Source organism: Tinamus guttatus, unplaced genomic scaffold (assembly GCF_059628265.1).
Source record: "Tinamus guttatus ecotype Peru unplaced genomic scaffold, ASM5962826v1 Tinamus_guttatus_pri_ptg000459l, whole genome shotgun sequence".
Taxonomy (NCBI): domain Eukaryota; kingdom Metazoa; phylum Chordata; class Aves; order Tinamiformes; family Tinamidae; genus Tinamus; species Tinamus guttatus.
In genome coordinates this window covers 6,000,708-6,256,653 of record NW_028288993.1, presented here as the reverse complement: position 1 = coordinate 6,256,653, position 255,946 = coordinate 6,000,708, and the positions used below count along the sequence as shown (strand labels likewise).

Below are 255,946 nucleotides of genomic sequence, written 5' to 3'. Positions count from 1 at the left end.
TCCTGATGTTTATTGTATGTTACTTATACTGATATTAAGTGATAAGCTGCTAAAATGTTTTAGAATACAAGCTTATTTTGATGATCTATATATTAATGTAGTGATCACTGTAAAAAATGTATTAGGAACATGATAACTGTGTTTTCATAGATGGCTTGTGCTCCCCTGAGACTGAAACTGCTAATAAGGAAAGGGCCAACAGTTACAAGAGTCCACGTACTCAAGATCTTACTGCTAAACTTCGGAAAGCTGTTGAAAAAGGAGATATAGCAACATTTTCAGAACTTATCTGGAGTAACCCTCGCTATCTGATTGGATCTGGAGACAATCCAACAGTTGTTCACGTAAGAAAGCTATCCTAGACATTTCCAAGAGAGAGAGAATAACCCTTTTTCCCCACTGCTGCAAAATCATCTTCCAGAAAAGTCAGGGTAGAGCAATTGCTGTGTGCAGCTGAGGCCATAGCTCTTACAACCAGTCCTCTTTTGGACTGGTTCAAAGTGAGAATATATATCTGGTGTAATTTGAGATTTGTTAAGACTTTAAGTTGATCTTTTTTTAATTTACCGTAACATTTCTTGTGTACTCAATCAAATTCAATCAAATTTGAAAATAATGTCCAGAATATGCAGTACTTTTCTCAGCTGTTCCCTCACCTACACAATTTTTATTTATTGTATTGTGACACACTGCTGCTTCCCTCGCATAGACCTGAAGATCATTAAAAAAAAAAAAAAACAAGTGTTGCCATGCTTAATACTTTATTTTCACTTGTTCTTTGATAGGACATGTGTGTATTACGATAACATTTCCTGTAAGAATCGGTTTGTAAGAAAATATTAAGAAACAAAGACCTAAATATATAACTGAGTCTGGGAACCATTACAGCTTCACACTTAAATCAGTTAAGCATATGGGGGTAAGCAAGCTGTTCAGATTTCATTTCATTCCAAAATTTGTCTTTTTTTTCAGGAGGGGTGTAGGTACAACGTCATGCATGTTGCTGCCAAGGAGAATCAACCTGCTATCTGCCAGTTATTACTAGACACTTTGGAGAATCCCGAGTTTATGCGGCTCATGTATCCAGATGACAATGATACAATGTTGAAGAAGCGCATCCGATATATTGTTGACCTTTACCTTAATACACCGGATAAAATAGTAAGATTTGAATGTTTCCCTATTTCTTTTTATTGTGGAAACAACTGGAGGGTGTTAAGGGAGTATAAGGGGAATAGAGAGAGAGGAAGAGGGTTCAAAATGTGTTTGCGTTTTATTAGTAATCATTATTCTATAGTAGAGAAAGACTTACCAAGAGTACTTTTAGTTAGTCATAAAATTTATTTTTTTCTATAGTCTCAAAACATGTGGGATTGACTTTTATCATTTTTCTGTATACATGTGAATTTGCCTTTTCCCCATTGCAGGGATTTGATACTCCATTGCATTTTGCCTGCAAGTTTGGGAATTTGGATGTTGTTAATGTGCTTACCTCACATCCAACTATTGTAAAAAATCCAAGAAATAAGTATGATCAAACTCCGGCACAGGTAAGTCTCCCCGTGTCCATGCTGAGAATAAAAATATCACATCTAGGCAGTTATTTCAGGTCCAAACAATCAATACTCTAAATAGAAGGCTTTGTAGTAAAATAGTAATGTCATTATTAGAGTGTAAATCCCTGTTAGCACTCAAAATATTTAGTATTGATTGTATCTGTGAGACAGTTCTAAATGTTCTGGTTTGCTGCCTTTTCTTACAGTCTGTTTTATGGATGTGGATGTATTTTAGCAGTATGTTTTACTATGAATTAAAATACAGCATTAGGTGGGTAGAGGCCAATAATATGAATATTACAAATGAACACAGTTTAATTGATTCATTTGAGATTGATGTCTTATGCTTCACTAACAAACAATTAAAATTACTTTAATAGGTGGTTTGTGAAAGAAGCAAGAATAAATCTGCAGAACTGAAAGAAAAGATAAGAGAGTATTTGCAAGGTCTGTACTGAGCGATTTGTACTATCTCGAGCACATAATAATTTGGCTCTCCGCTCTCCTCTGTTGTGTTTGCTTTCTGCAGCATTCCTTTTTGTAAGTGATATTGCTGTACAATGTGCTAAGAACCAAAGAGAAACACTAAAACTGAAAAGCATCAGAAAGCCTTCTGTGTCTTTTAAGTTTTATGGACAATATTCATATAGATCAGAAGTTTATCCCGTCAGCTCTGTAAAGTGGGCATAGTTCTCATTTTATTTAGTGAGTGTGAAGACAAAAGATTAATTTAAAGGCAAATAAAAGACTTTTACAGTACTAGAGATTTATTTGTCATGTTAGGGAATCTTCTAGTTTGTTTTACGTAGAGGTTTTCACTGTTTATCCCATGTGGATTTAGGCATTCGTGAAAGGATTTTTTTTAATTTGTTGGTGATCCTTAGGAAAGGAATATACACACCAATCAAGGTATTTTTGTGTTTGAGAGAAAGGGAACTGGAACAAAGGTACAATTTGGGAGCTGTTAGCATATAAATTTATAAGCAGTTAGAATGTATTGAAACAGTGAGTTTGAATTAGAAGTAATTTTACTAATGAAATAAAGTGGATGTTTAAATATACAGATCTCTGGATGTTTACATCCAAGGAAGAGGCAACAGGTTAGTGAAACAAAATCTTTTTAAGAAAGCTTTTTTTCTATTTAATCTCAGGTCGATACTATGTACCGCTCTTGAGAGCCGATGACAATTCCTCAGCTCCTGTAATTGGTGCACCATGGTCGCCCGATCAGACGGACGGTAGCCCCCAAACATCTTTACCCATGTACCATGGCAGCCCCAAAGATCCAGTGCTGTCAATAAGAGCTTTTGCAGGCCCTATGAGCCCCTCCAAGGTAAGAGTATAGTGCAAAGGTCTTCTGACTCTAATGCCTTTTTTTCGTTTTTTTTTTTTTTTTTTTTTTAATGACAAACATTAGAACATCTACCCATCATTCAGTGTCTTGTGGAACTTGTTACTTTAATAGACAATAGTTACATTTTCCAGTGTTGTCTCTTCTGTTCTTGGACTGGAGAGATTTTCTTCCATATAGTAGGAAAACACAGATAATTTTGAAACCCTTTTATTGCCGAAAACATAGAATTAACCGAAATAGATAGGGAAAAGTGGAAAGGTTCCAAAAATAAAGCTCTCTCTCTTTTTTTTTTTTTCTATTGGAAATTCATTTTGGTCACAGGGCATTGTTGACGAGTCTAGTATTGTCTTTACGAATAATTGCTCTAACTTTCTTATCTGAATCCAAACTAACAGGTGTAGGTATAAATTGGTTAAAAAAATGATTAACTTATCCTGTTTCTAGAAATGAAAATGAGATGTTTGAAGTAGTTTATTACCTCTTCTTGTTGAAACACAAGTAAATGTTCTGAAATGGAAAAGCTGATGGGTAAATAATAGGCACTGGATAGTTTTGAAAGAGAAGTGATTGCATAGTAGAAAAAAAAGAAAATGTTCAGGAGGAGTATTTAGAGATCAATTAAATATAAATTTATAGGCATTTCTTTGTCTCATTTGTTTAATCGGAACATCCTGGAAATACAACAATTTTAGAAATATTAAGTAAAGATGACAATACTTTCTATCATGTGATGCTTGAACTCCTACAGTGCTGAACTGTATTAAAATGCTTAATATTTTTTTTCTTCTAAATATACTGTTTGGTCAATTTTCTGCATACCTGACAGAACTGTAAGTGTATTATATACTCTGAACAACTTTTATCTAGGGTATAAATAATGCATTGCCTTGGTTGCTGACAGCATTTTAAATTTTAATGTTTGAATGTAGTTCTTTTATCATTGATTTTTGTCATGGAAAGGCATAAAGTTGGTGAGTTTACAAGAATCCATTCTTTAGGCATTCTAAATCATACTTCAGAATAAATGAAAAGAATATATTGTAATAATTGGAACAAGTCTATGGAATTAACAATATACATATAAAATTATCAGCTTTTCATCTGAGAAAGCAGTTAGCAGGAGAGCATTTGTCATTCGGTAAAATTGTAAGGTTGTAAAACATACCTGTTTTCTGCTGCACATAAATTAAAACCGGTCTGACTTGCTATCTAATGAGATTACGTGAAGGTGATTATACATTTTGGTAGTAACTCTGATGTGCAGTTGTGACATCAACGTGCAGTAATAAACCAGCAAGTTTACTGGGAGGGAAACTTCATGTCCAAAATGAGACTCTTCAAAACTAGCGTTGAGCAATACCTGTGGGAGAGCTTGAGTTGTTTACATAGAGGCAGAGAGCAGCTAAATATCTTCTAGACATATAGGCAGAGAATTTGAGACAGTGCGAATTTAATTTCATATTGTAGTGGGGAAAAGGGTATTGGTTTTTTTCTTTTTGCTCAATTCTTTTATCTTTTAAAGGCTGAAGAATTCCGCAGGCTTTGGAAGACTCCACCTCGAGAGAGAGCTGGCTTCTTTCACAATGTCAGGAAATCTGATCTGGAAAGAGGTGTTGAAAGAGTTGGAAGGTATCTAAAAAAAGTACCAGTTTAAAAAATTAGCAGTAGGGCAATTAAAAGAAAAAGCAAAACACTTGTACTGTTCACACAATTATTGCCTAGTGAACGATCTTTAAGTAGGGCAAAACTTGCTGTTATAAATACTTTATGAAGTATACTGTAGTGCTGGATCTTCACTATAATTGTGTGAATGTAAACACTTTAGCTAAAAAGCTGAGACCTGGCTAACAGCTTTGGAAATAAAGGATAAGATATTTTAATGGTTATTGATTCTCTATCCAGAAAGTTTTCTCAAACATTCACTTGCCTGATTTGGCAGAAGATCTACGATTATGTTTAGCCAATTTTCCCGTAAAATGAGAGACTGTTAAAAAGACAGCAGAATCAAAAGATTCTAATACAAATGTTCTGCTTTTTAAAAGAGTGTGTGTGTGTTACCATGTGTTTTAGCTGCTAAAATACTTTGTACCAGCGATGTATAGAAAAATGTTTGTTACAAGATGATTAGATTTCTTCCCTTAGAATAATCCCTCACCTCCTCTCCCCCTCCTCTCATTTCCACGTAAAAGAATTAAATGGAGTATTATTCATGCTATACCTCTGTCAGTAATGATTCATCTCTACTAGATGTCTAGATACAGTTAATGTATGACAGTGCTTATGAGTGCTAAATGTAAGAATAGTAGATAAAATCTGGAAGAGATTCCAGGAAAAGTAGCTGATACTATGTTTGCTAAGGATATGTACATCGCTTTTGCAAACTGCTGATTGTTAGAGAATTTGTGTTGCCTAGTTGCACGTTTATAGTCCTGTTAATAGCTGATAAAATGTGTTCAGAAAAGTTATTGTCAAACTAATATTTATGTCTTCACAAATGATTCGTTTTATTTTATTTATTGCAGGGAGTTAGCTCATGAACAGGGGTTCCCGTGGGTTGAATACTGGGAATTTCTGGGCTGTTTTGTTGATCTGTCTTCCCAGGAGGGGTTGCGAAAATTAGAAGAGTACCTGAGTCATCAGGAAATGAGCGAAAAGGCTCAGCAAGAAACAGGGGAAAATGAAACCTGCAACAGATACAAAACTCCACATCCTTCTGGTAAGAAAAAGGCAAATGTTACAAACAACAGGTTGTACCTGGGGAGAGAGGGAGGGGAAAAAGATTTGGTCCCCAAGGGAAATAGTGCTCACCTGTTGTGGCTGCTATTATTAATCTGTTATTCAAACAGACAGAATATAAATATTGGCAAATTAGCTAATAACAGTGGCTGTAGAAATAGAACAATTTTTTATGTGTTGCTCTTCTTGAAATTGTTCACAGGCAAGAGTAAGAAGTGCTGCAATTCTATTTCTGTTGGAGCATTTTTGGATGAGGACGATGATGACATGAGCTTAGAAGAAATCAAAAACAGACAGAATGCGGCACGTAATAACAGCCAACCTCTTGCATCTAAAGAACCTAGCATAGATGCTCTTGGGGACTCCGAGTGTGATATCTTGTCAATGGAGCGTGCAGTCAACATCATAGAAACGTCAGATCACCCCAGGCACTATGAAAAGGCAGTTTCTTCCAGCAGAAATGGGTTTTGTAATCCTGTGGCCAGTGAAAGGATAATTAGTGACAGAAAGCATTTGCGTGATGGAGAAGAATGCCTGGTGTCCCATGTCTGCAATTTAATGCCAAAATTTGAAAGACTGTCATTCCGAGAGCAAGAGGTAGCAGGAGAATCGAGTAAAATCACTGAAAAAAGTGGGAATGTGGGAATTCTGGCTGAAGGAACAAGTCAGGTGAGAACATCCAAGGACCAGCTGGATAAGACTTGCTTTGCAATTTCACTGGCCAACCCTGCTGAGCCAAGTGTTACGGGTAGACCTGGAGAGACCAAGTTAAGGACAGAAAAAATACCTTCAGAAATGGAGAGATCTGTGGAATCTGGAATTCAGACTAATGAGGCACGAAAATGTCAAGAATCTTCTTCCCAGAAATTTCTTTTGAAGACGTCACCCACAAATGAGAATTCTAAGAAGTTATTTCTCCTTGGGTATGAGCCGTCTTTTTTAACATATATTTTTTCCCTTGGTTTGTACATGCAAACTTCTTGTTTCAAATTAGTCTCAAACAGTTAACTTTGCTATTTTTTTTTCAGTCTGTTGGGCTTCATTAGGAGCCTGATTTAGGTCTGTAAGATATTTAGTACATTCTTGGGATGTTCTCAGCTTAAATTTTCATGTATTCCCCATTTTCTTTTTCTCCTAAGAGATTACATGTAATTATGGACAGCTACCTATACCTGACCTGCTGCAAATAGTTCATAGATGAAGTATGATATTAAGCTTTGGAATTTTGTTTACTTATAACTAAAATATATATATATTTAGAATTGGAACATCTAATTGCCCGGATCTCATCTAGTTCTCATCTAGTTCTCTTTATGTTCTAGGGAGCAGCCATCAAAGCTGGATAGTGATGTCTTAGCAGCTATAGAAGCAGCAGAGATTGATCCACAGAAGTACCCTGTTATTTGCAAGTGGAAACATGCAGTGGAGTCCTACTCTTCATCTGACAGGCAAAGGTATTTCTACAATTCAGTCAAAAGAGTTGAATTAACAATGTTTTCAGTACATCAGCTTGAATGGACAGAATTTTAGGTCTTGTTGCTCACAAAAATCTTGTCTGTATTAACTGCAAGGCTGTTCCAGTGATTAATCACCAGAGCCTTTATGCTGATGCTAATATGGAAAGGTGCTGTGGTCAAAATCCCATAGTGCAATCCCAAATAGATTCTGTATATCTATACAGGCTATTCAAACAGAAAACAAATGTTTCAAGAGCACATGTGTTCTCCAGTTGGTAAAAGTCTAAAATTGTCCAAACTCTGCTTTACGAGCACACTTTTCTTAATGGTCATTTTGGAGCAAATGACATCTTAGCCAAGGAACATGTTTCCACGTAATATATTGTGTTGACTGTCACTTTCTCTTCTCAAGTCTCTCTCTGATCATGTTTGACTTCTCTTTGCTTATTTCTGCGTCTACAAGAGATACCGAGTAAATCTATTGTTTTCCTTATTGTAATTTTGAAAAATGGAAAATGACTTTCTCTTTCAGTTGGCCAAGTCCAGCTCTGAGGGGAAGATTCAAGTCCCAAACCGTTGCTGCTGGCCCTCCAAATGCCTCTGTGTATTCTAGTCCAGGAAGAAATAGTCCAGTGCTGGGCAGTCCAGGAAAATACAGCCATGCAGCCGCCTTGTCTCCAGACCTGGGGAGTCCTGGACGCTACAGCCCAGCTTGCGTCAACCACGCGCTCTTAAAACTGCGTTACTTTTCAGAGCCTCCTGCCCACTAAAATATGTTTCATCTTCTCGGGACTTCAATTATATTTTCTTTGTTAGAGTGGAGGGGAAAAAAATTACAATGTTACTGAAGTGACATGATGTTTGTATTTGGCTATTTATTTTTCCTCAATTGAGGACAAATATATGTTAAAGAATTTGAATATATGTCTCTATGCCATATACGAGATATAGATTACTGGTGATTTGCAAGAAGTCAGTGACAGTCAGTGCAGTTGTCCAGTAGCTATGAATTAATTAACCCTTGTTACCAGTAGAGCAGCGAGCTGAACCTTTCCTTAGAGGTTAGTGGTATTTTACTATCACCAAGTGTAATGATCACAATGAATCCATTAGCCCTCAGCTGCATTTCTTTGCTTGGATCCTCTGGATGGAGCACGTCATCAGTAAATAGCAATCTGATTAAAGGAAATAAATAGCAAGCAGCAAAATGTTCCTCCACTTGCAGGGGGAAGTGCTCAAATTGAAAAGTCTGAAACAAAACCAGGGTGACAACAACTTTCCAGCCCTGAATATGAATGTGGAACCATCTGCATAATCGGAAATTATGTTTATAGCCAGCGATTTGTAGACAGAGTTGTTGACAACAACATACACCCGTATGTGGATATACACACACACACACACACACACACACGTGTGTGTGTGTGTGTATATTTATGTACACAGGGAGTTTTGAGTCTTTGCTTGTTCTGAAGATACTAAAAACAGCACTATACTGAGTGTTTTAGTAAAGGGGAACTAAAGAAATTTCTTGTATTCCTTTAAATGTTAGTTTGAAGATTTAAAACTCTAAAATAAAATTAGTGTTTTTTTCCCACAGCTTTTAATCACTAGTAGATTTTAGTAGTTGTTACACAAAAGCACATCAGCAATAATTTAAGGAAAGTTACCAGCAACATATCTTAATGGTCTAGTTTGTAATATACTTAAGAAGTGGTAGCCAGTGATTTGTGAAGTGGAACTTCTTTATATTCCAGCTGTCCAGAGAGGAGTAAAGACTCAACTATTTTTCTTGAAAGGGAAGCTCTGACTATGTCTCCAGTCTAGATCTAGCAGGTAACGTTTGTTGGAGCATTCATTAATTTTATTCTTTAGCTTTCTGGAAGAATGACTTGTTCGGACAGTATGAATGATACTGAAATTAAGAATGTTTTTTTAAACCCAGAGAGTTTTCTTTTAGCTTGCTTAATGGTTGTGATGTTGCTTGAAAGAAGGCTTCCAGAACCATAGTGCTCTGTTCTTCATAGGTCTTTATTAAAAAAAAAAAAAAAAAACACCTTAAAGTCTTTACACCTTTACTATGACTAGGAAACTAACAGCTACCAAGACTGTGAAAAGGTAAAACAGGTGGGTTAGGAGTCACTGGTGCCACGCAACACCTGAGGAAAACGTATAATCTATCTTGACCTTTTTAACTTACGTGTCTACAGGAACACTAATTGTAGGCCAGATGCTGTAGTATCTCTTTACTAGTGGTCGGGTACCACACTAGCGCTCACCATTACGTAGGCTGGAATGAAGAATCCAGAGCTTGATAGGTTTGGTGGCTGTTGCACACAGTAATGTGACTGTTTCGTACACAAACTGTAACCCTTCAATAGGTTCGTTATTTGGTATAAACCTAAACTGCACTTAATGCTTTTGCAAGCTTAATAGTGCCTTTTGTAACATACTTTTTAATTAAAATTTTTTGTTCTTTTAAAAGTTTAAAAGTGGTATCCACTTACTATGGGCACATTAAACACAGTTTTCTTCTGGAATGTCTGAATAGAAGGTACTTCAAAAGTCTCTTTTTGAGTTTGATCATTTGTTAGACAGCTCTACACTGTGGGACAACATTCCTATTTTAGAAATAATAATTAAAAAAGCTTAATTAGCTCTTTCTAATTAAGTCTACTTCCACATAGCTGGACATTTGGAAAGAGTTATTCAACTTGAATACTTGTCATTCAACTCTATTACAGCCAACAACCTGCATGGTGGGGCATGGGGTAGGAGAACAAGGCTTTGCGAGCGAGCTCTGGAGGTGGCACAGAACAGCCCCTGCCCTGCTGTGCAGCTGAGCACATTGACCACGTCTTCCTTACGCTTTTGTGGGGTTGGCATTGTGGGTTTTTGTTTTTTTTTTTGGTGTAGCACTTCGTTCTTGTCAAAAACAGCTTCTTTAGGTCTTAAATTCCTGCTTTTTTACATCAAAAGGCGTTGAGGTTTTGTTTTAAAATATTTTAATGTCAATTAAGACTTTTAAAATAATTCTGGATAAATTGTTAAAAAAAATATCACATCTAGGCACTTGCCCAGTAACATTTTAAAAACAAGCCTGTTGCTGAGTACACCCAGTGTACACGATCCTCCAGCCATCTTGATCTTCAGGAGACATTGGCGTTTTTAATACACACTTTATTACTGAGCCAAGGGACTGATACTAATGCTGTATTTTTTTTCTTATATCCTTTTGCCCTTATTACTACTTGCTTTAAGTTTAGATCTATATTTCTGGTACACAAGCACCCTCACTATCATCACCACCGCCACTGACAAACCCTTGCTTACTACTTTGTAATTTTGTTCCAGCTTTGGTTGGATCAAGACACTTTTTTAAACAACTGTCTCATATAATTTGCATTTTAGTCCAAGTTGTATTGCATTTTAAAATGTATTTTTTTTCCTAACAATAGATTTACTTCAGCTGTTAAAAACAAGTAGCAATTTATGTAGCGACTTGGCCACTCATGCCTGTAATGAAAGCTCTTCCAGGCAGAGCCTGTGGATACACATTAAATCAGACTGCGATTACATGATTTGTGTTTTTATGAGTCAGAAGTTCACTTTTAATGCTGCAAAAGGTCTTTTTTTTTTTTAATTAGCCAAATGTCATGTTAAAAAGAGTTACCCTGCTTTCTATTCAAAAATAAATGAGTAGTTAAAGTGTCACAATCATCTGTTGACTTTGTGTGGGCACAAAGAGGGGGTGAGTCTAGGGGCTGGCACTGGGACCTGGTAGATGGCCAATTCAGCCAGTTCTTACTAACATCCCACCAACATTTGCCAAAAAGGCATCTTTTGTGTGTTACAGTAAGACTAAACTTTGTTATGCCGCTATTTGTAATGCTAACATAAAGCAAAGCAGCAAGGTGCTTATGAGTGCTGTAAGATTACCATCTGCTCCAATGGAAGTGCCACTGAAAATACTGCTGATTTCCATGTAACTATGTGGGTTTTTTAAATAGTGAAAAGTTTTTAGCAAAGCAAGAGAGCAGCAGTATGGACGGTACCTGAAAGGCTCTGGCAAACAGGCCCGCAGCCCCAGCCTCACCCTGGCTCCAGCAGGAGCTTGAGCTGCTCCTTCCTCTCGCTTTCCAAAGCGGCGCAGTTAGTTAGGAGCCCTCGCTGCCCAAGGAGCGCGTTTACAGTAAGACAATTTGTCTCGTCTCTATTCAGCCACGTTCTTTAAGAGCATCTCATTCAACAATTCAAATGAAGAGACAATAAAGAAAGACAATAAAGAAAGTATTTTATTCAAAACTTTTAAAAAGTTAATAGACAAAACTGATAAGTTACTCTCGTTGCATTGATGAGGTACCTCACAATGTCTTCCCCCTGCCCCTGCCAATGACGAGCACTGTGACAACATTCATATTTATTTTGTCCCCTACTGCCCCAGTTTCTTTGAAGAAGTCATCCTGATAACAGCAGCCCTGTGTCAAACAAGGCACTAAACCGTGTGCTGCTCCGTTGCATGCCATGATTATGCGTCGTACAGCTCTGACAGAAATGCACTTGGGGTTTCTTCAGGCTTCTCAACACTAAGCGGATCAGTCAAACTTGTAATTCCTTATTTATTTCTGCACTACTTCAGTATGTGAAATCTCACTAAAAGAAGTGGCCTATGTATATGGTAAAACTTTCAACATTCCAGGCATTACCTGAGCCAAGCATTGCAGAAAGGCCAGGGGAACAGCAAATGCTCTTAATCTGAAGTGGCTTCCAAGCCCTCAAATTAAACCCTGGTTCTCAGGCACCTGAATTTTTACCTGGAACAAGTTCTGCAGTGTCAAAGCTGTACAAAGGAGCAAGGCCATCACATTCTGCCTCAAATTTTTACTGAGTAGTCCAAGCACTACTTCTCGAGTCAGGCATGGGTAGTTTTGAACAGCAGTTTGTCCCAATGCTGCAGCACCTCTGCTCTCAACTCATTTACTTTGAACCCCAATACTCTTCTCTACTTGGAAAGCAAAGTATTAAACATGAATCAATGGGAGAAAGCAGAAAAGTCTCTAGTCCTTGTAAACATGAGTCATAACACGAAGAAACAGTGAAAGATCCTGCTTTTCCCTTTCTTCCATCTTTACTCATCCCTACAGCCCCCCCCATAGACCAAGTTTTAGTTAAAGGCTTTATGAGACTGAAGAACATTGCTCTGAATAGCTTAAAGGGCTTTCCAAGGACAGTGGAACACTTAATATGAGCAGCAGGTAATTCTAGCACCACAGCTCTGAGGCAAATGGGTTTTTAACCCTCTTTTCTTTATGTCCATCATCTCCAGGCACAGTTTACATGAACTCGGGGGGAGGAAGGGATGGCAGAGGGGAACAAGGATGCAACAGAGATACACATCCTCAATAGCTTAGAAAAGAGAAAAAAAAAAAAAAGGCTTAACCCTTTGTCCTTTAAAGAGCAGAATTCCCTCAGCTGCTTCTGCAAGAGCTGAAATAAGCTGCCTCACCTTCAGTTCTAGCTGCAGTGCGATATGGGCTGTCCTTTCCAGAGCCCATACCAATTGCTTTCCTGCACAAAAAAAAAAAAATCCACAGGAGCAAGCTTTGGTTATAGATATTCACAGAAGAGAGAGAAGGAGAAAAAAAGAGAGAAAGAAAAAAATATATATACATAAATATAGTAGTGCTCTCCCAGCTGGTGAGCACACAGACATTCAATCTTTTCGTATTCCACAGCTCAACTTAAAAGAGTTTTTGGGAACACGTGAGGACCGGGTGGCTTCAGGCTTACACAGAATCTCTTCTTTTCTGGACTGAAAGGCAGATATGAGTATGGATGAAGGAGGCAAGGGGCTAAAAGACATTTTAAAACAGCATCACATCCCAACATAGCAGATAACCTAGTGGTACTGTAGCTGAATGTACTAGTGCAAAGAGCCGAGAGGCTGCCCCGCGCTCAGGTGCGCGTGATTTTATCGGGCGGCATGAAGCCCGTGTCGCCCAGCGCGCGCAGCGCTACCCTGCCGTTGGGCCGGATCACCAGGTGGGTGATGCTGCCGTTGTTGAGAGACATTCGCAGCCAGCCTTCCGGGGGGAACTGCAGTGCTCTAGGGAAAAGGAGAAAAACACAAGTAATGTTGGTCATCCATAAACAGTTACATTATTAGCATGCAGCGGACTGCAGCATCTGCTGTGCCAGATAAGGGGAGAATGGTTGTGGGTGCTGCAGCTTGCATGCAAATGCTCCTACACAGGCAGCGCTGGGGAAGAGAGGTCCCGGTGTGCGACTGATAGGAAAATGCAGCTTTGACAACTGGGCTGGTGCCAACAGAGCACTTTCATATGGGGAAACCCACAGATGGGAGTGATTAACATAGATAGGATTAATTCACATGGACAGAAGGCAGAAGCCATAACCCTCTCAGGTTGCTGGGAGAGCTGAGCAACCTAATAACAAGCACGAGGACAGATGTGGTGGTTCAGCTGCTCACTGAGCCAACTGCAGTACCACAAAACCCCACACTGTTTAGGGCAGTTAGGGGCAAATAGGACTCACTTGCCCACGTAAGCCTCCCAGCAGACCAAAAGCATAAGCCCTATTCACATGTCTAGCAGTGCTAGACATGGCTAAAGTCTTAGTATTAGTAAGGCTAAAATTACTCCAGGTAACCACAGGAGGGAAGATGTAATGACCTATTACACACTCCAACTACCAGTGTGTCTACTGCAGAAAGTCAACAGAATTACTTTCCTTCAGGTATCAGTTACTTGTACCAAAAAGATAATCACTTTTTCTGTTAAAAAAAAATCAGTATCACTGGTCTTCCTAGTCTCTAGCTATTTTATTCTAAAATTCTTAACTTAGCAGTCTCCAGAGTTCAACCAATTGTACCAAACAGCCAGAGAAAAATGAAGTTCTTGCAAAAACCCCATATCATAGATAATACTGTGGAGTAATTTGGCTTTGAACATAGGATAACATTTTAAAAGAATAAAATAAATAAGTCCACCTAACTCGAATTGCATTCAACCTCATTATCACATGGCCTATAGTGAAAGGTGAAGTATAGAAGAGGGGTTAGCTTTTCTCTTTGCCTTTAATTCCATCCTTTTGTATACAGGAAAAGACTAGGCAGTGGCAAGACAACCTCTTTTGGAACAGGAAAAAATATCTTATATTTGATCAATAATCATAAGCATATGAATACTGAAGAGCTTTACAGCAGTCCACAGTGCAGACAAGATAGCATTTAAGTAGTTCAGCCAAATAAAGCTGACTTTGTAGCTATTGACTAGATTAAATTTTAATCACAAGTGTCCTGCTCAAGACAAATCATCTCACAGACAGTGCTTTGTTGATGGGGGAGAGGAATAAAACAGGCTCAAGTGACTAGTCCTGGACAAAGACCTAGGACTGTTTTCTCCTTCATGAGCCACCTTGATGGAAGATCCACTTCCCGCACCCCAATTCAGCATCAGGTGTCCTTGCAAGGATACACTAACATAACTTCAAGATAGGACCAGTATCTTTCATTAGTAAAGATTTCTCAAAGCTAAATAGATCTTTCAGTAGGTGAGATCAAATTCATGTCACTTCAAAAGAGACATCCAGACAGATGCTCTATTTGTTGTCTTATCTGACAGCCCACACAGGCACTGTCTGCAGTTTTTTTGTGAAGCAGATGCTTTAAAGACCTACAAAAGAAGGTTTCAAACCTCGAAGACTTTTTTTCTAGGCTTAGTCATCTTCACGTTAGAATGGAGATTTTCTAGCTTTCAAATACATTATCACATCTGCAAATTAATCCTGTAATCATGTGGTAGGAGCAGCTGCTCATAACGCAGGTACCCATCACCAACCCCATGAAAACCTGCCAGACCAACAGATTTCCTGGGTCAGCAGTGCAAGCAACAACACTACTTGAGCAAAGCTATAACCTTTCAAAGAACATAGGTGAACACAGAACCCAACAGGTACCTGCACACAATATAACGGATCACGTTGGCATGGCAGACAAAGATCTCATAGCTGTCTTCCTCCTGCTTTGCATCAGCTCTATGAATGAAGTTTCGAAAAGCAGCCTCAATGCGAGCTCCATCTTCGTAATACTGCTAATGGCACAGAGTTTATAATTAAACATTGCTCCGAGCAGCATGTGCCATTATCTGCATGCGCAGATGGGATGCATCTTCTAAAGGGTTCTTTAGAGGTACACGCTTGAGGCTGACCCAAATGCGAGTTATTTTAACCATTCCATACACTTACTGAGGAGGGGAAAATATGCAGTTATCTAGGGTCTATGATGAAAAGCATCAGTACAGACAACATGTATTGAGAGTGTTAAAAATAAACAAGCAAATAAATAAAAAGTTACCACAGCTTCTGGTTTCCAGTGAGAGACTGGCGGATCTGGTTCTATTGGTGCTCCTTCTCTCAGCAGATCAGTGCTAATTTTTTTGACTCCTGCAAAATTATATACCTGTTCAGGAATTTGTTGTTGCTTCACCTTACACTGCAAACAGGCCCATAAAACTTGAGCCTATACCTTTTTCAAATACTATATACAAAAAAGCCTTAACCTCAGCCCTAAAGTCCCTTCTAATCTACATAATTTCCTATCTAGGACTTTAAATTTCTACAACACAACTGCTTAGTTAACAGCAAGGGGGAGTTTATTCCAAAAGAACAAACAGAACAGCTAAACAAATTTGGCACAGTTGAGACTTCTCAGTGCTACCTAAAATAACAGGCCAATAAATAATGCCAATGCTACATTTTTAATGTTTTAATCTCTTTTAGTCTGTGGATGAAAATCTTTTGGACTCCAGAGAACTAGAACAGAATGTTTAATAGGAATGGACTTTTCTCCAGAGAGAACCAGCTATAGTGAGAAGTCTTTGTGCACATATACAGGCATCTGAACTATTCTCATTAGATTTCTGTATTTTTAACATCAGATATCACTGCAATCTGTAATTTCTGCATTTCAGTGCGACCAAGACGTGCAGAAATCTAATGCAGAGTTTAGACTAGATACTCACATCACAACTTACAGAGAGCCAAGGTTTTGCTTAAATGGCAGCTACTGGGCAAGGATGGGGAAAAAAGACCAAAAAACGTGGCAGCCACCCCACTCACTACAGAAATCCAGACCCTTTACCTTCACAGGTGTGCCACATCTCCCTCTGCACACCTGCTAACAGTGCACAAGGGCCTGTTAATTAACCCACCACTAACACCTGGAATTTATGTTTCTCTTCTCTCCTGCACTATGGCACCCTGAGGCCAGGTAAGGACTGAAGTTATCCTGATGACCTGTGACAGTCTTTGCTCACAAATGTGTAAAGGAAGGAAGGGCAATCAGCAGAGTTCTCCTACACAGCAGAACATACTGGTACCAGCCTATTCACTCAGAGGGGCCAGCTCCCTCTCGTATTTTTAAAGATGAACTGGAAACAAGCACAATTAGGGTGGTTAGTTTCTTTAATTTCAAATACAGACATATTCACACAGCTCTAGAAAGTTATTAACAGCTCAATTACACCTTAACTCAAAGAGAAGCTTAGAATTCTGCTGGAAGCAGTTCTGAGAATCAGAAGACCCTGGTACATTAACAAAAGTCACTTACCGGGGAGATATTTGCTGATTATTTCAGTTGTTTCAGTTGCTCTAGTCATGGAGGAGTGGATAATCTGATCAAATTTCAACCCCAAGCTGGCCAGTCTGTGCCCAGTCAGTTCAGCCTGTTCTCGACCTTAAAAATGGTATTCACCATTTACATCACTGATACTCAAGTAAGAACCTCACACAATCTACCCAAGAAATTGCACAGCAGAGATACTAGTTCACTACCAAGCCACAGGATCAATGAGTGACACAGACGGCTGTAATTATAATTTCATGCAACTGGTCAGCATTCCCAAAAAACCTGCTTAGCACCAAAAGTGAAATATATCTGATTACAAACACTCCAAAAGAAAATAGTCTGGTTAAAAATAAAATCTTTTCATAACTCAGCAAATTAACAGAATCCATCTTACAAGCAATTAATTTCCACCCCAGGCACAGAGTTAAGTTTCAGACAAAAGCCTTAGCCCTGGAGAATTATGCCTGCTGGCATGCCAACTTAGCCCAATCCCCTTAGAATAGTTTTGATTTTCCATTAGGAAGTTTCTCTACATCTGTGATATGTAGTTAGAACTCTGTAAAATATGTTTCAATGTTTGGATTTGGAGGGTCAGAAAATGGAAAAAAACAATCCACTTTATATCTAACTTATTTAGTATCTTTTTTTAATAGAAAGAAGCCAGCATAGCCAGTAAGTGGATTAAGGTTTGGTAGTGAGACCCAAAACAGAGCTGAGTTACTGACCTGTACGGATCAAGATGGTGGCAAATTAGAAGTATATATTTTTTTCCCCTCTTCAAAAATAAGTAGCACAATATTTCTAATGTTACATACCAAGGGGGGTCAGAGTTCTATCTTTATCAGCCCGGCCGTCCAGATTATACTGCGAATGGCGGATGAGGAATATGTGCCTGGTGGCTTTTGCTTTGCAGTGATCTAAACGTGAGGCAAGTTCTTCTTCCCCAGTTTCATCATTCTTCTTCTTGAGGTTGATAAGAGCCAGTGGTTCACGCCTGAACAAATACATTTCAACATAGACATTTTTACAGGTGAGATTAACAGGCAGAGGAATTTCTTTACATATGGATAATCTTGCCTTAGTTCCAGGTTTAACTGAAATACTAAACTTGACTATTTAGCCATTTATGTAGCAAAACTGATGCAAACCATTGTGCAACAGCTATAAATAAAAGTCCATATTTATGGTAAAAAAAAAAAAGAAATAGAGAGACATTAATACCACAGGTTAGACATTAATAAATTTACTCTTCAGCAACAGCCACCCCTCAACTAATTCTTTCAAGATCAAGCACAGGGAAAAAAGTGTGTCACACTCATTATCTGTGCTACTAAATGTCATCTAGCTGGCACGTGCTTGGGCAACTCTGCCACATACATCAACTACAGGCTGAGCTCTACTCCCCGTATCAGCAATATTGAGACATCAAAAAAGGCTACTAAGTCTGAAAGTTAACTCTCCCTTGCATCAAGGGAAATGTTTAGCAAAACCAGGATCTACAATTAAATAAGTAGTTTTAGCGTGGTTTAACTAGAAATAACTGTATTTAATGAAAGGCGCTGTGATTTTTATAATGCACACTTAAATGTGCATTTGATTCTGTTTCATCTCAAAAATCAAATCAGGATTTTATTACAATAAAAAAAAATCTGTTAGTGCTTAAGTTTGGATTTACTATGATTAAACAGGAGACTGACATAAGTCTCCCTAGGGAGATAATTCTAGCAGACAGAAGCTGAATGAGCCAAAGCTCAGTACAGACATTTGCACATCCTAACTGCTGGATCAGGAAAAAAAAAGAGGGGGGAGTTATAGGGAGTTATCCCTGGGGTGAATGCAGACAACACTCTGAAGAACACAGCCAAATTCAGAGTTCAAAGCAATAGCGCCCACACTGACTTGTGGTTCAAGGGTCAACACAACTAGCAGACTGCTAAAAAGAAGCAACTTTGTGTAGAAATGAAGCAAAACAGAAATAGGGCTAATTCTGGCTTGAAACAGTAGATAAGCTTTCTGCGCCCTTGGGCTTTGATCAACTAAGAGCACTAAAGCTTTGCAATCTCATGAGGGAAAGAAACTACAATAAAGGGATCTGCACATGTCCAGAGAGGGAGAAGTCTCTGACTTGTTCCAGCCAAAACATGGGAGACCTTTCTGCAGGGCACACTGTTGCCCAAGATGAAATCCTACCCAACCAGTATCGAGCGCATCCGGGTTTCAGCAGTTCATCCCTAAATCTCCAGCTGGAGCAGAGCCCTGTCCGCTCTTTGCTTGATCCGGGCTCGGGGCCGGCCGGCTCCTGCCGCTGCCCGTCTGCCACAATCCGGGTGTGAGTCAGGACATCGATTCCCTGTTCAGAGGACTCCAAACTCCAGAGACCCCCAAACCCAACTCCTTTACAAAGCTCTTGGCAACCTGAGTCCCATTTGATGTTTAAGCTCACATATCTGTGTGTGTGTATATATATTATACATATATATAAAATACATGCAGACATATCTATGCCTATAAACATACTTAGCCCATGTTTAAGTTACATATATATACACACACACACCCCCCGTATATATATATATGTATATATATAATATATATATATATATAAAATATTTAGCACGCATTTAGACTCAATATACATATTTTTAGCCGAAGTTTAAGCTCAATCCACGCTTTCAGCCGGGGCTCAGGCTCAATCCCACCTTTCGGGGCGGTTCAGCCCCGGCTCTCGCGGGCACCACGCCGGGCTCCCCGCCGCCTCCCGGCCCCGCCGCGGCGCCCACCTGTCCCAGTTGCTGTCCCAGAAGCCGCCGGTGCCCGCGGGCCTCTCGATCCAGCCGGGGGCGGGCGGGCAGGAGGCGGCGGCGGGCGGCAGCAGCAGCAAGCCGGGCGGCGCGGCGGGGGGCACGGCGCTGGCGGCGCTGCCCGGCCGCGGCTCCGCGTCGCCGCCGCCGCCCCGGGCCGGCTGCTTGCCCACGGCCACGGCGGAGAAGAGCACGGAGCCGCCGGCCAGCCCGCAGGCGGCCAGCGCCAGCGCGCGGCGGAACGACATGGCGGGCGCGAGGCCACCGCCGCCGCCTCCACCTCAGCGCGGCCCCGCGCGCGGCGCCAGCGCGCGGCCCGCCCCCGACGGAGCGCCGCGCGGGACACACCGCCGCGCGAAGCGCCTGGAGGAGTCACTGAGGGTTCATGCGTGTCTATATGAATATGTATAGACATAATATATATAATATTATATATATTTATATACACACACACACATAACTCTCACACACACCTGAGGGGTGTCAGGCGCTGTAGAAGGCCCCCTTGTCCCACCTGCCCCTCTCAGCCCCTCACAGTCCACAGTGAGGCCTCCTGTTTTTGTGGAGGGGTTTTGTTTGTTTTTCTTTCTTTCTTTCTTTTTCTTTTTTTTTTCCCTGAATAAAGTCTCTGCTCACTTACCAGAGAAATGCAGTTTCGCTCTGGTTTATGGAGTGGGAAACTGCAGGAATGTAATGGTGGTAGATAGCTGCCATACCACATTGGATATATCCTCTATAGGTCCAAGGGGAAAAATGTTAATGGTTAAAATTACCAAGTCGTAATTACCTGAGCTGCCTTTCAATTAACATGCTTGGGTTTGAGTAAAGTCTCTCCGTAACTGCTTGCATCACCATGCAGGTTAGTTTATCATATATTCCTTAGTGTGGGTATTTTTTTCTATGTTCTCTGGATCAGGAAGAAAATAAGAAAGATTTAGATGTTTGCTGTCGGATCTGTGAAACCTTCATCCTTATCTGCAGCTCCCTCTGCCTCCATCCCCACCAAAGCACCCAATCTCACCCGAGTTTTATCCTCCAAAAACCCCAGCCCGGGTCATTCTCCTTGAATCGCTACTCTGCTCTTGGCACTGATTTTTATGCAGGAAGCACTCAAGTACGATGTCAGCAGAACACCCATGGAAAACACCCAGGGATCCGCTCCCTTTCCCTTGCCTTTACACGCCTGCCTCCCTGTCAGAAACTGAGCTCTGAGACCGTTAAAAGGAGCAGGGAGTTGTAAAGAGGAGCTCACCGCAGTTCTGTTTGTGCCCTCGCATTTAGCCTATTTTACGAGACAAACCACACTAAAAAGAGACAAGGTAGCTCCAACACTGGGCTCTCAATGCCTGGTGGCCTCTCATTTGCCTTAGGAAATTTACAGCTTCCTACCGCCTATGGCAGGGGATTGCTCAGGGCGCGAGCACCGCGCGCTCTTCTCCTCCGCGCCATGTCGTGTCCCTGAGCTTTAGCCAGAACTACCGTAAATGAGACCTCACACTCAACTCCAAACAACCTCCTGAGCAACTGCTTGGAGCTTTGTATGAATTTATTTGCAAGATAATAAACACAGCACCCCCCCAGTCAAAAATGAGTAAGACTCTCTTTCCTGATCTGCCTCCCCCAGTTCTGCACAGATTTGTACTTGTTAATCTCTGTGGTTTTGCACGTGATGAGTCTGAGGTAAAACCTGGCAGATTTTTCAGATTCCGTGCTCAGGCTTGCTGTATTTAATTGCTTATCCTTATCATTCCCGTCCAGCTGCTCAAGCTCTGCCTCCTGATGCACCATCGCCACGCTACAAATTCGTGTTATTCCACCAATACACCAGCTGGGTGCACAGACTCCAACAGCCTGGATTCAATCAGTGCGAGCAGCTCCAGAATAACTGGAAATGGAGTCAGCTCCCTCTCAAACCATGCATGAATCTGTTCTGCTTAGTCTTGGTGCTTCTTTTGGAGGGATGCGCAGGAGAACTGCAAGGATTTCTGCCTGGCCAAAAGAGAACGGTCTTCCTGCTAAAGGAGTTAAACCTCTTCCCAGCTTTTCCAGCTGAATGTCTTTCCCCTCTCCACCGCTTTGTGTCTCTGTCTCACACATCTCTGGTGCGGAACCAGGAACTATATTACACATCCTTTCACTCTGGGACATTTTGAAGCTTAGCAGTGGCCCCCATAGATCAGACAAATGAAATAGAGACGCTGCTCCTGTACATGAGCTCCCCATGTATTCAAGGTATTCAGTTTTCAGGTTGTTCTCATACAGCTTTAAGATGTAAATTGTATTATTTTTCTTCAGCTTAATCTTGGAAGTATTAGCCCTTATCGCAGCGCTAAGGGTGTGTGTTTATATTTATTCTGCGCATGTTCTTTCTTGTCAAGAGCCCTATAGGAAAATGTTGGCAAAAATTCTTATCCAAATCTTACAAACCCCCTTTGTTCTTTCCACAAGTATGAGCCTCCCTACTTCCTGTAAAACCCTCTAAATCTCTTTTTTTCCCCACAGCGCCCTTTCCATTTTACCCCTAGAAGTGCTCATTTTTATCCTGTCTCTTCCCCTGCAACCTGAATCCCGACCTTTGTCTTTGACATCTAAATTCTGGTGGAAGGAGGAAGCCCAAGCAAGAGATCTATCACATTAAAACTGCATGAGATGCCACCAGGTTGCTTGGGGACAAGGGCAGGCTGAAGCTGGATGGGACAAATGCCATTCTTGAAAAACTCTGAAGTGCTTGAAGTGAAGTAACTGATGGAAAAGTTTGAATCTCCTGTGAAGCAACATTCAGAGCTGTTCCCTCAGCAAAAATCTGCTGAACATCTGGGCAATCTCACTGTGTGACAAAATGAAAATGTGTGATATTGATTGCTTGCCTCGGGGCTGCATTTTGGATGTCGTCCTGCTGTGGGAACCCTTCACCATCAGAAATATCCCATGCAAATGCTCAGTCTGCAGTTCGTTTTTGCTTGGTTTAAGCACCACTATACACTTTATATGCCAAAGTCTTCCGAGATTCTCTTTGTCTGTGTCTGTAAGCACAAATATGTTATTTTGAATTATTTCTACTGTTTTGTAAAGCATGTAACTCAACTAAGTTTTAAAAATGCTCTAAAACAAAATGTTGAACTGTTTCCCCTAGTTTGAACATGCAGGCTTGCAATAGTTACAATAACAACTACTTAACTTTTCGCTCTTTGTTTTTTTATACTCATCTCGTTACCATTCTAATCCAGTTTTATTGTGTTGTGCTCCATCTGCGAGCAGAAAATCCACCTAAGAGGATAACGGCGTGGTAGTGGTGCTCACTAATGGAATTATTCCATTAGCTGAAACAGTAAATGCTTGTGCTTTTGATGCCACAGGTTCAGTGCTCGCCACGATTCCCAGTGGTCTTATCCCATTTCTGTGGCTAGATACGGAGACACCTTCCAGCAAGGTGATGCAACGGGTGAACTGCAGGAATGCAGCAAGGGCTTTGCAGGAGATGCTCCCTGTGGAAAAGCAGCCCGCGCAGCACCTGGGCATCCCACACCCGGGCAGATGGGGTCTGGAAATGCTGTTGCTTTGTCCTGGCAGGCAGAAAAACACTAGTGGCAACAGCAGGAGCAGAGGCAGCCCGAGGAGTTAAAATCCCTATGCTAGGAAAACCAAGAACTTCTGGATGGGACCTGGATCACGGCAGGGATGAGTCAGAGCTTGGAGAGCAAAGGCAGGTCTCCAGCCCACAGCTGGCAAGGGGAATCTATGGACTTTCCCACTTCTTTTGAAAAAAAAAAAAAAAAAAAAAAAAAGGTCAGGTAATAAAAGGACATTTGAAATGAAGAAATGTGTTTTTGAAAAGCCCTTTCCATGAGCGCAGGCATATTTACTCACTATGCATCTTCTCTCCTGAGTAAGAAAACAGCTGTAAATTCGTAAGTGAGAGAGGAAAGAAAGAAAAAGGGAAAGAAAAGGAGGAGAGAAAAGAACAGAGAGAAAGAAATATATAGAGAAAGAGTTAAAAAGGAAACATTTGATCCAAATGCGTTCAGACATATACTGTGGACTTACTGCTGGCCTTCTTAAAGGAAACACTGATGTCATCCTGGTCGGCTTCAGACCCAGCAAAATTTAAATGATACACTGGTTTAAACTACTGGGTTATAAAATGGTGTCTACTTCAGCTCATTTAATACATTTGCTTTTTCTTCTTTTTTTAAAAAAAGAGCAGGGGAAACATACTGCTTTTAAGCAGGATTGTTTTGTATGCCTTGACTGTTTAAAAAATAAAAGGTTTTGGAGCTGAAAGGAAAGCACAGCGACACAAGTTAATTGTGCTGGTTAAATTCAGCACACAATTTTGGGGAGTTTTTTTTGGGAAAACTGAATTCAACATATGTATATGTGAACAGTGGTTCAGATGTTGAATCCAGGTGTTCTGAATCACCCACGGGAGGCCCTTCCAGCTCTGTTTTGATCACAAAAAATGAGGGAGAAGTTCACTTGAGGTGGAAGACTTGTGCTCTGTTCCCATGTACATTCTCCGTAGGCATATTTGAAACTGCTTTTCACTCATCTAAAGCAGAGAAGGTCTTTGTATCATAAAAGGGTGATTTGTTTCTTCATTTTGAACTTGTGATCATCATCCTTCCAGGTAAAGCGGGTTGAAAGCGGGTTCTTCAGCACTAGTCATCACCTGTAAACTGAAGTATCTCAAAGATGCATAAGACACAGCTCTTCCCTCGGGGCTGCGGCTGTTTCCTTCCTGAAGTGCAACTGCTGTCAATAACTCTGAGAATTTAAAAAAAAAAAAAAAGTTTCATTGCGAGGTTTTGTCCTTCTGAAATTGTCCTTAAACGGAAAGCTCCAGGATAAAGGTGAGACTTCATGTTGGTGTTGGGAAGCCCTATCTCCTATGGGAACACCTGAGAAACGTGTTGCCCCATGGGGCGACAATAAAAATTTCTGGTTCCTTGTGGGGTGGGAAGGATCCCTAGTGTGCACGTGGTGGTGCTGGATGCTATAGGTAGGGGAGAACAGATGTCACCCTTTTGCCTATAAAAGAGTTGTTTCCGTTAGGAAAGTTGGAAGCACCCATTTGTGTTTGCAGGGTCAGGCTCTTAAAAGTTCTTTATCAGCAAGTTCTTCCCAGGATCTTAGCTGTCAGTCACTTAAAATCAAAACATTTCAGCCTACCAAATGCAAACAGACAGGATTACAAATCAAAAGGCACACCAAAAATATATCTAGGAAGGAAAGACATGGAAAAAAAGAACTTTTGAACTGTTAAGCTGGTTTTATTAATACTGTCTCTAGCCCTTTCATTAAGTAAACACACCCAGTTCTGGCCCTGAAGTCATACTCCTGAAACAAGTTTATAACAGAAATACTAACACTGCATTATCTAATGCAATGCTCTAATAAAAAATGATGTATTGCGCCAGAAGGCTTAATTAGAAACAGATGGCCTGAGGAATGGAAACATAAGCAAAGGAGTCCGCTGCAATCACTACCAGGAACAAAAGGGGATTCAATATTATTGCCTCAAAAGAAAAATCCCCCCCAATTTTTTCTCTTAGATGACTGTGATCTTCTAATTTGCTGATGAAGCGGAGGTGCAGCTGGGAGCGCAGGACACGGAGAGAGCCCAAGCCTTGAGCCCCGTGAGCAAGGCAGAGCTGGCCTTGGCAAACGCTTCCCCCGTGCTCAACTCCGCTCTCTTTGCAACGCGCTTCTTGTTTTTTTTTTCCCCTCTTGTAGCAAAGAGAATTACATAATTTAGGAGATCCGTGGTGTTAACAACCCATGAAATGTTTTGCACAAAATACAAAGGCAAAATTCTGGTGCTGGCGAATGCACGTTCTTTCCGACTTCTCCGTCCAGAGCTGGTTCAGATCTTCTCTGCTTTTCCTCATAAAAAAATTCCCTAGGGATGAGTTTGCTGCGGCTGCCAAACCCTGCTCTGCCCCTCGTGGAACCAAGCATCTAAACGCGCTGCTTTCACACGAGCCGCGGTGCAGGCAGGCCTGGGCACGGCAGGTTTGGGAGCAGCACGGCCACGTCGCTCATGGCCTGGAGAAGCTGCAGGATCCCGGCCGCGGGCAGGACTGTCCCGGCTGCGACCGCAGCGCGGAATTACCCAGAGGAGCCTCCCAAAACCCACCCGGCTGCCGGACGGAGCCGCCCTGGGTGCTGTGAACCTTGCTGGGGTGTGATCGAGACCTGTCCTAATGCACATCTCTCCCCACCACCAAAAGCTGAACCTCCTGCTCCTGCCATACAGATGTGATTTCATTTGTGTTTTTTTCTCTATTTTTGACCAGCAATTAGAAAATCACATCTTCTGGTATTACAAATGCTCATTATTACACGTGTTGTCTTGCTGTCTCACTCATGGCGCTAATAAGCACAGCACCCAATTATCCACCTTTATAAATAACTTCCTTCATCCTATCTCTGTCCAAAACTATTTTGGCAGGCTTCCTCAGCAGAATATTTGGAATTATGTCCCTGCCAAAAACTATTGCTGTTGATGAATTGCAGCATACACAACTGAAAGGCCACAGTTGCCTATATATATAGACATACATACAAACACATATGTGCATTCAGAAACAACTTGGAAATTCTATACAGTAATTGCCAAATATATCTGCCTTCAAACTAAGCCTGTTTCTGAATGTCTTTGCTGGCTAAAACTTGGCACAACTGAAGAAATAACGATGCAGAGTCACCGACCCAGCGTCACCTTCCTCAGCAGGGCTCTGGCACCGGCGCTCACCTGCACGCGCTCCCTGTGGCTGGACGTGCTCCCTCCTGCCAGGGACGCGCGTGCAGCACACGTGGCCACATGTGCACCCACCAACACAGCGCAATCGCTTTCCCTGGACGTTCACGCTCTCCTCCGAGGGACCTTGGAGGCTGCAGGGAGCAGGGCGTGCTGGCGCGGGAGGAGCGTTTCTGGTGGCTGTGGTTTGGCTGCAGATCAGGCAAAATGGGGCAGTGGGTAACTCTCTATTCCAGATGACGTTACTGAGCTCACCGGTGCAGATTGCTGCTGTGCTCATGCAGATCCTTGGGGTTTTGAGTAAGAACCATCTGGCAAAAATCAGCATGGGCCCATGCCTTGAACCAGTCTGAACAACATGGTGATTTAAGCCACCGAAGTCACAAGTTGTGGGACTCAAGGGATGAGTTAATCCCTGAGCACAGGACCAGGAAATCATGGAGCATCTAAGGAATGAGGCCTCAGAAAGCAGCTTGTGCAGGCTGAAGGGAGCATTGATCTCCTGAGCCCAAGCACAGGGGTGCTAATAGCAACAGTGGGATTAAGGCTGTGCTAAAGGGCACCTGCTTCACTTTCATCACCTCCAGGTTGTGGATTTCACAACCTCCCCTGCCAATTTGTCTGCTTTCCTGAAAAAGTGTTGCCTTGTGTTTTAATTCTGCTATTTGATAATTTCATATAATGCTCACTACTTCTTGGACAGTGGGAAACGGAGCATTCTCAGGCCCTGCTCAAGGATTTTATGCAGCAGGCATTTCACCTGAGTCAGCTGAAAGACAGGCTTTTAAACTATTTATAGTTATAAAATTGTTTTCTTTCAGAAAAGGGATATTTTTAAAACACAAGACTTACCTGCAGTGCCTGCATTATCCTCAAACGCAGCTCAGCTCCTAAAAAAGCTCAGAAACTGGCAGAAACTGCTGCGTAAGTCACACCATGCACTTCTGCCGTCCAGCTCGATCGTAGCCTGGCCTCTGCCCAGCAGCACTGGAACGACTTGGATTCACGAGCCGTGGACGGGAAGAGCGTCCTGACACCGTCTGCACACGCTGGTAAATGTGAGCACTGCCAACGTATAAACTGCTGATCCAGCCTCCTATGCTGTCCTTCTCAGGCCAGATATATTCTAGTTTCCCTGCTATGTGCATAGGTCATGGGGGTCCTTTATATTCCATGACCAAGTTACCTCTACTGGGAGGAAAAAACATTTGGGGTAAGAAGTCAGTTTGCCCATTTGAAAGAAATAATGCAACATCATCAGTGCCAATGAGGCTGAAAGATTCTGTTATCAAGACTATTAACACACCAGGTAAGGACACCTGTAACTAGTTTTACTTTAGTATATGCATACACTTATGCATATGTTATATACATACAGGCATTATATACATATACGCACATATATGTATATAAAAGATAATGTAAAATAAACCATCACTTCTCTGGGCCTATGTTTAATCCGTGGAATTAGACCACATTTCTTCACATAATCTGAAATGTCTAACCAAGATATTCTTTAAATGTCTCAGGGTTACCAGATATCAGCAATGCAATTAGCCTTATTTGAAAATTCAAGTTATTGTGACACTATGAACAAAACTGATTTTGACTGTAATTCTAACCCATTTATTACACAGTTGCCCCTCTCTTTAAAGGTTCATTCACCTGTAGAAATAGCTTCCTTCATATCTTCTTTCTGTGTTCCAAAGTGTGAACTGAAATGTGCTCTGCAGAATAAAGTAAATAAATAAAAATAATGTGGAGAAATGAATATAAGCTTGGATATTTTGTCCATTCCTTAGAGAGCAGAAAGCCAAGATCTCTCTGAGCCAAGATGCCTTTAAATAAAAAGTACTGAAACAGACTGTGATCCTCTATAATTCAGTTTGATTTAGCTATGTCAGCAGTGCTGGTGATTAAGTTTTTGGCCCTTTTTAATATACAAGATAATCTCTGCCATGTAAGGACACGAGGGCACTCGGCTATGGCTGGCATTTGTGATGCACCCGCTGGGGTGGCTCCTCGCTCGCTGCAGCCGCGTCGGCACATGGCGGCTCCGCGATCCCGCGGCGGGAGGGTTCGGCAGCCGGGCGTCTCGCAGGTCAGGCAGACACAATTCCACACACTAGAAACAAACGGAGAGATGAAGATAGTGAGACAGACTGGCAAGCCTATATACATCCTTGGGATGTATAAATCCAGATCTCCTGGACAGAACGTTTCAATGGACACCAAAATAACACTGTGATCATTCCCGATTGTGCTGGACTGTGGGATCCTTATTGAACCCCACAATTTCTTTCTGTTCACCTTTGGCTGTTGATTTTAATACAAAATGCCACAGAAAACACCATTTATTGTGGTTCCCAGGACCACTTACCATGGTCATGCAAGCGATTGATCACAACTTGCAACCTCTTCTAAAGACTCTGCTTACCAAAAGCAGTCTGAAAACGAGAATTAAAATACAACCATGTCTTGTGCTTTGACACCTGCAGGTTTTGCACTGGATTTGACCTTTCCTGCTTCAGCTCAGGTTTTGCACAGGGGAGGTGAGAAGGGGCCAGGAACCATCTCGACACATGACTGCACCCGAAGCATTGGGGAAACCAGACACTCTCAAGTACTGAAGTGACTCAAAGGTTTAAAAAATATATATGTATTACGAGAGCCACAAAAAAGGTTACAGACAGAGCTCCACAAAGCCTGCACGGATACATTCCAACAATTCGAGGTGGCAGAACAGGTGAAATACAGACCATAAAAACGGCTCGACATTGACTTTCCAAGCTGTCTGAGAGACAGCGACCTTGACCCCATCTTTCCCACATGAAAAAATATATTGAATATATATATATGTATATATACACAAACACATATACATATATATATACACAAGTATATATATAGTCCGGACCACAAATACAGTCTAAAGAAAACCACATTGCAATTTCCACATTAGGCTTATAGTAGAATAGGCATCGTCTGAGAAATGTCCATTACAACGCCCATGAGGTGATTATCTTAGGCCAAGTTGACATAACATAACACTTGGTTATTAGCATTTTTAGAACAGCAACACAACACAGGTCATTCGCTGCACGTGGCTACTAACCCATAGCTCTGTGCAGCCCTTAGAGCTGACTTTAACCAAACTAATTAAATCTGCTTTGTTCTATTTTTTTTTTTAATTCAAAAAGAAAATGCAAAGGTAAGAGATTAGGGCAGTTCCTGGTATCGCCTTTCGTAAAGATTCAAGACTTGAAGACTTCTTTAATGTACTTGCTTACAGACACATCTTTGAGATTGAATCAATGATCTTCAGGAAAAGATGCCACCCTGAGGCTTTTTCCCTTGTTCGCTTCGGGTTATGTCTGCATCCAGTTTTGACATAGGGGCCAAATGCTGGTTGTATATCAGTGCAGTATTTGGCCCAGAGTTTCAAAGTCATTGCTATTCAGACTTTCCTATGAGGTCAACAATGTAGTAAAAAAAGAAAATATTAAGGCTTCAAGTAAAAATATTTCCTCTCTGTCCCACCCATGTAGTAAAGTACATTTAATTTCATAATACTCAGTATATTATACAACTAAAGATACAGAGCTCCAACTTTTCAAAGCAGATTGTACTACAGTGAAAACCTGGAGGCTAAATGGGAGTGTATGAACAAGGAATGAACAGCTAATAAAATGCGATATGCAATGAAAAATGATGCATAAACTAAACAAAAACTATTGCTGTTTTTAAATAAGTAATACAATCCACGGCTAAAAATAAACACATGTTGAAAAGATTTAAGACTTCCGAAACATGAAATAAACATGACGAAAAGAAAGAAGCTACTTTACAAGATGTGTTAACTTGCACTGGATGTTCATGCCTGATCCCCACCCGACTGTAAATTAGTGTCACTGAACCCAGCTTTGACAGAGCCGCACCAATTTACACCAGCTGTAGATTTGGCCTGTAGTGTCTGTAAACACGGAGACTTTCTGGGTAGAAAAAGAACTTTGCTGCTAGTTTAAAAACTGTTTGGAGAAATACACTTTATCCTGGGCCAGCTTCTGCTCCGAAGTTCAGGCAATGAAGGAGTCGCCAGGCCTGCAACAGGAGCAGGGGCAGCAGACACTTGCACCTACGAGAATCCAGCTGGAGGGTCGGGGCCTGAGCTGGAAATGAGGCTGGATTTGCTGCATGCAACCTCCTCTTAACAGTTCTGCTTAGATTATTCTTTCAGAAGATTTGAATAATTTATCTTAGGCTATGTGCACTGAATTATATGCAAACCTCAAAGGAAAATAAAAACTAAAATAAAAAGACTTTGGTACCATTGTAAACCTATTACCATATCGGATGCGTTTCAAATACGGGCAAAGCTACTCACAAAATATATAATTCTTACATCTGAACCTGTAACGACACAGTGCATTCGTTTCTTCCTCCCCTGCCCCTGGTGAACGATGTCCAAACAACCCTGGATATTAGTGCTTTATACACACAGTACTGTGTTTAGTCTTACTGAGAAGCTCTTCTCTCATGAACTAACATAGTTAACTTTAAAGGCTCTCTGGCCCCTCAAGTTCATCAGGAGCTTTTTCTTTTATAACTGCAAGAGAAAGAAAAATCGAAGTGGAGCATCACTTGGATGCAAAGCTCAAATATCACACTGGTGCAAATTTTCAGTCTTGCTTGCATGAATTTCATGTATGCATTCATGACAAAATGTGCCCTTGTCTAGTTCCCTTGCCAAATTCATGATGTCACTTACCCCTCTTTTGGAGGGCTTACATATGGCAAATATGACACTTGAAGGACAGGCAAGTGCGTTGCTCTATGCACCAAAGTGAATTCCAGTCCTTGAAGAAGTACTGCACCTTCCTGAGGAGTTAACATCAGGGTGGAGTTGCAGACTAGTAACAGTTAAAGATGGAAGAAAACTATAAGGCCGTTTGGTCTAGCCTCTCGCCCCTGCAAGCTTATCTCTGGCTGAAAAATTTTTAAGGATTTGTCCAAATATAGTTCAACGGCCCTAAATAGTCTCCAATATTCTTCCTTGGAAGACTATTCTACTACTCTTTCCCCTCCTACAAGCAACATTTTTCCCTCTTCCTAAACATAGTCCATTTGTAATCCGTGACAACCATTTGAATTCCCTTTGGTTTTACATCTTTTAACTAAAATACCAGTAAAATTGTCATACTCATTTTTCACTTTGTTGCTTAGCCAATGACATCTTTTTAGCCCTTTAAACCTTCTCACAAATGAGCCTGTCTGGTTTTTTTTATATAGTATATTGCTCCCTCTGTGCCTGATCGAGTTTGCCAGCATCTTTCTGGTCCTATCATATCTCTAACTATACACAATTTTCCACCTGCAAGTGAACGGATCTGCATAGAAAGACTATTGCTTCCCTGCTCTGCAATGTGCTGGCAGGAAGGCATTTAAAAAACGTCAAGGCCATAAAATAAATAAACATTGATTTCAAGTTGACTCTCTCATAACTATTGGCCTATTTCAGCTGCACTGCTTTCCAGATTTCTCCCTTCAGACCGTATCAAGAATTACACAGAGAGAAGATTAACTCTCTTACATTTTCTAAAACCTTCCTTTCCCAAACTGATGTCATATGCAAGGAACATAACAAGCAGGTATTGCAGCAGGTGCCAAGATTTAGCGCATCAAAAGGTAAATTTTAACCAAGAAAAACTGAGATCGATATCTGCCTTCTGGTATAATTAATCTCAACACTCATGAAACAAGTAAGGTATTACCAACACTTTCTGAATTGCTATCTAATATCTGGAGATGTGTTCATTACAGTCAAGGACTGGAAAGGATTCAATACTTTGAAACACATATCCCGAAATAATGATGAATTTAGCTCTCTGGCAAAAGCTATGCCCTAGGAGAACCAGGTGGGAAGCAGAGGTTTCATATGCTATCTGGCTCGGTGATAAGTATTCATTTTAACTGACTTTGGCAACAGTCGCTCAGGAAGTTCTTAACTGCACCCAGGATCTGGCTGGTTAGCCCAGATCACAGTGCTATTGACTTCCAAGGTGGCAGGTAACTGGAGAGGAAAAAGACATGGGGCTTGGAGAAAAAAAAAAAAAACATATTTGCCCCCAAATTCACGTTACCAGAGTTCTGATATACCTGTGGCAAAAATTATGTAGCTCTCTTTTTTTTTATAATAGTTGCCTTTAAATTCAACAAAGCAAATATAGTTTTCTGGAGCCAGGAAAGGGAAACCTCAGAGTGTTAAATAGATTTGATTTAGATTCTTTTTTTAAAAAAAAGTTGTTCCTTTGGGCGGGGAAAAAAACACCTTTGCCTAACAGTATTGAAGACCAGAGGGAATGTGCTAGTCATTAGGCAGACAGCAAATTTATATCCTCTAGACATATGCTTGGCTCAGTTACACACACTGTAAATTCAACAGATCAAGATAACCTTGCGGCAGGGTTACACGCATGGCACCGGGGCAAGGCAGTAAACTACGTTATTGCCTAAATCCAGTAAGTAATAAGGAGGGTGCGGGGGAAAAGCAGCTTGATGGCTGTTGCAAATATGTTCCCATCCAAACATTTCATTTCTTATCCATTTGGTTTTGTTTTGGAGTCAGAGAAGCCTTTGAAACCCAGAGGGAGCAAGAGGTGGAATGGAAGATCCTTCCTGGCGTCGGGGTCCTTGTTGGTGGGGACGCGCAGGAGGCCGGGCACACAACGAGGTCCCACTGCTGGATGTTCTCCTGCTTCCTTGCGAACACGGCACGGTGCTCCTGGTCCTGGCGGTCCTCGCCGGCGCGGGCTGTGCAGGAGCTGGGTCTCCGCGTCCGCAGGAAAGCGGCGGTCGAACCCGTGACTCCTTCCAACCTCCCTCGGCGACAGAATTGAGGAGGGGGAAGAAGGGGAGAGGGAAACTTAGCGTGACCCTAGACTAACCAGGCTCTTTCGCAGCACGACTGGCCACAGGTCGGTGTGACAGACAGGACGCCCGTGGCTTTATCGCTCCCTTGCACCGGAGATCTGCTTGGTGGCCCTGGTGGCCGCCAGGTCCCGCCTGTCTGCTCGGGAAGAGTCTGATGGACTGTACATCTTCCCTCCTGCAAGAATAAGGCTGCAGCTGGGTTTTGGTCAAAAGAGAAGGATGAAAACATAACAAACCCAGAACAAGGAAAGGAGAGTGGCCGGCTGCTGCTGCTCCTTCTTTGTTGTTATCTGAGTCTTCACAGTGCTCCTAGCTTCATGGCTGGCTGAGTGGATGGCTCTTTATTTTTATTTGAATCTTATTTTACACTGAAATTTCATAGGTTGTTCCACCAACACCAGACACCTTCTTAACGTTTGCGTGTCTAGCAGGGCTGACGGGGGTCCCCTGGGAACTTGATGTTGACCCCAACCTGGTTATTCCTTTTGGCTGTCCATTTATTTTACTGTGAGGTGCCTTCAACTGCACGTCGTCCCTGCATCAAAAGAAATATCAAAAGATACAACATAAGTGACGAAAGTGTGATAGCAGAATAGCTTTATTCAGGATAAACAACTATCCCTGTTACACCAAGCCCCAAAGTCACAAAATATTCAAGCACAGGAGTAACCTCGTTGAAGTCAATGCACTTGATGAAAGGCCACTGCAATGAGAGCATTAATTTAACCTCAGGCACATGGATCAGGCCCCAGTGGAACCTGCTTATTTAGTCATTTCCTTATATGTTTTGTTGCCCAAAATTAACTTCATTAGAAGCTGGGGGAGGCAGGGGGGGGTTACTTGTCTCCACTGCCAAGTTAATCCAAACCATGTTTCACTTATAAGAAATAAAATATTCAGAAAAAAAATGCATATAAATATTCATAGTTAGCCAAAATTTTGTTGCTCATCCTCGAAAGACACGAGATGAAGCACAGGATGCCATGACAGCAGATCCAAACTGAGCCAAGGCAGGAAGCCCTCCAGGATGCCCAAGTTGTAGCCAGAAGGACTCCCAGAGTTTCCTCTCACCTACTGCCAGGGTGCAGAGAGAACTGCACCACACTGTACATGTGCCTCACCAACGAGCTATAAAAGTCAATGTGGAAACTGTCCTCAAGTCTTGGCTTCAGGAACTTCAGTAAAGACCTTCTCCAGCAATAATTAATGTCTGCAGCTTTCTTTAACATCAAATAGGGACTGTGTGTATTTAAATAGCTTGACCATTTTTGCCAAACTTTGTACTTTTTGGTGCTTCAGAATAAGGAACTGGGGTATATTTACAGACTCTGCTTTTTAAACATACACCTATGTAAAAGCAGCGGGACCAACAGGCCAACAGCATAAGAAAGAAACATGGAATAAGACACAGCTTTGCATGTTAGCAGCTTTCTGCCTCACTGCAGCACCAAACACATCCAGGGCTCAACAGGGCAACAGAAAACCCACAGGCCTAATTTCACTGAAGCCAGCTCATGAGTTTAATAGGTTCAAAGATGGGAATGGGATGTCTGCCTTTTTAACATTAGCAATTCCACCAGTAGAAGAACCCTTTTAACAACTACAATTCCCACAAAACTTCAGGATCACTTGGCTCTTTTCCAAGTTGCCATGTCAAGTCCACATTCTCCAAAAGGACAAGGAAGATGAGCACATGCAGAAGCTGCAAATGAGGATCCTGCTCCAACACCACTAGCCAGGTTCTCAGCCCAGCAAACCCTCTCCATCCCCGCTTTCATACAGAAAGGAAGGAGACAGTAAGCCCTAAAGGGATGGCTGTGCCTTTTGCTCCATTTTGGTGTTATGGGTCATGCAACACAACTAAATACAGAGCTCTGTGCCAAGCACAATTACCAGGAGTGCATTGGCCCTGTGGCCCCTCTCTGCCAGCGGTAGTGGCATGTACCATGACCTGTTCCTCTCCATCCGCACAACAGCTGGATCCAGCCTCCCTTTGCTGTGCAAGCAACAAGGGCAAGAAACCCTTTTGTGCACAACAGGGAGGCAATCTGCCCCGTCTTGCAAATAATCATCCAGTTAAGGCATTAAATCACTCTGAATTTTCCACCTTGATTGATTACTGCAAAATTTAGTCCTGATGAGGTTACTCTGAGGTCCTCGAGAGACCTGAAGTGCAAACCAGTACCCTCACTGGCCTGCAGCAGACAGGTCCCCTTGGTCCTGCTCACAAATAGGTGCTGTGTCCCCATTAGCGAGTGGGCGCTCATCACGACAAGGCTCGTAAAGCAACACCTACCTTTGTGCTCCCACCGACTGCACCTCTGTGATTTCCACAGTGTTTACAAACGAGACAGCCTTCGGGCCTCCGTAAGAGGGGGACCTAGGCATCCCTGTGGGGGACGACGGGACCTGGTGGCCCGGCGATTTGTAGGAGCCGTTGCTCACCCTGCCCTGTAGTGCTTGATGGGACTGGACATTGTTATTGGCTAAATCAGCTTGCAGAGAGGTTGTGGAAGTCCTTGGTGCTCTTGACATTGCACTGGAGAGTGAAGACACTGAGGACTGCAGTATAGGGTTCCTTGTGCTAAAACTGGCAGCAGCCATCAGATTGTCCCTAGATCCGTATCTCATCGCCATGCTGCGGGGGTCTTCGGAGAGCGTGCTGACTTGCTGCAGGCTGTAGGAGCTGGGGGTGTCGTAGACACCCGAGTCTGCAAACACTGAATCGGGGTGCGAGTGGAGGAGCTTCTCCCTCTCTTCCATCTCTTTCCTCTCCTGGATGGATGCCATAATGGTCTTGGACAGGTTGTCATAGCGCACCGGAGAGGGGTCTCGCTGGTGCGGGGCCGGGCTGCCCAGCACGGGGCTGAAGCTCTGTGGCGGCTGGCGCTGCAGCTCGCTGCCCCGCAGGTGGCACATTTTGGCAGATAAGTACGGCGAGTGGTAGCCCACGGAGCCCACCGCAGAGTGGGCCATGCACTTCCTCCCAGAGGGCGACATGGGGTTGAGCAGGCTGTCGTAAGACAGGCTCCCATTTCTGTTCGACAGGGAATTGGGGGAAAAGATGCTTTTGTACGGGGTGGAAGCTGCCCCTTCAGACTTTATTGGATGAAGGGGCACTTTGTCCGTCCCTCTCCTGCCGGCAGATTTGAGGCTCAGGGATCGGGAGTTGACGGCAAAGGAATCTATCTGGAGTGGGGAAGACTGATAGGTCTTGTGGAGGGAGCTCTTCCGGTAGCTGGGGATGTCCAGGCTTGGTTCTGACTGGTAATCCAGGCTCCTGTCATCCTCTTCTATCAGAGCTCCTTGGCTGTGTCCCTCCTGCATGGAGATCTGAAACACAGGTGAACATGAGAAAAAAAAAAAAATTGTAATATATATGCATGGGTTTGCTCTCCATGGGGAGCACACGGTGAGAAAAGAGCCCATAGATAAGAACCTTGGAAGAGAGAAGGAATCATTTGTGTTAAGAGCTAAATAACATTGTGAATAATAAATACGTCAATACATTGAACACTGAAAACAAAGAACACCAGAGTGCCTTCAAACTGTAACAGTGTCAAGATTGTAATCTGATAACACTGCCCTTGGAAACCACTTTGCTTGAAGTTTTCTGCAAAAAGCTCTTGATTTGAAGGATGTTTGGTTTTGAGCGCTGCGTCAGACATACCTTTGGCTTCAGCTCAACCCACTGGGGACCTGCACACTCTTATCCACTTTATCCAGAGCTATGAATATTTGCTACTTTTGAATTTCAGGCCGTAAGTCTTCAAAATCAAGCATCTAAGCTCAATTAAAGCACAGAGACTACCTATGCCAGAAGCCAATTTTGTAAACTGAAGTTTAGGCCACAAAATTAAGAATTTTTCTCTCTTTTACTGCCTCTGTGGGAGAGAGTGCTGCACTGGAGAAAGAGACATAAGACACAATTTATTTATACACGTTGAAAGCAGGAAGGGTCTCACTTGGTTTTTACTCTGTAAAATATTTCTTACAGTTTTGTTCCCTTAAAAAGCTAGTGTGTGCTAAGCAAATGATTTTGTGGGTTCTTTAAGGAAGAGTTTGCAGTAATGCACAATCAATTGGCTACGTTGATTCTGCATCAAAGGTGGATTATTGGTCACACATTTAACCAGAAATGCAATCAGTGCAGTTTGTCCTTCATCCAATTTCTTTTAAGAGGCAAACTAAGAAAAAGTGTAACTGACAAAAATACATTTTATTCTAGCCTTTTCTTCAAATTTGTGTGTTTGAGCTAGAAAATAGAGAAATGTGAAAACCAGCATACTATCTTGAAGAGTATGGTGCTAAATTTGTCCTTCTCCGGAAAAAAAGGAGACCAAGTGACAGCCTGCGAAGGAGGAGGAGAGAGAAATGATGTCGCCTGTAAGTATATTTGGGCTGTGCATCCTTGTGCTCTGCTCTCTCTTTCCTTACAGCTTTTACAGCCCAGAAGCAGAGGTTCGTTGACAGGCTGAAGAGCTGATACAGAAGGGAAACATGATACTCCCCACACCAGCTACTCCCTGTCCCTCCATGCCCTCTACTTAGATATGGCTTGGCAGACAAATAAATGCAATTCTCAGCTTGCCAAGTGAACTTGTTTTTGTACTGTTCTCACTTCACTACTAGGAAGGTGAATGCACTGGCAAAGCACAGCGTACGCTCCACGACCAGCCTACGGAAGCACCGTGGTCCTGGGATGGGTTTGCAGGAACTGCCCGCAGAGGGAGAGACATCAACCCATTCCCAGTGCAGCATCACCCGTCCACGTCGGAGCCCATCCTCTATCTATATTGCATCTAGAGCTAGGTGCTGAATGAAGAGCTGCTCAATGAAGCTGCCTTCCATGGCTATCTCCCTTACTGCATCATGACACGGAATGCTATCTACAGTGCACAGCACTGCTTGCACGAAATTACAAATTAAGAGATGACTGGTACCTCCAAATACAATATCTTGAATTGACTGGCGAGCCATTTGTCACGTGGTGAAGTGAAGATGATAGGAAATTAAACTTCTGGCATACAATAAACACCGTTGTTCTCACGCTCCCTTTCATAAGCCAATCTTTTCTTCACTCACTGCTCAGATCCAGAGCAGTAAGATTTACAAGTATTTATTGCAGTCAGACTAAACCCTGGACTTGGTGCTAGATGGGATTTCACTGCCTACAACTGCCTGTGTTTTCAAAGTGAAAAGGACACTAGTAAAGTTTTCTTCGTCATTTAAAGAACATTCTGTCTCATTGCAGTGCTGCTGCTTAGAAACACTCAATTACATATCCCTCCCACTTTTTCCTTTCCTTAATTACATCACCTCCTGGCTTGTTACTGCAGGAATGACGTTGGAGAAGCTGACAAAATTAATCTTAAGAAAACTGCATTGTGCTGTGTGTTTAAGGCTATCGCCATGGATGTATGAAGATTTCCATACATATTGCCAGCATACAAGTTAGAGTAGCGACTTTCAAACTGCTGTTTTCAGGTTTCTGAGGGCTATTTGCAACAAGTTAATGATAATAATAGTAAAAAAAAAGTGAGAAAAACGAGCTTATTTTCAGCAGGCTTAGTTTTGCACTGTGTTTCCAAAGGAAACAATATAAGCAGTTTCAAAACTACTAAGCTAAGAGAAAATAGGGAGCATTCATGCCAAGAGAAAGTCTCTGTTTAATTGTTTAGATCTCGGCTTCTTGATGGGAAGAAAGGCCAAGTGTGGTTTTGGGGGTTTTGTTTTATGCTTTTTTGTTTTATGTTACCCAGATGCTCTAAGAATCTGTTAAGGCAGGTCAGACACAGAATTTTCCTTTAATTTTAAGTTTAGCTAAACTATCTCTTGTGATGCCTTAAAAGCTCTTTCTGTTTTGCAAGCTGACATGTTAGGGAATCACTGAGCATGTTGTCCCTTGCCTGAAGGGCTGATGCAGAAAAGCGCCCAGCGTGCGCGGCTCCCGCTGAAGCAAATGGGAGCTGGCATCCGTGTCGGGAGAAGCCAATGGGGCCTGACACCTCTCAGCACCTTAGGATCAAGTCCTGACCCTAGTAAAGCATCAGTGGATGCTCGTGCATGGCCAGACAGACGTATCACGCTCCATAGAGGAACACCAAGAAAGCAGACATGTTTTTACATGGAACATAGTGAAAAGCCACATTATTTCCTCCCCATGGTGAGTGGTAGTGCTTGCTTTTGCACTCTGACATTCTCAAGAGCCTGGAGGTGAATTTACCCTCAGTTTGAAGTTGCTTAGCATTAGTGAAAATCAGATTTTGCCATGCTCCCGTGGCTTGCTCACCTGCTCAGGTGCAGCATGATAGTGGACTTTGGGATTGTTGCTGAAAGACGGTCGGTATTTGTACATGGCAGGTGTGGGAGGGCTGATCAGTTTAGGTGAAAGGCCACTTTCTGGAAGAAAAAAAGGAGGTTGCATTAAAAATGTGTGGAGAGGCTGTCGCGCCTAATTCCCCCTTATCCAGAACCAGAAACATTAAGACTTGTATTATTTTTGTGCAAAATTCCACCCAAATCAATGGGACACCACGTGGGAATAACAGTGCATAAGGTCAGAGCAGCAGTCTCAAGAACATAATAAAAAAGGTACAATATACAAAGTGGGGAGATATATTTTGATGTGTAGTTATTTTTGGCAAAAATTGAAATTATGGGGAAATCATGTTCAATTCAGCTACTTTGTCTAGAAAAAGAAAGTGAGATAAAAAATAGTATCAAAGCTTTAATTTCAGCATTTCATAAATGAAATAATTCAGTTTGAAATGCCTAAACATTTCATTCTAATATTCCTGATTAGCTACTTCAAACTGGCACTTTCCATTTTAAAACTTACGAAAATTTAAAAAAGGGTTTTAAAAGTCCAAAAAGTCCATAAAAACAAAATGGAATATCCAGCCAAGGCTTGAATGAACCACTGCAAGTTGACTTTTCCCTCCCTTTCCTTCTGTTCCCCTAGCTCGGAACCCCTGCAAATACAAAGCCCTTCACCCAGATCCCATTACTGTTTTGAAAGAATACTGAGAGCTTACTAAAGAAGCTGAAATACTTTCTTATTGTTAAAAATAAAAACTAATCATGAAACAGTACCTTCACTGGCCCCCAGCTGCCCTGTTAGCTCGGAGTACTTGCTTGGATCTCCTTTGGATGGGAGAGGCGGCTGCATGTCCATACTTTTATCGTCCAGACCTTCCAGGCTAATTTTAGACTGAAAAAGAGCAGAGAATCAATTATTACTCACGGCCCTTTAGATAACAACCTGTCACAGCACTGGGGTTACTGATGAGCAAGAATAACCTACACCTGTGATGACAAACATGCTGCAGCATCCACTGCAGATAAGGACTATCATGTATAAAATTAGCATTATCCTAGCAAACCAGTATAATTTTAAATGTGCTATTCTTGTTAACTTGGCCTGCTGAACAACTGTTCAGCATCATACTAGATAAGAAAAAGGTGTTTTCTAGCATTTTCCAACAATTTTCCAGGTAGTTCTGAACAAGTAAATATTGAAAGTCTCCTGCAAAAACTGCTTTCTCATGAATCCACTGCTTTTTATGTGACTAACCAAATACTTGTATTTCATACCCAGAAAAACAAAAAACAAATGAACAAACAAACAAAAAACACAAGGGGAAGGAGCAAAATTCAGCTTCTGGGAATATATTGTTTTCATTGCATCACAGGCTTTCCTGCAGTTTCAAAACTCCTAACCTTCCTCAAAGCATGACCTGGTGGCACAAGAGTTCCTGCAATGTTTAACTTTGTTAAAACTAATTTAAACATAAAGAGGTGGAAAACCTTGGGACAGAGAGTAACTAACTGCTGAAAGAATACCAGCATGTTCCAAAAGATGCCAGAAGATGTTCTATTGCAGAGCTGCATGAAAAGCTCTGGATACCAATCCCGGGTTACTCTGAAAGGCATGCGAGAAAAGGACTCAATTTTCATGATTTTCTCCAAGAGATGCATTATTTCAAGGAAATTTTCAATGACAAGAGTTATTTCAAGGCTCAATCCTCGAAAGGATTGAGTCTGGAGGTCACGTTACCTTGCTGCGGTTGAGGTTGGCTTGGATCCCGTTGTCGCTGATCTTCACGGTGATCTGCCGCTCAGACAGGTCCGGTCGGAGGAAGGGAGGCTTCACGCTCACAGCTTGCCTCTTCTTGGGCTCAACTACGTACCTAATTAAGCGTTCAACAGTCATCATTAAAAGAAACAACAACCAAGAACCAGACAGAAATAAGAAAATCCTCCTGCTTCCAAGATAAGGCTTAAGAATGTGTAGGAAAACTACATTTATTTCAACAGATATCAGTTCAGGAAAGCAATAAAAAGAAGACGAATTTTAGTGAAGAAGAAGGGATGCAATAAAAAACATAGGTGGTTGTTGGAGTACTGATGGACAAGAGGTCCCGGTCACACAGAGGCACTATTCCTGTGTCTTCACTTTAATATCCACAAGTGTCTTTCAAGACTTATTTGTTGCAAAGCCAAAAATAAAAATTAAAAAAAATCATGATATTTCAGATAGCAGTATTGAGGGCTGGGATTGCCCAGCACCTCAAAAAGGTCGGTATGCAAGCAGGACAACTCCGCACCTAGGATATTTATACTCCACCTGATCTATTGCCTTAAAATTCTAGTTTCAAAATGTGAAAGAATAAATCTATATCCCCCAAAATAGAAAGCCATAAATAAAATCCCACATTTAGTGATGTAGACCTGGTTGGAAATCTGTTTTATGATAATGGAAGTGTCAGTGAGATTGAAAACCACAGCTGCCTTAAATTAGATTTAAGACTAAAGGGGAAAGGCTGATTTTAGATGCCTTCCCTCTTCCCAGCAGATGACAATCCTGGGTTTGGACTGTGCAGTGCCAGAAGCTGTGTCAGGAAGCTGATAACAGTGGAATTTACCCTGTTACTGAGTTTCACAGGATAAACATCTTAGCAAGACTGGGTTATCGTCTCTTGATATCATTTGTTCATTCCAAATATATGTTTCTGGGGTGAAGATTCGGAATTAAACTGCTTGGCAGGCAACGTCCATGCAACATTCAAGCTCTGCCTGACCGAGTGTCCTGCTTTGCTCCCGTTTCTCCCCTGGCTGAGCAGTGTCTGACTGCTCGGCAGCCCGCAGCACATCGGCCTTTGGCTTGTGAGCCCAACCAAGCGCTGTCCCCCTCGTCCCGCCACCTCTGCCACCTCCCCTGTCCCCAGCACGGAGCCTCCTGCTTACCTGGGGGCCAGGGGGCTGCAGAGCACGTGCTCCACGTTTCCGCAGCAGCCGCGGGTGAAAGGGTTCACTCCCCCCCGGAATTTACCCGTCACCTGCAACGACAATTCAGGGCAGAGCTCCAACCTCCGCCTGCAGAAACACCCCCAGCCCTCGCAGCGCTGGCACAAGGCTGCCTTGCTCCGAAATCCATCAGCCAGAAGGGATATTTGGCCCTAGTCTTTCCCCATCACCTTTGCTCCCCCAGCAAGTTGCTTCCAAACCGATAAGAACGTCGATTCTATGCTCCTAGCCTTGGATGGGAGCCATGTGTTCCCCAAACGCATCCCATCTCCAGGATCAACCACTGCTTTGCGTGGGAGGGAGCCAGGAGCTCCCTTGGGATTACGCTGCTTGCTTGGAAATGAACTGCTCAAAGAAAATGAGACTGGCGGGATCCATGATGAGCTGCATTAGTCTATAAAGGGTTTGCGCTCTACAGGCAGCCCAGACACTTGACAAGAACCACGTGGGGATAAATACCAATAAAGGCAGAGAGATTAATAGTGGTTGCCATTAAATGCATTACTGTTGCTGTTTGCAAGTAATGCATTTTAATCAAGTCTTGGGCTTGACCTAGCAACACATTTACAGAGTACCAGAAACACTTTAATTAGCTGCACATAAAATTTCAATGATTAAATGATTTTGCAATATATTTTTGCTGGCCTCTTTAACATAACATATTGAGATGTTGGAAGTTTTGTGTGTTGGAAGAGTAATTCGATGACTACAGCACAGGCCTGGGACACATGGCACATCTGCAGTGATTCCTGGCTCAAGCTGACCTGCTGTCAGATGCTGGTAAAACACTTCACATCTCTCTGCCTATGTTCTCATACACAATGAGAAGATAAAATTTCTCTATCTATCAGACTGCACCACCAATTACACCAATTTGGTTTCTAAAATACTTTGACATTCACTGATAGAAAGCTGTCTGAAAAGGAAAGATATTTGTTTGCTCTATTCAGAAACTAAAAATACCATGATATGATCAGATGTTGGGTTATTTTGATTCCATAAACGACTTTCAGAGGCATTCAGAAGCTCACAAACACAAAACCCCAGCCACTATATGCTCCTAAATAACAGTTTGTCTGGTATGAATGCTCAAAACCTGCAATCTCTGGAATGAACAAATACCAAGAATTTTCAGTAAAACACCACAAATAGCTATACCACTGGCCTACAAAATGTAATGGGGAAAAAGGATGAGTGTAGCTGGGCATTCTGTAAGTGGAGGGCTGACAGCAGATAACAGTGTGAGAAAGGAGAATCAATACTGAGACTGCAGAAAAAAAAAAAAAGGAATGTTTTAAAACAGTAGCAAAGCCAGAGAAAAGAGGAGTAGATCTTATATCCATCACACTTGGTGTGGGGCTCTAATTACTTAAAAGTGCTTCCTCTGAAAGGGACTTGACAGTTTGGAACATCCATCTGGTGCTAGATACTGTATGTGACCAAACAGCCACAAAGATTATATCTAATTTTTGGCAAAGGCCCTAGGAAGACAGGTCAATCTCAAGGCGTCTGGCAGCTCAGCGAAACAAAACAAACCAGGATGCCTTTTCTAATAGTTATTTCCATCTTCTTAAACGCAAAATCCTCAGCATATCCGAAATTTAGTGTAGCTGCAAATACAAGAAGTTAGATTTTACTTTACCATTTTTTCCCGCTCTCCTTCTTCCTCTAGCTGAAATTCTCATGGACAATTTTCCTCGTTTCCAGAAACAAGCTTAGAGGAGAACACAATCTGGGCTCTGAGGCCTAGATGCCCTAGGTTTCACACTGCTATTATTAGTGCTATTGAACCTAATACTTGGCCAAAATCAGTTTAAGGAAGCGAAGAGCAGCTGATTCTGAGCAGGACTGAGATGGGCAGAAAAAAGGCACGTAGGGATTTACTGTGACAGCAAGCCTGCTTTTTCCAAGGCCACGTTAGGCAGCAATTACGGATGGTTTCAGATTCCTCCCTTGTTTTCATCCCTCACACCGCTCACAGATAAAGGGTTTTTTGATCTCCAGTGGGACGGGACACACCACCTTGTCCTAGTCCCCATGGCCTGGCCTCACACAGGTGTCTTTGCCTGCGCAGCAGCAATGCAACCCGCAGCGAGCACGAAGCCACCCGCGCGCTGCGCAGCGCCCAGCCCACGGACGCGGACGCCACGAGGAGCGAGGGAAGGCCCATGTGTGAGCTGAGCTGTGCAAGGGCAGCACACTGGCACGTGCACGATGAATCCCCTCAGGAAGAAGACTGGAGACACGGGGTTGGGAAGAAAGCTGGAGACACGGGGCTGGGAAGAAGACTGGAGACACGGGGCTGACATGCCACGCTCCTGAGCCGGCCGCCCCACACGAACGGCACGAGCGGACGGGCCATCCACGGCTGGACCTGCGGCACCCGCTCTCGAATGTGCGTGTGTGTATGGCTCTGCCTCTCCCCGGGATTATACACACAGGATAACAGCCAGGAAATGACGAGTTTTGCTGCTCTTTTGGCTCAGCGTGTGGTGCTGGCCCCTTGTTCAGCGACGGCCTGCGCGTGCGTGTGCGCACGCAGGCGTGCGAGCGAGATACAACGAGGCAGCTCACACCGCGCTGTGGCAGCGGGGCCGCCGGCGGTGCTCAGCGCATCAGGAGACGGGACAAAAGCGTGATTTAATCTTTTCCTTTCTGCCTCATGATTCCTTCCCTCTGACTCATGAAGTTTGAACTTCTGGGTTGACAGTACGCACCACATAAAACCTATTACAAGGCTCTGAGTTGATTTTAAGTAGTAAATAAGCTTGTGCTGATCTTTTGTGATTAGGAGAAATCAGTGTGTGCAGCGTACCCACGGAAAAAATGCGGGAAAGAAATTGGCAATCTTCCTCAATCCTCACAAAAGCCCTAAGAAGTGTTTAATGCTAAGCTTTGGGTCAGTTTTAGCTTTATCTGAACTGACTTGTGTGAATTTTCTCTATTTCCTTCCCCATTACACATCTTAGAACAAGCACAGAGAAAGAATTGGGTCTTACCTGTTCATTGGTTGTGCGCCCTCGGGCCACAAGGACGATATGGAAACCAGTGAGACCGATGACCGGGATAAAGAATAACCCAGCCACACACATGACAGCCATTCTGCATCCAGGAGTTAAAGAAACTGGCATCAGTGAAGGGAAAATGAGGGTGTGAAGAAAAGAGAGGGGAGAAGGAGAAAAAGAATCTTGAAAACAGGGAGAATATTCTGTACCTTTAATCAGCCTATTTAAATTTCACCTCAAAGTTAAGTCTACCTTGGAATTAAACCTCAGATATGTTATGGGAATCCTTTCAGACCAGTAGCAAATCCTACTCTTATCTCTTCAGCATAGAAGTTTGTAATTAGTATTTGGAAGTTTCCCATCCTTCTCTCTTCAATACAGTCATCTTATTTTAGGCCTTTTCTGGTCTGTAGTATCTAATCATATTGTCTGTTCTCTGCAGTTTAAAAATACTCAGTGAGACAGTGATGGATGGGTCTCAAAACCACCAAGCTGGCAGAGTAACAACCTTCCTGCATCTTCATTTTATAGCTCCCATCGACCAATGCCCCAAGCAAATACATTGCTTTATTTCTGCTCCTAGCCTGGCTCCTTCTCCTTGAGATGGTTTAAAAATAAAACACCAACCATTGATTCTGGTCATAACCATCTTCTAAAGACTCCTGTGCTCTAAGCTGTCAGTGGGAGGAGAATCTCTCAAAACCAGAGAGCTAATGTCTGCGAAAATGCAGCAAAATGCTTTATGGCAGGTTCTTCCCTTTCTCCTTGAAACACGTAAGTGGCTACTAAGGATCGACAGCCTGTTTTTCAGTGGGGTGAACCTGTTAAGTTTAATTCCCTGTTAGCCCTCTGCTTTGCATCTGCCCTCAAGACCACCTATGTGGGTAACCAAAACTTTGTATTTTCCCTTCATCTCTATCCCCTCTCAATCACTCTTCAGCATTAAATACCTTTAAGCAGATTTTGACATGTTTTCTGTACATATGTATTCTGCTGAACATTTGCAAGAAAATAATACTGAGATGTACTTTTTCTATAACCCCACAAAACTATTATATAGACATTTCTGATCCAAAAACATTCAACAAAAACATATGTTAATTAGCATACATATTAGTAGATGTATTATGCTTGTATGCAGAGGGACTGCCTCTAGGGCAAAATCTAATGTATCATGTTTTAAATAGAATAAACAGTACCCAGCTGTGCAGAGTAACATCCAATTGGAAATACAATTCAGGAATGCAGCATATCCATTTCTGCTAGGTCACTGTGGCAATGACTGAGAAAGACAGAAGGTCAGCAACTGTTTTGGGGGTAAGCAGTGCCTGCATAGGCCAAAGGGGTACAGGAGAAGACCTGCACTAAGCATTTACAGGGGAAAGGGAAAGGGAATCAGGAGAGGAGTAGATCTCTACCACTTCCAGGAAGACAAATCTTTACATTCATTCTTTCCCATTTTCCTTAAGGCCACCTTGACTCTCGAAAGACCAAAAAGAAGGATACGTAATGGTGGTATGTGCTGCCCCCAGCTTTTCCATATGGTTTAATACAAAGATCAGCCCAAAGGTGAATACTCCAACCATGTGCGTACTTAAGGACAGCAAGAAGAGAAAAAAATAGCGGTAGTTCCTCCGTCCTATGCAATTGTTGACCCATGGGCAGTGATGGTCAAAATCCTTGTAAAGAAAGGAAGAGACAGGGAATGATATCCAACTGGTGAAGGAAATACATCGTCTTAGAGATCAGTCTGAACCATCATCATCTAAAATCACATCAGGATAGCTCTGTGGCTTTACAACATGCGACACCCTCTTTACAAGGCTCTTCTTGGGACCCAGTGGCGACTGTGCCTATACATAAAAAAAAAAAGACAGACTATTTCTCTCTTGACAGCAGAAACACTAATTTTTTATCATCCTTAGCATGAGGAGTCAGTTACAATAAAGTTGTTATAGCCTATAATGTTTTGAGAATGCAATACTGGTGCCAGCCAAATAATTCTCCTCCCATATTTCTGTATTAATATGTAACTGAATGAATCTAGGGCTTGTTCACTGTAATTCATGGGCCTCATGAAAAATATTTTTTTACCAAACAAGTCCTCAATGAAAATCTAGCTAAGACACAGACAAAATTCTGGAAAAATACATTAGTTATGAAATGAAAACTAACTAGTCATCTCAGTGAAGAGTTCAAAGTACCTCATAAAGCTGGATCACTTTTAGCAAAAGGCTTATAATGAGGGCAAGCTGCAGACACTATTAAAGTGCCTTTACACAGATTTATAAGTATGCAAATCCTCTGGCTTCAGTGGGATTATACTTGATGTGCATAAGTCAAAACAAGATCAGACGCCCAGAAATAAACCCTTCCCATTTCTGTGTTATTCAGAGCAGATATTACACTCCCATTGCATCAATCAATTAGTGGTTTATTCTTTGTTTTATGGTAATATTATCTTTAAACATCCCCAGCAATGACAAAGGGGTTTTCATACTAATAAATTTTGAGCAATATTTTGACTGAAAATTTACAAAAGACAAGAAATGGATTAGAGCTTTCTCAAAGAACGTTAGAAAATGACAGAAGCAATTTAATAAAGATTATTTCAGGCTATGTCTGAAATGCTGACAGAGCACATGCCTACAATGCAAATCTAGGTGTATGCAGTCCCAAAATAATCCATAGATTATGGAACTGTATAAATATCCACTGTGCACACTTCAGTAAAGCAAATGAAGATCTGACTACTTTTCTCATGGATTCATATTTTGGTGTGGCTGGTCACAGCACACTAGGTTTTAACTGTTTTTGTTTCTGCAAGTGTCTTTTTTTTCTTGTTTGTTTGCTTATTTTTATCAAATTGTCTCAGTTTTATTTGGGCTGAGAACTTTTATCACCTTTAGCCCAAAACTGAAAATATGTAAACTACAAACCTAATTGGGCCCTATATGGAAATGCCAGTAGAGTTTCTCCTAATGCTGTCTCCAAGCACTGCTGGTGCAGTGAGAAATAAGTTTCACAGAAATCAATAAAACACACTTTTTAAGGCTACAATTTATTGATTCAGAAGTCATTATGTTTTTTTGCCTAAACTCCTCCCCATAATTTAATTATACAATGAGAGCTTCTTTCTTGCCCACTAGAATAGTAAGGAACATGCAACCGATCTGACCATCAATACAGCTTCTCGAGAGCCAGGCCGTGTCACCTTGTGTGCTGTTAGTTTATTTAGGTTACTCTTGAATTCTCTCCCATTTTCCTTTCTGTTGCACAAAACTGACTCCTCTGGAGACCTTATGGCTGCATGAAATTGCAAGTGTTTACACGAGTGAGTTTTGGACAATTTTTAGCAAAACTTTAGTTGTTGAGAACTGTTTTTCACGCCAAGCCTCTGGGGAGGTTAGAAGGAAGGAATTTGGGACAACTGGGAATTTACCATCATCTAAACAATCCTTGAAATCAAGAATTACTGAAAACATTTGCTTTAAAATCAGGAATAAATGATTCAGGTTTTCTATGGAAAATCCCATTTGACAATTAGCAGCAGTTGAGTAAAAAAATTCCATCAATTCCATCCACTCCACATCCTCAGCAGCTTCCAACCCTCCAGGGCACCTCAGACCCAGCATCCACCTAAGGCTTTCTGCAATGGGACCAGTTTGTCCTATCTACTGAGGGTTACCAGGCCTAGCACTTCTTCTACCTAGTTATAACTTAGAGACTATAATGGACCTAAGATAACCCAGTCTTTCTCTCACAAACAGCTGTGCTGTTTTCTTTAGGACCATTCTCTTGCTTATGGCCAAGAGGGTTAGGATGAACACAAGATATACAGCATCACAGCTGACTTTGCTCTTGTTTTGCTTTTCTGATCAGCAAATCCTTTCATTTAAAAGGCACAGCTGGATATATTTTAGACATATTAAAAATTTCATCTTTCCACTGGAAAAAAAAAAAAGAGATAGACCTTGCAGCAGAAATGATGTCTAAGAAGTGAAATTTGTAGCTTAGAAATAAAGATGACCTTGGCAATACTGTGGATACAGTGCTCTGTATTTAGGACTTTGGTAAATGTTTTAGCCCCAAATCATGCCTTAGGGTTTTTTTGTTTTGTTTTGTTTTTAAATCCCATATGCTTCACCAAGATCTCTCGGCCACCAAGAAATATGAAAGCCTCACAATTCAAATGTACCAAAATTAAAAGCATGAATGACTTCATGCTCTAATCTGGGGCACTGGGTCCTAAGAGGGGCCGATTTGAGAATCACTCACTGAAGTCTGAGTTTGGTCTTCTTAAAGTTCACACAGTACTGCCTGTAACACAGCTTCTGCTTGCAAAGGAAATAGGGCACACACCTGTGTATCACCTGGGGCTCATGGTTTAATTTGGAACAAGCAGCTTCCTGCATCAGCTGATAAAGCACATATGCTAGTATGGTCCACCCTGGATTTCCTGTTCTCCTGAACTCTGCCTCTGCATCGTAGCTCTCCCTTTGTCCTCTTTACTCTATTCACAACCCTGAAGTTAGCTTGAGGAAGATAATAACCAGCATTGTAAAATTTTAACCTAATTATAATTGGCAACAAAGTTATCACCAAACATTATTGCACATGTAACATACATCATATGAAGGACTAATACTTCAAGTGGTACATAATAGTAGTAAACCATCAACGAGGCTAAAGCTGGGGACTTTCAAGAATTAAAATACAGAGGCAACCATCTAACTGCATGTACCAATAGTATGTACAACCCCATCACTAAGAAAAAGCCATCAGATCACGTACTTGACAGGAGTGTTACCTCAACACAGTTGTCACAGACACTGCAATGAGAGCAGCGTGGGGGACGATAGAAGTGGCAGGTGGCACACCATTTCATCCGTACTTGGATTCCCTTAATCTCCACGTTCTTGTAGAGTGGAGCTCGGAAGTCATCATCTTTATCTTCATCTTCATCTGCTGCTCAATGGAAAAATAAAAGTTAGTGGAAATAACAGAAGGTAAAGATTAAAGATAAAAGATCTAAAATCTAGTCAGTGCCTTGGCTAATGGGGTAATGCACAAGCTCTCAGACTTGTCAGGGAAATAGAGAGTGATAGAAGTGATGAGCTGTCAGAACAGGTTGTCCTGGCTGCAGGACACCTGAATCTGGGGTTCATTTTAGCATCTATGACAATGTTCCCAAGGGAGCACTGGTCAACCTTACACAACAGCACCAGTGGCTTGAGGGAGAGGTGCCTGAGTCTTATCTTAGCCAGCACTTACAATTGGAAGGAATGTGATGAGTTGGATACTAGAGTCAAAGAGGAGGTGAAAACCCATAAATCACCCAAGCACCTTGCTGTGAGGAGTTCTGCTGCATGCATTCAGGATTAATTCAACACTGGCCTCCCAGACATATGGCAAAAGAAAACACATCAAGAGATGTTAGAAGAAGATTGTGTTAGCTCAAACCAAACATCAACCCTGATAACCCAGAGTGACAATTTACCCAATGCGCTGGTGCCAGCCCGCCACCAGCTCCAGACTTGCAGCTCGGGAAGCCTGATGCCGCAGTGAAACTTTGATTTCAGAAGCAATATGGGTGCCCATGACGAGCCCTCACAACAGTGTTTACGTCTCTATAGCATACCCAGTGCTCACTTCTTCGCAGCACGCCCAGAGTGCTCCAGCTTTAGGCACGGGACGTCACTGGGAAGGTCTCTCCTCTCTCAACGGCAGCATGATATAGTGATCTGAGCACAGAGCTGGGAATCCTACAGCCTAATATTCTCAATTTGTGGCCTTGGCCTAGTCATTTACCCTCTGTGTGCCATTAGAAAGATGGGGAGGATAATACTGCAGAGTCATCCACCAGTGGATGGTTTGTCATTTCAACTAAGCGCTGCCCTATTTAAGAGAAGAGGCCATTAAAAAAGGAAAGAAAAAACACATATTGAATAAAGCCAGTCTATAATGCACAAATATAACTTTCTATTTGAAAGAAAAGATTAAAAAAAAAAAAAAGATGCTCCTAAAAGTTCTTTTATTCCAGATTGCTTTAATCCTCATTTATTTCCTTCTGACAGGGAAAATCTAAGAAGTTCATATCTATTTAACACCTGGTTAAGCATTATAGTACAGCTGGCTTTGGTTGACTGGCTCCAAATAAGGTAGAATTTGATAATTTTGTCCCAGTGGGGCATCCATCATTGTCAGTTAGTTCTATATTAAATCTTCTCTAGAAGATGTACCAGTAGAGTGACAAAAATGATCCAATTTTCACTGACTTCAGAGGGAGTTTCTCCCTTCACTTACATGAGCTTGGGATCAGGCTCAGCTGCAGTACTTACCTTGCAAGAGTATTGTGAGGCTTAATGCTTGTGTGTGGAGTACTGTACTGACAGCACACTCTATAATTTTCCTTCATAACTAATCAGTGGGAGTTGAACTCTAAATCCCTTGGGTGCTTCTACAAATACAATTTCTACAGGTTCTTCAATACCATTATAAACTAGTCGACACTGTATAATACATTTGTGCGGACATCTAAAGGCAAAACACTAGAATGGCCCAACCATTATGCTCTTGTAAAGATCCTGACTATGCAAACAAAATCTGTACCTTGCATATACATACCCACATACAGACATATTAGTCTATCTATTATCAAAGCTAGCACTTGACACACACTTAGAAGCGTCAAGGATACGTGTCATTTGTCTGCAAAGAGATCTGCAGCTCCCAGTGGCTCTGATGAGGAGTTGAAGAGTTCTTATAAAACAGGATCACATCAAAAATACTGGAACCCAGCTCATAGCTGGTATCTATAATTATCCAGTACCAGCAAAGAATATTGCAAACCTTGACCCAGATTGCAAAATCAGATTTGTCAGGTGAGCTCCAGATTCAGAGACTTCATATTTTCTTGACTTCTGAATCATTCTGGTGTATCACTAGCAACCCACTTGCACAGAGCCAATCCTGATTCATAGCAGGATAATTCAGACAGCCAGCAAAGCCAGGATTTGAAAATGAGTAATGGACTGGGGAGTTTGATTTAGATCTTCAATAGTAAAAAAAAGAGCTCATTTTAAGTTCTCCCTGCCATAGAGCATATAAAGCTTGCATGATATACGTATATCATGCACCTTATTTGCTTATTACTCGGCCCCCAGGGATCCAAGCATAAGAATACATTGGCAGGCAACAGTTTCTTACTGTGCTGATCCTCACACTCGCATTTGCTGGTACAGGTACAGCTGGTACAGCTTTTATGATCGCTTGCTTGTTTTATTGTTTCTGAAGTGAATTTGTAACCATCAGAAATGTGCTGAAAGCTTGGAAAAATAAACAAGGAGACTAAATGCGTAATTTCAAAAACAGAAAGCAAACAGATCCATTGTATATTCATTTTAAATCACTCCTACGATTTTTGAACTCCTTCACTTGCAGCTCTATAAGGCGGCGTTGGGTGCTGGTGGCTTTTTTAGCACACACGCTTGCGATCTGAGATGACACCTGCTCCCCTTTCCCCCCAGTACTGGTATTTATAGCCTTTTCCATCTTTTCTTTCCCTTATCAGCTTGCCTCTTTCCCACCTCTAAACTCCTACTCCATCTCCAGGACGGCTCCCACTCCTGTTCTCATCCTTTCCCAACTCAGTGCCAAGTCCCAGCCCTCTCCCAGGGCAGGTCCATGCACAGGGCTCAGAGACAAGGTCAAGGCCAGAGAAAGAGGAATGAGGTAGGAAAGGGGTGAGGTGGGGGAAAGTCCTGCCCTGCCTGCGCTGCTCCAGGTTCCGGAGTGCTAAAGGAGGCAGGAAGGGAAGGAAGGTGGTGAGAGAGTGTCACATTCCCATTTGATCACCATGAGCTTCTCTCGTTTAAATGCACAAGGTAAAATAAAGAGCTTGCCTGACAGGGGAAGCTGGAGAATCATAAAGGAACGTGTGACCTTTGATATACTCGGTCCTGAGTCACTCGTGGGGCAAGTGTAAGTGGAAGGCAGCAGGCACTGTTCTGAGTAAACTACACTGCACACAGCCATTAGATCCACACACCGAGACTTTCAGAACAGGGTTGTCTCAATGCTCCTCCTCCCGAAGGCAAAGAGCACTGATGCCTTTGCTAATCTCACAGCCTGAGCCTGTTCAGCTGCTGTTATCTCTGCTGAGACAAAGAAATTAAGAAATCTGGGAATCTAGCCAAAAGCCCTAGGTACATAAACTCTTTTGAAAACCTCACTAGCACTTATTTGGACTTTTAAGCACTTGAATACTGCCTCACATAATCTTGCATAAATGACTGAATCTTGCCATGGTCTCAGTTTGCCTTTACACAAAATTATTTCCCTAAGCAGAGTGCCTCGACACTTAATCAGGGGCTCAAAAGCTTCCACTGAAAGGACTGGCAGAAAGATGCTCATCATTAGACTCCGCTACCTGCAGAAACTTGGCACTTGCTATTCAGGGAAGCCAGCAGCGCTGGTACCTTGTTCTCATCAGGTACCACAGCAGTTCAAAGCAAGTATTGAACTTGCTCAATAGAGGTGAGAAAGGACAGCTTGCAAAGAGTGCTGATGCTTTGGGTTAGCCAGACTGCCTAGAGCAGTCTCTGCTGGAAACGGCATGTGAATGATTATTGGAAAATGGATAAAACGAGGTGATAATTCTCTCATTAGGATGTGTTAAGAGTAATAGCTGCTCTGTGGTTCCTATTACAAGAGCTGAGCAATCTTTATCCCATTTAATCAGTTGTGCATCAACGCTAATTTAAACAGACATGTTTTTTTAAAAAAACACACATATTTTTTAGACACCTCGCTTAAGGCAGGCCTTAATCATTGTCTCTTTTTGAATTCACTGCTTATGTATTTGTCCTACGCCCTTTTCTGGAAGGAAGATTTGCTTTAACAAAGCGGTTTTAGAAAGTTCAGCCTCACCCTGCACCACGCTCAGCTACCTACTGAGAAGACAGTGACTTAAATCTGAGGTGCCAGCCTGACACAGGGGATGACAATCACGGCTGCATCATCAGGATGGCCCAGGCTGCCAGTCTACACGCAAGGAGAACAAGCTCCACCTCAGACAAGGGATGGTTGGCACTTTGCTCATGTCCTCTACAGCCAGCTGAGGGCAAGGTTAAAAATAAAAGAGTACAGGAAAGAAACAAAAAAAGGGCTGGGTATGAAAAGAGTGCACTTGGACAGCTCCTCTGGCTTAGGTTTTCATCCCTCCCAACACGTCCCAGTCCCATCGCGTTACCTCGTGGGAAAACTCCAGGGTCCATGAACGTGGCCATGCTGAAGTTTGCAAGCACGAACAGGAACACGAGCCCATTGTACAGCGGGATGGCCGGGGAGATGGCTTTGGTCAACCAGGGGCACCTGCGGAGAAGGAAAGCTACAGGTAAGGGCCGCATCCAACAGCATCTTCCCATCCACCATCCTCACACGGAGCCGCAGCCTCCTCCTCCGCACCAGCCACGGAGCAAGGCTGAACTTGTGACTTAGCAGCAGGAATCTCAACAGAGCCCATTTCAGTGCTCCGCGTACGTCACAGGCAGCCCTCGCAAAGCCGCTTTGCTGCGCCGGGCAGGCAGGAGCAGAGCGACGGGGTCGCGGGCTCTGCCGCCCGCTCCGCTGCTTTGCTCTTGTCCGCAGCCTGACATTTGCTGCCCTGCACACGAGCTGCACGTCTGCTGCAACGCGAGAAGGAAAGCGGACGGCACCTGCCCCACGAACGCGTCTCAGAAACCCTCGAAATGCTGCTAGTCCGCACGGCTTGTGTAGCTGAGAGGAGCGGAAGGTTAACGGGTACAGGAGGAAAAACGGGAGACTTCGGAAAGAGGCTGGAGAAATGCCATACAGGAACGCTATCCTAGCTGCAGAGAATGCCCTCCACCAGCGGCGAGGGCAGGACCGAGGCAGAGCACAGCCAGTGTCCATGTTAAACATACAGGAGTCTTTACCCAATAATGATCAGTGTTTATTCATTCTACCATTTATAGCCTCTGTAGAGCTTATCTCTAAATCCTAGATCGAATTTGCTTCTCTGTTCTGCATAAAAGGTTTGTTGTTACAGAGTTGCTGGAGGAAAAAAATCCTATCATTCTCATGAATCTTGCAAATGTGAATAAGGAAAGATACGGGACAAAGAAACCCTTTGAAAAAAGTAAAGCCTGTTCTGACCAAGTGGCCCCTCTGATTTTCACCTGCCTCGGCAGCCCGGTCTCCTCCGAGCTGCAGAGCAGGCAGCTGCTTAACCACCATGTCTTGCCATCATCAGCATAAACCATACAGCAGTCCACAGATTTAAGATAGTATTTTGCCTGTATTACATCTACAGCTGATCCTGTTCATTTGCCAGGCTGAGGCCTGTAGAGAGAAAGAAAAAAAAATCCTTTCCCAAATGTAATTTGCAGTTTGTGCTACCGCTGTGCTGTTTGGAGCAGCTGGGAACGGTGCTGTTGACCTTGAGACAGCGCTGCTAAACACGCAGCAGCGCGAGACGGGCGCCGCGTTTCCCATCCCTGCACCACGCGATTCCCTTCTCTTCCCTCACGCTGGGCTGGAGTGGGAAAAAGGATGGACAAATCCCGCCCAGAATGGAGGAACGGGATGCGGGGAGCACATCAGTGTCAGTCTGCAGGCTGAGCAGGGGAGAAGCAAAGGCAAGGTCTTCTCACTTGCACAAAGAAGCTTTGCTGCTGCCCATGGCGAGGCCACAGGAAGGGTGGGTTTCTCCCACGATCAGTCTTAAGCTGCTGCAGAAAAAATCCTACCCAGGGAAATGCTCCTCCCTCCAAATTATAGTAAAATGAGATTCAGGATGGGCACGACCGACTGCATTTCTTCCCATGAAGAAACTACCTACCCAGAGAAAGATTATGAAGTTACCCATTGCTTGTCAAGCATGGAGGAGAGATTTCCTTGGCAGCAAAGTCAAATAAGTCAGCAAATCGAGGGAGAAAAAACCCTTTCTTGCAGATAACTAACTACTCAGAACACAATTATAGTAAGAGAGGCTGTCTCAGATGATTAATGTAGGCATTTGCTAACATTCTCATTTGTGATTTACTTTGTCATACTCCCAAAAGCATATCAAAATACTAGGAAAAAATATAGCCATAAGCTAAATTAAATTTCTTATTTATTGGGAAAACAGTGCATCTGAAAATACTTCAGAGAAGTTGAAAAAAGGGTAGCGTGAGTCACTCTACATACTGGCCAGAAGCTCTGTTCACCACCCTGCTATTTTTCTTCTCAAAATTTTTATGTCACATCAAATGTTGCATAAAATCACATGGGTCAACGAGAGTTTCATAGTGGAATGACCAATCAAAGCAGATATGGATGCAGATCAAGACCTGCCTCCTAACTATAAAGAGAGCCTGAAAAGAAAAATAAAAATATTGCCAGGATTCCCCAACATGATGCTTTTTCTCCATTCCTCTCTTCTAACGCAACATAATTTTAGGCAAATTAACAGAAACTCTAAACCAGATCTGGCACATATTTTTATCACTAATCCATCATGCAAAAGGCTGGTTTCTGATTCTCTGCATCTCTCATGCTCGTGGAGAAAGACACAGAAGTGGCCGAGCGGAACCGTAGTGAGGTTCGTTTCACTTGGTGCTCATCCTCCCTCCAGTCGAGCTCCTTCCAGCGTGTATGGTGCAAATCTCCAGGAATGGTCACCATGCTTTTCCTAACAAAAGCTTTTATAAATCCAGATGAATAACTAGACTCAAATCTCTCTTTGGTTGGGGAACCCAAGATTTCAGGAGGATTTACAAGAACAAGATCATAGCACTGCTGTGGTAGCACTTTTAAGACATTTTACCCACATAAGCTGTTATTCCTTGGGTCCTTATGTTAGTAAGTTGACTGTCTCTTGCAAGTACAAAAAAATTGCACAATTTATCTCTCCCAGACATTATGATCCCAAGTGAATAAGATACTCTCATTCACCTACATTATCCAATACACCATGCACATATTTTCTTCAGTTTTGCATTAACATTTGCATTTGCCTTTACATCCTCTTAACCTTAAGCTCCTGTTTCAGTGCCTTCATGGTATCCTGATCCCCTGGCTCCACGCAAGACCCGGGATCTCCATCAGCTGAGCAGCACTTTCCAGGGCAGCCAACCCCCCCAGAACAGGGGTGATGGTGCCCTGGGCTCCCACTTTTGATGCCCACTGAAAATGCCCGGTGTGATCCCTGCTCCATCTATTATCACTCGGCTGCTGCCAGGGAAAGCCGCAGCCTGGTGCATGCAGAAGCACCCGCAGAACCGCGGTCATTGCGCAGCCCGGGGACAGCGTCCTTGGACCATGCGAAAGTCAAGTGACAAGGGACAGAGCTAGCTGTGTTACGACTTCCTTTCCACATAAGCAGCCTCACCTGGCAAATTTACTGCTCCAAAGACTCTCTACTCATGACCATTATCCCTCATTGCACACTCAACACTTAGGTTCAAGTTAGCTGCGCTGGCATCTTTCTTGTGAAAATAAATATATGAGGGGTGTTGTACTCCAAGTTAACTTAGATCCTTCGGTCCCGCCACTGCTGCAAGTTCCAGCCATGCTCAAGGATCCCAGGCGAGAACCCTTCTACAGTTTTGTTTACTGTAAATTCTAAGAGCCAGCACACAGCACCATGGCATACTGGAGATAATTATGGATCTCAAATTCTTCTGAATAAGCACACAATTGCCCAGGCAGCGTTTTCCTCATAATTATACTTCTTCAACATAGACTGATTCTGCTCATAACTCACAGCAGAGTAATTCAGGGTGACAGAGTTAATCTCATTTATCCTATTTGCTCCCGAAACCTTATACTAATAAAATGGAAAGTTAAAAAGATTAACAAACAGGATCATGCAACTTGCTAGGTGTCAGATAGACCTATGCATCATCAGCCACCTTCCTCTGCTAAATTAAACAACAAATAATCCTTTCTGTTTTCCGCTTGGTGCTTTGAAGCCAGACGTGTTTGTGCCTTACAATTACAGTTCACCTACAATTAAGTAATTGAATGGGACGTTTTCTCGAATCTTGCTCCAAATTAAGGGGTTGTTTTCTATTAAAGCCTTGTATATGCTTAGAGAGACAGCAGATCGTGGCGGATGGAGCCTGGGGTTTCCAGAACGGCTTTGAGCCTGGGCTCTGCCCCTGGTTTGCAGCGCGTTTGCTGTCCCGGGCCCGGCGCGGCGCACCCGTCACCATCTCCACAGAGCAGAGGTGGGTGCAGAGAGGCTTGGGAGACCTCCCCTCACCTCCCCAGAGCCCGCATTGCCTGTTTGGCTGCTCGGCTGTGCCTAATATCTGCTCTGGGATCACCACGCATCCTTCCCCGCCGACTCAGACAGATGGCTGATGCGCAGCGAAACAATTTGTTTCTGTGCAGATCACAGGGCAAGGATTTATAACATAGCAAAGGCAGCATCCCTTCATTCTAATCAACTCCTCCTGCTATTAGGGTGATAAATCAGTAATGTGAAATAGTTGGTTCAGTGGGTGCAAGTAGGAGCAGCTCAGCAAAACGGATTAGATAACAGGAGCCAACATGCAAATATATTTTGACTAAGCAAGGTGCTAATTTAACTGAAAACTTTGAAACTGTCCTTAAGTCTCTACCACCTTGTCCTTCTTTGAAACCTCTCCAAGAGTTCATAGCAAAGACCCACTGTTAAGAACATCTCCTAGCCCACACCACAGAAGGGAGGACAGCAGAGCTCTCAGCTTTTAGCAGTGGATATCTAAAACATTTCCCCTATATCTCACTCTGAGAGAGATTTTTTTTCCAATCATATGTGCTCTCCTATCCAGAGATGACAGAAAAGCACCTTTGTGGAATAGTAACAGGGAAAAAAATGATCATTTTCCATTTTCGGTCACTTCTGAAGATAGCTTTGAGATTATTGTACATCTAAAAATATTTTCCAAGGTGCTAAGTCATCCGCAGCTTTAAAAAGGCATCGCTGGGAAATGTGAGCAGAGACTGTATCTATGTGTCATAACCAGCGTGAAAGGCAGGGCTTGTGAAAATAGCAGACGGTTCAGGATAGCCACGTTCTTTGCTCAGCTCTGCCAGATCAGATCTTGATAGAGCAACTAATTTCTGCATCATATCTTACTCACTGGCAAGATTGCGGATTATATATTGTTGCCATAGCACTACACCCGCACTGTGAGTACGGCAGCGGTACTGATGGAAGGTGACATCAAAGAAAACTACAACAACTCAGTGTTACATAAAAAAATGGGGGTAGTGGAAGAGGAGAAGTAGATAGAAGAGAATTTGCCACCAAAAACCAGAACCCGATAGAGCTGAGTGGTACATAGAGCAGCGCACGCTTGCAATGAGTGGGAGCTACAAAAACATCCACCCTTGGTTGCCAGCTGCAGTTATCCATCACAAGAGGCTAAAAAAAAGTAGCATGAATTTCACGAGTCCCTTCCTAATGAAATATAGCTGAACATTAGAGCCAGAGGTTCAAATCTATCTCCTGCTTAACTGCATTTAATTATTCAGAAGAAATGTGCTGGGTTGGAATTTGCTCAGGTTTAACAAGAGCTGATGGAGTTTCGGTGAACTTTCCATTACACCCTGGACTCGATCCAAAGGCTAGTGATTCACATCTGGCAAAGTAGAGATCAGAGGAGCTAAATCAATTAAAAAGTCAACTTGAGAAATAGTGGTCCTTGGTGGAAAGTCTTATCTGGGCTATATATCACTACCACCAAGTAAAATACACTCTGCCCTTTTCGTGTAGCTGCCTGAAAGCTCTGGAGCATGTTCCCTTCCTCTCTTTAAACAGCCCATTCTCCAAATATCTGAGACATAATCGCCAACTGAGTTGATGAGAGAGAAACAGAGAGTCAATAACCAGTCCTGAGCGAGACGGCCACGGGGATATCGGTACCTGTCGTCACCCACAAGCCCAGAGGCTGTCCAGCCACCCCAGACCTCGTCCACGCGCACAGAGGGACTCCACAACTGCAGGTCGGCACCTACTGCTACAAGCTACACGTGCAGCACGATTTTACATCGTGCACAGCAAGCAGATGGGCCGGGAACATGCTGGATTCACCCCACATGCCTTGTGGAGAGGCTCTCTGCATGTGCGGCAGCATCTGAAGTCCAGAAACCCAGTGGACCACCCATCAAAGCAGCAAACTCACAGGTTACTGCTGGAAACTGCATTCACTTGCTCACCACAGCAGGGCTTGGGCAGATGTGGGGAAGGCTCGGGCACAAACACAGAGCAAAAGAGCAAAACCCTGCTATACCCAACGCTTTGAGATCTGCACTGCAGTGAATTAAGGACCTACAAGAACCTGGTCAGCAGCTACTGAAGGATATGAAAGCCTGTGGCAGAGTGTTGGTTTTGACACACTTGTAAAGTACGTTTCTATAAAACTGTAGCCTTACTTGAAATGCCCAGCTTTTTATTTACATCCAAGATTGAAGGCATCTACTGCACATTGATTCTAGGTTATTTATAGGCTTGATTTCAGAGTACACAATAACATTTTTATATTAGGAGAAAAATAAGGTTCAGATTAAAGTGAGACAGCAGGATTCTGCAGCACTTCCAGCTCCTGAAAGCAGAATCACCCCGAGGAGCAGCAAAGCCTCTGGTGTATCATGGCAAAGAGCCAATTGCTGGCACACGTGCAAATCCAAATGGACTGGGAATAAGGGTTAGTCAATGAGAACACAGGTCCAGAGACAAATCCCCTTACGTGAAGCATCATGCTGAGTAGCTAGAACCAAACCGCAATTTTCCAGCGGTTAATGGAGAGCTGAGTGTAGCAGTGGCCTTTCAGCTGCGAGAGAGGAGGACAGAGGAGGGTCACTGCCTACAGAGCAAGGGCAGCAGGAGATACGCTAGTTGTCCTCTCACACTCGGCCAGTTTTAAATACACACAGTGAGGAAAAGAAGGAACCGCTGCCCATAACCTTCCTTTGCAGCTCTGTCTGGGTATGGCTGCCACCAGCATCTCCGCAGCGCCGCAGCCCAACGACTTCCAGCCTGTTCCAAAATTCACACAGGGGAACTAGGAAGCTGCATAAATGGGTGATCAGAGAATTGCAGCGCGAGGCAGGAGCTCACGACACAGCCGAGCGCTTGGTGCCTGCGGCACCTACGCTGCCCTCAGCCCGTGCCCTTACCCGCGCCGTTCCCGGGGGCAATCCCAGTCCTGCTGCCACCAAGGTGCCTGCAGGGCAAAACGGGACTTCGCAGTACGTGGCAGGGACACGCACACTACCCAACTTGAGCTTTTCTGAGCGTTTTTCAAAGATGCTGCAAGGAATACAAACACGAGAGAAGGGGAGGAATAGGTGACACCCAGTGAGAAGACAATATAAACAGAACAGAATTTTATAGAATATAAAAGCGGATCTGCTGTTTTGTTTGGGGACACCACTCGGCCCGCGTGGGAGGACACCAGGGAGCGTCCACTGCACATGGGGTTGGCCATGTCCCGCGGGGCCGCTGGCTGCCAGGTCGGGGAAGGAAGGGCCTGCAGGGCTTGTGGCGGCGCTTGTGTTTCTTCCATGACTTGAGAGGGCTGTTTGGGAAATTTATAACTAATTAAGACCAAAGGTTTGTACAGGCTTGTCTGGATCAGGCACTGCCTTTGAATCGTGGAAACGTTACCTGTCCACGGCATGAATAATGGGCTGCGGGGCTGCTGTGCCACTTCTTTTATCCGTGCTTATGCAGGAAAACGAGACCAATCCCACTCTGAACTCTCTTGTTTAAAGACTTCTGGACACATAGCAATGTTACTGCAGTTCTTGAAAGGTTTCCCTGCCTGAACGTGAAAGATTAGAGGCTTCATATTTTACAGAAGAGATGAAAGAAACAGGGGTATCTGTACTGAAGAAAGATACAGAAGATAGGTTTTTCTAGCCAACACTGTCATATAACAAGTGCTGGAGTAAACACATAATAATAAAACAAAAGGCTCTTTTAGGATCTCGCCCTTAATTTCACTGTGAAACATCCTCCCAGAGGGGTATTATGGAAACCACAGGCTTGTCTGAGCTGGGAACATGACATTTCCACACCTTATTCTCACGCTGTAAAGGAACATTTGTGGAGCTGGGGTAACAGGGATTAACACATGAAGATTTTAAGTGAAAAACCGAAATTACATTACCTGAGCCACAAGGTCTTCTCTGAACAGGAACCAAAAATGGCCACTAAGGTGCAAGTACAACCACAGTCACCTCCCAAACTATTCGGTAACTCTGCCCTCGGCTTAGCTGAAGCATTTCCATTTCTAGTGACACAGGGACCTACGTCCCAAGTTTCACATCCTGCACATCACAAATGGCAATGTCTCTGCTTGCCATGCAACTCTAGGATAAGGACAGGCTTCTGGAGGCAGCTTCTCCTGAAGGTAAAATGTTATTACAGCACTTCTCAAAACCCAAAATCCTTATGGGGAGTAATAAAAACCTAAAACAATCCATAGTAGCAGAGATTAACAATCATGTTTTTTATTTCAATGATGAAACACAGCATCATCATCTGAGGCCTAAATGCTTCTGCCAGCTAGCACAAAATAAAGGGAGTCTTCCAACATTTGTCTTGCTGCACATGGGAGAGGTGCTCAGAGCACATTGACAGAAGAAAAAAATACTTTACTTAGAAAACATGCCAAGAGACACAGTCATCTTCATTACAGAGACAGGGAAATGAGATTCAAACTGATACATAATTTACTCCTTTGCAAACCCAACAAGGTGGGGACAATGTTAGAGACCGTAGGAAGTGCCATTTGTTGCACCCCGATACACTGCACTTTTCAAAGACAGGAATTCATTACAAACCAGACAGACTAGCTTGCTTGTCACAAACTGTTTTGCCATATTCCCTACTATAGCTCAGTATATTCCCTACCTAATATCTCAGTATTCAGTAAAAAACTGTGGGTTTGGGACTTGGGTTTTTTTTGTTTGTTTTCTTTTGTTTCAAAGAAGCACCAAGCGACCAGAAATGGAACAGTTACACTCTGGCCCTGTTGCACTAAAACCTTCCAACTCCATTGCTGTGATTTGGGAAGAGAAACCAGGGCTACAGTTACCAGGGCTGCATTAGCAAAGTCAGGTCACACTCCCAGGCCAGATGGGACAATTAGCAGCTCTGGCACCAAAACAGAACCTGATGGAAATGTCAGATCTGCCCCCAAGCGCTTAAAACATGCAAATTCAGCAAAGAAAAGCAAACAAACAAAAACCAAAAACAAATTAAAAAAAAAAAAGAGAAGGAAAAAAAAAAGATCAAACCAGTTTCTTCATGAATCTCACTCCCATTTCCAAGACTCAAAGTTAAGCAATAGACTTTCCAGATTCCCAGCTGGGGCCAGAATGGGAAGTGTCAAGCATCTTGTGATTAACTGTTGAGACATTTCCAGGCCAAACTGGCAAGGACAAGGTTTGGATATAAACCCGAACTGTGGGATGTTTTGTCTGTGGAGCTCTACCCTTGCTTCCAATAGCAATAGTCAGTGTTGGTATGCGTACTTTTTAAAAACCCACTTCTTCCTGACCTTCGCTGAAGTTCACTCATTTGTTTTTCTGTCCTTGATTTAGAGAGAAAGATCCATCATTGTGCTTTTCAGGAAAATATGAACATTTGTTTCTTTCCTAAAAGCTGGAATGGAAATAATTTAATGTTTCAGATTTTCTGAGTGAACCCCTTAATTCTCTCTCTTTCTCCTTCCTCCACATGCCACAAGCCGACCAGTTTGGGCTTATTGTATAAAACATCCACCACTCTGGGATACCTTATTTTCCTTTACATTTCTCTTGAACAGACATTAGAGTCTCCTCCAAAGCCCGGTGTAAGCCTGCAGCTGCAGCTCGCAGGGGAACGGTCCATGAGACATAGGCAAATCCGTGACTGTGCACACAGTATCTTTAAAAGTACCTGCTTTCCAGTTAGGAGGGCCCAAAGCAGCTCTCTTGTGTCTCCTCACTACTGCTCAAGGTGGTTCATGGCATGTCAGAAGGTCGGCGTAGGTCCCAGCAGCTGGATTAATACGTGAGCTTGAACTCATATAATCCTGATTTTAGTTTCCGAAGGATTTTTTCAAAAGTTTTAGGAAAAAAAGAGTCTTGAAATAATGATATGGTTATGCCAAAGATGCTGTGATGGCCACCAGCAAGAAGATCCAAGTAGACAAGTAGCCTCCGAGCAGTAAGAGCAGCAGAAAGACAGCCTGGAACTAGAAATTGTTTTAATTCTCCACAATTTGTGCCCGCAAGACAAGGTGCATTCAGAGGACATCACAGATATGGAAAAAGCGAGTGGTTTGTTTAGGCGCTGCCTCCACCAGCACATGGGCAAAGAGTTGTTCAAAGTGCAAGTTTAGGCTGTGTAAAGCTGACTTGTGAAGGGACACAGAAATGAAAGATTTGCTTTGTAAACTACATCACAAAGGATGTGATTTGTTCTGGCAGTTTAAAAATGAATGAAAATGGCTGAAGAAGTCAACAGGATTTTTTTTTTCCCTACTAGAGAAGTCTCTAGTATCTATTTGTTTTTTTATTGAACACTATTCTAATACCTTGCTTTGTATGCAAACAATGCTATGAATAGCAGCATTTGAGCTGAAACGTAGCCTTACTGTCCAGTAATTCCACAGAAGTCAGAAAAGGTGAATTGGACCTTCTGTTCCAAAATAAAGATTTTGGAATTTCAGGAAAATCATTTGCTCTTTATTTCTCTGGCAACTTCTGAATTTTGGAAACGTCTGGATTTTCCAGTAGGTACAAATTCCTTTTTGGTTTTTAAGTAAATAAAAAGGCATGTTTTATACCTGTCTTACGACAGCATTTTCTATGTATTCAGTGCAAGGGAAGCACACAGCACAGTAATAATGTGTCCCTCTACCCTTCCCTCGATTTTCAGCTTGTGATCCGTCATGTTTTAGCCGATCAATTATCACGGTTAAGCTGTTTCCGCTGCTCTAAAACCCCTGTACAGCACAGCTCACAAGCGGAGCCCAGGCTGCAAGACTCACCTTGAAATGTTTTTCTCCTCAAGCATCCCCTTTCTCCAGAGTGTGAATAAAACCTTAGAGGTAGATGCTGCCAGCCAGTGTCAGGTAATTAACTGCAGTCTGGTGGAAAAACTGCATTAGTGGAGCTGGATCTAACGTTGATCTAATAGATCAGTACAAATCTGCAATGCAGATGCAGAAATGTGTGAAGTCAGTTCACTCAAGTATTTTACATTTAATAAGTGAAGTGAGTCTTCTAGGAAGTTGCCCAACACCTCCTGCTCTGGGACAGACTGTCTAATCTACCATAATTGTAGGTCACTGTGTCATCTGGATGTTTTCTCCTTCAGACAATAAAAATAGTGATGTCTGGAGTGTCTGAAAGCTGCTGAGATGCTCAGAACACAGGAACTAGATAGAGCAATACATTATTTTCACTATTATAATTAGTTAGTTTTACTTCATCTCCTGCAGCTCACAGAAGAAAATGCTGCAAGTGAAGATAGTCCCCCAACTTCTAGACACTCCCAGCTACTTTCTACCTTAATGTCACCATGTCTTTAGATCTCTGGCCCTTCAAAGCTTTTGCACCACTGGCTGCAACACCATTTGCGAGGCCCAAGTGATCGCTTCTGTTTTTACATTTAAGGCAAACAACAGCTCTTAGGAAACAGAGTTTGAAATTCCGTTATAACATAAAACCGACTAACAGACCAGCACCTCTAAAAAGGCTCCTTCTCATGCAGATTTGCCTGCATATTCTCACACCCCTTCCTCCTAAGCAGAGCCTGACGTGACCTGGGTTGTGGCACGGAGCGCGGGGCAGCACGGAGGGAAGCGCCGGCCCAGCTCGAGCGGCGGCAGCCCCTGGCCCTGCGCAGGAGGCAGCGCTGCCACCGGCTCCTTGACGTTCCCGAGCATCCCTCTGCCACGCAGCGCACGGACAGGGAACCGGGACCTGTCCTGCAAAGCCTGAGGTTGAAGTGGTTAAATCACTGCTCCATGGAAGCTAAAGAAATTGCGTTCAGGAATAGAGTAAGCATTTCAAGCAAGGTTTGATCAGAGGTGCCTGGAGGCCTGGCAAGACGTAGGCAACTTATGTGACCCACTTACAGCGCTGATGTGAAGTCAGCTCCCAGCTGACGGTGGGATAGAGCAGGAGAGCAGACAGCAAAGTCACAGGGGAAACTCTCCTTCTCCATCCAGCAGTGTGACTTTGGGGGCTGTTGCCTATCGGGAATACTAACGCTTTCTTCACACAATTCCTCTGACTTTCGCTTCAAATCTGTTTCCTTTGACTGAACTTTCCTGTAGCTCTAAGCAACTTTGCACAGTAACATATGAGGAATCCCTCTGTGCACATACCCTGATGGGGCATAAGGATGCCAAAGCAGGAGTTGAGAACTGCAGCCACAAAAGAGAAAAATTATTTAGCTGGATCATGAAGCACATGCTTGGAATAGATGTAAAAGGCAGATCAAGACAGATAATTGTTGCTGTTATCTGCTTAATCCTCTGCTTTGTGGAAAAGGGAGTTAGGAAATTCTTTGCAGCCAACGCGATTGTGTAAGCCAGTGCCCAAGGCAAATAGTGCTCTAAACAATAAGGCATTTTGTTTAACTCTGCCATAAACACTAAATTTGCAGAGGCAGCTGTTTGGTTGCAGTCTCCTCCTCGCTCTCCAGTCAATACTTCATATTTACACATCTGCATAACCACAGCTAAGGCCCCCACCCGCAGGTCTCAGCTCTTGGTAGACAGGGCATGGAGGGGGAAGGGAATGTTGGCTTAAAAGGGTAACTCTTGAAACAAAAATTAGGCCACTTCCCTGAAAGCTGCCATATGGCATCTACTTGAGAAAGCGACATTCGGTAGGGGAAGCACAATGCCCAAGAAGCAATTGTGTGTTTTACTTTTCGGTTACAATATCTCTTCACAGAATACCAATCCCAGACAAGTTTCATTACAGAAAGAACTTCAGCAGAAGAAAGAACTGACAGAAGCGACTCCTGTAAAAACAGACTTTAAAAGCAACCACAAGCCAAGACTGCAGTTTGAAACCTTTGCTTCCAAGGGAATCCAGCCTTGACAAACTAGCAGCAACATCTCACTGTACCATGCAGTCATCCCCAATCTTTTAACAGCCGTACTCTTCCTACAGTGAAACAAATTATGTTTGTTTGATCTTCCTATTAACTGTGAAAAGTTGATAAAGTGAGACTTTGTCTCCCAATGACACATGCTAAATTGCCCCTTGACCTGAAGATGTCAATTCAGCCAACCCAGTCCACAAAGATAACCCTGAAGAGAGGAACGCTGCACTGGAGGTGCATTTATCCCCCTGTATACACGGTAAAGCTCCACCATCTGTCTTCAGAGGCAGAGAGTATTATAAGCATAGAAGTCTTAGGCCAGAACATGAATTAGAGAGAGGAGTGTATCCAGTTTGGTTTTAATATGTTTTATAGCCCTCAAGGTTATCAGACATAACCTGCAAGTTCACATATATTGTTTTGCCAAGCAAAGAGTGCTCCATTCTTGCACCCACACACACTCTGCTAAACTTTCCGCTCCCAGACTACAAAAGTCCCTTGGATGAGATGAACGAAGTCATTTGCTGACATTAGAGAGGGAGCACGGAGCCAAAGCCACCCTTTCCCTCCAGCACAAGCAGTGCTGCCTGCGAGCGGGTTTGTGCAGGGCGGCAGGGCTCGCTGCGGACGCACAGCCGGACGCACAGCCGGACGCACAGCCGCAGGCTCCACGCACCGAGAGCCAGATTTGACACCACCCCTGCACAAAGAGATTTTTTGCTCATATGATTCAATGCAAAGCAAAACCTCCTGCAGTCATCACGTTTGGTAGGATGAGTGCAAACCTGTGCACTAATCAGGACCTACTGCTGTCCTCTCTTAGCAGCTGCCCTGCCTCTGGCCAGTGCGATAATAAAATAAGCAAATCCTAACCTAACCAGAGACCATTACCATATTGGATGTATAGCTTGAAATCCCAACTATTCAACATGCTATTGAAACTGCTCCCATACTTGAAACGTGTCAGAAACAAAGCATGTGAAGGCAAAGCAGAGAAGCAGCTCCTACACCCCGACACCTCCTCCTCTTCTCTAGGCCTTCTCCCGGCACAGGCCCATGCCTTGACAAGCACGTTCTCCCTCTTGGGTTTCCTGGGAGTATCTACTGGCTGCACGTCAAGCCCAATGTTCATTTAGCTATCAACACAGCCAGGGGGCTTGGAGATGCTAGCCAAGCCTTGTTCAACTAGCGTTACTGTTTTACAACGTGTCGTGCTTGGTGCTATTGAAAGGCAAAGGCAATAAAAGGAAAAATTAATCTCGTGATTAAACACAACGCTCCGGATTGCTGGCTGCTGACACTGGCACCGTGCCGCCCTCTCCTAGGACAGAGCAGAACCTGCCTCCCGTCTGCACCAACATAAGGGTTTAAACAACAACAACAAAAAAGGTCTTTTTTCTATGAATGATCAAACTGAGTAGCTTGGCAAAGAGACCTGGCCGACCATCAATTACAGCTCTGTTCTACCTCAACTTGAGGCTGATGTTATCCAATCCCAGGCTGAGATGAGCAAAACGCTGCTCTAACAGGATTTCCCCATATCATATCAACGCTAAACCCACAATGTACAGAATGCACAGAAATTGTAGTGAATTTATCAGAGAACCAGAGTTGGAAAACTCGCTTGTAAGGCATTTGTATAAGCTTCTGCTTCCTGGCAAATGGGGAGCCACTGAAAGGTTTGTGTTGGCCCTTTGCAAAGGGAATGATTCCTTTTCCACTATGAATGTTTGTACAGGACACTGTGCTAGTTAAGCCAGTCTTGCTACTTCCATTCTAGACTAAACTGTGGTTTTTCTGATCCGTTATCCAATTTTCAATTTCATTCTGGTAAATGTTAAAGCTTGTATTAAACTATGCTCAGAGAATTTCCTTCCGCGAAATTCAGATCTGCAAAGGAACACAGCCAAAACGGGAAAGCTCATAAGCAGGTCACATCGGAACGCGCTTCCAGATGGATTTGCACCAGCGCTGCGCGTACGGCTCGCGAGGGAAGCGTGCCAGAATCCCCACACTCACTTGCACCCCTTCCAGGCCTGCTGTCTGCCTTTGCACACATTTGACCACAGAGTATCATTATTTTATGCATGAAACATTTCCATAATATCAGCTGCATAAATAGTAATCAGTCCTCCGTGTTCCAAAAGGTTATCGTCTACAGCAAATCACACAGATGACCAGTGGAACCACCACGACCACCAAAATTAGCAACGAGACGGTCGCATAAAAATGTTGCAAATATGAAGAGATACAGACTGAAAAGACACCCATGGCTCTAATTTCTTATTCCAGTAGGCTTGCTGATGGTAAGGTGTACCTGTCACATTTGGCAGCATGAAACCTCTCAGCAGCTCGGTGTGATGAATGATGCTTCTTAAGAAAGCAGCTCTCTAAAGATCGGTTCAGTCTAGCAGTTGTGTAGGGCTACAAGAGTTCCTAGCAATGAACTGGAGAGATACCACTGCTCCACAAAGTGAATGCTGTCTTTATAGAAACCTCTCCATTTGGAGATGCTTTAATATTATCATCCATTCATAAATTGCATTAAAAAGGATACTGGAAAGCTTCATTAAGAGGGTTTAGGTCAGAAGAAACCTTAGTTGATGAATAGCAACACAGCAGTTTCCAGAATCAACATCTCAAGCTTAAAATGGTTGTGGCAGACAAATATGAAAACGGTTCTGAGACATAAATCACATAATGTGAAACAGAGCGTGACCCGCTCGCTGCGCGCTTGCCCTGCTGAAGTCAACTGCACCCAGCTGTTCTCAGCTCACCAGGCAGGCAACAACACGTGTCGATGGAGAGGTTGTGAGTGTTACCTAACGCTACGAATGTCGACAGCTGATGAATAACCCTAATGTTGATGCAGCCGGCGAGGAGATGCTGTCAGATCACTGAGCAGAGCCAGGTGATTTGTCAGCGTTGAAAGACACTGTATTTTCTACCTTCCATCTCCTCCCTCCGGCTCCCTGCACATGCACGCACACTCCAAGGCCATCTTTCATCATAGTTTGAAAGGTACATTTTTCTCTTCTTCTCTTCCCATTTGCCTTAAAAATCCCCCAAGTTTCCAAGGATGCTTTTCAGATCAATCCCTCCTTTCTCCAAGAGGCTGGGTTTGTGCACATACATTTATTAGCCATTTTACAGTTGTGCACTGGACTGCGATGATCACATCCAGTGTTTGGGGGAAATTCTTTGCTGCTCCAGTAGCTGAATCCACATGTGGACTTTTTTTTTTTTTTTTTTTTAAATCCTTTGGCTATATAGGCCATAAACACTGAATATCTATGCTTTTCACAAAGCAGCAGATTGGCTTTAGATTAATTCCAAAACCTATTTTATCAGATTGGCCTGATTAGCTCAGATTTCAGAGCCATTCTACAAGACAGCTCTAACCCTCTCCAGTTTAATTTGAGGGAAAAGGGGAAAGCGGTGAATTCTCAAAGGCATCATAGGAGAAAAATAAAACTCCTGCTAAAAAAAATAAGGAAACCCACAAGTAAGAAGCATCAAGTCTGCGACAAATGGAAACAGTAAAAGCAGGAAAAGCACTAGGAAAGCTCCTCCAGCACCAATCTTGTATGAGCACTGAGCCCAGGAGTTTGCTAAGGAGCACTGCTTGCTCACATTTACATTTTTGCTAATGCAATTCTGTTTGAGGCAGCAGGACTGTGCATGCGAGCAACCTGCCAGGGGTGTTTTCAACTACGAGTTCATGGTCTGATTCCCGCAGATCCAGGTGGGACCTAATTGGGGCATTTTTCCTGTTGTTCACAGGGTGAACACTCTGCTGATCTACCCTGATGCCTAAACTGAGACATCTCACAAGAGAGAACACGGGTAGGCACAAAAATTAGAGCGTGGGATCTTTAAAAACACAATAGCTCATTCAATTAAGTTCATTTCTACTGGAAAAATCTACCCTTGCCGTAGGCTAATGCTTGGCACACAGTGAACGTAGCCCTGAACAAGGAGGTCCCAACCGGGACGCACAGAAAGAGCTGATCCCTTGGAGCTCTCGGATCAGGCAAGCGTAGGGAGGGGAACAGCAAGCTCCTCCTCGTCTCTCGTGCCTGTTTTCCTGTATTTCACTAGCAGCTCTGTGCTGTATTAATCCTACTTTGCAAATACTCCACAACATAGAAGGGCTGGACTTTAGGACAGTTGAAAAAACACTCCAGTGACTTTGGAAACTGCCTAATATATGCATAAAACCCAGTTTCCAGGCCACTTGCCCTGCTGGTATTAACAATGAGACAGTAGTTCTCCTGTGGAGCAAATTCCTTATAAATATGGATTTACAAAACTCTAAATGTCTGCGTAATAAAGACAGCTGAGACACACAAGCCCACAAGTAGGATCATAGTTAAGACTGGTTGCAAAATGTGACCAAACTGACAGCATATAACTCTGCTTAACGTCTTTACAAATCTTAAATATGAAGAATATGCATTTAAACAACACAGCAGAGGACAGAAGTAGCATCAGAAAACATAAATAAATGCAAATCACAGATACATAAATACAATATTTTATTTTTGCACTACATTTTCAGACTGCATAAATAATTGCACACATACTCTGTGGCTGTACTAAGCCACTGCGACAACTATGACCTTATTGTGGCAACAAAATACCAAGAAATCTCCTGAGAGTTCGCAATATTTTCTGACACCACAATCCTGCAGCTATCTCCACAAGCAATTAAATGAAAAACCTGAACCAATTCCTTCTATACTCCCAGGGGCTGCACCAGGGCAATTCAGCCTGAGAAAAAAATGAAACTGCATGAGCAGTGACTGACACCTGCCAATCAGCTCTGCCGTATGCACCGCGACTTCCCAAAGTGGTTCAGACAGGATTGCAAGAGAAATACTACACTGTATTCCTCTGGAGGTGCTAAAATCTCTTCCTGAGGAGTTAAACTTCCTGAAAACAAAGCCTGTATTTTTCATAGAGAGAAAAAAAAAAAGTGTTTGGGGAAGATGCCAGATTGTTTTGCAGCCCGTGCCAAGCCCTCCTGCCACCCCCAGAACGCAGAGCGAAACTGGGACTGCATTGAGCCTCCAGCCACATCCCACCAGGGGAGATACCCAGCGGAGTCCAGGCTGCGGGCTGGGCTCTTGCTCCACCGCTTCCTTGGCTGGAGGAGCAGCCGGGTTGGCAGCTGGCTAAAATACGCTAGTTCTGGGATACAGAAACACCCTGAGAAGAAAACAGAAAGGGTGTCGATGTTTTCCAGGGAATAAAGGTGAGAAAAAGAAGAAGGAAAAACAAAACAGTTAGAACTGACTACCTAGAATTAAGTTTGAAAGAATACGTGAAAACAGAAGGAGAGGCTGAATGCAGATGAGAGACATCAAGGGGAAAAAAAGAAAGGAGAGTATGAAGAGAAAAAGAGGAAAACAAGAGCAAAGGAGGAGGCAGAAAGTGTTGCAAAAAACCCCTCATATCTACCATAGTACAGTGGTAACATAGTGCAGACAATAAAGCCATTTTTTTATTCTGGTTCTGGCTTCAAAGGAGATCATTCTCCTACTTCATTATCTGTAGTTCCTGCAAAATCAGTCCACAGTAAAACGCCCTGCTTCTGAACTACTACTGAAAACCAGGCAAACTTGTCCTCAGAATAAAGCGGGATGCTGTGCACGGACAGGCTGGCCATAGCACAAGGCTGCTCATTGAGTGCTGCTAGAAAGAGCTCTAAGACTAAAATGTGGCCAAGGAGCTCAAACTTACCAACATTTCCACGGTCAAGGCCAGAGCCGCAGCTGAGCCTCTGAAGAGACAGTAGAGCCTCTTCCTTGGGATGTTGAGAGAACTACTGTGCCCACCCCAAAGGATATCCTATGGGATGGAAAGGGATCTGAGACATAGGAGTTGATTTCAACACATTATTTAGGCTTTTGCCTCTTTCCAACAAGGATTTCTACAATAAGCAAAATCACTTTCCAAAAGTGTCAGTATGCCAACACAGTACTTGGCATCACATAAAGCAGAGGCTCAAGTTCCTGCCCGGCGGGTCTAGACTAAAGCACACTTAGACTGAAGCAAAAGGTAAAGTCTATTGACAGACAGCCAGATTTTCAAACTGTGTTTGCTCAAGCTGTACCAGAAGAATCCAGCACTAACATGATTTTAGCAAACATAGCAATCATTTGTTCTGCTCTGCAAAGGTCACCAGCTTGAATCTCCCGCTGAAGTCCATTTGCCAAATTCTACTTTCAGTGGCAGAACTAAAGACTCTCTTCCAGTGAGCTGGGCCTAATTTTTATAATTAGCAGCCAGGAACATGATGTCTTTCTTATATGCTGCGATTTTAAATTTGCAGAGTATAATCCTGGAAAAACAAGATTAAGTTTAACATGCTTTGAATTCACATGATCTCTTACCCAATCAGGGCCTTATCCTACAGTATTTACTACCACATGTAAATTGTGCTCAGAGGCCTAACACAGGACAGCTACGCAGCTAATGCAGCAGTTTTGCCCCAAAAAAGAAGAGTTTGCATAATCTTATTCAAAGGACCCTTTCATCCAAAATCCAAACGAAACAGCAAATTCTGCAATGCCCCTTAAAACCAGTGCACTTAATTCTGAGGCACAAAAGACAGACAGTTTTAGAAGAATTTCAAGCTTTTTTTTTTTTTTTTTTTTTTTTTTTTTAACTACAAGGTTATCAACTTGCTCTTACTTTGCAGTGGGATTTACAAGGTAGCAGGAAGCTGATACCCTGTTTGATTCTGCAAGTGCAGTGGTATGTGGGTTGTGTGTCTAATGTATACATGGACATTTCTAACTTTCAAAGGGGAAAATGTGATTTAAGCACAAGGTCTAGTGCCAAATTCCTCAAACAATTACAGATGTTTCTTACTTGACTGACCTAAGAGGACTGACTACTGAAACCTAGACTTATCCAAACCACTACAATTTCCTCTACAAGCTATTTGTCTAGAGTAAAAGGACAAGAGGAGATCTAGATTTATGGATCACGACAAAAACTTATAAATCTTTGTTCTTGGCTTACAAGCTAAAAAACAGTTAAATATAGAGTTTGCACACAAAGTAGCTTTTGGTCATTTAATCACATGCTTGAGTCCAATAGAGCAGAAGCAGCATTTGTGTTTCTCTACCTTAAGGTAGGCTTACTCTTTTTGTTTGATGCCAGTACTCAGAGCAGGAAAGCACATAACAAAGGCTGCAGAATACTGGAAGTGCAGCTGCATTCCCACAATGAAGAATAGCCCAATTTATGAAAAAAAAGGCACCTTTTCCTTCTAGCCTTAACATTTTGCAAGTGTGTAGGGTCCCCAGCACCCAAGAAGCCATTGCTGTTGACACTCGGAGCTCCGAAGCTTTCAACTCTTGGAAAGACTTTACACTCATACAGACCATCTACGGCCTAGCACACAGGGGCCGTAACACACGTCAGTATCATTCAGAATGTAAAAGGGGTTTGGGTTTCTCTGACAGCTTGTCTAAATGGCCATGAAGTTGTCCCAGAATTGCTCCAATGCTCAGTTACCCATTTTGGATCAAATAGCCTGAAATTACCAATCCCTGGTAATTTTAAGATGAAGAATGTAACTTTGGTTCTGTGTAATTTACCAGGTTTTGACCATTTTGGGTGACTATTCTGAATGTACAATTTTCCACCCCAGTCAAATGACTCTGCCAACCATTTTTTAAAAGAAGGAAAAGGAAAACATTTCTTGCACAAATTCCAGTGACCTCATCTTTGTCATATTAGTTCTGATGGTGTTTTGGGCATAAATTTGGGCAGGGTGCTGCCACAGACATTTCTCCAGACCAAATTTTTTTCATCTAATTTTATCCCAATTTTTTAAATAGCTTTAGCTGGTTCAAAATGGCTTTTTTTTTTCCCCATAAATGAGCTAGTCAAGAATCCTAATCAGAGACCAATTTTGCTAGAAGCTGCATAAACACAGCTGCTAGAAAGAATCTCATACGGACTGCAACATAATGGTTTGAACTCTGCTTGGAGAAGAACCCTGCAATGACAATTTAAACATGTCAAACATATTTCCATGACCACAAAAGAAATTGTGATGTGGCTTGATTAAAATAAAAGTTGAAAATTAATACTCAAACACTAAGAGTAGAAGGCGGTACCAGAGGAATCTGCTTTAAAAGGCATGTATATTTTTGCAGAAGAGCCATGTCACCCAAGGAAGAGAGGAGGAACAGCATGTGAGAAGGAAAGTCAGCCCAGGAAAGAGGAGTGAAAGCTGAGCTGGAACCAAGGAGACCAAGGTTTCTTAGGCCTACCAGGGCTCTGCTGCCTGAGGGCAGGGGTGCAACTAAGGATCACCAAGGCCGAGCAGAGGCTTTCAAGGCTTAGAAACCCCATGCAAAGGGCTCCTCAAAATGTAGTCTGCTCCCCTTGGGTTATTTGCCTTCAAAACTATTTGCTGCTTTCAAGGTCCAGAAGAAATCCAGTGCGGAGTCAAAGCCAGATGGGAAATGTTTAACAGCAGACCAACGGACTGAGAGCCGGAGGGGTGAGTCTGGGAGATAAGGCACATGATGCCAGCGCCGAAAAATGCGGAGAGGAACGGCTCAGGGGGTGCTTCCACTGCGTGGCTGCAGAGAGAGAGATCAAATAAGTGTTATACACGGCTTAGAACTTAGGGAGGGGAATAAGGAAGGGGGAGGTTTGTTGTTTCTTTGCTCATCGCTAAAATAATTTTCAGTTCTAGCTACAATCTTATGAGTGTGTCCCAGAAACATACTTGCGAGAGTTGGGCTTCAATTTATTCTGTATATATAACAGTGGCAAAGAGTTTTCAAAAAAGGGTAAACATTTTGAAATGTTAGATATATCCCTCCAAAATGGTGGGATTAAGAAAAAAAAAACTACAATGAGTTCTCCTTAGCCAGGGAAACAGAAGAATAAACTATCACATATTACAGTTAAAAAAGGAAAGGGAAGGGAAAGGGAAGAGAGACCAGAGAATTTTGCAAGAGAGCTACCTTCAAGGAATATTTGCATTTCAGATTGTAAGGTGTTTTAGACAAAATTCTTTGGTAGGGATGTGGGATTTGCTATAACTAACTAGGTAGCTTACCTTCTGGCTGGATCTTGCATTTCCACTCCTAGGAGAAAAGGGGAACATATCAATTTTGTGCTGTCAGAATGAAGCTGGGGATGTTCTTAAAGAGATGTACAAAAATATGCACTTACCCAGCTCTGTACCTCTCAGGCGAGGAAGGTCCCTATGTATTCCTTGGTTGATCTTCAAAGAAAAAAGGGAGGAGGTACTGACACCTCAGATACTGAACACTGATGACACCTGACTTCAACACTGGTGTTCACTGATGTAGATGGAGAACTGGCTACAGCAGACTTGCATGATTCGAAAGATTCAGATGATTCGAATCCAGCAATATAACAGAGAAGAGGGAAACATTCAATAACCAGCTAAGTTGTTTGATTAACAGTTTTTACTTGGATATTTTTGTTTGTTCCTGAAACTACCAGCTCTGTAGAGTGGAGAAATTTGTGCAGAATAAGCAATTCCTTTCCAATATCCCATTATTGACTACTGATTTCCCTCCCCGCCCAAACTTTACTTCCATTAAAATTTCAGTTTTGCTTCAGACTTTTCCTGCTGGCAAGGCTACATATCTTCACTTATTCTTTGGATCCCTTTTTCCTTCTCGTTTATAGAAAGCAGTCTGCCTTGGTAATAGACTGCACCTGTAAAAGATTTGCCCAAGCAGCAAAATCACTCCCAGGGAAATATTTTTTTAACCACACTCCTTAAGAATGATCTCTGGGATGCAGTGCCTAGACCGTGGATGTTAGCATTTAGCTGACACAATCTTTCCATGAAATGAAGCCTTTAGTCTCCTTACGAGGACTGTTGGTGCTGGGAAAAAGCTTGATGGGGGAAATCAGAGACAGGGGACTGGCTCGCTGGTACAGTAACCACAGAGCACCATGTTTTGCAGCAGGATATTCATCATGCGTTCAATTAAAAAATAGGGCACAAAAAGCCACAAACTGTGCATCTTTCGTTTAATTCTGGCAAGCAAAGTGTGCTGCAAAATCCAAAGCCATTAGCAGGAAGCCTGTGCTCTAAGACTGACACATGTTTGTCCTTACCCAGCCCCTCCGTGTAATTGCAGCCACACGCTCTGGTGTTTGACTCAGTTTTCGAGCTGGGTGTTTGGAAGATACTAACAATTCTGACAGCGGATATCTTATTTCTATCAAAACATTTATCCAGATTCCCCGACGGCACGCTGGGACAAGTTCATTCCAGGCACAAATACTGAGCTCCAAGGGTTTATTTGGCAGCTTTGCCAAGAAACCATTGATGGTTTGTGATGCCTCATCGTACCTCTTTCCCTGCTTGTTGCTGACATTCTTCTAGACCTTTAAGCAAAAAAAAGAAAAAGTTTTAACTGCAGTAATAAGTACGAACTACTTTTGATGGCAGGAGGATTTTAAAGGATTGCTTACAGGTCAACGAAACGTCTATAATTACTGATAAATTCTTATCAGAGGAACTTATTTTAAGAACTTAATTAAGATTTCAGCTGATTATACAAAGCCTTGGAGACCTCTTAACTTTGCATAATGTGTTTATTATAGCTACTGATATAAATCGATTTCCTTGAGGTTATTTCACCTAAGTAAATCTTTCTGGGACAGCTGTCACGTTTGTCAGAAGTTCCTGATTCAGTCTTGGAGGCAAAAGATTTCTATTTTCCCCAAAGCAGTAAAACACAGGTCTAAGTGCAGCTTTCTTTATGTGCTGTGCCGATGGACATTTGTTTTGTCTAATATCACGCTGAAGTTAAAAGGTTTAAGTTAGAAAAATATTTTTAATTATACTTAAGATTTTTTTGAGTATTTTGAGCAGTTAGTTTTGGAGAAATATATGTTCACTACAAAATTAAGGAAGGGAAAAGGTTTGCTGATAAACAAGCTGCTCTTCTCGGTAATTAAATTTTCCCCATCAAAAGTGAAGAATGACCATTGAACAATGCAACTCTTACAGCAGGACTCCAACAGAAACAGAGATAAGTTGGCCATTGTCACAACACAGAAGCTGGCAAACCTCCACAGCTCGTCAAATCTCAGTTCTTTAAGTGCCTCTGACATCCCCATTTTCCATGGGCAACTTATTTACCACCCTGTCTTACAGAAAGGGAAGGGACACACTGAGGATTCATTATAAAAACACTTATCAAGCCTGCGTAGTATTCTCTAGTGGATAATCTGATGGTAATGAGAGTAAATTCAGCTTAAAATGATTGTGGGCTCTCTCTCTCACAGCTTGGATTTGTGCTTTAGAGCCGAAAGACCTTGGTTCTAACCCACAGACTCTTTTGGGGTCGTGCATAAGTGCTTTATGCTTTTGAAGATAAAGATAAGTAAAAGATTAGGTCCAGTGCTTTGCTCTGGCCTTAGTAAATAACAATAATAAAAATCTATGAATCATTCTGCTCTTCTTGAGTCACAGCTTCCCAGAATCTTTCCAAATTTCCCTCTTCCAGGCTTGCTCTAATAGAAACCCCTGACAAAGTAAAATGAGAAAAGTCCATTCTTGTTTGCAAGAAGTTTTCCCTTCTACACAGCAAGCATTTTTCCACTCTTGGAAAAACACTGCCTTACTTCCCTAAATAGGGCACCGCATTAAATAGATATGCTTCCATCCGAATAGGCAGAGGCATGAATTCGTCTTGTTTCTGGGAGGGAGGGAAGTCTCCTGGTGTGATAATAGCGGTGGACACAGCAGGTGGGACATGTGGTCAGCTCACAGCTAATGATTGCCCCAGGTATTTAGTGACAGGAATGCCAGGGCTGCGCAGACTCTCCAAGGGAATTGTGCAGCCTGATTCCCCACTTCAGTGTGTTCCACACAAGCACACACAGTCAATCTCCTGGGAAACCTTTATGTCCACTGGTTTTGATAGCATCTCAAATTCTTAATGGACTATTTGACCCAGCTATAAATGCAATCAGATAAGTCAGGTGAAAATCAGGAAAAAAAAAAATCAGAAACGGATTAATTTGAGCCTTTTCTCTGGCAGAAGACTATAAAGAGGCAAACAAACAAACAAAACACTTTAATAAGATCAAAGCTATCAGGGAAGAACACCCCAAAGGATGGGTGGGAGATTGGAGTCACAGAGGCAAACACGCGGTAGCGTCTACTCAGAAAATTCTCTGTTGCTTTCCAGCTCCTAAAATAATAGCATACTGTGACGCACATTGGGAAGGGAGAGTGAGCACTAAGGCAGTCTGGTTATTCCCTTTATGAGATGGAAACAAGCTCTTATCCTTGCTCAACACTTAATGACACCCACAGGAGGAATGACCAGTCAGTCACCCAGGGAGGCCAACACCAGCCCAGCTGGGTGGCACGTGGTGAGTTTCTCCCCATTACGGTTCTTGCCCTTCTCTACCCAGAAAGGTTCTTCGTAACACCAGGGCCCCACTGCAGAGCTCCTCCAGGGACTACTGTGGATTTTTAAGGCACATACCGCAAAACCCACCTGTAGGAATTCATGCGGGAAGTGGAGGGAGGAAGGTATCTGCCTGTCAGACAGCAAGTTGACCATCAAGTAAAAGCTGGTGTTAGTTCGACTGGGGCATCCTGGTGCCTGCTGAATGAACGCTGCAGTTCGCCAAAGCTGTGGGAGGGGTAAGCAGGAGTTTCAAGCAGTAGTGTTCTCTGGCGAGGAGAAGCAGGTGAACTGGTGCTCACACCTTCAATTTTCTTTTTTCCGTTGGGAGTTTTCCATGTGACCTCAGGGAACACACTGGGAGGTCCACATTGCAGCACCAGCTTCTAGCACTAAAGACCACCTACTCATTGCATCACACTGGAGACACAACCAAAGATTCAAACCAAGAGACTGAGGTTGTCTTTTGGCACTGGGAACAAAATGCAGGCTTTGCAGAATTGCCATGTAGCTAGTGGCTGGCAGATGAAAGTTGTGAAGATAAGGAACACACCTATGGCATTTCAAATTAGCTTTTAAGAGAAAGGACTTAAATCTATTTCTAATTAACTCATCAGAAACAGTGAATTGATGCTCTGCCTCTAACAGTATGATTAAAACTATGTGTGCAAAAACTGCTGGAAAGATAAGCAGTGTAACTCGTCTCAGCATGGCTTAGCTTACTTCTGTAATCTATTACTAATCTTCAGTGACTGTAACGGTGCCAAAACTCCACGTGGCCAGTCTGACCTTGGCAAAGAAGCCAACAGCCAAGGACGGCCGTCCGGAGGGAGCACAAGAGCTGGTTCCAGCAGCTTTACTTGGGGGCTTTATTTGCACTGCTCAACTCTGCACCGTGCAGCCTGGCAGCCCTATCTGCCCGCATCGGAGCTGGGTCCCTGATGAGGCTGCCCAGCAGCTCCATATGCTGCCCTTACCCAGCCACCAGCAAGACTTCATGGTCCTCTCCATGCCTGCTGCTCCGATGACAGACTTTGTCTCTCGCTCACTGCAGGGTTTTCTTTGCAGGTATGGCAGTAGTTTCCTTACTGAGAGATGGGTGCCCTATCACACGTCACTGAGAGTTTCCTTTTTCTAAATGAAATTTAAATGAACTTAAGCTCAGGGAAGGAAGGGGAAGTTCCTAAATCCTCCATGATGTGCTAAGATTATTTCTGTCTGAAGAATACTGTTATTTAGCTCCTCCCTAATGTCGTGTATTCAAGGGCTCTTACCATCAAATTTTTCATGAAAAACAGAATACTCAGCCTAAACGATGTTTCAGCTCTCCAAGTCTCCCTGACCATGTAATGCATACTTTGCAAACGCAATATGGGAAGCCTTCCTCTACAAATTAGAGCTTAGTAGGGTTGATCCGTAAAGCAGTTCAGGTGCACGGTGTAACCTTGAAGATTTTACTAGGTTTCATCCTAATGTCAATTGTTCTACAGAAAGAGCATTGTAACACTTCACTGAGAATTCAAAAGTAGCATGCAAGGGTACAAGATATGTTCTAATCATGACAGAAAAAAAATCTAACTAAAAGATACGGATCACAGTGCTGCTTTCAGAGATACGAAAGATGATAATGATATTTGCTCTGTGCTAGATTAAACGCCTCCCATATTGGTTTAGTGACCACAAGACTTCTGCATATTGTAATACTTTGCAAAACCTTTTGGATACTCAATTGCTATAGTAAGGAGACTCCCAGCTCCCCTAAACTCCAGGCTTTTTAATCTGGACTAGTTTAGCTGGTTTCTAAAATGTGAATCTTTCCATGATTTCTCAAGCACAGCCAGGAGGAAGGTGCACACTTTCAGCTAGGAGACCAATTGACATAGCTTCCTGAAAGTCACAATGATCCTTAATCATCCAAATCCTTCCAAACAAGCCTAAAACTTGGACTGCTGCAGTTCAAAGCACAAGTTATTAGTTCTACAAGTCTTCATTTTGCAGGAGACAAGGCTCATTATTGCAATCACTCTCCAAAACATGACCATCTTTCTTCTTCAAATCCTTATTTTACCTCACTAAAAAAAGTGCAAGTTAGTGAAGGAGCCTGGAATATGCCAAGTACGGATAGTTAGGAAGTTTGATGGAGCTATTTTCCATGTAAAAAGGCAGTTATGTTCTTGCCACGTCTAAATGTTATGACTTTCATTAAAAGGAATAACAATCACTCAACATTTTCATCTTTCAGCACTATCCAAAAAAAAAATTTCATTTTCAAATTGGATGTTTTGATAATTTCCCTTCAGCAGTAAGTTTCAAAAATTAATCATAGTGCCATGCTATTCAAACTAGAATGTCCCCCAAAAGATCCTTGAGTTTTATGAATAAAAACATCCTCTAAAAACAAAATACTGATTCTTATTCCTAAGAAAAATGCAAAATTAGACAAACATAATATTTTAGGTTTTCCACAATCTTTCCCATCTCAAACTACTGAAGTCCAAGAATGCAGTACTATGCAGTGGTTTCCACTGTGAAGCCTCGAACTGCCTCTCTGCTGAACAAGAAAGCACCATTTTGGGGTAAGCCAGCTAAACAGACCTTTGTTTCCATGCAAGCTCAGCCAGTTTAGAAGAATGTAATGAGTTTTATTTTTAAAAGTTAAATTCTCATCTTCAGTGAAAGAAACCTCAGAAACACAAAACACAAATAATAAAGAAATTTGGACTCAGGTTTCTGTTACTGGCCACAGCATACGGGAGGCAGTAGCCTAGTCACACTCTTGCTAGTTAAACTACATTATTCAGTCTTATTTTCTTCCTCTTGCAGTGCAAGATGATGTGGAAGCAGCAGTAGATTGGTGTCCCAGTCAGGTACCTTAGACTTTGTACCAAACTGAACTCCTATAGGTGAGACAGAAATAAGGCATACGCCATAAAACATATTCCAACACCACACAAAAGCAAAACCTTATTTAAATGGGACATTCGAACAGCAAGTCTTGTTTACCTCATCTGTTTTTTTGCACAAAGCATAGCTTGCTTTAATTCCCATCCATTTTATAATTATTCCGAAGTGTACATCTGTGCCCAACGTTGCTAATCAGAGCGTGCACGAAACAATACTCTCTCTGCAGTTACAGCCAAATTTAGAGCTCTGCTGTCCAGTTCATAAAGTTTAGTGTTTCTATGAATAAGCCCAATTAAGCCCTGGAGAATATCCAGTCTTCAGGACATAATTCCCACACACAGTCTTTGAAGCAAAACTTTCAGCATCTTCCCTCCAGGAGACAAGGGAATTCCAGTGAAACGGCATGGCTTTTTGTTTTCCCTTTAACCCGAGACAACTTAATATGGAACATTAATGTCCAACAGGAACTAGCACTTCCTTTAGGTAGTTTGTGTTTAATGCCATGGAATTTATCCAGATCCAACAAAAGAAAGCACCCAGGAATTAAATAGAGAATATGACCAACAGCAGGTAAAAACAGATAGCATTTTACCCGTTTTTTTTTCTTTTCTTTTCTTTTCCCTCCTTTTTTTAAGATTTCATCCCCTTTGCCACTACACTGGAAAATCTCTTCCTGCCTAAGTCCCAGCTTCTCCTCATCTTGTTACCAAGTACAGTTTTGCAAACAGGAGCAGCGACTCATCACCTCAACGGGGAAAACAGTCCAGGCTGAGATTTATACCCAACAGGATGGGAGAGTGTTAAAAGCTTTTGCAAGGAGGAAGGAAGGAAAATCTATTAGTAACCAGAAGGGAAACACATTTCAATAAGGCTCTTTTGTCTTTAGAAAAGAGAAAGCAAACAGAGAAACATGTTCTCCACTCCATATAGTTGTGTTTAAGTAGGATTTTTGCTTGGAAAAAAATGAAAATCTTTCATTTTTGCAGAAACTATGGGGGGGGGGGAAAAAAAAAAAAAAAAAAGGAAAGATTACTTAATTTCTTAAGAACTGAATTTCTTAGGAAGAGCAGCCTCTCAAAATACAAAAATAACTTAAATCCAGTCTGGAAGAGATCTAAATATTTTCATGTTTCAAGTCATCAGGAAGAATCAAACAATCTAAGTGCCAAAAGTACAAAATATAGAGACTAATTTCTAAAATGCAGACCTGGATGACGAATGAACATCTGAACTGGCTCTGCATGCCTGGGCGGGAAGAGTCCTCAGCGCTGCTCTGCTGAGGCCATGACTGAGGAAGCAACTCCCCCAGGGCTCTGCTGCAGCTAAAGGTCCCTCTTGGCAGCCTGTAGGACCTCATCAAGTGATGAGACGACTTCTTCATGTTACTTTACAGCCCAAAAAGGAGAATTCAACAGGGACAGAGGCCAGTACAGTGCTTCTGGAGAGGACAGCTGGGTGCACAGGCAGGGAAAGAGTTCCCAGCACACTGCAGAAGTCAAACACCTGGAAACTTATAGAGTCTTTGAAGCATTTTTCTCCCGTAGGTTTTAATTCTCCTCAAACAATCTGGCTCCGGGGGTGGGTACAGCCTGAGTGGAGAAATTTGGGCGTGCATCTTTGAGTTGATGTCTTCATTAGCAGCGCTGACTGCAACGCTATCGGCCCAGCCGCATGGAGCAGGTGGCCAGCACAGAACAGCAACTCTCAGAGACACCTCAGCACCTCCTGCAGCTGGGCCATCTGTTTCCTGCTTTGATGGAAACTCAGCAGCTTGGTTGGGCTGGATTTCAACCGTAGCAGGGTGTTTTTCCCCTCCTTCTTTCCACAGGGAGCCGGACACTCAAGCACAGGTACCTCACACAACCACAGAGGACAAGGTATTACCACGTCACATGTTAGCTCCCCTCAGGCCAGCACCTCCTGGAACAGGAATATCCAACAGGAATATCCATCGCTGCCTACTCCCATCCAACAAAAACACAGCACTTATACATTTTTTCCCCCACAGCTTTAAGCCACGAGGTGACCACAAACAAGACCAAAGCAGCCTCTGACTATGGCTGCCCCAGTGGGCTGAATGTGGAGAGCAGGTCACCTCAGAGGAGGCCACGGTGCAGGCTTCAGAAGAGGCCTGCACGAAAGCAGAACTGAGCGATGACATGGCAGGGCCGCAGCCGAACGCCTCGCGCTTTGCAAGACGCAGAGACTCAGTGGGCTGAGCGGAGGCACATGCCAGGCAAGGCCTCTTCTGAGGGCGAGCGGAGCCAGCCCACGCGTTGACAGACCCGTCCTTCCTGGAGAGCCTGAACTGAGGCTTGATTGTGCGACGTGGCTGGGAGGCTTTCGCCAGGAATCTGGTGAATTGTAAAGCTCTTTAAGTCCCTAGCAGCGTCCCTGTGACGTCCTCACCGTTGTTGTGTCATGGGAAAGAAAGCAACGGCCTCCAAAGGCCATGGGGCCTCAGATGAGCCGGATTCTGCAAAGCCTGACTCCCCCCTGGCACACGCTGGCCCTGGAAACAAGGCAGTGCCGCTGACTTAGGAGCTACGAGCTGCGGCCATAGGAGGCAGGAAGGGTGTTTGGCCGAGCACCTCGGCTGACTTCGCCATGCTCTTCTTGAGGCAGCTGCTGCTGCAGCCGCTGCTGCAGCCCAAGGTAGGAGAGAGGGCGAGATGGCCCCGTGCAGCTGAAAAAAGAGTGGCAAGAAAAGCACTGCAAAGGAAAAAAAAAATCTACGTGGATTTGTAAGTGCCATTTGGGGAATAATTTGGCCCGTAGAGCGTTGGCAGTGGGGCTGAGCATGCTGCGACTTTCAGCACTGTGTGCCTGCCGGAGCTGCTCGTTTGGCAACCAGTTCTCATCAGGAGCTTCACGAGGCTGCAGGTTACTCTCTGGCCATTTAGTATTAAGCACTGAGTCCAGGAGTAAAACTGTTTTCAAGTTGAACCATGCTCTTTTAATTGAAAGTTATTTTTAAATCTAATGCATTTTGGCTTAAAGCAGAAATCAGACAAAGCTCCATTTATACTGATAGATCAAATTCTGCCTCACCATGAACGCATCTATTTAAAAAGTATGCTTTTCATTTATACTTTTTTAGCAAAAAGACTAATTAAAAAAACTCCAAAGTTTAATTTCTCCAAATACCTCCAACAAGCGCAACTTTAACAGCATCCGCTTTCATTTCATTGCTGTTTGGCATATAACCCTCTCCATTCTGTGGTAAAAGTAACTGAGATGGCAGTAAGTAAGGATTTATATAGAAACCTGGGAAAACAGGGCTAAACATGGGATGTGGGATTTGAATGAGTTGGAGACTCCAGTCCCACCTGCAGCCCTTACTGGCCACCCTGTGCTCCCTATGCACAGTCCCCTCACTCCCAGGGCCCCTGTTGGTTATAAAAAAAACAACAGGAACATACCAGGAACAACAAACAAAATGCTGCTTTGCAACAAATACTTTTAAAAAGCTTTATAGAAGAAGCCTGGACAACTAGCATGAGTGAGTTGTCATCTGGGTACAGCAGTCACAGAGACTGACAACATGACCAAAACCATACTTGGATAGCTCTCCATTCAGGTGAACTTGGAGATAAGCACAGTCTATTGGTATCTCTCCAGAGAAGCCTCACTCTTGGCAGATCTTTCAAGATAGCTGTTGAACCTGGACAAATCCAGACTTTAATATCTGCTGCTATAGGTGGCTCAGGGGAACTGTGTCTGAAAGATTCATGCTCATATAAATGCCCATGTAAACAGTGGCATGACAGCGTGGCCCGCAGCTGCACCCGTTTTAGCTGCAGCACCAGCTCCTGCAGGGCGATGCAGGAGAGGGCAGAGCAGAAAGCTGCCCACTGCAGCCCCTCTGCGACCTCCTGCTTCTTCCCCTGTACCCAGTCACACTGAAAAAACACCAGTGTTGCTATCAAGAAAAATATTTGCTTAATGCTGTAATCTGCTCCACATTGATAGTTCTGGCAATACAAGCAAAGATAACACATTGATCCTTGCGAGCAAACACCCAGGTTTCCAAGCAGAGCCTTGGCACTGGCACCTGCAGCTCCCAGCGCACCTGCCCGCGTGCTGCAGATGCTCCATCATCTCCTCAAAAGAGCAAACAAACCCACAACCACATTTATTGCTGCAAGCAAATTCATTTGCAAAGTTACAGATGTGCCTACTCAAGAGTAGGCTGCAAAGGCAGCTCCTCAGAACATTAAGCTCCTTTGCACCTTCTAAATAATTCCAGCTGCCTGTACATCATGTTATTTGTTATCCCATCCTTAGGGATTATGGCTGAATTACTTTACTGCATATTATCCTCCACCCAAATATTCCAAATCACACTGACTGCTTGTCTGTACAGGAAGTAAGAGTTTTAGTTATATCAAAGGGGAAGAAAAATCCAAGTGGTGCCTACACTGAACCTCCTCCACCACCCCCACATCACACCGTGTGATTTCAGTGTCAGCGCTGTTGCAGTTCGCCAGCCTCTTACAAACTGAGCAATGGGGATTAGAGATGGAGGAGCTCAAAAAACAAAGTTAAGCAAAACCTTTCTGTATTTAGCATAAAGGGATCGGCTTCATAGTCCACGAGGATATTACTTGGAAAACAATCTGCAACTGTGATGAATTTCCCTAAGCTTCAGCAGGCCTAGGTCTGCACAAAATAGCATTAATTCAGAACCTTATCAGCAAAAATTCATATGGGCCATTTCACGGATCCTGCTTTACAGGGTTAAAATTTAAGCTGTCTGGCACACTGCAGAGGGAAAAAAAAATGTTTTTCTAGCCACACTTACGATTTTTAGAGCACAATTTGGCCCTTGAGCAAGTTTGCTATTTCACTGTTAATAATGAAGCCCTAAAGGAAAAGCCAAAGGAACGAGAGGGAAAAGAGGAAACCTCAAACTGCTTTTTTTTTGCATTCACCTATTTTGCTGACCTTTGCATTTGACCCAAATAAATATTTATTACACCCCTTAAGCAAAAAACTTAATCCATGGTTTAAGTTTGCGATACTACTGAATAGACTATGGTTTTTAGTGCCATCCTGCTCTTGCAGCAGTAGAATAGAGAAGTATTTATTTTGTTGTTGATGTTATGGAAACACCAAGGAAAAGCTTCCCCCAGGAGGTACAGGCTTCTGAGCGCGGCGGGCGGCGCGGCTGCCTCTCCCGCAGCGCGACAGCGGCTGCCTCTGCCCTCCCGCAGAGCTGCTGATACCTGGGGATGCGGCGTGTTCCCGGGCCAGCAGTCGGATTAGCCCTGCTGTGAACAGATGGCTCCGTCACCCTTCTGCAAGGCTCCTTCGATAGAGACATCGGCAATGGGGGATTCGAGCTGCCAAGAGCCCTGTCGGAGGCCCCAGTCCCAGCGCCTGAATTTCAATGGGAGCTTGCTCTGGTTGGATTTCTGAGCAGCCTCTTCCAGTTCAACTGAATGCTAGCAAGATTAATAAGGGTAAATATATGCAAATCTAAAAGAAACCTGATTTTAAACTCTGCATAGATTTCCCTTAAAATATATATATATATATACACTCTACATATACCTTGGAAAGGAATAAATCCTTGAGTATTGTAGGGCACCTTGAATACAATTTTCTAGGCAGAGAAAGCCATGTCATTTAGTCTGTTCACTTCCCAAACCTTCAAAATGGGTAATACTAAAGGTGAGATCCCTTTCTGGAGGTCCTTGGAAGCTGCAGCAAGAGCTGCTACACCAGAGAAACTAAAGCAAGGGATTAAGCTGAAGCCTGCAGCATTCATAATCCTTGGCCAGTGTCTCGCCCATTCAAAACATTCAAAGACATTAGAAACATAGGTTAACTTTAAGAATGCTCGTCACAAACTTAGCTATCTGGACACACTCCTTAAAGTCTCATCCTACTAAAGAAAAAATAAAATTAAAATAAAAAAAAAGACAGGAAAAAAATGGAGTTGTGAATCAGAGTATAAACAATGACATCAAGTGCAAACACAGGCTCTGGCAGGGACACTGCCGGCCTCTGAGCAGCGCCTGGCCGCGAGCGTCACCGAGGCCTTGATGGGAGCCAGCAGTCCACAACCTGTTAGAAACTCTAACAACACACGTCTTGTACCATTTCCATACAAAATGTGGAAATCTGTTTACTGCCTTGAACAGCATCAATGGCTACTCAGGCTGTACATGCTCATTTTTAGTAAATCTCTCAGTGCAAGATGAACTGGATGCGATTCTCCACAGGCAAGATCTAAGGGCGCTGGTCTCACACTAACATTTAATGTGGGATAACCCTGGTAACGGTCACCTTGCTGGCCCAAGGTCAGCACTAGGAAAATGTATGGAAGGGCTGAAACCAAAGATCTTGCATTGGACTTCACTAGAAGACAGGAGCACAACCAATGGCAATCAGCAGAGCTTTATGATGCTCATATTCAAACAACCCAAATATCAGAGTTGACATCAAAGGTTGGGTGGGAAGGTTAGCTGAGGAGTTAAGATTTGTGAGGTGTATGACTTGCAGCACGTTGTAGTCTGATGACAAATTTGGCTCCTGTGCCAGTAAAGCACATGCTAAATGAATTAAGGGTTGGCCAACCGACAGATCTCAAAGAAGCTGACAGCATAAAGTCACTGGGGAACAGGATTGTTTTAGTTTGGTTTTGCATTAATCAGAGCTAGCCAGATGCTCATCCAGACCCATAGAAACAGTGAAATCCAGATATTAACAGAATTCCTTGAAAAACATGTTAACTCATAGATTTGCAGTCTGGTAAAAACCAGCAAGCAAACAAACAAAAAAACCCAAGAGGACTGAAAGTGCATACACTGAATTTACTTAAGACACAGGCAATGCTACACCTCCGATAACACGGAGCACAGGCAATAGCTAAAGAACAGAGGACGTGCCCTGAAAAGCAATGAATTTCAAAACAATTTCGGCACCAGGGCAGATAAGCGACTCAACAGTAGCTTGTTTTGTCAGTGCTTGTTTTGTCACAGCAAAGTGAATAAACAGCTAATGCTGCTTTGGCCAGCGAAAACAAGGGAGCAGCAAGTCAGCACGTGATTCCGTGGCAGCGGTGCCATGGCAAATTCACACCTGGGTGCCCACGTGTTAAAATTCATGTTGGAAAACTGCAGGGGGCAGAAAAGAAGCCGTTCAGAAAAGAATTTGAGGAATAAAAAACAGTATCTGTGAGCAATTTAAAATTGTTTAGTTGTTGAGAAGAGACAATTATAAACATGAAGAACGAATACTTAAGGTCCTGAAGGACTTCTTTTGTACTAGGGAAGGCTCGGTGGGGCTCAATGCCAGCAGCTATAGCGTAGCTGAAGCAAGACAAATACAAATTTAGAAATACCATACAAGTTTAGTGGTCAACCAGCTATTGGAAGAAAACTATGGGTGAGGGGAAAAAAAAAAAAAAAGCTTTGCAAAACCTACTTTCCTCAGATAAGATCTTGAGCTCCTCACAAGGATAAGAGTAATAACACCCAGGGGTTAGAGAAGGTGAGACAAGGATGATTACGGATTCCTTCCAGCTGCAACTTGGCGCCTGGTCCTGCCAATACTTTCAGGTATAGTTACAGCATTGCAGACTCGTATCCAAATTCAAAAGTGTCACAGGTATAGAGCTCATGTAAATATTAAGTGGAGTCACTTAAAATTATTTAAGAGTAGAAAGACAAAACAAAGTCAGTTAAGGCTGATATGATGTAATAGATGGGAAAAAAAAATAATCAATGTTGACATTTTCTAGTCAATATTAGCACTTGGGGCTCACTCTTTGATCTCCCCTGAATGCTACAAAGAAAAAAAATGGCTGTAACGCTCATTTGGTTTTATGTACATAAAACATTAATTTACATAATCTTACAGACATTCCCTTAAAACCATATCACACTTAACATTTAAATGTGAAGTTAAATAACTACATGTTTTGCAACTTTGGAAGGCTTCCTGTGCCATACCCTCTTAATTAGACTTTTGCTTTATTCATTGTGTGCCTAAAATTATGCACAAAACTAAGAGTGAAACAGGAAGGGAATCAAAAGGCACACAAAAGAAAAACAGCAGAACTACCTGCGGTCATTCAAAAAAAACACAGTAAGCCAGCTTTTATATTTAGCCTCCCAGGCTTAAAATTTGCATTATGAATTTTCAATTCACAGCGAGTCAAATTCTCCATTCAGAAGTCAATACAAAGGTGAGGTTTTATTTAGGGATTAACCCATTTTCAAAGAGGCCAAAAAGGCAATCCCTAAAAAGGCAAAAAGATACTTACTTTATGCAAAACTTTTAAGACCCACCAGTATCAGAGATCTTACAGCCCTTGTGTAATATCCAGTAAGATCTGCAGAGGGCTAATGGAAAAGTTTTAGGGTCAAAGTTACTAAGTTAGAACTTTCAACAAGGGGAAAAAAATGATAATCTCTTAATTAAACTTTATCTTTTATCTCACTCATATCTGCCCTGTATATTCAAATCTAAAATTATGTTTTCCCCCATTTCTTTATTAAATCAAAAGTGGACCCACCATCCAGTTAAAAAAAAGATGAAGAAAAGGGATTTCAACTTTCTACTGCTTGCAAAGTCTTAATACCCAAAGCTATATCTTCCACAAATGCTTGTGCAAGTGTCTATAGGATGAAGTTTGTTAAATTCATGTACGCTAAAGCCAAGATGCTTTAAGAATTCAAATTAACTGAGGGGGCAACAGGGCCAGTAAGCCAAAAAAAAAAAAAAAAAACCCACTCTTTCACAAACAACTTATTGGTGGAACTATTATTACACATATTATTATACATAGTACCAAGCTTAACTTCTTTGTTTGCAATTCTAGATATTTGAAAGTGCTTACGTTGCTCAAGGGAAATCTATCAACTAAAGACCCCCTGAGAAACTTAGATATTACAGATAGCAAATTTAACTATTTACAGTCCTGAACTTTGTATGCAGCAGTCCTGACGCAGCCTCTCTCATACCCAGTCATGCCTTTTGAATCAAAGGCAGAGTCCCTGGCTAAGATGTTCTTATCTCCAGCTTTGCAAAACAGTCCAAAAGCTCTGAACCTCTGACCTATTTCTCAGCAGTTTCCAGCTCTCCTTCAAAACACAACTGTGACCAATTAGCCTCTCATTTGCATTGCATGGATGTTCTCCAATATGTGAGTGTGATGGAGGAAAAATCACTGCCAAACTGCCTGCCCTAAACAAGCGCAGGGGCGAGTGGCTTGTGGCAGGAGAAAGCAACGTGCAACCACCTCAGCATGAGGAGGCCACATCAAAACTGTGCCCAGAAGGCGCCGTCCCCCCGGCCCAGCCGGGACGCGTGACAGCAGGGCAGCCGTGCAGGACACCCTGGCTGCGCACAGGGAGGAGTTGCAAAACCCTCCCGAACACAACAGCATTTGTATTGTATCCGAGCACGGGTCCAGCAGGCTCAGCCTCCTGTCTCTGCCAACAGCAGATGCTTAGGAAAAAGAACACAAGAGCTAGTCATTCATCACATCTTATCTCGTCTCGTGCTCTTGCGTCACTTGTGGGAAGGCTCAGGGCAAGGCTCAGAGCTAGCGAGACCACAATATAGCATCAACAATAAAATCTTCCATTCACATGCAAAGCAAGGCAGCTAGACTATATGAAACTTGAAGCATTTCAAGTGAGAAGGTGAAGGTCAGGTGTGTCCATCAACTGTGCTTTTGTCTGAATATGCTTTCCTCAGAGGGCTGGATTTGATGACCCATGAAGTTCCTCCTGCGGTAGGATCAGATCACCCAGCACTTCATTTCCCTTGACTTCAGGCAGTCGGACTAGCCCAAAAGGAAAACAACCCAAGGGTCATGTCTATACTTCAGAGAGAATTTAGTATGGGCTTCAAGTAGCCTTTTCTGTCATTTAGACCCATAAGACATTCTCAGTTATTTCTCATAGTTCTTCCCATAATTGTGTTAGAAAAATATGTATATATGTGAATATAATTCACATGTATGCAGAAAAGTACATCTATAAGAAAATAGAAGGGTTAAAGGGAAAAGACAGATGATCATTTAACACATTAAGGCTGTAACAAGTAGAAAAAGATCCTGCTAATGAATCAGCAATCATACTTCTAGAAATTATTCTACTCTTGGTTAAGTTTCTTAAAAGCTAGCATCAAAAAGAGGTGTGAAACATCTTCTGACTCACAAAAGATTTATAGATGGATACAGAAGCGTTTTTGCACATGCATGACCATTTCATAACCATGCTTGAACAGAACAAAACTGAGTTATTTATTCAGGTAATAGGGAAAACGGGCAAAAACTCCCCCTCAAAAAAACAAAATAAAACACTTCATGGCCACAGAAGTGAGGAAGCTTCTTTTCTTATTTTGCAGCCTCTGCCCACTCAGCAATTCACCCCTTTTCCCAATGACCCCCCACATCTGCTATAATAACTCTGCTCACAGAAGATGGTGCTTCCTGCAAACAAGCAGGAGCTCCACAAATGCCCCTGACCCATCCACGCTGGCTGGTTGCCTCAATACTTTTGCCACATGATGAACAAGGGCTAAAAATGAGCTCAATTTTATTTACTTGCTGCTTTCTTCCAGGCAGAGACATCAGTTTGTGACATCCTTCCACTCCAAACTCAGCGCAATGTTTTTTTCAGGAATGCACTTCCCGTTGTCTTCCCAAATACAGTTAAATCTGTCCCGGGAATTCAGAAGTTAAGTGGATAGTGCAATCACACAAACCTTGGGTTCCTTTGGGAGCAGACTGAAAAGGGTAAACAGTCTCATATAGTCTTCAGACTCAACCTTGGAATCTTTGATTGGAATACCAAAAATAGTAAAGACATAAAAGTTGTTGCCCAACACAAATATCTTTTAAAAAGCAACGACTAAGAATTTAGTATCTGCTGATATCTGGGAAATTAGGAAACATTAACATCTGAATCATCCAAGCAGCATCCAAACCCTAGCTATAACATCTAGGCTTTATCTGTGCTGCATCTCTGGCTGGCTGGTCCTTACAGGCAAATGCTGCCTGACCTGAGTCACCGCCTGCCCTAACCAAGAGCTGGTTGGAACTCCAGTTGAGATAATACAAGGTTTGTTCAGCTCTAAAAGCTGCCCAGCCAGACGACTGGAACTCACTCAAGACACAGTTTACAAGTTTCTCTTTAGGTTATTCATATTTTACATGCAGTACATGAAAAATACAACCCCAGACTAGCTAAGATAACACAACGCAGCATGCCCAAGAATTCACATCTGCATCTTTCACTGTCTGATGCAATTACATATCTGTTTTGTGCATTACTAATTGTGCAACTTTATCATTCCACTGCACTGGACGCAAGGGCTGTTTGTGGAAGTGAGCGGCACAGCTAAAAGCCCATTATTCAACGCAGGAAAGCAAGAAAAAGTCTGTAGCAGACAAGGCAAAGCCCTCCCAGTGTCAACTGCTAAATGGTGCTAAATAACCAAGCACCTCTGCTGCCTTCTGCACATCTGCTAACTGAACACATAGTGTTCTCTGGGAAAGGCCCTCATGAAGGAAACTGAGCAAGGAGGCCACAAATTGCCAGCTGCTCCAAGACCTTGGTCTATCACTTCAGCAGATGTCATTTCTGTTATTTTCACTGAGCTGGTAGCAACTGATGGAGTCGTTGATTAAGCTTTAAGACATTTTGTACCGCAGAGTTACTGCTGCAGGTCCCTGTTCTGAGCTTTATGGCAGATAGGCCCAGGGTGTTGCCATAATGCAGATACACTGACAAACTGCATCACTGAAACAAAAATCATTCCCAGAGAAGCATATGAGAAACACCAATAATTTGTCTAGGAAAGATTGTCCAATTAAAAGACAAGTAGACAAAAAACTTTCATTTTTCCCCACAGATTAGGATGTTGTTTAGCAACACTGAAAATTTCCACCTTTTATTTCATAAAGATGAGTGCTCAGTACAGAAGTAACTCAGGATGGGATCAGGCACTCAGATTATTGAGCAGGGCGTAAGCATGGAAGGAATTTTGAGCACAGACATTCATTTGTGTAGCTAGCTCACCATAACCTCTTTCTGGAATGCTGAGGGATCTCCTGGAGGTTCCATAAGCCCCAGATGTTGAGGACACAGGAATCCTGCCGCTCGGCATCTCCCTGCCAACAGCAAGGGCAAACATGCACACCAGATGTGGCCTCGCGAGCGGTTTACAGCATCCAGTTTGAATATGAAAGAGGAAAGCACCTGTAAATAGCTGCATGTTTTGTCCCCCACTGCTAAAAAGTGGGGGTGACACCCCCTTGGAACCTCCCCACTGACACACCAAGGCCTTTAACACCAAAATCCCTGCCTGGAGTCAGCCAGGAAATAGAATAATTGCCATGTGATGAGACTCTGCCATTAAGAATCTTTTCCATCTCCAAATCGACATCTCAAGCCTCGACACCAAATATATTTCAGAACACACATCAGCTGTTGTGCAAAGGATTCAGGCTCGGTCTCCTAGCAGCAACACTATTAATAGAATCCATTTAAAATAATCTTCAGTTTTAACCTCACCAAACTCCACGGATTGAACTTCAAAAGCCAATATTATATAGCCATTCATAAGAGAATTTTCTCCCTTAGTGTTCTGCAATTGGTATAAGCAATGCTGGAATTAGCTCCGAGAGCAACGGTCTTATTTACTAGCTCAATGGCCCCAAAATTGGGAATAAGAATCTTTTACCCTAATTACAAAATAAGGGGCAAAAGGGGCTTCTGTTTTTGCCAACGTGTGCCTCAGTTGAGGTGCTCAGGGATTGCCTACTTCTACAGAGCAGCTTCGAGATTCAAAGCAGCTCTCTAATGCTAGTGAGATGCCTTTGAAATTAAAAATATACACACGCTGACATGTTTTCAAACTCCTCAGCTCCCATCTGGAGCAGCGTTCACTCCTCCCTACCTCCAGCTTTAAAAGGGAGCTACTCACCGAGTCACCATGGAGGAACGCCGGGCACCGGCCTGGCAAGGAAAAGCGCAGCAGAAAAAGCAGCTGCAGCTGCACCCTGGGGAGCTGCAGGGTCCAGGATGGAGCCAGGAGGGGACAGCAGGAGCAGGGCCACCTCCTGCCCACCTCCGTATCACAGCTCTGCTCCAGCCACTGCCTGCTGCTCCCAGAGGGGCCCCTTCTCCAAGCATTTGGGAAGCAGGCCACAACCGAGGCCTAATAATTCCCTAATTAGAAACTGGCTGTTTGCAACAACTAATCTGCACAGCTGCTTCTTTCTCCCCTAGGTTTTCAAGCACCCAAGCCACTACAAAGTGTTGATTCCTTACAGCTTTTCCAAATATCTTTCCCACAGTCTTAACCATCTACATATTGTTCACAATCATCCATAACATCTTTCATTTCAGCTCCTTCCATTTCAGTTCTATCACATTCAAAGACCTTCAACCTTTTGTAGAGACACCTAAAAATACAAAAAGTGCTTCCTGTTCTATGCAACCATCTGGGAGCTGCCTTTCACCTGACAGGGAGATGACTGCAAATTTTGGTTTGGCAGCGTGTTGACTGCTATACAAAACTACTTTTATTGTTCTCACAAAGGAAGGGGTTTTCCTTCTTCCCTTGTATCTCCAACCTATTCGGGAAAGTCACTGAAATAGTGACAGCCTCCGTATTGAAATGTCACGATTATCGTGGAGTGGGAACCTCTCAAGTAGCTTTCTTAGGAAATTGTCTCCATCAATACCTATGGTCCACACTGCTTTCTCTGTATTGCTCCTAATCCAGATGGACTTTCCATGTTTTCTATGGGGCTCCAAGGATCTACTAGTTTCATCACCCTGCCTCTTCATCCTTTCATCATCTTCTGAAACCCACATGTTCCACATATTTTACCAATAATGAAATGATGTGCTCAAAGCTCTTTTGTACATTACATTCATCTCTGTATTTGAACGGTTTTTCAGGGCAAGAATAAAATAATGCTTAATATTTTTGATCTCTTGTAAAGCACAATATAAATAACACATTTGAAATGGACAGTGCCAATTTGATGTCCCCTAAAATTTAGTATATCTTTAGATTTTCATTTGCTACTAGCATTTCTTATGCTGTCTTCTACTGCTTCACCCTCTCAATATCTGATTGCATCAAGAAAACATTCAAATATTAAACAATCTCTTCTGTGAAACATCCACTGGGAGCTCTAACGCTGGTAATGCTTGACTCACAAGCAAGCTCTGTGAAAACCTTATGTTCCTTCAGCTTCAGAAATGGATAGATTTTGCGTGTGTGCCTTCAGGTCTGGCCTCTGGATCACAGATCTAGAAATCTGTTCATTAGTTACGTTATAATCATCCTTTAATGTAGATGACAGGCATTTCTGGAAGTCAATATTTTCCCAAGAATTTAAACAAGCTCCCTAAAGATTTTGGGCATATCCTTTTTGATTTTTTTGCTTGACTTGCATACACAACATATAGCAAATAGAAGTCTGTAAATCAAGAGTAAGTCAATAGCATATTGATTTATGTAGCATCTACATCTTAGGAAGAAAAAAAATGGCTAGTTTTACGAGACTGAAACAATAACTTAACACTAAAATAAAGGTGTTTCAGACTGCTTTTCAGCCTGAGAGACTATAGTTTAAGTGGAGACACAAACCACTGTAAGGCTAAGAGTTATTTACCTGGCTGTTCTATGCCTTATGGAAGGCAAGCTACCTGCTACAAACCTCTTGTCTGGCTGGTAGCCTTGGACTAAGGTTACAGTGAAGAAAGGCTAGAGAGCAGAAAAACACCCCACTACAATTAAATCACTGTGCACCTCCTCTGCTTCATTTAAATTTACAGGAAGAGGTAAAATAAGTCATCAGCCACCCATACTGAATCCTCGTGCTTCTGAGTTCAGTCTGAAGCTGAAGAAATAGAGAGGAACAGTAACATTCAGCTAAAGAACAAAGCTCACTCCAGATGAAGTTAATGCACCCCTGAGACACCCAGCTTTTATTCCTAGTTGAAAAGATACTTTGAAGAAAAAATGTTTTGTATTTCATAGGCATCTCAAGTCTTACAGAAGAACATGCAAGGTGGGATGGCTCCCGAACCTCTCCGCAGGAGACTGCTTTTCCCTACAAATCAAAATGAGGATTACACTGAACGCAGGAGTCTGGGTTAAATTTCCAATCCAGACAGAATTTTTATGTTTTAATCACACATAAATCTCCTCCTGGAAAACAGAGGTAATGGTTCTGTACTTTGACCAACATGAGTTTTTAGTTTTGAAGAGTAAAATAAAGGAAGGGAAAGAGATGGCAGTGCAAAGCACTATTCTTGCTGCTTGTGCATGAGATGATGAGCCTGAATGAGGGATCCTGGCAGCCCATACTCACACATGTTCCCTTACATGTTCACTTCTAACCCAGGAGCTTTCCAGATTATGGCTTCTAATGTGCAAAGAGAGCAAAGCTTAAGCTTCGGTCATAAATCCTTCCAGCGGCCACACATAACTCCTGGTATTTTGCATTGTCCCCTCTTCCTCCCACCTGAATGTGAACCTGCACAGGGTGTGAACCATGAGCAACAGAGACACAAGAAATAACTGTCAGTCCAGAGACTCTCTGCAGGGTCACAGGCTCCTGTCACCAAACCCCATGTTCCCACTAGTGTGACTTGGAAATGAGTGAGCACAAATCGAAACCGCATCCGGCTTTTGCAGGGCTGTAAAAAGAACCCACCGGGAGCTGCACGGCAAAGGAAGCAAGGGCTGGGAGGAGGAGAAATGGCAAGAAAGTTCAAGTAAACGTATTTAACCTTGGCCCACGGTTTGTTGCTAGGTGGGATAATCTGACAGCACCTACTGGATCTATATAAATCATCTGAAGCCTTCAAGTGTTTTATCTTTCATAGATAGTACAAGTACAGTATCCAACCTGCAAAGTCTGCCCCCCACATCCCTTTCAGGACTTTTCTGGTCTAAGGACAGCTCCACCTTTCACTTCTGTGCTTTAGTAGGGGTATAAACAGCAGAATGTTTCAGAACATCACTAGGAAATTACCTGAAGCATTTCCTTTGAAAGTGGCACACTTGGTAACAGCTAATTTTATGATGAACATGACCCACTTTATTAATAGCAAGATTCTACCTAAATACTTTGGCTTTCAGCTAGTAAGCAAAGGGATTTTTATTTTAAGTATCATGGTTTTCAAAGGCACACTGAATTGCCAAGCCTCAGAAAGTGGCAACATTCACTTCTTGCCAATGTAATAGAATAATCCAAGCAGGATACTGCCACTTAACTGTAGGATCCAAGAACATTTCTGCAAGTCACTAATGGCCATACTAAGGGCCTCAGATGAGTGTCAGATACCTAATATGGGCTGTTCTGATATTAGGATTTCGACCCTCACATCTAGACATTAGCGTTATGGGAATAGACTTGGTACAGATCATGTAAGGCTGGAGTTTTGTCCTTTGCAGGCAAACTTCTTGGGAAGAAGGAGGAATTAAGTCCACTGTTGTCCACGAAAGGGAACATGCAGGGTGAGTAGATGGTTTTACATAGGAGAAGTTTGGCAGACTGCATCTGATGAGAGCTCAAACTGTCTGGCCTTTAAAAACAAAGTTAATGCATTATGCAATTAGGGAAATGCAGACCGCATTTTCAAAATGTAGGTTGAGTTTTCAATACTTGCATCCTAAATTAAGGCACTTGATAACGGCTCACATATAAACTCCCAAGGTGGAATATTCAGTTCTGCATTTGATCAATATTTAGTATTGAAGAAAGCCCATCACATAATTTTGTGGTTTTTAGAATGAGAGTTACGGTCTTTTAGGAATGAAATACAGGGGTGCGGATCCCCTCTGGAGGAACAGATGAATACTCACTGTAAAACTGATTTACTATTCACTCTGATCTAGCTAAAGAAGTTTCAATTTCTTTATTTAGTTTTATAGCTAGCTAAAGAAATGATAATTTTGGAGTTATGACTCCAAGCATATTTCCCATTCGCATCTGCAACACCAGGAGTCCTTAACCCTACGGCACAGGTCTCTGCACAGAGGACAAGCAGCAAAGTTGGCATCTTTGCTCTGAATATACTGGTTGTGCCTGTAAGGAGATTTTATTGTCTAAGCAGCTTTTTCTAGATCTAACAGTGCTTTGGAAGGAGACGTTCCAGCACAGACAGTGAAGCTGAACGTTCCTACCCTTCCTACCAGTTCAGAGTTGATAATTTGTGTTCAAGGAATAGTTTTAAATCTGTTCTTGTGGGGATGCTTTAGAAACAGACCAAATAATAGCTCAGTTCTGAAGGAATCAGAATCACTACAGAGCCAGAAGCTCATGCAAGATCTTATTTTATCCAACCGCATTGTAAATCCACCTACCAGCCCACAAAACTAACAGATTGCACTATTCTGTTTCTTGGATGAGTTTTTCAAATGTTTTCTGAGCTGGCCAAAACCCACTCCAAGACTTTTACTAGCAACTTTAAAAGCAGAAAACCTGACACACCTCCAGTAGCACTGAAACTGATCCTAGTACGAGATGTATAAGAAACCACTCGGCCTTTCAGTCATCCGAACAACGAAGAGTAAGATTTAGCCTTGAAGCTGAAGAGACCCTGGCCAGGAAATGATTTGCACAGCAAAACTGAGCATTAGCATGGAGCTTGTAGACCAAAACAAACCTGTTGGTACTTCTAAAAAGTTCTAAATTTTGCTAAAACACTTATTTTGAGTTTAGCAGTCCCTGTAGATAAATCCTCCCATTTGTTGATAATATGGTGTGCTATATCACAGATAGGCACCTTCTGTTATGGTAAACCATAAGCATACATTTTGATTTTGTTAGCATTAAGGTCTGAAGCATTAGAAGGCCGGTCAGCAGCGCCATTCGAAACCCTTCCACTAACACGGGGCTCCCCTGATGAGCTTTGTCACCAGAATGAAGCCACACTTTCTAAACAGCTGCTTTTTAAACATACCCTGCAAAGTGCTGGCCTGGATAGAGCTGTTCGAGAATAGAGGAGCCTGATTTCTCCCCCGGCGAGTCCTTTTGCACAATACAGGCATAAAGCACAGACTGTCACAGAAGTCACTGAAGAGGGATGTTCCCTGGTACCTAGTCCAAACATGCATTTCCTGCTATCGAGTCCATCAAGTCATGCATTTCTCTCCATCAGAAGGTGGCAGCTGGTTATGAGGATCTGTGGCTGGAGATTTGTTTCAGGCTTGCACGCTGCAGCCTGCACAGCCTAACGCTTTCCTTTCATTTATTCCACAATCAAAAGATTAATATAGCAGCAAGGTCTCTGCTGGGTTAGGCAGCAGGAGTAATTACTCAGTCATTTGCTGTTAAAGCCTATATAACCTCATTGGGTACTTTGCACACTGTCAGAATATGTATTAATTCAACTCCTACTTTTTTGCTATCTAGAAGCCCACTCCGCTCCAGTGAAGAGCCTGTTTACATCCTGCTGAAGTTAATGGGCATAGTTCATGCCACAGAGTTTAGCAAACTAAAACCAGAGTTTACAAGAAACACAAGGACTGCAGAGGCCTTCCTCTAATGCAGTTTTTTTTCCTCAAGACTGGTCAGTCTTCCTCAGCAATCTGTAAAGCTGATTACGGAACAAGAACTGCGTCACCTTCCACCTCTAAAAATCAAGACCTATGTTCAAATCCTTGACCACATCAGGAACTTAGAGGAATGAATAGATAGACCTTGTGAGATATTCCTGATTTTATCTGCTCTTTCTCTCAACAGCTCCCAAGAAGTTGGAATTCGTTCAGAACTGTTTCAAACATTGCTCAAATAGAAATACTTTTGCCAAAGCTGCAAGCGTAAATCACTCTTGCAGAGGATTTTTCTTTAGCTACATCTTTGCCTAGTATAACCATCGCATTGTACTGCCACCCAAAAATACCACTCGTGAAGCAATACCCTGTTGAGGAGGGCACTGTATAAACATATGCAATCTGGAAGCTTTTTAGGACTCATTGCAGACAATTTGAAGTTTAGCCAAGAGCCCTTGAAAAATCCCCTTTCTTACTTGCACTGTAGGGCCTTGAAGGTATGGCTTCCCCTTACCAGTATCAGGGGAATTCTGTCGCCAATAGGACACCAAATGTAAGCACAGAGCTAACCACAGCCTGTGAAATTAGCTTCCAGCTATCTGCTGGAAGCGTTACGGCCAGTTAGCCAGGGAAGGAGCAGAAGAAACTGGAGCTTTTTTGTACTGCATACAAAATGCAGTTCATCTGGGTTTACTTTGCTGCCAAGATTTTATCATGGCTGAGTTTGGGTTTTGTTTTTCTCTTCAAAGGATTAGTGTCCAGGCAAACGAATATATGGTATATGTTTTGCTGTCAAAACATAAATATCGTGTGTTTCATCCAGCAACACAATGAACTTCAAAGATTCACCAGAAATGGAAGACATACCATAGGCTGAGCCATTCATCAAGGACGCAGCAAAGTCTGGGACAGCATTGCTGACTCCCAGCTCTCTGCTCAAGAGACAGATACTTTATCCTCCACAAGAAAGTGCTCATACATTCTTTGCCCTCTTGTCATCTGAAATCCACTCAAAGTCTCCCACGCATGTGTTTTCTTTAAAACTGCTTCCCCATCCCCATTGCTATTAACTGCTTTCCCAAAGGGAAACGTCAACGTGAAGAGGCCCTTATATTTGCTCGATTTATAGCCTTTTATTAGCTCCCCATGCATGGGATGCCAAAGGCTGTTTTTTTGCCAAGTCTCTTCTGTCCCAGCTTAAAGCAGAAGCAGATGCAGTACATTGTCAGCCCAGAAATAAAAGTTCTGATTTAAGTGGCCCTATCCCATTATTTATAGGTAATTGCAATTCTTGCAGAAGCTTGAATATCCCTTTCTCATGGAGAGGGCAGGAACTGCCCATGAATTCAAGCTCTCTTGTCCCTAGACCCCATCTCACCAGGAGATCTTCCCTCTGCACCTATCAGCTGCCCAAAATCCAAGCCCTCCCACCCGAGGGTGGTGCTGGGCACGTGGTGCTCTGCAGCAGGAGAGCATTTCCCCTGACAGCGCTGCTCAAACCACCTCCTCTTCCTCGGCTTCAGCTCAATGCCAAACTCCTGTCTTGTCACAAAGAATTAATTAATCACAAGGACAATACATATGTTGATTCATTAGAGAATATTATCTGCTGAAGGATGCTACACAGTATCTTGATAAAACAACCATTTATCATAAGAGAAAATGCTTGCAACATGCGTGTGCACATGGGCCAGGACAGCAGAGCGCTGGTCCGGACCGGCATCGGGACCTACATTAATGCACCACAAATGGTCTAAAACCCTGTGCAGAGAAGCTGATTTTCCTGCAGCCCCACACAGGGGCTTTAAACCCTCATGGAAGTGACTTGCAAGGCCCAGGAATCTGAAGGGCTCCCAAACCGCCATTTGCTGTAAGTGCTCTGATTCCACTAATGTTAATGCAAGAAGTTGGATCCTACTGAGGGTGCATTTAAAACCCATCAGTGTTTCTAGCAATCTCTGTAAAGTGACGAGTGCCACAAGGACAGACGGGATCACTTTTCATTTCTTAGTGATATGGAGGCAGCTTGGAATTGAGCTCTGCAGCAATGAATTTCAGCTGATGTTTATTGGCACAGCAAGCTATTGAAAGGTTTTGACAGTTGTGGATTTTGCAATGTTTTTTTTCCTACAGCATTTTATGACATTTTCTCCATTCTTTTCCCTTGATTCCCACCTCTGAATATCCCAGCATCTGAGAAGCAAATACATCACAAAGCCATGTTCATCTCAATTCTACCCAACAGAGTCTCTTGCAAGTTACTAAGAACAGTGAGTGGCTCAAAAGCAACAATTCAGAGATGTGTAGTGAGGGTTATGCAACAATTTCCCCCTATAAGACCATTAAATAAATGAAAGATGCACAAGTCCTCAGCCTGTCAGAAGATTCAGGCATCAGCGCTCCTTGGCTCCACAATTTAATCTATCTATTAGCTCATTTTACACCTAAGTTTTAATCGATCAATTTATGACGTGTAACTATGCACATTGGTATTCAAAGTCAAACTTCATGAAATTTTCAGTTTCAGACACACTTTGAACACATGCACTAACTTAGTTTCTTTACATTCCAGTAGGCTTGTGCCCATGAGGAGTCTGAAATCAGCCTGGTTAATCAGTTGTTGTAGATAGGAAAACATTTTCCTAAAACATATGTTCTAAAAACATACTCCCATCCACAACATACTTGCAAAACAATCTGATACAAAGAAAAACGATAAATCATGTCTTTGATATCCTGACTGGCCAAGAAGCTGCATAGCTTTCTTCCAGCAAGTGAGTAAAGCGAATACATTTTTTGCAGTTTTGCAGCTACGACTGTGATGCTTTTGGCTAAAACACTTTTCCACTATCTCAAGAAATCAGCAAATATGTGAGACATAGGAGCCAGATGTTGGTAAAAAACCTTTCACAAAGTTAATTACAAGAAACCATATGAAGAAATCCCGAACTTGCAAGTTCTGACAGCTTTTATGTTTTATGCACAGGTACTTTGCCATGCCTGCTGGTTGTTCAGAGAGAAGGGAAGGATGGAAAGAGGAAAAACAACATGAGCTGGGTGCACAGCGGTGGACCGAGGTCTAAAATAAAGGAGGAGTGAGCTACAAGATAATCCAGATGTGGTCTTGCTAGAAAGAAATGAGAGAAGCTTAACTACTGCCCTTAAACATCATCTGTCTATTTGCTAGCAAGAGGGGTCAGATCCTGAACAGTTCAGAATGACTGGAATTACTCCAGGTAAACTCAATGGGCTTTGGATGAGATCTTTAGTGGGCAGAAAACAAGCTCGCCATTTGCTGATATAAAAACTAGAGCTCAATAAGACGTGAAAATCCATAGTTCTTTTGGGAAGAGCAGATGTTTAACATCTAAATCTCTCTGGCATTCTTCCTGAAAAAGCCACAACCAAGGGGTATTCTCGACTCTCTCACCAGAGTCCCCCAGTGTTAGGCTGAGAACACGCAAAAAGCCTCTGTTTACTGTAACCTTTTTATTAAATTGAACCAATAAATAAAAACCTGTTAGATTAATATAGCTTCCAAAAATCTGAAATGGTTAAAAAAGCATTTGTAATTAATAACACTTCTTGGATTAGCCCAGTGAAATATTTCACAAAGCGATAACTGGCAAAAAGCTCCTGTTTCTCTAAAGCAGTGACCTTTTTATTTGTTTAGAATACTTTACAACAATGGTCTGCTAGAGATCTGGAAAAAAAAGCAGGGCCTTTTTCTGCAACCGCATTCTTTGAGCTCCCATATCAAAACAGGAGGGTATGGCTGTAAATCACACATGCCCTAGGAAGGAACAGCAACATTCCCAACACACAGGGAAGTGCCAAAGGCTAGACGAAATATCCTAACAGAGAAGATGACACTGTTCAGCTCCCAAACAAAACCAAAGTCAAGTCTGTTAGGCACTGATGTAGGCAGTCTCAGTGTTACTAAGTATTTTTAGTACAACATTGAAGATTTTTTATCCACTGGATATTAAATGGCTAAGTATTGCACCACCACTACTCCTTCCCCTAAAACAAAAGCAAATGTTGACACAAAGTTTTCTTCAGAAACATTTTCTTTAAATATTTCTTTTAGGAAAGTAGTTGCTACAGCTCTGCAAGAGCTCCTGTTCCTTCAGCCAAAAGATTTGTCCCAAGCCTCCGGAGTGCAGGACTAATCCTGCATGCTTTGCACAGGTCTAAAACCGCCTCAAAGCCTTCACAGGATAGATGCAAGCACAATTCAGGGGAAACCACCTGCATTTGTCACCTTCAGTTCGCACTTCTAGTAGAAGAACCCAGCTATAAAACCACTGCCCCAAATTAGCAGTTCCCAGACTAGCAGGAGATGCCACCAGGCAACTTCTACCAGCTTAAGAGGGGAATCATTGCCTAAAAACTGAATCCAACCCTTTTCACACTTTCTCTGTTCAGCAGCAATGCAAAAAGAAGACAGATTGTTCCCTGGCCTTTGATCAAGTCTTTTTTAGGGATACACTGGAAAGAAGTGAAGCACAACAGTGTGACTTTATTTTTTCCCCCTCAGTGACTCAGGAATTCTTTTGTTATTTCTCTAGACAAATGGGTTACTCAAAGAATTGTCCAAAATTATTCATGCACCCATATGAAATTGTCCAATTGCCTCCTAATATGGCAAAATCACAAGTGGAGAGAAAAGAAGGGAGCCTGTGGTCTACACCACTTTCAGTAACTTAAGAAAGAATAAGTTGATTCACAAAGCAGGACAACAAGCTAAGGAGGGGCAGAAGAATGAGGGTCTGTAAAGCACAGTGCTGCCAACACGCTTAGCTTTTCCTCAGTTCCAAAATATTCCAGGTCTCCAGAGCTTTCAGCAGAAAAACTCATTCCTGGTGAAGAACAGCATTCAAGTATTTTAATGGTCACACCTGCACACACACACTTGGAGGTCCATTTCCTGCCTCACTATATACAAGCTCAGCAAGGCTCCTGATTTTTTAAATACTGCTCTCCAGACAGTATATTTACACTTCCTAAAAAACAAGACATACAAAACGATTAAAAAAAAAAAACTTCAAATTTTCTTAAGTGTTGGTGGTTTAGGAAATTTCTATGATTTACAGTTAGGTAGCATGAGCTTACCAGGAAAAGAGCTATCTTTGCCAAGAGTTGGTTTTATAATCAAACTGCCTCAGTTAGGCATCTTCAGGACGTTCTGCATGAGGAAGGTGGCAGCCGTCCAACCCACCGCACAGCACCCAGCAGGTAGCACCTTCCAGATGTGCTCGAGCATCTGCTGCTTCATCCCTGCAGCCACTTGGGGTTGCTGGAGAGCAGAGAGGCCGGGGAGAAGGGCGGCCGGGTCCCCTGCTCAGCCCCGCTGCGGCCTCTGCCCGGTGGACGTTCACGTCCACACGGAACCAGCCCGTCCCCGGGCTCGGCGGGACAATGTGTGACCAAGGAGCTGTCCCCGGGCTTGGCAGGATAACGTGTGACCAAGGAGCCACACGTGGACTCGCAGCTGCAAGGAACGGGAGGAGACCTCGGCTCCTGGCACCTGCTCTGCGGAGGAAACGGCATTTCTCACAGGTAGGTTTGCAAGAAAGAGTTTGACCACTACGTTGGAAGGAGAAAAAGAGGCTTCTTATTAACCTCTTCTGCATGCAGAGGACTATCTCAAAAGCCACCATTAAAAGCTCTGTCAGGAGCTGCAGTCACTGTGAGACTGCAAGTGGAAGTGGATCAAATCCTGTCGGATATGACTCTGTCCCTGGCACCTGCCTACCGAGTTTTAAACTCTGCTAAGACACAGATGAAGGAAGAGTTTGAGGAGATGGAGGAAGAGATTGAGGACGTGGAAGAAGACGAAGCCTCCTGCTGCCCAGCTGCACTGGTCCAACCTCAGCATTGGCCATGCCCAGGATAAAAGATACAGCAAAACGTTCTTCATGAGTAGCTGTATGACTGGCACGAGCATCTCTTCTCTTCTTGAAATTCCATGATGGGTGTTACCTTGTTTTCTTCAAGTTTACGAGACTGCTTCAAACTGAATTTTAAGTCCTTTCCTAATCATATGGGCAATATTCCTCCAACTGGTTAGTATTAATCAGCTTCCCTAGTTATAACATGGGAAATGATTTCAGTAGCATAGCTGCATTCAAGATAAAATAACTGGCATGTCTTAATATGGTTCACCCCTTATACTGTTCTAAAAAGGTCTTTCCTCCTAACTTAATTACTTGGAAGTGCCTGCAAACACAGCTCCCTCCAGCAAGTTGGACTTTAAAAATCCCTTGGACAACAGCCTGATCATTCATGAGCCACATTCCTGGTACTCTGCAGGTTTTATCCTCATTTCTGATTGAGTTGGAGGCTTCTACTAACAACAGACGGAAAGATTTCTACATTGAGCCGATAGTCGAGACCCACAATTCTGCTCAATATTGAGCAGAAATATATGTGGATTGTATCTATTCTTATCCCCCGGCGTTGCTCAATGTCAGGACCAATCTTCCAGCCAAAAGTGAAACATTTTCACTGCCAAATCTCAGCAGCTTTCCTTCTGGATTGTCCACAAAGGAGTTCACACAATAAAATGGGGCTTTCTGTGCTCCAGAGGAAGATGAGAAATCTGAGCCTTCCTTCAGCCTTTCTACACAAGAGTTTATAAGAATTCAGAACCAACCACACAAACCAAGATAATTATCTTAAAATATTGGGGTAGGCTGACTACAGGGTGCTGTTGCTGTGTAGGAGAAGCAGCGCAATGCTCGGGGTGTTGGTTTGAGCTCTGGGAGCAATCCGGGACGCTCCATTTTGACCCTTTACACGTTGCTTTTGAGAAGCAGCAAGTTACCGTTTTTTCCTGTGGAGAAGCGCCATTTCCTTTAGCTGAACCGCTTTATGAGGGCAATAAAACACTGCAGGGCGGGGTGACAAACTGTCGGTAACCGAATAGCCACCCCTCCGCCCTGCGTGAAGTCACTGTGTCCCCGCACGGCTTCGGTGGGGCGGCCTGGACGCCACCACCGCATCCTGCTGCGAGCTGGAGCTTAGGGGAGTACGGCAGGGAAACGGGGCAGGGCACGTGAAGAGAAAAATCATCATAAATTTTGATGCAGGGGACCAGGAGCCACGTTCTCTAGCTACGCTCCCGCCCATGGCTGCCATCAGCCCCGCTCAGTTAGCGCTTGGTTATTCTTAAAAAGCAAAATTTCATCAAAAAAATCACCAAAACCGATTTTTAACCCGTTCAGCTTTCTTGCAGAGTTTATAAATTTTTTCAAAAAAACCCCAAAAGTTCTTAATAAAACATGGAGCATTCTATTTAGGCAAGAAAGTTAATTTTATCCTCACTGTCTAATGAGATTAAATTCAATTTAGTCTCACAGCCCGAGAGAAATATTCTTTGGCCATAGATTTGTTTTGCAAATACATAGTTAAAAACGCTAGAGGAAAAAAAAAAAAAGTCTTAAATCTGTGCAGAAGGCCTTAAAACAAGCCACACTGTCCTCCTTGCTTTATCATGCCACAAAAGCACGTCCCTGCCCCCTTCCAGCAGGGACTGATTTACTTCACTGAGGAATAGTTCTCAATGCAAGAATTTGAAGTTTGCTGTTTTGGTCTCAAATAGTCGTTATGCTTGTAAGCATTTTGAAGGAAGAAATATTTTCACCTAATGTTTTTCAAGTTATAGAAAAATTAAATCATTTTTTGAGCTCAAATCCTTAAAAACACTGCTTATAAAATCACACAGAATTACTAAAGACTCATATTTGTAAAATATTAAACATTCATGGGGGGTGCAAAGAGACATAAGGTTTTGTTCTTAAAGGACTTACAATTATGAAGCTGCTCTCTGCTTAGGCATCATGCGATCCCCTTTTTTAGAAATGAGAGAGGGAATGGTTCAAGTTAGTCTTGTAGCAATGTGACCACAACAAACTGAAACCCATAAATCTCTTTGCAAAAATAGGCCGTGTACTGTGATTAATAGACTTTACTGCAATTCCTGCAGAAGAAAATATTTCTTTCCTAATATTTTTGAATGCAGGAATATCTCCTGCTTGCATTGAGATCAGCTGCGACAGTTTCAGTATGACAGTTTCCAGTAAAGTGGAAAATGCACTGCATCAACCCAAATCAAGCAAAGGCAACCCAGGTAGCTTAATAATCTCTAAGATTTTCCAATTTATAGATGCAGTATTGGATTCCCCACCTTCTTCAAATTAACAATTAAGTGAGGAATAGTTATAAGCAGCCTGGCCTCAAGCCCAGATTGTGCGTTTCCAACCTGACACTGGAAGTTCAGATTCATCATCATATTCTTAAATATATTAAGTGAGAATCCTGGCACAAAGACAGAAAATTGGTCTGGCAGAAGAAAATTGTCCATGCAGATATAAAGTCCCTTGCATGGCACGAGAGGGCCGGGTTTTGTTGCGTTATTGCCCGTGCGGCTTGCGGGGCTGCAGCTGGTGGCAGGTCACTGTCGAGCATTTCCTACATTGTACCCAGGCAAACTGGGGCCTCAGGCCATATTTGTTTCATGCCGTGTACGTCCTGCCCTGAATATGGAATTGTTCTCCCTCTGGGACGCTCTGTTATAATTAATTTCATATAAGTATTTCGCTAACGTTAGCATTTGTCATTACAGCACCCCTAGGAGTTGTTACAGTCTCTTCATCTTAATCTGATTTTGCAGATGGGAACCCAAAATGTCCTGGGTTTCTTCCCACAAAGCCTTGGCCAAGATCTTCATGAGGGCAGGAGAAAGGCTAAAGAAAAAAGCAAACCTGCTGTCCAGTTGCAAACCCCTGAAGTTTACGCTCTTGGACCAGAACCTGAAGCTTTCCATGGGAAAAACGTCTTTCCTCAATGCTATTCTAGTTTAACCTAAACACACGCAGGTCCCTCAGCACGAAGCACGTTTTTTGATCCAAAAGGCTAGTTTTGCAGAATTAAAAACTCAGGAAGTGCTGGGGATAATTATGATTAAAGTAGCTTGTCACTGCAGCCTGCAACTTAAGCCACAAAACAGTGACTTAGTGCTCGGGGGACACTAAGGGCACAGCTTCACAAACGCTCAATGTCAAGACCAGTGTCGACTGCCATGGGAGCAGAGCAGCCCTCGTTGCTACTGTCTGTGCAGCAACCTGGGCTGGGGAAACAAATCCAGATGGAAAGGAGCCCTGCTTGGCCGCAGGGAAGGTGTCCTGGTGCCAGGACTACAGGACTGGACCAGGGAAAAGGCACGGCCTTCGAGCTTTTAGTAATTTCATTCTGTCTTCAACATGTTCAAGCTGTTTTCCATCTTATAAAGCCTTACTTTGCCATGCTTTTCCTCCTATGGATATCCTACTTTTCCTCCAAGTAGGCCAGCAAAGGCTAGGAGGAGAAAAATCTGCATTTTGTGTCCTCACTTCCCCTGCTTTTAAAAGCTTTTCCCACAGAAGCTACCAGAGCAGCTCTAAGGAGCAGTGAAGGCTGATGGAGTAGGAAGGTGTGCACCCAAAAGCACCTTGTAGCAGCACACGCTGCCCTGCCAGCCTATTGCTGCAGTTAAAGCTGGGCAGCTTTCTGCTGGCACTAAACTAAACACAGAAAGCTCCAGTTTGGTCAAGTAATCTGCTCTACTTTGCCACAGCAAAGGAAGTAGAGAAGGTAAAGTTGGTAAAAAGAAACCTTAAACTGCCCCCTGGAGCTGCTGGTTCCCAGGCTTCCCTTGAGCTGCTCGTTTTAGCATGACAGGGAAGCAGAGCACCTTCTCAAAGCATCCATTTAAAAGCAGTATGCAAAGCAAGCAGTGGCTTCAGACAGCTTCATCAGCTGATTTCCAGAGAAGATCCCTGCTCAAACCAGCAGCGGAAAATTGAAGTGTCAGCCCATGCCTTGTTTTTTCCCAAGCCACAGTGGGAGCTCAGTCTCCTGGTCCCCACGTGCACATAACTATTCCAGCCTTTGCCCCTGCAGGGTCTGTCACATGAAGCTGCTTTGGACACGACCACTGCAAGGGGTGAAGTCCTGCCCAAACTGGCCAGCGCGGAGCCAAGGTTTTATGAAAATTGCAAGCTCTTTAATTAAAAATCTGCCAATCAATAATCGCTCCCATATATACATAGCATTGGTTTAATTAAACTAGTTGGTTCTCGTCTTTCCACAGCAATCAATGAAGACCATTTTCATTGGTTAACCCAACAGCAGTCTGGCTTTTCAGATCTTAGAACACCATGGAAGCACCGAGCAAGCAAGGTGGTATGTATACGGAGGGGCAACACCACGTTTTCCATGCATGGAAATGCAGGTTTTCCATGCCTTTAATCTGAAGCCCAGTTTGTTTTCCAAAAAAGGCCCTTCTGAAAATAACTATGAGCCATAATATTTTCAGAGATTTTGGTTTTCTTTTTTAAGAACACCGGGTACAAGAGCTTATCAAGGCCAAGTACTTACTCTTTTTTGCCACAAGGCAGACACCAGAAGAGACCAACCTCCAAACACAAACTCACAAAAAGTGAGTTGCATTTTTCGTTAAGAAAATAACCTCGTGAGGGTGTGTATTTTCATATGTTCATTTTCATATGTTCGTTTTTATAAGCAGAATTCTTGCCCAGCACGTATCAGAGGTTGCAGGCTTCAAGACAGAAGCAAACTCCCCAAGCTGCCCCAGCAGCAAAGGCTTTCGGAGAAGGGTTTTAAATCCAGGACAGCAAGGGAATGACAACTTTGCAACATCATCCTGCTGCGGGGGAAAAGAGCTGACAAGTTTGATAACGGGAGCGGGAAGAGGAAAGCGCGCGGGAGCCGTTGCCTGCAAGCCGAGCGGCATGGATGCTGCAACCTGCCTCCATAAACCCGTGTTTTACAAGCCTTTAGAAACCAGGAACCACCAGTGATTTTAAGCAACAAGTTTGACTCAAGCGGCTCCATCCAAGCACTGTCAAGACAATTTGTTCAACAATCCGCATAATTTTCTGTGTTTCAAAACAAACTTGTATTTTATTTTAGGCCTGAACACTTCCCCTCTCCCAACACCCCGTTGTGGACGATATTTCTATCAAGAACTGCTGTTTCCCAAACTGCCTCCCAGTGTTACAGATTAAGTCCCGATACCTTGGGAGAAACGCACTTAGCTCTTGGAAAGGAGAGGCAGGAAGGAAAGGAGGTTAAAGCACTGCATTAGAGCGGGTAGAAAACCTGTCAGCATGCAAAAAAGCAGCTTACGCTCCACTAGAAATTTCCTCCGGGCACTCGGAGCACAGTTACAACAGCCAGATAGGAATACAACTATTTCCATAGAGCTGGGTTTCTTGGCATTTAAAATATTAGATTTCAAAGCTGACCTGGAATTAGCTTCACAGATAAACAAAGCAAATTAAAATAGTTTCATGTGAAGTCACCAAGTTTAAATACACCTGCCTTAACTGGCCATGTTCACAGTACAGACCAAGTGTGGATAAATCTGGCTGCTGCAGAAGTAAATAAATGCCTCAGTAGCCAGGATCATTCCGTATCATATGCTTAGAAACCACTGCTGTCCAAGCTCACAGCTTAAGTGGCATTAAATAGGCAGCTTTTCACGGCATTAACTGTTAGTGCAAGCCAGTCTGACACAAATACATATTTAGAGAGCATCAGCTTTTCTACCCAGCCATGAAGCACTGGAATCCCGTCGTGGAGCCGTAGCTCATTAGCCTGTGCTATAAACATATTTCCAGCAGGCTCAATTCTGTACCAAAATAAACAGAGGCATTAAAAGCAGCTCTGCATTTTTAAAGGGCCCAAGGAAGGACAAAACCAGGCTTGCACACAGTGTGTTCTTTTCTAATTATGCAAACAGGTGATGTGAGAGCTAATCTATATTTGAGCTGAAAGAGCATATTTCACGAGCAGATTAACAAGTGTTTACGGGATATGCATCCTGCATCCTTATGCACCATCCTCAGCCATCAGGTCAGGCTTTCTGAGCCTTCCCCCCTCTGGATATTGCCTCCGTACACAATCTCCTCTCTTCTTCAAAAATATTATCTCGTTCCTCTAGAAAAACCCTTCCTCCAATTTCCCCTCATTTCCCCTAACAAGCAAACACAGGAAAAGATACCTGAGGCCTGGCTGAACAGTTTTCCCTGGCAGATTGCAAGCCCAGAGGTCTGTCCAGATGTAACTGTTGAATTTGCATGGAAATTGTCCCCTCAGTAGGACAGGAGCTCATGGTTTCTTCCCCATGTTCAAGCAACATGTTTCTTTTATTGTATTAGAGATTTCATTGCCCTTATTGAGCTTGATAGAAATGGATAATGGATTTAAAAGTTAAGGATGGAAGGAATGAACAGATGGACTAATATAATCAAGCCTCATTTCTCTAGGAAGCCAGGCTAAAAATAGTGAAAGCTTTAAAAAAAAAAAAAAATTCCCTGAATGCCATAGCAGACTTTCCCCAGATCCCTGGATGATCTAGAGCTTGTGGAGAAGTTATTTTCAGCAGGTATTTATGCTTACATAGTGAGTCTGGCTAGAGAGTTTATTCATTTAAATATGCTAGCGAGTGAAGGTAAACCCTTTATATCCCAACCGTATGGTGAGGAAGAGCAGCAAAGTGGGGGAAGACAATTAAAACATCACGGCTTGGCATTCTCTGTACATGAGGAGGAAAAAAGCCTCGTGGACCAAGATGAGCACTGGTAGATGGACATAGGGCACCTGCGCTCCAGCAGGGCAGAGCAGTTTGCTGTCACATCCACCCAGCCCGCGCAACGCATGGAGGTGTCACCCCGACAGCTGGAACATGGGCAAAGGCCATTGCGACTACTGAAGGCTTCAGGTCAGCAAAAGAAAAACTGTGAAATAGTCCCAAGCTTTAGTGTTTCTTGAACCTCCATTTTTCATGGACCTCTTGACCGAATCACTTTTGCTGGCATTAACAGAAGATTATCATCACTTCTTGTCCATTTGAGCATGCTCAACTCCAGGAGTTTGGTCCAATTGCTGAAGTTACTCAAACTTACCCCAAAAAAACTGGATTAAAGGTTGTATATTTTGCCTCCCTGCTACCTGTTGCATGGAGACTGCACTCCTTTAAGCTCCTCTGTTGCCCTGAGAAGGGAAGCAGACAGTCTTTGGTCTAAAGATCTCAGCTTTGTCACCAAAACCAAGCATTAAACATACACTAAAACCAAAAGCAAAGCTCATCACGTTTTCCTTGAAGTTTGCAAAAATGACTGCTCTTTTAAACAGCAAGTCACAATAAATGCATTTAGAAGCTTTGAGGTAAGGAAATACAAGAGTTCATGGAGGTTTCAAGTGGCGGTTCAGGGGAGGTCAGCGTCACCATCAGCTTTGGATGCCTGAGAACTGCTGCACGTTTGAGCCCTGCAGGTGAACGCAGCTCCCCGCGCGGGCTCGGCCGGGCCGCGACCAGGCACAGGAGCTGCCCAGGAATCCGCACAAAGGAAGACACTCGAGTCACGTCTGAAGAAGTCACATTGACATGACTCACTGAACCACAACGGCAACGTTTCAGGGATTTTCAGAACTCAGAGTGAGCCATCCCTGCGTGCTCACATTAGCCAATTTTCCTGAAGACAGGGTTTGTTAAGAGCAACAAAATAAATAAGCAGCTCATAAACAGAAAGGTTAACAAAAAGCTGACTTCCTCTCACCTTCTCTGACTGGCCTTGGTGCAACAGCTGGGGAGGATGAAGGTCAAAATGGCTTTTTCGGTATCATTAACATTTCTTGGTCAGTCTCCTTTTCTTGCATATAAAGATGCATACAATTGTAGGACTATCTTCCTTACTGATAACCTCACACATCTAATGCCCTTCTCCCCAGAGGGCTCCCAACCACATATTCTCTATACGTTGGAAAATCTCACTAGAAGACAGACTTGTGGATTAAGAGCCTGGAAGGGGGATTTTCCCACCATGACTTATGCAGGGCTGCAGCCAGCCCAGTGACCCAGTGTCGCCCCAACACACAGCCCAGGCCTCCCGCAGAGCCTGGTTCTAAAATGTGAGCCCTGCCTTGGTGACTCCAGAGCTAACGTTGCATAAACCCTCGAGGCGAGGAAAAGTGCAGGAAAAGCAGCTTGCGACACGGGCTCTGCCCTCCCAAACTTTCATGCTGACCTCCCCTGCCCTCGCGATTCAGCATCGAGGGCTGAATGGCAAAGGGACAAGTGTCACCCAGCGCGCCGAGGCAGGGGCTGTATAAAAACTTGATTCTTTAAAAATATCCGGGAGGGAGAAAACTGGCTTAAAAAATTGGCCAGCAAGATTTTACTAATCCTGATCATGCACACAGGATCTTTAAAAAAAAAAAAAAAAAAAAAGACTCCAGGCTATTGTATTTACTTCCATAACTGCTGCCAATCATCTGCTAAAGTTAGAGACATCGCACAGAAGGCAAAAATAGTCCAAAAAAAAAAAAAACTGAACTACTTTAATGAAGACACTGGACTGTAAAAGAATTCAGGAAAAGGAGGAGGAGTGAGGAAGAAAAATAAAAGGGCGAAAAAGCTAAAAAGGAATTTATTTTGAAGACTATAGCATTTAAGTGCTGTTGACCATAAAATTAACAAAAGTAACAGAAAAAAATGCTATATTTAAACATCATCTTCCCTTGATAATACGGAACAGCATCATATGTTGCAATAACATGTTTTCGCTGATCATTTCTTGTCTTTTTGGCACTTCGCTGACACGCTTTGCTAAGTGTTAATTAAAAAAAGAATCAAATCAACATGACAAATTGGATAGACTTGTGCCCTCCAAACAGTCTCTTCTGACCACTAATCTGCGGAGCTGGGGCTGCGCCAATCCCGAGGAATCCGTGGAGAGCTTCCAAGGAGCTGTCATCGCAGCGGGACGCGGGCCCTGAGAGAGCCGTCAGCGGCGGGAAGGGCCGCGACACCCGGCTGGCACCGGGAGCGGCTGCTCAACGGTGCCCAAATCTTCCTCCTTCCAGGCTCATCCAAAACGGGAGATGGGCACTTTATTTCCAGTTATGTATTTAATGTGGAATGCACCTAAGCCCCACTAACGTCGGCACGTAAGCTGGTTTTTGGATTGTCGCATTGCTGGGGAATGAACAGGAACTTCTGACTGGCCGTAGCTACGGCACACAAATAGTTTTAACATGTTTTGTACTTACTCAATAAAAAACAGAGACCTCTGGCTCTTCACAGGCTTAGAGAAACCCATAATGGAAGAGACCTGAACATGCAGCATCTCCTTTTAGGAATACAGGAATCCTGATTTTGTTTCTTGCTATTTTCTGCATGAAACAAAGAATTTCAGATTTCAAATATATGACCTCATTTTAAGCATGAGAAGTGGAGCAGCAGTGCATAATCCTCTGCTCATTTAGTGATTATAAGAGGCAATTTCCAAGATGTAGTTAAATAAGCACAGAAAGAAAACTAATCTGCACGCAGTGTATTAATAACACGTTAAGAATTCTGTGTCGCTCTACTGATTTTTGACAACTTCCTGCCTTCTAGACAGGTACCAGACAGGGCTCCTATAGCACAGAGTGAAAATCCGCAGGGATTATTCTGAGTGTCCCTTGATGCACCTGCCCTCCAACAGCTTTCGAGATAAAGGTGAAACTAGGAATGTGATGGTTAAGTGTTTTTACACCCCTGGGGAAAAAAATACCATGTTCTGTGCCACTGCCTTGGGAATTCAGAGCATCTCTTATCTAAGGAAGAGGCTACAGAGTGGTAAGAGATTTAATTTAGCAGCACACAAAGATGGAGGGGAAAAAGCTGAAAGAAGAAATCCTTGCCCATTGCAAGATTAATTCAAACAGCAGTAGATTCTACACTCCTGCTCCTGCCTTTCCATCCCGACCCCACACCCATTTACATGAGGGCAGAGAGGCAACTTTGTCTTGAGTTTCTTCCAAAAGAGCTAGTTCAGCTTGAATCACCATTTTCTAAACGCAAAAAGCCAGCACGACCTGTTTCTAGACCATCACCCTGCAGAAAGGGCTGTTCAAGAGGACTGACTTAGACTTTCTAACTTTCAGGAAGCACCAAGTTCAGAACTGACCAGTGCTCAAAGAAAAAAAACAGTGAAGCTGTTTAAGAATTGCAGACACCTAAAGAGTTTACAGATATCTAAACCCCATCTTTGGGTGATGGTGGAGGATGGCAGAAGCAGCTGGAGGGAGCCAGGCAGCCCAGAGGACCAGCAACTCACAGAGGTTCAAGCCAAGCATGCAACCACCTGGGTACCTAGGAATAGTCATCTTGCAACAAGATTCGAATCGATACATAGGGAGAGCAGAATCAGGTTTAAACTTTGGTAATTCTTATACATCTTCACCAGTAGGCACAATAAAGGCATGATCTACTGAGCAAGAAGGGAAAATTGGGAGACAATTCTGAATCAGATGCTGACCGTCCAATTGATCATCTCAGCATAACTATAAACCCTTTTCCTCAAAATACCTTTTCCTCATTTGCAAAGCAGTTAAAAAGAAGCCCTGCCAGGTACAATGAGCAGCATTTCACCCCAGGCAGGAGGGCTCCTTCAAACCAGGCCCAGTTCTGCCACAGAAGAGACTGTCTAGTTAGCAGATTGCTGGGCATCTTTGTTCTTAATGACCAGGCCCAATTCTGCTTCTTTTTCTGGATCAGATAAATTCACAGATTAACATTACAGAGCTCTTTAATGAGGAACAAGACAGAAACCTCTAATCTAGAAAATCCTCTTGCTTCCAGAGCATTGCACAGCCCCAGATTCACAACCTTCCTACATCCACTGAGGGAGGAATTAAAAAAACCTAGAAAGTAAATGCCGAGACGAGAGTTGGCTCAGAAGTGCATTTCTCATTTTATCAGATATGAATTATAAATCAAGCGCAGCAGGCTAGCGAAGGAAACATTAATTTTTCAGCTCTCGAGCCGCAGACGCCGTGTTCAGCTCGAGCCCGCTCAGCGCGCGTTGCCGGCCGCTGCGGGACGAGGCACAAGCGCAGGTTTGAAGGACACACGTTCCTGCTGAACGCGGAGGCGGCCAGCGAGGCTTTGGCATGGGCACTGCCCTTTTGGTGCGGATTAACACCTTAAAGCAGCAAAGTTTTCCTGCAAGTGCAAGGCTTGTGTTGAGGACGGCTCAATCGGACGTTAGGCCAAGAAGTAGCTCCAGGATAAACCTTCTCTAGGAGCTGTGTGCCCAGCTGAGCCCTGGCCCCACAGGGCACCAGCCTGTACATGCAGCGCCACCAAAGCAGCCATACATGGGCCGTGCTGGTCTCCGTGCCTCAGTTTCCCTGGGCAAGAGACAGGGCAATAACGTTGCCTTCGCATTCATGGACTGGAGGCCCGAAGCAGCAGGGCAGGCTGCCAGCCAAGGAGCCAGCGCACGGGTTGTCCTGCCAGCTGCCAATGTGAGAAACAGCCCCGGAGTACAGAAAATCCTGTGCTTAAGGCAGCAGAAGGATTAAGCAATTTGCCAGGGAGATGAGAGAGCTTTCTGCAGAGCTAGGACCTCAAGAGAGCAGGCGGCCCTGCTAACAGCTCTAACCACAAAAGCACCCGCCTTTGAACGCAGGCACACGCACATGTCCGAGTGTTTCTCTGGCTCCTTACCCCTCACAGCTTTGCCCTCTGACGGAGCAGGAGCTTCTCCTTGCTAGCAAGGAGCATCCAGGAGCTCCGACGTGACCAGGCGTTGCCCCTCCACGGACAGATTCGCTGCCACATGTAGGACTGCAGCTCTTCTTCCTTGCAATGCATCCATCAAAAGCCAATTCCTGAGGATTCGGAGAAGATAACGTGACCAGACACAGCTCTTACCAAGGAACCAACCTTCTCCCCATGCCACATCCTTCTCCACCCCTGCTTCCTGGGAGCATCTCACAGGTGGGTTTTTATCCCCACCTTTAACTCCGCTAACGCAGAGTAACACGGGCAGGGCTTGCGGCAGAGCCCGGCCGGGTCGGAAGTTTCCGCTCTGCACTTAAAACCTCACATTTACTTATGGTGCTTTAAGGGCCACACCCAGCAAATCCTGTTGTTCTAATCCGGCCTTGTTTTTGCAGTTGGAAATTTAAGTGGCAAATACTGACGCCCTTTGCTGGGGAGAACGTGCCTGTGGATGCTGGGTCAACCTCAGCACACAAAACGGAGGTTTCCTCATCAAATTCAGCCCTTTGCTACCTCCTTTTTTGGCTCGTGCCACGTATCCCCAAGCAGCCATTTTAGGTGCAGAATTACCCGAGTGCAGAAATACCAGGATAATAATTGATGAAAACATTACCAGTTCCTGTTGTTTTGCTCCGGAATACTTGTTAGCCACTTACACAAAATGCAACACATGCAAAGCTGCCCTGCTCCTGTACCAGTCACATCAAGAGCTGCAGATAGAGGCTGACACTTTGCACAAAGTTGTTCCAAACGCATTTAGTGTGAGAACCATCTCTAGAGCTGTATTGCTACACAGACTTTCACTCCAGCCTCTGCAGCATAATTAGCATTCAGTGCTAAAATAGTTAAAGAATATGATGAGCTGCAATGACCCTGTGAATGAAGATGCTAAATTATAAATGTATTATATAACTAATGCATAACTATATTATGCTGCAACAGGGTTGGCACACGCGCCCTGTTGCTGTTACAGCTCTATGTATAGCAGTTTGGGCTCATTTGTACACATTTCTCAAACAGTTCTTAGCACTTCAGTCAGGTACCCGATCAGCTGCAGAAGGTGGAACTGACGATCAGGAAGAAATAGAACAACCTAGAGAAGACCAATTAAAACAAAACAACGCAAACAAAAACCAGCCCCACCGTGTTATAGGGAGCTTTGCCCATGTGATGCTGCCCATGCCAATGTCACCAAGAGCCTCTTCCATCCCTGTGGCGCCCAGGACACCAGCCGAGGCGGTGGAGCGGCTCCGGAGGGCTGTCCAGCCGGGAGCCTCCTGCGGCCATCACCGGGTCAGCGCGTTTTGGGAGCGCTCTCTACTCCATGAAAACAATCCCCAGAAGTGATTGAAACAGAACTGTCTGCAAAGGGAAGGAAAAAGCCTTTTTCCAGAAGAAAACACCTGCCTCCTACCGCTGACGGGGACCCGGGCAGCCAGGAGAGCTTCAGGCCCAACCTTTCCCTTTGCAAAGCATTTTCATAACTGACCTATGTTTATATGCAAATTGTGCCTGTTCATATACTTATTCCCAGCACCGTACTTAAAATTGTTTTGATGTAGATATTACACTGGATTATTTCCCTGAAGACCTGATAGGGAGCTAATGTAAATGCCAATTTGGCTTTAAGGTTCCTGGGAGAGTAAGACAGGGTCTAACTTTATTTATGGAAGCTCTTCCATATTTAAGCAGTTTCAAGCTTGCTTTGTTAGGCTCCAACTTAAAAATAGTTCATACAAGAATATTCTGCAATCAGTTTATCCCAAATGGGTACAGGGAGAGCCCTCATCTCCGAGCTGCACGTACAAGCCTTATTCCAAGCAGTTAGTTGACCTCTCTGAGCTCCTCACCTTTCCCCCAAAACGATGACATTCTTATATGTGCTTGACAAAAACGTGTATTTATAGTACTCCTGCCTTCACACTGCCTGCCTTGCTCTATAAATTCCTTATTGCCGTGCACGAAGGGCAGCACTTCCTAATTATGAGATTTCATACAATATTAAAGCACACAACAAAATGATTCACACGTACTTGGCGAGCAGCTGCTCTGGTGCTCAGCTTCAGGTCCAAAATGCGAGAGATTTTCTGCCTCGGCTCCTGGCTCCGCTGTCCCATGTTACTGGATATCGCAGTGCACAGCAGCAGAACACAGATATTTCATAATGATTTTGCATTTGAAGTCTACAAACTCTGCCTTTGCACTTTCACAAATAGAGCGCCATGGTAACCTCAGCAATAGCTGAGTGCAGGTTGCTGTAAGGTTTATTCCTTAATACCCATCCCTAGAAAAAGAGTCAAGGTCTGCATAACAGAGTTCAGCTTTCTCCAACATAGAGGCAACCTCTGACCTTAAGTTTTAGGCACTTTAGACACCCTGGCAGCAAATCTAGCCATACTGCATGAGCAGTTGCAGAAGACTAATTAATCCTCTTTCTGGACACAGCTTACTGGCTAAAGATTTATGGAAACTAGAATCAAAATTTCCATTAAAAAAAGCCCCAGCATTACTATTTCAGCCCCATGAGTCCCAATGACACACACGATCACCTAACAGCAGTCGCTACCAGCACAGCCAAACTGAACACTGTCCTTTGCTTAGTAAGAAGGGAGTTAACATGTATTGGCTCAAATCAAAGGTCAGGAAATCAGTTTTCCACTTTTGCACTGATTATACAAGTACATCAATGCTTCGGCTTTCAAGATGCTTCCCCCGCTCCACTACACATCTATTTCATGCTCTAAAGTAGCTTATACCCCCATACTACTGTATTTCACACATCACTTGATGCAAGCTAAACAAAACTCCCGGTGAGTAGTCAGCAACTGCCCTAGGTAGATGAACCTCAATATCAAAGCTGCACCAAGCCCGTCCGCGCCGCAGCTGAAGCAGTTTTATGTTTTGAGCAGTAGCATCCCTCAGTTTACATTGCTCAAAACAAATGAGCCTGCTCCCATGCTGTTCGAGCACAGAGACTGTTGCTATTTATAAGAGGATACATGTGCGGCATACTTGGACAAACATGGATCGTGTTTAAATTAGTATCTCGAAAAAGACCTTAAACAAAAATAGAAGAGCCTTTTCATGCATCCCATACAAAGACGGGGCAGCTCAGCCGGAGCTAATTGCGACCGCCTTTCATTGCTGTTTCCACACACCCGCACCCTGGAACTCCGCTCGTTAGGAAGAGCGGAGAGGAGGTCGGGAGAGGCGTAAATCACACCGGCTGCAGCTGCGGATGGCCAACGTGCAGGAATAACTTCAGTGCATTAGCTATTCTGCTGGTAAAACTGCATCTACAATTAGCATTCAAACGCCACTGCGATGGCTATGCACCCTACAGCTGGGGATATTTAGCTATTTATTGCCATCAATGCAGGAAAGATCCTTAAAGCTATTCCTACCTCCCTCTGCCAACCTGCAGGAGGACAGAGCACTACTTTTGATCACGAACTTCTCTATAAGAATGATCTTCTCTATAAGATCTCTAACGATCTTCTCTATAAGAACTGATTTTAATGAATTTCAGAAGTGTCCTGTGTTGCCAGCTCTGCTGGTCCCTGTGGCAGTGAAGACAATGGGATCTACTGCCTGACAGCTGCAAAACTGAGCTCTGTTCCACCATAAAGAAGTAACTTCCCACATTTCAGTCAGAGAGACCTTCCTGTTGAGATTGCCTCTACCTCATCTCCCAACAGTTATGTATCTACATTGTCTTCACAAAAATTATACGCATAGATGAAACTGCCACAGGTTAAGAGAAGGACATGACTTTGTCACAACAAGAATAAACATTTTTCAAAGCCTCACAGACAGGACAAGGCCTTAGGTCAGTCCAGAAAGCCCGACCTTTTCCACATTCAGTCTTTTCTCTTTGCAAGCAGAGTGGAAAAGGACTACCTGCCATTAAATTTTCCATTTAAGATGGAAAATATTTAAGCATCTCAGTAAGCTAACCTTCTGAGTTTTGCATTTTTTTAAGTATTTGGCTTTTCTTCCCACAAAATTGCACTGCTTGAATTCCCTGTGAAGATAGTTTTGAAATTCATTTAAATAAACTGATGTACACTATTTCTGTACACCCACTCTCCTCCATGCAGCGTGATCCATATGGCTATCACCGTACGAGTATTTTGTGAAGCTTCCCTCAACTAATCTTAATGATTTATTTGTTTGACTCATATAAAGAAATAAACAAACAAACAGAGAGAGTTGATAGTGTTAAGTGGTGAAGAGCATTTAAAGCTCAAGACAATATGTTCTTTTTCCACACCTGGCATCCCTAGGGCCAAAGGCAACCTTGGAAGGGCTGGAAGCAGACAAGGCAGATGAGCTTCTACAGAACGTTTGTAATATACACTTAAAAATCACGTTTTACTACTTGTTCCAACTGAAATGAGAGCACTGACCTGCTGGAGGGGAGCAGCTGAACATCTGCAACCAGAGCTTGCTGAAGCTCTTAACCTGCTTTAGGTAAGAACACAATCTTTGGATACAAATCAAATTTGCAAATGCCATAATGACCCTCTGTTAAGTTGGGTCATTCACCAGCAAAAGTTTTCTTCCCTTGTGATCTGTGAACACAGAAGTCATGGGAAGATGAGCTCTGAAAGACAGTTCAGGAATTTGAAGGACACAATTACACTTCCATTAACTACCAGCCAGAATATTTACTATAATTTCAAATTTTAAAATTCCATTCTGTATTTATTTTAATGCTATTCAAGTCAGCATCACATAATTCTGGGGAGGTGGAGTTAATTCATAAGAAATGCATTTATCATAATAAAAATGCATCCGAACGAACACACAGCTACACTATATCTTCAAGCCATTGCAAAAACAGCAGGACTTCCCCATTCATGGAATGCAGTAACAGGATATAGTGGTGTGCAGGGAGTGCAAAATGAAATTTAAACCTCCACGCAGGAGGCCGAGCTCTCCCTCTTGACAGGACGAGTAGCCCTGCAGCCAAGTACAGTCTGGCCGCTGTTCTGCCCTGATCCTCCCTCACCAGCTGAAGAGCCAGGATCCAGCCTGGTCGAGGCTTTCCCTATTTTCTTGCCATTCCCGCTGAGTTCAGCTTCTCCTTTACACCCGTCTATCATTCCTCAGATATTTCCCGAGAGCTGCTGCTATTAAATTCCCATGTCGCAGACTGCATTGGCCTCCCAGTCGCATATATCTGGGGCAGAGACCCACGATTACATCCCAGTACCACTTCTATGAACAGACTTATGCTCAGTATTCACTAAATGAGTTTTCATTTTCCTGGTGCTTTGACTTCACCCAGAAAATTACCCATTTGATTACCCCAGTTAAGGGAACAATGTACAACACAACAACATGCTCCTACAGAACACATCTTTGCTGTTTCCCATTACATCAAAGAACTAGTGGCACCTGTACTTTTGTTATTAACCTCATGTTTCTACCATATCCTATAGATGCTCAGGTAACACACACTACAAAAAGTACAGCCTTGAAATGAGTATTAGTAGAAATTCATAGTCTACAATATTCAACAAAGGGATGAAAAGATTCATTTTCCCATTACTAAAATGTGCCATAGCATTTCCTTTAAGCTAAAGTTTTTCCTTACATTTCAAGCTCTGAAATCTATAGATGCAGGTATTGTAGCTGCTAAACCAGAATTCACAAGTTCAGGTTAATCACTGCTAAACAAATAATTTATAAAACTTAGGAGAATTATGAGGTCCAGCACGGTTATTCGCTATGGGAAGTTACGCATTACAGCATTACACTTGGAGATGACTAGGCTGCATGGTGTATTAATACTGCAGTTATGCAACCTCAGATAAAGTGGGAAGTTCACAAGAACCTGGGTGAACGCATTAGAATTTACATCACAGCAGCCTGTGGTCCAAGCCATAAAACCACAGACTTCACTGAAATGGTCTAAATCATTATCGTTACCAAAAAGCATTATAAGAAAAGTGAAGAAAAAAAGAGATTTGGAAGAAATCAGTTCAGGTCTGCAACAGCTGAATGAGTCTGAATTTGTGGAATGCTAAACAGATCTGGTCCTTCCTTCATTATGCCTCCATTTGATTTCCGCACATAAGTAAATTAAGCTAATCATTCTGTATAACATTATTTACACATTCCTCCATAGTGCTTAGAGTTACCGCTTGTTTATTCTCCCAGGGTGACAGATTAGACCACCTACTCCTCTGCCTGCGCTTACCCCGAAGGGAACACACATGGAGACCTGAGAGTCTGCAGAACAACTCCAATTTGGTGCCTTTCCAGGCAACACTCTGGATTGCTAAACAGTTTAGTTCCCCCTCATAAAACCAGATGGAATAGACCAGGGATACAGTGACTCCGAAACAGTTAACAGAGCAAAAAGAATAAAGCGGAATTGATAGAGGAATTTTCCCAGATTAAAAGAGTACTGCTGACCAACACCACCATGAATTAATAGTGCACACTGTGTGTTTCTAACAGACTTTCTGCGCTGCTTTTAGCAAACTGTTTGGACAAAAGCTAAAAATAAAGACTACATTGCTAAAAAGCTAACCCTGCCCTTCAAGTTCAAAGGCCTTTTCATCAGGCTGATGACACTTACACCATGTGGCTTGAGCCCACAAACATGTCTAGGGGGAAAGCCCAGTCACAGCCTCCATTTTGCATGGAAATTACTCAGAAAAGCTTGCAGTGCCCAGGGAGGATATATGTTTGTTGTAGTAAGTGATTTAAAGTAATCATTCAAATTTTCCATATATATAATATATATATAAATCATTATTCAGCTCTACAGCAGTGAGTTTGTGCCACCTAGTTGATCTATACCCAGATTTTGATAGGCGAGCCCCATCCATTGATTAGTTTTGTGTATTTACACACAGGTAAGCTCATTAACAAGCACAGCAGTTAAGCACTAAGGTGCTTAACATCATATACATAGAAATAATGAAAACATAGCCAGATCTTCATCTGATCAAATGTGTGTGTTATGACTGGCATAACATGGATTGCAATAATAATATTGCTTAAAGCAATTTTAAGCCAGTGCCTACAGAGCGAGAGAGATAGAAATGCTCAGGAATAGAAAACAGACCACCACAAAAGACGCTTCAATCTTCTGTGCACTGCTCCCTTCAATTCCTAGGGAAAGATAGGTTCTAATAAAAACCAACAGCTATTTCATACAAATTTATCCGAGTATCTTTGAAGGGACAGGGCTTCAGATACAGCTTGACAACAGTTGCTCAATTATGTGTTACTTTTATTACACACAAGACTTGGCAACGGCAGCAAACGTATGTCTGGGACAATCCTCAAAAGATTTACTAACACGTTAGGAAGCACAGGCCAAGCTACAATATGGAGAAAGCCTAAAAATACTTCATTTTGCATGTAATTATTCACTGATAACAGAGGGCGCAGAATCAAGTTTTAGAGTCAGTAAGAGACTAAAGTCAATTGCTTCTTCTGTACAGTAACAGATCCTGGAAGGACCATCTCGGGTGAAGTCCTGCCGCCAAAAGGATGTTTCAACAACAACTGTGTTACCAGGAAGGTCTTACATCACTCAGCCATTTGTAGCTCCACATTCAGAGTATCATGTGAAAACAAACACACAGCTTCCCAAATACTTGGGGCACACGTCCATCCACCTCTCAAGATGCAGGGAAAGGAAAACGCTGGTGTTAAGAGCCCTTTCTTAGCATTAGAAACCGCTCTTGTGGTGAACATTTTGAGGTGCACAAGGGCCGTCTGCACTGCAGGGCTCACAGGCCAACTCCTGTCGAGCTCTTGCCTACAAGCAGTCGGTAACGATGCACGACCCGAGTCCGTGCGTAGCCATTCTCGGTGCTGAACTAGTCCAACGTCCTGCAAGGGGACCCTGTCTGCACACCGAATGCATTAAAACCAAGCAATTGCAAACCAAGGCACATTGAGGCAAGAGCATCACTCGATGTCAAAAGTTTTTGTTTTAAGGGACCGTCAAGATGAAACGACACTTGTGTTTTATTCCGAGACGTCATGTTACGACTGCTGCACTGGTAACAAGCATTTTGAAACCTCGAGACTCGTATTACAGCCAAACCAAGATGGATAACAGCACGGACACGTACTCACACTCTTAGAAAGCTGCCTGCTCCCAACAGCATCACTGTGCTCAGTTAAAAATTCAACTGTGGCAAAACCCAGGCAAAGGCAGAGCACGAAAACAAGAGAAAAACCTCGATACCCAGAGAACAACCTGGTCGCCATCCCGAAGGCGGCTCGCTTGGAGCGCGTTTCCCAACGGGGCTTGGAGGCATCTCCTGAGGCTGCAGAGCACCTCGGCGCGCAGAGGAAGGGTTAACGGCGACATGGCTCAAGTTTATGTAAAGGGGAGGAAGGAGAGAGGCGAGGCAGGAGCCGGCTCGGGCTCAGGGGCGCCGGGACGGGGGAGCCGCGGGTAGCTCCGTGCCGGGGAGAGAAGCGCTGGGCGAGGAGCAGCCGCCTCCCGCGAAGCCCCCTCGCCCCGTTACATAAACACGCGCGGATCGGCCGCGGGGCTGCGCGGCCCGGCCCCACGGCGCGGGGGGCTCCACTGAGCGCTGCCAGAGCCTCCGCGGCGGCCCCCTCCCCACCCGCCCTCCTGCCGCCCCCGCGGAGAAGCAACCCTCGGCGCTACTTACGTGAAAACAAAAAATAAAGTAGTGGAGCCCACTAGCAAGGCGGCCGCCGTGGAGACAGGGATGTACTTGGTGGGTTTAAACCTCTTGCCGGTGCTGCTGGGCATCCTGTGCCTTACACATCCCTCTGCGAGGCGGGCGGGGGGCGGCGCGGCAGCCTCCGCGCGGGCCCGGCGCGGCGAGCCGAGGAGCGAGGCGGCGGGGCGCGAGCGAGGCGCTGCGCACAGCTGACCTCCAGCACAGGAAATCCCGCCTCCTCCTTCTCCTCCCGCCCTCCGCCGCCCCGGCCCGCCCGCCTGATGTCAACGCGCCCCTTAAGGTAGAACCGCGGGGAGCCCCAGCCCCGCTGCGGGGGCCGCCGCCACGGCCGCCAGGTCTACCCCAGCCTCGGCCAGCGATCCGAATACACACACCGCCTTGTTTTATATCTATATCGGTCCTGTATACGTATGTATGTGTATATTTAGGTTGAGTTTTATGAGGGTCTTTAGAAGACACTGGGAAATGAAAGCCCTTGTAGCAGTTCCTCATAAAGCCTTGCCCGGCACCACAAGGTGCAGCAGGGCCCCGCGCCCAGCGCTAGGACCCCAGTGATCCCCAAGGAGTCTCTCCCGCAGGGCCAGGCCTGCCCCGAGCGCAGGGCTCGTTGGGTCACAGAAGCACCAAGGCTTAGCATCCAGAGGGGTTTTCTGCAGCTATGCTGAAATCCACAGTGGAATTCAGAACACTGTGGTGTTCTGCTGGGTTTAATTAATCTAAGGACAAGTAACCAAGTGCAAATATAGCTGAAATTCCTTCATACTCTGTTCTGCTGTTTAACACTGTTCATCCCTTCCCACCAAGAGGCAGACATAAGGTAAGGGCTCAGAAAGTTCCCCAGTTCAGCGCTCCAAAACAAGCACTGGGGGAAGAGCTCCCTCTGCTCACGCTAAGAGGTCATGCTCTCCATCAGGAGCCAACCAGCACCTCAGATGGGAGGAAGGTTCAAGGTTCAACTCCCAGTTTGAGAGCAAGACCAGGAGGCGCTCCTCCTTGTTCCCTCCCTGTTGCCTTCTCTGTCTTTTGGGTAGTTCCTCAGGCTGCAGCTGCCAGCATGCAGATAGAATAACCACAACACTAGACAAAACGCCACTTCTGCGGGTTCTGTTGGCTGTTCTTATAAGTGAACTTACCTATAAGGTAAATGGCCCCTGGAAGGTATATGATGTTCCAGGCCTGCTCCAAGAAGAAATTAGCATTCTCCATATTCAGTGCCTAGCTGAGCTCTACAATCCTAGAGGCATTAGGCACAGAGCAAGTAAAGCCCAACCAAACTGGAAGTGAGGATTCTCAGCTTTGCAAAAACTGCAATAAAACTGCGAGCATCAGCTTTATTATAAGCAAATGCAGCAAATTCCACCCTGAGGGCATATAGTTATGTGAAATCTCAGCTTTTGCTAATAAATCCCCCTCCAAACACACACACACAAAAGTATTCTCTAGCCCTCTGAGAATAACTTTAAAAAATTCACATTTTATCCTGAAGGGACAAAGCCAAAAAGGCTACTTAAATGAACTCCAGACTCCTCGGGTTTTTGAGGAAAGAGAAGGACAACTACTTAATTTTGAATGCTTGGAGGGACACTGTTTCCTATGCTTCACTACTCCTTTTTAGGCTTGTTTATTGAAATAAATGATTCTTAAAAATCCCTGTAACTAATAAAAAGGTCAGCAACTTCACACACAATCAGACATCGCACAGTAACCTGGAAGTCCTCTGCTGCATACACACCAGCGGACCAGGGTAGATCAGAAGTGCGCTTCTGAAGCACATGTCCTAGTTGGGCATTTTAACAACACATCTAATTCTCCCCAAACACCCTGCAGTTCAGCTCTATTTCCCCAACACAGGCATAGCCCATCATTTCCATCAGTTCAAGGCCTTTCCTCCTCCCCATTCAAGCAACATCCTTGATGAATTTCACAGTAGCAAACAGAATATCAACTATTTTTGAACTACAAAATGTTGTCAAAAAAAAATCACAGACTATTTAGATACAGTTTATGGAGCTTGTTTGGCATTCTCTAAGGGACAGTAAGAGTTTTACTCAACTGCATTTCATAGAGCTTAAAATATATTAAAGGACTTATTTTCCAGTTTAAATGGCTGCCAGATCTGCGTTTTTGGGACAGACACTCCAGTTTCCTTTCTAGGTCAACGGAAGCATCCTGTCAACTTAGTAGCAGAAGCTGGGCAGCTCCAAGATCTCCCCAAGAACATTAATGTACACAGCTGGAGGTTGGTGGCTTATTTTACTCTTGCTCTTTCTAAAGATAAAGCATTTATGAGTAGCAACAAGGCAGCAAAGACAGTAATGACCTGCAAGGTGAGCACAGGCATCACTCTTAAAATTCTAAATAATTAAAGTACAATCTGTAGCTTTAAAAGTTAAGTTTATCTCCACTTGAATTTATGTTATACAAAATGGGAGCTCCCTCTTTACCTACCCCGCCTCTGCAAGGCCAATGCAGGACTGGGTCCAAGAAATTATTTTTTAATAAGGAGACTTTTTAGTATTTATAGATTCTTTTTTCCACCCCACAGAATAGCAATTACTCAAGCATACCAGCTAGAAGAACTCATAACATGTATTTCCCAACTGCAGTGATAAGGCATGTAAAGTTGCATTTATCATGAGATTTTAATCACTTTACTGACATGTTGACTCCTGAAACATCCCCACAAGGAGCTACTCAACCTGGAATAACATAGGCCTCTGAGCAGTTTTGAAAAGTCATTATCTGATTTTAAACCATTAACAAAGTGCAATTCTCCTTTGCTAGTATAGAATGTCACTCCAAATCACACTGCTGAAATCCAGAAAGCCAACAGTGATTCATGGACCAGCAGAGAAATTAAGCTATTAAGACTGATAATATACTCTTTATATGAAGCAGTGTCAAATTAATTATATGAAGTTGCCTATTCTTCTGAAACTTCCTCCACAGAATGCAAAATAGCCAGTCGTTTTTATGTCCCAATTCATCTTTGTTGATATTTGTAGAGCTATAATTACTTCTATAGAAATTCAGCATTAGAAAACCTTACACATTTACCTAGAAATGAGGACAGCCAGCACAATATGAATAGGCAAGAACTTACAACAACCATTAGGTTCTCTGTTAATTCATGAGTAACCTCTTATCTTGATGTAGCATTTAAAAATTACAATACATTGAATCAGCAGGTATAAATTTATAATCCTCTAAACCACAATAAAAAGCTGGAATTCTCCAGATTCAAAACTGCAAATACAAGCTCTGAAAAAACAACAGGAGCATAACATTCATGAAAATTTCAGTTGTCAGACAAGTCCCTCAAAAAATAGTTTGACATATACAGCCTCTAATCCAGAACTGTGCCTAACACTTGGCCTGTATTTAAATCGTATTTTGGTTACAAGCATAAAACAGAAGCAATACCACAAATACTTTTTGAAAATATTAATGGTGAAACTAGGGTATTTCTGAAAATATAGACTATTTAAGGAACTAATGTAGATTGTATTTTTACTGCGAGACAATTATGCAAAAAAGCCTTTTAAGTATGTAGCCCTAAGTCCATGATTATGTCCCATTTGCCTGAAGTAGACAAAAATATTCTAATACTTAAGTTTGCAATTAGAAAAATAACCACTGATCATAGTGCTGATGCATAGCTGTAGATAATAGCTACCCAACTCTTAAATAAGGAGTATTTAGTGTTCCTCGGCCTGTGGTTTCCCAGAACTACAGCGATTATTTCTTCATTGTATAATTGCACAAGCTGCTCATTTGACAGAGCACCTTTGCTTCAAGGAAACTATTGTCTACTTACGTACACAACCCACTCTACAGCTGAACACCTCAAACTTCTTCCTTGGGCAAAATAACTGTCATCTGGTGCAGGTAGTGTTTTCATTATCTCCTGACTCTGAAAACAATACATGGTCCAAGATTTTAGTTAAGGTTAGTGGAAGACCAGGTCACTTTCTGAACCAAGTACCTCCCATACACCCATGCAGAAAACCCAAGAGAAGAAAGAGGTGCTGTACTTTCAAACTTCATCTCTCCAATGTGATGGGCACAGTCCCATCAACTTTTTCCATGATAAAGGATTATGAATTAGTTCCTTCTACTTCTGTTTACTCCTTCAAGTTTTTAATCAAAAAACTCTGAAAGGTTTAGTACCAAGCTTGAAAAGATATTCAAACCCTTCCTTTTGCTTTTTCCATATAGATCATGCTGCATCAACAACAAAGATTCACAACATTCTTACAGCTGCTTAAGTGTTGACAAGTATTTTAATTTTCTGAGTGTTTGGTATCAGAGTACTTAAGTGTTCAATACAAGATACTTCATTACACAAAAAAGTATCATTACAATATTAAAGTACATTAAATTGGGGTGTTTGCAATTTGTAGATGAGAAAGTATCATTAATACAATCCTACTCCTGCAGAAAAACAAATACTAGTGTAGACTTCAAAATAACGTAGCAAGAATTAACCTTGAATGCATTTTTATAATTAAAAACTTCAGTCTGCCTTTTAAGATCTTGCAACTACCTGTTAAGATAGCCAAATTTTGATGAGAACCAAAATAATGTTTTTTAAGCTGAATTCATCACCACAAACATGCTCACTCATCCACCTACTTTCTTACACATGTGAAAATACATTAGCACCAAAGGTTAGGCTGTTAAGCCTACTTATGTATCATCTTTCTGCACCTGAAACAAACAGAACTTGCAGAAATAGAGAAGTTAAACATGGCTAAGCTTCAGTACTCCTAGAACAGTTTCAAGATTATCCATTCTCAGTAAAATAGCAACACCTCTTAAAATGGATTAAAACCTCTTAAAAACTCCACTCACATCAGCCATATCCTCACTCTAAACTATGGAATTTAGAAGTGCTTAAAGTGCCTTCATCCCTAGCCAGCTACATTAACAGAACTTCATAGCCCCGTGATTTTAGTCCACATTTAAGCATGCTAGGAGTTAATTTGCCTCACTGAAACTAAAAGGGAAAATAACCATTACATTTATCTTCATGAAATACCAAAGGCTATTCTTCATGAATACTATCTATCCAACTGCAGGTATTAAAATAGCCTAGAACCACAAATTAAATGTTAATACACCCCAGACAGCACAGGAATTTACAGATTCCATGACTTTCTGTTCTGAACATTTTATTAGGAAAGTTTCTGAATGATCTTTTAATGCCACAGGATACCCTCAAACAGGTTCATGAACATTTAAACCACACATTGCTGTCACATGAGAAACAAATATATGGCAATTGAGATGTTTTTGTGACAGTCTACAACTTAGGAAGGAAAGTTTCCATAAAACAGCAACGAGGCAGGTGGCTTAAGACTATTGTGGAGACAAGAGAAGTTCAACTTCTATAATTTCAAGAACTCTGTTAACAGTGAAGATGCTGGTAAAGTATGTTTAATACCTTGTGATCTAGAAAACAAAAACACCATCAACTAAAACTCTACAATATTTGGTATTCAATAAACTAAGTCTCAAAGACATCCCTTAGCAATCTGTTACATATAGAAAAGTTTATTAGAATGACTTACGCAAAAAAAGCCTTTTCACCAACATTAATCTTCAAAAATACTTGCCTTTTAATTTGCAGAGCAGCACACCTATGGCTTCTCAAGGGACTAGAACAATCACTAACTAATCTTGAATTTAGATGATTAAGACATTCCTCAGTAAGATGCTATCCAGAGAAATTATTTTACTCTGTGGTCCTTTTAAGTTGGCTCTTAGAGATATCAGACTTACGTTGATGTTAACTAACTCTTAAACCTCAAGTATGGATCAGTTAACCTAAGGGATAAGTGAAATGTCTGAAAACCACATAAGTAAAAATTGGAAGTGGAGAAAAGAGTAGCAAAAGAAAACCTTAAACCCAACTGAAGTCTTTTTTAATGTTTCCATCTCCCTTTAGTGCTATACTTGATACCAAAATTGAGTCTATTTTGCCTTTACCACACTTTGTCCTGCAGACTAGAAATGTGTTCCCAGTAGAAGTTCTTTAAATAAAAACCAAATCCTTTAAATGAAAATTTAAATTTATTTTTAATTTTAAGTGTCATTTCTATCAATTTAGACACACTGACATTATCAGATCAGATAATTTACAGTGACTCAAAGATAAAGTTTTGGCTTGTACATTCAAATGTTAAATAATTAACAATAGCCTTAACTTGTATTTCCAAACCAGAAACACTAAAGAGTATTTCATTTTACTTTTCAACCATCTTTGTTAGTTAAACAGACTTCTGATATCTGCTGTACAGGGAGAACATGAACATCAAAGGAATTACTTTGTTTCAATAAAGTGAATACCTTAATTATAGCTCCAGATTTAAAACTAATTCACTACAGCATGAAAAGGCAATACTAAATAGAAGTAAGATAACTTTGAAATATATTTTTCTCAGGTGGACTACAGAGTTTGACCTACTTGGGAAGCTCTCTTGAAGAAAGGTCTTGCTATCCCATATAAACATCATACAGTCTTAAAGTTAATCTTTGCCCAGTTTTCACAATTGTTTTGTAAACAGTTATTGAGCATTCTCTTGCTACTTTTGCATTAGTGGTTAACATTTTCTATTAAAAAAAGTTATATTCATTTTGTTATTTACTCTATTATTTTTCCTCCCACTTGCTAGCAGTCACTAAAAACTGCATAAACAGAAAGCACCTAAAGGTATTTGATCAATTTGCCCATTTGGTCACAGGTAGCTCCCTTCAAGGGTGCACAACGTAATTGTCCTATAGCAAATGGCAGAGCTTCTCCCTCTAAGGGGGAGAGCCTCTCATTACACATTTTAGAAGATAAAATCTTCAATTTGTAAAAGCAAAGCAAGTCCCAAAGCCCTGGAAAAACTTACAGATTTTAGAGTATAACTTATAATATGACATGCTGACATGGTACATATCACAGCAAGCTACTTCAACACTTAAGATTCCTTCGTTTACTCCTTTATATAAAAGGCTGGTACCACCTTAAGTTAGCAAGTAGCACATCATGAAATATCTGGGACCACAGTTACATCTTTGTGCTAGACCTAAGCACTTTTGCTTGGATTAACTAATTCACTTCCAAAGAGGGGAGTAGTAGCAAAAACTACTTAAGTCTAGGTAACACTTTCCTTCCCTCACCTTTACTTATACTGTTCAAAGGGCATCGTTAATAGTGTGCCAGAAGTCCTGTCCTCTATCACCTCCTGATTCCAGAAGTCTGCTGCATTTCAAGAATCATAGGCATGTTTCCTGCTCAGAAACACAGAGGAGGCAAAAGGAAAAAGTGAAAGGTCCATTATATTACAGCTTTAGAAGCCATATAAAAAACATGTATATAATCTTAATCCTCCCTGTTAGTTAAGTCTGTTAACCTAGTTAATCCACACATATAAAGATATGCATCTCAACACCCAGTGAAACAACTGTATTCATGAGCCTTTAAAGTATACAGAAAACTCAGTTCTGTCCTCTGATGCTGTTTTCAAGTTTGTTTTATTCACTCTTTTGGATGACTATAAATAAGTGTTTCCACTATGGAAAAGAAAGTTAGCACAGTACATTTTCATGACTGGGGAATGGATTTTCTGAAGACATCTTCAAAAGGGCAAAAGCTTAGAAAAAACAATCTGAACATTGAATTCAGTTTCTTATAAAGTCCCTTGTAAAAATTAAAAAAAGGAAAAGAAAAAAAAGGTAAAGGAAAAACCACAAGGCCCAGGATGATTTATTGCTTTTCTTCAGTTTTTTCCTTGGTCTCTTTCTTCTCAGATTCTTTACTCTCCTCCTTTACAGAAAGCTCTTCTAGTTTTTCAGCAACTTTATCAGCGCTATCATTTTTGTCTGTGCCTGCTAAGAGATTAATTAGAGAAAAAGTTACATATACATGTAGGACTGGATTTTCTTTTATCACAGGTTCACTGAAAGGGTAGGAGCAGATGAAAACAAGACAGCTGACATTTAGAACAAAAGTGGGAAAAGCTCCACTGACCACTGGAGTGAGTCATGATTTATCTTTTCCTTCAGTAGTTATCTCTGATGTCAGAATCAAAGAAATACCACTGGTACCTTCCAATCACAAACTGGAGGTCTAATCAGCGACTGAGAAGTATGCAGTATTTAGTCAAATCCTGTTGCTACCAACAAACTGCACACTGTTTCCAATCAAGTTCCAAAGTCCCAAGCTTTACAATTCTCTTCAACCAAGAAGCAAGCTTCCCGAAAGTCAAGCTCCCCAGTTTGAACTATACTACTTAGAAGAAATTACAACAGTGTTTTTAGAGTTGAACAAATTTCACCTAAATATCTCTAAATGTGTTGACAACAGGTTGTTGGTAATCAGGACTTTAGGAGCACAGAGATGTTTGTTTTACTAAGATATATTGTCAGAGAGAAGTTACACAAGTTGATACAACGAAGCCATTAAAAAGACCCATTAAGAAACAATTTGGACCATGTTAATAGCTCCAGAAGTGTAATACTTGATCATGTTTGTGGAACTTGAGTAAAAAGGAAAGAAAAAGGAGGAAATACCAGGGCACTTAGTGTTGACAGCATTTATATACTATACATCACAAATGCTTCAGCAGTAGACTTCCCAAAAAAACAATGTGCCAAGAGCAATTGTAACAGACTTCTACATAAAAGAAGTGTTTTTCACACCCATGAACTATTACTTTTGCAGACAGAAAAAGCACCTGAACTGAAGACTGCAGTTCGGCACAGAGTGAGTCTGCTAAAAGACTGCAATGCTCCATGGAGCTATCGCCACCCAAACGCTAACAAGAAGGGGCACGATACTACACGTTTATATTTTTCAACTTACCCTTCTTTGCTCTCTTGTCTACCTCATTTCTGCATTCTTCAAATTTTGCCTTGAATTTCTGTGCATCTGTTTTGGTAAAGATAGAAATATCTTTGTCAGCTTTATCTTCTTGCAACACTGAATACTTTTCGATACTCCTCTTTAAGAGTTTTTTCTTTTTGTAAATAAAGCGCATGAGAATTTATGAAACAATCCAATTTCAATTTGCACAAGTTACAAAATGCTTCAACTTCATTACTGCTTCATTAGCACTGATTCAGAAAACAAGACTCAAGTTACACCAACAACTAAGCATAGTTTTGTTATGTCTTGAACTAAGCCACTGCTTGAGGTAGGCCACTGCAAGCAGTTTATCAATTAAGTTACAACACAATGTTTCTACACAAATAACCCAAACAGCAAGAAACAAGCACTCATTAGGCAAGGGTTTTTAAACAGTTTAACTCTCAAGATAGTAACCTGAAATGCCTGCCTTGGCTGACCACTTGAGGTCACTGTTGTCCCATAAAGAAATTCAGAAATCACTATGGTAGGAAGTCATTGATTCCTCCTCAAGTACATTAGAAAATATGAAGGGCATACCTATCTCTTCACTTTTCTTAGCTAGTACCATCAAGAGCAAAGAGGTAAAGAACTACTCCATTAAGAGATAAGAGGAAACTCTCAATAAGTTAAATACCACTGGAAAGACTCTTCCAAGACAAGCTATTAACCCAAAACCTTTCATTTCATATCTGATTAAGAAAGAAGCACCAAACTTGGGAGGAATAATCTGATACTGAAGACTTGAGGAAAAGAAAACAAGATACATTAGAATTCATCCTGGATACAGGGCAATCCATCCAGTGTGCATGTGAACACATGGAAGTAATTCCCTTCAAATTAGCTGGTCTAGTCTTGCCTTCCCGCTTATATATTATATTTGGGATTTTAGACCAGGTCAGGACACTAATACCATAAAAGGTTGGCGTATACAGAAGTTTGATGCAAAAGAAAAAAAAGTTAAGGTGACTGCACCACTTTGAGCAACACAAGCCCTTAACTCTCCCACAGTTCTTAACTTTGTAGAGTTAACATCAGGAAAGAAAAACAGAAGATGTTTTAAAATATGCAGCCACTTAACCACCATCGTTATTTTCTGAAGCATGCGGACTAGAAGACAGCTAATCTACTAGTCATTTATTGCAGTAAGTAGTGAAGCAGGAAAGGAAACAAGCATTTTTCCTCTTTTTGCATCTTTTTCAAGAACAGAGAGAAAAAAATCTTTGATTCATTCCTAGACATGGAGAAAAAGTGTACCTGCAGCTTCATTCACCTCTACTAGATGATTCACATGCAATTTAGGACACACTTTCCATGCTGGTAGTCAAAACAGTCATTCTTCCCTTCCCCTCAAAAGACTGGTATGAGACTGGATTCAACTAGCACCTTCCACTGAATAAGTTTTCCATTTAATCAAAAGAGAAATATAATGCACTTCATTACAATGAGATGTTATCTTAATTAAAATTGAGCACCTGAGAATAATGAAGACAAGCTGCATAAGTCAGTCTGTGTAACAGACTTTGAATTTTACTCCCATTAACATGACACTTGCATGAAACAAGTTAAAAAAAGATCCTCAGGCAAGAAGCTCCATAGATATTACTGAAGGTCTAATTTAGTGATACGTGTAGACTAACAGCAGAATAATTGACTTCTCTTAACTAAAGCACTAATTAGCTACTTCTCTATGTAATGATAAGATACAACATGTCTATAACAACATTTTACAGCAGTGTTTAGCCATTTAGCTCACACACAGTATATATTGCAAGTTCAGTGCCAAACCACTCACTCTCTGCGTTTAGAAAGCGGATTGCCAGAAGTTCGGGCTTAGGGCTTTCATCTGCAAAGTCAGCATGTGTGTTCCAGACCCATGCCCTGTCACTCCCAGCATTAGGCTTCAGCTCCATCAAGGGTGTGACTGAAAAAGAAAATATTGAAACATGTACAAATCAGAATAATAAATGTTCTCCACACCAATCTAAGTCTTACTGACAGTTGACTTCATAATGCTTACATAAAATACCTGAAACAGAATTACTTTTGGATATATAGAAAAATGGTCCCCCAAATAAGCTTTTATTTACATTCTCAAATAACATGATGACAGAGGATATTATATACATATATATATATATATATATATATATATATAAGAACAAGAGATTCATTAAGCCCGATTCAATTATGTTTTAGAACAGATGGCTGGTATGTTAAGAGAGCAGCAGTAGTCAAAAGGTTCAGGTAAAAAAAAGGCACCCAGAGATAATAAAACCTCTTGGGCGTCCTGCTGGTAACACATATTACCACAAACAATTCGAAAACAAAAATACTGACAATCAGTTATCTAATCAGGTTCATTTCTCTATATATCAATTTAAGGCTCTATTACAATGTACTATAACGTTCTGTAGTATAATATGTGCATAATTTATTTTTAATTACTTTGTTCCCTCCAGGGATAAGCCTACATAAGTGGGGCCCTTCCTCCCATGAGATACTATACTACTTAACCTGACTCATTGTAAAAGCTGGCATGTTATTTCTTGCATTATTCTAAACCTTTTTACACTGTATATGTACATTTTTTTTTCAGACTCTGTATCCTTTTTTCCAATTCTGGAGAATTCTCACTTTTCTCACTTCAGGAGAATACTCACTTTTCGCATTTAGAGATCATGTTGCATTTAACATAATATTTTGAAAAAAATCCTTATATCTGCCATAAGAATAAGCATAAATTTAGTTTAAAAAATCTACACTACATGCAGCTTTTTTAGGCAAAAAAGACCTAGTAGTGTTGACATGGATGCTATAACTTAACCATTTTGATCAGTTTTGTATATGCATCAATTATTTTCCAAAGCAAAAGCTTTATTCTCATCAGTTGGTGACTATACTCTTATATTTGTTTCTTTCAATGAAAAGAAAGAAAACCTCTAAATAGTTTCACTTCAAGAAATTTTGTCCAAATAAAGTGAGGATTTTTGCTTTTCACTTCAGAATGGTATTAAGCAATCTTGAATATTTTTATTCCAAAATGTATCTAAAAAGTTATCTACATAGTTTAACTCCACAGAATAGTCTTGGAACCGTATTACTGAATTAGGCCACCTCCACTTTCAAGTTCCATGTCTTGCAATTTCATGTTCATTTTTATGCAAAGATGAAGAATAAACCCTTCCTGCTCCATCAGCTCTCAAAACACATTCTTTCTTTCAATGAACTCAATGTGGTATATACCACATTCATTTCAGCTTTTCGTATATACCACATTCATTTCAGCTTATTTCACAGAAAAAGATAGCTAGAGATTAGTTTGGCACCTCAGTATCTGTTTTCTGATGTTTAAGCAATTGCTTCTACTAATTCAGCAGTTTGACTCACAATACTAAATTGCTTGCTTTCTTCTTTTAGGAAAAGAATCTTGCATCCATTGATTTCTTATTTTAGGAGTATTAAAGCCTGAATTTTCTACACTCTATCATTTAAAAAATTAAGCATCAATAACCACACTGTGTCCATCATCACCAGCTAAATATAAACATGCCTTAAAAATATATGAGTTGAAAGGAAAGGCTTTCAGACTCAACATCACAGGATTTGACCAAAGCCCACTGCAGTTTCCTTCTATTATTTAATATAAGCACTCATGTTTTTGATTATTAGAACCTACTTTGTGTGCACAGAGCAAGAGTTGCTCACAGTTAGGTTTATGCTAGTTTGATGCCTGCTAAAGGCACCTAATCACTGGTAAAAAGCCACTGGGCTGGTAATCTACAATGCATCATCTCCCGAAGTTATTACTTATTCTTGTTTAAGAAGTTAGGATAACATGCAACATACTATAATGGTTTGCACAGATTTTTAGGGTTTTATCCCTCCTCATGAGGAGGCGAATTGTTCCCTTCTCCTTGTGCTTCAGGAGTTTTACATCACCAGTTCCTCGTTCTTTCCATTCAGGAAGGTCATTTTCAGATGCAAATCGGAACAGCTTTGCTCGCCTTGAAGAGGAAAGAATTGAAGACATTAGCCTGGGCACAGAAACTTTTATTAAAATAGCATACTCACCTGGATAGCACACTTTTTAAAGCCATACAGAAAACAAGTGCTTTACCATTAGGATCCATGAACTACTATGGCATACAACTAATATTATATAATAAGACTGAGCAACGCACTCTTAAAAGTTATATCTGTATCTGTATAAAAGCTAAGTATATTCCAGACAAGCTTCCTGGACATGGTAAAGGTACTTGGTGTGGATAACTTCTTAATTTAAGGCAGCTAAAACAGCCCTAACTAGAAAGTAACAACCTCTGAAGAGAAGTTTAGGAAGAAGTCAGGGTTTTGTCCTTCTCTATACAAGAGCAGGGAGTAGATGCTTGTAAATACACCAGGGTCTTGGAAGAAGAGAAGACAGAAATTGAAGCTTGACCAACAGATGCTCTAATGCAAATGAACTACTTTGCTTCAAACCAAATTCTTCTCAGGTCAAACTAGCACTCAGGAGGCAATTCCCCCAAGAGCCATTAGAACTACAAGCACCCAAAAATGATTCCTTCCCTACCACCCCTTTCCAGATATAACACTAAATTCCATAGGTTCATTTATTTGCTCATGTCTTTTAAAATAAAACCACCATCTTCCTTCTATTTGACACTGCATATCACATGCAGAAAGATAACCATGCTACTTTAAAAGTTGATCTTCAGTTTACTTTTTATCAGAATTGGTTTGAGAAGAACTCAAGCCTCACTTCTAGATGAATACCTTCTCAGAAGGCAAAACAGTGTTTCAGACCCTTTAAGGCACAGGTTGAATTCAAAACATTTCTTAACTCTTTATCCCACACACTACAGTAGACATATCCTATATCTTAAGCAAGCTATCCTGAATTGACATTTCTCACATTGATTTTGTAAACTTAATGCAAGAGTAAAACTCTGTTTGAAACAAAGTTAATACCATAACTGCCCCAGCAACATACTGCATCTATTCCTTCTATTGTTTGGAAGCATTATGTACCACCTTTTGCAGGTGGGGATGCATGGCAGCAACAAAGCATATTTCATCTTTGTTTCCCAGATATGCATTTCAGACTCTGATAACACATCTCTAAGGCTCTGAGTCTAAGACTTTGTTTTCCTTCAGGTTAAGCTAAACAGTATCAACCCAGACTGAGATTCTTTGCATTGTCTCAAACCTTTATTAGTTTCTTGAGATATTATTACTACTCATGCACCCTTACTCAAGAGTTAAGCTTTGTAAGTTTTTAGATGGCATACGAAAATATCCTACTTACATCTTAAAAAGTTCTTCCTCATCCTCTTCTAGAGTCTTTATTTCTTGCTCAGGAAGTGAAACTATGGGTTCAAACTGAGGATCATGGTTGGAATCATCTGCATTTTCAGTTGAAGTATCATGCTCCTCATGTGTTTCCTGAGAAAAATTATATGGATATGATTACATTTTTTACATACTATGTATCAAAAATTCTGAAGTACCTGCATTTATACTAAAATGATCACAACTCTTCAATAATTAGAATTTAGAAACAGAAATACCCTGCTGCAAAGTTAGTATAGTTTAAAATACTTTCAAGACAAAGTACAGCTACACTTTTTTTTTTTTTTAAGTGTGGTGGTCCTGCAGTGATAGATGTTTTACAGTCTTACTACTCATATTAATTGCATGGAGCCTTACCCTTGAGAAATAGGCCTTGGTTACAGAAAATCATTGCTTAGACTATTTTTACTGCATAACAGGTTTTACACATTCCTAGCTCTTAGTAGATACTGAGAAACAAAAGCAAGCAGACATCAAACCCTGCTAAGGAACATATTATAGCCAAAAAGGCAACAGAATTTAGCTCTGCTAATCTTATATACCACAACCACCCACAACTAAAGGTATTTCTGAAGCACAGTTGAAACTTTTATAGGGTCATCTAAACATTTTACTGATTATGCACACCGGGGATCCTTATTTCTAATTCTAACTGAAATAAAGAATTCATGGTTAAAACAGACACCTAAAGACACCTAAATGACTAAGAAACAGCATCAGCCACAGCATTCATTAAGTTTAAGAAAAAAAAAGCATTAGTATGTGACCATTAGGTACATGAGATGCATATCTAATACTTCACATAAGTGAACAGTTAAGAAGCTTTCAGTAGTAAAGCTAGAAGCAAGATTCATCTGCAAGTTTAATGAAGCCACAACGTTTTCTCAGAACAAAAAAAAAAGAAGTTTTTTTCTTTTTTTTCCTTCCTCTGTATTATTAAAATAAAAGTTTATACATCAAAGAGGCTTAATCTTATATTTACTTTACAAATGAAAGAATCCACTCTTTCGGACTCTATTTTACTTTACATACAGGTACATACACCATTTAAAGTAGAAAAAAATGGCCTTATTCTGATTGCTAAAAAAATAAGGAGGAGGAAAACAAAATTAGCTGAGAGATGCTACAAAATAACTTTTTATTATGTCAGCGTGGTTCAATCTATCACTGTTTTTACATCTCCCAGTGTTCCAAGAGCTAAGGAAAAAACAAGGGAGGAAAAATGACGTTAAATCACATCCAGACACCGGAGAACCCGGGCCGAACTTCAGCGTTTCCTACTAGGGGAGGACGCGCTACAACAAGCGCTACAAGGTGCGGACACCAGCACGTGCTCGGCCAGGCCGCCGCGGAGGCCCGCGGGGCGCGGAGGCCGGGCCGGGCGGCGCCGCGGCCGCCGCACGTGGGACGCGCTCGCTCGGCCGGGCCCCGGCGGCGCGGCCCGCCACGCTGGGGGAGGGGCGGGCGCGGGAAAAGAAAGGAGGGACCGGCCGGCGGGCACGGGAATCGCCCGGAAGCTGCCGCGGCGACAACGACCTGGGCGGCGCCGAGAGGCTCCGCGGGGCTCGGGCGGCAGCAGGAGGCCGCGCGCTCCCCGCCGCCCTCCCTCCGGGGGGAGACGGAGCTCGCCCTGCCCGCCCCGCCGCGACCAAGCCCGGAGACCACCCCCTCCGGGCCCCGCCACCGCCCCCCCCTTCGCCCCGCCGCTCTCCCTCCCCCTCCCGGTTTCCGTTACGCGCCCCCCTCCCCCACCCCGCCGAGCTGCCCTCCTCCCGCGCCAGGCCCGGCCGCCCGCCCCGCTCCCGCTGCCCTCACCTTGGTCTCCGCCATGGGGCCGGGCGATGGCGCCGCTGCCGGCCGGGCTGGCTCCTCCGCTCGCTGCCGCTGCCCTCGCTCGCCGCTTCCTGCCGCGCGCTCCCCACCCCCGCCCGCTCCTACCTCATTCCCGCAGCCCGCGCCGCCGCCGCCGCAAGGCCCGATGGGAAACGCCCACTTTCCCCCGCGGCCTCTTTATCCCCTCCCCGCCCCCATTGTGCGGCGCGCGCCCCGCCCCGCGCCGCACTGCGCACGCGCAGCGCGCCGCTCCCCCTGCTCCCCCCCTCCCCGGACGGGATCCTGCCCGTTCCCCGCGCGCCTCCCGTCGGCCCTTGCGGCATGGCGGCCACCGGCGCGCCGCCCCGCGCAAGATGGCGGCCGCAGGCGCCCTGAGGGGAAGAATCGCTTCAGCGTCTTCTTTACGCTTTTGTTTCCATTTCCTAGCCATATATGTAGCCTTATATAGGGGATGGCATCGATGAGGGGGCAGCTGTAAAAAAATAAAACGGACGTTTTACTTTTGAAGCGGGTGACGTCACGGCCCCTCCCCCGGAGGGGGTGGGCGCGCGGGAGCGCGGGGCGCGCGCGGCTCCGCGGAGGGGGCGGGGGACGCGCGTGGCGCGCGGCGGGGGTCGGCGCTGAGGCGGCGGCCATGGAGGAGGCGAGCGGCCCCGCAGCGGCCGCGGCGCCTCCCGCCGACGCCGAAGCCACGGCCGAGGTGCGAGCCGAGCAAGATGGAGGCGAGGGGCGGCAGGCGGAGAGCCCCCCGGCACACGCCGATGTCTACCGCTACATTAAGGGGGACTTGTTCACCTCCGAGATCTATAAAGTGGAAATACAAAACCTGCCCAAGTACATCGGCTTTAACGACGTGAAAAAATTTCTCGCCAAATACGGGCTCAGCCCGCATAAGATCAAACTTTTCGGGAAGCAGACGTTTGCGTTCGTAACGTTCAAGAGCGAGGAGGAGCGGGACCGAGCCATGGCCGTGCTCCACGGGGCCCTGTGGAAGAGCCGGCACCTGAGCGTGAGGCTGGCGAAGCCCAAGGCCGACCCCATCGCCAAGAAGAGGAAGAAGGAGGAAGAGGAGACGGAGATGCGGGAGGCGAAGCAGCCCGCGCTGCCCAAGGCCGGAGCAGAGGAGCCGCTGAGCAAGCAGATCGCGGACGTGGTGACGCCGCTGTGGAACGTGCCCTACGAGGAGCAGCTGGCGAGGAAGAAGCAGGAGTGCGAACAAGTGCTGCAGAAGCTGACAAAGTAATGGCAGTTCGTAACGCGCGCGAGGTTACGGCTCGTTGGGGTGGACCTAAGTGTGAGCAAATCCCTACAGTAAAATCAGTTAGGAGCATGTTGGAAAAACAAATCCCCTGACAAAGCAAAGGGAAGTTGTGTGTGATGCTAAGGACTGCATCCCGTTCCCACTGACAGAACTTCCTATTGTTATTCCTTGGTCAGCTTCAAGTTAACCCGTGTTGTTTTTAGAAACAATGTTTTCATAGGCCTATGCACAAAGATGTTTGTGTCCTTAAAAGTCTGAAAGAACTTGTCAGTGTCAAGTGGTATGAGAGGTAATCTGCAGAGAGAGCAACATGCAGTTAGGATTTTCCCTTAAATTAAATACTCTCAGTTATTAAGACCAGTCTAGTCTCTTTAGATCAAAATATTGCTCCTATCATTATTCCCTTACGTACATTAAAATTGGTATTTTATTGTTGCATGAGTGCGTTTATAAGCCTACTATGTGCCTTTGTAATTAACATTTACCATTCTTGTAATGATGGAGCTTTTTTGCCCATTTAAAAAGTCTTCTGGAGAAAATATTCACCTGATAATCAGATAACTTTTGCATACATATACATATAGTCCCGTGCAACTGTTAACCTGACTCATTTTTTTTCTAAGTGATTACATTCAAACTTTTTGTTTCTGATTTGGGCAGGGAAATAGGAAATACCAACAGAGCATTATTGCCTTGGCTGTTCGTGCAGAAGCAGAAATACAACAAAATGTGCTGCCCGGTAGAGGGAGTGAAAGCATCACCATTACAGGTAATCAAATCCCAGATGTAAGCATGAAACAGACTTAATGAACTCATTCAGGGTTAAATGAATTATTTGATTTTAAAAGGCGGACAGAGTGGACAAAGTGAATATCTGTATTCCTCTTGTAAGGAGTGGTGAATTTTAGACTTTGTTGCCTAAATATCAGTACATATCAGGACGTAGATACTAGGAGCAAAACAACAGTTATTATCTAGATATTCTAACTTATATTCTCCATGGAAGCTTGCTTTGTAGGCTAATACAGACCTCAAAGAATGTAATATTTTGCTTTTAAAATAAGATCTACTAAAATCTTTTAGTTACTGCTGTTATTTCTCATACTTCAAAGTCCATGAGTATTTTCCATATAAAGTGAAACATCCCGTGGCTGTTTGCAAGTACATTTCACCATATGAGGGTTGTTTCAGGAGAAAGTTGGCATGTATAGAGAAGTGCTATGCAAATATCTTACACAACTTTATTTTAAATCTAGACTGAATATCGCAACAAGTGTGAGTTCTTGATTGGGATTGGTGTAAATCAAGAAGACAAAACTGTGGGTTGTCGTCTTGGCAAATATAAGGGTGGTACTTGTGCTGTAGTGGAGCCATTTGACACTATTCACATTCCTGCTATTGCCAAAAAAGTAGTAAAAGCTTTTCAAGACTACATAAGGTGAGCCTTTGATAAAGTGAGTTCTCTGTAATGGTTTTGATCTCTACTCAAAAAAAAATCATAAAATGAAATATTTGAGAAACTTAGTGTTTGTTCTGAGCTTTAAGACCTTATGTGTGGTAGTCTCATGCTTTAGCATTCACATTTTGCACCTAGATCATTGGTTATTTGTCACTTCTCAGCTCTTCTGAGATGGAGAGGCAGGTACCGGTTTAGCACAGCTTTTTTGCAATTACTCACAGAAAAATCTTTTTTAAAAGATGAATAACAAGTGTCAATTGCTTGCTTGGTTGATTTAGAGAGAAATCATCCTAGTAAAAACAATAAATTTCTAAGTAGCAGTACTTTTGAAAGAAGACAACAAAGTTAAATCCATAGATATTGAGAGGCAGGAAGAAGGTTGAAGATTTGAAGTTTAAACTTGGTACAAACAACAGAACAAGGTGAAAGCATTTATCAAAGACTTGTGTCATTCTGGGAGGAAGCTGTCTGTATCATATTGGCAACTTTGGCTTCATTGAAAGGGATGGTGAGAATTAGGAGCAGAGAATTAGGTGATGTCTCCTGCACTAGGAGACAGGACTTATTTGTCAGCCTGAGTTTTTTTTGTTGTTTTTGTTTTTTTCCTACTTTTGTGTAGATAAACTATTGAATGTCGTGCAAAAAATAGTTCTCTCGTTGGTAACAGAGCTTTTGAAAATTGCAGGTCAACTCCTTACTCAGTTTACAGCCCAGAAACCTACGAAGGTCACTGGAAACAGCTCACAGTCCGTACCAGCAGGAACAACCACATCATGGCAATTGTTTATTTTAACCCTCAGGTATTTAAGATGATGTATAATGTGCAGCCCAATCACACAGCTTTAAAATTACATATATTTGATTTTATGAATATTATGCGTGAAAGAGAAATAGAACCATCAGTTCATATTGTTTACCTTGCATCAGTACTTTTTTTTAATCTAGAGTAATTTGATATAGACAAGTAAACAAGAGTAATGTTTCTGTAGAAGGTATATACTAAATTGTCCTATTTCTTAAAAAAAAAAAAAAGAAAAAAAAACTAAGTTTATTATTTTCCTTCCTTTTATATGAAACTCTCAGAAATTAAGCAAAGAAGAGCTTGCTGACCTGAAAATCTCTCTGGCAAAGTACTTTACAGAAGGGATGGGGAAGGCCAGTGGGGTGACTTCTCTATATTTCGTGGAAGAAGGCCAAAGGTAGGTGAGGTTATGACTTTACTTTGGGGGATTTTCATGGTGCCTGAATTTCTTTGTTTGCAGCAGAGCAGTAGGTGGTACTTCTACAGCTTTATTTCTTCTGTACCTTAGCTAAAACAGCAGAACTGTTGTACTAGCAGACATGCTACCTTTTTTTTTCCCCTCTTCCAGAAAATCTCCCAATCTAGAAGACTTGCCTTTGGAGCACGTGGCTGGTGATAAATACATATATGAAGAACTTCTTGGCCTGAAATTTAGAATTTCTCCTCATGCGTTTTTTCAAGTAAGTTGTTAACTGTATTTATATTATTGCATTCTAGGAAAAGAAAGAAAGCTTGACTTGTTTCTTAAAAACAAGGCAAATATGTTCCTAAGACTCACTGAAACATATTTGCTGTTTGTGGAAAAAGTAGAGCTATTTAATATGCAATGTGACAGGTGAATACAGAGGCTGCAGAAGTGTTGTACACCACCATCAGGGAGTGGGCCCAGCTGAACCAAGAGAGTACTGTCCTGGACATCTGCTGTGGCACAGGAACTATTGGGATTTCTTTGGCAAAGGTAACTTCTTTTGGACCTAAACGTAAATCTGAAGTAGACTTCAGATCTTCCATTGTGCTTGTAGTGAAGGAAAACACCTGATGTATTTGAAAGAAATGCATCGTATCTTCACCGTAATTCATTTCTAATGAAATTGGCCACAACTGCTTAGCCAAATCATTACCAAAGCTTAACTTAGAGCACTCAGGGAAGTCTGGCCCCAGAGGAGAAACCCCTTGACATAACTGGAGTCTGCCATGTACAGGCTGAGATAAGCAGTGTTCATCCCACACTTTCAGTCTGAAATTCCCTATTTGCACAGGTGCCTTCTCAGCTGTTTTTTTTTTCTGGCTGCAAGGCAGTTTTCTGAGCAAGCAGTAGTCAAAGTTAGTGGAGTAGTGGTAGGTAATTGCTGAATGCTGTAAGTGACTGATGAACATATACTTATCAACTGATCTCTCTCCTTTGATTTTGTAGAAAGTAAAGAAAGTTATTGGAGTTGAACTCTGCCAAGAAGCTGTGCAGGATGCCAGGGTGAATGCCCAGATGAATGGTTGGTTAAACTAAATGCTAAGATCTTTCTTTGTTAAGAACTGTAGTATTTGTACACCTAGGTTCTCTGCATTTTGTCCATGTTGCTGTTCTTGCAGTAATCTTGTCTGTTTTAACCATTTCATCTCTCTCAAAAACAGAGAACCAGTCAGTCTGATCCATTTTCCTCTTGACTAAGAGCCTATATATAGGCTAAAATATATACACACACCCACCCCAGAACATTGCAATGTAAATGTCAAACCAAGCACAACCCTTGAAACATTATGGTAGCCTGTTTTGTGTTGTTTCTAGATACTGGAAAATGCTAAAGTTACTGCTGTTTATCTGAAGCACTACTGCTTTTTAGGGCAGGCTAAACAACATGTATTTTCTAAGGCATCAAACACAAATTTACAGCTTGTGCGAGTTGCCTAAAAGATGCTTTGACTAGAGAAGCATTCCAATATATATATATTTTTTTCTTTTTCCAGAGCTGAATAATGTTGAATTTCATTGCGGGAAGGCTGAAGATATTGTTCCTTCCTTAATTAACATACTGGCTCCCCAGAACCTGATTACTATTGTAGATCCGCCACGAGCAGGACTGCGTAAGTTTACCTTTTTTAAGTCCATTCTCTTAATTGGTCGTTAGTGCTGTAATGCCTAAGAAAACACCACTGAGTATAAGTTGGAATACAGCGAGTGGGAGACTTCAAGTATTACTCGAAGCAGGTGGATCATGCAGCAGTGTGTTCATTCTTGAGGAAATTTAACTTGGGAGTTTTTCTGCAAATCCACTGCTGCATGCAAAAAAACAGAACATCTCTCTCTTGCTTTTGGTCATCTAGATTCTAAGGTAATTCTTGCAATTAGAAGAGCTGAACATCTCAAGAAGCTCATTTATGTATCCTGCAATCCCCGAGCTGCAATGAATAACTTTGTGGAGTGAGTATTTCTTGTACTAAATCAACTAAATAAATGCCCAAGAAGAAAAATGTGGCAAAAAGAGGGCGAAGGGTATTTTTTTTTTTTAAGCTGAAGTTGTTGAGTTTTACCTTTCAGCATACATGGTTAACTACCGCTCCATAGCACCTGTTGTGATCCAAACTGAGTAACAACAGTGGGGTGATATATAACCTCATTATGGAATGAGGTTTGAGGAGCAAAACATTTCTTGGAAGAGGAGCAGTGATAAACAGCATGCTAAAATATTAATACTGTGCTTTTCTCTCCCCCTCCTCTGCTTTTCCATCAAGTCTTTGCCGGGCCCCATCTAACCGAGTCAAAGGAGCCGCTTTCCGTCCAGTTAAAGCAATGGCCGTGGATCTCTTCCCTCAAACCAGGCACTGTGAATTACTGATATTCTTTGAGCGGGTTGACTATGCGAACGGCAGCTCTGCTGGAGCGATGCTCGATGCCGCTCCGGTCACACGAGGAGGATGCGACTCAGAGAGCTTGGACAGTATCGACCCATCGAACGCTGCTGAAAGCCAGGCAGCCTCTGTGGACACAGATACTGCATTCAAAGAGAGTGAATCAGCCTAGAACATGGATACTTTTCAGAAAGCTGCTTTTGCTTCATTGCTTTGGTAATACTGTTTCTCCAAAATCATGGTAATAAATCTCTCTACTACACAAAAATTCTAAGTTTTCCAAGATATTTTGTTGTAATACTAACTAGAATTTCCTTATGTAATACTAGGACAAAAACCTGTTTTTTCTCCTAGCACCCTTAAAGGAAGCTTAGGTGCAGGAAGGAATGGATAGAGTGGTCATACCACTCTAACACGAGAAACATAGCTTGAATTAAGGTAACAGTACAAACAAAGTTTGTCCGCTGCCACGATCCCCCATCATTTTCTAGTTGTATATTTTCCCTGGCATATTGGAGTTTCAGGTAATTTTCCAGGAGGCAATAGGTACAAGTTCTATAGAAATTATTTGTATTGTGGCTGGGCCAGTGTACCTGACAGGTTACTGTCCTTGAAAGCAAGCTGGGTAAAACCACTGCACTCAGAATGCAGCATATTTGCTGCACTTGTGTAGGTCAAAAGGCCCATGCCCCGCCGAAATGTCAGAATCGCTGTTCCAGTATTGTTCAAAACTCCTGTACTGTAGGAGACACAAGTTCTGTTGTGCTTTGGGATCATCTCATCCTGATCAAGCTTCATCTTGGTGCTGCTGTGTCACCCTGTGGCAACAGCTAGTATTACATCAAGAAGAAAATCTTAATTCAGCAGCTTGGAAGCTCTCAGTTAAACTGTGATTACACAAGGTGAAACTTTTGCCTCGGCCTTTCCTTACCCTGCGCAACTGCAAATGAGAAGCTTGTAGGGCTTCCTTACACGTAAGATCTGGAAACATTCCCAGCTGGAATGCATCAGCTGTGCTGCTGAAACCAGCACTTTTCACCAGCCAGGCATGTAAGCTGAAATGTCTGCCCACAGGTAAGATGAGATGATTGTGCCAAATATAATTAGCTATTGTCTGTGCAATTCTTTGTCCTCCCAAAGCAGGATGCCAGTGCTGAATATCAGGAGACTGTAATGTAGCTTTTATGCACAATTCAGTTTGAAAGTCATTCTTCTGTCTCCCTCCTACTGCCCCCTGGTAATGCTAGGGGCTCCTCTAGAAATAAATCAGGTCATCTTTTCTCTTACACTGACATTAACCTAACAAAAAAAAAGTCTGCTGCTTTCCATCTGAGGTGGAGAAGAGCTTCTCTGGAGCAAGATGGCAGCTTTCCTCTAATTTCCCGTTTCTTGAGCAATTCTCACACACATGTCACCCCTTACATTCTTACATAGAGCCTCTCTCATGCTTTCAAAATCCATGGACCAGACACAGCAGCCAGATGTGCTCAATACAGAGTTTCCCATCAGGGAAAGAAGTTGGCCCCAAACCATCTCAGTCTCCAGCAGGACCCTGTGCTGATATGAGCTTTGTTATAAGGAATTCTCCAGTTTTGCCTCCTGAGACATTCCCTATTCAGCACTCAGGTATGTCCTGCTCCTGGGTCTCTGCCATGCAGGCTCCTCACCACCACGTTGCCTGTGCATCCAGGTAGTGCTGTGCTGTACAGCTTGGCACACAGGTCCTTTCTTTCCCTTTGCATGAGCTCTCACTTGTGGTCTTGATCAAATACATTGCTGAATTCCCTTTAATATGGTTCAGGGAAAACCTTCCTCTATGCATTGAAGTGTTTCTGGGATGGGAGAGATGTCAGGAAAGTTAGAACCTGTAACTAGCCTTAGCTTAAATAAGCCACACTTATAACCAAGAGTTTGGTGCTTTATGATTTATTCCCGTTCTCCAGTATAAGATAAATAATCTGTCTTGCAAGCTGCATCGCCTTTGGCGACAGCTGGGCAAATGGAATCCAAATCTGGTGAGTGTGGGAACTAGGGCTGGGGTGACATATGCTCCCATTTAAGTTCATCCAGAGCGAAGCTGCTAAAGCGTTGTAAGAATTTAACAGAAATTATGATTTCTTGATACAAAATGCTTTAGGAGTAAAAAACAAAAAATCTGCAGCTTGAGTGAAACAGAAACTATGTACTACATTTGCAAAGTTGTGGATTTCATCTGTAGCTGACTGATAGCTGCGAGGAAAACTTTTATTTATATATATATATAAATATGTATAAGAACACTGCTAGAAAAAATCTTGAGTAGAGAGCTTTTCTTAAGGTTCTTTAAGCTTTTAACAATCTTGAAAAGTCATGAATGGCTGATTGTGAGATGATAGAAAGACATACCATTCTAGCAAAAAAAAACCCCAAGTTTTTAGGAAGTTGGTTCCTACCCGTTGTTTCTTACCCGTATTTGCAAAGCAGGACAGGTTGCAGCCAAGGGAAATACGTGTGGTTCATAATGAAAATTTAGTATAAAAAGGGAGGGTTATAATGTTCAGTTCCCATTTGCTGTAGGAGAAGAGGAACAACTCTGAACCATATATTCTTAAGTGGTTGAGATAAAAAATGATAAAAAGTGATGTAATGTTTCAAAAACAGGCCGCAGGTTTGCAGTACATCCTGCTCCACCTGGATAAAAAAAAGAATCCAGGACAGGAGCAAGATATCTGATCATTTTTTTGGGAAGACCTCTCCAAGTTCATTAAGAGACCTGGGAAAGCAGTTATCTCTCTCTCAGCTATAGGGAGAGCAGACAGAAATTACTTGACTAGTTACATGGTTAAAGCTCATGTTTCTGAGTAACTCCAAGGAAAGTTTTTGGAGCAGGCATCCTTCCGAGGCAGCGTTGCGTATGGCTGTGCGACTGCCATGGAGCACAGTGTGGCGATTCTATCCCAGACTGCAATATTTGCCTCCTTGTCCATCTGATGTGCTGGTGTCTGCCCAATCAGTAGTTTTATCAGTGCTGCCCTTAACTTTATATCACATGACAAACAGGGAATTTATATGCTTGAATGAATTTTTTTGAGTTGTCATCAAACATAAAGTATAAATCAGGAAAAAAAGAATAAGATTCTATTGTGTCTAATATTCAGGTTATTTTCTCTTGAGTTTCATGTCACAGAAAATGTCTCAGTTCCCTCTTTTCCCCCATTAAATGGTCCCCTGATGGAATAGCTAAATGAGTTCAGGGCCATATTCACCAATGTGCTCTAGGCCACTACTCCAGTGAAGCAAAGCTGGAGTAATGTGGTTAATCAGAGCCAAGTTCAATGACTGTTCTAATTGCTGCATTTGGAAATTCTTAGTGGGAGAAGAGTCCATGTGTATACATGTGAGAGACAGAGATGGCTCCTGTGGGGTGCTACACAACAGAAGATAGCTAAGTTGATTACTTATTTATAGACTAATTAGTATTAAGCTTACCCCACAAGTATAGATCTGAATGCAGACCCAGACTTTTCCTAGTGGGTGCATGCAGCCTTTTGGTTCTCTGTGGTAACATAACTGACCTAATCAGAACGATACACGCGGCTGTGTCTGTATTTTGCTCTCAGTTCATTCCTGTGTGAAACTAGAGATGAGCCAGGGAAGCCCATGCAGAGATTCCACACAGAGGTGGGGCGAGTGAGAACTGAATTAAATTGTCTGCGGCAAATGCCTTAACAAGCAAAATGAGCCAAAATATTATTAATTAATTGAAAAACACCCCCATAAACTTTTGAATTTATGAAAATGGTGCAACAGCAATTTTCAGTTATGCCCTAGTAGAAATCAGATGGCAAATTAATATTTCAATTGCTTTGATAATACAAATACCTTGTAAATTGTAAAACTGCCCAAATTCTTAAAGTAACAGGCCTGCTGTAAATGCTTTCATGGGCTTCTAGAAAATAAATATTATTAAGAACTTTTCTTAATTTAAAAAAGAATTAGAAACACGTATAAATATTTTCAAAAGTCTGAATTTATAGCAATTTCCGAAATGAATTCCAATATCAGGAAGTCTCTGAAAAAAAATAGGTGCACAATTTTTTAAAAAGCAAGATGTATTTGAGAAAGGTACCTGATATGTGAGCCTATTCCCAGAGGAAAATACATGAAGTCAGTTTTAATAAAAACTAGGATGTTCATAGGCAATGACAGAGAAAGAAAGCTTTTTCATTCACTGTTAAACTTTAAGAGTAGTACAATAATTTGAAGCAAAAGTGTTGAAACCCATGTGAAGATATCTTAACTTTTTTATCTCTAAGATCAGTTGCTTTCCATGCCATCTCCTAGCTTCTGACTTGCCTGATTTAGCCATGTAACCCACATTGCCGGATCTGTAAAACCAGCAGCGGATCTGCTCGGTGCTGTGGACGGCCTGTTTTGTGCTGTGAGGAGCCCTTGTTTTTTCTGACTGTTCCATTTCCCTGGAAATGAGTTCATGTTCTTGGAAGTTTTTCTCCTTGTGACTGACAAGACAGCCTGTTGTAGCAGTCCCCTCATAGCGCTGAAATGGCAGGATTCATCTTACTGCTCCTTCTAACCATCTCACAGCAAAGCATCAAAGCTAAAGCTAGACCAGGTTCTCTTTAGAATCCACGCAGAGAAAAGGGCACCACAAAAGAGTCCACATGCTGTAGAATTGAAATTAGGGGAGATGAACCCTAGGCAGGAATTTGGGGATGCAAAGGAGATTTGGGGTCCATTTCTGTGCTAAGAAACGTTTGTACCTCCTGCCTTTTGTAGCATGCTTGAAAAGCTACTAATTTTAGGCTCTGCTGCATAGAAGCAGTTAAAGAGTCTGAGAGGGCTTGCAGAGAGAACACACTTAAAGTGCCTCTAAAGGAATCCATCCTGAGTGTCCTCACTGATCACTGCCTTTCCTCTTGGGACAGGTGCTTATCCCTTAGGCTTGTCCCAGATTACTTAGGGCCTGCCTGGTATGCGGGATGATACTTGGGTTCAGTTGGTAACACTTTTGTGTTGGCTGGCACCTGTTATTTGACTGGTAGGTAAAGATTAAAAGATATCGTTGTCCCAGTAAGTTTGACTGGTCAAGGATTGAGAAATGCTTTTTGACCACTAAAATACAATATTCACACTACCACTACCACAATAATGATACTACTGCAGCATCGCATTAAGTCTCCTTCTTCATTCCTTATTTTTCCCTGAGTTTAAGATGTAATGTCACACTCACATAAGTATTCTGTTTTTATGAGAAGTTTCATAGCAGCCAACCAAATGGATAAATTAGAAAGGATTATTCTTCTTCATCACACTCCTGTGCTGGCAAAGGGCTGAATTATCCCCACACACTCCCTGTCAATCCAGCTCCTTTGGTATCTGCCCCTTCCCTTGGTCATTTATTCCAGCATCTGGAAGTGTGACACCTGAGGTTAGGGGCTCTATTATTCCTCTGCTGTGTACATCACACTGTCTGAAAACATTTGACTGGTCTCTTTCAGATGAGTTGGGAAAGAGCCCTGTGTTCTTCTTCACTGGTGAGAACAGAGAACATGATCTGAAATGAGGTTAGCTGAACGAGCACTGCTGCTGCAGGGACTGGCCATGCTAATCAAATACAACCCAGTTTAAGGCCACTTTGGTGACATAGCACCACATTCTAGCAAGAATACATTCCCAGAAATGCGTCACTCACCCTGCAGTGGACTTGGGAAGCCTAGCCCATCTGGTCGGTCTCTTGAGCCAGCACAACGTCCCACGACTACCCCCAGCATGATTTTACACACCAAGTGCCTTCAAGAGTACTCGTAGTGCTCACAACTTGCAGAGACTCTGCTCCCGTAGCAGTATGGAGAACCAACAAGGTAATCCTTTTTAGCATCTCGTCTGGTGACAGACATCAGTCTAGACAGGCCCTGAGCCGTAAACTAACATTTTGGTCTCTGTGTGGGCTTTGACTTTTGTGTGCAGGCACCAGAATCTTTTCACAACCACTATGGACATGCCTTTGAGGAGAGTTCTGACTGTCTGCAGTATGGCAAACCATGCTCTGCAGTACAACAAATCCTGCTACAGCTCCCACCAAAATCAGTGAAACAGGGAAGAAGGCCTTTAAATCATTAACTGTCTTGTCTGTAGCTTATCTGCTCTGTACCTCATGGTAAGCAATTTATTCAGTATCTTGCCATATTCATATCACTGGGAAAATCTTTGCCCTGTGCAGAATGATCCAATATAAATTATCTGTTCCTTTTTCAGGACTCAGCTAGAGACCTGAGCAAGGCTGCAAGAAAGCATATTTGGGTACTCTGACTCATGCTTTTGGAAGACTGTAGTTACAATTGCTGTCCTGGGAACTGCTTGAAACTCCTAGTTAATGTTCTCAGATATTTTTTACAGCTCTTTGCTGTGCCATCTCAGCACAGCGGTCCTTCCATCTGAGGACTTCCCCACCTTCACTCTTCACAAGCAAGCCTGTGACACCAAACTCTTGGCTGAAAACCGTTCTTTTTCTCTAGCTCAGTGAGTGGCTGCATGTCAGTGGCATGAATGTCTTACCACAATAGAATAATTACTTGCATTTTAACCCATATTTTACATAAAACAAACCATTAAATTCAGCTAAATTCAGCTAGCTGCCACAAGCCTTTTAATGAGCTTTCTCATTATCACAAATTTCCCCGAATGACATCTTCACTAACTCCCCACACTTCACTGTTTACTGCCTCCTGCTTCCTTTCCAACCCATTAGCATTTCCCAACTGCTTCATTTGTACTATTAGATTTTACTGTTCTTAGAAACAATCGACTTCGAGTTCTCCTTGCAGGTCTGCATTTCAGAGAGATCTGAAAAGGGATGTTCATGATCCAATTTAACAGAGCCCAGATTCCTCTTACAGCTGGTGGTCTCCCCCAGAGAAAGATTTAGTGCAGCTGAATAACTCCAACAGTGTCTGAATCACCCTCTTGGAGGTTCCCCCATGCAGGCACCCAAACTGAATGTCTGAAGTTAATAGAAATTTGTATCCTTTCCTCACCCATCTGTTTCCCCTCTCCCTGCCTGATCTCCACACATGATATTGTCTTCTCTATAGCAGCTTTTGGTTGTGCTTATGGTCAGCATTAAAGGCTCAAACTTTCCATGTGAGTGAGATGGTCTCATTTAGCTACCTACCTAAACTAGGTAAACTAAAAGCAGACAAACTCAGTCTCGTTACAATGTTAATTAATGCTTTCTCCATTAAAACATTGCTGTATCTGCAGTGACTGTGATGGCCGGTCTCTGAAAGTGCTTTCACAGGTTAAAAGCTTTGAGTGGTCCTGGAAGATGTTGATTTCCAGCAGTGGGAAAGCACCCGGTCTCCATCCCTTCTGAAACCCACTTTGAAATTGTGCACTGTGATATACACTCCGTTTTCAGAGACTCGCTGGTGACTCTATGTTTTGAGTCCCCTGAGAATGTATCAGTGATTTTGCAGCTACAAAAACCAAGTACCTGAACACTAATGGGTAAATTGGCAAGCAAATGAACTTTGGTATTTCTTACTATTTCCTAAAGACATAGAATACTTCTATTGATGTTTGGACAGAACAGCAGATTCTTACTGCACAGTAGATGCCAGGAATGTAGCCTGAGAGATTATTAATGTCTACAAAAGCAAAAACTACTGCACCTCTATTTCTGATGTCCTTACTGGGATGGTGGCAGTTTATCTTGTTGAAGGGTGGCAGCTGGAGCAAGGGAACCCCGGCTCCATTCAAAACAGCTGCAAAACTCACGGGGACAAAAGGGGCTCATTCCAGCGCTGTAAGCCCAGCACGCGGCTCCGGATGCCTTCCCTTAATGCCATGTTACCTGAGGAAGCAGCCCCAGCGCAAAACGTGCAGCTCCAGCTGCCGTTTGCCCAAACTCTCCGCTTTCCTGGAGCTGCAGGCAGTGGGGAAAGTTCTGCACGCAGAACCCCAGGGTGCAGCGGCGTCTGCGGTGGCTCCCTCCGCACGCGGCCTGGGCCCCTGCTTCTCCCCAGCTTCAGAACCGTGACAGCTCCAGGCTGAAGCTGATCTGTATTTACTTATGCTTTTGTAACTGTACGTTTTGGAAGTGAGAGTTTCCTCTGCTCGCTCCCCTTCATGCTTACTCCTTGCAGGTTTCCTTCCTGCTCGAATAGGCTCAAACGGGACAAAATCCCCCTGTCCTGAGCCACCCCACTCCTTCAGGCTCCCTCTTTCCAGCCAATCTTTAGTGTTTTTGGGAAGTCGAGCGAGGCGGGGAGGGTGCTTAGGCGCTGCGAAATTCGAGCCAGACGGGAGGCGATGCCTTGGCAGCCGCCGCGCCGGCCACCCGCGCTCCCCTCGCAGCGGGCACCGGAGCCCGCGGGCAGAGCGAGCCCCGGCGCCCCAACGAGCTGAGCCCGGGGGAGGCTCCCGGGGGCAGAACCGGGACCATCTCTCCCCCGCCCCCCCCGCGCAGCCGCCCCCCGCTGCCGGGGAGGTGCCCGTGGCTCCGGGCGGCCCCTCAGCTCGGTGCCGCGGCCCGTTCGGCGGCCGCTGCGCGGTGCTGCCCTCGCCCCGCCGCCGCCGCCGCAGCCCCATGTCCGGCGCCGACGTCAAGAGGGCTCTGGAGAGCAGCCCCGAAACCAACGTCGAGGATGAGCTGCCCGACGAGCCGCCGCACCCGCGCCCCAACAACTACCTGCTCCTCAGCATCCTCGCCTGCTTCTGCCCCGCCTATCCCGTCAACATCGTCTCCTTCGTCTTCGCCGTCATGGTGAGTCGGGGAGCAGCCGCGGAGCCGCCCGGGGCTCGGGGCGACCCCCGGCCGCGGGGCCCGAGCCCGGCGGGAGCATCTGCAGCACCGGCCCGGGCTGCTGGAGGCAGGTGCCCAACCTGCAGGAAAAGGGGGTTCGCAGCCGTTTTTGCTGCCCGCTTGTGCGAGGGAAGGAGGGTGGTTAATTAACGGGATTTTGGGAGCTCCACTAACTTGAACCCTGAGTGGGGCACGTTTATGTGTGCAAGTGGCGGCTGGGGAGCACAAATCCGATTTGTGAAGGATGTGATATTTGCTATGACTTTTCATTCACAGTGGAAGTGTTATCTTTAGTGGTAAACAGGCTATTCTGCCTGATACTAATTTTATTTGCTAGAGTAATATACAAAACAATAATTCTAGCTCATTGGCAAAATAAAATAAAATAAAGCTCTGAGCACACTGAGAGAACAAACCTGCTCCTACAAGCCCTAACTCACTTGAATAGTCCTTAATAAAGCAGCAGACCCATTAACTTTGTAAGGATTATTAGAACAGATTTTTTTTTTCTCTAAACTAAGAGTTGCATACTCAGATCTAGCCTGAGTAGGACACACGAGCAGTGTAATTGGTAATACCATAATGTATTTCTGTTGTTTAGGAACTGAAAAGGGTGTAAAACTTGTTGTGTGTTTTCATCCTTTTCTCTGAGAGCCAAGCTGAAAAGGTAAGTAAAAAATACAGCTATTTCTTTTTGCAATTAATATGCAAAATACACTAAAGCACACTCATTTAAAACAAATTAGGATTAATCATAAAGCCATCTTCATTGTTTTCTTACAAAGAAAAAAAAGGGCACTTTTCATTGTTACTGAATATACTGTATACTACATCCTCTTCCTATGTATGTTCTTTATACATTTACTATATGCTTTCTTCCTTAAGTGAAAAAGAGTTGGTTCTGGGGGTACCCCTGGCATCACAGAGGGCACTATACAAAGTAATGCGAGCTGATGGCATGGGGCCATAAGCACTTTCTCCTCAGCACTGGGGCTGCACAGAAGGTAACTGCCAAGGACAGAATTTGGCCTCTAAAGCTTTTTGCAGCCCCTATGGAGAAAGAGCTGCCCACGCCCCAGCCAAAGTTCATGCGCGTTTTAGGAATCAGGCTTAAGTGGCTGCCTCTGTGGGCTGCGCTGGTGGGAAGAGCCCTTCCTGGATGCTGAGCGGTCTGTGCAGGTCTCAGCTGCCCACAGAGAGCAGAAAACAAAAACCAAACCAATAGCTTGCAGCATGTGCAAATGCCATTTATTTCAACATTGTTCTTAGCCTTCCTATTCCATAAAAAATACTATACCCAAGCTCTGTACCGCAGCCCTCTTTCCCTGCCTCTTAGGGCTGCAGGTTGTAGCTGCCACGCGTCTCAGCACAAGGCTCTGCCTTACAACCTGTGCTGCTTTATCTCTTTTTCTGCTGGAATCTACGTCTTCCCTCTCTCTCAGCTGTTTCTTGGAGTCCTCGTGGGTTAATACTGAGATACAAGAGTGGGTTATTCTATTTGCTTACTGACAATCCCTGTGTAGCCTGCAGGTGTTGCTGAGATCTTGTGCTAGAAGAGAGACAGACCCATAGAACTGGAGCTGCCTATGGCTTTCCATTGCCTAGAAAGGACTTGGAAGGTAGGTCCTGGCAGTCTCAAAGTGGGTCTAGTTTGCCCCTCATTTGCCTGTGTCACATCCTCCTTCGGTGCTCTCAGCTCTGAGAATGAAAATCATGTTCACACTAAAAGTAGGCTCTAACACACCCCCGAATTAAATGACAGATTTGTCTTCAGTCCGTGTTGTCTCTTCTGCTGTCCCAGTTACATCTCCAGCACTTGTCTCTTCACCTCTTTCTCACCTTTGGGGGCACAAATCCTTCCGTTCCAGATCTTATCTCCTTGACTTTATTTTCAGAATGAAGCTCTCCCAAGTCCTCCAATTGCGGTGGTAACTTTTTCTAGCTCTTTATCTCCGTTGTGAAAGTCCATTTGTCCTCCATTTGTCACGATGGAGGAGTAAGGATGGCCAGCAAAGGGCACCAGCCCCAGGGAGCAGACACGCAGGTGTTTGAACAGCTGCCCCTCCAGCCACATCCTGGTCACTCCAGGTGTTCAGCTCACTCCATGTCTTGGCTGGTAGGAATCTGCTTATCCCAGGCTCCTGGCCAGGGCTCTGCCCTGCAGGATTGGCATTTGCTGCAGTACAGTGTGGCTCCAGCCAGATGCCTGAGGTTCTCCTGTTTCCTGTTGCTTCCAGCAGCTGTACCAGGTTGATTTACAATTGCTCTGCCCAAAAGGAGCTCAGGTGTTGCCCTTCCTTCTCAACCATACAGGTGCCAAGTGAGGACATGCAGGTGGCAACAAAGCCACCTTTTGCTGCTGGCTGTGGCCAGGCTGCATGATGCTGAGCTCTTTGGCTCCTTATCTGCATGGTGCCTCTTTGCCCTGCCATGAACCCACCCACTGCTGCATCTGCAAATGGGCTGTTCCTGTTTTACAGAATCAGAGCTAGAGGGAGGCTGTGGAACAACCCTAAAGAATGAATCAAGTAGGTGTTTTTGATTATCAGAACTTAGGTCTGGTAGTTTAATGCACCTTGTTGACCTCTCTCAAAACAGCATCTTCAGGTTTTGTATTTAAAAGACCTATGAGGCAGATTGCTTTTCTAAATTCCTGTGGCGTTTCTAAATCTGTGTAGATTTGCAGCAACTTCAAAACAGTCTCTCAAAGCTATTTTTCCCTAATTCTTTCTTCAAGTAGGTTGTAGGTACCTTCACATCTAGTACCATATAGGACAACCTGTACGTACTGCAGTAACATCAAACAGCAGCTGGTCTTAAACATGTTTTCCCATGTTTGTAAGCGATGTAGAAGAGGATTTCTGTAACAATTGGGGTTATCTTTGATGTTGTAGGAATCTGGATCAGAAAATGCACATTAAAATGAATTTACAGTTTGTAACTAATTCAGCAAATTTCTCTTTGTACGAGGTTAGTTTTTTGTCTTTTATTGGTAGATATGTGTAAGACAATGTGGTTGCTCAGGTAAATTGGCAGCTGCAGAAGTGTGGCTTTAGGTTACAAAGTCATAGTGAGCAAGGTAGCAGAAGTCTGAAAAAATACCATATGGCATTAGGCTGGAAATGACTGAAATTTGTTTTAAAAGTTAGTCTAAATGTTATTTGCAGAAGCTCTTTCCTGGATTTATTGGCTAGCCCTTGGAAATAAACACAGAGGTAACATTTAAGGCTTTAGGAGGCTTGACACAAGGGCCTGGTGAAGTAGGTGGAAGTATATTAATTTAAAAGAACCTTACAGCGGACCCCAACCAATTTCCCCAAATCTTCTTTTTTTTTTCCTGAATACTGTCTAAATTATACTATGTAATGTAAGTCTCTTAATAAAGAAGCTTCAATCTCCTTGCTGTCTCTCACAGAGCCGCTTCTTTATCCTTAATGCTAATTTCATCCTCCTCGTTGTGGATTTTTATTAAAATGACATTACTTATTAAAGTGTACAGGGTGAATTATTTATGCAGTATCTGCAGGAATTGCATGGACTTTCTCCAGGCTTCCTAAATATATCAGCAAAATGCTAAAGAACTGCAGGCTGCTATCCACATCTTGCTAACAACTCTATTAGACTCCACAGTGGGCATCAACAACTGTATTAGACTCCACAGTGGGCATCTTTGCAGGGTTGCAGTCTAGATTTTGTGGGACATTCCCTGATGGACAAGAGGAGCAAAGGTTTGGGGTCAGTGACGCTTTTCTATTTTTCTCCCTATAGGTAGAGTTGCTGCATTTGCAGTTGCTGACATAGGCAGGAGAAGCTGGGCTGCCCAAGACCAAGCCAAGTCATGTTTTTCCTGATACTTTTTATTGGCCTTCCTGGATATGTTTTGGGAAAACCCAAGAAACTTTCTCTCCTGCAGGACAGGACTGTTGGGGAAAAAAAAATAGCAGAGTGACTTCTGTGAAAGGAGCTTTGCTGGCCACCCCTGTGAGAAGAATCCCCATCAGTGCAGAGTGAGGGGAACTGACCGTCTTTCTGCCCAAGTGATCAGATTTGGCTTTTAGTCTGATACCCTACGGAAACTCATCTCAGGCAGTCATCCTATCTGTGCTTGTGTCTCTGGCTCTCATTTCTGTCTCTTCCTTCTTTCCCCATTATGTCTTTTAAGCCTCTTGGCCAACCTCAACAAATGTTGACAGCAAAGTAGAGATATTTGAGCTATCCTCAGGGAAATGTGATAGCGAAATGTCTAGGGAAGTAGGCTCCCAGGAAGAGAAGAAATGTATCCGCACTGTCTTTAAGGGCCAGAACGCATCTGCAGCTTGGCCTTTCTTAGGCACCAGAGAGCAAGGAGCCATGAGATGCAGCTGTAGGAATCTGGGCTTCGTTGCTCTGGGACTGCCTTGGCACGAGCGATCTTACTGCGGTGCTAACGCTAGGGATTCATCTAGCCCATTAATTTCTGTGTGTTCATTAATTGACAGAACAAGGATAATGTCTCTATTTTTCTGCTTGGAGGAAAAAAGGGTTCTATAGCAATGTTTGCTATCCTCAGAAGTCTGAGTATGTTTTAGAAGCTAGAGTGCTTTGCTTGGCAAGAAGAGCAAAGCTATCTAGTGAGATGCTTCTGTTTTAAAGGCTTGTCATGCACTATATCCATGGGAAAGCACTTTTGGGCAGAGAGTGCAACTGCTAGATCCAAGATTAAAATGTTGTTGGAAGTTAATAACATTAGGAGAATATGAAATGAAGACTAAATTTGAAAGCAGCCCTGATTTTTGAAAACATTTAGTAGCTGCCATGAAACCTAAACGTCATTCCCTGTGTCATTTGAGGAGAACCTTGGGAATGCTTGATATCTTACTGTGGTGCTGGTGTTCCTGGCCTGAGCAAATCCCATAGATGTCAATGAATCTCCTGCCCAAGTTTCCTCTCAGCTTTGGATCAGACTGTCCATTTTCCTGCTCCCGTAGTGGTGACCTAGGCATTTCATTAGGCCCAGCACTAGTGTTTCCGAAGCTTGAGATAGTTGCATTGCAACAGCAAAAGTTTGTGCTGTGCTCACTTGCTGTGCTTGATGTGGGAGCTGTCCTGTAACCAAGCTAGGCACCTCTCAGCATTCCTGCTGTGAATTTCGCTGGCAATGTCACCTTTAAGACCCTTGTGAGATGCCTTGTACTTCAAAGTGCCTAATCTTCTGGAGTATCAAGTCTTTGAGTACCTTTACTCTTGTTCTCATCAAGGTCTTTCAAATAAGCTTGAATATTCTTGGCCGAGCTGTTACAGAAATAAGTGATGGCAAAGTGTTAGAAGTAATTTCCTCTCTGCAGAATGGCTCATTTTTATTTTTATGTTGTCTAACTGCTTTAAAACCATTTCTCTGAAAAACCTCAGAGTAAGTTTAAAAGCTTTTCCAGCTGTAAAGTACCTGTGAAAATGTAAGCACTTTTATCAGCATAGAAGGGCAGAATTTGGCTTTTGGTGGAAAAAAAAAAAGTGACCTGGATGGGACTTGCAGCTTTAACATTGTGCAGTTATCACCTGTGTTCACTCCCTTCCGGCTCTGCACAGTCCCAGATATTCACTTTGTTGAATTAACTGTTGTATAGGGTAGAAAACTTTCCTATTAAAAAAAAAATCATTTTAGTAATAGCACATGGTGATACGTCATGCAGTCATTTTTAAAGACAACCTGTATTATTTAGTCCATGGTGCATTTGATCAGATTTTCCTCCTCCCCTGTTTCTGGGCAGGCCTGGAATACTTAGGAAATCTTAAAGAACAGGTCATGAATAGCCAGATTCACCCAGGAAATATGCTGGGATAATTCAATAGTGCAGGCTGATAAAGAAATCTGGACTCAGTCATAAACCCATTGGTTTATGAACTCAAATACTCCAGATCCTTCAAAATAATTATTACCATTACTCTGCTTTTTTAAGTTCTTTGATAGCATCTTATTCTTGGGAAAAAGTTACTACAAACCGCCGACTTAGGAAAGTAGGTGGATTGGAGCTGGTTTGACAGCCCTTATGCCGGTGTGTACAAGCAAACACCTCATACGAGTTCGTTACTGCTGTTCCCACCTCACCACCTCCTCCTCACCGCTGAAGATGAAGACCTGTAGATGGAATGAACAGTACTGAAAATGAGTGAAACAGAAGGACTCCCTAGTTAGCTTGAACTGTACAGTGCAAATGTATTTCTGTTAAACAAATACTCATTTTCTGAAGTCCTTTCTACAGTTTATTTGCATAAACTCAATAAAACCCCAGCTGACTCAAAGTGAAGTCAGTACCTTGCTTTGTGTATTGCGTTTTGTTCACTACACTCTGTTTCTCTTCTACAGGCTTTAAACAGTTACAATCAAGGCGATATAGAAGGGTCAAAAAGACTGGGTCGCAACGCGCTCTGGGTTGCTGTCGCCTCCATTATCATTGGCCTTGTCATCATTGGGATCTATTGCGTAGTCCATTTCACAACGGTAAGCACACGCAGACAGTTCCAATGTGAGAAGGTCTTCCCTGTGTGATAGCTTCAGAAACTAAAGACTGTCATAACCGTCTGGCTATAATTTAAGACATACTCATGTTTTCCAAAAAGGAATTTTTATTTCTTATTTTATAATTAAGGAAATGGTACTTTCTGTGGTTAAATGCAAAGAGAGGAGTATTAGCAGCAGTTCCAGAAACTCTTGCAGTTTTCTTAGATGTTTGCTTCAGGCAAGTTGCCCATTTTCTTAGTCCTTCAGTTCTTCCATCTGCAAGACTTAAGTGCCCAGGGACCCCTAGATTTCACATGGTAGTGTGCAGAAGTGCAAATTTTCAGTACCAACACCTGTCCAATGGCTCTTTTAAAACAAAACAAAAAAAAATTCCAAGGAGGAGAAGGCAGGCAATTACTATTTTACTGTTTGATATTAAGGTAATAATGACTGTATCAAAACTGACTACAAATGTAATTTAGACTTGGCTTGCTGTGGATGAAAGCTATAATGTTCAGTGCTTTATAGCTGATCTGCTTGATATATCTAGCCCTGTAATGAAGAAGGGAGAGAAATAAGTCCTTGTATACAAAGTGGTTACGCAAGTAGATTGTAAGTCTATTAGGAAAAGAGGAGATAAATATTTGGGGCATTAATACCTTGCTTAGGGTTGTGCCGCAGTAAGTTCTTTTCTCATCAGAAGTGTGCATCCCCTATTAAAATCACCCAGCTTAACCCCTTTATTGTTAGCTGCTTTGATTGGAGCACTGTGTTCCCTGAGCCTTCCAGGGGCTACCCAAACAACTTAAACATAAACTATAAATAGAGATCACCTCATCCACCACAGAAATGCAGACATCTCTGGGGAGTGGAATGGGGTAGCTGGTTAAGCATGGGCAACATTTTCAGAAAAAAAAACTTGAAGTTTGAACTGCATATTGAACTACAGAGAAGTTAATGGCACAGAGGTTCATTTCTCTAGGATGGTGCTATCAAGTCAGAAGCTGACTGTACCTTTCACTAGTTTCTCAAACCCTTTGCAAGCCTGAATCTCATTTTGATTCAGCTTGTGCAGTCCTCATTTAAAGCAAGTCAGTTGAGGCTGCATGTGCCAAGTTTTGTAACTGACAGCAGCAGTGAATTCCCGTGTTCACTTGTGCCACCTTACTCATCACTTCTCAGACAAGGATAGCAATTCAGTTCTTGTTCTCTAAGTAGAGGGAGAGAAAGACAGCATGAGGAATGGCTGAAACCACTGGCTGGAAGCGTTGACATTAACTGGGGCACTGGTAGCTACATGTAGTTGTGTCAACATTTCAGTTGCGCTACAGCAGGACCCTGCTTGTTGAGTGTGTGAAGGCTCCTGTCTGCCCGCTGCAAGAAATTAGAAGTAATTAGCTTGCTCTTAACATCTATCTAGTATTTGTGAGCACCTCTTTGAGGATTCACCCTTCTCTACCTTCCCAGGCTCTTTACTACTTCCCGTTCTCACTTGTCACCCTCCAAAAGAGCCCTTTGTGTTGCCTTTTTATTTTTTTTCCTTTTGTTCCCATGTGTGATGGGAACAACAATCTCCTCACATGAAAGTGGGTGAACAGGAGAACCCAACTGGCCTCCCTATGATATTTCTAGAAGATTAGTTTGAGATCAGTGCCTAGTTCACAGAATTTCGGTACAACTACGATACCAAATCCCATTTGCCCCATTAAAAATTTCAGCCAAGGTTATCCATTCATTCTCACATCTCCTCACTCTTCAATACTCAAATCCAGTATGTGCTCTGTCCTGCTTTTAAGTTCTGTCTTTTAAGCAGAACTAAGAGGATTTCCCATGGCATAGGCCTCTCAGCTAGGAGAAAACTCACTAGTTAGGGCTGTTGAGAGTAGAAATGGTAAAAGTAAAGTGTGAGGAAGTCCAAAGAAATTCCTGCTGTGAATGGCAGTAATCATACCCCAGTAACTACTGTATATCCTACTAGGAAAATGAGATTAGACATATGTGTTTTTGCAGATCCCCTGGACTATTCAGATGCTTATGAACTGTGGAGTGAGCAGGAAGGAACATGGCACAGTAGCATTTGATGCTCGTAACTCATTTCCAGCCTAGCTGCTCATTGTCTGTGACACATGTGACACATGTAGCCTGATAAGGAAAGTGACCTGGGTTAGACTGCCCGCAACGTCTTGGGCTCAGCTCTCTGTGCCCAGCATCTGGTGGATGAGATCATGGGCGTGCGTCTGATAACAATCCACAGACCATAGGGATGGCTGAAAGGCTGTTCTTCACTTAGCTGAAAATAGACCAGCAAGGAGTGATGGACTTAAGAAGAGAAAGAACCTTTCACTTTTTAGAAAGTTCCCTTCCTCTCCAAGCTTCCTCGTACACCTTAGTTTGTCTACTGCTGAGCAGCAGCAGTACAGGAAGAACAGTGGTGGTGCCTACATCTGCATTAGCGAAACAGCCTTGATTTTTCATTTAAGATCTACCTGGTGCTGAGCCAACTCTGGGCTTATCCTTCTGTGTTGGAAAGCTTTGTTAATCTGTAAGACCAGCACGTTATCTTTGGAGAATATTAGGGTATGTACATATATATTTACCTAGGAGTAGGAGCCGCTCAGCACTTGGGAATCATCTACTTTCTGCAGTCATGACCCCAAAAGCAGATAAGGCAAAACCATCATTTGCATCACTGGAGTTAACAGCCCAGCAACAAAACTCACCTGTCTTGATTAGGGGAATCTTTGCTGTGTTCCTTACACTGAAGAGCACTAGGTTAGTCTGCGGCAAGTGCTGAATCACAGCTATCCCCATGGTGCTCGAGGCCCCGCTTCCCTCTGCTCCATTCTGCTTTTTCCCTCTCCCGTCAGCTTGTCCTGCACAACTCTTGCCAGTCCATTGCCCTGAATTACGTCTGCAGTGCTTGCTCAGATGTAACTTAAGCCAGTATTTATATCAGAGCTGAGTCCAGCCCTGCATATGTGCTCCTAGGCATGTTGTCTGTCAAGACCTGCTATGAGGGAAGCGTGTATGTGTCTTCCATAAGGAGACATTGTTATAGACTGAAATCTGCCCTAATGGGCCTGTTTAGAGAGCTAATGGCAGGATATCTAATGATGAGCCCATGTCAGCTGCAAACCGCATCCTGAATTCTGCGTGCAGTCCTAGTCCCCAAACTCAGACAAGATGTTACAGAGAAAAACAGAGAAAAGGTGGCAGGGTGCAGAAAAACTTTCATAAGATAAAACAGATACATGATATAAAGTGCAGCTCTGGAATTTACACCTCTAGGCTGATTTGGATACCAAAAAGTCTAAATGATTTGAAACAGCAATCAGAGTAATTCACAAAAGAAAGCTTAAATGCAGATCTGGAAATATAATTGCAGGTTCAGAAAGTTTCTGAGGTGCAGATTGCCAGAGATGGATGGTAGCAAAGGCAGAAATATCACTGTGTACTCAGCCTTTTTAGACGCTCCCTCTAGGCATCTGCACCATGTCACTGACAGAAGCAAGATCCTGAAGGAGAGCTGTTTACACTGACCCCGTGCAGCCGCTTGTACACTCGTTTGTAAGTCTGGTTAGAAGCCTTTTGCTGATTGAATGGATTTGGAGGCAGCCTTCTCGCCTCTTGCTGAAGCTTTTGATCACTCAAAGTTAATTTTGTCTCTGTGTAAGGGTTCGGTAGTTCAAGATCTGCGTTTTTTCAGAGCAGTCTCCAAATTTTCAGAGCTGTTTCCAGATTCTGGACTGTTCTCACAACATGAGGTTCTTGGTGTCATTTCAGTCCCACCAGCAGGATTCAGGGAAACAGAACCCTGAGTTGGGACTTCCTTAGTTAAGCATAGGAGACCCTAGAGTCTCAAGCTCTGTATTTCTTTGTCATATTCTACTTCATGCTACTGTAGGAATTGCCCTTGCCCCTTGCTGGGTTTGCAGCCTAGCCTCTTAGTAGTCTGAAGCAATATGCAGCTTCTTATAGCAGACATCTAGATTGTCCCTAGGGTCTGGGTGAAGATGACAGTGCTGTTAGGAGCAGAATAATGGTTCATATAAGATTTACTTACTGACTGAGCCAAAAAGCATATCAGCTCAAGCTCATATCTTTGGTGCAGCTCTCTGCAGTCTAGGCAAGGGGGAGAGAGCCAGATAGAAATGTGGAGAACCTGGCAAGTGACCTTCACTTGTCAGAGTGAAGTAAAGAAGCAAGCTCTTCTGCACAGCCCAGGCCGAGGCAGAGGCAGTGTGATTATGAGGAAAGGTAGCCAAAGTGTGGAAGAGAAAGAATGCAGCTCCTGCCAGTGGACCAGGGCCCAAGGTGCTCTTCATTCAGATGAAAAGTTCATCATCTTTGCTTGTCTTGAGCCCTAGTGCCATAGGCAGGGAGATAGATCCACTGGAAAGTGCACGCATGAGGAGGATAGTCATGTTCAACACCTTTGCAATTTCATCTTATCATCATTATTTAATGCTTGTGTAGAGGTGTCTGAACTCCTGACCCCTTCCTTAATCTCACTCGAGCCAGGACTTACAGGCAGTTCCAGCGTTGTTCCCACCTGTCCACATGGCTCCAGAAAGGAATGGAGACAGACGGGTTCTGCAGACGGTACCAGCTTACATGGCTTGATTAGCCTATTTGCAGGAATGTAGCATTGATAATCCCTACTGGAAGCAAAAGAAAAGAGCATTTAGATCGTGTGCCAGGAACAAGTGTATACATTCATTTTTCCTACTAATTTGCACATAATTCTCCAGGGAAGATTGATATTCAAGCTTGTTTTTAAGCTTAATACATTTTTCCTGCCATCCTTTTCCTCTCAAAATGATTTGCAGTCATTTCACTGAGTGCCTCTGTTCTACAGATAGAATAAGCTGAGGGCCTGCAAATTCACAGGAATTACCCAGTCATCCTCCAGACCTTTATAACACCCATCCTTCTTTCTGTACCATTCCATAGGGAAGAAAGAGCGAAGGAAGCTTGTCTGCCTTTAGCTGCAGGGATTGACCTGCTGGTAACCAGGATAGTGCAAAGTCTGAAGTCAGGGCGTCCCAATTGCCTTTTATCAACATGAATTTTTGGTGTTTAGGCTCACACTGCTGCTTTTCTGTCAGTAAGAATACAAACTGATTCTCTCATTGATCCACTATCTTGTTTAACTGCATTTGTAAAACAGGGTAGCTTAAAATCCACTAGCTGTCTAGCGAATGTGACCTGTGAGCTCAAAAGCTGAGTAGTGGGCAGGCTGGTACACAGAGATGTTCAGAGGTAATTATTACTGCACCTAATTTCCTTAGGAAACCACATAAAAAAATCTGGTCCAGTTGTTTCATCTGTTGTATTTGCCAAGTTGGCTACTGCTGAAAGTATCATTCTTACCTGTTTTACTTCAAGGCATCAGAGTTACTTTTACTTTCATGAAGCTTTGGCATATAAGACCCCATTTCCCAGCAATGAAACATCCTAACTTGTATCGATTCAGGTAACTCAATTTAAAAATTCAGTTCAGATTGACAGATGACTGGTGCCATTAGAAACTTAAGGCTCTGATTCAAAACTGTATTGAACCACTAATCCAGGGGGATGATTGTTAAGAGACCAAGTACCCCTAAATAATGTGTCCATTAGATCTGTAGAATTAATAATTTAAACTCAAAGGCAAACTATCTATCTTTTCCTCCTTAAAGAAGATATATTTTTCTGTCCTTGCAGCATGCTATCTGAATATGAGGACTGCACTTGAAGGATATTGTCATGTAAACCTCAAGAGGGAAAATAATAAGAAGAAAACAAAGATCTTCATTCCAGACTCTTAGATTTGACCCTACAAGTCTCTTTGCAGAGGCACGTTGCTGGCGGATCAACTGATAATTCAGTTAGTTAATCGGTGTGGTATGACCAGGTATACAAAAAGATTTATTTATAAGGAATCTCAGTACAAAGCAGAATTTTCTCTTTTAGGCTATTGCACAATGAAATCTTGTCCTAATGACTCTCTTTTGTTTCTAATTTATGTGAAGTGTATGCTGAATCCATGAGGTTCCTTGGCTGAGCCTAGCCAAAGCCAAGCTACCTGGACTGTTCATAGCTCACGGCATAGGATCTGATGCACAGCCCACTAGCAGGAGAGCTCCTGTTGCCTCCAATGGGCTTTGGTCAGTCCATTAAGAATTCTTATATTCCTTTAAAATAGCCTCAACATAAAGTAGTCATAAGCACAGGTTTTTTGATTTTATCTTGCTCTGTGATTTTATAATGTTATGTCATCTGTCAGCAGCTGCTTTCTTTGTCACCTGCAGCTTTTCAGTCTTTCACATTGTTGTTTTTCACCACACAGTGACTGATTTCAATCATTTGATTATTGAGACACTCTTGTTCCATAGCATCTCTATTTTTTCTAAAAGATATGTTTTTGTTTTTTGTCTTTCATTGTTGAATTCCCTTGATTTAGCTTCAGTCTTGCATTAAGGCTGTACTGAGCATATTTTTCTCTTTAAAACTCTCTGATCCAAGTTTATTTTTTGATCTGACAAAGGATCTTGTTTTTAATTAGAAATGCTTCTCCATCCCTTTGTTATTGCTCCTCTAACAAGTCACAGAGTCTCATTATATTCTGCTTTGCCAGTGTCTTTTTGTTTTATTCACCCTCTCATCTGGTTGTGATCTATATATCAGTGGGGTTAGACATGGACAGATTCTTCTACCCTTATTAGTGTTACATAGACTCTTGCTGATCTTGAGTTACTACTCATTGAACAGCCTTAAATTACAGAATTATTTGACTCTAAATTAATGTGATTCCTGGATATATTGCAAAAATTTACAATGAGACAGCTGGTTTATATCAGCATAAGTATTTTTGAAATAATATATTTATTCTATCACCTAAATATTCCATGTACAAAGGAGAAAGCTCTAGTGAAGATTAGGTGGCTACATCTCCAATGGTTGTTGTTCCATTGCTTTAGTTGTTACGACATCTCCAAGCAAGTTATGTCACTTACGCTTACTCTCCTTACACTGGCACAATCCAGAAATTCATGGAGAGCTGCAGGTGCAAGAACAGAAAGAATCAAGCCTCACAGGAGTACAACTGCATAGTATCAAAGAAATAATAACAATAATATTCCAGAAACCTATATTTCTGAAAGCAGCATGTTTTCTGTGTCTTGAGATTACGTGTCTAATGTGCTTTTTTATTTTTCTTTCCACTAAATTCTGTTTTTCATGAAAGTCAGTGATGCATAGTCTATCCTTAATTACTGCATTAAAATATTCTCTCATACCACTGAAATCAGTTGATTTCTTCAGCATTTACAGTACTAAAATTCATCCGCATGGGAATTTTGCCACTGATTTTAATGATCCCAGGCGTTGGCTGTTCTATGAACTCTTCTTCAGTTTTTGAATACTATTTCAATGGTTAATATGTCTTGTGGGACTTCTAGTAGCTTGCTGTATTGTCAGAAATAATAGAATTGTCATTGAGAAGTGGAATAAAATTACTTTCAATTCATGTCCATTCTGGTATATGGGAACTGTCTTTCCTTTTTTTTTTTGTCTCTCATTTTAATGAATAATACTGTTTTTATTTCAAATTCATTGGGTGATTTCAGGTAAGGTAAATCAAAGCAAAAATAAAGGATTTCTGGTCTACATGAGACTATACAAACCTTCTGTCAAGAGAACTTATTTCAGTGGCTTATGAAGCTTCATCATTTAGTTATAAAGTAAGTGTGTAAAAGATGAATATAACAATTACCTGGTAAAAGCCAAGCTCTGTTCTGCCACACTACTACTTACTTATGTATTCAAAGCCTAAATCTGGAGTAGCTCCAGTTTGCATCACAGCTGGTGGGAGCAGAATTCATTCCTATTCACTTGTTTATCCCAATGCAGCAACAGATTGACCTGTGGTAAAGCAGAGATGGAAGGTGTCTAGTTCCAATGTCTTAGCTTGGATTCAGCTTCATTCTCCCCATGCTTCCATTGACTGTGTTGGCATTACACTTGAGTTTTCCATTGGAAAAGCAGCAAACAGCCACAGTTAATATCCTCAGAGTTTTGGCAGTGCTGCCATAGCTAATGTGGCAAGAGGGGAGGAAGATTTTCAAAGCTGTTTGAGTGTTGGAGGATGGGGATAGGCAACTTGAAGTATTTTTTGAAAGCACCCAACAAGGATTTAGATCAATAAGAGCTAGACTTGTTCAGATGCTTTTGAAAACTGGGAATCTAACTTGTATCTTAAATATCTTTGAAGTCTCATCCTTAATATAAATGAGAATTGAGCCCTTGTTTCTTCACTGCTTCTGATAAATGTTGTTAGCTTACAGTGCTATTGATTGGGATAAAAATAAAGGCTTTATATTAAACCACTTAATGTGACAGAAAGGAGAAAATACAGTAATTCCTCTAATGTTCTTTAGTGCTTCTGTGTCATAGGTAATCTTATCTTTCCTTCACTAATGCACTAGTATCAGTTCTCTTCATTTATTTGTGTTTGCATAAAGTTTCAAGCATGTTTAAGAAATGCAGTCAAACACAGGTCCTTCTTCAGCCCCGCTAAGCTGGAAACGTGTGTGCTTCTTGGACAACCCAGCCACTCCATTTTAGATGCGATAGACCTGGCAGAGAGAATTATCAGGCTTGGGCAAGCTGAATGCCACTCGACTATCCAAATGGGCCCGATGGCTGGTGACAGCAGCGGATGTGGAGGCAGGATGCTGTTGTCTGATGGAGGAGTGTGTGCCTGCCTTATATTCTGGGAGAGATACAAACAAATTTCAACATCTATGACAGGAAGGGGAACTTCTCTGCCATTCATTATCATCCATCTAGGACTGCATGGATCGGATTTGGCCCATTTTTATTATGCACTGCAGCTACCAAGGCTGATGGAAGAAGAATGAACTATCAGGCATATACTCAAAATGGTACTATTTCAAAAATAACAGATAAAAGAAATTAAAGTAGAAATCTTTCACATCAACATCTGTGTCCTGGGCTAGAGAACAGAGTCATCCTTCAGAGTTTGTTTGTTTGTGTGTTTGTTTGCTTGTTTTTCAGCCTGCCCACATGCTGAAGACGCCAACTCATTCCTAAAGTCCATCTCTCTTCCTTCCTGCATGTATTACAGGCAGAGACAGATGGAAACTTGAAATTGCTGCCCTCAGCTCCTGGATCAGATTAGCATCTTTCGCTTCTTGCAGGACAGCTGCATTCTGCAAAACAGCAGTGTGCATGTATCTTGATATGTAACCCTAGAACAAGGCTTCTAAATATAAGAGGAGTTTCTGCGCTGCTGTATGAAGGAGGTCAGCCAGCCGCCGAAGTGCCATGTGGTGTACGTTTCAGCAGATTGCACAGCAAAAAACCACCAAGACGACAGTATGAAGTTAAGTTCTTCAGGTGTCTCCCTGCAAGCACCCTCAGGGAATTCACACATGCAGCCTAGGCTCATTTCCTTACCTCGAGCATGACTCTGTCCCCTCGTATTTAGTAATATGAGGTGGATATTGTTTCTGATTTTAATGAGCAGGGAAAAGATTGGGTCATCTTCCCAGTTAGTGTTTACTTTGTGTTTTTACTCTATTTTCACACACAAATGGACTAATTTGAAGGACTAGATTCCCCAAAGCAGTAAGAATTAAATGCAAAGAAAGTCAGTGGTTTGCTCTGGAGCCAAGGTGGTGGTAAGCCATGTCCTGGTTACCCACTTGCAGTTCACCTGCCTTTGTGGAATGTGTTGGTGCATGGAGGGAAGGGCCCGTATCACCAAACCTTAATTCCCGGTAACAGGACAAAGCAAGAGGAAGATGAACGACCTGAAGCCTACACTGCCTTTGGGAGACATCTCCAAGCAAAGCTGGAGGCATGGGGAAGGTGTGTGCAGTGTTGTTTGTATTGCTGCTGCCTGATTCCGCTCTTCTAAGATGGAGCCTGCAGGACCTTCAGCAGAAAAGCTCTTTGAAGATTGTCTTCTTCTTGCTATCTCCCCATCTCCAACTTCTTGTTCGGTTAGCTGATCGCTGGGCTAGAGTAAGGGAACCAGGAAAGGATGCAATGGTCCAGGAGTGATTTTTTTGGGGCACTTGCAGTTTTCCCTTTCCCAAGCACAACGGCATGTTCTCCATGCACGGCAATGGCATGCAGTCCTGAAATGTGAGCACTTCTTAAGGAGCCGCCTAACTTCCTCTACATCACTCCCTGGCACCTTGGCACAATGGGCTAAATTCAGAAGTGACCTCAGGGTGGGTAGGGGACAGATCACTCAGCCAACATAAAGGTGCAGGAACAAGCTTGGAGCCCAGGGTAGAAAGGAGTGTTCTAATGCAAAACCCATTTGGGAGGTCTCTGAGGGGTTCTGTCCCAAACTCACATGTAACTTCTTATAGAGAAGTTACACGAATGGAGAAGCACTTCCTCATGTATCCTTTAGTTTGCAATTTATGGCATGTCTGAACATGATCTGCTCTAGGGTAACGCTTCTGTTTTTGTCCTATCTAGCTGCAGGGCTGAGTGAGCTGCCACTTAGTTTGAAACTGCTTCTCTTTGACTAATTAAGCTTCTGTCACACTAACGAAAAGGAACTTTGCCAGATACCAGAAGATTCATAAGGACCTCAGACTGCATAATCTGAGGCTTTTGGCCATTGTGTCTCTTTTTTATCACATACTTTGGGGTAGGAGAAGGGGAAACCCTGCTGAAATTAAGGGATGCCTTCAGAGCAGGCTGCATGGCAATAGGGAAACTTGGCAGCCTCTTGTACACACATATCAAACAATATTTACTGGACATTTAATAGCTTTCTGATTTTAACTAATTCCAGGAGATAAACCAAAGAGCAATACTGAGATCAGGGTTAGAGCACAGGTACTAGCTTGGGACTAGCACAAGCGTTTAGCTTTGACTTTTTGTCTATGCCAATTTACAGGGCCAGTGTTCACCATCTTTTTAATTAAAGACTCATCACAGTTCTCTCCTGACCTCAGATCCATTCTGCTTGTTCCTTATTATTGTTAAAAATGAGTCAGCTGATGAACGGAGAGGTAAGATGTATCCAAGAGGCAAGAATGATCCAAGGAAGAGTGACTTCCCTTTACCATTCAGTCATGATTGGTAAAACTTTCACAGTTTGCTCATCTTATAAGCCATCAACCAAAATCTCTTAAAGTTAATTACTGAACAGGGTATTTTGTTTGAGTTTTAGTAGTTAGGCCAGATCTATTTCAAGCTTAGTTCAAGATGGGTGGACGTAAGAGGAGAAGGAGTTCACCTTTGTTTTGAGTATTGACGTGATGAGTATCACACAGGGTCAAATGGCTCTTCACATCCTGCAGGTGTGTTACAAACATCACTTTTTAGAACCTTATGTTGCCCTATAAGGTGCTGTAGCACAGTCATGATATTTGATAAACCCCTTTTAAATCATTTTGTCTTATGTTATGGTTTGTGGAAAGGTTTGCAGAGCAGACAAGCACAAATCTTAGACCATTCACACTGTTGGTGTGATCACTAATGCTGAAGTAATTTCATATTTGTTTTCTGTGATGTCTAGGTCTAATGTTTGCTCAAAGTGGATATTTGTTCTGTGGAAATGTGGGCAAGAAACACAAGTAGGGTCCTGAGTAGACCAGAACAAGATTTTTACATACTTGGCCAACCTAGCATCATCTCCACTTGGTGGATGGAAAGCTGATAGCTAAAGGCAAAAGTGATTAAGTATCTTCTCAAAGATCATATTAGCAGTTAATGTCACAGGCAAGAAGGAGATTTTTATCTATTTTTTTTTTCTCCTTCTCATTCAAAATGCTTACAGTCATTATTCATGGAGATTATTCATTTAGGGCAATCTATAGTACTACAGCTCTACAGCTAAGGAATGAATTACTGTGATAATGTCAGGAATGCTTAGTATAGGGAACCTCATTTGTGACCCAGGAAATATGGAAGTGTTGGAAATATGGAAGAATGTGAATCACTTTGTTCTGTCCTGGTCTGGCAGTAAGAAAGGAAGATGAAGACAGGTATGCAAAAGGACGGGAGCAGAGAATGCATCTTGTGGTCCTTCTTTGGGATGTAGAGATTGGTACTGGATGGAGTGGAAGAGGGACAATTTTCTGCCATCAGGTTGCAAAGTATAGAAAGAGTCAGGAATCACAGATGCACTTTGGGAACACCAGGGTTCCCAAAAACCCTCAGGGGCATGAGCTCTGCCAGGTCCTCATGGCATCTCTGCAGCTAAGCTCTTGCTTCCCACATTTCCTGCTTGGATAGCTGTAAGGGCTCCCGCTTGAGTTGGCAGGAGAAAACAATATCTCAGTGCATGCAAGGACCACACGTATGGACCGGCCCAGGAGATGGGGTGGTGATTTAGTGGACTACGCTGGTCAGGCCCACATAAGATTTGTCATCTGTGGGGTAATATGATTCAGCATTCATAAATCATGGAGACCCAGCAAGTCATAACAAGGCACAGAGGTTGATTGCTGCTGGACTGGGCTGCTCGCATGTGGTGGTGAGGGAACACACTGTGTATGGATGGGTCATCACCATGTACAGAGAAACTGTCATATTTGATACTGAAACTTCACCCCGAAAGCACCATAAATGCAAGATGATGCTCGGACCTCCTACAGACCATGTGCTGTGGCCTCGTGAGCTGCTAGCACTCTTTGTCCTGCAGTTTAGTCCTGGTTGGCGGCTCTGATGAGTTACACCATTGCAAAGCTGAAAAGAATTGGAGAGCTAAAACAAGCATGTCGGGAGAGCTTAAGAAGGCCGAGCAGTGTTAAATATAACAAGAGCAACAGCTGTGTTTTATAGCCGTGTTGCTCTTCTGGGGCGCTGGGTAAAGCCGCCCGCCCACATTCCCCCCACAGCCCCTCTGAGTGTGGTGAGGGCAGGTGGAGGCCACTCCGAACAACAAAACAAGCACAGCTGATCCTCAAACCCCGCCGCAGGAGCCAGCATCATCGATCCGCCCGGCCCTACGACACAGCAGCAAGGCGCGAGGCACAGCTTGGTCTGGCAGATAGCCGCCTACTGCTTGAAGGAGACTTCAAGGGGGTCAAGGAAGACACAACCGCGTCCTTACAGGGGGTCTTGGCACTTCCACCCAGGAGCAGAGGTGGCTGCTCAGAGGCAGTCGTGCTGGTGTTTGCTCTGCGCGTGGATGGCAGGCTCTGTCCCATGTGTCACGCCACGGGAAGGGCGGTATGGCAACTGCAGCCTCGCTCTCTACCCCCGTAGTGCTGGTTTGGGGAAAATGGTTCAGGGACCAGACCTTACCCTTTGGCAGAGGCTATGGCATCAGTTTACCAGGAGCATTAAATAAACACAGTCATGATGGTGTGATCAGTGGCATGGGAGCTGGTGTCACCTGCCTACAATGGGGATACGGGGCCTGCGGGCTGCTGGAACAGGGGGTGGCAGGACATGGGGTGGCAAGACATGGGGTGGGGGCAGGATATAGGTTGGTGGTGACACACAGGGTAGTGATGAGACATGAGGTAATGGTGGGACATAGAATTTTGATGCAACACAGGGTGGCGGCAGGACACATGGTGGTGGTGGGACATGGGGTGGTTGTGGAACACAGCATGGTCGCAGTATACAGGGTGGCTGTAAGACACAGTGGCGGTGGGACGCCGGGTGGTCGTGGAGCATAGGTTGGTGATGGAACACATGCTAGTGTTGCAATATATGGTGGTGATGGGCCCTGTTGTAGTGGCGGGGCACAGTGTGTTCACAGAATACAGGGTGATAGTGTAACATAGGGTGGTGGAGGGACACTGGGTCTCGGTGGGGCACTGAGTAGTAGTGAATCACAGGGTGGTGGTTGGGCATGGGGTGGTGGTGGGACATGGTATGGTGGTGGGACACCGGGTGGTGGTGGGACATGGGGTGGTTGTAGGACATGGTGTGGTGCTGGGACATAGGCCATGATGGGACATGGGGTGCTGTTGGACACAGGATGGAGGTGGGCCATGTGGTGGTACACAGGGTGATGCTGGGACATAGGGAGGGTCGTGAGACACAGGGACAGTGTTGGGACATAGGATGGTGTGGGACAGATCATGGTGGGGTATGGGGTGGTAGTGGGACACAGGGTGACTGTGGGACACGGGGTAGTGGTTGGGCTTTGAGTATTGGCATTACATATGATGGCAGGGGTGGTGGTGGGACCTGGCGCATAGGACAGTGGCATCAGGGTGTGTGTGTGTGTGGGGGTGCAAATTGCCCTGTTGGGGTGGCAGTTCTTGGCTTGGTGATAGTGGGACACAGGAGGGGCCGACAAGGAGGCAGGCCCAGGGTGCCGGGACGCGGGTGGCGGGCGGAACGCGCGCGCAGGGCTGCGCCGTCACCCGGGCCGTGCCGCGCGGGTGGACGGAAGCGGAAGCGTGGCGGTGGCGGCGGCGGTGGCAGGGCGAGCGCGCAGGCTGGTGAGTCCCCATGGCCGCCACCAGGACACGGGACGGAGCGGGGCGCAGGGACAGGCCGGGGCCTGCGGAGCGGCAGCGCGCGGCGCCACAGGAGCAGCACAAGCCCCTTCCTGCGGCCGCCTCATCTCACGCTCCTCCGCAGCCTCCTTACGTTGCTTTTTAATTTGACTCTCTACTTCTGTCAGGAATAGAGTGGGTTTTTTTTTTGAAAAAAGGGACTACTTGTTCTCTGCAGGCAGCGGCCAAGAGCTGGCTCACACTTGCTGGGTTTTGTCAGGTTTCCCTCCGAATATGGCAGGAAACAACATAGTGTAACAAGGCAAAACTTAAAACTCCAGTTTCAGACGCTCACTGAGAATCTCTGGAATACAGGCACTGATAAAGGTGCTCTTTGTTCTGAGTTGATCACTGTTTTAAGATACTTGCAGGATGAAAAAATCACAATTCTTAGTCTTCAATTCAGAGTCAAATCTTCCTGACAAGTCTGCTCTCTGTCTCCTGCTGTTCTGACAAAAATACAGGTGCTAATCTGCCTTTTTCCTTCTCTTCTAGGGCTTTAAACATGGGGAACACAAGCAGCGAGCGAGCAGGCCTAGAGCGTCATGGGCATAAGGCATCCCGAGCTGACAACTCAGGAGGAGCCATCAGTACAAAAGAGGGTGATAGGCCAAAAATCTTGATGGATAGTCCTGAAGATGCAGACCTGTTCCAGGAAATGAAGGTATTGCTGGGTTGCCTTTGGTGAAATATGGATTGTCCGAGTGTGTCAGTTTTGAGCTATTCTTTATCAAGATGTGTTCCTAGGCACCGCTGGATAAAGAAGAGTTCCTGGCCTGGCAGCAAGATCTGGAAGTGAGTGATAAAACCCCCACTCAGGCTCGACCGACAGTCTTCCGTTGGACTGGAGGAGGGAAAGAAGTTTATTTATCTGGGTCCTTCAACAACTGGAGTAAAATTCCTCTGACAAGGAGGTAATAAACTTTCGCTGTATCAGTAATGCAAAGCAATCCCTGAGGATTAGGGCAATGAGAAAGCTGGTGCTTAGTGTTGGCACGTTCATAACAAGGCCTTGAGGAGAGAGGAAGGAATCTGTGTTTCTCTGTTCCTGTTTTGAGAAAGGAGATATAGAAAGGAGATATCGGGATCTCCTTAGAGGCTGAAAAAAATAGCAGAACTGAATCAAATGGGCTGAAGTAAAAAAGAGTTCATTATTCCAAACTGAATTCTCGTATTCTGTGTTATGATGTTTGTCACAGAAATTGATGCACTTTTCAGAATATTTCATGGGTGATTGTCTTTTAAATTCTAGTCACAATAACTTTGTGGCAATCCTGGACCTGCCAGAAGGAGAGCACCAGTATAAGTTCTTTGTGGATGGACAGTGGACACATGATCCTTCAGAGGTAATGCTTTCTTTGATTTAATATGTTTACCGATTGATGAAAAAAAAAAGGGTGGATGTTATTCTGCACCAGTAACTGGCCTTTTCAGAGAGAAAGCACTTGTTAACAAGCTGCCTTACTTAAATGGTGGCACCTGACTGGTAGCCTAAAATGATAGGAGACTTCTGTAAGAAATAGGTGACAAAGGTTCACTGGGTATTGGTTTATGAGTGATGGAAAGCTTTTCTCTTTCTGGTGCCCAGCTGACTTTGAGAACATGGTAGCATTGCTGCCAGCTGAAATCTCTCTGTGTCTCGCTTGCTATCTGTGCTGGAATGTTGCTCTGGATCTATCCATAGTCCAGCAATCGCACCAAAACCTGCTATAGGCCATTAATTCCTGGAGGCACCAGGGCATTTCTCCCTCCTCTGCTGTAAATAAACCACAGCCTGCCCTACCTGCTTCAGAATTAGCCATTCACAGCTGCTGGTTCCAGGCTTTTGGCCACTCTTGCATACTTTGCAGAACCATGTACTAAATTTAGCTTTCAGACCCTCTGCCCTGGACTTTAGCTTTAAGAGTAAAATTCGTGCCACTACCTGTACTATTTTGGGTCATCCAGACCTTACCTGGCTCTGAAAGCCTTTCTGGCCTAGTCATTAACTTTAACTCAGACCTAATCTAGTTTTAACTGTAACCCAAGATTTTCTGTAGACACAGCAGGCTCAACTGATAGAAATTCCCCTCCTGCCTCTACCCAGTCCCAAATCATTAACCCACCCTTTAACATAACACTAATTCAGCGATGGTGAACTCTTTCCATATCTGGTTCTAATGTATCTTGAAAGGAATATATCTTGCTGTTAATACCAATTGCATAGTTTTTAAAAATCCTAATAGTCCTGCAAGCTTCTTTATTGTGACTTTTGTCTCTTGTTTCTTCCTAGCCAGTAGTAACCAGCCAGCTAGGTACTGTCAACAACATCATTCAGGTGAAGAAAACCGACTTTGAAGTATTCGATGCTTTGATGGTGGACTCCCAAAAATGTTCCGACATGTCTGGTATGAAGCTACTGGTAATCTTATATTGAACATATTAGAGCTGTTAAAAAATTCCCTCTTCATTTTTGTCTTGAGTTAAAGACCCAGGACAGATTCTCCACTTTTGACAGACTCTGTAGACCTGCGCAGGTATCACATATAAACAAAGGAAGAAAAAGGTAGAAGAGCCTTTGGCCAAGCACTGCAGGTCATTAAAGACAGATTAGGAGGAAGCCATGGACGTTTAATTGCAGTTCATTTGTCTCTGCAATACGAAATGGCTGTTTTTAGCACACTCAGTGGTGGATCTGTCTCTACCTTAAAACATCAAGCCAATGTTGACAGCCTGAATTCTTCCTAATAACCCTCTTTTTTTTTTTTTTTTCCCCCCTAAGGAAATGGCTAAGAAGATGCCCAATAAGAGATACAAATTAGATGCATTTTAGTAATGCTGCCGCAGGCTCAGGAGTATCTCATATCCTCTCAGTTTAGTATAAGAAATCCGTATCTTTGAGCAGAACATTATGGCAAAGTTATAGGAAAAGAGGCAAGGTTTACCTTAGCTCATCTCAGATCGGCTTGGCTACCTGTTCTTCATGGGCCTTTGTAGGCCCTGAAACCACGACTGAAGTGGCATCTTGCCTTCTTAGAAGACCTGTCGTTTTTATTGGAGGTAGAAGGTACCTTCAGTTGATTTTTGCTCTACAGCACTTTCTCCTGTACAAAGTTTTTTTTTGGGAAAAGAGTGCGATTTGTGAGATTGGGATTGCAAGAAGCCACGGAAGAGTCTAGCAGATGCTCTCCCATAAGTGCAATAACAACTCTCTATTATCTTGCTTTCTACTCTGAAGAGCTCTTTCTGGCTCTCTGCTGGAATAATACCTGCTTTTTACTCTTGCATGTCATGACTTTAGTACTTAGTATTCCCTTGCAGATAATGTTGTGGAGCAATGTTTAGTACTAAGTGTTTGCTGTTGAAGTGCTGGGCAGAGATGATGTTGAAATTATGGAGCCCTGCCTCCCAAATTTTTGCAGCTGGTCTCAAGGCTGACAGGGCTGGGATATCTTCAAATGTCTTTCTCTTAAGCTACAAAACTCTTTGCAGATTGTTGTTACTCTCTTCACACTGTGAGTGATCCTCACTGCATCATCTTCTATAGTTCTTTTACATGCCATTAGCTTCTTTTGGCCGCGAGTTCCTGGGTGTGACAATGTGCTTGGAGTATCTGTAAAGAGCATATATTTTTCCAGAGTATTTTAAGAGTAAATATTTCACATCTCTCTGGCAGAGTTGTCAAGTTCCCCCCCAGGACCATACCACCAGGAACCCTATGTATGTAAGGCAGAGGAGCGCTTCAAATCTCCACCCATTCTTCCCCCCCACCTGCTACAGGTCATCCTGAATAAGGACACGGGCATTTCTGTGAGTACTTCAGTGTCCTTTGCTGAATAAGGTCCTTGAGAATGTGGACAGAGGGAAAAACCTGTATACAGTCAAGGAAAAACATGGAATAATTGCCATATTGCTAAATTGCCTATTATGCAAGTCCAGACGGGTCCACCTGTAGTAAATTTCTCTATCTATCTGACTTGTTTCAAAATCAAAATGAGAACTGGGTTGCGACTTTACTTCCAGAAAACCAGATCTTCCCACTGCAACAAACACCATTAAAAATGTGCTGAAATTGTCAAAAGCATGTAGGAAATAACTGAGGTCTGTTTCATGATCTCAAAGATGATCCAAAGGGTTCCACACTGTGAGGATCTTGGGTTGCACTGGGACCTCATCTGTGTTTGTTGATGTACTCGGTACAAGAGGCAGTACTAGAGGGTATCCAGATAGTTATTGGCAGTGGTTATCACCCATCAGCTCTGATGATCAATTGTGAGTTCTTGGAGGTTTTTGCCTCTTATTTCCACAGTCTCATGGCCCCCCTTTTCTTTCTCCTCCCCAGTGTGATCCAGCTTTACTCCCTGAACCCAACCATGTAATGCTGAACCACCTCTACGCACTTTCTATCAAGGTGAGAGACAAGGCCTGTTCCTCCTCACACGCTCGACTTTCAGATAACCATGTAATTCGCTCCCTTGTTTTCCATCTCTCATAGGACGGAGTGATGGTGCTTAGTGCTACACATCGTTACAAGAAGAAATATGTGACTACTTTGCTGTACAAGCCAATATGAACATCATGGTTGTTTGTGACCAGGTGTTCTGGGCCAGGGCGGTCTCAGAAAAAAAAGAAAGTATATTTTCTTAACCAAATGTACTCCTGCTCTGTGCTGTAGCAAACAAACTGATTTCATATAGTTTCTGAGACTTCCAGGTTCTATATTTGCCTTATTCTTAGTCCCAACTTGGAAGTTCTTGGAGGTGACAGCTTCACAGCAACTAGACTGATGACAAAGTGTCAGTGCCAATTGTCAGTTCAGTCAAAAACACTTAGATTCATCTATGTAATCAATTGGGCTGAAAAATGTCAGGACAGCAGTGGATTAAAGACTTTGGCAGTGATGCATACTGTAAAAAAATACAAAAAACCAGCCTAAAATCTAGAAAGTTCAGGATTCTTGTGGAATCAGAGTTGAGCTCAACACTAAGCAGAGCAAGCCCATTACTGCTTTCATAACTTATTGTATGCATCAAACACAATTATTTTAGCAGCAGGTTCCAAACTTGCATGGCTGAAATAAGTGTGAAACTTGATGTTTTATAGCAGCCTTTCTAGGCAAAATCCGTGATACCATCACCCACAAGGTCATTTTGATTTTACAGTAGACTGGGATGCACTGTGTTCCTATTGTTAATAGCTCTGTAGCATTACTCTTCCTCAGAAGAGAAATACAACTTTTCCACTGTGGAATCTCTGGTAAAAACATTTTTTTTTTAATAGCTGGATTTTTGTGTCAATCATACGTGTGTCTTGCAGTAATCTACTATTTTGTAACTGACTTCTCTTGCTGTCACTGATTAGGGCTTCCTTAAACTGGGATAGGGAGCTGCAAGAAAAGCAGAGCATTCCGTTTAGGGATTAGTTCTTCAGTAACAGCCTCTGTCAGATGAGTTGATGCCTGTAAGATACTGTGCAGCAACCTGTATCCCGGAGGCCAAACGTGTGGTGGAAACAGCTGTGTTGTGCTTTTCCGTGCCCTGGAGTTGGGTCCTTCCCTCTGAGCTGCAGCACCAGCAGCAAGTACAAACCTTTGCAAGCAGGGCTGTGGCATCTCCACGTTTTTTTTTCCTTCTGTTCCTGTTTTTCCAAATGAATCCAGCGATGCTGCGTGGCCTCTCCTCCGCACTGCCAGTCTGTTTCACCCCAAACCAAACGCAACGTGGCTAACGCAAACCGCCTGCTGCGCCTCGGCCTCCCTGGAGGAAGCAGCTCAGGACGGACCCGACGGGTCCTCTCAGTTGCTTGTTTTTTGGTGCCTGTGAGTGCCAGCGACTGTGCCAACGATCCCAGCCCACGTCCTCCTGTGGGGAAGACCAAGTCAGCAATAGCACGAGCGGGTGAAGCCGCAGCAGCCAGCGCCCAGCAGAGCCGGCCACAGCTCTGTTCACCAGCCTGTTGCAATATCCTGAGTAGCTCAGTAGAACTGGGTCTAGTGCAATGGTTTTCTCTGAAAATTGTCATTTATTCTGTGCTATTGATAGTCTTGATTCTGAAATACACAATTGCTTTTGTTTCCAAACTCTTCAGAAACAAGTTAAAAATAAAATATTTTTAAGAAAAGCAGATGAGTTGTTTTGCTCCTGTCCTTCCCCTTATGTTTTTTCAGCCTCAGCTTCCTTTGAGTTTGGTATTTTTAGAACCTGCAGTTGGTTGTTGCTGCTTTACACGATACACTAGACTCAGTCTGAAGCACTTTGTTATCAGGAAAGAAGATGAAGGCCGCTTTGGTGAGCTTTTCATGACTCAAAGCTTACACAAAGCAGAACACTCAAATACGAGCCCCAGTCATCCTTTAGTCTCAAAAACATAGTACCAGGCTTAAGGCCATGGACACTTTTGTGTTCCCACAAGGCTCTCTAAGCGGACCTATTTTTTTCCAAGCCTTTCTCCTTGACACTGAGTGTAGTATCTGGCTGTGGTTTCACAGGCCACTGTGGGTGAAGGTGGCTGTGACTGTGCACTAGGAGAGCCTCTTATGAGCAGCAGACGGCACCTGCTTGTAAAGAGCTCAGTGAAGGGACGTGGGGAGATACGTGTACACACCATGTGCATACAGAGCAGCCTGTAAGCACCCTGCCAAAGTGCAGAGGCTCATTACAATTTAAAGGGAAGGAGAAAGTGGTGCCAAGAGCAAAGGTGCCACCACGGCAGTCGCAGGTCGTTCCCATTACGGTGCTGGCCTGCAGGATTGCTGCCTCCTGGAAGGTCAACTCACTCCGAGCAGCTGGACCAGGCCCGGAGCAAGAGGCATGTGGCCACAGAGGCCCCAGAAAAGGGAGGGGGGTGATGACAGCAGTGTCACCCCATGAAGTGGCCGGTACCACCTGCCCCCAGCAGCCGCAGCCTCCTGCAGCTGTGTCAACCCCCTCCCAAAAAATAGCAGCAGGTTTTGAGCTGGGAACCCCCTCCCAGGCCCCCAAAACACACTGGGGGAGTGAAGCTAAGCAAAAGGCTCAATAACTTTTTTTTTCTTTTTTCTTTTTTTTTTTTTTTGTTTTACTCCACCAGTTTCTGGAATAAGTTTTAGTTTTTGTTACAATTCGGATCATGCATCATAAGGACTGCAACAATGAGGGTTAAATAAGTCATCTTTGTGCACAGTAAAATCAAAATAAAGGAACATTGAACAAGTTAGCATTTCATCCGATACATCCGCTAGTAGGCACAATAGATAAATCAAGCAGCTTGTAATTTTTTTCGCTTTTCTTTTTTTAAATGTAGAGCAGTTTCATGAAGGATGTCATGGAGACCAGAATGTAATGGGAGCTATTAGTAACCCTCCCACACACCCTCCGCCAAGCCCTGCCTGGGGGGTGCGGGGGCGGCCGTGTGCACAAACCCAAAAACACAGAACAGTAGGAGGACAAATTAAGTTACTGTAGGCAGCAGTGTGAATATTAAAAACCTCTTCCTGTGAAAGAATACTTCAGACCCTGTAAAAACTGGTTCAGTTAAAAATAGATGTATTTACATTTAAGTCTGATCTAGCAAGTTTTCCCAGCAGGTGGAAGTTCAGCTGTACAGGAACCGCAGGTTGTACTCAATCGGCATTAGGGTTTTCATGAAGGTTTTTAAAAAGTTGCAGCTCTTAAGCCTTAAAGCACCAGCATCTTACAGCGGTGGGATGAGTAACTTTCTTCGTCCCCTTTGCTACAGGTACCTTGCTGGGATAAATCCCAAACCTGGCGTTAGATCACACTCCTGTTAATTAAGATGGTTTTTCCCAGCTCAAAGGTGAGGGTCGTCTAGCAGGGCCAGGCAGGGGGGCCCGGATACTCACGTGTCTTTAACGGCCCCGCGTTTAGCTCGAGGTGTTTGCAGCCACCTGCTGCTATAGTAAAGTATTTGGACAAATGCACCTGTGTTAGGTGGTATGGACATGCTTTACGTGGTGAAGCCATTTATGCTACGTGGTCAGGGAGTGACAACTATTGGAAGGCTAAATATTGTCGAGGGAAGCTCTTTGGTAAGCGAGGGCACCTATAGATTACACAGCCTCTACTGCTGGGTGCAAGGGGAGAGGGCTTAGCGGGCGCTACGGGGAAGGAAGGGTTCATTTCACCATGCCAGTCAAGAGAGTTATTTGTTTTATTTGGTTCTTGTTCAACAACAAAGTTCAATACTTTCCAGGTGGAGCTTGGAACTGTACCTCTGGTTCCCTCCCTTGTCAATAATAAAAAGGTAATGAAGAAAAACTCCTTAATTTTAGATACCTAAAACCTCGACCTAACAAGCTTCAATTGCAATTTAATGTTACAGTATTTCTTCATGGGAGTGAGGACTAAGCTGAGGCCCCTACAGTGTCTGAAGATGGCTGTCCACAACCACCAGTAAAACAAAAAGCTAGTGTTGAAAAACCGCACAGTTTACAATAAAAAAGTAGAAACCAATTCAATTCCCTTTTGTTACGAATATAAAGTTTCTTGTAAATATGTACAGTCCTTTGAGCTATTTCTATAGCAGGAAGCATTTCACGAACAAGACACAAGATATACACGTTCAGGACTCAACAAGCCCGTTTCTGAGGTCATGTAGATCTTCCATGAGATGCAAAGATTTAAAAACTGCTCTCTGTGACCTTCCATAATATTCAGACCGGGAGACAACATTTTCAGCAAGTTTCCTGCCAAATCATCTGATCTAAAACAACCCAACAGACAACAAAATACAATATTCATGAAACTTGCCCAAGGACACTGACAAGGCATTTGAATTTTTATGGGTTTCTAAGACAGGTTAGCACGGGCTTGCAAGGGACTAGCAGAAGTTTTAGAGTGTGGCCAAGGGGAGATCAGATGCAGTTTTGCTCTTTCCAGTTGTAAAGAACATGGTTGTTCACCGAGAGCCTTTCTAGCGCAGAGTGAATGGTCGAAACCTGCTTCGAACATCATCTGCTTTGTGATCACAGCAAAAGAGGCTAGAAAGCAATCGGGGCTTGAGGCTGGCTCTGCGGAAGCCAAGGCGGTGGTGGCGTCAGTAACTGCTAAAGCTGTTTATTGGGGGGATCCTCTTGTGCCATGACATTGGTTCTTATTGTACAACAAGTTACAAATCACCAGAGCAGTCGGTGTTGCTCTTCTCCCCCCCCCACTCTCCTTTGGAGCTTTCGGGGGCAAGTGGCATCTCCCAGGATTTGACACTAGGCGGATGTCATGTCTCAGTGGACAATGTTTAATGCTGGAAGGAGGAGACAAGTGTGACTGTAACTCTTGTTGTAGAATAAGGCCTGTAGCTCTTCACTGCCAAATTTCCAGTAGTTACTGGTGGTTATTTTGCAGTGCAATCTAAAGGTTTCAGTTAATTTACAAGTGAGGCTACAATACACTACTTAGCAAAGCAACCCAAAAGGAGTGAGCAGCCAGTGATGGTGCAGCAGCATGCAGTGAACTGTCATGCAGAAGACCTGGGTCACGTCTTACACCCCAGGAGCTTAGAGATAATGCACTTTGTCTCGGGATACACGGGATCATTGGAAGCGGGGTTCTTCCCTCCCCACTGGAACTGCTCTAGGGCAATCTTAGAACAAAATAACTTTCAAAAGTGGCAGGTGAACAGACTGCTCAATATTAAATTTTCTCAAGTTCTGTAGCAAATATCCAACCACACCTTCTACTGAAAGACTCAATCACCTAGACCCTTTTGTATCGAGGCCATCGGAATTCCCAGCACGTCTCAGAACTATGATTAATTACCGGGGAAGGAGCGCTAACCACATTAAAGATCTGGGGGGAGATTCTAGTCCCCTTTGACTTTCTTGATGAACTACTCGGGACTAAGGTGAATACAAAAAGTCCATGAACTGCTTGAAGGAGTAACAGTAGTACAAAGTGCAAAAACAGGAGTGCAGGAAAGTGTGGATAAATTAACTGAGATGCAGAGAATCCTTAAAAGCATCACGGGTCTCCTGATGCAGAGCTAGCTTTGGCCCAGGAATGCTGTTTGGGTGACTGGGCAGCAGTTGGATGGAGTGCATATACTCAGTGTATTTCCTTTGTTTTTCCTGCAGGTCAAGATGAGTAACTTTGTCTAGCTGAGACTTACACTGAAGACTGGTCCCAGACCTGGCAGAGAAATTAAAGGACAGTTATAAGGTGCACACACTTTTCTCACACTTGCACAGGTGCTAGAAGCAGTGTGCAGTCTAACTAGTGCTGAGCGAACACCGCAGACCTGGTTCCTTCTACGTGACACAGTTAAATCTCTGACAAGGGCAAGTGCCATCAGCACCACTCTACACAGCGCAGCCCTCTAGGTTCCTTTCTCCAGCATCTTCCCCCTCCCAAGTTTTCAATAACTTCTTTTCTGTTAGTGAAGGCATCTCCTCCTTCACATTTGGAGGATTATAACCTATTCCTGAGCCAAGTTTCTTTTGCAATTACACAGAACTAGCACAAGGGAAGATGCTCCAGGGCCAGTGAATTACACAACTTCATATACGTTGTGTTTTATTAAAAGTAAAGCGGGGAAAGATTTGATCGCTCTTGCACTTTACAGTACCAGCAGCCCATCTAAAGTCCACATCTTTTCCTAAGAATGGAGAAGCTCTCCAAGCTCCCAACTTACCTTGTTGACTTGGGAGAGGGGAGTTCTGGCACCACTGCCAGGCATTCGTCCTCGGCTGGTCTCATCAAACAGTCTCCCAGGGGACCTTTCTCTGCGGGTGCTCAGAAGCCGACCTGGAGACTTTTCCCTCTCCAGTGGGCGCCCAGGAGACTTGTCCCTGCGCAGCTCCGTCCTTCCCTCGCGGTACCGGTGTGGTGTGCTTGGCTCTCGAGGGTGGCTCGGACCTTCTGGTGGCCCCGGGCTTGATGCTACCCGCTTGGTTATGTGCTCGTTGTATGTGGGCGGACCTCTCTTGTTAGGGCTACTGTCATTCAAAAATAATGGACGCGAACAGCTGAGCGACAAAAACCTTAAGTTACACTTTTTATTAGCAAAAATAGAACTTCTCCCCAACACCCAGCAGCGTTTAAGTGGAAAAGCATCAGACCTTCAGGATTTCATTAGTGACACTAGCACTGAGAATAGCTCATGTTAGTCACATCTGTGTAACAGCTACAAAACCAGATACTCCTCAGGCTTAGTATTTTTTCATATAAAAGTGCACTGAAAATTCATTTATGTCTTTTCACACACAAAAACGTATGCTAGCTGCAGGGTATTCAGGCTAGGTTAGGATAAGCTACAAACTTCAGTTCCTCATTTTTTTGATGTACAGAGCCACAACATTTACTTACTTGTCTAAAGCATCTTCATTCAGCTGAACAGAACAACATCACAGCACAACTTCCTAAGGCACTGCTACTCTTATGACATGCATAGGAAGAAGGGGCTCTGGATTTAGACACTGTTACAGTCAATTGACATTTATTGTCACATCAATAGCAACTATGCTCACCAGGCTTTGAAGTCAGTATCAACATGTAAGTAAAGATCAAAAAAATATCCTTTTTTGGTTTTGGCAGTATTTGTGGTGGAAATTACCCATGTATTCCTAACATTTCCTTAACATTTCTTAGTGTCATGGATTTTAAATCATTGATTCCCTGTTTCCATTCTAGCTTTGAGCTGATTCCTGTGAGGAATCAACTTCTAAGAATGGAACAAGGGCATCGATGTTTGGTGAAAAATAAAGATCCCTGGAATGAAGTTTCCATTCCGTCTGCAGAAGGAATAGGTGAAACATAACACATACCTGCGTGTAGCAGAAGAGCCTCTGTGGTGCTCATTGTTGGTCTCCTTCACCAGGTTGCCCTTACAGCAAATCACTCTTAGTTTGTCTTGGTAGGAGGAGGCCAAGTAGATGGCTCCAGATGAAATCGCAGGCCCTAAGTACCGTGGATTCGGTATCTCCAAGTGGGCTCGTGCAGGAGTTCTGGGCAAAATTGCAGGAACAAAATTTACAATAAGAATGGTACACATTTTCCTGAGAAAGTACGTGCACACACACACACACACACTCTTGCAGAACATGGTGTTCAAAGCAGTGCAAAGAGAACATCTTACCCTAGAGAAGCTCGTGCCTGAATCTCGATCACTTCAAGGGAATTGAAATGGGTCACAAATAGATAAGGCTCCCTGTAGGCTGAAGCAGCATTGCCAATGCAGGAAAATACAACACAAAAGATCTCGATTATTACATAAAAGAAGCATCACTAAACAAAACAGAACCCAACAGCTCACACAGAAAAGCAAGGGGGTGAGTTTTCTGTAATAAAACATAGGCATTATCACTAAATAGGGAGATGGAAGCTTAAGGAATTATTGCTTTGTAACTACCTGCATCCCAAGAATTTTAACAGAAGTGTTATGCTAAAGGCATTAAAAAAGGACTGTTAACAGAACCAAATCTATTAGGCAGTGCAAAAGGCTGGAAGACCCCACACTGAAATGATACACTCTTGACTATTTCAGAAATTTCCAAGAATCATTAAAAATTCCACTTGCCAATTTAGTCATGCTAGAAACAACAAGGAAATATTTTGATTTAGTTTTCCTCTGTTTCCACTTCATAGGATCTGCCATTTGGATTAATAATGATCTTGTACCATGGAAAAATTCCCAGTTTCTGGGTCAAATTAGAGAGGGAAGAAGAAACAGGACTGCTGAGACTGAAGAATATCCTTCCCAAAAGGGTGTTTCCTGGTTTCAATAATATCCATAATCCAAATGTATGTTCCTCAATACATACCAAAAGCTAATGGCAAGCGATTCCATTTCAGGTCATCTGTCCTACTGCGTCTGCCATAGGAATCCACAAAGACACCAAACTCTGTCAAAAACAGTCATTTTGTGTCATGAGTATGCAGCTGGAGCATATTTCTTTATTTTTGAAGGGACAAAGTCTATTAACTGTGTGCTTTTTAACAGTGACATCAAATAGCCTAGATTTATGAGTACTTTTAGTACTGCAATTCTAGTTCTCTTTAATTAAAGTAACATTATGAATCCATTTACTTCTACAGTTTGGAGGACTATGAGACTTCTACTGCAATTCACCTACAATTACTGCTGGTGGACTTTCAAAGACTTACTGTGTATTGCCATGGCATTATGCTAGAGCGGCAGAAAAAGCAGTTATATGAGAAAATAATCCACCCTCTTATTTTGTCACAAAATAAAGTTGCATCTATCTGTATGGAAAACAGATAAAATTACCAAGTTTCAAAACTCCTAATATTTTTTTCGGGACAATTAAACCTCTTTTTGCATCTACCTTTCACTGCGATTCCTTCCTTTCCCTCACATAAACCTACAGGTGGTAACTGACTCACAGGCACAAAGAACTTAGAAGTCAGAAGCAAGCTGACCAACATCATTTCTGTGGCCTGGGTCAGTATGTGCCCATCTGGGCATCTCACTACACTTCCAGCAGCTCACCTGGGGCCTTTACATTCAGAGTTTAGAAAAAAATTTTGGTACATTGTATTAAAGTCAACTCTGTTCAGTTTTCTATTACTCCTGCAGTCAGATATCTTCTGACAGTTCATATACTAAAAAATGCAGGTACTACCCTACAACAGACTTACCATGGAAACACAGCAGGTACTCCTCCCTCTGGCCTGTGGGGTTCACTTGTATGATACTGACTGGGAAACTGTTGGTGGAAGCAGCAAACACAGCAGAGGCCAAAGTGTGGTCATTTTTATCCAGAAACTCTGTAAAAAGCATAGAAAAGAACAGCTCAATCAGCACCTGCCTCTTTCAAAAGTGGTGGTGCTAATCTCAACAAAAGAATCTGTGGAGCTGCTTGGTGGAGCCTTGGTGTGTTCACCAGGACACGTGTCCTACCTTCAAGCGTATACTGCTTCATCTCAATTTCATAAAACTTGTTGGTTCCAATGATGATGCTGTAATTCGTCAAATGGATGCAGCTGCAAGGCTCAGAGGTTTCAATCTCCTGGAAAAGAAGAAAACACAAACCAGTATCAGGTCCCTGTAACTTAAGAGATTTTGCTTACTTCGAAAGACTATAGATTGCAACATTTATCTCTACAAAAAGGACAGACTGCAACTTCAAAGTACATTAACTTTCTCACTGAAATATTAGAGAAAGTACGCTTGCTGGAGGGGCAAATTTCATTAGGTATTTCTATTTTTCTGTCTAAGGATGTCTATGGACATATAAAATTTAAATCAAGACATTCACTAGACTTGCCTCCAAGAGGAATACTGGATCAGATGTTCAGAGTACTATCTGCCTATAATTTGCTATCTGAAGAGCTACAGCACAGGAGGTATCTACACAGGCACATGAGATCCAAATCTTACTGTCTTGTCTGGTTTACACATATGCGTAAGTACAAATATATCAGGACTAGTATCAGAAATACCACTAGCTTGTCCTGTGTGGGGGTTACCAAATACCCTTTGATTTTCCCTGGGACACTAAAAGAGAAAAGATACCCTTTGCTTCTTTAACTGCAAAGCAAGAAGTCATTTGTTGTAGATTTCTTCTAAGACAACAGAGGTGAAGCAACATTGCTGAATAATTAAGAAAGCAAGCCCGTTTTGGGTAAAAAAAGGAAGTCTATGATTAAAGCTGGGACCAGTATCTCAAAATTCACAATACTGTTCTGTCTCTCTCCATATATGCCAACTTTTCTTACAGGAAATTACTGCCTACTCCAATTTTAGACAGCGCACATTGTATTTGCTGTCATTTTATCTGGCAAACAGTTACGCATGCAAAAAGCTTCAAGATGTTGCTCCCAAACAAAACAAAAATCTTCATGCAATGTGCATCTGAAGGGAATTACTAAGCTTACCTTTCTGATACAGTACTTGCTCAGGTTCTCATTATATCGCAGAATAACCACTTTATTGGGCATGGCTGCACAGATACAAAGACCATTCTCAACCTATGGAGAAGATCACAAATATGATTCAGGGGAGGAGTACAGAGTAAATTCTGATGCTGAGCACATGAAACAGTTCCAAGTACCTCTCAAGTATATTTTTAATAGGGTAGTAATTGCAATTAGTCAAATAATGAACAGCCTCTTCTCATTCTCAAAAGAGAATATGAATTCAAAGTGCTTCTGTGATTTCTTTCATACTTGAAACAAGTTATTAAAAGATTAGAAGCTGTTCCACAGAAAAATATTTCATTAAAAGTGGTAACAAATTGACACCAGTTAGGCTTAATTTTAACCCCTCAAACTGTGATCTCAAACTTTACTTTGAACTGAATGATGTTCAGTTTGATATCAATCTAAGTAATTTGCAGAAGCAATTCTTAGTGAGAACTTTTGTTGTGGCTGAATGTTCCTTATTAGAACTGGGAATTAGCATAAATATCAAAGGTTATCGATTACTACAAATGTATAAAGCAAATTTGCTCCCCTGGAAACTGTTAAATTACACTCAGGAACAATTAGTGGATGGAATTCACTAATTAGAAACCTAAAAACTAAGTCAACTGTGAGGAAGCAGTTAAACCACACTGTGCTGTATTTCCTGTTGTGTAATAGCTTAGGATAAACCATTGTGTCATTCTGACTGCATGTATTCATATTTGTAGTCAATTCTCCACGCTGTTTCCACCTCTTCTCTTCCCGCCAGTGCTGTTCTTATTTGAAGAAAAAGATTAAAGGGAAAAATAGAGATCTTGAACTTGTGGCTAATGAAATAAAGATGCGGACTTGATTTATATTAAACCATGAACAGACTAACAGGGGGTCTGACACATGAAGCAATTATATCCTACCTTGCCAGCAGCAAACAGGTGACATCCTTTGACAGCCTCAAAGACATTTGGTGAGACATCAGGCTGGGCAGGGAGGTGAGACTGTGCTAGAGACTGTTTCACTTTCTTTACATCAACAAGACACAGAGCCCTTTCTTCTCCTGGAGACAAAAACGGTTACATTTTTCAAGGCAGAACTTCCCTATTCTCTAGAAAAGTCTGTTTTGTTACCTAAGCAGCAGCTTATCTGTACAGACTGTTACTGTGGTAACAGTCGCAGAGAATGATACATGGAGCATTCATTCCACATCTTTCCTATTAAAAGTGAACCAGAAAATTAGCCAAAAACGATCTCACAGCAGGCAATAAATCCATTGAGAGAATAACCATTGTCTCCATGGATTATTAGTGCTGCTAAGATCTAGTAGAGCATCATTAAGAGTGGCCTTGTTAGGGCACGATTCAAAATTAGCCAGAAGGTTTTCTTTTATCCTTCAGACCTTTATAAAGGGCAAGATATTTTAGCACTTATTTTTTTCCTCTGTGCCAATATAACCTGCAATGGATTTTCAAAAAGGCCCCCGATGAACAGCATTAGAGACCAAGACAGATTTTTCTCAAAAGTCTAGAGATTCAATAACATATCTTTCTCCAAATTTTGTTGTGAATGTTGCTTTTGTAACTATTTTCTGTTTTAGGGTAATAAAGAAAAAAAGGAATGGACAATTTAGAGCTATACTAAGGAAAAACCATCTCCCTAAAACAGCTCAAGAAACATATTTTGTTTTTCAATCCCTGCAAATGTCACATAGATACCTGGTAACTAAGGCTTGCAAATGAAGATATGCCCTAGCGTTCAACAAGCTCATACCAATGGAGGAAGAAGATTTCCAGAAAGCCACACAGATGGAGGGATTATAACTGGTCCTACTTACATAAGGCAATTTTAAATCATGAAAGCAGTCCTAATTCTGTTACATGGATTAGCCTTTAAAACATGATAGGTTGAGAGTTGCTGGCCATTGACCACAGTGACCACATGCTGGTCTTCAAATGGTAATTATGTTAAGAAAAGTTTTATGCAGTGATTAGGAAGAAATGACTTCTCTGACCAGCTCAGCAATTTTCAGATTGAATTGGTTTTGTAGGACCATTAGCTCTGGCACAGAGTCACTGATCCTTCTCCTGCCTTCATCACTTTCTGTGCAGCCCCAGATCAACTCCATTAGGAGATGAGCACTCCAGGCAGCTTCTGCTCCTTCTTTACTACAGGGTCTTTCTTGGCAACCTGATGTATAGCAGAAGCAGGAGGTAGAAGCTGTTCTTGGGCTTTCTGGACTGCAAGTAGCTCAGAAGTGCTACCCCTTCCATCTGAAATTGGTCTAGCTATTAAGTGTTACTGCACTACACCCAGAGATAAGCAGAAAAACAAAGAAACAGACAACCGTGGCTTAACTTCAGTGACATCATGAGTACTGAGCTCACACAGGAAACCAGGACACTTCTTTTGCACTAAAGCCTTTACAAACCTAAGCTGGAAATGTTTTGTTTCTGTTCTTCCTCCCTCAGCTTCGGAAATTAAGAAGTCACTTTCTTTCAAATATAGTGATATAACTGAGCTTTCACTCACGTTTCATTTATGTGAAAATCTCAGACGATACTAATGTTAACTGCAGTAATTGATTCCTAATGATACACCAATTAATAAAAGAAGCCCATAATAAAACTAAAGGAAAACCCAGCCCATTGGCACTGTATGGCAGGGAGTTTCACACTGGCCTTACACAGTGATTATAATATACCACAAAGACAAAATGGAACATGCAGTCCCCCACCTGCTATCATGAGTAGCTTCTCCAGATCCTTGATGAGGTAAATTTGGAAGACAGCACCCATCCCTGGGATGTGCGTTAAGGAATTCTTCAGGACATTCAGGGCATACAGACCTTCTTCTGCCCCCACCAGCACTACCTATAAAGACAAAAAACAGCATTACACAAGGAGAACAAGGAATGCTCCATGAGCAAGCCTGGCTGATACGGGTTACCAATGAAAAGAAAAAAAAAAAAATCCAACTACTCAGTATATAATTACACACACTGTTGTTAAGATACAAATTCTATGAATGGAATAGCCAATACTCAGTAAAGTCCAGCCAGGCATTATCATTACCTGGTCACTGAATGGCATCGTGCAATTTATATCCAAACGGTCTTCACCCTCTAGCTTTAGCAGGGAGTTTCCAAGCAATTTCTGTAAATTACAAAAAGATTTCTCCTTGTTAAGTTAATTTTTATCATGTTTTCTATATGTTCTCTCTCATATTCAGCACTGAGAAAATGATATCTAGCTTTTCCCTTAGCTCCTAATCTAGCAGAACTACTGGGTCAATTCTAGCTGTGCATTGGTGCTAAAATTGTGTTGTCTAGTTGTAATATAGACTGAACCGATCAGCATTTTAACAGCTTAATCAGAAAACGGAGACTTATCAGCACAATAATGATGAAAAAGCTACCTAAAATGCCTCCAATTTAACTACTTAAATTAAAAATTAAAATGCCACCCCCCACCCCACACACAAAAAAACTCAAAATACTACTGATGAATGGCAGAAGAGAAAGTTTTTGTGTCTGTCTGTCCTTCTGTCCTTTGAGGATTGCTCACACCATGTCATGTGAAACATTACAAGATTGAATACAAGATTGAATTCAATGCAATTAATCCATATTTCTTTCTCTGTTTGCTGCAGTTACAGAGATAAAAAGTTTTGGGTGCTCTTAAGATACTCTTCCTGTCTAAGGCAGAGTATTGTAAGGCAAAACAGTAGTCTCTCAATGAACTCCAGTGCCCAGTACTCCGATTGCATCTTAAGGCAGAAGTATTAACTTACCTTTAGTTAAACCTCAGTATGTCAAATATTGAAAAATTATTTTTCATAACTCTGCTCCCTCCCAGAATATTTTATTATTAAATAAAACTTTTATACTCACAGCATCAGCCTCAGCTTTTTCTCTGGAAACTCTCCCACCTGCCACTATTGATTCCAGTGCTGTGACCCAGCGCTGTTTGTCAGGGAAACTGGGTGCTAATAGGTAGAGTGTTCTACCAGGCCAGCAAGTGGTGTGTGGATGAGACTCCAATTTTAGGATATATGGCACATCTGAGATGTTATATAGATAGAATAAGACTTAGATTAGTTTCTGCAATATTGTCAGTGGATTTAAATTAACACCTTTGAAAGAATGGTGTATTTCACCATTGGAGAGAATGTTGTATTTATCATGATGTGTTACCATGGCAATTATATACAGGTTTCTCTTTTACGGGTACTGCACAGTCTAGCTATTTAAGCTAAACATTAACTAGCTGGATCCAGACCACACATATAAGGCTGTCTCTGCTAAATAAATATCATTTCTTGTCTTTTATTCAAAAGCGAAAGAATACCACTGTGGAAAACTACAAAAACAGACACTTGACTAAAATTTTCCCTGCACTGCTCAAGCATGATTTTCAGAAAAATCTGTAAAAATGGGTTATGGAAAACTTTGTTTTTAACAGTCTGTATCCTTTAATGTTCATGTCAAGACATATACAATCTTTCCATTGGTTCTACAAATACATACAAATCAAAACACCAACATATTTTCATAATAAAGGATTCTATACACCCCACAATATTTCTAAGTTAATAACTTTCTGATCACAATGCGGACATGAATTATGAAAGTTCACACACAATAGAGAACATTGAAAGAGGAAATTTAAATGAAATGAGTGCTTACAAACTACTAAAATTTACTTCCATATGGCTTGATGAATACACAGTTCAACCATCATGACAGAAGTGTATCTAAATATTTGACCTATTCACCTAGTTCAAATAGAGGTAATCTCAAAACTGCACAGTTACAGAATGAAGGTTAAAGGGAGAAAGTTCTGTTCTGCCAAACTAGCTCCAAACTGATGTCAAGCCAGCTGACATCCTTTTGATCTCATTGATTCTCACCTGTCTTTGCGGTATTGGTAAGTTCAGTAGCTCCTACAGCTCCATGAACAGTGACATCTCCATCAGGAAGGCAGAGCTCAAATTCCTCCAGGGGCCTCTGTCCAGCTTCAGGGAGAATGGTGAGACAGAAAAAGAATAAAAACAAACAAGCAAACAGTGAGAAAATAACTGTGATGGCAAGATGATACATTGGATGTTTCACACAGCTAATAAAACTGAGGAAAAAGAAAAAAGCAAAACTTGGCCTTACTACAAAAGCTTCAGCTAAGTTACGTACGGGCACAGCACACAATAACACTCACTCAGCCTCTCCATTCACCAACAGTATCTGAAGATCAAAAGCTTCCTAGAAGTGCTAAATTACCTTCTCTTGCTTCTGCATCATAAATGAGCACTTTGGTTCCTTCTAGGACAATATATTTCCTGTCCCAGCCCTGTTGCCCACGTTTATTATTCCTGAGGAAAAGAAGTAAAAACTGCGTTAGATTTTCTACACAGATTCTGAACAAAATAGGTACTAATTATCACATCATAAAAACAAGGATAATATACAGAGCTGCTCCATGCGTTCCAGCACCTGATATGGGACATGTTCATACCTTGGTACTTTCATCCACCCTTCAAGACGTAGACTGCTGCTTGGCTCCTTCAGTTGCAGACCAGGAGAATTCATTTTATCCCGGCAGAATGCTTCAGAGAAGTGTGTGGCATATTCTGTTGGCAGTCCACAAGTAGCTGGCAAGCAAGTTGAGCATTTTGGGTGACACATCACCTGGCACTCTGACAAAAGGACAGAGAAAAAATTCTGTCAAACAATACACACAAACACACACAAAAACAAACAAACTCTGTTGCCTCCACTTGTAACTGTCACCATTTCTTGTAAAGTACCTCTTTCCACACCCAAAATATCAGATGTTTTCTAATGTAGCATGTTATGTAGTGCTAGTGTTGCAGACTATCAAAAAGTCTCATGTAGCTGGAAAGAATTTGGATTTATTTTTCCACTTCTGACAGACAGTGCTGGTCCTGAAGACAATGTACATTCCTTGGTGAAGAGTTTCTGATTGCTATATTCTGTCCCAAGTTTTAGCTGTTTGTAGCAAAGCACCGTGCATAATATAAACAGGTTCTTGTCAGGAAATTGAGTTGATCACCAACCTTTTCTAACAGGTCTTTCAATGAAGCCCAGAAACACGCTGAAATTTGTTAGAATATAAAAACTAACTCTCTTCACTGAAAACCTGTTCTGCATCTGACGCTATTTCATTCATTTCAGTTAAATTTTGTTCATGCACATCCCCTGCTCTTACCAAGACATTTAGATGCTTGCCGTCCAAAGTGCACAGTATCCAGACACACTGCACATTTTGTTGCTCTCATATTTAGCCCCACATTAAAACGATGTGGGATGTTATGATGCATTCGCTCTTTCAGACGCCGGCTGTATTCTGGAAGGGACAAAAATTTATTATCAGGATGCAGTAACGGTGATGAAAATTATAGAAGATTTTGGCATTTTAAAGCCAAAATAACAGAAAACCCTGCAATTTTCTATCAAAGACCTGCTGAACATAGGCACTATCTATTTTCCTTTGCACTCTGCGTATCTTAAGTTACATTACCACCTCAGTAACTACCTTGTACAGAATGTCACTTCAGAACAGAGAACTAAATGGCTAATACATTGGTGTAGCAAGATCATGCAATGAACCAACCAATCCAACTAAATTTAACATCTGCACTTAGCTTCAGTTCTTACAAAGTGCTAAACTAATCTCCTAATTTTGCTCACAGCTAACAAACCCTTCAGCAACTATATTATCATCAATACACAGCAGGCCTTCATACAATGTTCATACTAATCATCATTGCCAGCACACCTGAAAGCACACCTAAAATCCCTGCTAGCAGCTCAGTTCTGCATTGTTGATTGTTAATGAACAAAATTTATGTTTCAAGGCATGTTTTTTAACTGATGAACACGATTCTCTTCCCTACCCATGATCTGAAACTTCCTGTAACGATCTTACCCATCCTTAGAGCAAGCACATTGTGCCCCCTGACCACCTCTGATGACTGGACTGCAGAGTTACTGAGTCTGCTCAACTCTGGGGGAAAAACAGCTTGTCTGCTTGGCTTTTACCACCTCCAGCTAAAGGCCCTTGGCTTTGGGTCAGAGTCTCTGATTCAAAGCTCATTCCCTAACACTGCTTCTCTAAGAATAAATGGGCAAAGCCCTCAATCCTTCCACTTTTTCTGATGACTCCCTCCACTAGATTTTCAAAGTAGGCAAGGCTAGGAATCCTCTTTTTACAGTCAATAGGAAACCAGTATCTCTTTTAACCTAATATGCTCTTTTAAACATCTATCAAAGGCCTTTTCACTTAAGCAAAAATCTTGATATAATTTTTCTGCCCCTTAGACAAGGGAATTATTCGCTAAGAAAAGATCCATAAGTCCTTTTGACCAATGCATAGGGAAATTACAGTAAACACATCCTTGAGGGAAAACATTTTTAAAACAATTTATTCTACTAATTTTTTGCTCAACTATTCAGAAATAAATTACATAAACCAATTAGAGAATTTTAAACCAAAACCAAAATTTATTCTTTATTACTCCTATAATGACAAAATCTGTTCTTGAAATCAATCCCAGCCCATTTTCCATATACCAACTTCCAGACATGCTAGCTAAATCTCAGAAGACCTGCAGATATGCCACAAAATACAGCTACTTGAAGAAAAAACAGAGCTACTTGAAGAAGGATATTTAAAAAAATAATGGAGATCGCATTGAAATAAGTAGTAGATATATTTCAAAAAGGAACAGAAAAGTTCATAATCCCAAAGAACCTACCCTCTGGTGTGGAGGATTCCTTCCTGCGACTGGAGGGTGGAGCGAGCAGACTGATCGGAGTCGGCTGATGCTCTGGAGAGCGGACAATGGCAGACATGATGATCTGCTGCCTGGCTGTGGCTGGTGTGGATGGATGAGGGTGGTCTGATATTTTCCTATGAGCAGCTATAGATGAGATAAACACAGCACATTAACATAACCAATACGAAGCACTGGTAAACAGCAGTGGTTCTGCATAACCATGCAATGTTTACAACTGCAGAAAAACATGTAGCTTTACTGCATCTTCACAGCAGTAGATAAGGACTTAATAACATGTTACTGTTATAGTGGCCACTATTTAAGACACGTTTTCAGACCAAAAACGTGCGTCTCCTCCAGATTCACCTTTTCTATTAACCCCTACCTTCTTCACGAGCTGATCTGAGTTCAATGCGTGTTTTCTGTAGAGCCTCTTCCAGCTCAGCAGAACGAGCCTTCTCCTTCTCCAGTGCCACTTTCAGCTCATTGTATTGCAGGGGAACCTGTGTGGGTAAAGAAGGGTCCTCTTTCCGCCGACTAAACAGGCCCTAGCAACAGAAACACACAGACAACTCCTAACTCCTAGTAAGAGATGGCTTAATCTAGGCAAAGTGACACTAGCTAGTGGCAGTCTGGCCAGAGGGCCTAATGGTAATTCTGATACATGGAAGGATGGATTTTTAGTTCAAATTGGCACTGGAAAGAAAATGTTGAGATACGCATTAATTTAATACATTACCTGTTCAGTACTCACACCTTGAATTTCCGAGAGTATCTAAACAGAGGAGCTTAAAATACGTGGTTAAAATTAATTTATATTACTTAATTCAAAATGACAGACTGGCTTATGAAAAAGATGTGTCACAAGCCATTATCTCCTGACTAATCAGTCCTATGCTGTAACTACAAGACAACCACTCTAGATAAACAATATGTTCATACACACATATACACTTACCATTTAAAAAATAATTAAATAATTGCACATTTAAAATCCAGTATGCTTACAGCCTCATTGAGGTGTAGTTACTGGGTTCAAATCTAACTATTGAGGGAATGACAAAATACTGGAAAGGCTATGAGGCAGACACTCTGCTCAGTAAAGCTTTTGTTTAGTGACTCAATATTCTTAAATGGGAACATATTTGTGTGAAACAAAGAAAGATAAAACAGAATATTTTGAATACACAGCACATAACTAAGTCACAAACTGATCAGTCATTTAACTCCATGCCTCTCAAACCTTTTTCACCCACCTTTTTCTTTTTTGCTGGTTGATCCATCTTTGCCTGCAGGAAATCAATGAGTTTGGTTTGCTGAGATATAGTGCCCTCCATTTTCACTTTTTCATGAGAGTAGAGAACCTGTGAACAACAAACGGATACCCAAGAAATTTCATCTTAATAATAGAAAAAACAGATCAACTCAACTGCAGAACAGAACTAAACAAGCAAACAACAATAAACAAACAAAAAAGCATACGGAAATGTCACACAGAAACAGTAGGTCAGATCCCCAAACCTTACATTAAATGTTGACCACAGAGTCCTGCCCACTTTTTCCTCATCCTCACCTGAATGTTTTCCAGCTGATATTCCAAATCACTTCTTTCAGTCTTCAGAAGATCTGCTCGATCTAGAGCCTCTTGCAGACCTTGAGTAAGGCGGAAAATGTGATTTTTCTGCAGATCCATTTGCTGCTGCAGCTTTGCTTGCTGTTAAGAGAAAAACAAAGGAGAGTGTTTGCTTTTTTAAAAACAAAAGGTATCACATGATATCATATCTTGCAAAGTAAGTATCACTTCAGAACTCAAAACTAAAGTCATTTGTTCAACAGCTGAAACAGCTGAAAAATTATGATATCCCAGAAATCCCCCTTCTCTTCAGGATGCATTGTCACTAAACAAATATTTCTATGCAGTATATTTACATTAATTCCCAGAAAGACCATATTTTTCAACAATATATTAAAGTAATTTGCCATTTGTTTAAAAACTTGAAGTCTTGCAATTGTTAGACTGCACAGAGATACACAAAGAATTTCCAGGCATTAGTTTCTCAAGCCTTCTACAAATTGACCAAAAGTCATCTCAATGCTTCCCAGTAAAAGAAATCTTTCCTACTAACCAGGATAACATCCTGCTTCTCTAGCAGTCATATGTGATAACGAAAATTAATTCCAGTTGTTTGTATCTTGGTGTCCAACTAAGCAAAGAGTACATGATAAACTACAAACACCTTCAGAATTCAATCTACCTGGATGAGAAAGCCCCTGAAAACCAACTCACGTTCATGTATCACGAACCAAAAGACAGAACACTTTTCTGTGAAGCATAATGGAGTTGTCAGCTCTGGGAAAACTTGTCAGCACCTGGGATACACCAACACCCCCTCCATAATCATTCTCCCCTGTAATCTCCTCTGTAGCCCCTTCCCCTGCTACCTAGGCTTGCCTGACTGCATTTAAGTTGAGCTGCTGCGGTGCGACTGCGCAACCTTGGATCAGACTTCTGAGAGCACAGCTAAATTATGAGAAAGAGCTGTGAAAAGCCTCATCTGGGGCCTTCCCCCACGCACCCTCTGTCTATTGCCTCCAGAGATACTTCTAAACTCTGGCCCTCACCCTTGGTCTGTGCCAGAACTGTGTTATAGAAATGCTGTACCCAGTCATAGACCTTGCTGATCCTGACCTTGCCTTGCAGGCTGGGACTTGCTTTGTCACTGCAAGCTTCTCTAATGACCACTGGCTGAATCTGAGTACCTGCCACCAGGCCTGCTGTGCTCTTCACATTCAGGTACTGTAGAGCTGTGCCCACTGACTGCAAAGTCCTGGTCCGTCCTGCTCGTCACCCTTGGATCCCAGCTCACCTCCCAAGAAGAGTCCACTTTACCTGCCCTAGACATCCATTTTGCAAAGTTTTAATAAAAAATAAATGAATAAATTCTTTACTGATTCTCCCCAATTATATAAAAGGAAGGAAGGATGTGTAACACTGATTTTCTAGTTCATAATTAAACTATTCACACAACATTTTGGTTTCAGATGTGGAACCTTCTGAAGTTTCCAAGCTTACCTCCTCCAGAAGCCTCTGCTTGAGTTCCCTTTCTGTCTCAAGCTTCTGTTGCAAGCTGCGTGCATTCATCTCTAACATTGCATGCTTCTTCTCCAGGTCATTAAGCTAGGCAGGTAGGAAAGATAGTCAGAACACCACAGAGCACTAACAAAGTTCAACAATCTCAAAATCCAACTTCACAAGGCATAGCCAAAAGAAAAATGATTCAGTTACTCTCTACTTGCTATAATGGGGGAGAAAAAAAAAAAAAAAAAAAAAGACCCAGAAAACATTTTGGTATGCTATTGCTCAAATGTGGACATTAAGTTAACAGATTTCATTGCACTCTCCAGACACCATGAGCAGATTTTTGCTCTAGTTTTACTTAAAAGGAAATCTGAGGTCTTTAACTTGCAGACAAAACTCATGGCCCCAAGTTTTTTTAGTTCTAGCATCTTAAAAATGCTGCTCAAGACTGCATTTCTACAAGTAACATCTCTAGAAAAGGAAAATATCTCAGTTAATTATAAAAGCTTTGGTTTGAAAGTTAGTTACCTTGTCAGAAAGGCTCTCAGCTTTGAGTTTTTGCTCCTTCAGAGCTTGTTGGAGGGCTAGAATCTCTGCCTTGTGTTCTTTGACAGCTAGTTCTACCACCTGGCGAGATTCAGTAATACGCTGATCTGCTCGCACTCTGTATTAAAATGGAAAATAGTGTTACCTAACTCTCTCCTGGGTTTGTCCTCTTTATAGCACGCAATGGCATCAATAACTCTTTCAGGGATTTGCCTGAAATTCAAGATGTCACTTTATAAAGGCAGACTGCTTGCTGCAACACTTTATATTACATAACCCTATTTCTACCACTGTTAAAACTAGAGCCTGAAAATTGCAAGATCCTGGAGTAACAGGAACGAGTATTAGTTGCTGTACGATCAAGCAGCAGTTAAAAAATCAAGCCATTTTATAAATTACAATGATACCATTCTCCCCTCAATCACAGATGCGCAAAGAAATAAGGAACAGTATCACTGTGAACATCTATTAGCTGATATACCATTTTTAGAACTACATCGAAAGAATCTATATTTAGCTCCAACTCCCATATATCCTGTTCTAAATATAATTTTTATACTATATTCTACAGAGCATTTTTGTACAAGTTAATAAAGGGCAGGGGGTGGGGGGAAGACAACCTGCTCTGCTTCTCAGTATCCAGCATCCTCTGCAACTCTCTAACACGACATTCAAACTGGGACTTCTCATCCCCTAGAACATTTCTCCATGCTTCCCACTGACGCTCTTTCTCCAAGAGTTCATCATTCAGGGCCTCCAAGTCCATTACTTGCTCTTCCAGCATCGTACATGTTGTCTTCAAGGCCTCCATAGTCTAAAAATAAATCCTCCTATCAATTCTCACATCCCACATCAAACATGCACTTTAAGCTTCAGCCTTATTTCAGCAAATTGGCAGCAAATATAAGTTGGTAAATCAGAACTCATTTATTTCAAGGCTTCCATACATTTACTTGCAATTGCTTTTAATGTCAGTTCTACTTCATTATCTAGATTCTCATTCTACTCATTACCAAGATTTTGGAATTGCTAGGGTTACAAAATTAAAATAAGTTGCAATACCTTCGGAGTACGAAAATTCTCGATACCATTGCTTGGCATTAAAAATATCAAGGGAAATATTAAAAATTTCAATCCATTCAACTGTTCCGAAAAAGGCATAAATTATAAAATGATTTAAATGATCACTGAAGCATATTCATTCTTAATATAAATGAATATACACATGTTCATTTCAGATTTAAAAGAATTCAAAATAATTTAGAGATATAAAAGCATTTTCAGCCTTTCTGATAATTGTGACCTGTGTGTATATATACATATATATAAATTTTTACTTGTTTCTGACTGGTGAGCTGCATCTCTCTCTCGGTGATCTCTCGACGGAGATGGTCAACCTCACTTCGCAACTGGACAACTTCATCGTTGGCTCCTGAAGCCTCATCAAGTTGTTTGGACAGGAAGAAATTCTGGTTGTTCAGCTCTGCATTATCTTCACTGAGCTGGTTCAGCTGCTCTTCCAAATCTGTAATCACCTAAAAGCAAAAATAAATTACATTACATATCAGTGAGTACAGTGTTTTGAAAAAGCAGTCTCCTCTCTCAAAACTGTTTATTGCCAAACAAGTAGACGACTTGGCATTCCTCTTTCAGAGTTTTTTTTTTTTTTAAATTCTCAAATTTAAACATAAGCAGTATTGTAACTGCAAACTGTACGCATAAGAGTGTACTTTAAGTAGGAACAGAGCTCTGTTTCTTACAGAAAACAGCCCAAGTTTTCTGTATAAATGTGCTGCAATCACTTTACTATTTGAGGGAGAAACGTCACACCTAAAGCACTGGATTGGGAGTCAGGAGTTCTGGTTGTGTTCTCAAAAGTACTGCTTATTTACGGTGTGCCTTTGCTGAAACATTAGCCTTTTTGCCTTGATTTACCCTTAGGCCAAATGAGGCTAATTCTTCTCACAAAGATTTTTAAAGTTCACAAAGATTTTTAAAGCAATGTTTAAGAAAAAGGGAGAAGTGGTGCTGCTGTAGTAGAGGCAGAATAATCTGAAGTCTGCCTGGAAATTGTTTAAATTACTAAAAGTAACACTATATGTAGCCAGGAAAAGCACAAAACAAACAAAAAAGAAATAGATTCTATCAAGGCAACAACATTACGGATGGCAGAATGAGATATATGAAGAAAAAGTCTGGCAGCACGATAAACTGATAGAAAATCAGTGAAAATTTAACAAGGATAGTAGCCTTGTTTTTAATGAGATGGAAGCATCTACTTGTTAGATTAGAATAATATTATACTGTACACTTTAAATGCAAAATAAAGAAAAATAGGAACAAGTGTGCGGCTTTCACATTCCCTTATAATTTTTAGGAATGCAAGACCATGAACACTAAATGGATGAATATCTGCACCCTCCTATTTTAAAAGCAAAGTCATCATATCAGGAGAGAGAAGAAAACTTCAACATGATCTTGACAACCACTTAATAAAAAGAATTTTAGAAACTTGAAATTTCTATAAAATTCACATTCAACTATTACAGATACGTTCAAGAGGCATTTTTGCCTAATATCTCAAAGTAAAGTGAACAATGCACTTCATGTGAAGTGGTAAAAATTAAAATCCCAGAACACAGTTGGCCACACATTCAATTTTAGACATCCTGGTTTCCTTTTCAAGCCAAAGATTTAAATAACTAACGCAGTAGAACATACAGCTCTTCTCTGCTAACAGGAAAGATGACAACCATTTCTTTTTGAAGAGCCTGGAAGGCTGTACTGGCAATTTTCTACCATGCCTCTAAGCACGCAACTTATCTTTACACTGATACAGAACAATTCTTGAGCAAAAGGTATTCAGCACAATTCCCTCCCCATAACTCACAATTTCAAAGCACCAAAGTGTTTCTATATCGTGAGATTTTGGGAGATTCACAGCTGTTTTCGCTGGGCCTACAAACCTCTCCAGGCCTGGATCACAAATTAAACACCACAGTAATCAGGAGTTCAGGACCACGATGATATAAGGTACAAAATGTAATCCATATGCTCCATGTATCAAAAAATACAGACAAAGCAATAGGAGAAAGGAAGAAATAAAGCAGTTTTAAAATACGACTAACTGCAGATTTCAAGGTTCTCCTTAATCTTTTGCAGATCTTTTGTCAAGATGCCTCTGTTCTCAGATGTCACCAACAAACGTGCAGGAGCGAGTACGGACACAGGCAATGTTACTGCTTCGGGATGCTATCAGCAGTATATTATTTGGGGTTTAATACAAATTTTAGTATAATCTTAATACAAATTTCCAATTTGATGCACAGTTCCATACCACTTCCATCCTAGTCTCGCTGCCCCTCGATCCCACACTAACTTTCCCCACATTAACTTTCCTTCCTAAAGAGCTAGCTATCAGAAATGAAATGGTGGGGGGGAAATAGCTAACTTACCATCCCAAATTAGTGTGAGGAAGAAGTTAGACCAGGCACTAGTCTCACTTTACAATAAGCTATTCACATTTAGATCTGAGATCCAGCTCTTCCCATGAAGAAGAGAGAATACCAAGCATCTTAAAGCACACAGCAGCATAGACACCATTCTTGTATGTCTACATAAATGATTGATACGTAACATGCAGCTCACTTCCCTCCTTTTGCCATAGTTGGATGATTTCTGTGGCATTACATGGAGATCTCAATCTCCAGAAAGTCTTCACAGTTTAGCCTGAGGGTAGGACACTGCTCTCCTTAGTAGCTGCAGGGCAATAGGGCACTGGAAGGCCAAGTTTCTCTCCTTCCCACACCACCCTGTTATCCACACAGAACCTCTGCTGTTCCTCCATCCCGGTCCAAAGCAAACAAGTTATGTCTTCCAACTATAAACCTCATTCTCCAGTGAAGATGATGATGACAATGTCCAGGAGAAGGACCCCATTAGACACAGCAACACTTCCTTAATGCTCTAAAAAGTCTCAGATTTTTTGGTCTTGCTTCACAAAACTAGAAAATTCCATTTAAACTTATAATTGACACCTACCATGACAATTCCCATGAAAAGAGAATTAGGGATAACTCTCCTCTCCTGACCAACAACTAATATATATTGCTACAAATTTAACTAAACCATACAGAAGTTTTTGCCTGGGCATTAGCCTTATTACAGCGGGCAAGATGTCTGAATCAATTTTTATAGCATTAAAATACATAATACATATTTAAACATAATTTTTAAATGATCAAGACTATGTAAAGTTTTATTCTTGTATAACATCTTGCAGAGTCCGTGTGGAATCAAGACATTAGAATGAAATCAGCAGGACTTCATGTATGAGCAAAATTATACATGTGCCTAAAGGGCTTGTAGTTTTAAAGCCTCAATATCTACTCTCATAGACAAGTACTCATTAACACAAGGACAGAATCAAGTTCGATAATGTTCAATTAAGAGAGCAACACAAGATGATGGCAGAAGAATCTAGAAGGGGAAGACAGAACTTCTCTTTTACCAGAAAAATCCTGAGTAACTGGAAATGCAATATCCAACTAGCATATTAAGATCTTCCGTTCCACTTGCTAGAATAAGTCAGGTGATCTTTTTTTTCTTGAAATAGCTATAATATTTTACTAAGTTGAGTTTATGGGACTGTTTTTTCTCTATATTTCTATAGATGTTACCGCCTGCTTAGTGAATGTTTTCTTTTAGAAGTAATTCTACCACTATTGCGATCAGTCTAGTCTCACTAGTGAGACCAGTGTGATGTAGTTTTACCTCAAATACATCGATGACCCCCAAATAAGCCAGTATTGAGACAGTTGCAAATCAGTCTGACAAAAACGTTAATATTCTTGTTTAAGAAAATGCACTTTATTTCTAGATTTAGTTTCTGATCTCCTACAAAACACCTTTAAATTTAAAAGTCAAGTGGATCATATGGATTATGCTTTTGAGAGATTTCTTTAAATGTAGGAACTTAGCCCTTCCCCCTCAACGGATTTGCTGAATGAGTTATCACTGTGGGAAGATTATGATAAGATATTGCTTTTTGTGTTTATAGAGACCAGGTATCACAGTTTACAATTTTTATTTTAATTATGTATCCAATAATTTCTTCCACAACTGACCGTCAAAGAAAGCAGAAGCTAACATTTTCTTTTTGATTCCTAGTAAAAGAAAGATGTCACAAGGTAACACAACTTTGAGCTATCAAAACAAACAAACATTGACTGAGAAACAAGGGAGAAATTAAGACGTAAAATATGCTATATAAATATGTATGAACCCCAAAATACAATGAATTTAAAGCAAACAGCAGAATGTAATAAATGTCTGCTTGGGTCAGAGGCCTCAGTAAAAGGAAGGACAGAAGAGCAATGAGGGTACAGGAAAAGCAGACACATCTGAAGTGTGACTCTCCTTGGCATACAGAAAATGGGACCTTTGAGAAGTCAGTGAACCAGAAGAAATATTAAGGAAGATAGACAAATACCTTTTGAATACTAAGTACTAAAGTAATTCAACATTTCAATAATATTTCTGTCTAATATTATCTTCATTATTCTCCTACTGTTTTGGACTAGTCAGTAATACTAAATCAAAATTAACCTTATACCAAAGTTTACCAGAACAGTTTAAAGAGCTTATTTCATCTCAAAAAGGTTTTATTTTGAAAACTTGCTATAGAATAATCCCACTTATTACACTGCATGAACAGAAGCACATTAGAATTTTTCCACTGAAGCGTCATCTCATCTTAGAATGAACATAAGTTCTAATCACCCTCAAGTAACATCACACGGTCACCAAAAAGTGAAGCCTGAATCATTCAGGTTGGTGTTAGAAACATGTAATGAAAGCATGACAAAAAAAAAAAAAAAAAAAAAAAAAAAAAAAAAAAACCCTGATCCCTCATTGTCAATACACGATTATCTCCTCAGTAAAAAAGATGGACAGCCAGAATCACTTATAACACAAAAGAAGCAAATTTCTATCCATGGTCAATTAAATTGTACATGCATTCTCCCAGGCTGCAAAGAGACTGTATGATGAGCATGTATTATTCATTTAGAAACCATATCATTAATTTCTTATTGATGAGGATGTCTGATACATGAACCCACTTATCCCACTTCAGCATTTTCTGAAATCCTTTTATGCGGGACTTTCAAAGCTCCCAACATTCTCAAAATCTTACGGGATGGCTCCTAACTGTGGGAGACTTTGGGCCACATTTACAAAGCCAAGAGCTACCAAATAATGAATTACAACTTCTGAAAGGCAGCTGGCATGAAGTAAAAAGAAGCTATAGATTTTCCACACAACTGGATTTTGCCTGCGTGGAGGTGTGTGCATAAGCACTTTCTAGAAAGCCGTCAATCTGAATGAAGGGCAAGATAAAACAAGCTAAAAAAAAGAAGCTAGTTGTGGATGTAGGATACATGATAACATATATGGAGCTAGAGGATCCATCTGAGGAGAGAGTAAAATTTCTTCTGCAGAATTTCTTTTATGAGAAGGTTGATGCTCTTTGGTAGGCTCTACTTTCGTTCACATCAGTGTGCTCTATAAGCAGAGCACACATAAAGCCTTGCTTTAGCATTAAGCTAAAGAGCATGTGATGAAAACAGAAACTCCTATTCTGAAAAGATATTTCTGTGGGATGGAATTCTGTATGCAGATATCGCTCGAGAATTTGCCATTAACCCTGCACGGAAAATTATTTTTGAGGAAAATACTGAAATTGGGGAAACGACCAAGACTGAGAGAAAAAACAGCAGCTAAGCCCTGCTTACAGGGTGGAGTAGAAGAAACCTAGACCAAGTGCTAATCCAGAGGACTGTGGCCTTTGCTGGAACATTTCTATAAAACTCACATCACTGGAAGACAGATGCTCTCCATCAAGTATCATAAATAACTTTGAAGATAGTGTCAACTTGAAAGAATCCCTAGTCACAGACAACCCCTTGGACATCCATCCTAGATGAATGAAATGAATGTTGAAAATATCAAATAGCAAAAGATCTCAAGCAACAGAAAGTACAAGTTAAGACCCTAAGTCCACTTTGCTCCTTGAGCAGATGATATCAGTGTATTATTTGACTCATAAAATTTCTCTTCAAGCAGTGTTAAAGTCCTCCTTAAAGCTCAGAAGAACACGAGGAACATGATTCCTCTTCCACTCTGGCCTAGTTCGACAATGCAGCTCGGGATTTGGAAAGGCAGATCTTTTCTTCTCCTTGTGAGCAGAAAAAATCTTTACCCACAACCTTTTTTTTGCAGCTGCTACACCATTCTTACTAGCTGCACTGCAATGAGATATTTTAATTTACTTTCTTCTCCAAAAAGAAGAACAGTGTCAATTTCATAATCAGAAGAAAACCTCTAATTTGAGGTTTACCTGAAGCCTAGAAGAAATCAAATCCAATCAACCTAACTCCTGCTAACTCCTTGAAGGCAGAATACTACATTAGGATCTAGTGTCATCAAGGAGTAAATGAATAAATTGTTTGCTTTCTTATCCTTAATTTCAAAATAATTCAATGATCTGTATTTAATACTCACTGTGCAGCTATTACGAAGGGCTTCAAATTTACGCTGGATTTCATCTCTATGTGCCTAAAGGAGGTAAGAAGTTCATTATCAATTTTTCATACATTAGAATGAGAATCCAACAGCTGTTGCTAAACAAACTGCAGAACAATCTACCAGCAAGCAAAGTTTGGAAGGCAGATGCTGCAGGCTATGAAAGCACTCTGTAGTGGCAAAGAACTGATTAGCAAAAGTCACATCCTACTCAAGCAAAATATACTCATGCTCCCCATTCTGAACTACTTCAGACCAATGTACAAACTCACAAACTGAATTATGTAAATGGTTCCATCTTAAATGGTCACCAGAAGACATACCAATTCACTGTGAAGCTTGTACATTCTTGACTTTTAAAATTAAGTTGTTTTCACTTCCATACCCACATTTGCATTTCATGTAAAATAAATTGTATGCAGCGTTTAATGCTTGCAAAGAAAAACTGCAAGGGAATATTATGCAAGCCACCCCAAACAGCTCTGCCAATCTTCCTGAATCCTACCATGAAGTACCATTTAATCCTGAACCTCTCCAAGAATCAGTAATGAAACAGAATAATCAATTCTTTGGAAGACAGCATCCACTGTTGAAAAGTGCAAACGCTTGTTTTAAAGAAAGCGGTATTGCATGCACCATTTTACTTCCTAATTTACAAGCAAAGCATGATAAAGCAAGAGTTCTTGTTTCAGCCTCATGGCCTCTCTCAAAATTCATTTAGACTGTCAAACTGATTTAACAAGTGTCTAATGTCATATGCTATCTCAGCCCGTAGCAAATGAAAGGCTAGAGCGCCAGCACATCTAGCCACCTTTCTTCATTCAGAACATTTTCCTTATAGCCAAGAGACTAAACAGGAAAATCTGTATAGCAGATGTCAAATGTGAGAGCTGAAAAAGCTATCTTACTACAACAGGCAACATGAAAATTTAAAAGAAAAGTCTATAAAAATATTCCAAAACAGAAATACCCCAAGCCCACTGAACCAGACTTAAATGATCTGGAGATGTTCTCCCTCCTATGACAGCTGGTTCAAAAGCACTACCATTTTGCCAAAATAATTGAGTAACTCAGTGAATACAGGTCATATACACTCCTCCGTGTCCTTGGTGGTATAGGTAAAGATACCAAGCACACTGCCATCCCATTAGCAGTGATAGCAGTTGATATGCAAAGCTTTCATCTGGGAGGGGACCACCTCAGTTTTGGGCAAAAAAGAAAAAAAAGTCACGAATTATTCAGTTATTCTAAAGCATAGATGTTGCTGCCTTCCTTTCCTGGCAGACACCTGCTTTAGACCAACTCCAAGTGAACGGTTCTCCCCTCGCCCTGCCCAATGGCATCCTCATCCCATCAAAAGCTACAGAATGGTTATTTTCAACACTTCAGCATGACAGGATTGGAAGGTCATCCAGACAGTAGGGTTAGCTGCCAGCCAAGGTCGTGGGTCACCTATGTCTCTATTCCCTCCCCCCACAGCCCTGGGAACCCATCAGGAAGAAAATATTGCTTAGAATTGAGCAGCTGGAACGCATCTTTTTGTAGTCAAAAGAAAGCAAGCAGTAGCATATAATTTAGCATTCCATTTACCAAGAGGAAAAAACAAGGAGGAGTTTTAATTGACATTTTTTCTTTTGTATCATTCACACACCTGACGAGAGACCGCAAGTTACATGTGACAATTTTTTAATCAAATAAGTACCATAATAAGATTACGGTGTTAAAAATACTGTTTTCCTAGGAATTTTGTTTCTTTCAGGCAAGTGTATAGCAGGAAAATTAACAGAAAGTAATCAAAGCATTTATGATCACCATGTACTTTAAAACTCATGAGAAATTATTTAAACAAGGAAATTGGACAGGAAAATCCTTAGCAATAACAATTACAGATGCAACTTTCACTCCATCACAAGGTAATAAGGTTCTTGCAAAGAACCAATCAATTTTGTCACTAATAAATCACCACTAGGAAGCAGTCATGGTTAAAGGCAGTAAGATGAAATTTGACATTTTAGTCATTCCTGTCTCTAACAGTAACAAGACACAATTCCTGTCCTGCTTTAAAAATTAAACATTAAGAAGTATAAATCAATATTAACCTTATTATGAAACATGCACCTACATATTTCCAATCTGTCAATATGGCTCATAGCACAAGTTTTAGGGCTCACCGTTAGAGCTTGAATCTCTTCCTCTGCTTCAGCTGTAGTCTCTTCTAGCTCAGTTTTGGCTTCACGGAGCTGATTCTCCAGGGCTGTCCGTGCAGCCTGCAGCCCAGTAATTTGGGATTCGCGCTCCTGGAGCGTCAGCTGCAATTCTGTCAACTGCCTTTTCAATTCCAACTTTTGTTCTTCATGTTCTAGACTAACCTAAAGAAGGAGAAAGCAGCACCCAAATATGACTTGCTAATATGTAAACTGAGAAATTACAGGAAATGCAGTCTCACTTCAAACTTCACTTTAGGATAACATGGCAATGTCTACCCCAAAAATTACATCTTGACAGCTGGCCTAAGCCACCAAGAAAGTCAAGGATGCAGCTTTGTCTACTACCTAAAAACTACTAGCTTGCTTTGAGAAAGGCCAAAATAATATAGCATTTTGAAATAAAAAGAAGGCTACGAGACTACTTCAGATATGACACAATATCACATATTCAATTTTAATATAAAAAGAATGCGAGTTGAAATAATTAACTGAAATTTCAATCACTCTATTTGGGAATCCTTAAAAATAAATATTAATACCAATCTTTATATCCATGCAAACGTATGCATTTTCAATTCACTTGCATATTTCATTTCCCCTTAAATTCTTTTTACACGTACCAACGTGCGTACCTGCTAGCTCCAGGCTTTCTTGAATGGCTTCATTTCAAGATCTTTTTGAAGCAAATATCACTACGTTTATAACACGACACTTCCAGAAACAGATCAGAACTGAACAAGCAGCAGAACAGATCTCAGTGCTCAAAATCAATGGCAAACCTTAGCACTTTCCTCAAATTGTCTGCTATTGCATGTAAATCTGCCTGTTGTGTTGCCAGAAACCTTACATTGGTTCCGAACAACTTCTGGTCAAATGCGGACGTATGTTGGTCATCCAACCCCCTTAACTAAAGATAAGATTTCAGTCTTAGCTCAAAATCAGTGGAGTGAAACTAGAGTAGGTAAAAGAAGATTTGAAGTGGATCCAAATTGGTTGATATAAAATTAAAAACAAAGGATGAACTACAGATCTTCACAAATCTTACAAAATACATATTTTCTATTACTGTTACATTCCCAGAAAACTTCTGAAAATCATGCATAAAATAGCATGCTTCCTATTTTCTTATACATTTTTCTTGTGTCCTTTGCTTTCTGTTCTACAGTAAAGCATAAACTGAATCTTTAAGTCTGTAGGTAAGCTGGTCACTGTACCTAATTATCTGTACCCGAAGCTTTTTTCTACCTCATAACCATTCTAGGTATATGATGTTGTATGGATAGTGCACAAAAAAAAAAATTGATAATCTGAAAATTCAGACAAACCCTGAGTACTTGCTCTTAGCTCCTTCCAATGAACATTTTTTTTTTTTTTTTAACCTCCTGGGAAAAATAAGGGATTACTAGTTGAAAATAATTACAATTTAAAATATCATTATTTATAGCACATAGAACTAGGACAGCTTGAATGAAGTTCTCACTACAATACTCAAAATTCAAATAAGTTTGTCTGGAGGGTTAAACCTAAGTTTTCACCTCGCGTAGCCTAGTTTCCAACTCCAACAGGCGGTTCTTGTCAGTGTGGTCTTGATGACTCATTTTTTCCAATTGTTCTTCTAATTTTCGATTCTGGGCCTCTAGCTTTCCAGCTTGTGTTTCCAAGTAGAACTTCTGTTGCCTGAGCTCTGAAATCATTTCCTCTTGGGCTTTCCTGACAGAAGTAAACATAAGAGATAAACCCCATATGTCCTTAGAGCATGCCATTTCACTAGGGTTAAGTAGGAAATAATACACTACAAGTTTTCTATTAAGTAAAACAGTTGTAACTGAGTTAGTTCTTCATAACCTAAATTCTAATCTCCAGTAAAGGAAGAAAAAAAAAAATCACCTCGTTATTGCTGTTTGCAAAAGATTCATGTACTCGTAGAATCATCAATATACATGCCCAGAGAACTGAAGTTTCATATATTTGCAAGATGCACCGAAAAATGAATTCTATACAAGGTAATTCACAACAATGTCTAAGCTACCATTTTATTCTTTCCACAAATGCCTTGTTATATGTATTCCCAGACAGGAAGAAAACATGCAATAAATTCCTATGAGACAAAAGCAAGTCTAAGTTTTTGTTGTTGAAGTTGGTTTTTTTAAATAAATATTATTTTTATATGTTCTAATGGATCTAGGACAAGCTTTTAACTCTGTCTACACTGAAGTAAAGTTTTGATGTCTTTGATTAAAGTCAGAATTCATAGAGCAAAAAAAATAGTTACTTGTGCTCATAAGAATTTTGAGAGCTGATAACACCTGCTGAAGGTGTAGTTATTACCACTAGAATTTGAAATAGATGCTCCCATTAAAACAACACATTAATCACTTTCTACATTATTTATAATTCCTAGAATCATTTTATCATTCATTTGAAAATTCTGCCTCATAGAGGGCTTTCCACTTAGGAACCTCACGAAGCTCTACATATATTAATGAACTAATATTTTAAGAAGCTCACTGCCAGATAAGCTGTTATTAACACTATCCCAAAAAAATATGTGGGTTGCCCAAGATAGGAAGACTTAATAAATAGGAAGACTTAACAAAACTAGAGTCTAATTCTTCTGACTCATGTTTCAGTGCATTGCACAAAGAAATACCCTCCCCCCCCCGCCTTTTTTTTTTTTTTTAATTTACCTCAACAGATTATTGGCAGTGATAAGTGTCAAATGCTGTTAGTTCTCCCTGCTTCCCAGAGACACTACTACTGTTTTCTTTAGACTGATGGCAAGGTACAGCTTTTGCTTCCTCAACAAATTTCCTAGCTGATTAACAGGAGTTTACCTGGAGTATACAAAACCTGAGCAACTAGCTTCCCAGCTATTTCTGTGAATGCTTTTGGCTGTTCAGGTTAAAAAAAATCATCAAGTATTTGAAATATAACAAATATTGGTGCTATTACATAGCTGGTAGCATAATCAGCACTGACAAATAAAAAAAAAGAATTCTGCCAAGATTCATCTTCTGACTCCTAGTGTCCAAGCACTGCCCACAGAGACATTGTCTACTACTGGATCCAGCAGCTGGCAGACACTGAAAATGGTTCTGCAGATAACTGAACTCAATGAATCTTTTAACTTAGTAAGGCATGTGCTTACACTAACTATAACTTGTACATCAACCAATCTGTGCTTTTTCCTGTACTTGAAGTAGAATGCCTTTAAGTCATTTAGGAAGGAAAAACATCTATAAAGATAAGGAACTTTATCTAAAATATAAAGCAAAGTACATAAGATCTCATATACATTACCAAAAGGCCCAAGGTTTGCTCTGTGTAAGAAACAAAAATAATTCACCAGTAAAATACTGGTTGGCTAGCCTTTGCTGTACTTACATGTTCCTCTGGGTAAAAAGGCTGCTATTTGCTGCCAGCTTATTGGCCTCGGACAGTTCCACTATTCTCTGCTCCAGTGACCTAATCTTTGAATCCATGGCATTGATCATCTGAAACAGAAGTGTGTTTTTGAGATCAAACCAACAAAGTGATTTTAAAGGCAATGTTTTCTTTAAAAAAAGAAAAAAAAAAAAAAAGGTCTTCAAAAGGTCTTCAAAACACTTGCAAAACAAAAACAAATAAATGACTAAAGATCAAATGGTGAACAGAGGTGGAAATATCAGAACTATTTACAACTGCTCTTCTACTGCTTTAAAATTGAGGACAAGCTATTTTATTGCTGGTGTACTACATGACTGGTAGTCCGTAAGCCATCTGGTTACTTTTAAGGAAATGTTTTTGAAAGATCTTGAATCAAAATCACGCCTTTGAAATTTTTATAAATCAGTAGATTTACTTCGATACAACTCAGCACCAAGGCAAAACCTCAGAGACAACTGTCTTGCTCAAAATCAGTGTGTCAAAAATTACTCTTAAAATGCTTTGATTTCCAATTCAGGTACACATACCGCCTTCTGCTCAGCCAGGACTTTGCATTTTTCACGTGCTTCTTCTTCATGTCTTCTTAGCATATTCTCAAGTGCTTCCTTATCAGCAAGATCTTTTTTCATCTGATTTTCCAGCACCTAATAAAGACATGCCTTTGTTTAGTTTATTTTTGTTTCATTGGGCAATTTAAAGGTGGAAAAAAATAAATTTAAGGTGAAATGTAGAGGTACAGTCCTAAATAGAAATAAGAGATAGAGAAGAAAACAGATTTTGTTTACTAGAAACAAAGATCCTTACAACATGCACTGGCTGGGTATTGTAAATTCCTTAGAAAAATCCTTAGGAAGAGCACATACTCCCATTTCCTAGCTTGCTTTTCCAAATTTTAGATGCTGTCTATAATTCTACTTCTAACTGTTTGTTAAAGTCTTATGCTACCTTGGAAAAGACAAAAATAGAGTGGGCACTTTTGAGGCTTCTTGGCAGATGTTTCAGCTCCAAGAGGATGAAATTTCAGAAATGCTGTAGCATTCGCTGAACTTTGAACTTTCAGGCAGGCTGTGTGAATTGTCTTAAATAAATTATAGAAATCAATGGTAGGAACTGAAAGCCTCTTCAAGATGTGAAATCCAACAGCATTAATTAGGAAGTATTTAGTTAGCAGTGGTCAAGTTAACAAGTTATAAATTAACAGCTGAATTCTTATAGTTCTGAGTTCCAATGCCACCTGCTTCAATACAGCATTCAACAACAGATAGGCAAGATGGCACAGATTAGAAGAAAAACACTTATTAAGATTTCATTGAGCTCTCTGAATAACACTTCAGGAGTGGTGAAGCAAGAAGACAACTCACAAGACAATGCAAAAAGAGCCTAAAGGCAACTATTTTTCCCTGAGCACATTCTATGTACAAAAATTTGTATGGAAGTGATAAAAAGGTATTTTTACTTTGAGTTTTTCCTCATAGAATTGCTCCTTCTGCTTCAGCTGCAACTCCAGATGTTGTGCTGCAATCTGAGCCTCACGGTGCTTTTCTTCCAGCTCCTAAAGACAGCAGGGATTCATATTCAGACACGCAAGGAAACAGGCAGTTCTCTGTACGTGCATTGCACACATATCAAATGTTCATTCATCCTCATATTTTAAGACTTCATACTATAAAATCTCTAGACGATGGTTTTCATTCTGAAAAAGCATTATGAAAGATGCACATTATCAATTTTAAGTTCCACTTATTGCTACTGACCCATCTGCTCTACAGCTGTGGAGACAAATCTTCAGTTTTGGCAATATACACCTCCACAACCAGAACATTTGTTTTCTAGTAAAACATTCCCAAAGACGGGCCAAGGATGATTTGTGACAACAAGCAGTTATAAAGACTTCATAGCTGCAGGGCCATTGCAGGAAGTTCAGGCATTTTTTTCACAAGCTCTTGCACAGATCTCAGTAAAGGGGGTCTTGCTATCTGTGCTTTTCATTCCACATTCACAGAATGACAATAGCACTTACTTTGTTGTCTTCCTCAGATGAATGTTGTCAGGATAACCATTAATAAATTGCTTTGAAGGTAGAAAGTGCAGGATGCAATACATATGGTTGATGGCACCAGAATACTTTTATGTACTTTATTTCACATGGATAGTTTGAGCTGAGCACACTAAAGACCTAAAGAATTCTGTATTTCAGAACTTAGCTATTTTGGTAAGAGGAATGTTCTATTGTCTGAATATATTATTGAGAATATAACTCTAACATCTTTAAAGAGGACACCTCTCAAGCTGAGTTCAGAACTTTGCCATATTGTCATATTCGACATACCAAGAAGTTTATCAAAACAACTGGCAGGTGCAGATCTATAGTTCACTATCAGCTGACTATTGTTTAAACAAGTTCGAGTTTGGGGATGCTGCCAGGTCTCCTGTCTGCCTTTATAACTGCACAGTTCAGGAAAATTTCCTGATATTTCTACTTCAGCACACTTCCTACTCATTCTTGTGACCTTCCGCTTCTTGCGAACACACAAAGACTTCTTTGCTCTAGTAATTGCAATAAATCTCTTTTTTTTTTTCCAGAGGTAAAAATCAAATAGGAAGTTCATCAGAAGTAGGTCATCCACAGTGCCTATTACCTGACACTTCTTCACGGAGTGGAGATTGCTGCTTTTTGCAATTGAAATATGTCTCCCAGCAACGAAAGGGACAATTTACCTCCCCCGGATGCCCACACATTTTAGGTCCTGGCAGTGAATCAGACAACCAGGTCAGCACAGCAGCTTCAAAGCTACCAGCATCAGACTGCTCATACTGCAGAAGAAGCTTCACCAGTGGCACTTCACACCCTGTGTGGGCTTAAAAAGTTAAGCTTTCACTATTCCAGTTCTCGTTTACTATGCAGTTCTCTACGTAGCTCTACCTTTCAGTCATTATTACCATCATAGTAATCATCTACACTTTCAAGTAGAAATGAACAACTTCTCCAATTTGCTTCTTAGTTTTTATTCAGTTTGCTCTAGGCAGTGCAGCAGGTCTTCTCAGGTACTGCTAGATCTCTCAAACATTTTTTCTACGTCCTATATCAGTTCACTTTTAGTTTTTTCATTAAAAACATAAAAAAAAAAAAGAAAGATATCCTCACTCCTATGCTTTCATTTCTTCTCCATTTCCTCCAAGGCCTTATGAGACTTCTGATGGAAATAACAAAGATCAAATCCAAGCAGCATCACGCTTCAGAATTAAGTGATCTCTCAAAAGCAATTCAGTCATCATATATCATAATCTTACATTATAAAAAAAAGAAAGACTACTAGAATAAGTGTGTTGCTCTATTGCTATTCCTGAGAGATGCTAACACAAAAAGCTCTCAGCTAGTCTATTTTCTTTCATGTTATTTGCTGTCCTTTCTGTCCTTTTATACCACAAAGTCAAGTATTTAAAGAAATCAGCTTAAGGGAAAGAAGAGGAGTAGAAGTGGGAGAGAAAAATTGAAAACCATTACTCTATGCTCTCCAAATCAGAGCTGTAATGGACTAGAAAAGACCCTGTAGAATTATTTCTTCAATTCTTGTTTGCTCATTTCTATAAAATAGCTTTGTGCTTCCCCAGTTTTCTGCCAGAACTGTCTTGGAAACTATCTATAAAAACTGCAAAACATATCCCATGGAGGAAAACAATTAGCAGATATTTCTGCATTCCCTTCCAGTTTTTCCTTCACCAAGAAAGTAATCAAAGCAGAACTACAACGGCCAATATGCACAAGAGGTTTATGAAACAATTCAAAGTTTTACATGCTAAATACAAGGCTGGCTCTTTGCCCAGAAAAGCCATAGTCTCCCACTTACCATACATTCATGTTATCAAAACAATTTGAAAGAGGGAGCAAATTCTACCTTTTCTGAGAAAGTCCTCCAGTATTCTGGCCCTAAAGTCTATATAGGCAGCTATTACTCAGAACAAATATGGGTCATCTGTTGATCTGTTACAATTATTTACACATTCCCATTCAGCCTTCCTCAGACTCAGCTATTCTATCTATAAAAAGAATTATCTTTTTGACCTTCTTATGTGTCCCAACATTTCCAAAACATTAGCTGTCATGGTAGCAACCACTGAAGAGACAAAGCAAAAATAAAAAGTGACAAATATCTATTCCTTTTTATGACTACAATTTTATCTAACTTTATTTAACCTTACATCCCAAATTCAACAGAGTAGATAAAATTCATAAGGCTCCTGTTGTAAAATATTAACTGACCTTTGGTTATGCAAATTAAGTTTGTATAATATCATCAGGTTTGCCATGTCTTCCCAACTTCAGTGAACACCTTTTTCTTTCTATACTTTTTAATGTGTCTACTTTAGGAAACTGTCAAAAGTATTCAAAGAAAGCATTGCTGATGCGGTGGAACACAATAATTCTTATCTAGAATTCATCTCCTTGAAGAGCCTCTTTAGAGGTGTACTCCCCAGAAGACAAATATATTGGCTTGCATGACCCAAGACTGGGGACTGGTGATATAGTAATATTTAAAAGGTCTCTTTCCCCTGTGAACTGACACCTTTGCAGTTGTAATGCAGAAAAGTGCATTACTGAAAGGGCTTGTAGAACACAGAGAATATATGAGAAACAATTTAATTATTCCACCATAAGATTATACTTCCTGTCCCAGGGAAGTAAAAGTGTTTGAAGCATCATCTGCTTAGTTCACTGTAGAGTAACATACAAACTAACTACAAAGACTTAATAGGTTTAACAAGAGAAGAAACAAGAAATTGTCAACAGAGAAGGTATGTGGGTGAAAATGGATCTCTGACAAATATTATCTTCATGGAAGAACAGTTTAGATGACTAATTTCGCTCTGCTACAAAATGTAAGCATTTCAAGTAGACCTGACCTCTAAATTCCTTCGCAATTTAGTTTAAAAGCTAGTTATCAATGCTTTTATTGTTGCAGAACCTTGTATGGAGAATGTTTTATGCCTGAAACGAGCATTAGGTAATTAATTTAAATAATACTAACTTGACTTAAAAGCGTTCCCGCTGAGGCAACTGAAATTTTGAAGTAGTTATAAGATTACAGGTACAGGAATATTGTACCTTGAGCACTTGAGTTACTTCCAGTATGAGTGGTACATGAAAACAATTCCTTTATTCAATAATTTCCACCTTACTCTATGCAATTCTGTCTTCCGTTCCTCTCCTACCCCTTTCTTTTACAAATTCTTACCCTTTATCTTTCATTTTCACCTCTGCTCACCAGAATTTTTTCTGCCATCTGTTGAATCTGCTGGGATTTAGTCTGAATATCTTCCTTAAGACGGTTTTCTCTTCGCTCCACGGTCTCTAACCTCTTCACTTGATTCTCCAGAGAATGACGCCGTTCCTGCAGAGCAATTATTAATTGCCATTTAAGCTAACCAACTTTGGATTATCATACAGCAATCAGTAGCATCTGGAAAAAGTCAGCTGAAGCAATCAGTATGCGACTGTCTTAAAACAGAAATCCTCCTCATGCATCAAATCCCTTAGCCTAACCATATGCCCATAGTGAGTCTTCACTGAAAATAAAATTAGCCTGAGTTTTCTTCAGAAAAATGCATTTTTAAGTTAAAATGGATTAATGTCTAACATCACTTTCCTACTGAGCGTTGCTACTAGAATACAACATACAGGAATTCAGTCATCCAGCTGAGGGTTCCTAACACCAAATACATTCCCATAGCTAATTTACTCTAGATTGACATTCTTCACTCACCTCTGCCTCAAGCAATTTCTTCTTGATACTTTCATTGGAATCTTCCCGATTCTGCAGTTTCTCCAACTCTTTCTCAGCTCTTTCTTTGGCTTGACGGATATTCTGAAGAAGTTCAGTTGCTTCAGAGCTAGCTTTCACAGCCTGCATCCAAAGGAAAAAAAGTCTTGTAAGAAAAATACGCACAAAAAAACTTGCAGAATGAAAAGATCATAACTTCAAGATGCTCAAGATCCCAAATAAAATTGCTACAGAACTTTGGTCTAACAGCCTAAAATCAAGGCAACCTACAACCACCATGGGAACCCAAATTCTAACTCCCATTAGATGGTTCATTCCTGTTAGACAAATACTTGGAAATGCAAGAGAATTATATGTTTGTCTTCCGTACCAGAAATTTCTAGTTGTCTTTAAGCACTGGTGGTAAACTCTAGCCCCAAAGTCGGCTCAAGTGCCTGAAAAGAGCTTGCAAAAAAAGTGTTGCTAAAACACTAGATTCACCAACCAATAATTTATTAGAATTAAGGAAAAATGGGGGGGAAAAAAGTAAAAAAATACTTTTTAGAATATTAAAAGTATCATTTCTGTATAGTAGGACTTCTTTACATATACTCCAAATTGATAATCCTTAGAAAAGCCCTCTTTAGTAGGGGCCAAGTTTTAAAAAGCTCTCTCACTGGACTATGACAAGCTGCTCCTTTTCTACTACAAGACCCCAAAAGATAACTGTGCCATCTAGAACCCATACTGTTCTTACAGTGTCTTCTTAAGTGACAGACTAACCACAGCAACAAATATGAGATCTTGAGAACTTCCTTCAGCTTACTTTGCTAAGGCTTTTATTTCTGTTGTGAACTCTTACTGTTCAATCTATTTACTGTGAATACGTCATTGGAAAGTGATTTTGCAATTAAAACAGTATAATGGGAGACTAAACTGAGTCAAGCATAGATTTGAATAGTGATCTTAAAAGACCTAAGGCCTGGTCTTCAGAAGTAAGAGAGTCCAATGCATTGCACACAGTATACCTAAACTGGCCCTTCCAACAAGAGTTTCTCTACACTACTCCAGGTCTGACTCAGCTTCATTTGTAAAAATAAACACTGTTGACATGTCTCAGAGCAGAAAGGCATATTGAGAACACCAATGATTTCAGATACCAGCTCCCACCCCCTTTTCCCTATCATCCCTCATGCTATGACTAATTCTATTTTTGAGTATGAAACAAAGTGCTTCCCTCCTCTGCATTAAGGTTTCACTGGAAAATCTCGTGGAAAATTCATTTTCACCACTCAGACATTACCTTTGTCAGCTTCTCCTGCAGCTCCTGGATTTTGGCCTGCTGCTCTGTATTGATCTAGAGTTAAATAGAAATAGGGAAAGAGAATGATAAAACCCAAATGGAAAAACAATTCTCTATACTTACAATACCGTATTTATATTAATTAACTTCTCATAATCTTTGTTTCTCCCTATAAATTCGAACCCAGAAAAATATTCTTCTGCAAATCTGCCCCCCATTTTCCCAGCTTTTCATGTTTTGGTCACCAGACTTCTCAGTGTGACAGTGAAATATGCAGAATTATTTTTGCTTTTGATTTGCTATTCTTTATTCTGTATCACTAACCTAACTTCAAACACAAATGACATATAATGCTCAGCCCATGGCCAGCCTCTGAACACAACCACTGTTAACAGGATGGTCATACAGAACTTTAAATAAAATCCAAAAGAGCAGTGGATCCCATAGAGAAAATCCACCCCCCCAACACACACACACACACAAGGATGTCAGAGTGTGCATGCCACTGACTAGCCAAAGTCACTCTTGGTTTCTCTCCACGGTGGGAAGGATTCAGGAAGCAGGCTCAAGGACATTAAAATCACATACCTTCTCCAGCTTTGAATACAAATCTCCTGCATCAGTTTTTCCTTGATCTTTAGCCTGTAACTTAAATATAAAATACATAACTATCAGGAAAAGTTTTAGTATGCTTCTATTCAACCACCACCCCATGCAGTTGCAACACAAATGGTTTCACAAAGAACAGATTAAGTCATTTGGCGTGTATAATTTAGAGCCATTTTGCATTAGTTGTACAAGCCACAGACGTCTTCAGAGTACTCACACACAACCTGTGCTAGAAATTCAAGCATAAGTTCCCTGTCCCATGAAGCCTAAACTACCTTTTGCAGTTTGTTGTGACTTTCAGTAGCTTTACGTTTGAATTCTTCAGCTGCCAGTCGGGACTCTCTCAACTCCGATTCATAAAGATCACTACGCCTGCGAGCCGAAATGAGATCCTCTTCTAATTGATTCATCATCAGCCTCATTTCTTCTACTTGAGCTTGATACTCCTGTGGTTGTGGTAGAAGGGAAAGGCAGGATATTACACTTCAGAGGCAATAGGAGAAACATATGAAGCAGCAGAATACTGATTGTGGGCAAGGGAGGCAGTGAGGAGGATGGTGCTGGCCTCTTTCCACTGGTGGCCACCAACAGAACTAAAGGAAACAGCCACAAACTGAAGCACTAAAAGTTCCACAGGAACTTAAGGAAAAAATTCTTAACAGTGAGGGTGCCAGAGCACTGGAACAGGCTGCCCAGAGAGGTTGTGGAGTCTCCTTCTCTGGAGATCTTCAAAACCCGCTTGGACACAGTCCTGTGCCACGTGCTCTAGGTGACCCTGCGTGTGCAGGGGGGTTGGACTAGATGACCTCTAGAGGTCCCTTCCAACCTTAACAATTCTGTGGTTCTATGATTCTAAGAGGCACAAAGAACATGTAGAAGAACAGTAAAGCAAAAAATAAAATGATGACAACTAAAAATATATATATATCCACAGTATTCTGGTTTGATTTTTGCCATTTTCAAGCCAGTAACTCAGAAAAGACATAAAAGGGAGTCAAAGCATGGCATTTCTTGAATAGCTTCAGTGCAGAAACACACACAGAAGTGTAGATACAAATGATAAAATTACTTACGTGTTCTTATTTCTAAAACACAAATATGCTTTTGAGTTGATGCCTCTACTAAATTCCCAGTTGCTTCCTCAATATTTATGTTCTCAGGTTGATAATATGAGAATTACCACAGATCTGCACAGTTGGGGCAAAAGGAAAGAAGGAGAAGCAGGGGAGAGCATACTGTGCTTTTAGCTATTGGTTATTTTTTCTTGAAAGAGTTAAAAAAAGAACATAGTACTCTGCAGGGGAGACCATATAATAACAAACATTTACCTAAAAGAATTATCTAAAAAGTGTGTTTCTTACAGGAGATATTTGTCTACATAAGCAGAAATGATGATTTCCCATCCAGGGCATTAGAAAGAGAAGAGATTTGGATGGGCAAGGTGGGGGGGGGGGGACATTTGAATGTAACATATCAATGAGATGAGTGAGATGAGACTGGTAGTTCAAGCTGAGACTGACTCATGAGATTGCTTCTCTTGTCTTTGCTAGAAAAACCGAATTAAATTATGATTATTTAGCATTTAATAAGTCCTGTAAGCATATTTTCTTTTTTAAAACTACTTGAAATGAGGAAAAAGTAGAGTTTTTTTTAAATGAAACGAAGTAGAAAATATGCACATCAAAGGCTAGGATGGGGAGGGGTAGCAGGTCCACCTTTCTCACCTGCCTTATGATATTCCTGACTATCCTCACATATTTTAAAGAGTAACTTCTCTGTCTCATGAGAAGTTCGTCATCACTCCTGCCAGTCAGCTGCCCTTTGAGCCCATGGATACTGAACCTGATGTCCTCCAGTGCTTCTCCAGCTACATGAAAAGCTCCTGCTGCTTTCTGAACATGATGGACCATAGACAGACTGCTTCCCTCTCCCCCGCTGAGGCTTAGGCAGAATGGTTCTTTGCTCTGTAATCCCCAAAGTGCTTCTCCAGTTTAAAAGGCAGCCTGGGAACCTCACTCCTTCTAGCCAGTCTCTCTGTGGGCAAGCTTATTTTCATGCTGGAAGAAACCATAGCCTTTTATATGAAGACAGCACACACTGGTTCAAATAATCCTTTCATACCATCACATCTGTGAAGAAAAAGGCAGAACCGTTTGAAGGAACACGTGTTCTGCTCAGAAATCATCATTTGTGAAGACGCTTTCACAACACTAAACTCTTATCAGCAAACACTTGATCAAAGAATTACAAACATGACTTCAGTTGCCAGTGTGAAAATTAGTATTTTAGAGAGGGAGGAGAATGGGGAGGGAGAAAGAGAGAGAAGAAGAGCAAATTAATAATAGATCAGATTTTCTTGATTCTTCACGTTTTCAAGGCTATTTTTGAGCAAATCTCACAATCAGGTCAAAGCAACAGGCTATATCACTCAAGCAAAGAACAATCCCTTTTGCCTATTAAACTTAATACAGACCAAATGGGTAAATGAAAGCAGATAACCAGAAGAAAAAAAAATGTTTAGCATTTAGAAACACAGTTTAAAAGACAGATATACTTAAGCATGGACATATTAAGGGCTTGGACAGGGCAAACACCTGAAGCAAGTGACTTCAGGGAAGCTGTATACAAAGAAGCAGGACATTTAACAATACAAAGATCCAGCCTTGTTCAGGTTAATCCATTCATATGGGCTTCATCAACTACTGCCCAGAAGCCATGTTAAGGAAAAAAATCCTACACACTAATAATAATAATGATAATAAGAATAACAACAACACACTCTTTGCTATTACCCCAGCACAGATGAACTTGCTGTCCTACACTAAAAATACCAAATGCCTAATTAGTATTTTGAAACTCTGATTTGCAGCCAACATAACTGTTTGCTCTCAAGCTATGGCTATTCAGCAGCAAAACTCTAAGGGACACTTCCACCTCACCTCCCTATGCCCTCTGCCATAAAAAATAATGATCCAAGTCTTTTCTGGCCAAGATCCACCTGCTCCTATGAGTCAGCACAACTGTCCTGGCACGTTTTATGCAGCATTCCCACACATGGATTTTCAACATACCAGACGACCCCCAGATACAAAAATCTACAGCATATTCCAGAACCATTTAGTGACCTAAGCTGTATTTTAATGGCATGAAACTTAGGCTGCATTAAAAAACTCCAGTACAGAATATTTACCCTAGTGCACTTTAATTAAAAATTACTTGCATGATTTTTCCTCTGCTGAATGAGTCTATACTGACTTTAAGAATCTGCTCATACTTATTATAACCAAAAGTGTTCCACTTTTCAGTATTTAAAGCAGCTTTGCTAGCGAAGCATTAGGCCCCAGCATAACGAGCTTTGAATCTTTTGCATTACATAAAACAACCATCCAAAATAATGCTGCAGATGTCTATAGAGACTTGCTACATCAAGAGGGTGGTTCTTGCATTTCATTACTTATTACATAAGAACTGTTCATGTCTTGAGAATTATTACCAAGGTTTCTGGGCTTCCTTGTCTCAAACACTACGAGATTAGTCAGTCAATGTTTGTAAAGCACTTTGAAGATGAAAAACAGCAGATAATTGCAAAGAATTGCTTAAACTCCATGGCAAATTTCAATTGCTTTTTCTCAATATAATGTGTTGCTATTAATCTATAAAAGTGAATGGATTCTGCCCTGCAGACTATTTTTAATTCTAGAAGTGTCCACATTTGTCACCATATTTTCATTTAATTCTGACATTTTTTTTCCTTATGAACTCTATGGATTAATGAATCCTCAACATTCTTTCAGTGGGACAAAAAAAATAGGAACATCTGCTTTGCAAGGATATTAACTCAGGGAAAAGAACAGCTAGAAACCACAGATTCTATATTGAAAGACTACTGAACATTTTAAATGGTCGGATAAGAAAGAAAAAAAAAAAATCAAAGCTTGGTAACTTCTCTTGCAGGTAAAGGTTTGTGAACTTTCAGTGAAGGTTAACAGCAGTTAAGTTTGTTTAGCTTAACCGTTTACAATGGAGAGCTTTCTCTAATGCCATGTATTACTAAAGTATTGCAGCTTCCTCCTAAATTAGCTTTATAGACCTATAAATTAGCTTTATAGTACCTTCATGACCCAGAAAAGAAAAACTTTCAGTTTAGAAATTGTGATTACATGATTACACGGAAGTGTAATTTTGTTTCTTACATAAAATCAGAGATAGAGAGTTATCACAGCCCACCAACATAAAATGCAATTGTGACCACAGAGGCACCCTGCTCGCCAGAGCAGCAGGTATACCTGTTCTTTGATCTCTTGCAGTTTTCGGCTCTGCTCTCTGATATCATGAAGTAGCTGTAGTGCCTTGTCGTCTTCCTGAGACACCTCCATCCGCGCCTGCTCCAGGCTTCGCTTTAAGCTCTGCAGAAAGCAAAGTGTTCAATACACAGTCTCTAGCTTTGCAGATGGCTGCATAATAAAGATCTTTAGCTAGGGAAGCTCCTCCTTGACTATTGTAAGGCATCATAAATGGAGCCACCGGTGGTGAAATCCTGAAAAATTCTTGATGAGTGCTTCCTCCATCTGGATAGAGGCAGCCTCTCTTACAAGCCACCATCTACTACCCCGAGATCTTAGTTCCAATCTCTACTTCCTCACATCAAGTCTGGAGACTACAGCCAAACACAGATCACAAAAGACATCCGTTATCGACAGCATTCATCTATATTTTATCTAGCACAGTTCATTCACAGTCAGGCACAATCCTTCAACTTCACAGAGCTAACAATCCTCCTCATTTTTCTTGTTGTCGTTCAAGTGAGCTAAGTCTAAACATAATTAAAACTTTTTAAATGAGCAGAAGGATTGTTTCGGGATCTCACCATATACTTTACCTGCACATTTCAAGACAGATCAGTAGTCTTTCTGTCAATGTACAGCTGTGTATCATTCTTCCCCAGAAAGGTACAATGTTAGTTTACTTATTTACCTAGTAGATTCCACTATGGGAAAATCACTCAGCCCAATTTAAAGGTATATCTCCCAGCACACACACCCAGCAGAAATGTTTCTTAATTTTTTTGGAACAGAGTAGTATCTGGATTTTTATTCTTAGTAGGAGAGGGGAAGTAGAGCTATATATCTAACTGCTAATACAGACTACTAGCTAGAAAGAAAATACCCTCACCAGAATCTTGCCAAGACAAGTTTTCCTACTCCCTGAAAAATGGGAAATGACCTCTAAAGACATGGCTTTAAGGTCACATTTTTGTATTCTGTCTGAGAAACAGCCGCTGTCCCAGCACCATCCCTTCCATTATGCTGGGAAGCTGGATCAGGCTGAACTCAGAATACCACAGATTGGAGCAATCTTGCCTCTCAGCACAGATTGTTTCATCTTATTTGACTTTGAGATTTCTCTCTAGCTTATGATCAGGTCCCACCCTCCTCTGGTTAAGAAATTTGGAGGAAGCCAAACCCAAATGTGTTCTAGCACAGCTGGTAGGACAAGAATTACAGACAACTTCAGCAAGACCAGGACAGTAGTTCTTTGACATTTGACGTTTTAAGCACCCAGCACTGAAACAAAGTTCAAGCAAAACTATTAAACAAGCCTTTACAGTACTCATCAAGCAATTTGGTGCTTCATTTTCAATAAATATCCTCTAATAATTTCTCTCCATCAAGCACCCCGCTGAAACCATGATGGAAGAGAAAGCCAAAGACCACCAAACTTCAGGCCTTCAGAGGAAAAGGGACTAGTGTAAAGGCTCACACTGCATTCTGTGATATAGGTGGCCAGGTCCTGCTCCAGGAGGGATCGCTGGGTTTCAGAGGCTTTCAGTTCCACCTCCTTTTGGCTAAGTACAGCCTCCACCTCTGACACTCTCCGATGCAACCGCGTCATTTCCTGCTCCATCTGCAATAAATATCAAGAGGTTATAAGGAGGGGGGCTTCAAAAGGCTTTGATAACTGCTACTTTCAGACCTCTGTGAGGAATTGTCTCCAAGAGACTCCTAGCTATATTTTTCCAAACGGTGTTTAAATTCCGATACCATTGTCTCTGCTCCAGGAATGCACAGTTCTTCTCAAGGACAAGTAGTAAGTCTAAGTCACCCCATTCATTCAAGCTGCTTGTTCATATTCAGTCATTCTTCGAACCCCCGTTAGCAAAGAAGCCACAATCATTTTTCACCTGATTTGCAGAGATGGGTCACTTTAACCTTATCCCAAATCCATGTTGTACCAGAAGATGGTTCCCCCCCATCTCCTTCTCAGGAGCAAATGGTCAAATCCAGAACAGAGAATGGAGAAAAGTAATTGAAATCTCATAAAAGTCTCAAACAAGCAGTGAGTTTTTAAGACTCCACTGGGTTCACTTTATTCGAGCACAGCAACTGTTATAAGATGTTCACCATAACCAGTGAGGTGACAACAGTTATATAAGTAGAAGCTGATGAATTAAGAAGAGAATCTCAGAACAGAATTGCTGTAATTGTGTGACTGACGAAGAGGAGGCACTGCCTGCAGGAAGAAGCAGTCGTCTGTGTCATGCTGAGAAAAGGACTGTTTAAAATCCACTTCTTGTTAAGATAAACGTATCTAGAGCAACAGTATGGCCTAAATTCATCTCCCTTTGTACTGGACAGGAAGCCACCTCAATGAAGCAAAAGCACTTTGCCCACCACGAATCTGGATGATCAGCAGCATCTGACAGATTCCTTGACATACAGTGGTTGTAGATTCCGGGTGCAATGGAGACGGCCAATCGCGTAAATAAATACCTTGTGACACTTGTCCTGGGCGTCTTGGAGTTCTTTGCTCTTGAGAAGAAGTTTCTTTTCCATGGAGCTGACCTTGGCTGGAGAGTCCAAACTTGAAAAAACAGATCTAAAAGAGCAAAGCCAAACAGTACATAAATATAGGAAAAAGGTACAGAAACCGGCACTTATGCAGCCTTTGTAAAGTCATTGGGCACTTGTACTATGATAAAAGAAAGGTGCAGCAACCACAATCTAACAGACATCACATCAGACCAAACATACTATAAAAATAATGACATCGTGTCACCAGATAAATAACACATAAGTACTTCTTATATTTACAATATTAATATTTTCCATCAATGATTTCTATGTCAGAGTACAAAACAATAAGCCACAGGGTACAAACATCCTTTTTTCATAACTCTTGTAAAGACTTATAAATGTAACAAAACCACATTTTTTGGAAAACCATTTGGCAAGACAACAAGCTTTCAGACTTGCTTATTTACAGTACCTTACTTTTAAGTAGATTTTAAAATTATAATCAAAACACAAAAGCACCAAAAATTTCAACATGTAATTATCTCTACTGCAGGAAGAAGAATGCCGTTTCCTTAGTTATCTTCTGTGATCCAAAACTGAACAGAAAGTCTCCCAACCCAACTCAGATGTTCCCGTGAGCTCCATCAACATTGACATGATTAGTCACGTTGCAGAACTTCAGAGTTGCACTTACAAGTTGTGCCTCATGAAGAAAAATTACTCAGTTGCACTAGTCAATGCAGTTGGATCCCAAAGAATAGAGGAAAATATTTACCATCTCTTAAGCTTTCTGTCTAATTAGGCCTCTACATTTAAAACGCTTACCAGTTCTGTTAGTCAAAATTTGTTCTAGAAAAGCATTAGAAGCTACCCAGTGTTTTGGAGCATATTTTTAGTGTTTTGAATTCTTAAGTATGTAATCCTAAATCAAAAAAAAGTACATGCATCAAAATATAATTTTTAAAATGACATTCTACCTTGCATAAAATGATTCAAACTAGATATTTAATGACGGAACCAGTGTTGACTGATAGTTGAAAATGCATAACCACAATGGAGGTGCTAATAAAAGATCATGCAGTCTGCCCACACATTGCTTTCTGCTTCTCCTGGCCACAGTTTGGTATGCAGCCAGTTATCCCCATGGAGAAAAATGAGCTTCGAGCAGCTCTCTGCATATAGCCACACACCCACACACAGCAGCACAGTCGCTTCTTAGCACCAAGGAAAGTTGGATTCGATCACCACCATTTTCTGAGAGAAATCTACTCCTAACCCAAATACATATGCAGGATAGTCACACACACACAAAAAATGGATTTTTATGAAACAGCTACAACAACATACATATATCAAAACAAATCTTATGTATCACCACCTTAGGCAGCCTTTGGAAATACAGTTTTGATGTTAACATACAAGTATTGCAATATCCACCAATTCTGCTTTGAAAGGTCTATTAATATTTTTTAAAGGAAACTCAACATGGAAAAACCTAGAAAAATGAATCCTCTGTTTCAATGACCCAGATAATATCAAGATTTAATCAAAAACAAATCTTAAAAGAGAATGCTTTTGTTAGGCAACCCTCTATTCGTGATCTAATCAATCCAGTCCGTATTATCATATTTAAAAAAATCAATTTATAAAGCATGACTAAACTCCTACAGAGAAAAGGCAACCATCTGAGAAAGCTGCATATTAAATCTCATAACAGCTGGGTGTACAAACAAGGCTAAAAATGAATAGTTGAGAAAAGCAGTCTAAAAATACAAATTAAAACTCACATTAACTCAAAAAGACACTAAGGAATCTGGTTAAAAATGTAATTCAAACATATGTAAATAGCTGAAAATGTGTACTGATAAGTCTAAGGATCTTTTGGTATTAAAAATCAGCTTTACAGCACTGATTTGTAGTGCCAAAGCATTTTTGCAAAGAACTATAATTTCATCATAATTCAGATTTTTTATTCTGTTCAAATCTGAGGCATTACCAAAGAAAATTCTAGCTCATTCTTATCAAATTGTTTTTACTTCCTGCTTCTGTTTCACCTGCCTAAAAGGCCCATTTATCTTTTGCTTTTTAATTTTGCTTATCTGTTTTACTTGCTATTAAAAGAACGGGAGTGTAATACTGCAGGCACCATTTTGCAATTCCAAGGCAGCTGAAGCAGTCCCGGCACCGCAGCGGCACGGGATCCAGGCAAACAGATGCCCAGTGCAGCAGAGCCGGGTTTTCCCAGTAAGCAGATGGGATGTGATGGGACAGGAGCAGGACAGGACACAGCACTAGAGCCATGAACGGAGCAAAGTTGGAATTTCCGCAGCTGACTGTAGAGGGCTCTGCTCCTCAGGGCTGCTGTCAGTTTGGAAAGGAAAGCGAAGGACACAAACGAGAACTCCAATGTTTCCTCCACATCCTGTTCCAAAGCCAGGTGGGATTACCTGAAAAACGTATGTCCTGGTGCCATGACCTTCTTCCTGCCATGGTAGCTTCCACCAGGCACAGGTTTCAAGTGACCTCCTTTCCCACTAATTCTTTCCTCTGTACAGTTATATTAGAACAACTTCATGAACATCCCTAACAACCTTCCAGCTATCAAGGTGGTGGCAGAGGGGACATCAAGACAAATGGATACCAGCTAGTCTGCTGGGCCTTGTCATGGTGGCACAAGCTCCAAGAGGCTGTAACAAGGTGGAAAATACCCACATGGCTGGGGCACTGGTATTTTCGTCCTCGGTCAGCATCACCTCCAAAATCAAACATCTCCAATCTGACACCCGCAGAGCCACCCGGTGAGGGTCAACTCTCATTGCACAACAGGGCAGTTTCTGCTATTTCTGAAGTGTGGAAGGAGAGAAAAAAAAAAAAAAAAAAAAAAGACTGACAACCAACGTACATCAACAAGAAAACTGCAACAAAAGATGAATAAAAAGAGTCAAGTCTATACTATGCCAAATATGGACAGCACTAGCAGTCTCAATTTATTTTCAAGAGCAGCACTGTCTGCATGACTAATGAACAAGTTAAACTTATCTAGTTTATCTAGTGATTTCACAGCTATTTCAGCACCAGCTTCATGCAGTGGAATTATTAAATGGTGCTAGCTCTGTGGAAAGCTTATTGAGAAGGAAAAAAACTGCATCTTAAAAACTCGCATTTAATGTTGCCTGTGCATCTCACCTCTGCCTTCTCCATCCCTTCCTGCCATGCTCCAAAACCCCCAACTCACCTGCACTTCTTCCTTCTCCCAGCGATCGACACCATCTGTCCTAATCCTGGCCCCCTCACAACATGTCTCTAATCTCATCCCCCATCCCTCATGCTCTATTCTTTTTAGCATGATACTCATCTGCACCTTCCGCCCCCTCGTAAATGCTGGCTCAGGCCTAAAAAAAAACAACCCAAAACAAACAGTGATACCAACAATCTGTGAATAGAGCTAGCTGAAGCAAAGCATATTTTTGGTACACTTGCCCTCTGTTTCCTCTCTAAGCTATATTTGGTTAAAGACTTACCAGAACCCTATAAACTGCTGGATTAAACCAGTAGTCTTAACTTTTTTTTTTTTTTCTGAACAGTGCCCCATTTTAACACAGGATTTCATAATGGCAATTGCAAATCCACATCAAATTTTAATTTCAAAATCCTGAAAAACACCACTTCTCATGATCTCCCTGCCAAAAGACTTGGATCACTTACCACAGGCTTAGGGATCACAGTTTAAGAATTACTGGGTTTAAATTTATTATACTCTGGAAGGTAATTGTAAAAAATAAAACCCCACATCAGCAACTGAGACAAGATATTGGCCTCACTGCCAACCTTGTCTGTGAGAAACACAGCTACAGATTCTGGTTTAATGTGTATTTTTTTTTTTATTAACCTATTTTTTGTTCCAAAGGAAGTCAGGCTCTTTAAGCTCCTTGCTCCCATCCAAACAAGGAAAAAGGCAAAAAATTTATATCACCTTTTTTTTCCTGGCATTTATCCTTTGCCTTAGGGCTTCTGCTAGTCACCTGCAAGGGTCAAGAATAATTGTCTTCCACCACTTGCTGCATATTTCTGGCATTGAAGGATTTTTCTCACTTCACTTAAGCACTGGAGATCAAGCACAGCTGGGAATGGAAGCAAGATGGGGCAGGCTTTTAATGGAATTAAACTCTCCGTTGCCTGTTAGCTTGTCACACACTTACACCCAGGACCAAAGCTGCAGCCACATTTATGGTCAGAAAGGTCTCTCCCCCAAATCAAGACTGAGAGGCCATTGTGGGAGGAGGACTTGGTCCTTCTCTGCAGCACAATCCCACCTCCTAGAATCATATAGGCAATTTATTTAACAAGGGCTCTGCTGATACCAGAACCTATGACCTAAGCAATGCCCTTGATTTCTCCTGATTGTTTCCTATGACACATTATGGTCATGCCTTTTGCTCTTTTGCTTGATCTTAAATTCATTATAGGGCCACAGATTCTCCCCAATACTCCCAGTATGTGACAACATATAAAACGCTCACCATATGGACCTTTCTCTACTACACATCTACTATATAATTTCTGGCAACTGGTCTGAATGACTTAGGTGAACCCCGCTAATCCTAAGAGTTTAGGAAAAAGGATAGAATAAAAAAAAAGAAAAAAAGAAAAAAAAGAAAAAAAATTAAAAAAGAAAAAAAGAAAAAAAGAAAAAAAGAAAAAAAGAAAAAAAGAAAAAAAGAAAAAAAGAAAAAAAAGAAAAAAAGAAAAAAGAAAAAAGAAAAAAAGAAAAAAAGAAAAAAGAAAAAAAGAAAAAAAGAAAAAAGAAAAAAGAAAAAAGAAAAAAGAAAAAAGAAAAAAGAAAAAAGAAAAAAAGAAAAAAGAAAAAAGAAAAAAAGAAAAAAGAAAAAAGAAAAAAGAAAAAAGAAAAAAGAAAAAAGAAAAAAGAGAAAAGAAAAGAAAAGAAAAGAAAAGAAAAGAAAAGAAGAAAGAAAAAAAGAAAAAAGAAAAAAGAAAAAAGAAGAAAAAAGAAAAAAGAGAAGAGAAGAGAAGAGAAGAAAGAGGAAAGAGAAAAAAAGAAAAAAGAAAAAAGAAGAAAAAAGAAAAAAGAAAAAGAAAAAAGAAAAAAAGAAAAAAGAAAAAAAGAAAAAAAATTAAAAAAGAAAAAAGAAAAAAGAAAAAAGAAAAAAAGAAAAAAAGAAAAAAAGAAAAAAAGAAAAAAGAGAAAAAAAGAAAAAAAGAAAAAAGAGAAAAAAAGAAAAAAGAGAAAAGAAAAGAAAAGAAAAGAAAAGAAAAGAAAAGAAAAAGAAGAAAGAAAAAAAGAAAAAAGAAGAAAAAAGAAAAAAGAGAAGAGAAGAGAAGAAAGAGGAAAGAGAAAAAAAGAAAAAAGAAGAAAAAAGAAAAAAGAAAAAAGAAAAAAGAAAAAAGAAAAAAGAAAAAAGAAAAAAAAAGAAAAAAAAAGAAAAAAAAGAAAAAAAAGAAAAAAAAGAAAAAAGAAAAAAAAAGAGATGAGAAGAGCTTAATTTATTGTCCTTCTGTCCATTCTGTCCATTTTTTTTTAACTGTCCTTTCCTTAAAGAAATTCAAATGCATAACTCTGATTTTGCTTTTTACTGTCATGCGAACGGCAATAAGGGCAGAGCCCTAAACTCCCAACCTTGACAGACCTCCCAGAAGGAAAGCAGGGAAAGTTTCAAGGACCTGGTTAATGGCACGTTGCAGTTGCCGGGCCTAACTGAGCAGCAGTAGAGGCACCAGAGCCATCATGCTGCAGACACAGGAAAACAGATCTGCATCACTTAGCAACCAGCAGGGTTAGACTTTGGGGGAAAGATTTTAGGAAGGAAAATTCTGCACCGATAAACTTGACGACTTAGGTCTTTGCAGAGAAGGGATCCCAAGATTCACAACAGATATTTTTTTAAGGCCACTCATTTACTGCTCTCACTCATATAGAATTTGGTATTTATGCCTACTTGGGTAGAAACTGTACTAAATCTGTTCAGTAAAACATACACCACATATAGACATTTTATAAATAAGAAGTTATCTTTGCATCTCAATGTTGCAGTGGTATTGAGAATAATCTGCATTAAATACAGCTATTTTCAAGCTCCTGTACATGCTTTGCCATATTTAAATAGCCTTCTTAGAATACAGTGTATTAGAATACTCCCAAAAATATAAAATTGCATTTATCAAGAATTGTTCAAAAAATTCACTAAAATCTTCTTATATTAAAATGATTTGGGAGAAAAAAAAATAAGTACATGATGTCATTATATTTTAGCACAAGACCAGGGCATAGGGAGCACAATATAAATCCTCCAGAACACATTCATTTCTGCATTCTTTTGCTGTACTCCCTACCCAGCTGCTACCAAAACACAATTATAACTTCAAAATGCACCTTTAATACCAGCTCCACTAAGAAAGCAAACCTGTTCATCTGCTACGGCTGTATCTTTAGCCTTCACCCCAAAGCACAGTTCCTACAGTCCCTGAGACTTCAGCTCCAGCGCTGGGGCACCATTACATATACATCTTTACCAGTATATCCCAGGGTATCTACATTCACTGTTGAGCCTCTTCTGACTGTTACAGAAATAGTCATGCAGTCATGATAGATGTGTGATAGCTTCCCAAGCAAACAAGATAACACAAGTTATTTCACTTATAATTCAAGATAGACTTTAACTGTAAGTATTTACAGATATAACATTCCATTTGTCCAATTCTGCTGATAGATTATTTCACCAAAACAACACTTTTTTTGGTTGATATGTCCTCTCCCTTGTCATAAAAGCAAATCTACTAAGGAAGGACGACCAGAGACTCCCTTTTTATTACTGGCATAACCATCATATAACCTTGATTCATGGTGTGGGCAAGATCAAAGATGTCAACAGCATCCCCCAATTTGGTTGCAAGCTTCCTGTAGAGCAACTATCATGATCAATATGATAGAAAAATGGAAACTTGATTAAGACAGAGTGATGACATAGTCCCTTAGGGGAACTAACTAGCAGCAATGAAAGACGGTTGACAGCAACACACAGCACCTTAGTGTACTGAGTCACTAACCCAGCTAAAGCCATTGCATTCCTGGCAGGTCTCATGATACTGAGGTAAGGACTTCTCAACTTAAATGTACTGCACTGATACTTCTTCATTAGCTCTATCATCATCATCAACAACCAACTACCCACCACACAAAATGGTTTATACCATACTATCTATATTCTCCTTTTCCTGATTCCCTTCTCTCTGAAATCATGTTTTCTTCCACAGGAAGATCAGTTTTTCTAGATCGTCACCTCTCCTGACAAACATAGACCCTGCATAGTTCATCAGAATCTCCAGTCTCCTACCAAATCATACAGCAATGTCCTGTCTTAAGATTTAACTTGACCAACAGCAAACTGTCAGCTGCAGGAAGCTCCTTCGCTGGCTCACTGACCCGTCACCACATATTCCCTGATTAGCAGAGCTCCATCACGATGGATTACTGATTCAGCCTTGCACACCACAGCACGGTGGTGCCCAATCTCTAACCCAATAAAAAAAATACCGCCCCCCCTTTCCCCCCCCAACACACACACACACACATTTTTTATGTCTGAACTCTTTAGTATTTTCCTTCTTCCAGAGGCTGGCAATAGCAGACATGCAACCACCTATTGCTCCCTAGTTAACAGCAGCAACTAATTAAAAGTATTCGAACAACAACCTTAAAAATAACTGCTTCAGAATCAATCCTTCAGTTACTTGCCTCCCCATCGCCCCAGAATTAGCCACAGAACAGAAGAATATGCACAAGCTACAGCAGCAACAGATAAAGCCTGAATCTGGCAGCTACTCGAAAGCAGAGTGCAAGCCAGTTAAAATAGCTTTTCCCCGCCATGCACCATCCTCGCTGTAACAAATCTTCATATTTTTCTACTAGTCCTATTCACCTAAGCAATAATTCCTACTTACTCTGATCTGAGGATCCCCAGGGTCTTGATGAACGAATACCCCACAAATGGCAAATCTTCACCCGAGAAGCCAGCTGGGTTCAACTGGCGCGTAGACGATAAAACCCGCGAATTCTTCTCTGGTTCATCAAAATTTGAGGTGTCATCATCAGACTTGAGAGTAGGAACGAAGGGGGGAGGAGCTGGTTAAAAAAACAGCAAGGAGAAAAGACAAAAATTCAGCTACGGTTCACTCTGCAACAGTCCCACTCATTCAGTGCTTGCAATGGCACTGCAGCTCCTGCTTTTAATCTTGCTAACACAAGCAGACCGAGCTGCTGCTCTCAAATCGTATTACAGCAACAAGAGATTAACCCTTAAGCTACCAACATGGCTACCACTCTGCAGGCAGAGGGTTTCCCACACTGATTCAACTGGGTTTTAGGCTGGGGGCTTGGGATTGTGGATCTCTTTAATAAACACAGATATATTGAATCAAATCAAAGCACCAGGATAAAAATCATCTGTATCTATACTACACTTAAAGGTAATTCAGTTGTGAATCATCTAGAAAAAGCAAGATTTCTCCAACTCTTCCAGTTAGTGAAGTAAAACACCAGGAGAGAGGGTAGCTGAATGCTTTACTGGTCAGCTAAGAGATAATATCTGCCTTTGCAGACCACCAAGAACATCCTCAGCATGGGCTTCTAAACAACAGACTGGTCCTTCTCCTGGGAGGTTTTAATAAACTATAGATACTGAATCCTAACTGGTTTTTAGGAGGGGGAAGAAAGATCAGCAAGATTTTATTTCTCCAAAAGACCTTGCTGAAGATCTGGAACTCTTCTTGGGATAGCACTGCAGTCTGGCTCTGATACAATCAGCTCTGAAGAGAGATATAAACAGCAGGAATTATCATGTATTTCTTCTTATAAATCTAAATTGGTACTACTTAACTTGTTAAGCAGTTGCTTAGTTTCAGCTCATTTTCAAACTTTAGCTTCAATTTAATTAACCAACAAAAGGACAGGTTCTTCTCACTGATGTGCAGCAGCCCCGTTACCTGCTGACTCTACTACGTGTCTGGAAGGAATGAATGTAAAAGGCTGCTGTGCAATTCCTACCTTGTCAAATCACGTTTTCACTTTCAGATTTTTTTTTTTTTTAATTTCATCACTCAGGTCCTTGCTCACTGCAAACCAACTAATCTCTTTTTGCTTTGGAGACGTTTCTTCAGCCAACAGCTAGACCACAGCCCGATGTTACAGGCTGATGGAAGTGTAGTATGCAAAAGCTGTTACCATGGCTCCTGGATAGATCTCCTGTAGCTGAAGAGCTGATGAGAAGTGAAGAACGGGGAACAACCATTACAACCCCTGCAGTGCAGGCTCCCTGCTCCTCACTCTCTGCATGCGCGAGTTTAACCCTACCTGCCCGCATTAGTGACAGATGCTGGTGCTTATCTGACTGACACAGGCAGAATGAGTCACGGTTGGAGCTTGCTAGCTCCCTCTAGGTTGCCAAGGCCCTTCGCAGCCTGCTTTTTAACTCTTAATTCTCTAGGCAAATGTATGTTTAAACAGCCCAGCATTAATAGGCAAAAATAAATCTGCTTGTATAAACTGCCAAGTCAAAACTGCACATGCATGCTTTGTTAGCAGCTCCCCAAGGAGCCATTCGGATGCTGCTCCCAAGCAGAGAAAAGAGGAGAAATTCCATAAAGCAGAGAAGATGCTGCTCACAGAGTAATTCCAAGCAAATTAGAATAAGATGAATGGGAGGAAAAATACTAATCAAAAACGTTCTGTATTAAGATGTTTTTGCTCACTGGCTCCAAAGCATTTACATTTTTGGCAATATCATGCATTGCCTAAGTTCTGACATTTTACTGGTTATAATGTATATTTAGAACCAATGTAATGCTGACATTTTTATACATACTGTTTTGGCTTACAGATTATTTACAGGAAAGGTATTTTAAAGCAAATTCACTTAATATTAGGATAATGTCCAGCTACTCTTTCACATGCTCTTAATGGTTAAGAACATGGAGTCAAGAGAATACAGTTCAAAGGAATATCGCCTTTAATGTGAATGCAGCACCAAAGTAACAGTTAGTTTATAGCACAGCCAAGATAAATAAATGAATTCATAATTTTTAGTTTAGCACCTCTACTGAAAGAACTTTGACCATTTTATAGGAAGGAGGTTTTATATTGTTTTAAAATATTGTTTTTAAATACAGAGTTGATGAGGCAAAGTAGAGCAGCAAACTACTCACTCCATATGGAGAAGTCCAGAATCTTTCTTAAAGAGGTAAGAAAACCAATACACCCTTCTTTTTATAATGGTATAACGACAGTTATGTATGCCTTAGAATTTGATAGGTAACTCTGGCTTAGAAAGAGAGCTAGAATCTTACGTTCCACCAGCAAATAGCTAAGGAGCTCTGACAAGCACTGCAGAGAATCATCTTCAAGACACTATAATTAAAAAGAAAGTCCTTCCTCTTACTAAGGGGAAGAATTTGTAGTCAAACTACATGCATAATAGAAAACAGAATTTAAATAATGTCTAAGATCAGCATGCACATAAGATCGAAGACACTCAATGAGGGTACAGTGGATGCAAGAAAGGGACATCTGAAAGCAAGATAGACTAAAGTTTTGGCCTTGCAGGGAGATTGATTTAAAGAATAAACTTTTATATGGCTGTTTTATTTGGTAAAAATGTATAAAAAAGACAATTAGTGAACACTAGATTGAAAAGCAAGGAAAAAAAATTCTTCTCTTACATTCACTAAAGGTTCATAATTAACTTAGTCCACCAGCTCTGCAGCTTTTTAGTAAAACTTGGCTACAGTATTATTAACATGAAGTATTTCTAACACCATTTCTAACTGTTGGGTAGTTCTGAACTGTCAACAGAAACTGAAAATGAGAATCTGGACTTCTGAAGTTTTAAGACACTGGTGAAAAATTCACTCAGGAATGAAAGGGATATCCTTAGAAATGATGAATAGACCCATTTTGTCTGATTAATTATTTGGTAGCATCTTCAGTTTCCTTTACTCTTAAGGAGGCCTTTTTGCCTAGTGTCCAAAAATGCTGAAAACATGGAAGATGCCTGTTAATAAAAACTAACAGAGAAGAGCCATTTGGTTCCCAGTTGTGGGTCCCATGGTGAAATTATCACTAGTGAAATTATTATTTCTTGCTTAAAAACAGGAGTGTCATATAGTATCTTTGGAACACAACGAAAATTAGGGACTGCAGATACATGACTGTGTTTATATTTCAGCATACTCTCAGTTGCTTCTTTAAAAGCAAGAACCCTTTAGGAGAAGTCAAGATAAGCCTCTGAGAATCACATGTTAAAACCCCACCAACACATCTGACAAGGTCAAAAAATTTGTCAAGGCGCTTGCACTTTTTCTAGGCTCATCCAGAAGGGAGGCAAAATTATTATTGAAAAATATTACAGAAAATCTGATGCTTTTATCTTCTAAACTGGATTGGTATAGGGACCTCTTTCTGCCTCCAACATGTTACAAATGAATATACATGTTCTGTTTACCATTTAAAGTATCTTGCAGAGAACTGCATGTTTTAAAAAAGCCAATTGCTTGCCTAGATACCTCCCCACTTGTGGAAGGATGTAACCCTCATCCATCTGTTCCATAGAATGACTTTCAGAGGAAAAGGGGGTGTTGTAGGTTGCTAAGTTAAAAAAAAAAAAGAATGCAGTACTTTAGCTTATCATTAGATTAGATATATTGGTTCTTACGAAGAAAAGTATTTAAAATGTGGACTATTGTATGTATCAAGTAACATTGCCTTGCTCAAAGAATATTGCCTTAACATCTTTCCATCCTCTCAAATTATTTTCGTGTAAGTTGAGAAAACAGACACTGCACTTCCCCTGGGACAAGGAATGACTTAACTGAGATACAGAATTTAGAGGAGATACAGAATGTTTCTAAAGAATAAAATGTGTCTTTTCTTGATGTACAAGGTGATCTATATATACTTTCTGGAGAGAAGAATCTGCACAGCCTTTTTAAGTAGGTTAGACATTACTCTTCCTCATGCTTTAAGAGACCTTTTTAAGCAAAGTGTTATGGAGGAAGAAATAGAAAACAACAGCCGAGTGGCACATTTAAGAATGCTTAATCAAAGATCAACTGAACAAAGGTATTATACTAGTGCTCACCAATTTGTATAACACCATCTTAATAACTTTTCTCTCAAGTCAATGATCCAAAAGACATATATTTCTGTTAATAAAAGTGATCTTCCAAATCTACATTAGCTTAATTAGTAATCTCCAGTAAAAATAGAAAGTCAATACACTTTTTTTCTGAAGATAATCATCTAAATGCAACATCACAGTACTTAACTGTTAACATACTGAATGCCAGCTTTGCAGTCTAAGATAAGGAAAAGAGTCTGGGAATTGTGAACATAGAGATTTGGGTTCCTGCTTGTTTAATAACAGAAGACAGCCTGGAATTAGTCTTCAATTCTTTTTCAAATTCTTCCTTCTGCAGGAGACATTTATTCTTTTCTTCCCATACATTTAGATTCCTCATAAAAAAAATGGAAATGCCATGCCATTTTCAAGACCTTCTAGACTGCAGATACAAAATGTTTCTGAAAATGAAAGACTCTTTATGCTACCCATAAATATCTCACCTAGATTAAGACACAAGTCTTTTGAACATCTCTCAGCTGACTTTCATTAGACAGATTTTTGGATTCAAATTAAACTGATATAATTTATGGTTTTCAAACAACCAAATCCCCAAACTGTACAGAAGGCAGTCTTGTGGACAGTATGTTATTCTCCATTCTTTATCTCTGATTCTAGATTATTTTCAAGAACTCAAATAGTTTTGTTCTGATCTTTCAAATTCTGATTGTTTAACTGAAACACTACTAGCGCTATAATGTTTATTCTAGGTAAACATTATAGTAAACATAAATTTCAAAATATTTTCAGAAAGTTCTGTCAAGTAAATCAACATAATGTTTTGCAAGATTTTTTTTTAATAAGCATTAGAAGGCATTAAATAGCAGAAGTCAAAAAAATATCCAGAACAAAATCTGTAAATTTTCCTTGAATACAGTACTCTCAGGAAAGGGGGAAATTATCTATTGAGAAAGACTGAGATACTCACTATGAGGTTTAATGAGATCTAGATTCTGTTTCTGTAGTTTAAGAATTGCTGCTACAGATACATGCTACTTGTGCCAAAGAAGTTGGGAGTTTTTTTTAGAGGTAACTATCTTAACATGCAAAGTCAAGTGTTTCACAGGTTACCGTAACTACAATATATAACACTGAAAAAAAATGTTAATGATACGTTCTTAACCGAAACCAGTGCATTAAAAATGGTTATCCCAGAACACCCAACATAATTGTTTAAATACCTGCAAGGCAAGGATACCAATTTTAACCACCATTACAACTTTTCTGAGCCTGAAGGAGAAATAACTTCCTTACTTTATCATCTAGAGAAAAGTCTGTATGTGCAGACTTAGAATGTTTTTTTAATAAAGGCCTGTCACAGATATATTCCAAAATTGACTGGGAGGTTACAACTCCTTAGTCTAAATCCAAAATCTTGTGACCATTTCCAGCACTCCTGAGCTTCCTAGTTTTCTTAGGTTTTCTTTGCTTCAGCCAAACACCGCTGTCACAGCAGGTCAAGATAAGAAAGAACCTGGATAGTCTGGGCCCTACTCATCAAGAGTTTTGAACAGAAAGGCAGAGACACTGCCCTGAATAGACCTGCAAATGGAGAAGCACCGCAGAGAGCAAAGCACTGGGTGATGCATTCAATCTGCTGCTAAAAGCAAGAAAACTGCTGTGTTTTGTGCTAGTTACAGTGGGGGTTTATTATGTTTAAGACATAACAGCCAAGTCAAGGGTCAAAACTGCATGTTCTTCACTACAGGCAGGTCTGGATATTACAGAGAATGATGCAATCTGCTGGTCAGCTGCAGATAAAATTGGGACATTTAAAAAAAATAATAAAATAAAATCACAAATGACTCTGTCAACACTTAAAAGGACATCAGGACTGCCTACCCACTTGTCAGTCAGAATCAGTGTTGTAACATGAAATGGCAAAACACTCCCAATTAGCTTGTGCAGTTGTGAGAATCCTGGGCAGGCAATTGCCAAGGAAACACGAGAACATATGCTCGCCTGCCACTGTTTCCTGCATCTGAGACAATATGAGACAAAAGCAATACAAAAATTGCAGGAATGGAAGCCGGTGGCTTAGACAGGATTCAGGGGCAAAGTGAGCTGAAGTCAGAAGTATTTGCTGCAGTTATGACAAAGACTTCTCACTCAAGATTCAAGAGTTCTCCAAGGGTAGGAACGATGGCATTTGATAGAAAAGAAGCTCCACAAGCTCAACGATAATGAAACAACAAAAAGTGAGCAAGTATTCAGTGGAGGTGACAGTTAAAGTGCTTATATAGTTATGAAAAGTAGAAATGTAGAAATTTATCAGGGAAATTGGATGGCAATCTTTGTTCGTTTTAATATGGGCAGTATATTTGATAAAGAATGTAAGGCAGACAGGTTACTTCTAAAACTTACAGTCCAAATAATTTTTAATAGTATCCGAGACACTTAAAGATCGACGATGATCTGTGCAATATTTGCTTTTGATATGGTCCTGGTACCTCAGTACTTCCAACTACCAAATTTCATTACTTGCCTAGCATTGCAACAATTATTTGCATAGACAAGGATCTGGTTTTATTCCATTCCTAGTGGTAGAAAAATATTTTTGATAAAAAAAACTGTCAAATAGCAAGTTTGAGGAATAATTCCAAAACCCCTATGACCTCTGATGTTCTATCACTTAGAAAGGCTAAAAGAGAAATCTTAAATGAGTTGGCTCACAACAGCTAAAAGAGAAACTAAAGACCTAACAAAAAAAAAAAAAAAAAAAAGATAAATTAGGCTAAGTACACTAAGTTACAGAAGGCGTGAGAAAACACACTGGATTCTAATCTGAGGAAAGACATAGAGAGGATCACTTGACTCTTCCAGTCCAGTGTGTGCAGTAATAAGGCAATCATACCACAATTTCATACAGAAATTTATTAAACTTCATCTTACTCTTAACTTACTATTTCCACATAAGAAAAATTAATATATCTTATCCACAAAGCAAAACAAATTGTTCCTCAATACACACCCACTCCAGAACAGAGTCATGTTTTGTTATTAAAAATGATTCAGAACAAACACACCTAAATACTTGGATTGTGTTTATAAAAGGCAGTATTATTCTACTTACAATTACGGATGTTATTCCAGTCAATTTTAGAAAAAAATGGATGACAGCAGAGTCCTTCATAACCCAGTCTTTTCTTCTGCCCACAAAGTAGGCTCTGGATCAAATCAAGAAATTCACTGCTAACTTTCACATCCTCTGGGAACTTTAGATATCTCTGCATTAGAAAGAAAAGTATTGCTGCTCAATTAAAAAAAAAAAAGTAAGATTCTTTTTTCCATTATTCTAAGATATGTGAAGAACAAAGTATAAACATTTTTAAGCACAAAAATGACAGAAATTAGTGTGTTGTGGATTTTTTCCTGATAGACTGTTACAACATTTTCAAAGATTTAACAGCAAGATTCTGTTCTGGAGCCCACCACTGGGTAAAGCTGGGATACCTTTCCCTTCATATGTATTGCTTTGCATTTATTTCCAATAAATTTCACGTGGCACTTCAATCATGTAAACACTCAATATTCTCTTTTTGCAGCTCCTCATAGCTGGCCCTCATCTCACTATTCAGTCAAACTTTGTACCATTATGAAAATTCAACAATCAATGCACAATTCATCCTTTCCATCCCTTTTCTAAAGGCTGTAGACATTGCAAATACAATCACTCAAGATGCATAGAGAAATCTTTCCTAATTCATGCATGACAGATGGTTATTTTTAGACAGTTGTTACAAAAATAAATCAAGATCACTTATAAAGAAAATACTGAGCACATCATAAAGCATATGTACTCTAAATACTTTATAAACATGACAAAGTAAAGGGACATCCATTAACTTCTTTTTTTATTTCAAATATAAGAACACATAGACTTTAGCTACAGCCTTTTTTTTTCCCCTAAAAAAACATGGCAGGAGTTCTCTCTACCTGGAAGTTCATGATGTTATTGAAAGTTTTTGCTGAAGTCCCTTCTGTGAATGGAGATCTTCCATAGATCATTTCATATGCAATGACTCCTAAGGACCACCAGTCACATTCTGGCCCGTAAGAAGCTTTGCCATCCCCATTCAAACCTGTCAGCATCTCTGGTGCCATGTAGTCTGGTGTGCCCACGGGTAGCTTGGCATTTACCTAGAAATAAAGATGCGCAGATTGAAGTTATAGCTCTTTTTGACCACCATCATTTTGGTAATAAAATCAATCTTGTTTTTAAATGAGGCAGATGGATTTTTTAACTCCAAAAGTAAATTTTAAATAAGAGATTTCATTATTTCATAAATTATCAAATTGTGTCCAATCTGTTAAGCTGCTTGGTACACAAAAAGAATTAATTATGAGCGCAAAAATGTCACTGGAAACTACACATAGGTGAAATAAAGGGGATAAAAGAGCAGCATTCTGAAAAGAACAGTATTACTGAACACTGATGCTCTAAGCAGTAGGATAGCTATAACAATATTGTTTCAACTAGTATTAACTAGGACATCGCGGTTGAAATTTCGAGAACCAGTCAGGTAGAGGCATAAACGTTCCCCGTCCTCACTCCATTCTGTGTCACCCCTACCTTTTACCTTGTGTTCATGATCAGAAAAATACTAGCATCGAGATTGCTGGAGAGCTTAGCAAAGGTAATTTGGGAAGCAAAATTGTAGTACTTTTTACACTGAGTGGCATAAAAGAGGGAAACAAAACAGCAGGGAGACTAACATAGAAAGCAGAGGACTGAAAAGGTAGATCACATGAAAAGAAAACAAATTGAAAAGAAAAAATACAATATACCATTTAAAAGGAAAGACTGGGGAAACAAAATACAAAGGTCAAAAAACTAACTAAACTCTATAAAAAAAATCAAAATCATAAAAGAAGCGAAGGCTCAAGTGTATAACTTTATATTCTCTCAAATTCTCACTTTAAAATGGGTGAATACTCCTAAATTTAAAAGCAATTTATTGAGAAAAAAAATATGTTGCCCTGTTATTTCAATATATTGCTTTTTGGTAACACCAAATCCCAGAACATTTTAATGTGATTTATTATAATCAAGAGCTCCCCAGGTCTTCAAAACTATGCCACCTTAGTTACAGAAAACACATTTTTCAACCTGATTATGAACAATTCATAATTACATGTCCTTCTTTAAAACAGTGTTTCAGCTGCTCAAAGACTGTGCTGCAAGCACAGGTACTGCAGAATTATTAGCACAAACTCAAATCTTTAAAGAAAAAAGTTTGATATTAGTGCAAAATACAGAAAGATGAATAGCTGTAAGGATCTAAAAATATGATTTTGCATTGCAATACAGCATCATAAAAAAGATTTGCTGCTACATTTCTCATACTAAGATATGAATAAGCAAGTACAAACCTACTGAGAGTTGCAAAACATATTCAAGTTCATGTTTGAAAAGACATTTCTAAATGGAAAGTATTAACATCTTTTATATTGGACAAGAAAAGCAAAAGAAAACGGTACTATCAAGGAACAGGCAAACGCAGTTTTCTCTTTTTGACTAGGCTGTCCAGACAAGCAATAGAGGAGTAAAAGCCATGTTATTACCATTTTGTTCACTGTCATTTTGGTTGCTGACCCAAAGTCTACCAGTTTAATGTGTCCTGTTCGGTCAATGAGAACATTCTCTGGTTTGATATCTCTGTAAGAAAGCAGAAAGCAATTGATATCTTTCTATACTCTTCTCCGCTGTCACATCTAGATAACAATATCTCCCTTTCCAGCCACACGCAACTCTGCTCAGTTGCATAAAACTCTAGTAATGGATTACTGTGGGAGTCTTATTTCCAACTATACTGCTTGCAACATGACATGAAAGAATTTATTAAATGCTTAAATGACCATATTTAATACTATCCACAATAGCAACCTTCATGCCTTTATTTGATCTTTATAAAAGTCCTGTCAATAAATAAATATATAAATAAGCAAGCAAGATTGCACTATTTCAGAACACTGATCCCAGATTGATACTGATTAAATATTATGTTCAATGCAAAGACATTTTTACCTACCGGTGTACGTAGCCCATCTGATGGACACTATGAATGGCTAAAACCATCTCTGCAAGGTAGAACTGTACCATACTCTCATCCAGTTGGTCCTCATATCGGTTTAACAGTGACAGTAAGTCCCCTCCAGGCTCATACTCCATAACCTGCATAAAATTTTAGAGGAGCAGATGTAGCTCATATACACAAAAGACATTCCACTCAACTCTACAAAATATGGTGGACAGATATCAAGTAGTGCCATGGATTGCAGGAAAATGTGCAGAAGATGAACACTTTTCAGCCATCAGAATTACCAAGTAGAGATTTTTCTTGTCTTGAAATGCATAGTGTAACTGTGGAATCCAGGGACTGCTGTTCTGGGATAATATACTGCGTTCTTCCTCAAAAAATGACACCTACAGAAAAAGGAAATGTTCAGTTATCTCTTGATTAAAATGGGTTTGAATACATTAGAATTCCCTAGCTCAGGAAGGATGTAAACCTGCACCAAATGCACACATTCCACAAAAATTACTTATAAACCATCAAATGCCATTGCCTTGCGATGTATTTAAAAGAAAATAATGTTACTCTGTGGTTTCAAATCCCTTCCCCACTTCTGTTGCCTAGTTTGATTTCAGTTGCACAGTCCCTGCAGCAAAGACCAGCTCTCCTTGCACACTGGGGAAGCATCTGCTGGTGTGAAGTACAACCAGGGTTGACTTCATCTGGAATGGCCCTAACGAAATAAAACCACTTGCAAAAGAAGCAGACAAGAAGCAGAACAGGTGCTAGCCCCACTATGAGGTAGCACCTTACAGCCAATACCGTAATAAATACAGCATAAATTTGAATTTATTAAAATATTATAATGTAATGCCTATATTGAATGTATTTTAATATTCAAAATATTAAAATAATATTTATAGTATTAATAAAAATATTTATAATATTAAAATACAAGGTTTTCTTGCAATCATTCTCCAGCAACTATTTAATAACAGAATTGCTGCCAGATAAGAAATATATATATATATATATTATATTTATTTTTATATATATATATATATATATATATATATAAAAAACATAGATATTGCTAGTTCGTTTAGATCAATGTTTTCTACTTTCACTGACCCAAAGACAACAGGACTGAACAAGTGTCATATTGAGGATAACATCATAGTTTGCTCTTCTTGTCAACCTGTGCCACAGCAAGAATAATTTTAGTTTATCTTCTAATATATGCCTTTACTGAAGCATAGGGTGATCTTCCCAGATTACATTATTAATCTAAAACTAGTGACAAAACACTATGCCCAGCAAGTCATTGTTTATGGTTCTACTGTTATAACAGAAAAATATACATACGTGTTCCTGCACCAACAAGGAATCTTTGCTCATCACCTTCATAGCATACACATCACCAGTGAGCTTCTCTCTTACTACTTTTACATCCGCAAAATGACCACAGCCAATGATGCCTTTTACTTCAAAATCCTTTGCACTGGGTTGCAGCTCCCTTAATTCAGCGATAGCCTCTGCATCTATAAAAATAACACTTATTTTATGTTAGCCAACTGGTATTGTGGAATGAACACAAGATCAGCAATGGGGAATAGAAAATATATATATATATATATAAATGTATTTATGTTTGAGAAATACAAAGTCATTTCAGAATATGTGTCCTAAAATATATATATGTATATATATATGAATACTAAAAAAACAGCATTAATGTATAGCTAAGACTGAAATACAGTACAGACAAAAGAAGCAGGAAATGTTAGGACAGTTCCCATAGCAACCATACTTGTGTCCCATTCATATCATCACAGGCTGATAGTCTCTCTTGTTTCTAATTTATTTTCAATCGTCCTTTGCCAATACAAAGTGTATTCTCCAAATAGAGACTTTACCCAGTCCAGTTGAACTGGCAGGGATTTCTCCTCTGCCTGTGGGAGGCACTATTCTATTGTCTAACAAATAACCAGACACATTTGTTTCAGATATTCAGTCTGAATGTGCATTGTGATAATCAGCTGCTCTCTGTAGAGCATTCTAAAAATTCTTCAGATCCCTGGAGATGATTGCTCTTGTTTAATAACTAGAAACCATTGGGTGGAACTAGAGAACATTATAAGTTACTTTAACCAAACAGCATTCTATTATATCTTCAGAGTTGTTACCAACAAATTATACATGCAATATGAGGATGACACATCACAAATATTACTTCAAGCCAATAGAGCCAAGCAAGTCACTGTTGACACCCTTCTGTTTCATGCACTTGAAGCTTTCCTTGATATCAAACTGCAAGGAAATTTTAACAAAAGTGCCTCCTCCACCATAAACGTAGTGTAGGCTAGAAAAGATGCACGTAGAGTCACAGTACTTCAAAAGCCACCGCAATTGACCTTTTTTGCACCCGTACAAACCCTTAGAAACATTGCCAAGGTTTCCTGGGCAATGCACAGTCTGTCCACAAAAAGTCACATCCCTAAAGCACTTGGTTAAAACTGTTAACAAATTAAAGCAACTAACACACTGCTTAAATGCTTGGATTCCTAACAATTATCTTCTAAAATGAGATCTGGAAATTTGTGTAAACAAACTCACACTTCTTGACAAAGTTGCCAACGTTTTTAATCTTCATCAAAGCAGGGTTTCTGCATTCTTCAAAAAGAACGAATAATGAATCAAGGATCCCTTCCCGGGAGAGAGGAGACATCTGCTGTTGAGTCACAAAGAGTGGCTTCCCCTGGATGAAAAAAAGAAGCAACAGCAGATGGAGTCTTAGACAACAATGAAAAGCCTCAAATCAATAACATATGTATGGAGCAGATTATATATTATCCATTTAAAAAATTGCTACTTTAGAAATTGGACAAATAATGCAGAAGCGTATGTTAGATAACTACACATATTTGTAAGAACTGTTACAGGTACTTCTAAATAAAACAACCTTCTGAAGGTTGCTAAAAGCTCAAACTGCAGCATTCTGGAAACTGCCTGCATCCTCCTAACTAACGAGTCTGGTTTGACTGGCTTTTTTCTTAATATGGTAACTCATGTGGGGTGTTTTTTTTTTGGTGCAAATAGCTTAAGCAGTCAGCATCAACCTTAGCTCCCGAAGGAAAGGCTGCCGGACCTCGAGGGACAAACAGCAGCCAGTTTGGCAGATCCATGTCCTGCCAAGCCCTCAGTTATGCCGCCCACAGGGTTTTCCTTTCCCAACTCCTGTCCGCGGCGCTGAGGGACCAGAAGCCGGTGCAGCCGAAACAGAGATAGGCGAAGCCGCGCTGGGTGCTCTTTACCTGAAAGAGCAGGTGGAGGCGCGAGGCGCGGCTCGCGAGGGGCTCCGCGGGCCCGGGCTCGGCCGCGGCGCGGGCGCTGCACTTGAACTTCAGCATCTCGGCGGCTGCCTCAGCAAAGGGCCCGGCTGTGGCGCTGCAAAGGGGGGCGTTAAAAACACAGGCTCATTCCAGTGCTGTTCGCGTTTAGAGACAACGTCTTGTTAAGGCTGCGGAGCGCGCGGCGCCATGCAGAGCCCCGCTCCCTCCAAGGACCCCGCGTCACTCCCGCGCGCCGCCATCTTTACCGCCTTCCAGGTTTGAACGCGCCGAGGGGCGTGGCCTCGGCGGCATCACTTCCGCTGACGTCAGGCACCTCCCCCTGTTTCCAGCCAATCCCGCGCCGCGCGGCAGCGCCGTCG

General features: G+C 41.7%; 8 protein-coding genes and 1 non-coding gene across 13 annotated transcripts in view; 4 read left to right on the top strand and 5 right to left on the bottom strand.

Annotated features, from left to right (window-relative positions):
* ANKLE2 (ankyrin repeat and LEM domain containing 2) overlaps window positions 1–8,248 on the top strand; it is a 13,971-nt gene extending 5,723 nt beyond the window's left edge. The window contains exons 4-13 of the mRNA XM_088532429.1: window positions 151–344; window positions 973–1,161; window positions 1,428–1,550; window positions 1,937–2,003; window positions 2,708–2,889; window positions 4,433–4,539; window positions 5,433–5,626; window positions 5,849–6,569; window positions 6,969–7,100; window positions 7,636–8,248. Coding sequence (XP_088388555.1) covers window positions 151–344; window positions 973–1,161; window positions 1,428–1,550; window positions 1,937–2,003; window positions 2,708–2,889; window positions 4,433–4,539; window positions 5,433–5,626; window positions 5,849–6,569; window positions 6,969–7,100; window positions 7,636–7,873 — 2,147 coding nt within the window. The 3' untranslated portion in view covers window positions 7,874–8,248. The remainder of the gene's footprint in view (window positions 1–150; window positions 345–972; window positions 1,162–1,427; window positions 1,551–1,936; window positions 2,004–2,707; window positions 2,890–4,432; window positions 4,540–5,432; window positions 5,627–5,848; window positions 6,570–6,968; window positions 7,101–7,635) is intronic.
* Window positions 8,249–13,054: 4,806 nt separating this feature from the next.
* PGAM5 (PGAM family member 5, mitochondrial serine/threonine protein phosphatase) lies at window positions 13,055–19,798 on the bottom strand. The gene is made up of 6 exons (XM_088532428.1): window positions 19,530–19,798; window positions 17,565–17,743; window positions 16,732–16,857; window positions 15,478–15,566; window positions 15,081–15,214; window positions 13,055–13,209 (listed from the first exon to the last, which is right to left on the bottom strand). The coding sequence occupies exons 1-6, from the start codon at window positions 19,796–19,798 to the stop codon at window positions 13,059–13,061; spliced, it is 948 nt and encodes a 315-aa protein (XP_088388554.1). The 3' UTR covers window positions 13,055–13,058.
* Window positions 19,799–33,383: 13,585 nt separating this feature from the next.
* Window positions 33,384–128,021, bottom strand: ZDHHC8 (zDHHC palmitoyltransferase 8). Its single transcript, XM_088532426.1, has 11 exons — window positions 127,848–128,021; window positions 54,808–54,929; window positions 50,365–50,522; window positions 47,061–47,233; window positions 45,549–45,651; window positions 42,490–42,581; window positions 41,300–41,432; window positions 40,336–40,453; window positions 39,533–39,642; window positions 35,537–36,573; window positions 33,384–33,775 (listed from the first exon to the last, which is right to left on the bottom strand). The coding sequence occupies exons 1-11, from the start codon at window positions 127,949–127,951 to the stop codon at window positions 33,604–33,606; spliced, it is 2,322 nt and encodes a 773-aa protein (XP_088388552.1). The 5' UTR covers window positions 127,952–128,021; the 3' UTR covers window positions 33,384–33,603.
* Window positions 128,022–135,388: 7,367 nt separating this feature from the next.
* On the bottom strand, window positions 135,389–144,019 carry RANBP1 (RAN binding protein 1). Its single transcript, XM_088532425.1, has 6 exons — window positions 143,947–144,019; window positions 142,088–142,224; window positions 140,629–140,786; window positions 138,575–138,703; window positions 136,738–136,803; window positions 135,389–135,764 (listed from the first exon to the last, which is right to left on the bottom strand). Exons 1-6 carry the CDS (start codon window positions 143,959–143,961, stop codon window positions 135,640–135,642), a joined length of 630 nt encoding a protein of 209 aa, XP_088388551.1. The 5' UTR covers window positions 143,962–144,019; the 3' UTR covers window positions 135,389–135,639.
* On the bottom strand, window positions 136,517–136,648 carry LOC148593108 (small nucleolar RNA SNORA77). Its single transcript, XR_015913822.1, has one exon. It is a non-coding gene; the product is annotated as a small nucleolar RNA SNORA77 (small nucleolar RNA).
* Window positions 144,020–144,598: 579 nt separating the features above from the next.
* On the top strand, window positions 144,599–150,587 carry TRMT2A (tRNA methyltransferase 2A). Its single transcript, XM_010225088.2, has 11 exons — window positions 144,599–145,203; window positions 145,886–145,994; window positions 146,482–146,663; window positions 147,370–147,484; window positions 147,768–147,883; window positions 148,055–148,166; window positions 148,322–148,444; window positions 148,901–148,976; window positions 149,449–149,565; window positions 149,806–149,902; window positions 150,214–150,587. Exons 1-11 carry the CDS (start codon window positions 144,599–144,601, stop codon window positions 150,500–150,502), a joined length of 1,941 nt encoding a protein of 646 aa, XP_010223390.2. The 3' UTR covers window positions 150,503–150,587.
* Window positions 150,588–158,876: 8,289 nt separating this feature from the next.
* Window positions 158,877–171,506, top strand: TMEM233 (transmembrane protein 233). Its single transcript, XM_088532229.1, has 3 exons — window positions 158,877–159,094; window positions 165,477–165,611; window positions 171,318–171,506. Exons 1-3 carry the CDS (start codon window positions 158,918–158,920, stop codon window positions 171,327–171,329), a joined length of 324 nt encoding a protein of 107 aa, XP_088388355.1. The 5' UTR covers window positions 158,877–158,917; the 3' UTR covers window positions 171,330–171,506.
* A 9,102-nt stretch (window positions 171,507–180,608) lies between these two features.
* Window positions 180,609–184,676, top strand: PRKAB1 (protein kinase AMP-activated non-catalytic subunit beta 1). Its single transcript, XM_010225080.2, has 7 exons — window positions 180,609–180,770; window positions 180,854–181,020; window positions 181,359–181,452; window positions 182,379–182,493; window positions 183,762–183,895; window positions 184,428–184,496; window positions 184,581–184,676. Exons 1-7 carry the CDS (start codon window positions 180,612–180,614, stop codon window positions 184,656–184,658), a joined length of 816 nt encoding a protein of 271 aa, XP_010223382.1. The 5' UTR covers window positions 180,609–180,611; the 3' UTR covers window positions 184,659–184,676.
* A 4,786-nt stretch (window positions 184,677–189,462) lies between these two features.
* On the bottom strand, window positions 189,463–255,644 carry CIT (citron rho-interacting serine/threonine kinase). 5 transcript variants are annotated; one of them, XM_088532407.1, is made up of 47 exons: window positions 255,549–255,644; window positions 254,851–254,992; window positions 253,600–253,775; window positions 252,543–252,644; window positions 252,250–252,392; window positions 251,783–251,876; window positions 250,154–250,357; window positions 249,291–249,444; window positions 241,989–242,169; window positions 234,009–234,114; window positions 232,999–233,142; window positions 231,525–231,644; window positions 227,514–227,684; window positions 227,218–227,277; window positions 226,630–226,683; window positions 225,330–225,470; window positions 224,832–224,957; window positions 221,024–221,119; window positions 220,095–220,211; window positions 219,526–219,635; window positions 217,677–217,851; window positions 216,106–216,303; window positions 213,914–213,967; window positions 207,688–207,885; window positions 206,971–207,164; window positions 206,333–206,468; window positions 205,799–205,903; window positions 204,299–204,439; window positions 203,982–204,089; window positions 203,111–203,273; window positions 202,705–202,869; window positions 201,156–201,293; window positions 200,442–200,622; window positions 200,207–200,298; window positions 199,843–199,947; window positions 198,824–198,993; window positions 198,006–198,086; window positions 197,669–197,804; window positions 195,855–195,994; window positions 194,914–195,006; window positions 193,937–194,045; window positions 193,675–193,803; window positions 192,837–192,917; window positions 192,152–192,230; window positions 191,841–192,020; window positions 190,709–191,042; window positions 189,463–190,206 (listed from the first exon to the last, which is right to left on the bottom strand). In XM_088532407.1, exons 1-47 carry the CDS (start codon window positions 255,642–255,644, stop codon window positions 190,183–190,185), a joined length of 6,246 nt encoding a protein of 2,081 aa, XP_088388533.1. In that variant the 3' UTR covers window positions 189,463–190,182. The 5 variants fall into 5 exon arrangements, with proteins under 5 accessions (XP_088388533.1, XP_088388534.1, XP_088388535.1 ...); XM_088532408.1 differs by having other exon boundaries at window positions 190,709–191,012; XM_088532409.1 differs by having other exon boundaries at window positions 190,709–191,012; window positions 227,218–227,271.
* Between the last annotated feature and the right edge of the window lie 302 nt (window positions 255,645–255,946).

Bases quoted from the DNA above. Each gene is read 5' to 3' on its own strand.
- PGAM5 (XM_088532428.1), bottom strand. From the start codon at position 19,798: ATGTCGTTCCGCCGCGCGCTGGCGCTGGCCGCCTGCGGGCTGGCCGGC. The intron at 15,567-16,731 runs GTAAGTGACTTT...ATAATTTTGCAG, and splicing joins AATCAGCAAATATCTCCCCG to GAGTCAAAAAAATTAGCACT. The intron at 15,215-15,477 runs GTAACTTTTTAT...CTGTGCCATTAG, and splicing joins ACTGGAAACCAGAAGCTGTG to CAGTATTACGAAGATGGAGC.
- ZDHHC8 (XM_088532426.1), bottom strand. From the start codon at position 127,951: ATGCCCAGCAGCACCGGCAAGAGGTTTAAACCCACCAAGTACATCCCT. The intron at 40,454-41,299 runs GTAACGTGACCT...GCTCTTTTTCAG, and splicing joins CCAACCTCAACCGCAGCAAG to TCTAAAATTAGCCTGGAAGG. The intron at 33,776-35,536 runs GTAGGTGTTGCT...CTTTTGATGCAG, and splicing joins CAGTCGGTGGGAGCACAAAG to GGACGACGTGCAGTTGAAGG.
- RANBP1 (XM_088532425.1), bottom strand. The intron at 140,787-142,087 runs GTAAGTAGGATA...TTCCTCTTCAAG, and splicing joins GAGGAAGAACTTTTTAAGAT to GCGAGCAAAGCTGTTCCGAT. The intron at 138,704-140,628 runs GTATGTTGCATG...TTTCTTTTTCAG, and splicing joins AATCTGTGCAAACCATTATA to TCACACCCTTGATGGAGCTG.
- TRMT2A (XM_010225088.2), top strand. From the start codon at position 144,599: ATGGAGGAGGCGAGCGGCCCCGCAGCGGCCGCGGCGCCTCCCGCCGAC. The intron at 147,485-147,767 runs GTATTTAAGATG...TGAAACTCTCAG, and splicing joins TTGTTTATTTTAACCCTCAG to AAATTAAGCAAAGAAGAGCT. The intron at 148,977-149,448 runs GTTGGTTAAACT...TTCTTTTTCCAG, and splicing joins GGTGAATGCCCAGATGAATG to AGCTGAATAATGTTGAATTT.
- TMEM233 (XM_088532229.1), top strand. From the start codon at position 158,918: ATGTCCGGCGCCGACGTCAAGAGGGCTCTGGAGAGCAGCCCCGAAACC. The intron at 159,095-165,476 runs GTGAGTCGGGGA...TCTCTTCTACAG, and splicing joins CCTTCGTCTTCGCCGTCATG to GCTTTAAACAGTTACAATCA.
- PRKAB1 (XM_010225080.2), top strand. From the start codon at position 180,612: ATGGGGAACACAAGCAGCGAGCGAGCAGGCCTAGAGCGTCATGGGCAT. The intron at 180,771-180,853 runs GTATTGCTGGGT...ATGTGTTCCTAG, and splicing joins ACCTGTTCCAGGAAATGAAG to GCACCGCTGGATAAAGAAGA. The intron at 183,896-184,427 runs GTGAGTACTTCA...TCTCCTCCCCAG, and splicing joins ATAAGGACACGGGCATTTCT to TGTGATCCAGCTTTACTCCC.
- CIT (XM_088532407.1), bottom strand. From the start codon at position 255,644: ATGCTGAAGTTCAAGTGCAGCGCCCGCGCCGCGGCCGAGCCCGGGCCC. The intron at 234,115-241,988 runs GTAAGTAGGAAT...TTGCTCTTTTAG, and splicing joins CTGGGGATCCTCAGATCAGA to ATCTGTTTTTTCAAGTTTGG. The intron at 190,207-190,708 runs GTAAGTTGGGAG...TTTCTCTGCCAG, and splicing joins CCCTCTCCCAAGTCAACAAG to GTCTGGGACCAGTCTTCAGT.